Genomic DNA, 288,358 nt, shown 5'->3' on the forward strand with positions numbered 1-288,358 from the left:
CGTTATTCCTATGGTTGCAATATATGTTATAGACATAGGTCGTTATAACGTTCTTACGCCAATGATTACTGCCTTTGGCATTGCAAAGCACGGGTATTCCTTTCTCCTTTGGGATATATTTTATCCTACATCGACAGGAATGTGTCCTGCAATCTTATATGATGACAGCGGTGAGTGTAATGTGAGTGACGACGTTGTTGCTGTTTCCACTTTCTTATTTTTCAAGGAATTCTCGAAGCCACACGGAGCGAGGCTGTGCCAGGACCGCGGTCGCAAACTAGCCTTCACTGAGCCTCATACACAAAGATGAACGGGTCGAGCGACTGATCTCGCGAAAGTACTTTGCAAAAAGGGAGCTGCGAGCATCCGCGATAACTGCGGTAGCCGCACTTCAACCATCATGCGTCTTCGAGAATCCATAACACGGCTCAGCATCTTCACCACCGAGAAGGACAGGCGTCTGAAAACATCCAGCTCTACAGCTGTCAGACTACAGAGCCAGAGGAGCCAGAACACCGACGCGCAGACTCGTCGACCCCACACGGACTACTGTTCGACAGTGGGAGGTACTCATGGACTATATTGACACCTTGTGTACAAGTAGGCGGGAGTACAGGCGTGCATAGAATGATGAACTCGGCGCCCTGCTATGGCATGTAGGCGGCTGATTCTTTTACTGGTTCTCGGAAAATAGTAGCAAAGTTGTGCTTTCAGCAGAAACCCGCAGTCGCGAAGGGGTAAAGGTGCGGAGACGCTGACCTACATGGTCTCATCTGAAAGTAGTAGGACTCATTTTTTTAAACAAAATTTCTTCAAGAGAATAGTACAAACGATTACAATTTTTCAAGGTAGCACGCTTCCGCCCCTATACGCTGCTGCCAATGAGTTTTACACTTTTCGTTCGCCTCCAGGAACGCCTGGACCGGAATGCTGTTTAGCTCCCTCGTCACGACCAGTTGAACCACCTCTACCGATCCGTGATGTTTCCCCTCGAGCGCCGATTTTTTTCTCGGGAATAGAAAAAAGTCTGGCGGGGCCAAGTTGAGGCTGTAGGGGTGCTGAGGCAGCGTTGCCGCCTTGTGCTGGGCAAAAAATCGGGGTCCTGATTCACATGATGAAGAAGATCCTACCGGTTGGCCTTTTCCTCCTCTGACAACACTCCTGGCACCAACTTCGCGCATGCTTTCCTCGTGGGTACGTTTTTGTCACGATCTCAAAAACTTGGGTTTGAGGAATGCTCAACTCATCAGCAATCATTCTGATACTCATTATACGATCACTGTTAAGTAAATGTTTCACTCGCTACGCATTTTAGTTGGTCTTGCTGGTCGAAGGGCGTCTGGAGCGGTCGTCTTCCTCCCCTCTTTCCTTACCTTCTCGGAAAAGCTTGTACCACTCAAAAAACACCTGATGTACCCATGGAAGCTTCACCGTAGGCCTCCTTAATCATGTTGTGAGTCTCTTTGCCCGTTTTACCAAGATTTACTCAAAATATGATCGCGTATCGCTGATCCAGTAAACGTTCGACGATTCTGCGTGACAAGACGTTTCGACAGGGGTTCATAGTACAAGCGACCTCCTCTCTTCAACGGACGAGAGCCTACTGCCGATTTTACCCAGCATTCCCAATATCCCCCTCCAACGATCCTGCACGCGCAGACAGCCTCTCGTCCACCCGTTCGCCCAGGAAAAAACCAGTCCTACTACTTTCAGAACAGACCCTGTATTTCTCTGAACTTCTGAAAGTACCTTTACACCTGTACTGGCTGATACAGAGCTTCTTACTTGGCTCGACCGGAAGCAGGGCAATTTCTGCCTCTAGTTGACGGCCATGGAAACCAAGAGAAGTTTGACTTCTCCTTCGACTTTGCGTTCAGTCGAGCGCTCTTGCTCAAAGGTTTGTGCAGAACAGCCCGACAGCTACGATTGGTTTCCGGAGACCCTTAATGCCTGATCTTCGACACTTCTTGAGTAGAAACATCAGCCATTTCTGCTCTTCGCTAGTACGACAATATGAGAGGTGACAACAGTTTGAATGCTGGATTGAATCCTACAAGACTTCTCGCAGAAAACGTGAATTTATACTTAGCCAGCCTGCAGCGTCTTCGTACGTGAACCAGGTGAGATCAGGCAAGTCCTGAGGTACTGAGTGCCCGAGGAACAAGGCTGGTTAACATTAGCCAGGTAGCTAGATTGGATTATGGGTTTCGCGAGTATGAGGGAAAGCAGTCGGAGTGAAATCATTTAGTGGAGTCAGAAAGCCAATAGGCAAGCTTCCCCTTATCTTTCGAAAAAGTTTGGGCAAAGACGTTCAGAAACACCCCTTTCGTCAAAATTTCCAGGCGCCGTTTTTATGAATGGCCTCCATTTCACCATGCCCTAGTATAAAAAATCCGTGCAGTTGATGCAGTGAAGGGCTGTTACTGACTTCTGAGCTTTGAAAGGCGCGTACCAGGCTATAGAAGCTAGAAGTGCAGCCAATTATGCTACTGCTAGTCGCATAGCTGGCGACAGCATCATTATCATCATTATTGTTATGTTCTGCGCAGCATGGGGACTAATCCTGATGATCTCCAGATATTTCAGTCTAGCTATAGCCATGGCCAAGATATCAAGCTAAATTCCTTCATTCCATCTGTACACATCACACTATGGTTGCCCGCTTAACGTTTTCTGATTTATTACAAAGAAGAACCCATAGTTATCAGTCAACCACCAAGCATGTACTGTTTAGATAAATTTACTTCAATGATTTTCGTTATGATTTCAAAAACTACCAGTTTCTCATAAATCCACGAAGCTCTCCTTTTATTCCTCTACGTGGCTCGTATTGGTCTCGTCTCCATTACATACCTAGTTGCTCACAGCATAATTTTAAGCCTTTTCTTGTCCTTTTTTTATTTCGGCCCTAGAGGTGATATTCCTGGCTTAATGCAAGTGTTCTCAACATCCTTTTTGAGGAGATCGGCACGTGTTTAATATTTACGATAATCATTACTCTACAGTCCAGTCACACGCGTCCGAACATCTCTAACATCTGCCACATAGACACCTCTTAAGAAACGCCCTCAATCGTATTGTGGCTGATACTGGCGGCAAAATAAACGCATAAGAGAGGGCCTGTACTTACAAGCAGTGAAAATGAGGCAGGAACAATCGTTCCTGCAGTGGTATTCAGCCTTGATATAAAGGCCGACAATGCTCGTGTGCCACTTCGCACAAGGAGACCCTGCTGGGACCGTTCGATCGATGGCGCCAGTTAGATACGCAGTGACGAAACGGGAAATGAATTCCGATTCAACAGTTTAGTCCAGCCTTTCACAGCAACTGCTGCGAAGCGCATGCGTAGATTTCGGTCACGGAAACAGCAATGAAATAACAATGCTGGAACTGCACTACGCCAAAGAGCAAAGCCATGAGCAAGAAATGCCATGTAAGAATGAAGCAAGGAAAAAGATGACAATGTGTGCGCCCTGATGCAACATTACGGGCATTCTGTGCAAATCGGCGATCCGAATTCTCCGTTGCATGACCCAACGCTTGTTTTCCAAGACACGCGAACGGACCACAACGTAGATAGTTTCCTTGTTTTCGCCAATTTTCCGTTTGTCGTGAACATGTGTGCAATTTTCATCTTGTGCATGTGCAATTTTTTCTCTGCAAGTGACGTCTGCATGACCATTCAACTCATGGGCTTTATCACATGTGATGAAGTGACGGCGTCGCCTTTTCAGTCATCTTGTATGAGACCCACCGGGCACCTAAACAACTGTTGCTAGGCTGAAAAAATATGCACCCTTTAACCATCAATTCCGACCTATACTGGTCATTGGACATTGTACCAATACCGCCAATGACGAGCCATGCTCCGGTGCGATGCTGCGCGGCTGCCACCGCCAAAAGAGGCGTGCGGTTGGCTATTGCGCTGGTTTGAACTTTCCACACTTTCAACACTAGAGGGTAATTGTTGTCCATAAAAAAATGCGTTGCGCGTTTTAGCTGTTGTTTTAGGCCTCACAAAGGTCATTTTCAATAAAAATTGCCGTAAGAATTTAGGGAATTCTAACGGCAAATAGTTGGCGGTTAAAGGGTTGATGTTCAAACTATAAATAAAGTGACCGCAGAAAAGGCAAAGCAAAAGAAGAGGCATTCCCTGTGCCGTATGAGCCAATTGCTGTGTTTTATTGGTCTATCCACACAAAACTCAACACAACGAAAAGCAACAAATTAGAATAAAATTTGTTGGCCTGGAAATGCAGTCGGCTTCACTCGCACTGCACGACAGTGAACTGCATGGACAATCATTCAATAGCTTTCATTAATTTATTACATGATTTCTGTAGACAGGCGTTGCTTAATATTTGTAAGGTGTGATAGTTTGCAGTTTCATCGAAGTATATGCGACAAAGACCAATAGATTGTAGAAGCAGCACTCCCTCCATAGAACAAACAACAGCTTGCGAGGCGATTCCTTTAAAGCATCAAAAAACCAATAACTATACAGTTGAATCGTGCGGCCCCTGTAGCTCTCCGCAACTTTTTTTTCCGCTTGACTTTTTTTACTATAAAGGTATAATTTTTCTCTTTGTGTTTGGCGTCTGCACCAGCGAGAAAACCTATCCAAACTAAAGATAGGTAGCGCGCGCGCGTCTTTTAAATAAATGCACAGCATTTTTTTTATCAAAAGTACATTGGAGCCTTGTGTTTACAGCAATTTGAACTCCGCAAATAACTTTTACTCACTTTAAAAAGTTGTTTTAATGTAAAACATTCATCCAACGACATTGGTGCGTTATTTATTCCCTGCAGAAGCGAACTGCAGAAGTGCGAAGCCATCGTATCTAGAGTTTGTGCACGATGGCATATGGTTGGGACGTCCGCCCAGCTCGCTCGAAAGCGATAGCTGGAAACCAGCAGTACTTTTCTTGTTGCTGGTGTGCTTGAAAGTTTCACTATGACTGCAACATTGTGAGACGAGAAGAGTACGAATTTTTGTGTCTTCAGGCGTCAGCAGGTACAACTGTATGACGTGTTCATGGCGTTCTGGCTAAAAGTCGGCTGCAGCTTCGCTCACCGTAAACGCAGCTGACTTGTGGAACAACTTGCCCAGCGTTGCTGCTGTGTTGTGCCCACCGCTGGACCTGGACATCAGTAATGTAGGCACTTTACAGTGGAAGTACGTGTAGTACGCGTAGAAAATCAAGCGTGCGTTGCGCGGAACTGCTAGGAAAGTTGCGATTCGAGAAATTGGACTAGAATACAATGGACGGTGTTCCGTCTTACGCGTCGCTGTTCGGGACGCCTTAAAGGAAGACGCAGACTGCTACGTCGCGAGTTGACAACCAAGGGCAACCGGCGTCTTGGCGCCAACTGTCGGGAGTAAGCTCCCGGAATCAGCCAATTCCTGGGCCAAGGCGATGAGGTGCTACCTGCCGCGGCACTAATCAGCCATATCTGGGCAGGGTTTTGCAAGCCATAATGATTCCAGCACCCTGACTGCTACACCTTGATCAAACGGCGCCGCCGACTGATACATCGCACTAGCACCAACTATAGCGGTAGTCTCTCGGTGGAGGTGAGACCATGCGAACGTCAGTGCTTATTCAGGTGCATAAGGGTGATACTTTTCATGGTGTTAAATCTACCCACCAGTTTCCTTCATTTGTACCTCGTGAAAACATTTTAGATTGTCTTCGGAAAGCCACCTTCTTCCTATATTGAAAAAAACATATTCACTTTTCAGCATGGTTTTACGAAAACAAAATTGATTCAATCTAACTTGCTGTCCTTTCTTGCTTACGCTGCTTCAGTAGTTGCAGACGGAGGCCAAGTTGACTATGTATCTTCAACTATTTCTAAAGATTTCGATTCAGTAAATCTCTCCTTACTAATAAAAGAAATTTTCAGAGCTTATGATGTAACTGTTCCTCTCCACGCTTCTTTGAGAGTTGCGTGAACGTAAATAAAACGTACGCTCTTGTGGCTTGGAATCTTGGGCATACCGAGTATACGGTGTTATGCAAGGATCAGTAGTTGTTCCTCTATTGTTTATTATTTTTATTAGGACTTGTCTATTGTTCTCACAAGGACAACTATCTTTCAATATGTAGACGATGATAGGTTGTTTATGCCTGTTTCTGATCTAGAAGGGGGCGCCAGGTTATAAGAAGATATCGGTACTGTTAAAATGTGGCGCTCTAGAAATGGTCTTATGTTCAACCCATCAGAGACCAATGTTGCTTCGTTTACTAGGAAGCACGTTGTTATTGATATTTGTTACTCTCTTGGTGGTGATAGCCTGAAGAAACAAAGAGCACTCACGATCTCAGTGTTCATTTGAACTCGCGCTTGATATTTCATGAACATGTTAACTATATTATCAATACTGCTCTTTTAATATGTAGGTTTGTTGTAAGGATCACACGTAGATTCAATCATCTCCATTGTATGATATGTCTGTTTTCTTCAGTTTTGCGATCTAAGCTTGAATTTGCATCTATTATTTGCAACTTCACTGGCACTGTTCCTAACTTGATAATTGGAAAGGTTCAATGTCGTTTCCTACATATGTAACAGGACAGATACCTTTGCCGGAATTTTGGTTAGGAGTAGACAAGAGTGCTTAAAAACGTAGCCTTGAAGATTTGTCAGCTAGACGAGAGAAACGAGATCTGGAATTCTTCTATAAATGTGTAAACGGCCTAGTAGGGGCTTTCATATCTCGGAAATAATTTGTTTCATGCACCAAAAACGACACTTCTGTACCATGTTTTCACAGTGAAAACATTTTGCTCGGGCTAACGCGGTTGTGCGAGCTGAATTGTTGTCCACAGTTTAGCAGTCTATGTAATGGTAATGTATTGACATTTTTGCACCCGCTCTGGATGTACTCAAGTTCTCTTTCTATTTCGGGTGGTGTATATACTGTGTGCGTGTGCCACAAACAAGGCGCTTGGATTCACTCTCGATGCACGAAGTTCTCTTTGTAGCTTAAATGATAGCGCTGTTTGCCATAACCGAAACACTTGCTGTACATTGACACGATAAATAAATGAATACCTGCTTGTACACCACACGGAAGAGCTTCAAGCTATTATTTTCGTTTCTCATACAAAAGACAACATGGGACATTTTACACATTATCTTTGCGCTTGCAGTGTCGCCCTCCCCAGGCGATTCTATTAGCTAGTCCTCAAGATTGGTAACATCCGAATCTTCTCATTCAAAGTCTTTGTCCTCGTGCTTATTCCCATGGTTACAATTTGTTACATCAGACATGTTTATTAGGTCGATTTGGGCATACATTACGTCTTCATCTGCTTTTTGATGTTGGGCCGAAACCTCTTCATCTTGTGGGTAAACATGCTACCTTGAGATTCACTGTCTGGAACGAAACGCTGAAAGTGCTGTTAACAACATTACAATTTTAGTTTCTTTTCCAGGCCCAGTGAACACTAAGCACTTGCGTCCTATAGAAAGGAAAACTGAATCATGGCGTACCACATGTGTTCTCTGCATCTGGAAAGAGTTTTCAGGCTGGGGTGGTCTTCTTAGGAGAGGTATAAAAGCTTTCTTTCGCGCTGCAGGAAGTGCTTGAGAATTATAAACGATAGAACTACGAAGATTCGGAGATGTGCTTTGTCTTCGTGTTCCACCAAACTTGCAGCAGTTTTGAAGGAAAACAAGGCAGTAATCTGCTACAGCTGATGCCTTTATCAATCAGAAGGTCTTTCCTTAGCAACTACAACTTTCTTTAGGGAAAGGATTGTGCAGAAAACCTTCAAATTATGACTTTCTGACTGCCGATTTCGTACTACAGGAGAGATGACAGTATTAAACCAAAATAAAGGGGTGTCAGCAGCACCCAACTTAAAAGTGCATCGGCGATAACACTAGCGACCAGAAGTCGTCACAGCTCTTCAAAAAATGAGCATAATCCGATCACTATTTTAGTTATTTATTGATAATATCAGCCCTTCGTGACGTTTTTGCACTAGTGCAAACAATAAGATTAGTGAAAGAACTCTTATTGCATTCTAAGCCAGGTATTAAGAAAAAGAAAAACAATGCATACTGTTAACAACGCTTGGAGAGAAAGAGAAAAATATTTGTAGTCCGCACGCATTGAATCATAACATTATATAACAGGCATACAAAGCTGGATGCACTGAACAATAAAACAGTCATTAGATGGGAGAAAGTAGAACGTCGGTTATGCTTTTGTGAAGGCTGTAACGGACATGCACTGTACAGCACCGTTAGGTAGGGTATTCCACTCCTTAATCTCTCTTTGGAGAAAACTATGTTTGAAACAATCTGTGAAAAAAGAAGCAAGAGTAAATATGGTATGACGATGCCCTGTTGTCTTGTGCGACCGAATTACGAAAATTTTGAATTTGTAGATATTAAGCTGAATAAATGTAATTAATTGCAAGAATTTTTGCCTTTCATGCTTTTTTCGCGAGGCTAATGTTGGAAGAGCACCTTGTGAGCACAGATCAGAAGAGGATATATAATGTTGGTATTTATTAAATGTATAATCTTTTGGTGAAGTTCATAGTTTCGCCAAGTGCTCGGCGTCGTACATTGGCGAAACGAAGAACTTCCCTGAAAGAATAAAGCAGGAAAAGCGGATGTCAAACAAAGGAACAGGGATAGAAGCGCGGTGGCCGAACGCTGAGCGGCATGTGACCCTAAATATTGACCTTAAGAGTACCACTGCGCTGGACAAAGAGCGGCGCCACCGTACGAGGTTTTTTACTTGACTCACGTCATATTCAGAAGACTCGAGGCAAAGTCAGCAGCTCCCTAGAAAGTATTTACTTCTCCGTTACATGACGTTCACGTTTTGCACTTTTATATTATTTTTTATCCAAGCGTTTACACTGCCCCGCCGCGGTGGCTCAGTAGTTACGGCGCTCGGCTGCTGACCCAAAAGACGCGGGTTAGATCCCGGCCGCGGCGGTCGAATTTCAATGGAGGCGAAATTCTAGAGGCCCGTGTGCTGTGCGTTGTTAGTGCACGTTAGAGAACTCCAGGTGGTCGAAATTTCCGGAGCCCTTCACTACGGCGTCCCTCATAGCCTGAGTCATTTTGGGAGGTTAAACCCGAATAAACCAAACCAAACCAAGCATTTACAACTAGATGTTCGAGGCTAGGTGCCTTCAAGGTCCTATTGTGAAAGCGCCTCACAATGCAACGAAGAATAAGTCAGGGGCATGGAAATGGCCGCCGGTCAAACAAGAATTTTTCTTGCCCTTCGAATTCAGGTGGCCAGAAAAAGTATTTCAATCTGCTTACGAATTGCGTCCACTTTTCATGTCGCTAGCACCGACGGGCTTGGGAAGGGCATGTAATGCGAAGGAAATGTAACCGCTTGTCGATGAGGATGATGGTCTGGATTACAAAAGAATACAAGCGTAGCAGGGGGGGGGTGCAGAAAGATGGGCGGAAGAGATTACGAGAGTTATGGGAGAGACCTCTGCCCTGCCGTGGGCGTAGCCATGCTGCTGATGATGATGGTGAGTACAAATAAGTTTGCGGAATTAATGTCAATGGTAGTAATTTTGGGGATACGGTTTAAAACTAATTAGAAACGTGCTACTCCCGCTCCTGACTCCGTTTTACTGAAAGAGGTACCATTATTTGTAACAATGAACGTGTCGCCGCGGAGGCTCTGTGAATACGGCACTCGTCTGCTGACCCGAAAGACGCGGGTTCGATCCCGGCCGCGGCCGTCGAATTTTGATGAAAGGGAAATTCTAGAGGCCCGTGTACTGTGCGATGTCAGTGCACGTTCAGGAACCACAGGTGGTATAAATCTCCGAAGCGCCTTTAACTACAGCGTCTCTCATAGTCTGAATCGCTGTGGAAGTTAAACCCCACAAAGCAAACCAAACCTTTTAATACTTAACGTACACTTTATCCTCAGGCTTCTTATTATCTTTAACAGTCGTCCAGAGTAGCTTTGTGATCTTTCTTCGAAAGTTACTCTAAAATGGACGTGGGAGTCCCGTTCAGGAACGAATCATTGTTAAGTTTCGCGTTTTAAGGGAAATAAAAGAAGACTCAAATACACAGGACGCGTTTCATTCTCTGTCATTGTTCGGTGTATTCTGTGCAGACTCCCTACTTTTAATCAGTTTGTGCTTGAGTATTTTCGTCAGAACAAGTTCTTCAAGACCATCTACCGTCGTTGTTTCAGACTCCTCAATTTCATAAATGTGCAGATTGTTTCGTCGAGAATAATTTTCAAGATAGTCCACTTTTTTCTTTAGCGGAACTCTCGCTTTATTCAAATCTCCAAGCAAGTGTTCACAGGCTTCCACCATTTGCACAGTTCACGAAACGCGTCCAGTTTACTTTTGATTACCAATCTTCAACTTGTGATCGAAACGTCTGAGTCTAGCTTTACTCTTATCGACTTTAGTTCCCTTCAATGAGCGATTTTATTCTTAAGAATTTCCTCGAGTTGCTGTTCTATCCCTGGGCCCGAACAGGTTCTACTTCGCCACATAACAAAACTGCAACAAACAAAATGATTCTAAGCAATTAAATGCATTCATGAACGACGCCTGGGCAAATCACCATCACCAAATAGAGATTCGATTTGAAATTAACAGGACTGTGATATCTACAAACCTGCACAAAAAATGGGGGACATTTTATCTCGGTGGTTAGGGTATTACACGATTGCATTATTAGGTTCCATCGACCCCTTGTGCGACCCATGTTGCTCTCCTCGAGCAACCTGTAGCGACCACCAGTCATTTACTTCATCCCCACCTGCAATGGTGCGCACCTTGCTCACAATCTGGTCGGCAGGTTACAATGACGGGACACGGTTACGGAACCTAGGTGGCCCACCTTCCCCATAGGTTGCTTCTGTGTGGATTTTGCGTCGATTTTTTCTTTACAGTCAACGACGCCAATGTTGCATTTTCTGCAAAACGAGCTCCTTAACGGTATCGCATTGAAATAAACTATGAGGCAGCCTTTACACACAACTGATATAAATACCTGATGAGCGAAAAGCTTTCTTCTCTTCAGCTGCAATTCACAAATCCGAGCGAATTCCACTTTCTTCCTTGTAATGCTTGTTTTTTAGCAAAGTGCCCGCTTTACAAGATCCACTTTCACCCCTCATATAGCAAATGCACAGCCTTGCAGTGGCACATGCAAGCCGCGTGAGAAAAAGATGTTCCTCCCGCATGGACCTTACAGGCAATCCTGCCGATCAGTGTAATGAACGCGGAGACCCTCTGTCATCCTCCTGGGAGAGGGAAGGTAAAATGCCCAGTTGCGAGCTTTGAGAGAGAGAGCATGTAATTTGGTTTTTCCTCCTCAAATGTCAACATGATCTGCAATAGCCCGTGAGCCAAACTGAGTAGTTGAAAGAACACACAAGCGTAACGAAGTGTACATTTCGATGCGCAGACATAGTTACGCCACCTAGGTGCAAGAAAAACTTGCGATGTTGTTAAGTGCAATGAAAAAAAAAGGAGCGAGCACGAGTAATAAACCACCAAACCCGTTGCTGCCTCCAACTAAATGACGTTTGAGCACCGCCTTCTTGTCCTTGGTGCGGTGGTGTTATATATGGCGTCTTGGCGCTGCAGCGGACACGAAAGGCAACATAGAGACGAGGATTCTGCTCTTCTCCGAAGAGCTCGTAAAACCGAGAATCGCATTCGAATACAAATATTTTTGACAGAGCCTTGTTTGGTGTTCTTTTGGATGAAGGTAAGATTTTTTAAGTCGACAAACCATTGCTTTATGTGCGTAAACCAACCTTGTGCTTATTGTGCGTAGAGTTAACGGGCGGACTACTGCGAGCAATAGTCATTGTACTTCAGCCATTAGCAAGCCATCAACGAGTCACGACGTGACCGATGGGAGCCATGATAATTTAATCGTCTCTTTAGGCCCCCTTGTTAAAGATATTTTTGTACTGTGGAGTGAATGAGGGTTTGAGCTACTCCGATTGTACGCAGTAGCGACCAGGATAGCGGACGGAAAATATTAGGCGGTAAAAATTTAAGAAACATATAGAGCTGAGAGCTGCCTACCTGAGCTGCCTACCGATATGTCCCTCTTAGAAGCACGCAGTTCCCCTCGGTAGCCGTCCATATTCAACATGCTGGCATACTAATAGCACTTGGATCGTCACTTACTAGTAGCGACCGTTCTTACCTGAACATTTGGTTCTCTTAGATGCTGACAATCTGTGTCAGGACGCACTACTACATCAGACTTGTCACTCATGATCAAAAGACATAATTTCAAATGAAAAGCTGTCTAGTTCACACTATTCTTCAAACACTGAGTTGTGCACACTAACCGAGATTAACGATCTGCCGCATTGCGACCATTTTTAACAGTTTCTCTTATTTTGCACGGCGTCAGTTTTCCAGACATTTTTTTTTCTCTGGCCGCTACTGCGATAACAGCCTGCTGCACGTTCCTCTGCAAGGCGCCTTGCTGTCCTCTATAAATGCGTTTGATGCCCAGGAGAGTGACCAGCTCACCTGCCCCGAGCTTGCGTGTTTATCGACAGAAGTATTTACAGAGTTTTGCGAGGAGATTGTCCATTTCCGAAATTCTTACACCTTTATATAAAGCGATTGTTGTGCTCTCAAGAGCCAATCCTTTCAAAACACACTGCTCGACGGCGTACTTGTTTTCTCGTCCTAAGGACTGTTATGAAATTTTCAATCACACATTAACTTTGCCAGCGGGATGTCGGGGCCACTCGTTCGACATAGATATCGGTACTAAAAGACATCGCCTCATTCCTTTAATGAAGACTAAGCTTCAATGATGGCTAAATTTACGCCAAGTAAATTTTTTTTAAACTTACGCTATAGTGTTTTTACAGTTTGTTTTCTTTCAATACACTCTCAGATCCTTCCTGTGACATAATAATCAATTTTTTTTTCGCTCACCGCACTGAAACATAACATTTATGCTCATTTCAAATGGGCAGACAATGTCCACTGTCTGCGATTATAAAATTAATTGTGATTTAAAACAGAAAAATTCCTATTTCGCGTTTCCTGTTCTCATCATTAAGTTTGCATTCTACATTTCTTCCCATTCTTAGACAGTTTCATTGTTATCTGCCACTGCATCGAATATGTCTAGTTAGATGAATGAGATAAAAAATTAATCATTAAATTTTGAAGTACGACAGGACTGAAGGAAACGTTCCTTCAGTTACCGTTGAGCTTTCATTGTCGCAAACGCGTTTGCTTGCGGCGAGCATAGTGTAAGAAAGATGAAACTATAGATATTGTGGTCCGGATCTTTCTTGTAAATTATTAAGAGGACTCAAATATGCATGAACATATACTAGCTAGTTTTCCATGCAGTGGCCATCGCATTTCTGTAGAGAATCATTCGTGAAAGGGCGCACAATAAACACTAGTAGCAACATATACAATTCGCGATGCTCGCTCTAAATCCAGAGCATTCATCAGCTTACATGTGCAAGCCCAAGATGACTTTAGTCAACGTTTTTTTTAGACTTAAGTGACATATTTTTTTCGTCTGTTAACAGAAGCGAAGCGTCTCAGATTATGGACACCTCTTTCATTCCAACAGATAGGATTTCAACCTTGCGTTTGAGTGTTGGTCTATCAATTGACCCTTAAATCGCGAATCCAGATCTATTTTTTTGTAAAAGCAGATTGTAAAGTGACATCGACGGTTGCGAGCGCTGGAAAGACACTGTGAGATGCTACACCGGAGACGCTCCAACGGTCGGCATTTGGCGGTTTTTTTTTAGCGTTTTAGAGGTCTATAGTACTCAAGGCGGCTTAATTGACACGAAAGCACAGAGAGATTGCTTGGGAGAGAATCTTTTCCCATTAATCTTGCAGTATTTATCAAATATCACACACATACGCGCTCATGCAAGGGCTTATCTCTCCCATCCATTTACCCGCACAGGCAGCGCCGATAAAACAGACTCCCGTCCAGCGATTTCCGTGAAGTGCGCATAGGTGCCGAAGGCCCATCGCGTGATTTTCCTTTCCACCGTCACGCTCAGTGAGGCAGGAGATAGCGTTTTGCGAAGGCGAAAGGATTCCGGCGTGACGTCAGTGCGCATTACATCATCGGCCTTGACCGAGATGCAGCATTCTGTACACTAACCACCGACGCTTGCACGTTCAAGGCTTTTCGTTTAGATCAGGTTTCGCCGGCAAGAACGGCCGGCGCAAGCGCTTTAGTCGAGTGAGTTTCATCGAAAGCGACGGCAGAGCTAACAACTGCGTGCAGGTGCGTATCCTTCTTCACATCTACATTTTCGGTTAAGAAACGCTACCCCAACGTTCAGAAGGCTCATTTTAAAGCATTCGGATTTGAATGAATGAAAGGTGAGTGCGCTGAACTGAGGTGAATGCATATGCCGACAAGTGTCCGCCGTACGAAGCAAAGTAGGTATGTAGGAGTTGTATGCGCGTGTGTGTGTGTCTGTGTGTCTCAGTGAAGTCAAAGACGCAAAGCATTACGTCTCAGGCCATTATTAGAAAGCAATGTCCACCCCGAAATGTTGGAGCATTTTGTATTCTTTCGCTTCGAAGCCAGGCGCAACGAGCGAACGACGCTTTCTTTCCCGTGTTTGCTCAGTGACGCCTTTCGAAATTTATTTATCAAGCGATTATTTATTCATACTCGAATGATGTCAGATAACATATCAGATGACCTTAGTGACCTTGACCAAACCGTATGTTAAAAGCTAGAACGTAGTATTAAGATTTTAGTTTCTTTTTTGCGGGATTCCAAAAAAAATGGCACTAGTTTTTGTTTGCGATTTAACCCCTTCTGCTTCATCCTGAGCAATTTCGAGAAGCCGTTAGCGTCGAGTTAACAGTGGGGCGGTTTGTCTACGCATCTTGTTTTGTAACGGTGTTACAAAATGGACATTTCCTAGTGCGGTTTTAAGCTGTTTCCACCTTTTTCTTAATATTCATTCGTCGCCAAAAGATTGCAAAAAGCATTAATATTCTGAAAGCACTTCCAGGTAGCCCCTGGAGCATATACTACACGACCATCAGGTAACACTAATGACGAGGACATTGCATATTTGTGATGGACCATAACAGCCCTGAGCTACGTAACAAGAAAACTGACGTCTGGACTTTGCGCTGTGAAAGCGCGCTACACAGCAATACTTGCAAACGAAGAAAGGTACTAGCCGGTTTCGAAAAGAATGGGGCCGCAATACAATGCTGCAGGAAACCTTTTCAAAACGAGGAAATGGCGACGTGTCTATTCCTGCCTTAAATGCTTGCTGCACTTAAACCATTCGGCCGGCGCAGTGCTTATCGTTCCATAATATGTGCTGCCGTCGTTAGCCACTTGGGTGGTCTGATAAGCTGAGATGCGGCTCAGCTTATCATACAACCCAAGTGCCAAGTGTCCGCTATCGCCTCCCCAAGATCGTGTGGTTCTTGCCATGAGACGACAAATACTACGATATCTTAAAACAAGCCTCCCGCGGCACTCTTCAGCACGACACAGATTTCAGCGAGCCTTTGCAACGATTGTGTGCACTGCTGTTTAGATTGTACGGTGCTCGCTTTCTGAGAAGAAAGTAGAAGGTCGTCGAAATTCGAATAAATCAAGTAAGCTAACAACTGCATTCTCCAATTTCAGGCAATGGCAGCGGAAGTCTTTCGGACACTAGACGGCGTTTACTTAGGGAAGCATTTCCCCGACGACGCCGTTCGCTCCACCTTGGCATACAAGCCACGACCTGATGACCTGTTTATCGTGAGCTACCCGAAGTGCGGGACAACCTGGACGCAGCACATTGTGTACAACATCTTGATGAACGGCGCCGAGAGCAGCGACCCCCTGGATCTTGTCCTCCGGCTTCCTTTCTTGGAGCTGCAGGGTGGAGATGCTGCTGCTTACGCCCCTAGGCCAGCCGCATTCAAGACACACCTGTCTTTCCACAAGAACCCGTACTCACCTGAAGCCAAATACATCTACATTACGAGGAATCCTTACGACTGCTGCGTGTCCTTCTACTACCACACAAGAAATCTTCCACCGTACAAGTTCGCAGATGGGACATTTGATCAGTTCTTTGAACTGTTTCTTCAAGGACGGGTCGACTTCGGAGACTACTTCGAGAATGTTCTCTCATGGTACGAGCATCGCAACGACCCCAACGTTCTGTTCCTGACGTACGAAGACCTCAAGCGCGACACTACGCGAGGAATTTTGAAGATCGCGGCTTTCATCGGCGAAGACCAGGAGAAGAAGCTGAAAGACAATCCGGAGCTCCTGAAACGAATTCTTGAGAATACTAGCGTACAACACATGAAGAAGAAGGTGATGGTTAGCCCACAGCCACCGAAACTAGACGACTTGAGTGAACCAGAGCTTCTCAAGCGACTGAGGCCGGAGCTTCTGAAAGGCGTTCGCCAAGTCATCGATATTACACGGGAACCAATGACTGGAGAATTCATCCGCAAGGGCCAGGTCGGCGACTGGAGGAATCATTTCTCCGCAGAGCAGATCCGACGAATGAAGGAGAGGATAGCAGAAGCCACTGCAGGGTCCGACCTCATGAGCTTGTGGAAAGATGTCGATATTCCGTAAATACAGAAAGCAATGTGCGCACCCGAAATGTAACAAAGTTTTTAGTTTCTAATGAGGTATCAACTTCATACTCATAACGAGCAATGTTGCGGAAATTTGCGTGTGGTTTTCATTTGAATAATTTTATTTTTTTTAATTGGCGCACTTTTTGTTTCTTGCCATGGTAGCCCTTAAACATCGAAGCGAGGGGACGGATTCCAGCTTGAGAAAATTTTCCGCTCCAATTTAAACATTTTTTATATGAATAGATAATTTTCTTGAACACTTTACGCTCCTATTGATACATTAAGGTAATGAAAATGGTGGAAATTGTTTTTTTGATATTCTTAGTAATGAGTACATTCCTCTTTAGATTGTGGAAAATAGAGAAGTCCTAACACTTGACTCTTCAGTGGTTATGACGCTGCGCTGCTGACCCTAAGGACGCGCGTTCTACCCGGCCGCGGCGGTCTAATTTCAATGCAGGTGAAATTCTAGAGGCCCGTGTACTCTGTGATGTCCGTGCACGTTAATGAACCCCAAGTGTTCGAAATTTCAGGCGCCATTCACTACGGCGTCCCTCATAGCTGAGTTCCTTTGGGAAATTAAACCTGATAGACCAGACTATCATCTGTGGAGTTTCAAAATGTTTAGTGGAAAACGGGGTTCAACAAACCCCCACACTGAAACGACTATACCTCCAAAAGAGCGCATGGCGACTTCAACTAGCGAGTGACATCGATTTTACTGAAGTAAAGAAGGTATATTCGCAATTAATTGCTGTTCAATAACTTGTAATAAACTAGTATTCCAGTGACCACAAAGTCTTCACAATGGAAAATAAGTTTTTTTTTTAATTTTATCGTTTTTTATTCTCAGAAACAGTACACAAACTGTTGTTTGGACCCATAGCCTTTACGGCTAGTGAGGGGTCCAAATACAAAACAAGTACAATATTACTGCAGACCGTGTAAAATAAAAAACTTCAAGATTAACACACACAATTGAATTCATTCCTACATTTCCATGGAAATTAAATAGTGTTTTAACGATGCCGAAAAGTTATTTTTTTCTTTAACTTCATTCGGGATTTCATTCCACACATGGGCTCCGCTGTATTCTAGGAGTCTCCGGCCGTACATATTGTAACAAGGTGGTAAATTAAATAGATTGTTGGTTGCAGCTCTTGTTTGTTTCATTGGTAATCTAAATAAACTAAGGGGCAGGGGGTTGTTAGATTTTATTACATTGTTTACTATTTCAGCTACCTTCAGTTTATATGCCATTGATAGGGGTAAGATACGAAGCTGCTGAAAGAGTGGCCTGCTGGGGTATGTATTATTTGAATAAGTTATCATACGAATAGCTCGTTTTTAAAGGCGAGAAACAGGATCTAGGTTCTTGCCTCCTACTGAAAAACAGTTGATATCAGAAACAGCATCTTGTTCAAGATGTACAAATGTATAATTTTGCTACTTCTATACTCATTGTCTCTTGATTTTGCTTGAGTGTGTGGATATTTCAATACGACAGCGTTATGAGGACTTTGAAAGTGAAAACTGCCCGGCGGTGGTTGCGGTGTCTCTGTGAAGCCCCCAGCTCAGAATCGTGACAGGTGGCAGGTGGCGTTTAGAGGAATTCCCCTCTCTCCACTTGTAGAATGGAGTAGGCAGACGCCTCACTGCGAATGAGTCAGTAAAAAATGAATAAACGAAGCGATTACGAACAGAAATTCAATAAGAATAGAATCTTATTGCAGTATATAGTTGCTGTTTAACATGAATAGTTGCAGTTTAACGCGAGGCGTGACCGGCTGCGGCAATAGCACATTGCTCTCGTGCAGTGGCCAATGGAGTTGATCTGTTCGCGCCGGCGAGGGTTCGACTCCCAGTATAATTTATTCAGCGTCCAAGCTTCAGCGTTGGGCTGGCTTTTGCAACTGTGGTCGTGAAGTAAAGCTTTCGCTCTAAAATTTTCTTGCGCTTGCATTCTCTCACACCAGCGGGCATCGGTTCTTACACCATCCACCTTGGCCGAGGTTAGTTAGTTTGGCCTCTAGCTCTAGCTCTCGGCCTTGGCTGCCCTTCGTAGCTGTCATCATCTCGGGACTTCGTTGCATGTAGCTGCTCGAGTTTTATTAGCTTCAATGTTATGTTCTTGGCTGTTTGTTGTGGTCCTGCTGTGTTACCATCGGTTACGAGTGTGCGCTTGTTATTTGCCGTATCAGCCGCAGTTCCAGTCGTACATTTTAGCACTACTACCTTCGGAAAAACGATGTGGTTACAGTCGCCTTGTTTTTTGCAATCACAAACCACGTCGGCTTCTATACCTTCGTTACCAGGCATCAGTCCCAAATACAATAGCAGTGCCGTCGGTTTAATTCATTCTATGGCAATCGACTTCATAGTTATCAGGCCACTTCACCTGACCAAACATCTATGGTGGTGTTGCGGACTCATTCCAGTCATCATTTTATTTATTACTTTTCATGCCACCAAGACTCACGTCGCTACAATAATGCGGCGGCCAATGTTTGTCTTAAACACAGTTAATTATATGTTCACACTATAGTTAAGTGTGGAGAATAAATCTCTGGATACTTAGTCACTTGTTTAGTACACAGTATTTGGTACATATCTGCACACGCATCCTTCTTGCCATACTTATAAATGCAGTATCTTGTTCCGGAAAATGCATCTTGTGGCAAAAAAAAGTGTTCGCGTCATGAAGAAACTCCTGAATTGTCACCAACTGCTTATTTAGTTTACGTTTGAAAGTTTTCTCATTTATTAACCAAACCCATTTTATGCGCGACTTGAAGGAACCCATGGAAAAGGCCACGAATGCTGACAAAGCAACTACTTCTTACTCCGAAAACGAAATTAAATTGGCAGGAAATATTTTTAGCGCTTAGCTAAATGGTTCGGCATAGAGAAAGTTAAATGGGTATCAGGGAGTGCTTTATCGTCTTGTGAAAATTAGGTTCTTCAGTTTTACATCGAATACCTCCCATGGCAAAATAGCGTTGATATTGGCTGTCGTAGCTAGTAAAAGCTACATCAGACAGAGTTCAAATCAGAAAGGGCAGATTTAAAAACTGAGACAGAATTCAAACCAGGAAATAGGCGTGCCTTATTCACGGGTATCCCAGCCGTGTTGCGGCTGACGTCGAGGCACACTTACGCGTACTACGCTAGAGCGCATCCTCTGGCGCCTGTGAACATGGCCCGCCTCAAGGCGAGCGGCGACGGCTACGGCTAATGGGAATTCAGAGCAAGTAGCAGGGCCATAGTTTTGAGGATGGGATAAATGGGAGAAAAGCAGTGAGCAGTGAAGGAACGCGATAACATCGCACATACCTACTTGGCGAGGATTAAAATCTGCCGCGCATTTGACAGGCGCAGTTTTTACCTGGTCTACCTGAGGCGACGAAGCGGAAGGCAGTGAAAACAAGTGACGTTTCCGATGGGTACGATCGCAGGACAGAAAAATGAAGTGAAATAACGTTGGTCTCTCACAACTCCTGTTTTTTGCCTCATCAAGCTGTGTTCCGCTGGAAGGCATAGGCACGAGGTCATTTATATTCACTGCCCATGAAACACTCCACGCCATGGTCTTTAGCGAAATAGGAGGAAAATGACTGGGCGCGCCACCGTACCGAATTTTCCAGCGCAGAACCTGCTTGTTTTCGAATTCATCGGCCCCTGTTGGTGGCTCTAATGTCGGAAACTAAATGATTTTGCTTATTAACCACAGTCTAGGCGGCGAAAAGCACGAATAATATTGTAGATTACAACGCGATCGATTCTCAAAGGTTTTATTTTTAGCATAAAAAACTCTACTTCGGGCTACTGGCTTCAATAGTCGATACATGACAGCATTCAAACAGCGCTCACTACCGTTACCACAAGCTTCGTTTTGCTGACGACGACTTCGTCGTCTTCCTACCCATTTCATTTTCAGCAAAGAAGGATACTGTGACGACATCCTGAACCGAGGAAGGCTGATGCTCTTTCCGTAATCCCTATATTATTTCCATTTCTACTTTTCGCTTTCCATGGTAATAATTTCTGTTGCCGGCAATAATCGGTAAAATTCGGTATGCTTCGCTGATCAAACGTAACAAAGCAAAAGGGGAACGGGCGTCCTTCAGCATAAGCTCGGGTAAAGTGGATAATCAATGAGGGGCGAGCGTAGTCTAGAAGCAACGCCGAATGAATATATGATGAGAATGATTTTCTGAACACCTGCGCGCCTTAAGCGCGCCCATTTCCTGAACTGCTTGTTTGGGACCTTGCGTACCAGGAAGTCTGTGCCACTCTGGGAGAGCGCCTGCATTTCCGGGATGCTCTACACCTGTAAAAATAGCTTTGTTGATGACAAGATTGCATTATTATGCCTATGGTATAATATAACAACAGCATACGGCGGCTAGCCAACCTTCGAAGTTAGCTCGGGAACTTTCTAATCAAGTGGCATCGAAAAGCAATATATTGCCATATATATTGTGCACGTCAGCATTTCGTAATCCCGTCTCAGTGCGTCGTTTTCTTACTCACCAGTGCACACAGAGCGGAGCAGTACTTTTGGGGGGCAGCATGATAACGAAATCTTTACAGAGCCAGTTGCGCGGCTCAGGACCTAATAACTCAGTTTTGAGAGTTGTCAAATAGAGCCCACTATGCGTGCCTTGTAATTGACTCCTGAAAACATCCATACTCAGGAGAGACAGAAGCACAAAGAGAGCAGGTAGGAAGAAAGCTAAAAAGATTAAACGAGCGCCAGGCAACCAAACATAGTCGGCGTTACTTTGCAGAACGATCACGGACCGGGCTTTCCAATCCGCATTCCTTGCATGGAGCCACGGCTTGTCGGTCGCCGTCCTCCTGACAACTTTTTTTTCGGTATGAACCTGTTCTATAGTTTGTTATCTGCCTGGCCCAGCTCGGTATCGTCCTGAGTCGGCATAGCCATGCCAGGCCAACTGAAAAAAAAATTAATTGATTGCGGTTGTCCCTATACTATACCTGAGCAATACTTTAGGAAACTCGGGAGTTTGTGCCATGAGGGGCGATACGAGGGCGCGGCATTTCTCAACAAAGTAGAAAATTATTACTCTCTTCACCACAGCCACCACCTTCTACAAAAGCGATTTACTCTAAAGAATGCCGTACACCAGCAGCCACCATTTCTAGGCCATTTAACTTAGCGATTTCTCTAAAAGAGTTGTGGGGTTCAAAGCAGGTGCACGAGAAAAAAAACTAACGGATAAACAGCCTCCACTTTTCATTAGGCTATAGAAGAGAATTGTCGGTCACTGCGATGCCTGCCGCTTGTGATTGCCAGTTGTTTACGAAATGCCCTGCGCATTAAGAAATGCTGGCCCAGAGGCAGTCGCAGCAAGTCACAGGACTGCGGCTCTCATTACACTTTCATTAGTGAATCGGGCACCGTGTATAGCCACGATTCGTGGGTAATATTTTTGGTTTCATTTATGATACAGAGAGCGACGTCATATATGTCGTCTAAAAACCGACAAAGATATCTCCGGATAAATGAACCAGCTCTAATTTATAGATTATGCGATTTATAGTGCCGTTTAGTGCGGACCTAATTATCTCTGCTTGAAACCAGGCCACTTTCCGTTGAGCATATCGGCTGAGAAGAAAAAAATAGAGAAGCTGGTGCGTCTAACATGCATATCAAACTACCTTTTACCCGGACAATGTTTATTAACTTAAAAAATACAGTGCATTGATAACTGCTGTGTTGTGTTCTGTTAGTGGATCATGAGCATCTAAGGCAATCAGGCACCAAGCTGTAGGTATTGTTGAGTCTTATAAACAGCTTAGTAAAGGTGCCTAACGTGCTACTGCGACCTTCTGCTAATTTTATTGGCGTGATAAGAGGCTTCGGGACGAAAAATTTACAAAAAATAGAATGTGAACAATACAGAAGTTTCCAAATCTGCCTCAACAAGCCTATGTGACGGAGCGCCGAAAGTTCGCTTTGCTTCGCGTAGAATAAATAACTTGGAATAAAAATAGAATCAAATAAGATATTAGAATGAAAATAAGATATTTGAGGTATGCCATGCAAAAAAACTACATGCAGCTACCCACCGGCTTGCGGATCGTCGGCAATTTTTTGTTTTGCAATTAATCAAATGACAATTAAGATAATTTTTCTGAATGCTGTCATATCTCGGGTAGCGTGGCCAGTTGTTGCGTCTCCCTGGGGGCTCGTCCGGGATGAGGAAACGGTCTGAAGCTTCGAAGGACGGGGATACGAAAACAAGCAGGTTTTAATGGCACTTTTTAGAAGACACTTATTTGCATGATGAATATTTGAAAAGAAGAGCAAAGAATAAAAAATTAAGAGTTCATGACGTCGAGTGACTGGATGAGCCTTTTACCCAGGGCCCATAGCCTTCGTTCTCCCTTAGGGCGCTGGTTAAATAGCCCAAGGCTCCGCCCTTTCACCAGGCGGCAATTCATCGCGACACAAAGATCGGCACTGCACAACACAGCAAATGAAGACACCTGTTGCAGAGTCCACCCGTGGGAACTGGCGAGGAGGACACGTAAGTCTGCAGCTCTTTCGCACTGCGGTGCAACAATACTGTTAGCAGCTCGTGTCCATCGAACACAGGTGTGGCATGATGGCGCCGCGGCCGTAGCTGCGCTGGCTTCCTCTGATTCGTTCCGGGTCTTCTCAGACGAGGTACATCCTTTCTTCCCCTGTCGTCGGTCCATCGACGGTCGCTTCTAGAAGGGGAGGTAGTTTACGCCGAGCCGAGGTGGGAAGAGCCCAGGTGGGAAGGCCACTTCCCAGAAAGTCATCCTTTTCGGTGGGGTCATAGTGGGGTCAAACGACCTTTCGAAATTTCCGCTGTTGAATCCGCCACCGTTATCATCGTGGGTCTCAAGTTGGGCCGCAACAATGCGTAAATATTGAATTTAGACAGCAAATGTGAATAGCAATGTTGGAGAGCACGTTCAGAAACCCCCATTCCATTTATTTGCGATAAAGAAAGCCTCACGTGTATCTTTTTTCCGAGCTCCAAAGAAATTCTGCGTAATACAAAAAAAGCCCGTGACTAGCGCATTCGCGCGCCATGATTGTGCTGCTCTCAACCGTGGCTTGAGTGTTCGAAATGAGCTGCTGGCAAGCCGCGACGACCTGATTGCTCCGGCAGGGCGGTATGTCGACGATGGTTGCGGCGCCCGCGCGAGCCAGTCTGCAAGCGCGACGGTGCATGTTGCACCGTCTCAAGTTGCACAGTCACGCTCGCAGACTGGCTCGCGCGAGCGTCGTAACCACCATCGACATACCGCCCTGCCGGAGCAATGAGGTCGTCGCGGCTTGCCAGCAGCTCATTTCGAACACTCAAGCCACGGTTAAGAGCAGCACAATCATGGTGCGCGAATGCGCTAGTCACGGCCTTTTTTTTGTATTACGCAGAATTTCTTTGGAGCTCGGAAAAAAGATACACGTGAGGCTTTCTTTGTCGCAAATAAATGGAATGGCAGTTTCTGAAGGTGCTTTCCAACTTTGCTATTAACATCTGCTGTATAAAGTGAACATTTAAGCATTTAGAATAATTATTTTAAATGCTAATTTATTAACTGCAACCCAAAAATTGCCTAGGATGCGCAAGTCGGTTGGTAGCTGTATGTAAGTGGTTTCCCTGGTCGGCCTCAAATACCTTATTTTTTAACTCTTGGCTAAAGTTAGCCTGGACACCCTGTATATTTTGTGTTCTATGCGGCATTGAGCACGTATCATTCTGGAGAACCGAAAGAGAGGGCTACAACATGACGCCGACCAACAAAAAATTTATCGTCACCATCATCATCCCGACTACACTCACAGCAATGCAAATACCTCGCCATATCTCTCCAGTTATTTTCTTAAACTCTTCCACCCACCTAATTATCGGCCACTTGCCTTCTTTCGGTATCCAGTTCGTCACCCTTGACGCCCACCGGTTATTTTGCCTTCGCATCAAACGCCCTACCTAATATTACTGAGGAACTGCCTCGCTCTTTACCGCTGTCTTATGGCATTAGTTTATGCATAGGAGGAAACTAGCATATTCTCTGCACCTGTAACTTCTCTCGCGGATTAGTTCAGCCACTTCTTGTCCCGGCACTATTCAATGTAGGAATTCGTGTTGTAGTTTTCAACAATAAACAGACTAAAAAAATGCCACCGTTGTCGCTCTAAGTGAGCAAAACTCAAACAAATCAATTCAGTCGCAGCGAATTGTTCGGGAATTTGGGTGAAAAAAAAAGAGCTTCAAAATAAGTATACTTCAAAACGTACCGCTGGGGTATTCAGAGAACTACCTGGTATTGTTAGTGTGTTAACACCTTGCAGTTCAGCGTGATACACCATGCGAGGGCAAAGGGATAAGTCACAGCGAGAACTGCAATTGGCACTTGTCGTATCTTCTTTCTTTGTCCTTTTCTTGTGTGTCGCAAGGAATGTCTATGCATTCGAAAATTTATTTATGGCTCCAAAAACTTGTGCTTATGGATCGCACGCTACTTCTTTTGTAGTTAGGATATCATGGCTTAGTTCGCCTCACCATTCGAAGAAAGCGCTGGTGCCCCACCATAAGCCGCCATGTTTTGAACGCATGGGCTTCTATGCAAGCAGCGCCACCACTCTGCATTTGCCCTGGATGGTTCTAGAACCGAGGCTTGGCCGGACAGCCATCGCTGAAACTAAGGTTATGTTTGATCTAGTCTCAGCTCTCCCTGTTCATAGCTGATTTCATCACTGCCGCGTTTCTTTTGAAGTTAGGGTGGATGCTTAATTACCTCGGAAGGAACAAGATGCAGCGATTTGATCATAACATAGTGAAGAAAGTGGAACTACGATTAGTTGAAGAGATTCTCAGTTGTAGTTATTTCAGACCAGGTGACGATACCTAAGAACGAGTGAACTACACAAGAGAAGCCCAAATTATATTCATTGTGGCACCCAACCTACCTGTACACTTCGGTTTTAGATTAAAGTGTATTTCACCACCCTAGACAAGGACGTATAAATGGCACAGGCTTCAACGCATCTGTACATATTGCGGACACTAGATTCAGGTTTGACCCGTCTTTCTGTGTATATTTTGGCTAAAATTTGTGCAGTCCAAGATAAGTGAATAGCCACACTACATGAAAGGCACAATCAATTCAGTAGCCGCACTGCAAGCTATAATTATTGGCTTCTACCCAGCAGTTTGTTTTTAAGATTGTGCGTTTCTTTTCTGGAATTGTTGTACCACACTTTTACACCAACATGGTAGTGTTACGCATTGGACACAGGTGTACGCGCGATACTGAGACTGTACTTTAGAACTCCCACATGTTTATCCTATTCTCTACAGCAGAATGAGTGATGCAAGCGTAGGTGTACAAGCGTGGCACAATGCTTCTAGTAATCAGATTAATTATTTTCAGCATTTTGCGCGTAGCAGGTTAATCACGGCACATGATCATGTAGGGCTGCCTAGCTCGACCCTCATTCTTGCTGACGCTCTTAAATGGAAGAATTTTTACTCACAGCCACTGTTTTTCAGACAGCATTTGCTTTGGCTGAGATATACTGAAAATAAAATGAATATTTGTTTTCTTCTTAAGCTGACGTTATAAATGTGGAAAGCTTTTTCTTTTTTATGTACCACTACAGCGCTGATGTTCCTATGTCGCAGGTCTTAGCAATAAAAGATTGTAAACGTTTCTAGCAAAAGTTTTTAAAGCTCTCATAATTAGAAAAATAAATACACTGAAAACACTTATTGGTTTTAATTTTAAAAGCAATCAAAAATGCATTGAAATCTTCTTCAAATTTCTGCGTTCGACCGTTATTTTTAAACGCGATGTGGCCTTAGCTATACACAAGGTCGTAGGGAAAGTACTGGGACATGTTTCATACACACGTATTCCAGCGCAGAGCAAGCCGGCTTTCGCGGGCGCTATCCTCGTCTCGTCCGCAGCTCCAGAGGCAGAGCCTGTGAACGGGGGCCCAGCCTCCTATCCGGCGGCACCGAACTTCTGAGGAACCCGGTGGACAACAATGCGGAATGGGAAAGCCGCCGGAATTCGCTCCCAGCGGGTGGAGGTCACGTTTGAGAGAACGAGGGTGTGGGGATCCACGTTGCGCCTCGCTAGCCGTAAGCACCTTTCTCTCTCTCTTGTGGCCTACCGCGGCTCTCCCCTACTGGTCCACACCACAACGACTGGACTTGTGACTGTGTGACTGGTTTTTTCTCCGTTTACAATGTACCAACTGGCCCGCATTTCAACCCTTCTGCCTACTGGTCCCTTCCGAGCGGCACAGTGGAGGAAGCGGAGAAGAGGTACCCGCGCCTCCGCGTCATCATGTGGGCAGCCCTTCAATCCCCCCCCCCCCCCCCCCCCCCCCCCCCGTCCTCCCTTTCGAGCCATCGGCGGCCGTGCACGCGGCGAGGGGCAGTCCAGGGAGTGAAAAGCGTGACGCCGGACTCAACGTATGGAGACAGATGACAACTCGGGGACCCAGGTTGAGAAATGTTTCCTGCGCCTGCCGCTGCCTGCATGCTGTGGCGCTGCTGCTGCTTGCGCGACCAACGGAGACCGTCCGAATTTGGGATTTTCTGTTAACCGGTTTTGCCTTGTGGCTATTCCTCGGAGGAGTTGTTATTCGCGGCCAGAGCTGGGATCGAGCGAGCGGAGTGGTGTTGGCCCTGACGGCAGGGTCCAAGCCGCGCTAGAAGCCCCGCAATACTAAGGACACATTAACCCTGGCGCTCAATGGTAAAGCATCGTTGCGAAATGTAATTTCAATCAAAGAAATAATAGTCACTGCCAGTGCGCGCGGGATGAAGATGCACGCGTCCGAAAAATATTTACTGTAGTTGCCGGTGCTCCTTACAACACTCAAAAGTATACGAGATCGTCTGAGCCCCTAATCCTTGGAAAAATTTGGCGATGAAATATTTACAAAATATCAAGCATGTTTTGCGAAGATGCGTGAATATTTCACGGACTAGAACAGAATGAAAAATAACAAACAGTGGATTAGACAGGAAGAGCGGAACGGTGGGTCTAAAAATTACCACGCAGGAATTCAAAGTAATGTTCAGCAGTATTGGAAGGCACCAGTGGTTCACAATTGGTATTGAAGTGCTGGTAGTTGGAAGGGAATATGTCTACTTAGGAGAGGCAGTGACCGCTGATCCGGATAATGAGACGGGAATAACCAGAAGAATAAAAAAGGGTTGGAGCGCTTATTGTTGGTACTCTCAGGTCATGAACGGAAGTTCACCGATATTCCTAGAGATAAAGGTATACAGCAGCTGTATCTTACCGGTAGTCACCAATGGGGCACAAACGTGGAGGCTATTGAAAAGCGTGGAGCTTAAATTGAGCACATCACAGCGAAATATGGAAAGAAAAATTATAGTTGCCAGGTTAAGCGAACAGAAGGCGGCAGAGTAAGGGAAGGGTCCAGCGCGGGTTAATGACATCCTATTCGGAATCAAGAGGACGAAATGGGCTTCGGCAGGGCATGCGATGCAGACGTGAGATAACTGTTGGTTCTTAAGGGCAAAGTAGTGGATTCCAAGAGAAGGCGAGCGTAGCAAGGGGCGGCAGAAAGTTAGGCAAGCGGATGAGAGTGAGAAGATTGTGGCGATGCAGTGGCCGCAGCTGACAAAGGAGAGGGGTAATTCGAAAGACACGGAAGAAGCTTTTGCCTTGCATTGGGCGTAGTCAGATTGATGATTATGGATTTGAAACGGTGAACAAATGAACAAAGCAACATAAGAGTCCTGCTGTAAATATATTTAGAGCTTTCACAAAACCTGCTATTGCGCTAGCGCTAATTTACGATGGGTCCAAAAGTCACAAAACCGATGATACTAAATAAAACTAGAGTTCTGAACCTGATGGCGGTAAAAAAGCTGCACATGTGTTTTGAGAGACTGTAGTACACGACAAACCCAGGTTTTTCTAACACAGATTTTGAATATTGGAATTTCGTAACGTACCGTCATGGCAGTAGTGAAGGTAGAGGTCCATTGTTTTGATGAGTAGCAAAACCATTCTTTTAAAGTTTTTCCATTGCTAGACAAGAAATGCAGTGGGGTACGTCTTGATGGTAGCAAACGCGTCAATAGCAAGTAAGAAAATGCAAGCCTGCTGAGGGAAGCTCTGCGGATAAACTGACTGTTGCGCTGAAATGTCACAATATATATAAAACAATTGCGTTCATAAACTATTTCCCGGTGACAAACGCTTTCGCCCCGTATTTCTGTGCATGCCAGAATTCATTTTGATCCCCTTCAGCTCTTTCCTGTTGTTCAATTGAAATGAAAAGAAGATTATAGAGGCGACAGTATTTTTTACCGTGTTTTGCTCTAAGATGAGAAATTGCTACGCATATTGAAGTGTCTTTCATGCCAAGTGTATGAGATGCTGTCCGCTCATATATGAGAAAATTAGGTCTCTTTATTTGCAATTCCTCGTGCGGCAGACCGACTTGTGTCCCAGTCGATGCACATCAAACAAGATTGCTCCAGGCTACTATGAAAAGCAGCACTTCCTGGAAAGTGCTATGAAGGTTCGAAAACCTATGCGCAAAGCCACCGAAAGCATGTTGATGTAATTAAGATGAAATCGTCTTTCTTACTCATGGGATCGCAGATATGCAGCATAAGGTAAACGCCTCCTATTTCAACGACGTTCAGCACTTTGTTCCTCTGCATCGACACCAGTTTTCTTGAAAGCTTTACGATGCATCACTCATCTGATGCCCATTGCTCTCATTTAAGGGACGTTTCTTCCTCTAAAAGCCCAAGGTGTGATGACCGCGAGTTTTTGAGTCCTTTCCGCCTGTTGCTTTTTATGGCAGCGAGAAACCACCATGTTTTCCGATATACTGTGCGTCACCTTTTTTATTTCTATTCGCGTCATTGCAAGTAGATTTCACCAAGAAAAGAAGTCTAGGTGCGTGTAAGCCCCTTACTTTCCGGTTACTCGACCCGCCGTGCTCCTCTGTTGGAGAACTTTTTTTGTTATTATTTTACGCTGCACCAATGAACGTTCGCTCCTCGGTGCGCAGAAGTGGGCCGGCTCGCGATTTATAACATTTTTATTTCTTTCTTCTCGATGAGCGGAAGAGGCCTGAAGATTGAAGAAAACACCATCGGGGCCGAGAAAACATTACAGGTAAAACCGAGGAAGTTACAGTGTTGCGCAAGTGGATGGCAACTGGGAGTGCGTGGCCTCCGCTCTTTGGGAAGCGCTGCCGCCGACAGCCGACGAGAATCGGCAACAGAAGCGTCGCATGTGCAGTAAGGAAAACACTCTGCTCTTTCTGCGCATGCGCTATACTGCTGCTCTTTCCGTCCTGCTTTCCGTCCTGCGCTATACTGCTGCCCTTTCGGGAGGAGCTCTGGAAACTCGGCCACTCGGCGGTCATGCGCTCCCAGTTGCCTTGTATGTTTGAAACACCCTGTACGAAGGCACGGGGTTTGTGTCCTCGCCGAAGGTGCTAGGTAAGGAACTTCCTGTCGCCTGTATGGATGGTCCGCGTGTTTGGTAGGCACCTTACCGGAGTGCAGAAACTGCTGAGAGGTTGGAAGTTGCGGACGCCGCCTTGTTCTGGTAAGTGGAATTTCCAGTTTTTTAAAACGTTGTTCATTAAGTTGTTTAAATAATTGGGATTAACCAATATGTATGGTGAATGACCTGATAATTTTAATGAGTATTCAGTACACCGTAAACCTATCCCGGCAGCAGAAAAAGTATGTCGATCTTCTTGAACACTTTTCCATTACGATCTTTTAGCTTTAGTGGTAGGAGTGATCCAATTGAATTCGTGGCATAAATGCTGACCCTAAAGGGCATATAGGTATTTGTGGTGCCCACAAGTAGTTTTATGACGTGAGGACCTGAACGAGAAGTAATTGTAGCAAGAGGATTTTTTATCAAACTTAGGGCGATGTTTCGTGCAGGATGGGCCGGCACTCGGGTGTAACACCTTAATTTTATAGGGGCGCGTGCTTAGTGAGTCACTAACGTGCTTGCTGAGTCACTAATATTACGTTGTAGAAGGACTTTTTGCAAAAAAAAAAGTCGTTTTTGGGTGTTATTCAACAACAAAGGCGGCATATATCATGCGCAGTCATTTATTGACCGAAAATAGATTTTATCATTCGCTGCTCAGCATTGTACGACCTATTTGCACTTTCTGGCCACTACCTTTATTCGCATGAATAACTTTTGTAGTGCGTTCTAGTGAGGGGATCCGGCAACCGCACTCTAAATCAATTTGTGAGCAAGTTAATTAGGAATAACATTGCTATGAGCACACGTTTTTTAGTTATATTGCTCTGAATCAGTGTTACTTATTTTTGACAGAAGGACATTCATGTGGTACGCCCGAAGTCTCCAATTCAGTTCTTGATTGTTATAGCAGTGGCAAATCAGGTAATTATATCAACACAAGGACGCGCTTCTGATTCTTAGCTTTTCAAACGCCGCACATCGAAGCAGTGCTTCAGAGAAAAAAATTTCTATTGCCAATTCAGATATGCATCTTATAGTAAGCGCGACAAAAATCTCGCCACATTTACAACGGCTAAGCATTTTTTTTTAGTTTCACTTTTGGAACATTCGCTTTACTATGTACAAAATCCTACTATCGTCCAAAGCACCAAAGCAACTGCTGTAATTTGGAACAATGCGGAAGCAGTTTCCTGTGCATGGGATCAATCGAGATGTCTGGTCACATCTAAAAAATAATAAAGCACCGTGCTGGTGACTAAGTGTGAAGAAACAGTAAGAGGATTTGTGGCAATATGTGTGTTTATAAGTAATAATTCAGTCTAACATTTATGGACATTAAAAATTACATTTGCGATGCTTTCCACAATCATCGCAGAGTGTTTGTAAACAGGAATTTTGAAGAAGCGTACATTTTGAGGATGAATGAAAAGTTTAGTTACATATGCACTACTTTCGGAACACTGGAAAGTAAAGGCTAAATTGTAATCTTATACAATCGACTTAGCCGAATGAACGGCTCCATTCTCCATATAAACGGAGTTGGCCACGAGTGGATATCCTCCTTGGAAAGCAGAGAAGCGGTGCTGCGGTCTGATATTACGATTACACGTTTTCTCAATGAGATCATTTGTGTGGCTGTTCATGAAGGGTTGACGTCAAGTGCAAGGAACATGTACTAGAAGGTAGTTGGGCAAGAAAACATGCGCGATAGAACGCACTACTATTTTATGCATAAAATCTGTTAATGGAAGTCTATCCTATTCAAACGCGAGGGTAAGTTTGGCTTCTACAATAGGTCTTGCATTCATGCAACTGCATTAATTAGGTCTTGCTGTCTCTATTTATATATTAAAAAAAATTTCAGCTATGAGTCCAAAAGCAGTTCTCCGCAAGGTCGATGCTTTCCCCAACGGGTCCTAGAGAAGCATGTGTGAAATTCTCGTAACATGTATTTAGGTAGATGTATTCATGGCAGAATGCATCGTTAAATCAGCAGTTAATATAAGTTGGTCTTCGAGCGCTTGAAACGGTAGCTATTTGGTCGCTCGGCGCGAAAACCTCATGTAGATATATAAGCAAAATAGCATGCCTTCTCAGAGCTCCACAGGTGCTGTGTGGCTCTTACAAACCTGAGTGACAACACTTATTTACTTATTTAACTTTACCTTCCAACAGAGCTTAGGCCGCAGTTTGATTTTTTTCGAATAAATGCTATAGCAGACAAATAACATTTTGTTGGAAAACGCAGTTTCTATGTATTCTGTGCAGGTGGGCTAAATGTGCCAAGAGCGCTGTAAAGTTATCGCACTGAAGCACATCTGCAGGTTTTGTTTGCCGGATAAATCCAGTGGCTAACCCAAATTTTACCCTTTTTGCAACTGACTGTCATGTAAAATTTTGACCTCGAAAGTACATTAAAATGTACGCAAGGTGGGGCAAGATGTTAACAATAAACTGCTTTATAACGAATAGCCACGGAAGGAGTGGAGATCACCACTGTGTGCTGTTCTATTTCTCTTGTTTTTGAGCCAGTGGAGAACGGCTTAATTGCCGCAACTGGTGACTAAATCCGTCTAAATTATTCGCTCTCACTACCGCAAAAGCTTGACTCCTAACATAATTCTTTCTCTCTTCTTCAAACAAAACGTAAACACGCCACTAAACCGTACTCGGCATATACGTGAGCTGCACTGCCAGTGAATGAATAAACACACTGGCGGAAACGTCTGCCAACGTAGCTCACCCCCAAATTATTGTAGGAAGTTTTAGCCCCGTACTCAACGGGACAGGAAGCGGTTTTTTAGTAGCTGCCAGCCTAAATTAGAAAAGAAAACAGATGGAAAAGTAAGACAGTCTGCATGGACCACGCGGAAACTACACTGTAAAAATGCTGTTAAATCACAGTCATTTTAGAGAGTTTCTGTTGCCGGAAAGAAAATTTCTGCAGCCTGGCGAAAACGCAGTTCTTGTTTTGCTAAAAAAAGAAAATTTCTGTTTATTCACCGGCCACGTCACTCGTACTAGTAGATATAAGATAAAAAGGACTATGCACACGTTTTAGTTTAATGAAAATATTTTTAACAATGTTCACTGTTCTGAGGTTCGATTTATTGAAGGCAAGCAATTAAAAAGGGACTATTGTGCTCAGGAAAGTAAAAACAGCGCTAAATTCTACACAAACAGGACAGAAAGACGGACAGGACAGCGCCTATCCTGTACGTCTTTCTGTGTGGTTTGTGTAGAATTTAGCGCTGTTTTTACTTTCCTGAACACAATGTCACATCAACTAGCCCAGAAAAAGGTACTCTTAAAGGGACTATTGTGACGCAATAATTTTCTGCGTGGCAGAGAATGCAATACTCATGGCGTCGCCGTATACGAGTGCGTCGAGAGCGTGGACGCAGCGTCTTTCATGATGGGTGTATGCTTTCGGACGCTGTTCTCAGGGAGATATGTGTAGTCGCGCTTTTACTGTACTGCGCTTTAATGTTGCTTTTCTTTAATTTTTCTCTGTTTTCGGGTTGATGAGACTGGTAGCACGAATGATGAGTATAGATCGGCATTATTCGATACATTGTCGATAATCGTCCTTAGAAAGGTATCACTGTCACTGCCACTTTTTGCGCTCAAGAATTTCGTGTTTCCACCTTACACTACTTCGGATTGCAATGTTTCAGAGGGACATGAGCATGGTTATTTCAATCTATTACCTTGGATAAAAATAAAAGCTATATAAAGGAAATGATGGCTTATATGCAAAGCCAAAATTTTCTTTTTCAGGATCACCGCTGAAATGAATGAAGCCCGGCGTACTAAAACAGGACAGAAGAAAGAACAGAAAAGAAGAGGAAAGAAGCGCTTCCATCTCGTGCGAAAGCTCGCCTCACTATATATTGATATAGTTGAGTACGCTTTTAAGCTGCATTTTAATGTCGTGCTTGCTGAGAATGACTACCAACGGCATTCTAATAAGTCATAAATAGACCTAACCATTTTGATACCATTTGTTATTTTTATTCGATCACTTTTAATGGTGTTTCGTAGTGATGGAACGATTCTTTCCACTCGTGTCGTTGTGTCACTCAAGGAAGATATTTTATGAAGAGAAGGTAAAGTAACACTACGATGCCTCAGCAAAGTGTGCACAGGCGACTTAGGTAAGCCCTGATAGATCCCGTTATTAGAAAAGCTAACTGACGTGTTTCTTTTGAGTTATGTGCATTCGTTCATGGCATGAAATTAAAAAAAATGTACATGGACAACAGGCATTGAAGCTCTTAATCTTTTTTCACACAAGGTTTTTGTACGATGAAAGAATGCTTCTGCCTAATCACAGAAAAGTTTGAGGAAACAGGACTTCTCAGAAATCTTCTATGAAGAAAGCTGCGAGATCTTTTCGGTTATTTTAAACATACATGTTTTTACAGTGTAGGTGTTATATGAATTTATCTTGCCTGCTTTTTGATCTTTTAATTTTTAGGTTTTACATCATTGACTGAATATGGCAACCACCACAGCCTTCCTCCTGCTGGGCTTAAGCAGGGTCCTTGCGTCTCCTGAATTCAATCCGTCAGAAAGGTACAATGTATTGGAAAAGCAAACGGCTTAGTGAGTGAAGGATTGCCAGTGTAAATCCTTCTGTAGTGTTGACGCTGATGGGCCGTCAAAGTGGCAAAATAAAACGCGGAAGGGGCCCCACGGGCCCTATGCCAGAAGTGGTGAAGTAGAAAGTGCATTGCAACTGACCTCACAAAAAAAAGCTGATTTACGTTTATAGTTGCGCACTTGATCTCCCGATTATTGGCCGATCCCTCAGTGCGGGTATGTGACATCTTTTGCAAGGCTAGCAACAACAACAAATATACGCCAATTTTTCCTGATGCTTTGCAATTTCGGATTCGTATATACATGTTTTAATTGTGATATATTTGGCTGCAACGTCATCATTATAGCGTTTACTCGGGAAGAAATGACGTCCTTGATGTAAAAAAAAAAATTACCGACGATTACGTTACTTCCTAATGCGAAATTTGAGCGCAGCAAATAAGCTGTTTCACCTTTTCGATAGATTGAGGCAAAGAAATCGAGAAACACATGTATGCGCTATCACAGAATTTTTTTTTATTTTTCACACGTATTCCTTTAACAAAGACTCCACTAACAGTTCTTGACAGTCATGAAGGAAGCTTTGTGGTCGCAGAAATAGACTGATATATGTTCGACTTGGTACACCAATGCTTGATTCTCAAAGACGAGATCTATACAAGTGCCTCGCGAGGTTGTCACAGCCGTGGGACGCGTTACGAGCGAGAGGAACGGGATGTTCTCCCGCATAAGTGTTAGGAAATTGCTGTTTGTCTTTATGTCAACATTAAAGTCTCCCACTACTAACATCGGTGTGCATCAATGGACGGTTAATGCGAGTTGCAGGAAGTGCACGACGTCTTTCGTGAGTGCGGTAGGGGCGAAGTAGGCAGCTACTACCAGCAAGCCGTTGGGCAACTTTGCGGCGCACAGTTCGCCAACTTCATGTGACGTGCCAAACATTTCGACTGGTATTGCAGAGAGACCTGTGCGCAAGTAGATAGCGACTCCCGCCGCTCTGTTGTGGTCTCTGCGAGCACCACAGCAGTATAGGAAATCTATGATTTCGAGAGGCTCTTCGGGATCCATCCAGGTTTCAGCAAAGCAAAGTACAGAGGAATGGCGCAGAATGTGATCGTGGTGTACGTCGTTGGCATGTGCGGCAAGGGAGCGTACGTTAAGAATGTGGTTGTGAATGATGAATCAAGTGCTGCCAGCGAATGACGCGTCCATTGGCTGTCTGCGTGTGTTACTGATGTGTGGTTAACATGTTAAGCTTCGCCTGTAAGAGTGGAACGCGACAGCGTCTTGCAACGCTGCCAGGGAGTCCACAGAACGCCATCGCCAATTCGGCTGTACGCCTTGCTGGACGGTAAATTTATTTTTTGAGGAAAGGAAATGTATCTCTCTCGCATATCTGGGTGGACACCTGCACCTCGCCGTAAGGGAAAGGGGGAAGATGGGAGTGAACGAAGACGCCGTATTAGCTAGACGCGCCTTTGTTCATTCCAAACCATTCAGCTGGCATTACGGAGTGGCTAGAGTGGTCGTATCGCACTCCGGAGACCCTGGCTCGATTCCCCAACTCGACCAATTTCGTTCTCGGTTTTATTGATTTATGCGGTCTAACTAGAAAGGTTAATTAGGCTATTTCATATTTATATTATTGTATTTCTATCCATCGTGTTCTGTCATTAACCTGTCAATTGTTGGAACTGTCTAGGATGTTCGACACAACGTATATGAAACGAGCAACGTCTTACTGAGTGGGGAAGTGCGTGGTGGTGGAGGGAACGCGGCTTCGTACTTATCTGTTTTTTTCAGCAGCGTCTCCTTCCGCGGACGCTGTTGTCGGTGCGGCGCGCGTCTTTCTTTTCTTTTCTTTTCTTCTGACCTCTTCATTCTCCTCTATATTAATTAGGCTAATTGATTAATTAAGCAATTAACTAAACTCAGTCCAACTTAGTTGCAGCATCACTATACGATCCCTTTGATTGGTTGCATGGTTACTAGCCAAAGTACAATTGGCCCCATTTGAAATTCGCGCACTGTGACGTCACGAGCATTTCGACCAATTGAAAAGCGTGACATTGGGGGCGGAGCTGGTTACGAGGCCGACGCCGACGCCGACGCCGACGCCGACGCGAAACCCAGGAACGGACGCCAAAGAGCTGCGCTCTAAAATGTTTTTCATTGGCTTTGTATTATATAAGGCTCTCGCTACTATACTCGTATCTATTGAGATGCGTTATGCTATTCTGTATCAGGCTATAACTAGGGTATAATGACCGGATAATTAGGAGGTCATTATGAAAGCGAGATATCAATAATGGTCACCAAACAGCAACACGACAAGCAGGAGATGTCATCTAAATCATTGTCGATCGGCAGTAGTACCGGTAGTACGGCATGACTTGCACTGCTTGACAGAAACATTAATTTTAGATATTATGCGTGTGGTTTTTTTTAGCGCATGTTTTCCTTCGCTGATGATTGCTTATCGTAGGAATAGCGTGTGGCATTACCTTGAAGTGCAAAATCCGACCCCTAGCTTTGGCTCTGCCGCGCTTTTTCTCTGGTTGCAGTGCTCCGAGCGAGTCTCCCTTATTTGGGGTTTTCTGTTTTTTGCTACTTTCCGCTCAGCTTCTTATACATTTGGCTTACTGACTGTGTAAACTAAGCATCGTAGCCTTTCCTCAGTGATTAAGATGGGACGAGTGGTTGTGTGTCTGTGCGCGTTTTTCTGTGCGTGCTTGTACATCCTCTAACGTTTGTCAAGGCTCTCTTTGAAAAGCAACATAAATTTTTGGCATTGCTCGGCAAAGACGAAATACTTAATGTGTGCTGACAATTGGGTGTATGTGTGGAACCACCCAAACACCTTTCTTTGTTGTCTTTGTTAGAAAGCAAAAGATTTTTGGAGATATGAGCATGGGCATTTACAAGGCGGAGCATTTTGCGCATGACGCAGTTTTTCCTCGACAATATAATTCACCAAAAATATATTGCGAATATTGCGGTTCTAGAAACGGCATTCAGCGAAAATTATGGGCAATACAAAAGTGTGACTTTAGTGATCCTTACTGCGAGTCGTATTTTAACGCTGTGTGGGAACATTTCATGTAAACATTGCTAATATTTGCTGCTATTCGAAGAGAAGTGTACGGCATGAACACTAATGCTGCAAGTGCCGGCATTCACGTTGCCGTAGTGTGCTTGGCTTGGTCATTGTGAATTAACCTTCGTTCGCTTGCCCTAAATAAAATTTCAATATTTCTCTCAAAGGTGGATGATTCCGACGTTAACAATCGAGTGAAGCTGGTGCATCACAGAGGACCGAAACAAGTGTACATGGAGAAAACTGTGGCATTTTAGCGAGCTAAAGCACGAAACATCGAAACGAGCCAAGCGACATGCCTGCTGATAATAAAGGTTACGCACTGGCTGTCTCGATCCCAGATACCGCCTCTAGATGGTGTAGGAACGCAGTTTTCCGTTGCTCCGGCTCCCGCCGCGTGGAGTATACTACTTTTGTCCCCGATAGTACGTGCATGACGCCGGCGATGTTGCAAGGGGCGTTTTCGAAGCCTTGAGGGTAGTCATGCCAGAAGTGCTCACAGCCTTCTGGCAGGATCTGCTCACCAACAGATTGGGCGCCATTCTGAAGTCATCTCATAACACTCGCAAGAAAGCCTCTTTTCTAAAAAAACCCCATCCATTTTCTTCCTCTTACTCCCGTCGTGGCCAGTCGTGGCCCGTCGTGGCCAAAAAAGCCAAAAAGTGCTCGCGAAATATGGTGAGCACGGAAGGCTAACAAGATGTACTAAGGTGTGAATGGAACATTTACCTAATTAATATGTCATCATGATCATCAGCTTGACTACGCCCACTGCAGAGCAAAGGCCTCTCCTGTGTCTCACCAATTAACCCTGTCCTTCGCCAGCCGCGGCCACCATATTCCCGCAAATTTCTTGATCTCATCCGCCCGCCTAATTTTCTGCCACCCCCTGCTACGCCTGCCTTCTCTTGGAATCCACTCCGTTACCCTTAAGGACCAGCGGTTATCTTGCCTTCGCATTACATGCCCTGCCCAAGCCCACTTCTTCCTCTTGATTTCAACTAGGATATCATTAACGCGCGTTTGTTCTCTCATCCACTCCGCCCGCTTCCGATCTCTTAACTTTACACCTATCATTTTTTCTTTCCATAGCTCGCTGCGTTGTCCTTAAGCAACGCAGCGAGCGTTGTTAGCCTCCACGTTTCTGCGCCATAGGTGAGTACCGGTAAGATACACCTGTTGTATACTTTTCTCTTGAGGGATATTGGAAAACTGTCATTCATGATCTCAGATAACCTGCCATATGCGCTCCACCCCATTCTTATTCTCGTGCTATCCCATTATGGAACAACTCACGGGTTTGTGCGAATAAAACCTTTTATTGTACATAGTTCTGATGTGTAACCTTGGATTCACTCTGTTTTCTTTGCAAAATATTTGCAGAAAATATAACTTTCTGAGCAGAATTTCCCACAAAAACCCTTTCCTATGAATTCATCCCAATTAACGTTGCCGCGAGCTGCGGTAAGGTTTGTACTGTTCATGCCTTTTTTTTTTCTAGTCCGCCTGCACCCGGGGCACAGGCGATCAGATTTCCTTGCAAGGATTTTAACTGTGTACAACATTTCTTGCAGCGTTCGTTAGTTTTATGAGTGCTTCCTCCTCTTTGTCACCTTGAAATTGATTATTATCTACCGCAATATGTTCCCGAAGCTAACATCCTGCATTGATCGCATTCTGGGAGAGTATATTTACGTTGCTTATCTGCCGGGAACAGTTTACACTGTCCGAGGCTTTTTAATATAGAAGCATGCATTTATTTCAGGCCCTCTTTGCGAGAATACACGCGTCTTGTTTCCGCACGCGTCGCTTATTCCTGCAGAAAGCTCGTCATCGCGTCTCTTGCTTGGCGCAGAGAGTGACAAGGGACAAAGGGCAGAAAAGCACGAAAATGCTGCCGGACAACGTGCTAAACGTGGTACAGTTCGTACCAAGCGCAGTACGGACACACTGCGATTATTGCGCCGCATACCAGGTGGCGCTGAATTTTCTAAACAGTCTAATATGGCGTCTCTTAAAGGAGTTTAGACATCTAACTTTTCGGTACGTGTTTTCTTCTTTGTAATGAGGCTTAATGCATAATTATACACGTATTACAGCGTGGTATCCTGCTGCTACCGCTAAATAAGTTAAAATCGATTTTTTTTCCGGTGCTGTGTCAGCTTGGGTTTCAACAGCCGAGCTATAGCTGTGACGTCAAAGAGAGGGCATATGTCATGTGCAGCATAAAAACTGCAATATGGTCGGCACTTCTACGTACGTCGTCATTCCGGTTCTTGAGGAAGGCTGGCTTAAGTATTGCAGTGAATTAAAACGATGAAGCAGCGATTATATCGCAGTTTTTCCACGTGACCTATAATCTCGCTTTGACGTCACAGCCATCGTTCGGCTGTTGCAGCCGAAACCGAAAGAGTTTGACGGAAAATTCTATTATAAATTATTTCGAGCTGCAAGCGAATGCCACTAGGTGATTAATGCACTGCAGTGTCTTCCGCATCAATGTAGAGAAGAAAACATGCCACCAAAATTGGGTGTCTATACTCCTTTAAGGCCATCCAGAGCGCGGAAGCTTGGAACGGAGCCTACGTTGCTCCTATACAGTCGCAGTGGGACCAGTTTTCGTCGAGTCTGCGTTATGTACACGACCCACTTTGCTACGGAGTCGTAGCGGAGCCTCAGTGGTGTGGCTGCAAGTGCAAGGGTGGGATGGAGTCCCTACTTCGCCTTCCAGATATGTATGGAGACCAGAAGAGAGTGGGACCTCAGTGGATTGCGGTGATCATTTCCCGCTGTCTGGGCGAGCCGGCAGCGGGAGAATTGAAAACACGAGGGCGCTGTTCTTGCTACGCGTAGTTATTTCAAGCTGCTGAAGCAGAGTTTTCGTCGACGTAACGATGCTCTACTTAATGGACCTTTGCAGAATCGATTTACTGCGTTCTGTTTTGATATAGTTTGACGGGTATTTTTGTAACATGCGATAAATTTTACACTAAGAAAAATGGGCATGTGTGAACTGACGGCTTTGAAAATGACCTCCTCATTTTTTTTTATTCAAGGCTTTAAAGACGCCAAGGAAATGATCATATGCCAGTGCACACCAATGCAGTCTGGGCTGAGGTTCCATGCTAAGCATGTAACACGGCTATGCTTAGGGTTCTATTAAATTTGTAGGTACGTGAGCAAAGTGACTCGAAATTTTTTTTTTGTAAACTCAGTTTGTTGCTTGCTATTTTATTTTCCGAATGTATATGTTGTAAATATATCTTGTGTCGTCATCTACGAGTATGCGTCCTGGTACTGTTCATCCACGCCGAGAATCTGCTAACCTTAAAAAGAAAAAGAACTGCAATCATTATTTAATTTGCGAATGTATGGCAGGATGCTCTAACGAAGAATTTGAAAAGTCATGTGTACAGTTATGGACGCTGTGCCTCACGGGGATACCTCTACAAGTCTTATCTGCGCAGCGCTACCGTACGCTTGAATAGTCTCGTAACTGAAAGCGACGCAACCCCACGACGAAAGGAATGATTTTCAGGAATCGCCACTTGACCGCCTGTGGATGCGTGTGACGGGTTTGTCCCGGTACTGAGTAAAATTATCGCGGACTTTGTAGCCTTCGGCGAAATATCTTCTCACGCACACAATGTTACCCGCGTCAGAAAAAAAAAAATCTTTGCGGCGCCGTTCCTTGCCGCTGCCATACTAAACATATATGAAACTAAGAAAACGAAGGCGTGGTTTTCACGTACCCACACTGAGAAGGCACGAACGTGGTGTGTGATGCGGGAGGGAAAGCTCTCGAGTTCTTTCTTCGATGAGGGACGCTAGACCAAGTTAACGACAATGGCAGCACCCGAAACGTCGGCAAATCGAAGCCATGGGGAAACATTAGGCGGGCTTCCTTATCTCACAGCTACATTGCCGTGGCCACCGAGAAATCAACATCGCTGTCTGCCTTCCCCACCAGCCATAGCTGCACTGACTGCGACAACTGCGACACCCGTGTCAATCGTATTATTCCGATTTCGACATCACCGGCTTATTTTAATGCGATTTCATTAAGCACCAGGTGTCGCAGAAAACCCTTCGTCTTTTTCGACGTCTGTGTCGTTAGCCCCGAGCGATAAATCCAAATGGAAGCAAGCAATTAATTTCACGAACAGGTGAATACATTTCCGCGTTGGCGTCATATTTCTCATGGAGGCTCCTATAGTGGTGTACTGGAGAAAAGTAATTGAGTTGAAAAGAACATATAATTTAAAACTGGTCTATATAGGTTTGCGTGGGAATTGAACCAACGACTTTCTGTTCATGAGACCGGCACGCTGCCGACCGGCCACGAAGGCTTGTTGATTCAAGCTAATTAGAGGTCGACCTAGTGATAGTGTTCTGACCTTTAAATTTGTGGAGTGTGTTAGGGATATGTGCGATGCTTACATGATAAATGATGATTCTGATAATCAGGGATTAGGTAATTATGCGAAATAAAGGTGAATGTTGTGATGGTTCATTGCACTTGAACTAATCGGTGCGGGTGTATGTGTCATACATCGATGTGTAAAATACCATTTGAGCATCTCCAATGACTGAGCCGCGTGACTGTCGAGAGACGTAAATGAGATATGCAGTGTGTGAGCTCTGGTGGTTCACTGGATGGAATAATTAACTTCGCTATCGCGTTCTACTCATCAAGCGAAGCTTAAACGTCGGCCAAGATTCATGAAGACGGCGATGTGCATTGGACAGCGCGAGAGTGGAGTGCATTTTAGCCCGGGACGCGATCGGCTACGGCGGTAACACAGTACTCTAGTGATGTGGCCAGCGAAGATGATCTGTTCGCGCCGCGGTGGGTATGAAATCCAGTCGAGGCAATATTTATTTTATTTAAGCTGACAAGGTCAATCCAGGTCAGGTTTCAGCGATGAAACGGCATTCAATTCAGAAAAGCAGTTGATAGATGCACCTTTTCTCGTCACCTAAACAAGAAGCTAACAAGGAGAAAAATAGATAAGTGCCAGCGTTTTGATACCTGGCATGTTTAATAAAAGATATTAAAAATTTGATGGCGTTTACGGGTGTCGTTGTCTAGCAGACTAGAACAGGATGCCGCGGACTGTGGCCCAGGGTTAACAAACTGCTGTTTTTTAAATGTTTTTTCTTGGTATAACTTCACCCGATCTCTTGTCAACACTAAAGAGATTATGGCACCGTTCAAGCACGTAGTGTTTAAAAAATCTCGTAAAATATACAGTGAACAGAACGAATTTTCCGTTGATCCGTGAACACTATGAGAACTAGATTGGAAGAAAAAATACGAAACAATCGACTGGAATGTGGGAAAGGATAAAGAAAGCAACATATTAGTCCTACTGCAAATATCGTTATAGGTTTCACAGAAGTTGCTATTGCGCTATTGGCTGGAGCTCATGCGTCCTCGCCGACGGACAAGAACAGAAGCTACTTCAGAGAAATACGAAACACACTACATCCTGGAATAAACTGTAAAGACTACGAAATGTACCCGCAGTACTAGCCAAAGCATGTTCCTATAGTGGGGATGAAATCGTCTTTATTGTCCAGGAGGTCGCTGATAACCCCATCAAGGTTAACGTCAAAGTTCCAAGGCGATTCAACAAACTCTGTTCCTCTATATCCACTGCTTTCTTCGCCGAAGTGTTTCGCTGTATCTTTCATCTTTTGTATGTGGCGCTCATTTAAGACCCGTTTCTTCTGGAAAAACTTCGCGGTCCAATGACGCGCCCGCCGAGGCGCCTCACTCGTACGAGGAGATTACAAATTTTTATCGCGAGCTAAGATGCATATAACCCATTCCTCACCCGGACCCGGGCTGGGAGCAAGCGACGACACTCAGATTCTTAGAAATACAGGCCATTCTTAGCCCCGTACCGATTATGTTTAATTACAAACGGTGAATACGACCCAGCATGCCCTCACTGCGAGGATTGGACTTACGCCACCCAAGACCATATATTATGGAAATGCGCTAGCAAACCCCCTCCGACGGCACTCTTGCCGGCTCCCTCGGCGGAGGGACGGAGCAAGCTCTTGGCCAGTACAAGAAAAACAACTCGGCTGGCCTTCGTCACGCGAGCTGAACGGGTCGTCCCGACTGGAGGCCACCGGATTCGCCCCACCCCCAACATATCCTTTCTCTTTTGTGGCAATAAAGTTGTAACCACCGCCAATGAGTACAAGTTACTTGGTCATTTGCGCTTCTTCCTTTTTATAGAAGCGAATATACATCCTGCTTTACGAATTTTTGTGCTTCATCTTGTTTCTTGTGGCCCCTTTGGACTTGGCATAACCATGTAGACTGCACAAAGAAAAAAAATATGAAGGGGCGTCACAGAAACGTCGTCACAGAAACGAGCCGGCTTGCAATTTCCTGGTTTTTGATTTTTTCTTCACGACACAATAAATGGTGACCTGATGGGTCGATCAGTGTGAGGCTTGAAGAAAACACAATCGTGTACGAGAAAAATGACCGGGCTGGATTGAGGAAAGCACATGATAAGCGCAGCGTTTGTGTCCTTGCCGAAAGCCTCGACGCGCAAGTTCCTCTTGCCTATATAGATGGACGGCATGTTTTGTAACACACTCCGGGTTTGGATAATCAGCAGCGAGGTTCAAAGCTACGGACGACGCCTAGTTTCGGTAAGGCCAATTTCCCGTTTCTCAAAGCATTGTTCAGTAACTAGCTTAAACATATAGTAGTGATCAAGATTTATGTTGCATGATGAAATACGTTTTAAAATTCAGTTCAAAGGACCTTGATGGCGGCGAAAGTGATGGCGGCGAATGTGTCAAACTTTCGTAGCATTTTGGTAACAGGAAACTTTAACTGCGATTGTAGGAATGGTCCAAATACTTGCGAAACTGAAACCGTTGTATTACCAATGCCACTAAAGTGCACATACGTATTTGTAGAGACAACATTTAAACATATGGCAGTGAGGAACTGATCAAAAAGTAATGGGAGTAACAGGATCCCTCATCAAACCTAGGACGATGACTCGTGTTGTTGCAGCGACCCACAGTAGTAATGCGTTAATTTTACAGGGGTGCGTGCTTAATACACCACCGAAATTACCGTGCTAAACGCCCATTTTAAATAAAGAGTTTGTCGGATGTTGTTACAGGAAGAAAGCGGCAATTATTTTGCGCAATTATTTTTTGGAGAAAAGATTTCATCTTTAGAATTATTCACCATAGAACAGCGGACTTGCAGTTTATGGCCTCTGGCCTCATTCGCATGAGTAATTTCTGTAGTGCGTTCTACTCAGCGGATGTTTATGAGGCACCCATTCGCTAAATCTGTTAATTTGCGACCAAGTCAGTCATGAATAACTTTGTTATGAGAACACGTTTCTCATTTATATTGTTCTCACTCAGTGTTAATTGTTTTGGACAGACGTGACTCTATAGTCACGCCAGAAGGTCTCTAATACAGTTTGTGATTTCAAAAACAGGCGTAAATCACTAATCTCTTTGCGAACGCAGGAAAACGCTTCTTATTATTAACCTTTTCAACGCTTCACAATGAACAAACAATTGCAAGACGAAAATTTCCGTTGACAGTTCATATTGTCACGGACGCCGGTAGGACGTTCTATCCCTGGCAGAACAGTACCTGGCGAGCACACTGGGCAGAGCGCAGCCAGCAGGCCCTAGCACCGAGCAGAAGAGGACGAAGTCCGGCGCGCGACAAAGGTCGATGACAGACCGCACGGGGGCGCCGCTAGAGTGATGTCTAAACTAAGTGCGGCATTGCCCCTCCCCTCTGGAAAGGCATCGACTCGATGCCTGAAAGTGAGGGGGAGCCACGTGTGGTTGTTAACAGAATACCAGGCACTGAACGTGGTGAGAGTTGTCCTAGCGGGCATGGTATGGCTTGAGTCTTGCGACGTGCACAATTTCGGACGTCGGCGGGCGTCTGGAAGAACGAACACTCCCTTGCGGGCGCACTTCATACCTAACGTCGCTGAGTTTGCGGAGTACCTCGTAGGGGCCGAAGTAACGGAGCAAAAGCTTCTCGGAGCGACCGCGCAGACGGATGGGGCTCCAAACCCACACTTGATCGCGAGGCTGGAAAATGACTTCGCGGTGACGGAGGTTATAGCGGTGAGCATCGAATTCTTGCCGCAAGCAGGTTCGTTGCCGAGCCAGCTGGCGGGAAGCCTCTGCATGGCGAACGAATGCATCAGCGACGGCAACGGATGGGCGTGCAATATCGGGCAACAACATCGTGTCCAACATAGTCACGACTTCACGACCGTGTACCAAACGAAATGACGTGAACCCCGTCGTCTCTTGAAGGGCAGTATTGTAGGCAAACGTGACATACGGAAGGATTTCGTCCCAGTTCTTATGGTCATCGTCGACGTACATAGAAATCATATCAGCGATAGTCTTATTGAGTTGCTCGGTTAGGCCGTTGGTTTGAGGATGGTAAGCTGTGGTCTTACGATGACTTGTGCCACTGAGCCGCATAACTTCCAGAGTAAGCGTGGACGTGAACGCTGTGCCTCGGTCAGTTAAAACAACATAAGGGGCGCCATGGCGAAGAACTATGCTGATGATGAAAAAGTCAGCAATTTCAGCAGCAGTGCCGCGGGGAAGGGCTTTCGTCTCACAATACCGGGTGAGGTAGTCGGTGGCAACCACAATATACCGGTCACCCAATGATGACGTGGGAAATGGGCCCAGTAAGTCCATGCCGACTTGGTGGAAAGGAATTCTCGGCGGAGCAATGGGTTGGAGCAAGCCAGCCGGCTTGAAAGGTGGTTTCTTCCGACGTTGACACTCGCGGCAAATGCGTACATAACGCTTGACAGCCGCAGAAAGCCTGGGCCAGTAATAACCGTGACGAACTCGTGCCATCGTTCGAGAAAATCCGAGGTGGCCGGAAGGAAGCTCGTCGTGGCATGCCTGCAAAACATCAGTGCGGAGCGCCGTTGGAACCACGAGCAGGTAACCAGAGTCCGTCGGGCCGTAATTTCGTTTGTAGAGGACGCCATCTCGCAAGCAAAACGACGACAAGCCACGCGCGAATAGACGAGGCGGTAACGAGGCGGTACCCTCAAGATAATCAATGAGTGGCCGCAATTCCGTGTGGTCCCTCTGTTGTTGAGCCAGGGCGGACGTGGTCAGAGCACCAATAAATAGAGGGTCATCTTCGAGGTCATCAGAGCTGGACGGGATAGGAGCACGGGACAAGCCAACGCAGTGAGTGGTGGTCACTCACGACCCGAAACGGGCGACCATACAAGTAGGGCCGGAACTTCGTTATCGACCACACAACAGCTAGGCACTCCTTTTCAGTGGTTGAGTAATTCGCCTCGGACCGAGACAGCGTGCGGCTGCCGTAAGCAATCACGCGCTCAACACCATCTTGCCACTGGACGAGGACTGCACCAAGGCCAATGTTGCTGGCATCTGTGTAAAGTTCTGTATCCGCCTCCTCGTCAAAATGGGCAAGAATGGGCGTTGTTTGTAGGCGTTTGCGGAGCTTTTCGAAGACGTCCTGCTGTTGCTGTGCCCAGACGAAAGGCTGATCGTCTTTTGTCAGCCGTTTGAGAGGCTCAGCCAGCCTGGAGAAGTCTTGCACGAAGCGTCTGTAATATGCGCAGAGGCCAAGAAACCGGCGCATAGATCGCTTATCAGTGGGAGTCGGGAACGCAGCTACAGCGGCCGTCTTGTCGGGGTCGGGGCTGACACCCTCAGGTGTCACAACATGGCCCAAAAACTTCAGCCGTTGGTACGCGAAGTGGCATTTTTCGGGTTTTAGAGATAGACCGGCTGATCGGATTGCCGTCAATACTGCACTCAAGCGTTTGAGATGTTCTTCGTAGGTCGCAGGGAAAATAACCCCATCATCAAGATAGACGAGACACGACTGCCATTTGAGGCCAACCAGGACAGTGTCCATCATTCTTTCAAAGGTGGCAGGAGCGGTACACAGGCCAAAGGGGAGCACCTTGAACTCGTACAAATCGTCGGGGGTTATGAACGCGGTCTTTTCACGGTCACGTTCATCGACTTCGATCTGCCAGTACCCACTGCGTAGATCAAGAGAGGAAAAGTATCGGGCATGACGCTGGCGATCGAACGAGTCATCAATTCGGGGCAACGGATAAACGTCCTTTTTAGTAATCTTGTTCAGGCGACGATAGTCGACGCAGAATCCGAGAGTGCCATCCTTCTTGGCGACCAGCACAACGGGCGAAGCCCACGGGCTTGTTGACGGCTGGATAACCTCGTCGTGGAGCATTTCCTCAACCTGCCTCCGAATCTCCTCCCGTTCTTCCGCAGACACTCGATAGAGGTGGTGTTGTATAGGCCTCTCGCCTTCATCCACTACAATGCGGTATTTAGCGACCGATGTTTGCCGAACTTTAGAATTGGTCGCAAAGCAGTCACGAAAAGAGTCGAGGATCATGTGGAGGCGGTGTTTCTGATCGGCGGTTAGGTCGGGGTTCACGTCAGTCATAACGGGGGCGTCAGGCGTCGATGCATGGGTATCGTTGAGGGACAAGGCGCAGTGGGAGACTGAGTCACTAATTTCATCGGTTGCTTGCGGCAAGTGGCGGTATTCGGCGCTAAAGTTCGTAAGAAAAAGCTGCGTTCGCAGTCAGCGGAGGGAAGTAACACCCCGCGCAACGCAGACTTGTTGACTCAGCAGTAACGACAGGTTACCTTCCGCAACCCCGTGAGGAGTGCGCGGGTTGGAGCATTCCACCGTAATAAACAAACTGGAGCGTGGTGGTAGCGTGACATTGTCATCACACACGCGAAAAACAGGCCTGTCGGGCTCGCTGCTGTCGGCTATGGCACACTGAGGTGAGAACGTCACGACAAGTTCGCGCAGGTTGATTATCGCACCGTGTTCCCGAAGAAAATCTAACCCGAGGATGAGGTCCTTCGAGCAATGAGCCAACACAGCGAAGCAGGCAGGGAAGGTGACACCACGAATCTCCATTCTAGCGGTGCAGACGCCAAGCGGTGTCAGCAGATGGCCTCCAGCTGTCCGGATGTGCGTTCCAGGCCAAGGTGTCAGTACCTTGCTCAGGACAAGCGTCAGACCGCGACTCATGACGGAGAAATCGGCGCCGGTATCTACGAGAGCAGTCACGCGGCGGCCATCAACGATGACCGGGATTTCAGCCGAAGCTTAGTCACCTTCAGAAAAACGCTGTGTGAGGGAGGTCGGACTAGGGGATCGTTCTCGGGGTCCGGTTGGGGCGTCAAGGGGAGGCGTCTCCGTTCGTCGAAAAGTCGTCGGACTAAAGGGTCGTTCAGAATGTCCAATTGGGGCGTCAATTGAAGGCGTCTCTGGGCGTCGAAAGGTCGTCGCGGCGTGGGGTCGGAGGTCGGGTCGCATGCTAACGTCGGTGAGCGGAGGATGTTCGCCATTATGGCCGGTGACGGCGGCCCTACCTCCGGGGGTCGCCGTCCTCAGTTTTCCCGGCGCGGGCTGGAGGACTGCCGGACGTAGGACTGCCGGGCTGGTGAAGAAAACCGTCGAGGCGACGGTGACCTGGACTGACGTTGGGCAGTGGGTGCAGGTGGGACGTTGGCCGCTAGGTACTGATCGATCGCGCAGGGTCGTTCACCATAGCGTGGCAGGGGTGCGTCTGACGAAAAGCCGCGCAGGCCAATCCGGCGGTACGGGCAGTGACGACGGATGTGGCCTGCTTCGCCGCAGTGGAAGCACAGGGGCCTGTTGTTCGGCGTTCGCCACATGTTTGCCTTCGTGACGGGTGGGCGGTCGTCTGGCAGCGCTGTCGTATGCGGGAATCGGTGGGACGGCGCGGTAGGGGCAGGAGAGTAGAACGCCGGCGGTGGTGGCGCAGGACTTCGTAATGCCTCGCTGTATGTCATCACATAGGGCGCTTGCGGTTGCGGAGGTGGAGTGGGCTGCACCGTGCGGCGTATTTCGTCACGGACAGCCTCCGAGATGGCGGTGACACTAGGAGGCTGCTCCACAGAGCGAAGCTTCTGCAGCTCTTCGCGAACGATGCTCCTGATGAGCTCTCGGAGGGAGGTGTTCTCATCCCCGGGCCTCGGCATGTGGCACTCCACAGCAGTGATGTTTGACGAACGGCCGTAGTGCGCAAACCGCTGCTGCAGGGCGCGCTCCATGCCTGCCGCTTCCTTTGCAAAATCGGCGACTGTAGCCGGAGGATCGCGCACGAGCCCAGCGAACAATTGCTCCTTAACACCCCGCATCAAATGGCGCACCTTCTTGGCTTCCGAACTCGAAGGATCAGCGCGGTTGAAAAGCCGGGTCATATCCTCCACGAACATCGCCACGCTCTCGTTTGGCTGCTGCGCTCTCGATTGCAGGGCCAATTTAGCACGCTCCCTCCGTTCGTTGCTGCTAAACGTATCCAGCAACTGGCGCCGGAAGTCTTGCAAGGTGTGGATGGCGGACTCGTGGTTTTCGAACCACGTCTTGGCGGCGTCCTGGAGGGCAAAGTAGACGTTCCGAAGCTTGCGGTCCTCGTCCCACAGATTAAATTCAGCGACCCTGTCATACCCGTCCAACCAGTCCTCCACATCCTCAAACTTGTCACCATGAAATGACGCGGGCGTACGAGGCGAATGAAGAAGCAGCGGTGGCGAACTCACAGATTGCTGGAAGGTCTGGCTGGCCACCGTAGAGGTCATCTTGCGGGATGGCGCGGTGAGGGGATTGTACTCGGGGGCTAAGCCTTTGAAGCGGCGGCTTGAGTTGTGGACAGGTGTGTTGTCCAGAGGGTGTGGCTGAGCGATGGAGGTTCCTGGGTCCTCTTCGTACATAGATTGTACCCAGCACCTCCACCAAAAATGTCACGGACGCCGGTAGGACGTTCTATCCCTGGCAGAAGAGTACCTGGCGAGCACACTGGGCAGAGCGCAGCCCGCAGGCCCTAGCACCGAGCAGAAGAGGACGAAGTCCGGCGCGCGACAAAGGTCGATGACAGACCGCACGGGGGCGCCGCTAGAGTGATGTCTAAACTAAGTGCGGCATTATGTACTTACTAGAATAACTGTGTTCAGGAAAGTAAAAACAGCGCTAAATTCAACACAAACCACACAGAAAGATGGACAGGACGGGCGCTGTCCTGTCCGTCTTTGTTTCTGTGTGGTTTGTGTCGAGTTTAGCGCTGTTTTTACTTTCCTGAACACAACGTCACACCAACTAGCCCAGCAAAAGGTACTGTTACCAGAATAACCACAGAAAAAATGTTGCCATATTTGCAGCGGTTAAATACTTTATTTTTCAAGCTACATTTGTGGAATATTCGCATTCACTACATAACAAAAGTTAATAGACTGTGAAGGAGATCTTATTGCCTGTGCAGAGCGAAATTCTTGCTCCTATCTGTAGATAACCGTAAAGCCACCTGATACGCCTTCGTAAATTATAAAGAGCTTCTTATAGAGAAGGCCTCTATGCTCGAATAATGCTTTCTTAGAAAATGCGAGCTGTATTGCTCTCAGCTTCTCGGGAGCCACAAAAGGCAGGAAAGAATTTCTCGAGTGGAGCCTTTTGCAGCATAGGTAAGATATGTCTGCACTACAAGACGTGCGGGCAGCTCCGTTTCATGATCACGAGACAGCCCCTCGGCACGTGCACCGTTTTGCCTTCGTCGTCCTCAGGTAAGATGTGCACTATAGGGGGATGATATACAGGTGCTTGACGCCACCTTGTATGCATCCGGCCTCTCGCTTGGGGCCATCTTTGCCGTTATTATGTGGAACGCGTGGCCATGAAGGTTGTCCGGACGCTTGAAGCGTCTCTCAGGCACCCCATGTAGCTGGGAGAAGAAGGCTTGAAGACGTGTGGCGGGTCCAACATAGGTTGTATGCGCTCGGGACACTGCCCATAATCTCGCTGCCCAGTACCGTCCGTAAATATGTGCTAACACATTTGATAGAATGGGATATCCTTCACTTCGGCTGGCGAAATGCTCGAGACTCTAAAGTATGGTATCGTACCGTCTGTCTTTGAATTTTGTTAGCACCAATGTTCAAAAGAAGAACGTTTTTATGAGCTTCACTTCCAGTGAATGAGACACAGAGTTTAGTTATTTATTTTGCTTTGACGATCTCACCACCTAACGATCTCACAATACCTAACTTTTTTATATTCAAAATTCTCTCGGGGAAAAATCCGAAATATTTTCAGCCGCAATATGAGTCGACAAATAAACACACTGGTGAAAAGATCGTATGCCAAGATCACTCACCACAATGATATTCTGCAACTTTTAGCACCGTACTGGACGTAACAGGAAGTGGTATTGAAGAAATTATGTAGCCATTTAAAAAAGTGACGAGAGGTGAAAAAATAAGCCCTCTGTATTGACGACACCGAGACAAGGTGTTATACGAATTTCTCTTCGATTCTTTTTCTGCCCTTTGTTTTTCAGCGTTTTAGCACTGGCTGAATATGGCAACCACCACATTCTTCCTCCTACTGGGCTTTAGCACTGTCTTCGCGGCCCCTGAATTTAATACATCAAAAGGTACGATTCGTTGGGAAAACAAAACGTTGAAATAACGAAAAAAAACAACGAAGGGGACCTGACGTGCCCTCTGCCAGAGGTTGTAAAATAGACAGTACGTAGAGTAAAATAGAAAGCGCTGAATTACGATTTCAGTTCCGTATTTGTTTGCATATTTTCCCTCCTGTGTTTGCCAATTTCGAAGTTTTATATAGTTTTTTGAATTTCAATATTTCAAAAAGCCAACACGTGATCCTTCTAGCGTTTGTTTTGGATGAAATGAAGACCTTGCTCTAGAAATGTTAGCTTTTCATTGGCCTTGTTTTATATTATAAAACAGAGAAATTCAAAAATCAAAAACTGAACATAGATCGAAAGCGGATGATGCGGCCCAAAATATGGTCGACCAGTACGTAGGTTCAGCATGAGGTGAACTGGTTGAGAGGAACACTAATTTTTAGGCATTCGGTGGGTGGGTTTATGAGCGTATGTTTTTCTGTTTTTATCATGTCAGTCATAGGACACACATGTAGTATTTCTTTGTGTGCCTTCCGTCTACCGTGAATCAATTTTGGAGATTACGGATGCATTGCCCTCAGATTTTGTTTTCGAATGCTCAAAAGACACTTCGTATTCTCGTAACGAGATTAGTTTTCTAAGCCGCAGCACCTGTCAGGAGCACCAGCTCTCCTCTTCTCCCTGTCCCGTATTGCCTTGTGTCGTGTTGTCTAATCTCAAGGCGGAATATATTTGCATGAAATACTTGAACATTCTATAAAATATTCGATGACTACTCCGACAATGTTTCACTATTACTTCTCGAGAGAATTCTGAGCAAAAATAATGCGGCTGAAGGCTGGTTCAATGTCGACTGCGATTCTACTAGCGCGCTACTGGTCAGGATGTTCTGAGAATAAAATTTTCAAAGCGCAAATTTAGGTTCTGAACTTTTTCTTGTAGTGCCCGTTGCCAGAGAAGTAAATTTCACGCAAGTTATTTGATATTCACAAATATGAAAGCAAGGCATGCCTTAGAGTGCAATGTGGTCTTAGGAGAGGAAGAAAATAAACGGTGTCCCAATATGCAGAAATAATTGGGAAGAACTCAGCTCCACAATCTGAGTGCCTAGGCAGCAAACCGTAAGGGAGAAAAACGCGCATCTGCTAGTGTTTCTCCGCAGTGCACATCGGCAGCTTTTTTCTAAGAACTTTTTTTTTACTTTTATTGCATTTTTAAAGCTTTTACCTTAGCAGTGATACTTCAGGACACCAGAGAAAATAGAGATACAAGCGGATAAAATATAAAAAAAACTATCTTTTTCCACATTTCGGAATTTCGAAACAGCGTCCAGCTTATGCACGCATAGACTGCAGTACTGATGAGGAACGCAAATGACCGAGGGTGTATTATTTCCTCAATATTGTTTATTGCTGAATTGCATAATATGAAACTTCATCGAAGGATCTCATTCTTAGCAAACTGTAAGGTTTTGCTTCGAATTTGCTCTTGAATGCTTCGGACTCATGCCCTGCCGGTTCATTTATTTTGTTAGAATGAGAAATCTGAAGTATCGCATCCACTTGTTCAGTTAGGTTCTTTCATTGTAGTCACCACCACAATCTGTGTGGCTACAAGCAGAACACAACAAAGGGTGCGCCCATATTTCTTTCGTAGAATTAACCCGGTCTTGTGTCAGTTGCGGCCACCATATTCAAGCAAGTTTTTGCCTCCTCCACTAGTCTTAAAGTATACCGCCTCCTGCTAGTCTGCAAACACTTCGAATTCATTCTGTTACCCTAAACGAGCAATTGCTATTTTGCTTTGGTAATGGGTGCAATACCGGTGTCCTCTCTTTTTTCTTGATTGCAACTACAACCTACCGTTGTTTCCCTGACAAAGACTGCTTTCTGCTGTCTCAACCTTGCGCCTAGCATTCCCCGCTGCATTGCTCACTGCGCTGTAGTGATTTTAATTTCAAGCTTTTCCTTTGTTCCAACTTTATGCCCCGGGAAGTGTACTGGCGAGATAAACCTCCAACAAAATTGGCGTTCCAACTGTATCACCAAATATAAATTCAAGCACATGAAACTGAAAGGTGATTAAGAGACAGCGATTTCTTAACGGTGATATATTGACATGCTTAAATCGCTGTAACTTTTCATCGACAAGAGGCGCTTCAGACTGCCCATAGTTTTTGCAGTGGCGCTAGAGCGCCAGTTGTTGGCGGCGAATGGAAATAATGTGCCATAAAATACTGAGGTAACGAGAAAATGCCCTTCTCTGAGCCAGTTTCGGCTAAAACTGCATCGTGGTCTGCATTAAGCTCTTAACATTACTAAATTTATATTTTTTATTTTTCTTGTTCACCTTCTACTTTCCTTTCACGGGGTAATGATGAATAGCTATTCACGAACTGGAAGTACCTGCGAAATGGACTGTCGTTTATCTGCATTTCAATAGTTATTTATCTCTTGTGATCCATGTGGGGGTCACCTCCTGGCCTTAAAGGATGCACTCTGTTAGCACCTTCAATGCTCCGCTGCATATATTAATTTCTAATTTCCTTTCGAGGCTGCTGGTGATTCACTTAATTTTCTTGATATTAGCTTTTAGACACTATACTCTGCGTAGGCAGCGTGTTTCGCTGACACTCCGAAATCCCTCCGCTGGTTCTTTAGCAAGAGGTCTCTAAAATGTCGTTCAGCTTATATCCCCAACTGTTGACGATCTAGTGCTCGGCATACGTCCCGTTAATCATCATTTTATTCCAACATCAACATTACAGATGCTGAGGACCGTGAACAAAAACCTCTAGCTGGGCTTGACGGGGTTCACGGCCCCTACGAGGTGCTCCATTCTTTCCGGAGTTTTCTCACCTTTCCGGTGCAGGAATACAGGCTGTATGTAAGCGTTGCATATATTTTGTCGAATATTTTTACAGGTCTTTTCTACGCCCTTGCTCAATGACAATATTGGTTTCAGTGAGTAGCTGACCACTTCCGCTGCTCTAAAAGAAATACCTTAAAGTGCAGGCGGTTAATTGGAGATTATGCGCAATTTTCAGGACTGAAACCTGTTCACACAGCTTTGCAACCACGCTTTTCAAAAAGGTTTTTCTTCAGGCACGATTCTCTATTACGCCCTTCAACTGCTCGGATTTGGAGTAGTAATTTCAAGTTACTAATATTATTTTTCAAAGTTTTGTGTCTGTACAATATTTTAACTGGTTTCTGCTCCTGCGCGTATTCTTTTGCGAGAAATATTGTCTTTCTCGCCGTGAAGGGCACATGTTGACACCCGGATTCCAGTACCGGTGCCGTCTTTTGGCTGGTATTGATCGTGCCGCCGTCTTCGGCCGGTTGTAATCACCAACCACGCTAATATCGAGGCATATTTCACGCTTTGAGGAGGCCACGTCATATCAGATTTTTTTATCAGGTGTACAGTGCAGTGAATTTCTTTCGCAGCATATTGTCACGTTGTAGTGACGGCAGTCCAGCGGTCAGGAATACAGCAACAAGGCTTGCAAACGAAGCTCTTTATTTGGGCTGACTTGCGCCCGCAAAAGAACTGAATCACTCGGCGGCGGCGTAAGCAACAAACGTACGCGTCAGTCGTCGAACTACGAATGCCTGCTGCTCGCGGCATCGTTCAATTTAAAGCCGGCAAGGAAACTTCGAGATAACAGGTCGAGGTCATCTAGAGTACTCTGGAAACATGGAGATGCAGCTCGGCATGGCTGTGATCAATCGAGATTAGTCCGGTCGCGTCTCGCGTCACGAACACAAATGATAACACCCCTTTCCTGCGGCCTTGCGCGAACGAACGGACACTACAATGATACGTGGCATTACCGCCCTCCAAAGAAGCATCGTCTCGATGCTTAAAATGAAAATAAACACGGAGAATGCGAACTTTGAGTCCTTTAGCGTTCATAATATGTCTTCAGGCGTACGACATGTACGACTTCCGGGCGTGTGCGGCGTCGCTGAGATGCTGTCGTGCCGTCGGGGATGACTTCATAGTCGAGGTCACCAATGCGACGGAGAACCCTGTACGGGCCAAATTAGCGTCGCAGCAACTTTTCACTCAATCCACGGCGCCGAACTGTCGTCCATATCCAAACACGATCACCTGGCTTGTAATGCGTGTCTCGTCGGCGCAGATTGTAGCGTCGGGCGTCGGTGTGCTGCTGGTCTTGAATGCGAAGCCGCGCAAGTCTTCGGGCTTCCTCGGTGCGATGAAGGTAGGCGGCGACGTCGAGGTTGTCTTCGTCAGAAACGTGCGGGAGCATTGCGTTGAATGTTGTCGTGGGCTTCCTGCCGTATACCAGCTGGAATGGGGTAAACCTGGTTGTCTCCTGGACGGCAGTATTATAAGCGAAGATCACGTAGGGCAGAATGGAGTCCCAGGTCTTGAGTTCGGCGTCGATGTACATGGAGAGCATGTCTGCGATGGTCTTGTTCAGACGCTCTGTGAGTCCGTTGGTTTGTGGATGATAGGTAGTTGTCCTCCGATGGCTTGTCTGGCTGTAGTTTAAAATGGCTTGCGTCAGCTCCGCTGTAAATGTCGTTCCTCTGTCTGTGATGAGCACTTCGGGGGCGCCGTGTCGCGGGAGAATTTGTTCGACAAAAATTTTTGCAACTTCTTTTGCGGTATCACTAGGCAACGCTTTTCCTTCGCCGTAGCGCGTCATGCAGTCGGTGGCCACGATGATCCACTTGTTACCTGATGATGAAGTCGGAAAGGGACCGACGAGGTCCATCCCGATTTGCTGAAAGGGCTTAGTTGGCGGTGGTATGGTGTTCAGGAGTACGGCTGGTCTAGTCGGAGGCGTTTTGCGTCGCTGGCACTCACGGCACGTTTTCACGTAATGGGAAATGTCGTTAGCTAGCCGCGGCCAATAGTACTTCTCCTGGATGCGGTGCAACGTGCGAGCAATCCCGAGATGCCCAGCAGTCGGCTCATCATGATATGCCTGCATAATTTCTTGCCTGAGATTTTTGGGCACGACAAGAAGATGCACTGCCCAGTTGGGCGCGAAGTTCTTCTCCAGGAGGACATTATTGTGAAGGACGAAGGACGACAGTTGGCGCTTGAACCCCCGGGGAGGCGATGTGGTCTTGCCTTTCAAATAATCAACTAGTCTTTGCAACTCAGGATCCGAGCGCTGCTGCTGCGCGAAACTGCTGGCGCTTACTGGCCCTAGGAAAACGTAGTCGTCTTCCTCTTCCGGTGCTGCGTCTACGGGGGCTCGCGATAGGCAGTGTGCATCGGAATGCTTGCGGCCAGATTTGTAGACTACAGTTATGTCGAATTCTTGAAGACGCAGGCTCCAACGAGCAAGGCGGCCGGAGGCATCTTTCAAATTGGCCAGCCAGCACAGAGCATGGTGATCGCTCACAACCTTGCATGGTCGTCCGTATAGGTAGGGGCGAAATTTTGACGTGGCCCAAATAATGGCGAGACATTCTTTCTCTGTCGTCGAATAGTTGGCTTCGGCTCTCGACAGTGAACGGCTAGCGTACGCGATAACTTTCTCCTGTCTGCCATTTTTCTGAACGAGGACCGCTCCTAAGCCCACACTGCTTGCATCGGTATGAACTTCGGTTTCGGCGTTTTCATCAAAGTGCCCGAGCACAGGTGGGGACTGTAAGCAGCGCTTCAGCTCGTTGAAAGCTTCCTCTTGCGGCCTTTCCCATATAAAAGGCACGTCAGCCTTGGCAATTCGGGTCAAAGGTTCAGCGATGCGCTAAAAGTTCTTGACGAATCGCCGGTAATAAGCGCACAATTCAAGGAATCTGCACATAGTTTTCTTGTCATCAGGCTGTGGAAACTCTGCCATCGCAGCCGTCTTCTCGGGGTCTGGGCGAACTCCATCTTTGCTTACGACGTGACAGCAGCTCCTCGTAGGCGAAGTGGCACTTCTCTGGTTTCAGTGTCAGGACTGAAGACTTGATCGTTTGCAGCACTGTCCGAACCCTTCTGACGTGGTCTTCAAAGCATGAGGAGAAGACAACAACGTCATCTAAGTAGACTAGGCAAATCTGCCACTTCAAGCCTGCGAGCACCGTATCCAATACACGCTGGAAAGTCGCTGGGGCAGAGCAGAGGCCGAATGACATCACCTTGAACTCAAAGTGTCCGTCTGGTGTGATGAAAGCAGTCTTCTCGCGATATCTTTCGTCGACTTCAATTTGCCAGTAGCCGCTTTTCAGGTCCATCGATGAGAAGTACTTAGCGTTGCACAGCCGACCCAATAGGTCGTCGATGCGGGGCAGGGGGTAGACATCCTTCTTTGTAATGCTGTTCAGGCGGCGGTAATCGACGCAGGAGCGAAGGGTGCCGTCTTTCTTTTTCACTACGACAACTGGTGCTGCCCAGGGGCTCCTTGATGGCTGGATGACGTCGTCACGTAGCATTTCCTCTATTTGCTTGCGGATAGCTTGGCGTTCTATAGGCGATACGGGGTAGGGGCTCTGCCGCAGTGGTCGGGAGTATTCGTCTGTGACAATGCGGTGCTTAGCAAGCTCGGTTCGTCGCACATTCGATGCTGGTGAGAAGCAATCGCTGTACGTTTGAAGAAGACTGCGTATTTGGTCTTGTCTGCTCCGGGGTAATGCCGGGTTGATGTCGAACGTGGGCCTTGGCCAGATGGTTCTGCGGGTTGGTCGGGGAGGGCAAATACGTCTCTGATGTCTGGTAGCTCGTCGAGAAAGGCAATCGTCGTACCTTTGTTTAGACGCCGGTATTCTTCGGTGAAGTTGGTTAGCAGCACCTGGGCTTGTCCATTTCGGATTTCGGCGACTCCCCTTGCGACGCCCAATCCTCGATCCAGGAGTAGCCGTGTGTTCCCCTCGACGACGCCTTCGGCATTTTCGATGTCTCCAGTACCTATGCAGGCGAGAACACTTGATCGGGGCGGCACGCTCAGTGCTTTGTCGAGGACGTTTAAGGCAACGTGATGAGTCGCGCTCGTCGCAACAGGTATGGCTTTGTCCGTGGAAAGCTTGATCGACTTAGATCGAAGGTCGATGACCGCCCGATGTTCATTCAGGAAGTCCATTCCCAAAATCAAATCTCGCGAGCATTTCTGTAGGACCAGGAAGGTTGTAGCATAGGTTCGCCCATTTACTGTAACTCTCGCGGTGCAGCGTCCTGACGGCGTAATAAGGTTACCACCTGCGGTGCGGATCAGCGGGCCATCCCAAGTTGTTGTCACTTTCCTGAGTCGGACAGCGAGTGGCCCGCTGATGACGGAGTAGTCAGCTCCCGTGTCGACCAAGGCAGTAACCGCGTGACCGTCGACCGTAACTTCAAGGTCACTTGTTCGCGTTTTCGTATTACACGTGGTCTTCGGTGTACGATGTCGGCTTCGTCGAGCAGTGAGGCTGCGGTGTGCGCACTCCGACGTTACTTCTCTGGGCGGTGGTAAGAGCTTCGATTCTGGCCGCGTCGTCGTCGTCGTCGTCGGTGTTGTCGTCGTAGTTGAGGCATGGTCTTGCGTTTTCGTCGATGGAGGATATTTTTCCTTGCGCTCAGAAGCAACCTCATCTCCAGAGGCTGCTTTATTTAGTTTAACTTTCGTGGGCGGGGGAGCGTCCACGCACGGCGTAACCTCGGCTAGGAGATACAAAGCGCGGGGACGATGGCGACGGGGAACGTGATTGGCGGCTCGGCGATGCGCATCCTTCCCGTCGCAAAAATTCCTCGATTTCGGCTGATCGCTGGCCGGGTCGGGGACGTGGAGCGTCATAAGAGAACCCTCGGATGCCCAGTCTTCTGTATGGGCAGTGCCGGAGGATGTGACCGGCTTCGCCACAGTGGAAGCATAGTGGGCGGCGCTGGTCGGGTGTTCTCCACTCGTCGCATTTCCTCGGCTGTGTATGACGCTCGTAGGACGGGCGGGTTGGGGCGAGAGGGCGGCGGTCCAACGCAGCTGGTTGAGGGCGATATGGGCTTGGGTCCCGTCGAGGGGCAGGACGACGCACAGCTGCGGCGTAAGTTATGGCTGGGGGCTGCAGAGGCTGTGTTTGTGTCGGCTTCGCACCCAAGGCCTGTTGAACCTCGTCCCGGACGACGTCAGTGAGCAATGAAAGCTGCGGCTGCGTTCCCGTTGGCAGCAATCGTCGCAGCTGTTCTCGCACAACTTGACGGATAACTTCCGGCAGGTTATCGTTGTTAACTGTGTCCAGGCAGTTTGCTGAGAAGACGCGCTGCTGGCGGTCATATTGGCGGGCTCGCGCGTCAAGAGTTTTTTCCATTGTGGATGCCTCTTCTACGAATTCCGCGACGGTTTTCGGTGGGTTGCGGACGAGGCCGGCAAACAGTTGCTCTTTAACTCCTCGCATAAGCAGCTTTACTTTTTCTTCTTCCTTCATGTTTGCGTCGGCACGCCGGAAGAGACGCTTCATCTCCTAAGTGTATATTGCAACGGTCTCGTTTGGATTTTGTATGCGAGACTGCAGCAGCTTTTGGGCTCTCTCTTTTCGCACGACGTTCGTGAAGACCTTTAGAAGCTGCTCCTTGAAGGTTTCCCAGTTCGTGAGGCTAGCTTCCTCATTCTCAAACCAGATGCTTGCAGGTCCCTCCAAGGCGAAAAAGACGTACCTAAGTTTCGTAGCATCATCCCAGTTGTTGAAGATAGCCACACGGTCGAACTGTTCCAGCCATTCTTCGGGGTCGGCGCCAGGCGAAGCGTCGAAGGTTGGTGGCACCCGGGGCTGGTGAAGAATGATTGGAGTGGTCGTCTGGGCCAAGCTCTTGGTGGACGTTGCTACTGACTTCCGCTTCCGGATAGGGTCCGGCAGAATCCCGAACTCAGGTGCGTCTCCTTGCAGACGTCGGCTTGCGCGGTGGACTGGACTCAGTTCCTGCGGTATATGACTCAGACGGCTGGCGTCACGACTTGTAGGGGGTGTCCGGAACATGGGAGGCCCCCAGCACCTCCACCAGATGTCACGTTGTAGTGACGGCAGTCCAGCGGTCAGGAATACAGCAACAAGGCTTGCAAACGAAGCTCTTTATTTGGGCTGACTTGCGCCCGCAAAAGAACTGAATCACTTGGCGGTGGCGTAGAAAGAGAAGTTTATTTTATCTGTCATAGCATAGAAAATACAACAAAACAGATGAACTTAATTCTCTGATCATTCAAGCACATGCGCAGTGACGCAGCACTGAGCATGTCAGTAATGCAGTAAAAATGCCGATACTCGACCGCCGCGCAGGACGATAAAGTATGTCGACCATTTGCGCAAGAACTCAGCCTCGCTCATTGACAGAGCGTCCATGCATGCTTGTGCGTGGCGTAAGCAACAAACGTACTCGTCAGTCGTCGAACTTCGAATGCCTGCTGCTCGCGGCATCGTTCAATTTAAAGCCGGCAAGGAAACTTCGAGATAATAGGTCGAGATGATCTAGAGTAATCTGGAAACATGTAGATGCAGCTCGGCATGGCTGTGATCAATCGAGATTAGTCCGGTCGCTTCTCGCGTCACGAACACAAATGATAACACCCTTTTCCTGCGGCCTTGCGCGAACGAACGGACACTACAATGATACGTGGCAATATGGTGTTTTACGGGCTGCCGTGTGCAGCGGCTTTGTTTTTGCCCTCCGGGCAGTGTGCTGAGCGTTCGTCGCTGATTATAATATATGACGCTGCATTTCTATCGCGTGCTGCTCGGTCACGGAGCACAAGGAACCGCTGAGCAGACGAAGACAGCTGTACCTAACACATGAAGTGAGAAGCTAGCGCCATATTTTAAGCTCACATGCTTACGCATTACCGCACTTAAGTGGTGTGCAGTGCGTCCTTCAGTTTTACTCTATAGGGAGGGGTGGGGCGGAAGCTAGCCCTGCGTCAGCTCGCTGAATGAGTGCATGGGCGTGTGCCATTTTATGAGGATAACAACAAAAACAACAACAACAACAACAGCTACAACTGAAGCTACTCCCCTCAACAAGCGTCTAAGTCGGTTGCATTAGCAGTGCGCTTTGGTGAGACCAGTTTAGGAGGCCCACGAAAAAAACTGCGCAAATTTCTCTGGTTCAGCTAAATGGGACTTCTGTGGGGTTGAGCGGTTCCTTTTGTTTAGCTTGGTTTATCTTAGGTTAGGTTTCTATACGCTCAAAAATACGAGTTCCACTCAAATGTTCTTGCAGTGGTTTCCTCGCTTTCCACTGGCGATAAGTCGCCTGTGGTGCTCGTTTCAATTGCAACCGCCGTTTGGTTTATTCGGCGGTTTCTGAAGCTACGCCTCTCGAGTTAATGCTCTTAGGACAATTTCATCATTCTTCTCTTCTTCCTCGCTAATCAATTTTCGCATCACGTTTATCAAACTTATGCTATGTTCGTTGCCGTGCTTCGGCTTGTCGTTTTGTAGTAGACAGTTTTAGCTGAGCGTTTTTACGGTCAGCGGAGAGGAGCGGACGAGCGCAGACGCCGCTGCGCATGCGCACGTCGCTGGGCCGGCCAGCGTTTTTACGGAGCGAAGCTTACGCCCGCTGGGAAGCCTTCTCCAGCGGAGTGATAGGCAGCGCGCGAGCGTGCGTAAGAGCGCGCGGGCGTGTGTGGGTATTCAAGATGGCAGCCTCTTTTGTATATCTAAAACGTCACACTTACCAAATAATTAACTAAAAACACAGAATATGCGTTTCCTAAACAGTTTCAGCGCATTATTAGCTGGCTTAATTGACATTCTTTTCACTCTAACTCGAATTGTGACCAATAGGTGGAGCAGCAGAGGAAGCGACTCTACTCCGCTCGAGAGGACGGGCGATCCGCCCGGCTAAAACTGTTTTCTCGCGCGCGTCTCCGCTGGTGTATCCGCTCGGCCGCTCCGCCCCGCTGGGCGTAAAAACGCTCAGCTAAAACTACCTAATGTTCACTGGGTCGGTTGAATAAAGTTGGCGCTCTCTCTTTTGCGTGGCTCTTCAGCGCACCGCGCACGTCGTTCGGACTCACTCGAAGGGCCGGCTTCAACCATGATTTATCGTTTGCTTTCCTGCACGTTCCGCCGCTGACATCATCGTTCGCCTCTTCTTTCTGGCGTCTGCATGTGCGCGCAACCTCGTTTCGCTCTCTTCATCTCTACTCCCTCTCTCCGCTCGGCAGCAGCAGCAGACGGGACGCCCTCCTTCAAATGTTTGCATCTAGTACGATGCTTCCCCGACCTTAGCCGAGTTATCCCGAGTTACTCTCAGGCTTCAACGTCAGGAGTCGCGGCTTTGTGACTAGTGACGCATCTAGTGCTTAAGCACCAAAAAGTTTTTACCTGCCGCCCGAGCTTACCCAGTAGGAAGTTAAGCGGGAAGTGTGAAGTACTCGAATATTCTTGCTCAAAAGAGGTTGCGCCACGTTCGAATTTTTCTTGGCTTTTTTATATCGTTGTAGAGAGAGTATTTCATACAGAAAGAAGCCAAATGAGGTGCTTTGTCCTGTAATAAATCAAAACATACAATGAACAAAACGCAGTTCAACGACCGGATGGAGAAATGATAATTTGATAATTGCTTGGCTGCACGTCTAGGAGTGTTTGCTTCGATTCACTGTCAACGGAAATCTGATGACCTCTTCATTGAGATTAATATGTTTATCAAGCGATTTTTTTATAGTTGCGTTCAGCTTATTTACTCTTTCCCAGGCGCAGATTCTTGCGACTTTTCCGACATGGACCTCGATAACATGGTCGACGCCGTCGTGAAGAAGTTGCCAGAAGAGTACTTGAATCCAATTTTAAAGGTCTACAAAGTAATACCCGGCTTCAACTTCGGTCCCATGGCCTACACTGGCCTTGATAAAATGAAGCCCTACGGCCCCGCGCTGCCCTACTGCCGTGGGGGCTTGAGGCTGGTGCAAGTGGACGTGGCGAATACAGAGGAGCTGGTGGCTGCCATGCCTTGGGAGTATCGTGGCGGCAAGAAGGGAGTGCTTAGATCGCGAGCCGTAGGCCGAGTTACGACTACTTTCAAGGTAATGTGCTAAAACCAAATGACTTCGTTTTTTGTGCCCAATCTTCGTAAGGAAGAGCCTGAGCACTTTCTTGGTATATTTGTCGTCTTTAGCGCTCTTTGATTGTTCCGCTCTAGATTGTCTGGGGAAAAAGAAAGCTATGGAATGAAGATAATAAAAGAGTGCGCAGGATGTGAGCTTCCGGGAACCAGACGCGAGGCCAGTGGAAGAAAAAGATGATTAGCATAGAGGCTATGGTTCCTCGATGCAGGCTCGCGGATAGTTAAGGGAAACATTTCGCATAATTATCTGTAAACGGAAGTATTGCCGCATCCTTTCAAGCTTTAGGTACCTCTAACCACCCCTATTTGTGTGAACCACATGACTGCGGAAGCGCAATACATTGATAGTTACTCTTGGCGTAGATGTGCACATTGAAGGCGAGGTTTTCCCACGGTGCATAAGTTTAAATGTTTGTTAGAGTTGCATGAAGCACGAAATACGAACACAACTTCAGAGACCCAACGAAAAATGTTCGTTCGTTGATTTTATAAGAAGGAGGGCAGTGAGCGCATGCGCATCTATGACACCAGAAGGAAAAGGTCAAGAAAAGATGAAGGGGGGGGGGGGGGGGGGGGGGGGTGCGGCAAAAATATTTTTTCGAGACGACAGCAAACAAAGCATTGTAGATTAAAAGGAGCAGACTGAATTTCGTCGTCTGGTTGCAAGCAGTGTGAATTCACTGGCTTGCAGGGAGACACGAATGGTGCTGACACACGTGTAGCCGCTGGCCTTGATAAAAAAGGCTTCCGATAGTTCCCGAGCTAATCTATTTTTACTTCTTGTCCGAATTTGGATTTCACCAAGCCGTGACTGGCTGTTCTGTTCGTTTTCATCCTTGAAGGAGCGGCAATGGGCGGGTAGTTGTATTGATGAGACTGATGCGTTTTCCAACGTTCTTTCTGTTCCCTGCCACGTTCATTAACACAAAGTCAAGTTTGGCCAACATGCACTTAGCCACAGGAAAGTGGGACCTAATAGCCCTTAACGAACGAAGGGCTTAGCGTGTTTTATCACACATGACGCAGAGAACACCGTGACGCTGTACTTGTCCACCTTTTATAGATTATGAGACACCTTTCTTTGGCTGTGCCTTGGTCACAGCTGTCAACACGTGGCCAGAGAACCCTGCTTTACGCAGTCTGGCTACCTCGTGCCAAAAAGCCTCTTGTATCATGTGAAAGCACGATTTGACTAGTACAGATTCTAGAGAAAGTGTCGCAATAAATCTCATAATATTTTTTGATTGGGCCGAATCAAAAGCAAAAAAAAAAACTTTCTTGGTTCTAGGGTGGTAGCTCCAGCAGACACACCTTTCTCCGAGCATGATGTTCAGGTCTAAAAACTTGGTGCCGTTAAGCACAGGTAACTCCTACGTAAAAGAGAGCCTTCTACCATGTTGTCCAAACAGTTCTAAAAATTCATTGGGATTTCCTCATAAATGTCTTTGTCACTTTTCTTTGAAATTACTAAAAATCATCTTTATATCTAAAAACCTTCAGGACAGTGGCTTCGTGAATTAGTGAAGCCAAAATGTCGTCAAATGACTCCAAAAAATGGTAAACAAAAGTGGAGTGGCACATCATCTGATGCAAATGCCCTGACGTTGTAGAAAGCGCCAGTTATCAGACAAGGTAAGAATAGCATAGATATAAAATTCTATAAGTGGCAAAAATTGTCTACCCTTAGGCCGGCCGTAATCTGGAAGGCGATTGCACCACTAGTTTGTATGCACTGTCTCAAAGCAATTACCAGGTCGTTATGTGGTATAGAATGAAACAGAACTTCAATATTCATTGAAAAGGCCTCTTCAATCCTCTCTATCTTCAAGAAGCTGGCAATATACAATAAATAAATAGAAAAGGGAGCAGAAAGAGCGAGATTATTGAAGCGCCTAAGCTAGAACCGACTAATTTCTAGCTGCCAGGTACATTTCTGGCTAACTATCGTCGTAATGGTGCATCGGGCTCATGGGTTCTCACCGCGAAGAGCACGAACAGGGTGTTCACTCTAGAGTCCATAATAACTCTTGCAAGGCTGTGTAGTTCCAAGGATTTACATAGGGCCACTGCCTTCATCTTGATACGGGATGCGTATGGTTTAACTGTCTGAAAGTTATTGTCTGTTGCTTGTATTTCCTTCTCGCTGTAAATGCCAAATAGTATGACGACGAAGCAACCTTCAGTGCTGCTTGTAGGAGGAACAGTTCGCAGTTCTTTCAGCATGGCACTACCTTGTATGTCATTTGTTTCCCTTCCGGGGCGGGTTTCGGCAGTGTGGTCCTCGCCAAGCTGTCAACACTATCCAGGACGCAACTTTGTCCCTTGTCTTTTCCGGTTTCTTTTTGCTACGCGGCGGTGTAAAACCAACTGCTGAGGAATCGCGGCGCTAGTCTGAAACCAGTATTTTGGTCCCTTTTCAAGGACAGGAAAGAGATGATAGGACAGCGCCCGTCCTGTCATGTGTTTCAATGCATTCGTCTATATCTGTAGCGCTGTTTAATTTTAAGAAAAAAAAGGAGCCGTTCATCATCACTACATGAGCGGACTTAGGGTGGCTAGGGGAAGGGAGATTTGATTTCAGCAGCACAACCCACGCGTTGCCTCGTCACAGTCGCACCACGCTCCGCTCTGTCGGCGGGTGATGCTGGGAAATTTCTTGCACGCGATAGACTGTACGCGTCGGCCGTTGTATTCCTAGTATAAATTGTCTGCCGCCGAGAGGACCCAGGAGTTCGCGGTATCGAAGTAGAGGTTAGGCGGAACCTTCGAGAGGCCCCAGCCGTTCGCGCCGCCGAAGCACAAGGTCGTCGCCACCGCCGAGACGACACTGCCGTTCGCGATGGCAAAGCTGACAGCGCAGCACTGAAATTTCTCATTACGGAGTATCGTAGTGGTCCTTGGAGGTCTTTTAATCCGTAAGCACCATAGCCCTAATTCGGCGATGAATCTGCGGTTTCTGTGCCCGTTTGTGTCCCCAAAATCATAGTGAATCAAGAGGAATTATGCATTTGAAATATTGTTTTCCCGAAGAAGAAATATTTCACCTGCAATGCCAATCAGATAGGCGCCCGAATCGGGTAAAATGCACTTTATTTGGTCGAAATCAAAAGTAGATACAACGCGAGATGAAACATATAAAGTGCACGCTGCTTTTGTGGTGTCACACGTGCTTTCATCTACACTCGTGTCAGCGAGGTGGCTTTCGATGGCATTAATAAAAACCTCTGGTCAAAACAGAAAGGGCTGCTCAGTTCAAATAAAAAGCTCGTAGACTACTTGAATCTGTTTTTTGGAGATGTGAGCCTCGATAGCTATGAGGTGGAGAGAATAGCACATAGACCTGTTATTTCTTCACGAAAAAAAACGAAGAAAATTAATGTTCTGTTCTCCGTCATGGTATGAGGAAATTCCATCCCGTAAAAACCATGGACAGTACGGAAGCGCGACTTGTGTGCTTATTTCTGGGATGGTAGTTGACCACTGTGCTGAAAGCAAACAATTCTTGCAAATTATTCCAAGATTTAGAATTATTAGAGGGAAAATTTACAGTACGAGAAATAAAATGCGGACAATGCAGTCATGTACGCTGTACGCTCAATGTAATAACGAGCCCCACTTTTCTCTTCCCTTGTCTGCTTAATTGCTTAACGAGGACCTCAATACTGGCTGTCTTCATGGCATAGGAAGCATAAGAGGGTTCTCACACAGCTTCCACCCTCGCCGTTAGATCACGTTCCTACATGTCATTTGCGGTAATACAGGACATACTAAGTCCGTCGCTTACGGATGTGGGTGGCGCTGGTGAACACTCTCAAGGTTCTGTTTACACCACCGGAAGCAGAAGATTGGACAGCCGTCGCCGTGGCTCAGTTGGTAGAGCACCAGATGCGAAATTCGGAGGACGTGTGTTCGGATACCACCGGCGACATGGGGTTGTTTTTTGTCTCCTTTCGAACCAGTGATCGTTAAAAAATATTAATCCTTTGTTCTCCCATTGATGAACACCACTAGTTAAAAACATACATCCCCTATGCTCCTTGGTGTCGGTGAGTGTTGGCTTCCGTCATGTATGTCATAACGAGCCCCTCTTTTTCCTCCCCTTGTCTGCTCATGTTCCTCTAGTGCAGTTAACAATGACTTAGTGAAGTTATCCTTTGTTCTCTTCCCAGAGTGAAACCTTTCATATATTTCTCACAAAGGTGGAGGATTCCAGTGACAGAGCTAAGCTAGTGCATCACAGTGGGCCCACAGTCGTCTCAATGGAGAAAATGTCCATGTATCTGTATGGCTCCGGAGATACGGTGGGAGGAGTTTTCGCTGCCTTAAGGGTTGCGTTGCCAGAAGTTCCCAGAGCATTCTGGCAGGATTTGCTCACCATCAGACTGGGCACCATTTTGAAGGAAATGTCATGATTGTGACAAAAAAGCGTCTTTTCTACCAAACCTCGACCACCTGCTTCCTCTTGCAGCTTATTTGGTCTGAGAACTTGCTATTACAAGTAAGGCACCAAGTGCCTACGAAATGCGGCACCCACGAAACCTTAACTTGAGGTACCGCAAGTGTAAATCGCTGATTTACCTCAGTCATGCGAATTCTCATGAACAATAATTAAAGAATTGCGTCGTTTATTTCCAATAAAATTATTTTTGAAAAATGCTTGATTGTGTGGTCTTGGGTTCGCGTGGTATTAACGCAATGCCTGTGTGAGTCCAGTTCAGCGCAAATACCGGCATCGTCCTAGTGATCGAAGTGAGCGGAAAATGACAAGAGAAGCGGCCAGTTCTAGGCTACCTAAGCCACATGAACTTATTCCGTCGTCCCAACAAGCCCATCGGATTGTGAGCAAACTGCCTTCTGTGGAAGGTGACATTTAAATTGATCATTGGTAGGGAGAGTTAGAGCGCAAACAGGAACCTGAGTCTCACAAGTTGCACCGGTGGCTGCACCTGCAGGCGTAGGGCAAATCTGCATCTTTCAGCTGCTGCACAACTGCCCCAGAAGTGGTATGAGTTCGCCCTGAGGTCTACAAATCTAAAGTACACAATGACCGATTCGGCATATACGGGCATTACCTATCCCATATTATTCTTAGGCCGGAGCTTTTTGTGTCACCTCCAGTTTTTCTTCACGTCATATTCTTAGAAAAAGTGGTTTTTCTTGGAAGAATTTTGCACAAAGAAGCTTGATCTTTTGATACAGTTCTAACAGATGTTGCCTAGAAGTTTTCTCAGTCTTGTGTTTTCCTGTTTTGTGTTCTGGTGCGCTGGCACGTACCATACTTTGTAAAGGTAAGTTCAGGAGAGCCGGCCAAATTGAGGACTATCCGCGGGTACAGCCTACCACTTGACGCAAACACGACTCCTCTGAGTGACTTTGAGCCTTCGGCGCCCAGTCGTACTAGTAGGAGAACGCTCACGGTCACGCAGAGAAGTGACGTTTGCGTCAAGTGGTAGGCGGTCCGTGATGATCGTCCGCGATCCGCTACGTTTTTCTGAATCCACCCTAAAGGCACAGGTGACCAGACCCCTCTGGGAAGATTTTCACTGTGCACAACACTCTCTATGAGGTTAGAAATTGTTATAGATGTTTTCAGCTTTTTTAAACGAAACATTCAACCTCATTAGATGATTAGGACATGTAAGTATATAAAAAAGGGGTTGGGTTGAAAAGAAAATTCGAGTAATTAGTCGGCAATCTTACTTCTCAACTTTGGGTCTAGAGTCAGACACGCTGCATTAAGTGCGCGCAGGCACTTATTTCTCACATAAGTGAAACAGCGCGAAAGAAGAAGCCCGAAGGCGAAACGAAGAAAGGACATCAAAGAGCGCGTAACACAGCGCTATTTCCTGTCCCTTCGTTTCGCCTTTGGGCTTCTTCTTTCGCGCTGTTTCACTTTTGTCAGAATCGACCAACTAGCTCCAGCAAAAAGTTCTGCTTATTTTTAAGCATGTCATATATTATATTGAACTGACATGTTCTATTTTCATAACTATTTACAAAGGTTAAAGGAAGCTCCGCGAGAAACATTTAAAAAAAAAAACAGACCAGGGTACATCAGGTAAGTCTGATCACACCACCAAAAGGAAGTGATGCTCCAGTTTAAAATCTGTGTGTTGATATACTTCCTTCAGCTAAGCAAGCATTTGGCAGCAGTAAGATTTCATAAAAAAAAACTGGCTCATAGTGGCGTTTGATCAATTTAATTTTCTTTAAGCTGTGTATTACAAGAAGGGGACTATGGAGGTTGGCCAGTATTGCATTGCTCGATTTCTAGAATGCGCTCATTGGTGACAAGGAAGAAATTGTGATAGCGTCAAGTGCATGAAGCGCCACTTGGCCATCACGCGCATTGATATCAGCAGCGGATAAGCAACCGCTGCTTATAAAAGAAGCGTCAGACGAATAAACGCTGATTCCCTGTCCTGCACCGGTCTTCTCTGTTTCTTTGGTGCGGCCGCTCGGCTGCCGCTCTCTACGACATTGACTGGCGACGAGGATGGGAGCTTGGCGGCTGGCTACTTTCTTCGGTTGGTGCTGAAGACTGCCTGCTGAAGAGAAAAATTGATACTTTCGACGAAAGGAGCGACAGCTTCGAGTCCTACTTGGAAAGATTTGAGTTTTATGTCTTGACAAATGATGTGGCTGAAGGCAAGAAGCTAACTGTACTCCTCACTGTAGTAGGACCTCGAGTGTATGAAGTATTGAAGAACCTTCTAGTTCCGCACTCCCCCGCCAGCAAAACGTACGACGAGGTCACGGCGGTACTGAAAACCCACTCGGAAAGTCCCGGAAAGGCCGTGATCGCGGAAAGGTGTCGATTTAACCGAAGATTGCAACTTGAGCAAGAGAGTGTAGCCGAATTTATTGTGCAGCTGAAGCACCTGGTCAGAAGTTGCGAGTTTGGCTAATTTCTCAACGAAGCGCTTAGAGACAGGCTAGTCTCTGGACTACGCAGCGTCGACACTCAGCGTGAGCTGTTTGGAGCTGCAAAGCTGTCATTCAAAGAGGCATGTAAGCTTGCGTTAAATCAAGAACTAGCTTCCACCCAGACTCAACAGGTAAAGCTAGAAGCGCACCAAGGTATACCACAAAGGCGCTCAGGACTACAAACTGATTTTCTGAGCTAAGGCGACCGTACAAAGGACAGCTGTCGAAGCAGGACTGAGCCCATTGAGTGCTTGCGTTCCGGTAAACGCCATGCGGCAAATAATTGCCGATATCGCAAGAAGAATTGCTAAACTGCGGCGAGCAAGGTGACTTCATATCAAAGTGCAGGGAGCGCCAGGCAATACGAAAGCCCTGAATGCGATCGATAGCCCGGCCAACGAGTCAGACGAAGAGCGAGAACTGCGCGCCGCTGCGGAAAGTGCTGACGCACTGTCAAGCTGCTGCTAAGAGCGGCGGCCCTTTACTTCGCCACGGTCAGCGGGCACGCTCGGTGTGCTCCAAACGCCGTTGAGAGCGCTGCAATTTGGTAGCGCACGAGCGTAGCCACGTGGCATTTTTTCATATTTCGCGGGCTTTCTTTAAATGCCCGAAAAAAGGACCCCGTCGGAGATACGATGCTGCAATAAACTGGATCGGTTGTTTATAAAGCTGCTCTACAACCTCACGTAACGGTCTTGGCACTAAAGTGAATATTTGAAAATTTGCACAATTCTACTTAATTAATTAATTAAGCGCAATTAAAAAAATATTCTGAGGAGCGCCATATGATGGTGAACAATGTATCGTTGGTTTCAGCGGGCTGTGGCTTACCGCTTTTTTAAATCCTGGGTTCATGTTACGCGAAACACCCTGTAGATGTTCTTCAAAGCGCACATCATTAAATAAGCGTTTTAATTCTTAACATTTATAACCCGCCTGGCTCCTGCACACATGATTTTGGAGACTTGTTAACGAAATTCTTGCGGTTTACACATCATCAGGCTCTTATTATTGCATGAGATTTCAGTGCACCACAAACTGCACGGGGTAAATATCAGACTCCAGAAACGACGCCAGCTGCGGCTCCATAGTTACGACCGGGGGACTCACAATTGTCGATCCATCACAGACTACACGGGTTGGTAGCAGCGTTGCTCTCGACGTGACTTGAGACCTTGGCTTCTTCCGAAACATTCCAGATGCGCAATAAAAAATCAAACTACACAGTTCGGGCAGTGTTCACGTTATTGTTCACATCACTCTTCCCCTGTCAGTTCGAAGCTCTCGGTATGCAGGCACTGAGCAGATAACAGATTTCGATTTTTTCAGCCATGCGCCGGTTTATAAGAGTCTCGCCCCATCTCCGACTTCAGCAATTGTGCGACAAACATATACCACGAATGAATTACAACCCAATCTGTAAACCAAAATGTAGACAGTCATTTACTCAATCCTTGGCAGTAAAGAGCTAGCGCAGGTCATCGCTGGCCCTCCAACAAGTTCAATCGCAAACTGAAACTCCCCTTAGGCAAAGTACATGGAGACATAGAGGACTAATCCATAAACTTACACCAAAAGAATGGAGACAAGTATGCGATCACATGCAGAGACCGCTGTGCATTGGACGCACATGACAGTTACTTCATAATGTTTGCACCCTAGCAAGGGCAAAACAGCACCGCGCGTCACAAACTTGTGCGCCTTCTACATCAACATGAGGGATAATAAGACCCTATTAGCTGAGCTAAAGTAGAAATATCTGGGCTCAGATATGCCGTAGAGCCCCCTCCCTCCATATACACGAACCTCTACCCCCTACCTAGATGATGCCGACATCACACTACTAGAGTTCCGCTGTGCTATCACGCAGCTTCGCACCGTCACGCCCAGCCAGCATCTCAAATAAAGCTCTATGCAAATTGAATCCCACTTTTGTTCACCCTGTAACATATTTTATTAATGATTTCTAGTTATCCGGCAGTCTCTCCGACCAGCGGATATGCAGGCGTAAACTTCATTTGGGAATTGACCTTCAACTGCTACCCGTGTCCCCGACGTCGTGCGTCTCCATCATCAGCTCTTCTCGCACACCATGCTGTGATTAGGCACAGGATGTCTTGCTTGAATTATCGAATAAAGTCCTGGGGCAGTGTTCGGTAAGTGAGCAATGTTCACTTGTCCATTTGGACCTCTGTCATTGGTCACTGAGGTATACCCGCGGCTTTCAAATGTTTGCGGGAAGAGACCTGACCATTAGGACCTTGGCAACCAGACGTCACCATTCGCTGCAATGTGCAGTCAGTGACAGCCAATGGTGAGATGCATCGCAGCGCTCTGTGAACAGCAGGCGACGGGGCCTGACCACTGGCTGCAACTGGCTGCGATATGCAGCCAATGCTGAGGTTCGGTGGCCAACCGCTCAACGGACTGCTCACTTGCCACAGACTCTTGAAAGCCGCTGTTGACCAATGACAGAGGGCCAAATGGACAATGTACAGTTAAGGAATGTGGCCCCTGCTGCGCCACCTGCACCAGCAGGACAATACTCGGTCTCAGTCTAACTAGGGCATTCAATAATGTCACTCACCTAGTAATTATGAATATTATAAACTCGATCAATCCTGCAGAACGCACATAGAACTCCATCAAAGACCTTCTGGCTGACCGCACCCCGAGCTTCAAATTGATACTGTGGAATTCCTTCCACGCCCTTCTTGAACGTCTGGTCACAGCCAGTCTGTGAGTTGTCACCCTTTATTTTCAATTTGCCACTGCTTTATTGAGAGAGGACCTAAATTACATTGCTTACCTGCAACAAACATTATATGTAGATGACATCACCCTCTTGAAAAGCATTGGTAGTTACGCAGATATTAAATATACCCTACGGCAATACATAAACATTATTGAGGAGCTTGTGGACTTAGGCTTATCCTGCTCACTGTAGAAAATTAAGCGCAAGCAACCAACGGTACAAAGGGGGAACAAAGCGCATACTCGTAACTAAATATTTTTTTAATTCAGAGTTCCAATATATACACAAAAACGAACAACAATTCATAGCAATCACTCGCCACGTGCCCAACTTTAGGCACGAAAATACTCACATGCCAGTCTCAGTCACTCCTATAAAAAGTTGAAGTTGAAGTTGAAGTTTATTTGTCGCTCTTAGTGGTAGAAGTATCACTGCGAGAGAGAGGACGCAGGGAAAAAAGCTGCTTGAATGCAGCTTGAGAGGCACCCTGCGCCCACATTGCTGAGGCAACTTATTGCCTAAGTTGTTAAATTACAAGACAGCTACAGGTGAGACACTCGAAAACAATAAATAAAGTATCAACATGAATGGAATATTTACAGTGGTACTTCAACATTGGTATCACAATCACAACAAAAACCGTCATAAATACTCAAAACCCCAAAGCATCACATCATCCAGGTGTACAACATAAGCAGAATTCACAGGTGTTACAGCTTTAGTCACAGTTCAGAACAAGTTGTAATTAAACATCTTCAAAAAAATACAAAATGGTTTTTAGGCTCTTTGCCGTGATCTCTTTTAGCGATATGTTGTTAGTTTCTAAAATGTTTAGGTATTTTGACAGAATAAAAGATAGAGATTGCATACCGTATTTGGTCCGACAAAGAGGCAGTGACAAAGGAAAATGAGAGCGGGTATCGTAGACGGTTGAATAGCGAGACATTTTTAGAAGCGAGAGAGTTGTTTCATTGTTAGTAAAAACCGCAGTTTTGTACACTGATAGCAATCTGAAAGGAAACAAAGAAGTGATCTTTAGAATGCCAAATTTAATGAAGTATGGATGTGTGTGGGTCTGCCACGATACGTTTGCTATGAGTCTAATTGCCCGCTTTTGTACTGTTATTAGTTTGGATATGTTGTGCTTGGTCGTCGTTCCCCAAACTGTGAGACAGTAAGTCAGTGATGGGAGAAAGAATGCTTGATAAATGAGGACCTTTACTCGAGAGGGAAGTGTGTCCCTATCTTGGAAAATAAGACCGTTAAATCGATTCAGTTGTTTCCGAACATGATTGACCTGTTCGTCCGAGGTGAGACATCCTGAGAAGATAACTCCTAAGCATTTTATGTTTTTCACGGTTGCAATTGTTTTGCCTCCTAATGATAGGGTGAAATTGGTGTGAACAGTTTTGTTTCTTGATCGGTATAAGACGGCCTTTGTTTTTACAGAATTAACTTTTAGATGATTATGTCTAGATCACTCGTGAAGATATTCCAGAAACTTATTTGCTCGCGAAAATAATTCGGCTTCTGTGCTACCCGCCAACAGTGCTGTAATATCATCAGCAAAGCCCACAAGGTCAACGGCAGGGGTAGAAAAGATGTCATTAATGTAAACAAGAAATAGTAACGGCCCATTATGCTGCCCTGGGGAACACCATAGAGAAGTGGCTCAAGGCTAGATAAGATGTTATTATGAGAAACCATTTGTCTGCGATGAGCTAAGTATGATTTGAGCAGAGACAAAGTGACTCCCCTAATTCCGTAGTGTTCCAGTTTTTGCAGCAGCAGATTATGGTTGAGCAAGTCGAATGCTTTTGAAAAATCGACATAAATGCCAATGGCCAGGCATTTCTTCTCAAAGGCTTCAACTATTAGTTCTTTTTGTTTAATCAAAGCTGTCTCTGTCATCTTTGATGACAGAGACAGCTTCTTTCTCACAGAGTCTTTCTCCCTTCCAGATAGTCTCAGCGACGGATCACTAACACATGCATGTCCGGTTTTGTCTTATCATGCTCCCACACATAAGTCCGATTTTCTCCGCATTACGCGCAACAATCCAAATACTGAACCGCACCCCGATATTCGCCTCCACGCAAGAGAAGAGCTTAGCCCGCAAGTTTCTTGCCTCAGAGTATTAGGTCCCTTTATTTAATATAATATAAAACATTCAACGGCAAAAGCTAAAGTCATCAGTACTGTCTCACAAGCACTTCACATCTGCCCTGATCAAGCTGATTGCCTTGCCAGCGTGTGAACAATGACGGACGCCTGCGAACCTCATGTGCCACGAAGCACCTGGAAGCATATACCGATTGTCAGTGCGGAGTCGTGTAATCATGATGTGCCACTATCTTGTGGTAATACACATGTAGAGCAAACGGGTCGTTGTCTCAGCACCAGACTAAGCGAGCACGCCAAATCCCGTAAAACGGCCACAGGCAGCACTCTAGATGCACACTGTAAAGACTATGCCTCAAAAACATGCAGGCCTTTCCTGCACCACGCGAGCGTGGTCAAGAAGTACAAAACCAAGAAAAAAGAGGGAAGTTTTCGAGGTACTGATAATTCAGCAGAGGGGACAGAATTGTGTCTGCAAGCCATCGGTTCACCTGATCGAGAAAGAAACCCCCATCTCTCCTGTTAACTCGATACTGATGCACCTCTAGCATCGAGTTGTCTCTCACGTTGTGCGTTTTGTTTTGCTTGTTGTCTTTCTTTTTTCTTTGTACATATTTCGCTCCTGGCAGATTAAACTTTGAGTTGCTAGTCAGCGCGTTGTGTGTAGTTTTCTTCCTTCATTCCGTGTTTAGCGCTGGTTAATCTTTCTTTGGAATGTTGTATCAACTTGCCCGAGCTTCTGCCTTGACGCATTCATACTTACAACTTCCGCCGTAGTTCAAGTGACCATCGGTCCGCCCCAACGTACAAACTGGCAATTAGGCTTTTACGGAAATCACCAATAGCCAACCGCAGACCTAGGTGGCAGACTGCATCGAGCATTTTTCAGGTGGTTCTTCGTGCTGACCCGTACACTACCGAGCCATAGTCTATACGTGATAGAAATACGCTATTCAGAAGGCTCAGCAGGTAATCTCGATCTGTAGCCCAAGACAGGTGGGACAGAATCTTTAGAAGGTTCAGTGCCCTCACACATTTAAGTGTTTACTCCCTTAATATGTGTGATGAATGTAAGCTTTTCGTCGGCTATGACGCCAAGAAATTTGTGTTTTTTTTTTGCACAGGAACCTTTTGTCGTCAAGTGTGATGTCGGTTTCTTTTTTTTTTCTGAAGAGTACACCGACCGTCTTTTCTGAGTTGAATTTAAATCGATTTTCGTCTGCCGACTTTTATACTTTGTTCACTGGTAGCGCAATTTGCCCCCCGCAGATTTACTAATTACATGACTTGTAGCTTATTTGTAAACAGTCAACATAAATAGAGGAGGATATTGATCTAGGTAGTATGCTCTTTAATGAATTCATTTCATAATGAAAAACCTGCAGCTTAGAACGCCGCCTTGAGGGACACCATTCTCTTGTGTAATCTGCTTCGGTAAGGAATTCCCGAAAAGAACCTTGAATGTTCGTTCAGCCAAACAACTGTGACTGGTGATCAGCATATTACAAAAAATCCCAGAGGCGAACAGGTCACGGATGATACCATAGCGCCATGTGGTATCGTAGGCTTTCTCCCGATCAAAGAAAACAGCTAGACAGAACCGCCCATTACATAAGATTCGAAGGCAACGAGTTGGTCAGTGGTTGACAGTTTAGCCCTAAATTCAGCTTGATGCTAGACAGGAAGACCCTTGAATACAGCAAAATGCGCGAGGCAATGAGTAATCATTTTTTCAGAGTTCACATAAACAGCAGGTTAAGACAATTGGTAGGTAACTGGCTGCAAGTGTGGCTTCTTTGCCTCGTTTTAATATCGGGATAATAATCGCCTCTTTCCAGGCTTCGAGAAGACGTCCAGCAGCCGATATCTGATTTTAACAGGCACAGGATAGCTTGAATTGTTTCTCTATGCCGGTGCTTGAGCATTCTATATGTGATCCTCTCAGGGCCTGCTGCTATAGAGTTGCCACATGTGCCTAAGGCAACCTTAAACTCTTGTAAACTAAATGTGCTATTGTTTCCTCCTACAGATTGCCTTTTTCTGCAGTAGGTTTCCGTTCCTGAGCTTGCTTGTATCTCAAAAAGGAATCTGTGTAATGCACTGAGCAGCAAATGTATTCGAGGTGTATTGCTTGCGCATCTCCTTGGTGCTCAAATGTATCGACAGCAGTGTCAATAAAAGGAAAAAGATGTGCACTACGCCCTTTAAGTGTTTTTAGTCTACTGTGCTCTTTATGCGCATCTTTGTAAGAATTTACAGAGGAGGCAAATGACTGTCTACTTTCCCGCTTGGATATGCGCCGAGTACGCGTCACATTTGCTTTAGCTGGCTTAAAGTTTATTAAGTTGTCAACCGTAGGCTAACGCCGGAATTTAGACCACGATCTTGGTTCTGACGATTTGTCTGGCAAAGTGCATTCTACCATGGTTTTCGTTTCTTTGGTAATTTACCTGATGTGTGTGCAATGCATTTCTGTGCAGCGTATCATGCGTCATGTATTGATCCTGTACAGAGATTCATCTATTCCTAGGTCTGTAATTGATGAACAGGGAATTGCTAAGGGTTCCCGGATGAACAGCCATTCGCCAATCTGTTCTTTAAACTTTCTAGGACTGTTTGTAGGAGAGTAAGAACGTACGGTTATTACTCGGCTAAAAGTTGGGGCTTGTATTGCTATTGCCTCGCAATCAGTAGCCAGTAAAGGACATTGAGAGGGAATTGAATTCTTAACCACATTAGCAACACCGCTTGATGAGTGTGTAGAGCCATGCCGGTCCTTCCCGTACACTACATATTTTTTCAGGAAGTTTGTATGTGTTCGGTTTAAGTGCGTTTCCTGTAGGCAAAGTATGTCTGGCTGATATTCCGCGAGTATTTTCTATATGTACGACCAGGTTCTTAAGGAGCCCTCAGCAGTTACTGTTGATAATGCTCTCGGCAGCCATTGTTCTTGGTGACGAAGCGAAGACTAGGGGGGTTATTCAGATTACGCCGCCTTTATCAGGTAGCTTGACTGACAGATGTCTTTTCGGATCTAGTTGGTTTAGGAAACTCCGCCTCTCTTTGGGGGACTCCCTCAGCGTCGGAGAAGCTAGGGAGGTGACACAGGGATTCTCAGCGTCGGAGACGCTGAGAATCTCTGTGTCACCTCCCTAGCTTCCGCTGGAGACACAAAATCAGACGAAGATTTGTCAAGAGAAACAGACTCCCTCTCTTTTGCCTGTGTTTTCTGAGAGCCTTGTGAAAAGTTGACTTCTGAAACATGGAAGGTTGGTGTAGCCAAAGGCTGCTGGGGGGGAGATAGGCGCGCATCACCGATGCTGTATTGCGTACCCAGCGCGATTAGACGGCACCAGGCCTCCCGGCGCGGTGCGTCAGCGCAGGACATTCCGGAGAGAAGCTTGAGCTTCTTCCGGGCTTCAGAGAAAGTTACTTTGTTGTTCCCTTTATCTCAATTAATTTCTTCACATTCTCGAATGACTGACATGTTCATGAGTACGCGGCATGTGGCCCGTGGCAGCTGGAACATTCTGATTGGGTAGTACTGCAGTTTTCAGTTGGGTGCTCATGGGCACCCCACTTCGCACTGGTGTGTTTTCCGCGGCATCTTTTGGATCCGTGTCCGTATTTTTGACAACTGAAGCATATTCTTGGGTTTGGAATATTGCGACAGACTTTACATGGATGAATTCTCCTTTCACAGCATCTAGTAGACAGCACCTTTCAAATATTAGGACGCTATGGGGTTTCCTACTTCTTCACCGATCCGCCTGATGGTGATGCGGCGAAGGAAAATGACACCTTAATCTCGAAAGTCTTCCAGGAGAAAATGCTCTGTTTCACGGATCTCATCTCCTACTGATATGACACCTTGTGCTGTGTTTAGTTTGCGATAGGGGGTGATGGTCACAATGAGGTGTGCAAAATTCTTTCGCCTCAGAAAGGTGCCACAGTGATGTTTCAGGGCCACTTCTATATGGTCACCAGATGAGTTTTCTTGCTTTGTAGTTTTTCCTAGCATTTTCTCAAAGGTTCTAGCGCTAAAAAAAACGGACACTATCGCGACTGGGTTGTTATCTACTAGAGCAGGGTAACCAGGAAGTGAAGAAAGTGGTGGCAGTCAGGTCGGGAACTGATGGAGCTTTTATCAGTGCAGTTCCATTTTAAGTGACCGATCTGGTTTTTTGGAAGAAGTACTCTGAGATATTGGTATGCTGACGGTTTCTAAAATGTTCTCTGTGGTTCACCGTCTTATTCTCAGGATGGCCCCGGAGCCCTCCGACTGGTAAACAGACGGGGAGCCGGTTGGCCGGAGCTTTAAAATGGCCCCGACCGACACCGTTCACGGTTTCTACTGATGACCTTAGAGGTGCATTGAAGAGCAATCTAAACTCGTATCGTTACCGCCGGAACTCGATCTACACGTTCCCAGCGTTCTTAAACACTTCTAATTTGCGCTGTGCGGCCGATTTCCCTCAATTAAATCCTGTTAAGTGTCCCGGCTCGCGCCTTTTTGAATTCTTCGCAGACGGTGCAAGAAGTCAACTAACCCTTCATCTAGTCTGGTGGCGGCTCTGCGCTCTTCCATCGGCGGAGTGATACGTACTGATCGGTAAAAGCAAAGAGCCCAGGCTTATTTTTTATATTCTTGGGCCTAATTTGCAGCTATGTAGTTTCTGACTAGATCTATTCATTCACGGAACCCTAAAAAAAACTAAATAAAAGCGAAAACAAAGGCGCCACGTGACTGCGTGAAATGCGCCCCATAGGTTGATCGACTCGTTCCACCGTTAGCGGGGAATTAAGAAAAAAAGAAGGGAGGCGGCCGTTAATCCTATTAAAGCTAAAGAAATCTGCCGCTCAGGGCAATAATTAGGCCCACATATTGTGGTTGAGCTTAACAAACTCTCCGCTGCTTTTGTATTTTGAAGAGTACATTTTGGTTATAGTATTGCGCGCCATGGGAATGTGCACGTTTGGAGCAGCCTGAGAGTGGTTTCTTGCTCTTGCGTGAGCTTGGGTTTGGGAGGGAACGACTCTCCAAAACTGCAGCCGGCAAAAGAATCTGAACTCGTCTTTTTGCCGCGGGAACTCGATCGACACGTTCCGAGAGTTGTTCGTCATGCACTGCGCAACGAGAAATGATGAAATCTACCAGCCCCTAAAGAAGAGTAATGCGCTACCTTACGCTGCTTGCCTACCCGTTAAAACAAGACGGGCAGGGAAGTTTCTCTGCATCTTATCTAAAGCCATGATAGGCTTATTTAGGCATTCATGTCTTCCGCCATGCAAAGGGCATTGAATAAAAGGATAAGGGACATCAGATGCAGTTCGCGAACAACATGCCACCATCGCCGAAAGGGTGCAAAGAGGTTCAGTCAGATAACCTCCTGAAGCCCTGCAGGTATGCGTGTAAAAGTGTAGTGGAATGTTAAACAAAAGAAATCGGCCTGCCAAAAGACACGAACTAACTATGCATCTTTGCGTGCGGTGTTACTTCCTGTGTTACCCTCAAACCTGCCCACTTCTCCAAGCATTGTTACAATGAGAGGCAATTATTTCTGCAAATAACACTCACCCTTACCATCCAAAATTACGCAGTTTTATTTCTATATTGTCGCGATTTAGTAATGGAAATAATTTGCACTACCCTTTGCTTTCGGAGCGACTCCAGCAAAAACGCTAAAGAAATTGCAGCATTCTGGGAAGAGCCTTCTTGGGCAGTAGCCGTACTTATACTGAAGATGAAATAAGTCGGGCACGAATACTTGCATCTATTATAAAGTTTGTGATGCACTTAACTAAGACTATAAAAATACGAATCGCCATATCTTGAAGCCACATTTATGCAAATTCGCCACGTTAAAAAAAGTGGTAATGGCGCAAGAAACGAGGACACGGAAGGCACACAAAAGACAGGACTGACGGCTGTGTGCCTTCCGTGTCCTTGAAAGCTGAGAGGCGAAAGCCTTAAGCGCGGTGTTGCTGTTCGTGTCACTAATGTGTGGTCACGATGTTTACCTTCGCCTCTGAGTGTGGAAAGCGATAGCGGCTTGCAACGCTGCCAGGGAGTCCACAGAACGCCATCGCCCATTCAGCTCTACGCCTTGCTCGTCGGTAAATTAGATTTTGAGGAAAGGAAATGTGTCTGCCTCGCATATCATGGTGGACACCTGAACCTTGCCTTAAGAGAAGGCAGGAGGATGGGAGTGAACGAAGACACCGTATTCACTAGACGCGGCTTTGTTCATTCCAAACCGTTCAGCTGGCATGGCGGAGTGGTTACCGTGCGCGTCTCACACTCCGGAGGCCCTGGTTCGATTCGCGAACTCGACCAAATTCCTTCTTGGTTTTATTTATTTATCTGATCTCACTAGAAAACTTAATTAGGCTAATTGGTTAATAAAGCAATGAACTAAACTCAGTGCCACTTAGTTGGAGCACCAATACACGATCCCTTTAATTGGTTGCATGGTTACTAGCCAAAGTACAATTGCCCAGTTTGAAATTCGCGCACTGTGACGTCACGACCATTTCGACCAATTGAAAAGCGTGACTATTCTGTCGACAGGTCCTACTTACAACGATGAGGCATTAAAGGCATCCGGCTTAAAATTGGTAATGGCGCAAGAAACGAGGACACGGAAGGCACAAGAAAAGACAGGACTGACGCCACTGTGTGCGTTCCGTGTCCGCGTTTCTTGCGCCATTACCGTTTTTTTTCCTTTCAACATGACCGAACTCGTCCAGACTAGAGTTTTACTCGCCACGTTAGTACTGCACAGAATAGGATTTCTCCCCGGAAAGTTCATCGTTTCGTATCTGCCCTACGGACAGAATAATAGCTTTAATACAGATTGTTGTTAATGCCCATACACAACACGCCTGAGTACCGTGACCTCTTACTGCGCTACAGTAATATTGATTGAAATTAAACCCGGTCCTGGTAGGAGCCGATTTTATCGTAAGGAGACGGCTGATTCCCACTATAATATTTTTTTGCTTGAAATGTTTCCGCAGAACAGGTTCTGGAAAAGGAGATTGTGTTTTCTAGGAAGCATCCAAGAGTGTCCCTGTTTTGACACACGTTTACTTAAAGTGCCCACTTCTGCCTAATTGTAGAGATTAGGTATTTTTTCGACGACGTTTCCTAGCTTGCAAGAACACAACTATATTGAAATGTTCGGCGCATCGGAGAAGCTGTGCCGGTCGTTTGTCCTAGCTAGTGAGCTGACCGCAGCAGGTAGTTTTCACCTACTTAGTCAGGCAGCCGGTTTCTAGATGAGTGATTGTGTCTGTCTGCTAGAAAAATTCACCTCAACACGAACTGCATGCCCTATAACAACAAGCCTTGCTTGAATCAATAAACCTGCAGTGGCTGCATGTTAAAGGGGCCAATGCTCAGAGCTTGCGGTATTGCTACTGAAGCCGAACTGACTTATACGAGAGTATATCTGTACTCTTTCCTAAGACTGATTAGACGAGAAGTGTGCTGCGAAAACCCAGCGGTGGCAGCCAGCCCTGTGGTGACATTTCCAGCTGCAGTGCTTGCGGCGTCGCTGTTATGAAGCAAAGGGTGACAATCACATGTCTTACTTGACTGGTGAGCGTGATCGCAAAAGTTCGGTTTGGCTTGTGATTGAGAAAATTAGAACTGCACACTGCGTGATTTTAAATGTAGGAGTAGTCTAGAGCACGTGATTTTTCATATTCCGTTGTCGTAGCTTACAATGCTGGGCCGTCGACATTTAGCTCCGAGAGCGTGCAGACAGCTTTATCTTTCGCTGTGATGGTTTTTATAAGCCTGGGGTGAAACTCACTCATGCGTTGCACGTCGTAATGGTTGTAGTGGCGGTTAGAAAAAAGGTTCTGTGTTCTTTGAACAGTCATTCGGGATGTGAACATGTTGCTTGTGTAACGCTTCCATCGCTTTTATACTAAGCTGCAACTTGGTTGAAAGGTGGATTTTATCCAAGAATGCCCTCAAAAGGATGATGCTCATCTGACTTTACGTAAACAACACTTTCAACACTCAGACTTGATTTCACTGTACGTTATCAATATGATCAGTGGCTGGTCAGCGCGTGCTAAAGAAAACGGTATCAAGGATTTTCTCGCTCGGAATTTTTATCTCTCCGTTAGAACGTCATACAGGTACTATACGATATGTACCAAAAACCAAGGTGTAATGAAGGATAACCTTAAGCTTTAGTGTCGCCTATCCAAATGAACACACTGTTTTCAGTTTTATTTCATTGGCATTGCGCACACTGATTGCTTATCTACATGCTAGAACCGTAGAACTACAAATTGGGATAAGGGGCAGGGGCACTTAAGATCCGCCTTTAAGGGGGCGAGGTAGCGGCTGTTCTGCGAAGAGCCACCACCTCTCGCTTCATAGACGGCTGCTACCAATGGCGGACGGGCCAATGGTGGATGAGGAAAATGTTGTTGCAAAATATAGCCTCAGAATTCTTCCCACAAGTCAGTTACACAGTTAACGACGGTAGTAATGCAGCTACGGATAAAACTGTAACTCCATACGTAGCACAGGGAGCGGCATGGAAGGTCTTTCAAGGCTTTAAGGGCTTTTAAGGGCTGTATTGCGCACTGTGCGCAATACAGCCCTTATATGATAGCATGATAACTAACTGCTAGCATGTCATTACTTTCTTTGCACCGTGCTACCACGTGGGATAAAACAAAACTCTCTATGAAAATTTCATTGAGGAAACACACGCGGCTCTGTACCTGGAAAACGAGACAGAGCAAAAACTTCATTTCTGGCACCTGATGTAACAAGTGCCTGCGGGCTTTTTCGACTCGTGTTTTGTTGACACGCCTGCGTGGATGCCTCCTAGGTTGTGGCCAACAGTTGTGTTTGCTGCGTGGAAACAATGACTGCCGTGTTTGCTGATTATACTTTGGCTCCAGGTTTTTTTTTTGGGGGGGGGGGCGGAAAAGGGGGGGGGGTGGACAGCAAACTGCTTGCATATAAATACCTTTTAGGCAGTAATGTTGTATACAAGCCCTGATGGCTCATTCGTTTTGGAGTCCGGCCGCTAAGCATTGTTAGGATGCGTGATCGAGTCCTGGCCCCGGCGGCGCATTTAGACGGAGGCGAAATGAACCATATGCCCGTATTCTATGTCAGTGCACGTTTAAGAAGCTCGTGTGGTCGAATTTAACGCGGAGCGCATTCCAACATCAAGCCTCTTTCTCTCTCTCTCTCTCTTTTAACCCGTCTTTCATCCTTTCTCAAACGACAGGCGGGTGCCCACCCATAGCGCTTTACCATTCCTCTTAACCAACCATTGTCAGTACTCACAACGTGAACAAGGGAGGGGAATCCATCAGGGTGTTTGCCAAAGTTTCAACAAGGAAACAAGTCCTCTTGTTGAAACGCTGGCAAGCACCCTATGGCCTTCCCCTTCCGTGTTCACTTTGTGAGTGCCAAGAAACCACCATCTACCTGCTCTGTCTCTACCATGGGCTCTACTATTAGGTCCAGTTGTAGTGTGGTTAAGCGCAGCAATTCATTCATAATAGACGTTAGCCTACTGCCCCGAATCACAACGCCCACTGATTGTTTCGGATGAGGGGATGGAAAGGGTTTGTGAGAGAGAGAGAGAGGGGGGGGGGGGTCCTTGCGTGTGTTCACGGGCAACATGCGTCGAGCTGCCTACATATCGCAGCGCAATGCAACTTCAGCGATGTCGACACACACGACGACGTGCACAGCTGTCTTCCTTTTGGCCGGCAAGCGATGCTGGCGAAAATTTAGCAAACGCAATCTGTTGCTTCGAGTGCGCATGCTTTTGTTTGTGAAGCTCGAGATCAAAGGTGCAGAAAATCGAGTATGTTATTCGCATTACAGTACTCGCAACTCCCACGAACGGTGGCTCCGCCGCGCGGCGCCCACCGAAAACCGCGAGCATGGCGCGACAAAGACGAAGAGCAGTTGGGCGCTGTTTCGTTCTCGCGCGGTGCATGTTTTGTTGGCAATGTGTTCTTTTTGAACGCGGCATGCTTGCAAGACGTTTGGGATGCTTGTGAGATGCACTAACGTGCTTAGAATGGCCGGGTAGTGCCACAGCGACTGGATTCGCTACAACGCATAGATTTAAGACAAAGTTCGAAAGGCAACATACCCCTGCACGCGTCTGTTCCGGACGAACCGACGATGCGAGAAGCGGTGAAAAAATTGCTGGCGGTTTAGCATTGCTATATAAGCACGAAATATTGTGCGAAAGTAAGGTTTTTTTGCGGATGGACACCACCGCCATGTGCCTCAAAACGCAAACCAGGTGTCCACTGACCCAGTGAGCTGTTACACTTGCTATTCAGGGGCTTCACATAGACGAACACCGCTGAAATCCGGAGAGTGTGGCTGGCAGTACACGCGGCCGTTCGGTCGGACGCGAGCGGCGTCGGCGCGCGGCGCAGCAGCTGCGCGGCTGTGACTTCTCTCGGCTCCTCGCACATGCGGACAAGTGGCGCCGAAGGCCCACAGCGAAACGGCATGACTGCGGGTAATGTAACTCTGGTTACAAAAAACGGACAGCGCTTATGCAACTAGCTTCATCCGTAAGTAGTACGAACGCGAGAATCCTCACCGGAGTCGACATGCCCCAAGGGTAGTCATATTGAATTACCAGCACCGCTCTCTATAGTCTGTAAAAGTAACGAATACATCACAGAATTATCCCTTAGGGCAGATCTTAAGACAGCTGTTCAGCTGTTCATGAAGCGTTCATCATGCACGCTTCTAATCGATATATTTTCTATTAAATTATATCCGCGCAGACTGAAGTGTGCTTTTGAAAATTTACCGCTCGTGCCTTCATAACTTCATAACTGAGGTTACTATTTAAGCTCAGCGACCTTCAGCTATTCAAAAAAAACCTACAGCCTAGTGAAAAGAAATTATTTCGCGCATTATATGAAGCGCATTGCTAGTCTTCAACTCCTGACTGACGGTATGTTTGTTTGCTAGATTCAATCACCTCAGAATCATCACATACATCATCCCAGTGGTGTATTAGAACGGAAATGTGCGTAATTCCGGCTTTCAAGGTTTATTGAGGCATGTCACGGGATGTAAGGAGGCTGCCGAAGGCTCGTCACCTTGAAGGAGCAGATATCTTTTATTGTTTCCGAGAACTGCAAATAAAAAACGCGGTTTCACTATAAGCCCTCTGACGCAGGGTGAAAAAAAACAAATACTATTATTATAGTTATAACTTACTTATACCATTCTGAGAAGCCGCTGTTGTTTTCTAGAAAACCGTATTTTGTTTTGTTTTTTAGAGTGCATTAATTCCAGGAATGAGCACCTTTCGGAACAGCACTGACTGCTCCTCGGGTTGTGTGCAAACATATAAGAACATCGCTCTAAATAAGTGCGACTGCGTGTCAGACCAGACATCCATTATTGGGTATTACAGATGTCCTGGCACATTAGTCTTGGGGCTGCAGTGGTGGGACTTATAGCACTAATAAAACATCATTAAGAATGTAATTGAGTTTACAGTGTACCGTTTAAACACATTCACTTTTCAATATTCCTAATCCACTCACGCATCTTATATGGTTCATAGGTACGTGAAGATTTCGCCTTCGCAGAGTGAAACCAGGGTATGCAGAGGAGGTTTTAGGCTTGCTGAAAAGCTTCCGATGTATTCATCAATGTACACTCAATGAGGTGCGAATTTATACGAACGTTCCGCTAAGGGATACCCGTAGCCTGATGTATGCAGCTGTGATTAACATCTTCAGTGCCGCAATTTGATAAGCAGGTAATTTACCTAAAATCAGTACGCAAGAATACCATTGGTTGTAATGGCGGATAGCATAAATATGGAGTATACCAATGTGGACAATATTCGGAGGATATATCCGTTGCTTTGGTCCTAGTTTCTGGCCTGCTTGCTTCTTGAATTCTATCACCTTAGGCGCTTTCTACGCCTCATTCCAATGATATCTCGAGCCTGATTACTTTTAAAACCACGGCCTCATGGGATATGCTGATATGTCATTCCTGGATGTGGCCACTCGAAATCTCTATTTTCTGGAACAAGCCCAGTCGCAAACCATTAACATCCTGCAGGCATAGAAATTGTGCTTTAGTGCAAGCATGTGTGGGAGGTTGGACAATAAATGGATATTACGTTGACTTCATGATGACCACAGTTATCGTACATCTAATGCAGATTGTGACAAGCAGCCGCCATCTTTTTCTTGTACCTTCCACCGTTTATTACGAATATGCGAATAAGAAAAATGAACAGCATCTTATCAAGCAACCGCTGCTTTCTCCGCACGTCGTGTAGAAAGTTTACGTATTAGATCGTCCTTGTAGTAAATAGGTGCAAATTTAACTAGAACGCGCGTCGTAAAGATGTTTTACTCCACCTTACTTCCATTCTGAGATGAGGAAGTGCAAGGGTGAGAGACAGATGCACTAAAATACCCTTAATGGTGCAAATTCTTTCCCTGTGACAATGATAGCCTCATCTCGATCACGTGTCTATCAAGGCACAGTTTCTAGAGCCCCAACTTTTCGACCTCACTGATCTTTACAAAATCCCAAGCACGAACTGGTTATAATTCACATTTTCAGGCAGCTTAAAGCGAGAATTTTCGCTTAGGAAATGTGACTCCTAAGTATACGCCCTTTATGTCTGTAAAACTTGCCTGTTCAGCTGTTGGGGTAAAAAAAAAGCACTGAATACACTATTTCTGCGGTATCATTTAACAGATGGTTTCCAAAAAAAAAGAAAAAAACGGCACATGCAAGAAGAGCTGAGAGGCCATTCAGTTATTGCCGTCTCCGCCTATACAGTGCATGACATATTTGTGGAAACGCCGTGTTTGAACATTTCCACTTCATTTAGCACACAGAAAGGCATTTATTGTCCCGCAATATTCATAATGCAGCACTATCCACATAAGCAGTGCTGTTTGCCAGTGCTACGCAACATCTGAGTCAAGGGCGCTTCGCGACTGCGTCAGCTGTCCAAAGAGCACACTCTCCTCTATTTGACGGGTCCTAGAGCAGAGGCAAGACGCTTCTTACGCAACTGCGTGAAAAATGTAGCCGACCGTTTGCTGTACATTACGAAAGCTGCCTCGCAGAATCCTTTTGACGTGAAGCGACAGTTTGAAAGCGTGCAGCGGCACGAGACAGAGACGGACTCAAAGGCAGGATGAATTGAAATGGCGGAAAGTAGAAACATTATAATGACGGTTCTCAACGAAAGGAAAGCGCATTACGTTTCTCTGCGTTGTTGAGCTCTGTTTAGTGCATCATGGTATGTGTTGCAAGATACAAAGGTGTGCAGAATCCTTGGTTAGGTTACGCGCTTGAGCAATCGCCGTTCATCGCTACATCTTTTTGCGGTTACCCATTAACCGTGAGCATAACTTACATTTTCACAGCGTTGCGTGATTTCAAAAATGCAGTCGAGCTCCGGGACAAAGGCGCGATAGCTTGTACATTAGCACATCAGTAACATAGTTAACTTTCGGATACGAGATTAAACTAATAAAGCAAAAATTAATAGAAAACGGCAGTTGCAATGGTGCGCAACCTGAAATGTCGGCATATCTTCTTAACTAAACATACTGACAAATAGGTCACACTTATGAAGCAAGCCAACCGTAACCAAACAAAGTAAAGCACAGAGGAATGTTTTTTTTTATTTGTGGTGTTGGTGAAGTGGAAATTAGTAGAGTTAGCATCTTTACCTGAAAGATTATTGATTATTGAATGATCATTGATAAAAGGCTGCACAGCTGCCGACATTTCTCAGTTGGTAGAACAACCTACGTGATATACGGAGGTCGTGCGTAGGGATCCTACTTTAGGCATGTGGCTGTTTTTATTGCGAAGCAATACTACTTTAGCTACCACCTCAGCCCGTCAAACCCCGAGGCGGTGGGAGGCACGGTTGACCTTTAGCATTACGTCTGGTGTGACGTCACACCATCTGTGTAAAAACAGGGCCCCATCTCACGCCGTCGCGATGCGAGGCGGTAGGCACGGAGCGGCGGCCTAACTCCCGCTCCTCTCACCAGGGGCGCCGCATTCGAAGTGACGTCACACCATCTGTGTAAAAACGGGGGCCCGGCTCGAACCGTCGCAGTGCGAGGCGGTAAGCGGTACAATAGCAGAATTAAAAAAAAAAAAAGTCGCGAGCCGAGACGCTTAACAGGATTGAGATGAGGGAAATTGGCCCCACAGCGCAAATTAGAAGTGTTTAAGAACGCTGGGAACGTGTAGATCGAGTTCCGGCGGTAAAGATACGAGTTCAGATACCACCTCTAAGGTCATCGGTAGAAACCGTGAACGGTGTCGGTCGGCGCCATGGTAAAGCTCCGGCCAACCGGCTCCCAGGCTTATTTTAGAGCGCAGCTCTTTGGCGTCCGTTCCTGGGTTTCGCGTCGGCGTCGTCGTCGGCGTTGTCGTCGGCCTCGTAACCAGCTCCGCCCCCCTTTCATCCGCAGCTGGGGTTGACTCACTATCGGCGTCAGCGGCATCAGTCAGTCGCTGCTATCTCTTCCCTCCTCCCTTTATCGTGTTGTCCGCTTGCTGCGCGCGCTTCTGCCCCCATCGTTTGCTGCTGGGTGTACACGCCGCCCCCCTCCCCCCTCTTCCTGCGAGTCTCCGGTTGTCAAAGCGCCGGCTCGAACTTAATTCCTTTCTTCGCTCCTCCTCCAATGCAACCCCTGTGCAGTGGCAATCAGAGAGCCAGATCGGTGGCGGCGGATCTGTATATGTGCACCGCCCGAGCCGAAATTGCCGCTGCCGTTCCCCACTGCGAAATTATCTGCCAGTTCTTTCTGAGCCATGAGCGAGACGACCGATGGAAGTCCTCCGTCTGCTAAAAAAAAATTCTGTGATAGCGCATACATGTGTTGCTCGATTTCTTTGCCTCAATCTATCGAAAAGGTGAAACATCTTATTTGCTGCGCTCAAATTTCGCATTAGGAAGTAACGTAATCGTCGGTAATTTTTTTTTATTTCCTTGGGCCTAATTTGCAGCTATGTAGTTTCTGACTAGATCTATTTATTCACGGAAACGTAAAAAAAGTAAATAAAAGCGAAAGCAAAGCCGCCACGCGACTGCGTGAAAGGCGCTCCATAGGTTGGTCGACTCCTTCCACCGTCTGCGGGGAATTAAAAAAAAAAGAAGGGAGGCGGTCTTTAATCCGATTTAAGTTAAAGAAATCTGCCGCTCAGGGCAATAATTAGGCCCACATATCGTGGTTGAGGTTAACATACTCTCCGCAGCTTTTGTATTCTGAAGAGTATATTTTGGTTAGTATTGCGCGCCATGGGAATGTGTACGTTTGGAGCTGCCTGATAGTGGTTGCTTGCTCTTGCGTGAGCTTGGGGTTGGGAGGGCACGACTCTCCAAACCTGCAGCCGGCAAAGCAATCTGAACTCGTCTTTTTGCCGCGGGAACTCGATCGACACGTTGCGAGAGTTGTTCGTCATGCACTGCGCATCGAGAAGTGATGAAATCTGCCAGCCCCTAAAGAACAGTAATGCGCTACCGTACGCTGCTTGCCTAGCCGTTAAAAGAAGACGGGCAGGGAAGTTTCTCTGCATCTTATCTAAAGCCATGATAGGCTTATTTAGGCATTCATTTCTTCGGGCATGCAAAGGGAATTGAAGAAAAGGATAAGGGACACCAGATGCAGTTCGCGAACAACATGCCACCATCGGCGAAGGGGTGCAAGGAGGTTCAGTCAGATAACCTCCGGAAGCGCTGGAGATATGCGTGTAAAAGTGTAGTGGAATGTTAAACAAAAGAAATCGTCCTGCCAAAAGACGCGAACTAACTATGCACCTTTGCGTGCGGTGTTTCTTCCTGTGTTACCCTCAACCCTGCCCACTTCTCCAAGAACTGTTACAATGAGAGGCAATGATTTCGGCAAACTACACTCACTCTTACCATCCAGAATTACGCAGTTTTATTTCTATATTGCCGCGATTTAGTAATGGAAATAATTCGCACTACCCTTTGTTGTCGGAGCGACTCAAGCAAAAACGCTAAAGAAATTGCAGTATTCTGGGAAGAGCCTTCTTGGGCAGTAGCCGTACTCATGCTGAAGATGAAATCAATCGGGCACGAATACTTGTACCTATTATAAAGTTTGTGATGCACTTAACTAAGACTACAAAAATACGAATCGCCATATCTTGATGCCACATTTATGCAAATTCGGCAGGTTAAAAAAAATTGGGAATGGCGCAAGAAACGAGGACACGGAAGGCACACAAAAGACAGGACTGACGCCTGTGTTTCTTCCGTGTCCTTGAAAGACGAGACGAAAGCCTTAAGCGCGGTGTTGCTACTCGTGTCACTGATGTGAGGTCACGATGTTAAGCTTCGCCTCTGAGTGGGGAAAACGATAGCGGCTTGCAACGCTGCCAGGGAGTCCACAGAACGCCATCGCCCGTTCAGCTCTACGCCTTGCTCGTCGGTAAATTAGATTTTGAGGAAAGGAAAGTATCTGTCTCGCATATCATGGTGGACACCTGAACCTTGCCTTAAGAGAAGGGAGGAAGATGGGAGTGAACGAAGACATCGTATTCACTAGACGCGCCTTTGTTCATTCCAAACCGTTCAGCTGGCATGGCGGAGTGGTTACCGTGCGCGTCTCACACTCCGGAGACCCTGGTGCGATTCCCCAACTCGACCAAATTCTTTCTTGGTTTTATTTATTTATCTTGTCTGACTAGAAAGCATATATAGGCTAATTGGTTAATTAAGCAATGAACTAGACTCAGTCCCACTTAGTTGGAGCACCAATATACGATCCCTTTAATTCGTTGCTTGGTTACTAGCCAAAGTACAATTGGCCCCATTTGAAATTCGCGCACTGTGACGTCACGACCATTTCGACCAATTGAAAACCGTGACTATTCTGTCGACAGCTCCTGCTTACAACGATGAGGCATTAAAGGCTTCCGCCTTAAAATTGGTAATGGCGCAAGAAAGGAGGACACGGAAGGCACACAAAAGACATCACTGACGGCCGTATGCGTTCCGTGTCCGCGTTTCTTGCGCCATTACCGTTTCTTTTTCCTTTCAACATGAACGAACACGCCCAAACTGGAGTTTTACTCGCCACGTTAGTGCTGCAAACAATAGAAGTTCTCCCCGGAAAGTTCATCGTTTCGTATCTACCCTACGGACAGAATAATAGCTTTAATAATGATTGTTGTCAATGCGCTTACACAAACCGCTTGAGTACCGTGACCTCTTACTGATACGAGAGTATATCTTTACTCTTTCCTAAGACTGATTAGGCGAGAAGTGTGCTGCGAAATCTTAGCAGTGGCAGCCAGCGCTGTGGTGACATTTCCAGCTGCAGTGCTTGCGGCGTCGCTGTTATGAAGCAAAAGGTGACAATCACATGTCTTACTTGACTGGTGAGCGTGATCGCAAAAGTTCGGTTTGGCTTGTGATTGAGAAAATGAGAACTGCACACTGCGTGATTTTAAATGTAGGAGTAGTCTAGAGCACGTGATTTTTCATATTCCGTTGTCGTAGCTTACATTGCTGGGCCGTTGACATTTTGCTCCGAGAGCGTGCAGACAGCTTTATCTTTCGCTCTGATGGTTTTTTTACGCTTGGCGTGACACTCACTCATGCGTTGCAAGTCGTAATGGTTGTAGTGGCGGTTATAAAACTGGTTCTGTGTTCTTTGAACAGTCATTCGGGATGTGAACATGTTGCTTGTGTAACGCTTTCATCGCTTTGATATTAAGCTGCAACTTGGTTGAAAGGTGGATTTTATCCAAGAATGCCCTCAAAAGGATGATGCTCATCTGACTTTACGTAAACAACACTTTCAACAGTCAGACTTGATTTCACTGTACGTTATCAATATGATAAGCGGTTGGTCATCGCGTGCTAAAGAAAGCGGTATCAAGGATTTTCTCGCTTGGAATTTTTATCTCTCCGTTAGAACGTCAAACAGGTACTATGCGATATGTACCAAAAACCAAGGTGTAATGCAGAATGATCTTAAGCTTTAGTGTCGCCTATCCAAATGAACACACTGTTTTCAGTTTTATTTCATTGGCATTGCGCACACTGATTGCTTATCTACGCGCTGTAACCGTAGAACACCAAATTGGGATGAGGGGCAGGGGGCCTTTAAGGGGGCGAGGTAGCGGCTCTTCTGCGAAGAGCCACCACCTCTGGCTTCATAGACGGCTGTTACCAATGGCGGACGGGCCAATGGTGGATGAGGAAAATGTTGTTACAAAATAAAGCCTCATAATTCTTCCCAGAAGTCAATTACACAGTTAACGACCGTAGTAATGTAGCTACGGATGTAACCGTAACTCCAGACGTAGCACAGGGAGCGGCATGGAAGATCTTTCAAGGAATACAGAACATTCGCAGAGTGCGCAATACAGCCCTTATATGATAGCATGACAACTCACTGCTAGCATGTGATTACTTTCTTTCCACCGTGCTACCATGTGGGATAAAACAAAACTCTCTGATGAAAATTTCATTGAGGAAACACACGCGGCTCAGTCCCTGGAAAACGAGATAGAGCAAAAACTTCATTTCTGGCACCTAATGCAACAAGTGCCTGCGGGCTTTTTCGACTCGCGTTTTGTTGACACGCCTGCGTGGATGCCTCCTAGGTTGTGGCCAACAGTTCTGTTTGCTGCGAGCAAACACTGACTGCCGTGTTTACTGATTATACTTTGGCTCCAGGTTTTTTTGTTCTTTTTTTTGAGGGGAGGGGGGGAGAGGGGGGGATGGAGAGCAAACTGCTTGCATATAAATACCTTTTAGGCAGTAATGTTGTATACAAGCCCTGATGGCACATTCGTTTTGGAGTCCAGCTGCTAAGCATTGCTAGGAAGCAGGATCGAATCCTGATCCCCGCGGCGCATTTAGATGGTGGAGAACTGAACCATATGCCCGTATTCTATGTCAGTGCACGTTAAAGAAGCTCGTGTGGTCGAATTTAATGCGGAGCGCATTCCAACATCAAGCCTCTTTCCCTCTCTCTCTCTCTATTTTCACCCGTCTTTCATCCTTTCCCAAACGACAGTCGGGTGCCCACCCATAGCGCTTTACCATTCCTCTTAACCAACCATTGTCAGTACTCACAACGTAAACAAGGGAGGGGAAACCATCAGGGTGTTTGCCAACGTTTCAACAAGGAAACAAGTCCTCTTGTTGAAACGCTGGCAAGCACCCTATGGCCTTCCCCTTCCTCTTTCACTTTGTGAGTCCAAGAAACCACCATCTACCTGCCCTGTCTCTACCATGGGCTCTACTATTAGGTCCAGTTGTAGTGTGGTTAAGCGCAGCAATTCATTCATAATAGACGTTAACCTACTGCTCCGAATCACAACGCCCACTGATTGTTTCGGATGAGGGGATGGAAAGGGTGTGTGAGAGAGAGAGGGGGGGGGGTGCTTGCGTGTGTTCACGGGCAACATGCGTCGAGCTGCCGACATATCGCAACGCTATGCAACTTCAGCGATGTCGACACACACGACGGCGTGCACACCTGTCTTCCTTTTGGCCGGCAAGCGATGCTGGCGAAAATTTAGCAAACGCAATCTATTGCTTCGAGTGCGCTGGCTTTTGTTTGTGAAGCTTGAGATCGAAGGTGCAGAAAATCGAGTATGTTATTCGCATTACAGTACTCGCAACTCCCACGAACGGTGGCTCCGCCGCGCGGCGCCCACCGAAAACCGCGAGCATGGCGCGACAAAGACGAAGAGCAGTTGGGCGCTGTTTCGTTCTCGCGCGCTGCATGCTTTGTTGGCAATGTGTTCTTTTTGAACGCGGCATGCTTGCAAGACGTTTGGGATGCTTGTGAGATGCACTAACGTGCTTAGAATGGCCAGGTAGTGCCACAACGACTGGATTCGCTACAACGCATAGATTTCAGACACAGTTCGAAAGGCAACATAACCCTGCATGCGTCTGCTCCAGACGAACGGACGATGCGAGAAGCGGTGAAAAAATTGCTGGCGGTTTAGCATTGCTATATAAGCACGAAATATTGTGCGAAATAGGGTTTTTTTTTGCAGATGGACACCACCGCCATGTGCCTCAAAACGCAAACCAGGTGTCCACTGACCCAGTGAGCTGTTACACTTGCTATTCAGGGGCTTCACATAGACGAACACCGCTGAAATCCGGGGAGTGTGGCTGGCAGTACACGCGGCATTTCGGTCGGAGGCGGGCGGCATCGGCGCGCGGCGCAGCAGATGCGCGGCTGTGACGTCACTCGGCTCCTTGCACATGCGGACAAGTGGCGCCGAAGGCCCACAGCGAAACGGCATGACTGCGGGTAATGTAACTCTCATTACTAAAAATGAACAGCGCATATGCAACTAGCTTCATCCGTAAGCAGTACGAACGCGAGAATCCACACCGGGGTCGACATGCCCCAAGGGTAGTCATAATGAATTACCAGCATCGCTCTCTATAGTCTGTGAAAGAAACAAATACATCACAGAATTATCCCTTAGAGCAGATCTTAAGACAGCTGTTCAGCTGTTCATGAAGCGTTCATCTGGCACGCTTCTAATCGATATATTTTCAATTAAATTTTATCCGCGCAGACTGAAGTGTGCTGTTGAAAATTTACCGCTCGTGCCTTGATAACTTGATAACTGAGGTTACTATTTAAATTCAGCGACCTTCAGTTATTCAAGAAAAACCTACAGCCTAGGCAAAAGCAATTATTTCGGGCTTTATATGAAGCGCATTGCTAGTCTTCAACTCCTGGCTGACGGTATGTTTGTTTCCTAGATTCAATCACCTGAGAATCATCACATACATCATCCCAGTGGTGTATTAGAACGGAAATGTGCGTAATTCCGGCTTTTCAAGGTTTATTCCGGCATGTCACGGGATGTAAGGAGGCTGCCGAAGGCTCGTCACCTTGAAGGAGCAGATATCTTTTATTCTTTCCGAGAACTGCAAATAGAGAACGCGGTTTCGCTATAAGCCATCTGACGCAGGGCGCAAAAAAAAAACAAATACTATTATTATACTTATACCTTACATATACCATTCTGAGAAGCCGCTGTAGTTTTCTAGAAAACCGTATTTTGTTTTGTTTTTTTAGCGTGCATTACTTCCAGGAATGAGCACCTTTCGGCACAGCACTGACTGCTCCTCCTGATGTGTGCAAACATTTAAGAACATCGCTCTAAATAAGTGCGACTGCGTGTCTGACCAGACGTCCATTATTGGGTATTACAGATGTCCTGGCACAGTAGTACTGGGGCTGCAGTGGTGGGACTTATAGCACTAATAAAACATGACTAAGAATGTAATTGAGTTTACAGTGCACCGTTTCAAAAGATTCACTTTTCAATATTCTTAATCCACTCACGCATGTTATATGGTTCATAGTTACGTGAATGTTTAAACTTCTCAGAGTGCAAGCAGGGTGCGCAGAGGAGGTTTTAGGCTTGCTGAAAAGCTTGCGATGCATTCATCAATGTACACCCAATGAGGTGCGAATTTATACGAACTTTCCGCTAAGGGATACCCGTAGCCTGATGTATGCAGCTGTGATTAACATGTTCAGTGCCGCAATTGGATAAGCAGGTAATTTACCTAAAATCAGTACGCAAGTATACCACTGGTGGTAATGGCGGATAGCATAAATATGGAGTATACAAATGTAGACAGTATTCGGAGGATATATCCGTTGCTTTGGTCCTAGTTTCTGGCCTGCTTACTTCTTGAATTCTATCACCTTAGGCGCTTTCTACGCCTAATTCTAATGATATCTCGAGCCTGGTTACTTTTAAAACCACGGCCTCATGGGACATGCTGATATGTCATTGCTGCCTGTGGCCACTCGAAATCTGTATTTTCTGGAAGAAGCCCACAGTCGAAAACCATTAACATCCTGCAGGCATAGAAAATGTGCTTTACTGCAAACATGTGTGGGAGGTTGGACAATAAATGGATATTGCGTTGTCTTCATGATGACCACAGTTATCGTACATCTAGTGCAGAGTGTGACAAGCAGCCGCCATCTTTTTCTTGTACCTACCACCGTTTATTACGAATAAGCGAATCTGAAAAATGAACAGCATCTTATCAAGCAACCGCTACTTTCTCCGCACGTCGTGTAGAATGTTTACGTATTATATCGTCCTTGTAGATAATAGGCGCAAATTTAACTAGAACGCGCGTCGTAAAGATGTTTTGCTCCACCTTACTTCCATTCTGCGATGAGGAAGTGCAAGGGTGAGAGACAGATGCACCCTTAATGGTGCAAATTATTTCACTGTGACAATGATAGCCTCATCTCGATCACGTGTCTATAAAGGCAGAGTTTCTAGAGCCCCAACTTTTCGACCACATTGATATTTACAAAATCCCAAGCACGAACTGGTTATAATTCACATTTTCAGGCAGCTTAAAGCGAGAATTTTCACTTAGGAAATATGACTCCTAAGTATACGCCCTATATGTCTGTAAAACTTGCCTGTTCAGCTGTAGGGATAAAAGAAGCACTGAAAACACTATTTCTGCGGTATCATTGAACACACGGTTTCCAAAAAAAAAAGAGAAAAAAAAGGCGCACGCAAGAAGAGCTGAGAGGCCATTCAATTATTGCCGTATCCGCCTATACAGTGCATGACATATTTGTGCAAACGCCGTGTTTGGACATTTCCACTTTATTTAGCACACAGAAAGGCATTTATTATCCCGCAATATTCATAATGCAGCACCATCCACATAAGCAGTGCTGCTTGCCAGTGCTACGCAACATCTGAGTCAAGCGCGCTTCGTGACTGCGTCAGCTGTCCAAAGAGCACACTCTCCTCTATTTGACGGGTCCTCGAGCAGAGGCAAGACGCTTCTGACGCAACTGCGTGAAAAATGTAGCCGTACGTTTGCTGTACATTACGAAAGCTGCCTCGCAGAACCCTTTTGACGTGAGGCGACAGTTTGAGAGCGTGCAGCGGCACGAGACAGAGACGGACTGAAAGGCAGGGTGAATTGAAATGGCGGAAAGTAGAAACATTCTAGTGACGGTTCTCAACGAAAGGAAAGCGCATTACGTTTCTCTGCGTTGTTGAGCTCTGTTTAGTGCATCGTGGTATGTGTTGCAAGATACAAGGGTGTGGAGAATCCGGGGTTAGGTTACGCGCTTGAACAATCGGCGTTCATCGGTGCATCTTTTTGCGGTTACCCATTAACCGTGAGCATAACTTACATTTTCAGAGCGTTGCGTGATTTCAAAAAAGCAGTCGAGCTCCGGGACAAAGGCGTGATAGCTTGTACATTAGCACATCAGTAACATAGTTAACTTTCGGATACGGGATTAAAATAATAAAGCAAAAGTTATTAGAAAGCGGCAGTTGCAATGGTGCGCAACCTCAAATGTCGCCATATCTTTTAACTAAACATACTGACAAATAGGTCACACTTTTCAAGCAAGCCAACCGTAACCGAAACAAAGGAAAGCACAGAGGAATTTTTTTTAATTTGTGGTGTTGGTGAACTCGAAATTAGTAGAGTTAGCCTTTTTACCTGAAAGATTATTGATTATTGAATGATGATTTATAAAAACCTGGACAGCTGCCGACATTGCTCAGTTGGTAGAGCACCCTACGCGATTTACGGAGGTCGTGGGTAAGGATCCTACTTTAGGCATGTGGCTGTTTTTATTGCGAAGCAATCTTACTTTAGCTACCACCTCAGCCCGTCAAACCCCGAGGCGGTGGGAGGCACGGTTGACCTTTAGCATGACGTCTGGTGTGACGTCACATCATCTGTGTAAAAACGGGGCCCCATCTCACGCCGTCGCGATGCGAGGCGGTAGGCACGCAGCGGCGGCTCAACTCCCGCTCCTCTCACCAGGGGCGCCGCGTTCGATGTGACGTCACACCATCTTTGTAAAAACGGGGGCCCGGCTCGAGCCGTCGCAGTGCGAGGCGGTAAGCGGTACAATAGCAGAATTCAAAAAAAGAAGGCGCGAGCCGGGACGCTTAACAGGATTTAAAGAGGGAAATCGTCCGCACAGCGCAAATTAGAAGTGTTTAAGAACGCTGGGAATGTGTAGATCGAGTTCCGGCGGTAAAGATACGAGTTCAGATTCCTCTTCTATGCACCTCTAAGGTCATCGGTAGAAACCGTGAACGGTGTCGGTCGGGGCCATGGTAAAGCTCTGGCCGACCGGCTCCCAGGCTTATTTTTTATTTCCTTGGGCCTAATTTGCAGCTATGTAGTTTCTGACTAGATCTATTTATTCACGGCAACCTAAAAAAACAAAATAAAAGCGAAAACAAAGCCGCCACGCGACTGCGCGAAAGGCGCTCCATAGGTTGGTCGACTCCTTCCACCGTGTGCGGGGAATTAAAAAAAAAGAAGGGAGGCGGACGTTAACCTGATTTAAGTTAAAGAAATCTGCCGCTCAGGGCAATAATTAGGCCCACATATTATGGTTGAGGTTAACGTACTCTCCGCAGCTTTTGTATTCTGAAGTGTATATTTTGGTTAGTACTGCGCGCCATGGGAATGTGTACTTTTGGAGCTGCCTGAGAGTGGTTGCTTGCTCTTGCGTGAGCTTGGGGTTGGGAGGGCACGACTCTCCAAAACTGAAGCCGGCAAAGGAATCTGAACTCGTCTTTTTGCCGCGGGAACTCGATCGACACGTTCCGAGAGTTGTTCGTCATGCACTGCGCAACCTTACGCTGCTTGCCTAGCCGTTAAAAGAAGACGGGCAGGGAAGTTTCTCTGCATCTTATCTAAAGCCATGATAGGCTTATTTAGGCATCCATTTCTTCGGGCATGCAAAGGGAATTGAAGAAAAGGATAAGGGACACCAGATGCAGTTCGCGAACAACATGCCACCATCGGCGAAGGGGTGCAAGGAGGTTCAGTCAGATAACCTCCGGAAGCCCTGGAGATATGCGTGTAAAAGTGTAGTGGAATGTTAAACAAAAGAAATCGTCCTGCCAAAATACACGAACTAACTATGCACCTTTGCGTGCGGTGTTTCTTCCTGTGTTACCCTCAACCCTGCCCACTTCTTCAAGCACTGTTACAATGAGAGGCAATGATTTCTGCAAATTACACTCACTCTTACCATCCAAAATTACGCAGTTGTATTTCTATATGGCCGCGATTTAGCAATGTAAATGATTTGCACTACCCTTTGCTTTTGGAGCGACTCAAGCAAAAACACCAAAGAAATTGCAGTATTCTGGGAAGAGCCTTCTTGGGCAGCAGCCGTACTCATACTGAACATGAAATAAATCGGGCACGAATACTTGCACCTATTATAAAGTTTGTGATGCACTTAACTAAGACTACAAAAATACGAATCGCCATATCTTGAAGCCACATATATGCAAATTCGGCACGTAAAAAAAAATTGGTAATGGCTCAAAAACGAGGACATGGAAGGCACACAAAAGACAGGACTGACGCCCGTGTGCCTTCCGTGTCCTTGAAAGCCAGAGGCGAAAGCCTTAAGCGCGGTGGTGCTGCTCGTGTCACTGATGTGAGGTCACGATGTTAAGCTTCGCCTCTGAGTTTGGAACGCGATAGCGGCTTGCAACGCTGCCAGGGAGTCCACAGAACGCCATCGCCCGTTCAGGTCTACGCCTTGCTCGTCGGTAAATTAGATTTTGAGGAAAGGAAAGTATCTGTCTCGCATATCATGGTGGACACCTGAACCTTGCCATAAGAGAAGGGAGGAAGATGGGAGTGAACAAAGACATCGTATTCACTAGACGCGCCTTTGTTCATTCCAAACCGTTCAGCTGGCATGGCGGAGTGGTTACCGTGCGCGTCTCGCACTCCGGAGACCCTGGTTCGATTCCCGAACTCGACCAAATTCCTTCTTGGTTTAATTTCTTTATCTGGTCTGACTAGAAATCTTAATTAGGCTAATTGGTTAATTAAGCAATGAACTAAACTCAGTCCCACTTATTTGGGGCACCAATATACGATCCCTTTAATTCGTTGCTTGGTTACTAGCCAAAGTACAATTGGCCCCATTTGAAATTCGCGCACTGTGACGTCACGACCATTTCGACCAATTGAAAACCGTGACTATTCTGTCGACAGCTCCTGCTTACAACGATGAGGCATTAAAGGCTTCCGCCTTAAAACTGGTAATGGCGCAAGAAAGGAGGACACGGAAGGCACACAAAAGACAGGACTGACGCCACTGTGTGCCTTCCGCGTCCTCGTTTCTTGCGCCATTACCGTTTTTTTTCCTTTCAACATGAACGAACTCGCCCAAACTGGAGTTTTACTCGCCACGTTAGTGCTGCAAAGAATTGGATTTCTCCCCGGAAAGTTCATCATTTCGTATCTACCCTACGGACAGAATAATAGCTTTAATACAGATTGTTGTCAATGCGCATACACAAAACGCCTAAGTACCATGACCTCTTACTTATACGAGAGTATATCTGTACTCTTTCCTGAGACTGATTAGGCGAGAAGTGTGCTGCGAAATCCTAGCGGTGGCAGCCAGCCCTGTGGTGACATTTCCAGCTGCAGTGCTTGTGGCGTCGCTGTTATGAAGCAAAAGGTGACAATCACATGTCTTACTTGACTGGTGAGCGTGATCGCAAAAGTTCGGTTTGGCTTGTGATTGAGAAAATGAGAACTGCACACTGCGTGATTTTAAATGTAGGAGTAGTCTAGAGCACGTGATTTTTCATATTCCGTTGTCGTAGCTTACAATGGTGGGCCGTCGACATTTAGCTGCGAGAGCGTGCAGACAGCTTTATCTTTCGAGGTGATGGTTTTTATACGCCTGGGGTGACACTCACTCGTGCGTTGCACGTGGTACTGGTTGTAGTTGCGGTTAGAAAAATGGTTCTGTGTTCTTTGAACAGTCATTCGGGATGTGAACATGTTGCTTGTGTAACGCTTTCATCGCTTTGATATTAAGCTGCAACTTGGTTGAAAGGTGGATTTTATCCAAGAATGCCCTGAAAAGAATGATGCTCATCTGACTTTACGTAAACAACACTTTCAACAGTCAGACTTGATTTCATTGTACGTTATCAATATGATCAGCGGCTGGTCAACGCGTGCGAATGAAAACGGTATCAATGCTTTTCTCGCTCGGAATTATCTCTCCTTTAGAACGTCATACAGGTACTATGCGATATGTATCAAAAACCAAGGTGTAATGAAGGATGATCTTAACCTTTAGTGTCGCCTATCCAAATGAAAACACTGTTTTCAGTTTTATTTCATTGGCATTGCCCACAGTGATTGCTTATCTACACGCTGGAACCGTAGAACACCAAATTGGGATGAGGGGCAGGGGCACTTAAGATCCGCCTTTAAGGGGGCGAGGTAGCGGCTCTTCTTGCCTATTTCGCAATCAAGATCATTTTGTGTAAGAATACGCAACATAGATCTAAACCCCAGCCTTAACCAAGCCGTACGAAAAGACCTGCGTGGCATAACGTGCCGTGTCCCGCTCGCAGGCCAAGGGTCAGGAGTTACAGCGAACGGTCTGCTGTGTATCAACTTGATAGCTGTGTATCAGGCTGACGTGGAAGACGGCGGCCTACGGCCCGTTCGCTTGTCGTGTTGCTTGTAGTTGCTCTGGTCGGTGAGGATAAAAATCTCTACTGCGGCCCATCATCAGGAAACGCGGCTGGCGCATGCACGAGCCACAGAAAAACCGCACATCGCTTCGATGACGAAGCGGTTTGGACTCGACTCCTATTCTAGCGGGGCAGTCCCATGTTCGAGGTCAGGTCCACAAAGGTGTCCCCGCAGCAGTTAGGTCGAGGAGACATTGAAGCTCAGGAAAACAAGAGAAATATATTCACATTATTTACATCTTGGAGCAGCAAGAGAGACTGCACCCAAGCAGCACACGTAATCGTCCCAATATTGCAAATGGATGGTCTCACTACGGTCTCTTGTAGAACCGGCTTTTGCCAAAACATTTGCAATGTTGGGCCAATTACATGGCCTGCTTGGGTACTAATAGATGACGACGATGAGGGGAATACTACGGACGAAGAAGGTTAACAGCAACAACAGCAGTTGGGCGTTCTTAAGTAGCGTTTTCGCCTCCAGTTCCCGCCTTTTCCCGCCAATTACCAGAGCTGTTCTTGGGCGCTTCCTTTGGGTAGCGATGCTGAAGCTGCCTGAACCTAAAGCTGTTGCTGGTGGTCTTCCTTTTCCTTTTTTTCTTCCTGGGTACCTGAGTGAATTGAACGTGAACGCCGGCCAGTAGTTGGAGCCACATCGAGCCTTCAGGAACGGCAACACGAAGAATGTCGAAGCTTGGCCATGGGTGATGCGACGAAACCACTGCTGCAGGTAAAATAGGCTTCTGATGTAAGGAAATCGCGCATTAACTGTTTCACATCTCGGTGTACACCCGAACCGCGGAGTACGTGAAGATATAAAGGAGGGAGTGAACGAAGAAAGGAAGAAAGGGGTGCCGTAGTGAAGGCCTTCGGAATAATTTGACAACTTGGGGGTCTTTAACGTGTACTGACATTGCACAGCACACGGCCGCCTTTTGCATTTAGCCTTCATCGAAATACAGCCACCTGGGACGGGTCCGAACCTGCAAGTTCAGGCGATGGCACGATTCCTAGGAGAGGGGAGGTGATTACATATGTCACTAGGTGTCTAGGAAGTAAAAAAAACCGGAGAGGTGTACGTCTCCAAAAACAATGTTTACTGCAGCAATCAACAACTACAAAACTAAAGGAAAAGGATTTACATCACATAGATAAGCACGCAAAAATCAGGCAGAGCTCGCACACGCAGGTGGCTTTTAAGAACATCAAACAGTTCCAATTAGAGTATTTTGAGTCTATGTACCAATCGAATGAAGTATAATGAAAACAGTCCAATCGCTCCCTAGGTAGATGAGAAATGTCGCTACAGGAGATCTCGCCGAGGCCTGCGGTGCGTAGCCGAAGGAGCGTCTCGACGGTCCCAATCGTTGCCGCGGTGCGTCGGCCTGGGAGGGCAGCCTCAGAGCGTGTTTCCTTCACCGGCGTCAAAAGTCGAGCCCCTTTGTCTCTCCTCGGGGCGGCCGCACGGAGGGGCTGTCGTGGCACACCGACCCCTTCGTTCCATGGGTGCGTTGCGCCCATGCATCTTCGCGGCCATGAATTCACACGCAATTGCGGTCCCCGGAGCTGCGCGCTCACGCCGCTGGTTTTCTTCTGTCTCCGTGTGAACGATTATTGCTTCCCCGCAGACGCGCGCACTTTGCACTGTCTGTTTCGCCCCTTCCCAGTGGGTACGTCGGCTTCGTCCGCTGCGTGCCATCGTTTCTATTTTCTTTTCCTTTTTTGGCGAGACGTCTCGCACTCAGTCGTGACAACATGTCTCCCCACTTGGGCGGCCATTGCGTCGCGGCGTGCGGTGCTTGTTGATTGCATTTTTATAAGAATAGCTTTCGTGGTTCCTTTGTTGAACTCCGCCCCTGGGCGTTGACTACAAGCGGGATTCGTCAGTTTCCCTACCTTGCCAGACGTAGACTAATTTGGGTATCTAACCTCATCTGGCTCCAAGGCAACCTCGACGGTTCGGCTGCTGTCAGTGGGTGTCCACAACTCCCTTACGGAGCTGAAGGAGGCCCATCGAACAGCCCAGCTCCTCTGTCTCTCCCGCACCCGCCCGGGTCGCGCTCATTGGACAGATCCAGAGCTCTCTCCAGAGAGCCATTGACACCGTGCACACCTTCGTGCAAGCAAACGGTCACACATGCTCCCCCAAGAAAATCGCATCTGTTTGTCATCAGTGACAGGAGAGTGCACCGACCCGCCCCCGAAGCACACCAGCTCACACCAGCTCATCACGCTCCACATCGACATACCATACCTTCCGTCTATACCATTCGGGTCCTGGGTATGCTATTACAGAACAATACACACATCTCAGAAGGAATACAACGCCTCCGCACCATAGCTAGCTCACCAATTAATCCGCCTTATCCGCCGCATCTCCACACGCTGTAGAGGCATGAAGGGGGCCGATCTCTACCGGCTAACACAGGTGTTTCTCATCACCAGGAGAGTATACTCCTACCCTTACTACCACCTTCGCCGAAAAGATGACGAGACAGTAAACAGCATTATCCGCTCGGTGTAGAAGGCTGCCCCAGGGTTGCCACACAACGCCAGCACACAACACCTTCTCCAACTCAGAATTTTTCAGAACTTAGAGGCACACAAGACAGACCAAATTCATCGCCTCTCCAGAACCAAGCACAAGCGTCTGATCCTTCACCGGCTGAAGGTCAACCCAATAGGCTGTTGATGATTTGCGGGGTCTCAGCGGAGCACCAGAGCAAGATGACCATCGTGACAGGCTTCTAGTTCTGAACAGCCCGTGCCAGGCGTGCACTCCCAGCACGCGCTGTCCATATTTATTTTCCTCTATCGCGGGCTGGTAACGCCGATCTCAGCGCGTGCGCTTTATAGCGTCGCCGGGCGCTATAGGGCCCGCCGCTTAGACGGAACGGCGAAATGTGCGCGCCGACGGGGCAGAGATTTGGCGGGAAGGGGCGAACGCGTTCGCATTTTTTTAAAGCGAGCGGGAGGAACCGCGGTGGCAGCGTCCTGCCAAGTCCGAAATCCGACAGCGTTCTCCAACGGCGCGAGCCAGTGTTCTTTTTTTCCACGTCCGGCGCTGTCTCCTTCTCTTCGGCACGCGGCTCGTGCTAACCATGCGCGTCACTACAGGGTCCCCTTGCCACTATACGGACAGTGGATAATAGAAAGGAGAGAATGAGGGTCCAGTTAGTTCATGTCAGGGGCCGGGAAGAGCCGTCGCGTGGAGTGCGCGAGCTCAGGTGGACGCGCCTGCCTGGCTTCTAGTTCCGAACAGCCCTTGCCGGGCGTGCGCTCCGAGCACGCTCTGTCCATCTTTATTTTCCTCCATCGCGGGCTGGTAACGCCGATCTCAGCGCCTGCGCTGTATAGCGTCGCCGGGCTCTATAAGGCGATCCTCATCCCACAGCACCCCTCCCGATAGGCGTACATTGCCGCCTCGTTGTCAAACCGCTACCAAAGAAAATGCTCCCCGGCTGATTTCACGCGAGCAGTCGGCAAAAAGCCCTAGCGCTTGATGATTTCTGTCGTGCGGACGAACATGCAACATACGTGGACGCAGCAAGGCAAGATGCAACAACCTACGTGGTCTGCGCAACCGCACCGCAATCTACCCTTATCTCTGCCACCACGATGCGTGCCCCCTTCCTCATTGCAGCGGAAGCGACAGCGATAGCGCTGGCCATCGCTGACCGCCGTACGCGCACAGCCCTCAGTGACTAAAAACGAGCCATCTACTTGGCAGGCAGCAACTGCCTTCCCGCAGCACGAATCCTACGGGGCTGCTATCCCGACCGCAGAATTAACCTAATCTCGGTACCCGCCCACAGATGAAACAGCGGAAATGATGTGCCTGACCGACTTGCTCGACCAACATCACATATGGTGATTGAATGATTTGATGGCGGCTGGCCTAGCGCGAGCACTGCGCGCCGCGCCACTGCCAGCGTTGTCGTCTTCTCTTTCGTGACAATATCATCCCACATGGCCAAATTTCAACACCGAAGAACGCGCCACTCAAGCGCGTCCTCTGGGCATGCGAAAATAACAGCACCCACAGGCCGTCCTGCAAGCTCCCTCTGCGGAAAGCTGGGACAAACTCCTCACCCAGCCAGACAAGAAAACTCAACTTTTACTCATTTCGTGGGCCCAGGACGTCGCTCCCACCTGGAGGCCACCCTGAACCAATCTGCCCTAAATCCCGACACCTGTGTTAAATAAAGTTGTTTCTCTCGCACGCGCACTTCTCTTCACCTTAAAAGCCTCCCCTCTCCTCCTCCTTCCCGTCTCACTTCCTATGTTTTCGTTCCCACGTCTCCTCCTTATTAACTGTTCATCCCCTCCCTAAGAATAAGCATCTTGAACATCGCCTCTCTCGCAGAGCAGCGCTAGCCTCCACACTCTCGTGTGAGTTCGGACGGAAACCTGCTGTGGCTTATGCGGAGCCGCCCCGTACCGTCGCTGCCCAGCCTACACCCTTGCAATCACTGTCAACTGCCTCGAACCCATTCTTACTGGCTCAATCTACACTTCGACACATGTAGACGCCAAGGCGGCAAGTTTTGCTCTTGCCATCAGTCAAACCTCTTCGGAATACATCTTCAGTGACCCCAAGCCTGCGGTCTACAACTACGCGGTTGGACGGGTAGCACCCCCGGGGATCGGCATCTTACGCTCTGAACCGTGCCCTCCCAAGCCGTGAAAATCATATGGGTGTCCTCTCACGCAGCCCATCCTGGAAAAGAGGTGGCTAATTCCATCGCTCGCGATTCGACCAACCGAGCAAGCCCGCCCCCGCCGGGAATCGATACGAGCAACGAGCCCCTCACGCACTATGATATTACATTGCATTACCGCCTCTCTCGTCTCACTTTCCTTCCTCCTGCAAATTTGTTTTCCAGAGCAAAAAACACTTGTGGCGCCACCCGCCAAAGGCATGGTGCCCCCAGAGAGGAACCTAGGAGGCAGCTTTGCCACCTAGGTCGCGTGGCCTTGCGGCATCATCATAACTTCCCTACCGGATAGTGCGAAAACTGCGCACCGGTGAAAGCAAAAATAAAAAAAAAATGGTCTTGAGGACAAGAAATGGCGCAGTAATTGTCTCACATATCTCGGCGGACGCACGAACCGCACCGCAAGGGAAAGGAGGAAGGTGGGAGTGCAAGATGAAAGAGAGAATGAAGTGCGGTAGTGGAGGGCTCCAGATTAGTTTCGACCGCGTGCACTGACATCGCACAGCACAATGGCGCCTTTTGTGTTTTGCCACCATCGAAACGCCGCCTGTTGTGGTTGGTTTCGAATGCGGGTACTCTACTCCAGTTGCAGAGCGCCCCAACCACTTAGCCAACGCGCGGGTTACCGGTGCAAGCGGCAGTTAAATTATAAATTCATCGCTCGGGAAGGGCAACCTGGGCAGCACAAGGCCCAGTATTGGGAGCACCTGCCATCACAGGGCTGTGGCACATCGCTTAGCGCTGAGTGAATAAAGAAACTTTATTTCATCATTGGAATTAGTGAGGCATAGTGGGGTGGCATGGCCCCCGTGTGAGTGAGAGCAACTTGCACCACTCTTCCAGGAGGTGTGTGAGTACTCCCATGGATCTATAACTGTATAAACTCAGCAATTCTCTTCGTGTTCGTACATTACAATGAGCCTCGTAGGCCGGTTGAAGGCATTCAATATCTTGGTCGCTGCAGTACAGGTTTCAACATATGGTAACTATGTCGCTTTTAATTATTCACAACTGGAGCACGGCCCCATTGTCGATCACACTAAAAAAATGAGCCTGTCAAAGCATAATAGCCGGCAAAATTTCAGGTGCCGTCACGAGAGTATACTATACGGAGAAGCTCCAATATCGACAAACTCACAAACATTAAAAATCACAGCGTATTCCACAGCTCAGCGACAGATGGTGGAGGCTACATTATCTGTGCTCTCTCGGTAAGTACGTAATCAGTGAGCTCTGTTTGACCGCGTAATCAGAGACGCAGATCCTCCGGCTGCACCACTGCGTTTGATTTCGCTGATTTTTTTAAATCGACTATGCGATCAGCTTCGTCAATCGCGGTAATAAGAATATTTAACTATCTAGAAAGGCGCTTTTAATATCTACAAAATTCAAAGCTTGCTCTCTATGTCACCACAGTTTCTATTAGTTATGTCGAATGACACTCTGAAAGGCACAAGCTCTCGATTTTAGACGATCTTACGCCCAGCTAGCGGAGGCGCCAGTGCTATGAGTTCAAAAAAGGACATTCTATAGGCTGAAACGTAAAAAGCTAGGGTGGCTGAGGTTGTCGAGAAAAAACAGCTGCCAGTTTCCCTTACCTTTGCTGTGGCTGAGTGGTTAGGCGCTCGGCTACTGACCGGAGTTCTTTGGTTCGAACCCGTTCGCGGAGGCGGCATTTCGACGGAGGATAAACGCAAAAGACGCGCGACTGCTGTGCAATATCAGTGCTCATTAAATGTTCCCAGGTGGTCGAAGTGCAGCCCTGCACTGCAGCATCTCTTTCTTCCTTTCTTCTATCACTTTTTCCTTTTTCTCTATCCTTATGGTGTGATTCGGATGTCCCCCAAGATTTGAGACATTTGCTCGCCATTTCCTTTCCTCAAAAACCAATTTTCATTTATGTTTCTCTTCAATAAAGTTCGTTCTTTCTTTAAGAATTGGCGTCCTGTCCTTTTTAATTGCACTTTATTTAGTTTTACACTATTCTGTTCAATATACATTTAACACTTATGTTCAAAAGATTTGCTGTGGCCGAAAGCACACTTACTTTCAGAACGCTGAAAATGCATCTTCATCAAAGTAGATGAAAAGCAAGAAGTTTTTAGAAGGTTTATCAATATGCCAAACTATAGAATGTCTTGTCTGAAAAGACATGTTTGTCATTTTTGAGGTTTATTAATTTCATTAAGGTGATGATTAGTGCATTGGAGTGAATGCTTAGTTAGAATATAGAAATTGATTCACGTGAAGTACGCCCAAATGCTCCTCAGAGTCAGACACTTAGAGTAACATACATGCGGCCTATTTTTCGCCAGAACACTGGCGCATGACTGGTCGAATCAATAACTCGAAGTGCGAACAGTGTGTGTAAAACATCTGACCAACACAGTTCCCACTTCGAGTTATTGATCAATTAGATCTCGCCCTACCATAAGCTTGCCATCCCGATTAGCTCACTTGGTAGAGCGACTGTTCCGGTGCAGCGGTGGTCGCAGGTTAGAACCCCGGACCAGGACGAATTTTTTTTAATGTGCGAATATTCTGAGAAAGCTGTACAACTTTCTCTTGTAGCCGTATGGCTGCTCTTGGATGGATGCCAATGGGTAATTGCTACCTTATTACAAATCTACTCCACCTAGCGAGATTTCGGAATTCGAATTTTAGCGCGAAAGCAATATTGGCCTCCTAACTTGCACAATCTCACTCTCTGCGTGATGCCTCTGAGGTAGCCACAAAAAATGAACTAAAGAAGCATAAATGTGCGCCGCATGGGTTGAAGTTGACAACTTTGTGGCAGAAACGTGGCACAGGAGCAATAGGCTGTCGACGTTGATTGGGTTCATTGACGTAGACTCCGCTGATTTTAAAGAGAGTAAAGATGCATAACTGGCTCGCTTTGAGGCATGCGGCGGTGGCGTCCACCTGCAAAAAAAACTGCGCTTTCGCACAATATATTGTGCTTAACAGTGCTAAATAACCAGTCCATTTTTGGAGCGAAAAGCTCTACTCCTCAAATGCCGAGCCTGAAGGTCAAATGGATCTTGGATTTGACCTCTAACGGGAGGCGCGCCGCATGTGGCTATGACGCCATGCCATATTATTCGCCGACGCCACAGCTAGGCGCTTGGCAATCAAGTCTGCCGCTGCGCTGGCTGCTGCTCGGCTGCTGCTCTTCGCCAGTTGTCCCATGTGATCCGTCACGTGATCCGCTCCTCCATTTGGCAGTCCCGTCCGCCAATGCTCCTACCACCGCTCTCGACACTTGTGGTTTGCTCAGGTTGTTTCAAGTGGTTTGCTCTCGCTGAAGGTTCGAAAGAGTAAATATGAATCAAAGCTAAACTTTGTCTAACTGTGCTTAACAGAGCGTTTACTCTGTATATCCTGACCCAGCTGATTTGAGCCACAGCCACTCTGTTTAGTGCGCTGGCACTTAGAGTGGCCATTCCCCGGGCATTAGTCGTTGTGCGTTTGTTTGCCTCTCTACTTATCTGAAGTTGGTTTTGTGGCAGGTGCCAAGTCAATCATGAGAACCTGCTCGGGCAGAACAACCTGGATTGCAACTTAGCTCAATCAACTGAAGTCCTCCCAATTGCAGCACCTGCCATAGAAGGGCAAAGCCGCATCGCTTGACCGCTGCGCCGCTGCGCCAGAAGTAGTAGAAAGACATCCACGGGTCTATGAATGTAGAGTATGGCCAATTTCATATATAGAGGCTTTAAGCCATTATCCCTATCCGAACCACTGCCAACCGTAAGCACTGGATCTGAACAACGGAACCGAAGTGAAAACCAAAGTGCTAGCGCATCTAATTCGCATTGGTCCCAACTACGCCAATCGATGATAATTGCGCTTTTAATCGTTATGGGAATGGTTTGAATTGTATAATGGCGTTTACTGTCCTAAAGTTATCAAGCAAGAGTTGGGGTTATGTCGTGTTTCATACTGTGGAAATCGCGCTTTATACGTCTGTGTTCACGTCTTTCTGTACCAATTAGCGCGATTTCCTCTCCATCGCACCGTGACACAGTGATCACAGGAAGGCGTAGTGGAGCGCTCAGCATGAGTTCATCAACGCTCACTGACGTCGCGCAGTACACGGGCTTTTAGCAATTTGCCTCCATCGATATGGGATTTCGTGGCCGAGATCGAACCTGCGTCTTTCAGGTCAGCAGCCGAGCACCATAACTACGTCGCCACCACGGTGGCTTTCGTATTACATGATGCGTTCTGGGCGTTTGTTCGCATTTCAGCCCCTTTTGCCTCCTTTGGCTCTTTCGATGTTCCTATTCTTTTATTTTTTTCTCTTTCTTGCTCTTCACCTTTTTCCTCGCCTAATGCTTTTTTTTTCACAGTGCAGGCGTCAACGGTAACGGCGTTGTAAATTAATGGTAGGAACTGAAGCAGCACAGGTAACCGGCCCAATATTGGAAATGTATTGGCAAAGAACAGTCCCACAAAGGACCAGAGTGAACCCATAAATTTGCAATACTGGCCGAATGTCACCTAAAACCATGCAGTTATTGAAGATTGCATTGGCTAGAGTGCCATTGCTTTGGCGAGAGTGCCATTGCACGTGACATTTTCCTCTGCTCGAAGTGGGGTCACAGAGCAATTTTCCAAGGGAAGCTGAAAAGCAGGCCTGAGGAATGGATGTTGAATGTTTGTTCACCCATTACTACCCATGATGCTCTCCCCTTACGTGGCGCACCTGGCTTGCTTCCTCATAGCCCACGGATCGGTTGGCTTTTCTGACACTAGGGCAGGATTTCAGGCGCACTGAAAGCTGTGTTTAACATTTTGCCGCCCTTTTTCTATATCTGTCTCGCACCTCTTGTATAGAATAAATGGTGTGGTAGAGAGCACAATAACCCAGAAAATTTATTACGATAACCACGGTAACGATAGCAATAATGAATCTATCACCGCAAAGGGGACCTTGACTGCGTAATCAGTCTAAGGCCCCGGTGGTACTCATGGTGACAGCACACCAGAGAGCTATATCGTGTACCAGCGGCTATAAGGTGATGTTCTACGTTAGGAAGCAAGAAAATAGCGACGCCTTCAGAGAAAACGCTGTCTCCCTATACACCGGGGCATCAGCTACACATGTGCTTGAGAACAGCGCCTCAAGCACCTTTCATTGGCAACGTAAAGATCATGTACGTGTCATGTGGGCGAAGAAACGATGCAATCTGTCAGTATGTCTTGATTCATTGCAGTTCAAGAGACTTTTAACCCGCAAATAATAACAAGTGAGTTTAGCGAAGAGCATTGATCTCAATCACGTGTTGATTGGGTGGACAAACCATGATGATGAATAAAAGAAACGTTAAAATTAAAATTTTGAAATAGCGTGGATGACATATTGCTTACTGTTAGGTTCAAGCTTCTTTACTTCGAAGAGATTGTATAAAAAGAGGCTGTTCTGTTTGAAGCGAGTGAGTGAAGATCCTAAATGGCGGCTATGGTGGTGGCGGCATTTTTTGCAAGCCTATTCCTTGCCTACCAATTTGGCTCTGTATGCTCGTCCAATGTCATATTCAGTTCCAGAAAGCATGGCTCTGCAGTACTTGATATAACGGAGGTAATGTACCCATTTCGCTACGGTGACCCACTCATTTCTTTTCTTGCAAACTGGTGTAGTTAAACTTTGCCATCTCTGATGGAATTACCGTTTTGTCATCAAAACTCTTATCTGCACACTTTTTTCTTTAAAATTTTGACGGGGTTCAAACGCACACGCACGATTCTAGCAGCTGCAGCCAAAAGCGCTGACCCGATAGCGAACGCAGTGAATTATGTTTCTCCTTCACTGTTCCCCTAGCAGCGGCCCTATGAACTAATTACTTTTCAGACCAATATGTGAGCTCAGTTAACAGAAAATGTTTGGAGATTAGAAAGGCCCAGTATATTTAGGAACACACAGGGCACACATTTCCTACAGTTTGGGCAATCTTGTAGATCCCGTGCAAAAATGCAACAGACTAAGAGAATAATTTCAAAAGCGAATGATCAATTCCTTGGTGTTTGCGTTGAATCTGTTAGTCACATATGTATTTTATTATGATCGCGGTGACATGAATTTATGGAGAAAGCAGTGCATGGCACTTTGTTGCTGACCCGATACGTATGCTCCGTCGCCTTCAACACACTTCTCCTGATACATCAGGAGGAAATAGAAGTTTACAGAACTGACAGTAATGAGTACTAATGATTAGTAATTAGCAGTAATAAGCACCCGAGAGTAATCAGCCATGGTGGCTCAGGGATTACAGTGCTCGGCAGCTGAAATTTGCACAAGATATTGTTAGCTTCAAGAAATTCTGTAATGTGCTTATGAATGATATGTTCTAGTAATTTGCATGAGTGTGAAGTTAACGAAATGGGGCGATAGTTGGACAAGATTTGGGTGCTGCCAGCTTTAAAGAGGGAAATAACTTTTGCAAGCTTCCAGGCTACGGCACGGTTGCGGATGATAGCGATTTCTGGAAGATGGTAGTCAAATAGCGGCTGGTCCAAAGAGAGTAACGATGCAGAAATACATTAGGGACATCATCAGGACCACTACGTTTTTCACATTTATGTTCAGAATGAGGTTCAGAACACCTTCGACGCCTACTGAAATATCATCGACAGAACATTGAGAGTTGCTAGGAAAAGTAATCATTTCAAGGTTATCTCTTGTAAATACCGACTGAAAATATGTGTTGAAACTAGTAGCTATAGCTAAGGAGTCACAGACCGGCTTAACATCAATAATGAAGGTATTGGGACTAGTGCTCTGTGGCAATATGGATGCCCAAACTTTGCGGGGATTGTGTTTCATTAATTGCGGCAAGCAATTTCTGTAGTAAAAATCTTTTCCCGAGTGAACTTTCGCACGGAGTTCGTCTTTAGTGTCGCTGAACTGTTGCAAAAGTGCAGGGTTACCATTGCGCTTGGAAACGCGTAGTCTGGCAACACGGCGAGAAAGATGCAGTATGTCTCTTGTTATCCAGGGCATACTGTGGTTTTGCTTTTTAGTTTTTAATGGAACAAAACGCTGAAAACGGACCTTCACAATGTTTTCGAAAAATGTTACTAAAGAATTCACGTCACATGATATGCTAAGGTGCTGAAACTGTTCAAATGCGTCACTTAATAAATCCAGGATAGCCACGTCGTCTGCTCTACCGAAATCCGGAAATGTTGAATAAGTTAGTTTTGAGGAAGGAATAGAACATGGGATCGAAACAAGAGCAGCGTTGTGATCGGATATGCCCTCGACGACTTCTCATGTAAAGTTCGTCGCGAAAAGAGAAGAGCTTAAAAACACCAGATCCAGTATTGCCGAAGACCTCGTGGACTTATCAACTATCTGTTTTAACCCAAATGACAAAGAAAAATTGACAAGTTCACTACTGATTGCAATGTCGTGAAAAGTAATGGATAATGTATGCCATTGAATTCCGGGAAGATTGAAGTCTCCTAGGATAATTATATTTGGATTGCTGATATTATGAGCAGGCAAGAAGTTACTTAAAGAATGCACATGGTCTACGGAAGTGCCTGGTGGTCGATACACCGCACAGATAACAAATGATTTGTTACCTACGTAGAGTTTGCACCAAGTCGACTCCATTTTGACAGGGACCGAAATTTCAACAAATTTTAGACTAGACTTAATGAATAGAGCGACACCGCCTCCTTTCCCATGCTGCCTGTCCGCCCTAACTACAACGAAACCTGGAATAGTTACTTCAGAGTCAATTATACCATCATGTAGCAATGTTTCGGTGACCGCAATGACATCAGGCGAAAGAGTGAGGATTAAAGAGATAAAATTTGGGAGCTCGTTTACAAAACTTCTGGCATTAATGTTCAGAACACGGAGGTTGGCGGCGGTGTCCCGTCAGTCAGAATATGCGGGTGGCTTGGCAGCAGTAGCATTAGCAGCAGCAGTGTCCGGGGGCATTGATTTCCAATCTTTGATCAAACTTTTCTCAACATCATCCCAGTTGTACCGCACGCTATCTATAAACACGTGGTCATAACGCAAATGAACCTTCAAGCCACTGTCACGATAAGATTGCGTTGCATCCCATATTTTTTTCCGGATCAATCGAACGTGAGCAGAGAAATCCTCGGATAAGCTAATGCCTGAGTTTTTGAGCCTATGAGCATTTTTTAACGCTTGAGTTTTTTCCCGAAAGTCAAGTAGCTTAACGATGACAGGACGAGAGCGCCCTTACTGCTTTCTACCTAGCCGATGATACCTTTATATTTTAGGACAATCGAAATGAAGGTTATCGATGAATACCTTAGTCACCGCAATGAGCAGAGCTTTGCTAGTTTCTTCATCTTCTTCAGCAAGACCGTGAAATATACGATTGTTTCTGCGAGAACGGTTTTCCAGCTCATCATTTCTCGAAACAAGCTTGCTAATAACCTCAGACAACGAATTCAAGCACGGTCCCGTCGTTTGCGTCGCCGTTCGAGGTTGGCGGGTTTGACTCAAGAGCAGAGACTCGTGATTCAAGTGCCTCAAAACGAGAGTTCACTCTCTGCTGGAAACGTTTTATATCTGCAATATCTTCGGCCATTTTTCTCTGGCCCGCAAGCAATTCGGCAAGCATTTCATTAATAGCTGGCTGATTGGAAGTGGAGCAAGCGTCATCAGTGCTTGCTACTTGAACATTAACGGAAGAAGGTGTAGAACGTGTGCCTGGTTTTCAACCGGGATTGCTCTGCGAGGGTCCAGGATTAGTTTCCACATCTCCGCTTAAGAGAACACCAGAAATGCAGTAAACAAGCTGCGAATACAACGATACAGACACATAACGAAAACCGCGATTGTGTGGGCGAGGAAACAGCATCAAAAATCTGTCATCAGAGCGGACGCAACGCGCGTTTTCAAGAAAACGTACCTGCGTGAAGAATAAGCGGATCAGCATGCTGCCGCTTTTGCTGTCTCCTAGCCCACTGGCAGTCCGCTGTGTAGGCATTGCTTTTATACGATCCCTGGGTGACGTCACAGAACTTGGCTTTAAGATGACCGGTAGATCGAAGATGACGTCGTCGAAAGGAGATGCTCGGCCAGGTTGCGCAGTGGAGGGAACACCCGTGCTGTCTTTTACAGGAAAGGTAGGGCAGTCCACGCTCGCACAGAGGTCATCCACGTGTAGGATTGGTGAAGGCGATGGACCTGATGTCCGTAGAGCAAAGAAACAAGGCGCCGCTGTAGTGCCGACGAAGGAACCAGCGAGGCAGGCGCAGAACTGCGTGAAGAATAAGAAGCGGATAGTTGCCCTACAATGCCTTAATTCGGCTTTTCGTCATGACAATAACGAGCAACTGGTAGCCGAGATTATACATCTTCAACACCAGGCACTGGATGAGGGTCGTGAAATAACCTTCAAGCGTCTACAAGGACGCCGTGGGATTATCGGAAACGACGCAGCTGACGCTGCAGCTCGATCGGCCCGCGACAGTCCCAACATTGTCCGGATACCACTGACGAAAGCCGACGAAGCAAGGCATCTGTGACTGCTTGGCCGCGAAGCGGTTTTAGCGTCTTGGTCATCCCAAGGAATGTTAAAAGAGTAGAAAACTGAGCTAGTTGCTTCATGCATCTTGGTGGGAACAGCCGAAATAACAAAACGCAGACACAGCTTCGTTTACGTTCTGTGTGTTCCTTTCTGTGTCTGCGTTTCGTTATTTCGGCTGTTCCCACCAAGATCCCAAGAAAACTCGCCATGTCATTGGTGCCGCCTCGAACCGTTACTTCTACTGAATCCTCCGCCTGGCCTCTCCCATTTCGATGCTGCCCTGTTGTGCCGCCTGTGGCTGGGAGGGGCGTTTACAAATACCTACTCCCCGTAATCGCTGTGGCAGACTCTCCTGCGTGTGACCACAGCGGTTGCGACGAGACAAATGAGCACGTACTTTGCAACCGCCCTCGGTATTGGCGTGAGCGCGTCCTCCTGGCAGCAACGCTCCGCCGCTGAGATCCTCGTCCGTCTACAGAAGTCGAGATTGTGGGTCTTTCGACTAAACCTTCATCGCAGAGAAGAGTTGTGAAAAAGCACTTTTCAGGTTCCTGAAGGACTCAGGACTGAGTTCAAGGTTATAAACTTTCAGTGTGCGCCCTCTGTGTAGTCTGTTAGCAACGGCCTACGGACCCATGAAAAAGTGATCCTCCTTTCCTCTCTCTCCTTTCAATCTTTCCCTTCGCTCCCTTTCTCGCGTGTATGGTAGCATACTGGGTGTCGCCTACTCAGCCTCTCTGCCTTTCCGTTCACCTTTCTCTCTCTCTCTCTCTTCGTCGCCTGTGGAGTTCAATATGTGATTCAGTACCACGTCACCCTACTTAATATACAGCACAAAAAGAATTAGGAATTTTGGAGAGGTGAAACTTATCAAGCTTATTTTTGAACCTTCCCGCAATATCACCTAAATATTCAGCATCACTACACAGTTTGTACGTAGAAGAATGAAAAAAATTGACACCATTTCACAGGAGCCGTCTTTGCTCGCACTTGGAGGATAGAAGACAACAATTCGATTCACTGTTCGGTTTTCTGAATCCGTATTTCTTTCTCGTCTCTCCGCGGCTGCAGAATCCCTGCTTACCTTACTTTCAGTGTAGAGGCATCTATCATGATCTTTAAGTGCGGCAAATTAGCCCAAATAAAACAATTTGCTGACACCAGTACAGTTATACTGCACCTTTCTTAAGGAAAATGTAGCCGAAAGCGCTCATGTCAGTACAAAAAACCAAAATGCCACCAGTTTACTCAATCCATCAAACATCCACCAAAGTGCTAAATGGATCAGTCCTGCGCGTATCGCAAGAATTTTGGTTATTTTCTGGAGTAGCGCATGGAAGTATTCGCCCAATTACTATTTAAAAGTAACACTGTGTAATGATGATAGAAAAGAAACCTTAAACTGCTTCGCCCCGCCGCGGTGGCTCAATGGTTACGCCGTTCGGCTGCTGACCCGAAATCCGTGGGTTCGATTCCGGTCGCGGATGCTCAATTTCGATGGAGGCGAAATTCTAGAGGCCCGTCTGCTGTGCGATGTCAGCGCACGTTAAGGAACCCCAGGTGGTCGAAATTTCCAGAGCCCTCCACTACGGCGTCTCTCATAGCCTGCGCTGCTTTTGGACGTTAAACCCCAATAAACCAAATTTCAACTGCTTCAAAGGTCATGAGCTACTATCCTGACAATAATTAATATTCAGCGTAGTGTTAAAAACCGGTGAGAGGGCACTGTTGAGGGGAGCGGAAGAATCTGCCATCTAGGCAAAAACTGACCAGCAAGCAGCCTACCTGTTATCAAAATATTAAGCTCCCTCTATTTGGGAAGGTGCCGTTCTGAAAATTTTAATAGCTGAAGCATTAAGACATGCAAACTTCAAACCAATACAGCCAGAGAACAGGAGTATTGCGAAAGGAGAAGATTCTGCTCTTTTTTTGAGCACTCGCTTGAAATTTATCAAATTTCTCGTGCACGCGTGGTATACTGAGGCAAATAGTTTCTCGGCATACACCGCAATTTAATCAGAACCAGAAAAGTTAACAGTTGATGCCTCTGTCGTCTTGGGTGTTTCTACCAGAAAGTCCGTTCTCAAAACACGTACATACCCGCGGCGATATGTAACACAGAAGTAGAGTTGACAAACTGCTCTAGTACAATTTTTGTACTAGTGCTGAAAGATCGAAGGGAAATAGAGTTAGTAGGTACTGAGTTATAAATATAGGGTCTAGATATCAATTTCAGATGTATTTAAAATCTAAAAGGTGGTGGAAAAATTCGTCCTTACAATACAGGCACTATAGACATCTTTGAGGATATCAGAAAATTTTGACACAATCGCCTAAGAATTATTTATACTTTGTTCTGATACTAAAAGGCTTCCTTTAAATATCTAAAACTCAGTACATGATATTCTGTCGTTTACCCGAAATGAATATGTGTCATTCGCAGCACATCTACGCTGGTTGCGCGGCGACTGACGCTGCTCACATAGCGACTGTGTTCTTCACTTCAAATTTAGAACATTTCCTCTGTGACTGCCTTAGGGTTAAGAATTCAACAGCAGTGCGTGACGGCTGACGTATGAGTCCAGCAAACTAATCTTGCTAAATACCAGTGGTGATGTGGTACCGGTTTCTTCATTTTTGCCATATTGAGATCCGATCTCATGAGTAGCCATGTTTGTGAGCCACATTGCGTGTTCGTATTTGGAGTATAATGTTTCAAGGCACTTTTTTCATATCATCAGCCGAAGAAACATTGTTATTAAGCCTCTACAAATTTTTCTTCAATGTAACACTGTAACTATGGTGCTCTAAAACACTTTCTGGCCGAATCTTCTGGTGCAAACCAAATTGTGTAAAGCTTGTGCTCATCTTTTTCACCATTTAGTAGGGCGACACTATTGAAAATATCCAACCACTCTTCAACGCCTTAAAACACGTAGCCATGAAAATCAACAACTGTCCGTCTCTTATGGACGAGTTTCAGCATCCGTAACAAGCTGTGATAGGAGCGTAAATTGATTTTTCTGTCTGAGACTGTGTCGCCCTTGATGCGGCAAGACGGACCCCATACTTAAGCGACTGTTTGCATAGTCGGCGGTTGCGTAACTGGTACTCTGGTCTGATTCACAGCAGGTAATATGCCTTGAGCGGGAACTTACAATTCTACACAGGCTGATACAATGCAGTAGAAAAACTAACTAAAAAAAAGATGGCGGGAGGCATGCAGAAGCCGTCTAAGCTTATAAGAGATTGCTTTGTAACTTTGGTGGAGACGTTTTAAGCGATGCTATTAGGCAGCGAATTGAAGGGTGGTGCTGAGCTCAGTTTGGAAATAATCAGTAGTTGTGAGCAGCCGTTTGACCCCTATGCCTACTATCGGATTATCGTATTTGAGGAAGAAGGACATCCTTAGTGGTGTGCTTAAAAAAATTGCGTGATGTTATCTTACATGAAAATATTCGAATTGGTGTAAGTTGGAGATGACACAGTGTGATTGCACTATTCAGAGATGGAGGGACTCTTTGAGGGCCATGACATCGGCTTCTTTCTGTAGTGAGATGTGATGAATCAAGCTGCACAGTTTTGGTTTTATTCCAATCCGATAGGCGCCTGATTGGTAATGCTTAGTCTAATGCTTAACGCACAAATGCGTGGTTTGCTGGATTATTTCGATCAACAGATGACAATTTAAGGTTTCCTCACAGGTAGCCAAGTGCACATGAGGCGTTCAAGCAAATAGTGTACATGTGAGTGGCCCATGAAAGCATCAGCGTCGCAAGTATCCCTAGACAATTTTCGTTTTATATGGTTTAGCGTTCTTTACGCGACTAAGATTATGAGGGACGCCTTAGTGAAGGGCTCCGGATAATTTCTACCACCTGGGTTTCTGAAACATGCACTGACATTTCACACCGTACGGATCTCTAGCATTTCACCTCCATCGAAATGCGATTTGTTCGTGATTACTTCATTGCCGCTCTATCTTGCAAAACGTGCGCCAATTTTTGTTACAGTAATGCAAGAAAGGGACCCTTAGAGTTATTGAATTTCACCTCACAGCATACATCCCCAAGGAGTTTTTTGCCAGAATGACGCAAGCATTTTGAACAGGAATGTGCTGGCCGTAGTGAATGTACACGTAAAAACTTGTATGCAATCTCAATGTAGAAGAAACATGCACAGCGTGTAACCTGTTTGTCGAAGAATCACGATAGTGCATTGTGTAATGGTTCCAAAATTCTTTCTTCGAGTTTAAACACCGAGTTCTTACTGTGGGCCCTCGATAATTCGGAAGTTCGAACTGACAGCGTCGTTTTATGAAGTTAATGTATACATAATTGGCAAAAAAACAGTAATTTCAAATATAGGGGTAGTGCTAGGCTCGATTCTAATGGGCCAACCAGCCATCCTCAACAGGCTGATGAAACAGAAAATTGTGCTGGATCACCTCTCGCTTTGGAGCAAGCGAAAATACTGCTCTAAACATCGTGTCAGGTCGTCCCAACGTTCTGCGCGTGGTTATGACGCTGCTACCGGTGCGTGCCAACGCGTTATTCGCCAGTGGCACAACGCGCGGGCTGACCTTATTTAAGGTAATCATTTGGCATCAACGCACAGCACTGATCTTGTTTTTACGCTAACATCGCTTTTGTGGGAAAAATAGTCAGCAGAAAGTCTTCTTTCTCCCCTTCACTTTATCATCTATTTTTTTTTTTCAGTTCGTTGGAACACCCGAGCCGATATGGACGTACTTTTCAAATGCAACAAGTAAAATCCAATGCCAAGTGGATGTAATGGTCAATATGTCCAGAAAGTACATTAATTTTGACAGGTCCTACAATACGACGAAAAAGAGGTAAAGTTATGCAATTTGTAGGAACTATTTTACAAGTAAATCAATCAATCAATCAATCAATCAATCAATCAATCAATCAATCAATCAATCAATCAATCAATCAATCTTTTCCTCTTTCCGTTACAGGCACAAGAAGCTTATTAAAGGAGTATTTACAACGACCCCTCTAGATACTCTCGTCTTTGCTGGCACCGGTTTGTATGAAAATTTTATTTTTCCTCGAAGTCAACACGCTGTTTTATACAACGTTCCCCCATTTATGACATGCAGTTCCAAAACACGCTTTGGGACTAACATATTTGCTTTAAACACTTTCTGAACCTGTAACGTTTCGTCATTTATGTCACCGTATAATGTAGCTCATTGATGTGTTCACGAAAGTGCAATACTAAAGTGTTCGCTTCACAAAGAATTCAGTGATTCTAATGTTATATAAAAATGAAAACCGTGGATTGGATACCGTATCAAGTCCCCCGGAGGAAATACAAAGACTGCTTGTCCTCCCTGAGCTAACTATCGTCTGCTTTTATCGAGGCATTAAAAGTGCATATTAAGTACATGGCTTCCCAAAGCAGCAGAGATATTTCTATAAATATTATTCAATAAGCGCTTCATAAAACACACAAAAAGAAAGCATGAAACATTGAATTACCATACTACATTTAGAAAATATACTTTCTGTCGTGTCCGGTCGCTGTGTTGAATGCAGCGAAGACGCACACGGTACTTTAAGACTTCGTTTATTTAAAGCTGAAGAGGGTGCGACCAGCGTCGACCGAGGCAGCAGCCGAACTGGCCGCCCGAAGAAAGGAGGGAGTGGAGAAGCGTCCACGGGAGGGAGTGGCTTCCCAGAACAGGAGGAGGGTGCGGGGGCGCACCGTGGGGGGGCACCCGGCGACAGCGTGCGACGAGGGGCAAGCGGTCGTTAGGAGGAGGATTGAGTGGTCGTTAGGAGGAGGATGCGAACTGTCGTTAGGAGGAGGACGCGGGGGCGCACACACACAAAAGCAATAAGGGGACACAACACTTCCTTCCCCCTTGGAAAGTTGCCTGGTATCGTGCAGGGGGTCGGCGCTCACGCGTGGAGGCGCGCTGGCTTTGTGCGCTCGGGGGAGAAACACTTGTAGGCTGGCTGTTGTTCGCTGTGTCTCCTGGGTCTGTCCTGGGCGAAGTCTCTTCTTCCGGGAAGAGGTGCCAGGCTATGTGGGAAGATGACTGTCGTGTCCTCTCCGCTGGCGGACAGCTCTCAGACGGCGTCGTAAATCTACGCAGCTGGTTGAGATGTCGGCGTGCTACTGTGCCATGTATGTTGACGAGCCAAGAGCGCAGGCCTATGCGTCTGACAATTGTAGCTTCCTCCCAGCGTGGCTTTTTCAGAAACTGTCGGGCGAGGACGCGCTGCCCCTCATTAAGCGTGCCGCAGCGCGGAATTGCTTTTTCTTCCCGGAACGTCTCTGCCTTTGGCTCGGGGAGGATGGCTGTGAGCTGGGTTCGCATTTCACGCTTGAACATCATTTTCGAGGGGGTCTCGCCTGTTGTGCTCTGAACCGTCGTGTGCTGCTTGAAGAGAAAGCGCGCAAGGCGGCGCTGCAGCGAGCCTGTCTGATCTCTTTCAAGGGCGCGTTTTAGCTCGGCTACGTAGCGCTCGGCTTGTCCGTTTGTCGCTGGGTGGTAGGGGGCCGATGTAACTGATGAGATCCCGTTGTCGCGATAAAACTTGAGGATCTCCGCAGACACAAACGGTGTTCCGTTGTCCGACACTACCTTGCGCGGCAGGCCGAACGTTGCAAATAGTGATCGGAGGTTGTCAATGACTGCTGCCGAAGTCGTCTGTCCCATTTGCCTTATCTCAAGCCACTTTGTGTAGGCGTCTACGACCACAAGGAAAGTGCAGCCCTCAATTGGTCCTGCAAAATCAATGTGCAGTGTGTGCCATGGTGTGTCTGGCTTTTCCCATTCTGGGACAGGAGCTTTCGGCGGGGCGCTCCGGCTGCTCTGGCAAGGCTTGCATTCTCGCACCACTGTTTCGATGTCGTTGTCAATGCCAGGCCACCACATGTAGCTTCTGGCACACTTTTTCATTGCAACGATGCCCCGATGTCCGGCGTGGATGAGAGACATAGCTTGTGCGCGTAGTTCTCTCGGCATCACAACTCGGGACCCAAATATGATGCAACCGCGATGGGTGCTCAACTCTGTAGCTCGCCTGCGGTAAGCGTCGAAGTTGTCCCCTTTGAGTTTATGCACGTTGCCTTGTTGAACAGCTGTGTAAACTAGCCGGAGAGCTGCGCACTTCTGCGTAGATGCTGCAACTGTGCCTGCTGTAAGCGGAGGTTCTGGCAGTGCTTCGAACATCAGAACGTCTCCTGGTGGAAATGGTTCGTCAACAGTTGCGTCTAGTGGCAGACGGCTTAGCGCATCGGCGTTTTGATGTTTACTCCCATTGCGGTAGACCAGAGCGTAGTCGTACGCTGAGAGTTTGATGGAATGCTGCGTCGGCTCGATGACACCTTGCTGCTCCAGTTTGTCCAACTCTTTTTCAACTGAATCTCGGAGAGCAAACGGCACCGGCCTGGCCTTCAGAAATTTGGGTTGCGCGTTGTCCAACAACTCCAGTGTGACCGGGGGCCCTTCGTTTCCTGGAATCTCTTCCGAGAATACTCTTTCGTATTTCTCTTGGAGTTGCTCAACCATGTTCTGGCTCGGCGTCTGGTGTATGCCGCATATCATCACGCCTAGTGGAGAAAACCAGTTTCTCCCTAGAAGGCTTGATCCTGTGCCCTTCACAACAAGCAGAGGTAGCGTTTGGGTCTGGCCGTTGTAGTTAACCTGCACGTTGGCAGAGCCCAATAGTGGCAGATTCTGTCCTGACCACGTTCGCAGGTGCGTGTCGTCTTGTTGCAGGGCGGGTGCGTCAGATGGCCATGAAGTTCGGAACGTGTCCTCACTGATCAGAGTACAGGCTGCGCCGGAGTCCACCTCGAACTTAATCAGCTGGTGATGTACGCTTACTTCTGTAAAAATCTTCGGTCGCGTGCCGAGATTCATGGTGTTCAGGTCGTACAACACAGATGGTGTTGCTGATGTTGTTCCATGGAGATCAGATAGCGGCGTATTCTCTGAGGCGTTGACGCTGTGATTAGGCTGGGAAGGTGACTTTATCTTGGCAAGTCTCCGTTTCGTAATGCATGCTCTTTCGATATGCCCTCGCTTGTGGCAAAAATTACACGTGGCTGACTGGAATCGACATCCCTGGGGGTTGTGTTGGTTGTCACACCGCCAGCAGAGTTGTGCCTTTTTGACCGATTTTACAACAACAGAAGGCTTGCGCACCTGGTTGCTTGTCTGGTGTACCGGCTCGGTGTTCCGGCGAATCCCTCTCTGCTGGTGACCGGCGCTCTCCGCTCGAACGGCGATGTCGTAAGCTTTGCTGAATGTGAGGTCCTTCTCAGCGAACAGGCGCTGCTGCAGTGACTCGTCACTCAGTCCGCACACAAATCTGTCGCGTAACATCACGTCCAAGGGAAGCATGGTGGTGTTAGCAGAAGAAGCTGCGTCTCCCTCCTGCCCGGTAGCTGTTGTCGACAGCGTTCCAAAATTGCAGTCGGCAGCGAGCTTCTTGAGCGCGGCTACGTAGGCGCTCACAGTTTCTCCTCCCAGTTGATCTCGTCGTTGGAAGCGAGCCCGGCTGTAGACCTCGGATGGCCTTGGGTCGTAGTGCTTTTGCAGCGCTTTTACGATGTCGTCGTAAGACACTGCCGCTGGTGTGCTTGGCTGAATAAGGGCGCAGACAGTATCGTAGGTCTGCTCCCCGCACAGCGTCAGCAGGTTGGCCCTCTTCAAGGCTGGGTCTGTGATGTTGTTAGCTTCAAAGTAGAACTGAAGGCGTCCAACCCACGATGACCACGATGAGCCGTTGAATTCTGGTATCTGATTGGGAAACCCTCGCGTAGCCATGGCTTGTCAATAGCGTTGCGTAGCGCGGGTCGAATCCACTTTCTCGTCGCCACTGTCGTGTCCGGTCGCTGTGTTGAATGCAGCGAAGACGCACACGGTACTTTAAGACTTCGTTTATTTAAAGCTGAAGAGGGTGCGACCAGCGTCGACCGAGGCAGCAGCCGAACTGGCCGCCCGAAGAAAGGAGGGAGTGGAGAAGCGTCCACGGGAGGGAGTGGCTTCCCAGAACAGGAGGAGGGTGCGGGGGCGCACCGTGGGGGGGCATCCGGCGACAGCGTGCGACGAGGGGCAAGCGGTCGTTAGGAGGAGGATTGAGTGGTCGTTAGGAGGAGGATGCGAACTGTCGTTAGGAGGGGGACGCGGGGGCGCACACACACAAAAGCAATAAGGGGACACAACACTTTCTGATGATACGGGAGGCAGATATAAAAAAACAAAACATGAACCAACAAGCCCTCAAGACCGTCCTACTAATGCATGATGATAAACCATGCCGCACACTTTCTACTAGTCTAATAAATCTCATCAAGTGCCTATCCAATCATTAAAACACAAGATCGCGCCTTGGCATCGTGTACATGGCATCCTAAGTGTTTGTTTCACTTCTGCTGCATAATTATACCTCAAAACAAAAAAGTACTTAATACTTTAGTCTAAAACCTAAAAGGTGTTTCCCACCATTAAGGTGTCTTGATGAGTTATGCTCCCTCGGGTTACCAAAAATTCTATATTACCGACTATAAAAAACCTTCCACTTTGGCAGAATTCCTGAACAGCGTGCCAAAAAATAATTCTTTTTTAGGCTATTTTCAATATTGGTTCCTCTCCGCATTTTTATTGATGACCAAAGACCTAGAATCATGTACAGAGGGCAAAACGCATGTCTAGAACACGCTCTGAGCGTGTTTCTGGCGTAACACGCGATAACTAGCGATTAGATTTGGTTAAAAATGGCCTGGATGTAAACATGGGCTGTTAAACTCATAGAATTTTATCGTAATTTTTTGCCTTCTTGGTTGCAGCGGCTTTGAGAGCTCCGGAACGCACAGTTTGGTTGTTCTAGGCATGTGTTTTGCCCTCTGTACGTACTTTTTGTAGCGCCTTTTGTTTTTTCCTGCACTTTCACGAGATATTTTAAGCAGAGGCGACCCGCATCAAAAGGTGGCTGTAATCACCACCACACGGTGCTTGTTAAAGAAAGACTTGTTAAAAATCCACGTTCAACATTTTTCTGTTTGAAATTAGTTGAGTACCAATGAAGAAATTTTGAAAAATGGTTCACATCAATTCCTACCCCGAACACAAATTTTATATTTCGAACAGGTAAGCTAGGCACTACTGTATTTAGTATGAGGTTGATCGATATTGTTGCATAGGTCACCATTCTTACTAAGGGAACAGGAAAAAATTAGCAGCGCTTGGGATGTCATATTGATGGTCGAACGGAAGATTTGGGCCTCTAAGAATCCAGTAAAGTGACTGACGCAGCAATTGGCACATTGATGAACCAGTGACGCCGCGAGAAACGCATCACGCGCCACAGTTTTGCATTTGCGCTCAGCACAATGCCGAGCGTAACAACGCTACACAAAAAAGCATAAAAAAGGGCGCCACATAGAAGTGCGCTTCTTAGTGAGAGTAATGTTAACAAGACAAACTAAACTACGCAGCCTCATCGATCTCTTATCCGAAAATAAAGCAAGTGCATGATCGTTTTAAAGAATACGGCGAAAAAAAAAATTCACTTTCTTGGTACCTCACACGATTCCCATGGCACTCGCGATTATTTCCTTGAAGCCCAATTTTAGATAACAATTAATTTTCCAACCATGGAAAATTGTCTGTAAGAAACATCATCAATCTTACTTTGAGCGTGCGGACTGAGGGTATGCACAGACTCTTAATTATTAAAAGTCAATGTGGCCGCAAAAAACAACTAAGCTATCCTGTAGTGCACTCCCTTTTAGGGGCAAATTTAACTACCCAAGTTCTGGAGAAGAGTTAGATGACTGAATATACATAATTCTTGCTATTGGTGGTGGAGGCGTATTCAAACTGTAAATTAAAAGAGCTTGATAAAAGTTAGCATAGAAGAAGTCATTACGGCGGCATCCAAGTTCATGAATTTACAAATACAAGAGATTTAGACTTCGGTTAAAATCTTCGTAACTCTTTAAAAAGAAAATTTATTTCTTAAGTATTTTATTTATTTTACAAATGACGGATATGTAATGACGGATATCTACCCCAGAGCATGCGCAACACAGCCTGCCCCTAAATAGAATTGCGCTAGGGGACATTTACAACCTTTTTTACTCCTATGCCCCGCCGCCGTGGCTCAGTGGTTACGGCGCTCGTGTGCTGGCCCGAAAGACGCTGGTTCGATAGCGGCCGGGGTAGAATTTCGATGTAGGCGAAATTCTAGACGCCCGTGTACTGTTGGATATCAGTGCGCGTTAAAGAACCCCAGGTGGTCGAATATTCCGGAGCCCTTCACTACGGCGTCTCTCATAGCGTGAGTCGCTTTGGGACGTTAAGGCCCCATAAACCTTAAGCCAAACTTGTTTCTAAGCGCACTGACCCTCTCGCACCGCCTTCCCCCCCCCCCCCCCCCCCCACGCACACACACACACGCTCGCGTTTGACAGCACCAGGAGCCCTGTACTTCAAACAGTAGCGTTAAAATTTTGATACCAAAGTCTGCAAGGCCATGCATTGAAGGCGCATATGTCGTCGGTTGGAATCCATGTCGCAAGCGAGCTTCCAACTTGACAAGCACATGTAAGCTGTATGCAACGAGAAATCATGACAACACCCGTAACGCTCTTCGACATACGGCTTCGTCAAAATTGTGGTAGGAGTGTCGGGAAAACTGGCGCCATAGTGAGGTCGGCCAGTCGAGGTATATACAGCCGGACAACACGTATATGTTTGCGTGAAGTGCAGTCCTCGGTTTGCTATGTGCGTCATACGGCCCCTAGATGGCGTCTGCCTTTTTTTCAAGCCATCGCTGGGACTTTTGTCCCATCTGCAATTACGCACACGCAGCCGGCTTTTCTCACACTCGGTCTTGCAAAGCGTTCACATTAAAAGAAAGGAGTTACAATATTGGCCGTGTTTTTCTTACGGAAACGCAAGCAACTTGCACGAAACGTAGTTGGCACCCAGTAGAGAAGAAATGAAGCACGATTTCTTACTGTGGCCAACGGGACGTGCACAAAACAAGCCGCAGAGCAAAAATTACACCCCCGATAGTTCTATAATGCGTTTACCAATCGTCCGTCCAGGGGTGGGGAGCTATGCCCAGTGGTTGTAGCCAACCCCAAAGCAGTAATCGTTTGGGAGCTCCATTCCAGTTCTGGCAGCACACACAGGGGTTTCTCAATAAACGAACAAATACCGGGTTCATACATATTAATACGTTTTGTGCGTTTGTTACGCCGCAGGCTAGAAGCGCTATTGACAGCTATTTCACCTCCGTACAGCAGTTTGTGTCTGACTCGCTCTTTTCCAAGGGAAAGTTACGAGAGTAAAGGGAGATTTTAAGCCACTAATACAAACTGCACTACAGTTCACCCCAAACGCAACGCTCAGGTGAAATGGCGGGTGCGATTCAGATGCGACAAAGCTTTAAGCTATTCAACAATGATTCGCTACGCCCCTGACTATTCACAACATTTCTTTTAAGAAAGTAAAAAAGGCACAATTTATTACACACGGTCAAAATAAAACTCGACTAAAAACACCGGTATCACTATTACTACGTTGAGCTGTGCCTGCTCCTTTTTTTACTAAAAAAAAACTCGTCGTGTCTGATGATCTCCGAAAAACAAGTGCTTTTGTGGTTTTTTCTTCTTCTGCGTGCCCAGGCGCTACATTTGTATTCGAGAAGCTGGTATTCCAGGCTAAAAACTACTCATGCGCTGTATTCTTCATAAAGGAAAAGAACGGCGGTGAGTACATTTCTTTTACTCTGTGCCTTGATCATTTCCGGAAGCTCGCTAATGACACGATTGTAAACATTCTGAAAGGACGAAAAAAACAGGTATTGAATATCTACGACTACCTACTGCCACACATTTTCACGTTTACACGATTTTTTTCCAACACTTTCATCTATTAAACGCACGCACGTACGCACATGCACACACGCGCACACACCCCCCACCCCCCCACACACACACACACTCACACACACACGCACGCACACACACACACACACACACACGCACACACACACGCACGCACGCACGCACCCACACACACACGCACACACACACACACACGCACGCACGCACGCACCCACCCCCCACCCACCCACCCACGCACACACACACACACACACTCACGCACACACACACACACACACGCACACGCACACGCACGCACGCACACAAAGTGTATTTGGTGCTTCTAGCCATACTAGGATTGAAAAGTTACGCATCAGGTATCTGAACCTTGCGATAAAGAAATGCACAACTCTGGAATTAAATTTACAAACTAGGCATAGGTGTTTCTACGTATTTAGAGGTTGAATCTTGAGGAAGTGAGAGTATGTAGACGATTTTATGACTGTTTGTCCTGTGTTTGCAGCCAGCTGGAATTCAGAAATGCATACATTATGCTTCACCTAAAATTTTACATTTTTTAAAATGGACCTTTAAAATTAGAGCAGTGCTTTTTTCGGCATAGCATTGTCATGGTCTAGTACATCAAAATACAGCTAAGACGTGCTAGCTATCAGGTTGGCATAGTAATGTTAAACAGCAACCTTTTTAATTATTGCTATTGGCTCCTTAATTACTAAGAGGTGTGTTGCCTACGATAATTAATATCCAAATCAGTTTTTAAAGTTTGGATAACGCGAACGCCCTCCGCGCAGCAGCCAAAGAAATTTGGCCACATCGTGCCAAAATACATGCGCTTTCGAGAGGCTTTGCCGACGTAGCCAAAAAGTGTCGGCCAAGCGTGCCGAGGGTAACCGCATTATCAAAATTCTAAAAGCTTGTATGCATATTATTTAAGGTGGGCTACAGCCTCTCAATAAATAGACTATCAGTAACAGTTAAAGTTAACCGTTTTATCTTAGTTAACCAGCCTGTGTTAGCACGTCTTTGCTGTATTCTGAAGTATTACACCGCTGACAGTGCTATTCACAAAAAGCGCACTTCTAATTCAAAAAACCTATTTCTAAAAATTGTGTAAAATCTTGGGCGAAACACCCTTTATAATAAATTCGTTCAGTTGCGTACATAAGCCGCCGCTAAGTGTAACTACCACTATTTTCTTTTATCTACGGGACCTTGACAGCACAATGTTTGGAATGCTTTCAAAAAGAATATAAAGAATGTCAAGTGCATTTTAAATCTGAAGCAATGAAGAAGTGAAAATCTTTGAAAAAAGAGTATATATATATTATATTACTTTTTACACTCATACTAAGTTTTCCATAGGTTCTACTTCTTCTTCGTTGTTTGCTAGCATCGTTCTGCATTTTGCACAGCATGAGGAGCCCGAGCGTGAGAAGCCCGTTTTGTGCCCGAGCGTTTTATTTTTGTATTTTTATCTTCGCCCCGGTGAAACTCATTTGAACTCGTTTTGTTGCTGGACAGTTTAGCCCACATAGGTACCCTTGACATCCTTTTATGCTGATTTGCTTTTTCATACGCCCGCCGCCAGCTTTTTTACCTGTCATCAAAGATGGGCTTTTTTCTTTTCTCAGTAGAGTTAGAAGTTTATTCCCTCTCCTGTAGTCTATGTCCTTTCTTCGCCTGCGTCCATTAAGCGCAAACCTATTTCAGATGCGCTTCATACCAATTCAAAACACCTCGAGCGAGACGTTGAAGCGGTGGCCGAGTGGTCTTAAGCCTTCGGGAAAGCGCTGTCTATTTTCATGAGCATTTTGTCAAATGCGGCTCGAAAAAATAAAATCGGAAAGTGCTTTTGTCCAGATTAAGATAAATATTGGACGATTTTGGCTACAACTTAGTCTTCAGAGTCAAACCTAGAAATTTCTGCAAGCTCAGCGCCATCTTCGCCGCCTTTTCTAATCTGTGTGTTGAAGTGTTTCCAAAGAACGGGTTCTAAAAGCATTTTTTGTACGGCACTCGTTCTGCATTAAGATGAAGAAAACTTGTGGGGCATACTTTGTAACTGCTGGCAGCAGTGTTTTTCGGCGCACCAACGCGCAGACTCCACAAACACACGCGCGCGCACACACAAACGCGCGCGCGTGTGCGCGCGTGTGTTTGTGTACAATCGCACGCATATGTGTACAGTCGCACGCATGGTACTGCGATGAGGGGAGTAGGCAGTCTAACGGACCCCCCCTTGATTTTGCGAAGGTGATCAACGCTATGTCCGAGTAATGACACAGGGCTTGTTCCGCTACGGCAAGCCAATGCTAGCCGGTGCGGAGCTCCTGGGGCTCCGACCTTGGCACTCAAGGAGTTCATTGGATTGCCAAGTCCCCAATTTTCTTTCTAAAAACCAAACGCCCGACGAAGAAATACGTTGCCCGGCCCCGATGCCATGTTTATAAGTCAGCTATGATGCTTCACAATAACTAATTCGAATTTTTGCGTTGGGGCTTACATAACGCAAGAAAAGTATCCCGTCATTAATCCCGTGTGATCAGTGAACTTCAGTTCTAAGCCATATTCGCAAATTTGACTCGCGAAAACTATAATTCAGATCTGTGGATGCTTTCATTTTTTGTAGGCCCTGGATGGTACGACGTGCGAGTTCGAAATTCTTCGATAATTACGGGCCCAAACAAGGAATGTATGACCTTTTTCAACAGCACAACCTCGCCACAGAAACGTATCTATTTTGATGACTGTGAGAAGATTTATAAGCCGGGCAGAAAAAAATGGTGGTGACTAATAAATATTGGGGGTTTTAAAAAACTCACCTTCTGTATCTAAGAGTTCGCGTAAGTCGCTGCTTAAGTTGAATAAAATTACGTGATTATTGAGCTCCTGGTCTTTAATATATATAGTGTTGGCGTCTAACCGCGATGACGGGTAGGAGGTCAGAGAAGGATTGCAAAACAAGGTGTGGCGCCGCAGGTTTTGTAGCTGCCAAAGCAAAAATTCAGTTTTGTGTTTTCTAATGAGCTGACTGGGCTGAAGAATATAACTTTCCGCTTTGTTTTAGTTCGACGGAGACAAAATTTATTATGTCCTAGTCAGCATGTTGGCGGCCTCTGCAACAGCCCAATCTGCGGCGGCAATTTAATTTTCTGTTTTCGGGGGTACTTATGTTCAGTACAACATAACCTTGACTCTGTTCACCAGCGCCACCCTTGTGAACAGGGGCGCAGGTAGTACGGCCGAAGTTATAGCGAGTGTCCCGTGGAACGTGAGCTCATCGTGACTTGCCGTAAAGTATAATTTCTTGTGAGTTGCGGGGTACCTCATCGTCCTGGTTCCGGAGATTCGGCGTATTGCGCCTGCCCTGGTCGTCTGCCGCGTGCTCCTACTCCACGCTGCCTGGGATGTTCCCCAGCTTGCCAGGCTGGAACCGACCTCGCCGTTCACCCAGCCCCGTCCCCCGCCCCGGCGAGAATACACAAGAAACTTACGACACCGCAGAGACAAAGTCCAATGACACCACCGAATCTACAATTGCAGTGTTTCACATAATCTGGAAAATGTAATGAAAATGAATTGAGGCGAAGATGATAATTCAGACAAGAAATTGCATGCTATAACTATTAGTATTCTACTACTTTCGGTTATCAAAGAAAATCTCATTCGGTAAATCGTTCCGAATGCCAACCACATTGCACATTTCTGCTTGGATAAACCAAGTATTCATATTTTTGGGTTGATTCAGCAAATTGATTTAGTTTTCATTGAGCAGATGAATTATAACATGAGTTCTGCTCTATGGTTTTAATAGTTGAAGAACTATTCCAGCTGAATAAGCTAGTGTTGCATGGACATAAGGGCGGCTCAAATGCATCTGCGTTTCAGGAAGCGCCGAAAACGCAGTAAGCCTTTTTGTAAATAGCGCGTACTAAGTCATTTAACCTACGCTCGATTCTTGTACCAGGATTTACATTCAGCGCTTTAACCCAATATTTGGGACGTTTGTATGGTTCATAAGTTGCTTCTTTGAGACGTGATTGGCATTTTTGACCTGTAAACGCCGGTGAGTTTTCTCTGGTCCACTCTTTTACATTCTATAGCGATAGAAACTATTTCTAGAAAGATGTTTGATAGTTATAGTAGCTGGTAATCTACTGACTGCTCCCCGTACCTTGTGTTAGCCCTTTTATTCACGTATATTATAATAAGTTGCGACATCGATATCGTTAACTGACAGAACAAAATAAGCGCATTAATATTGTGATCTCTAAAATTATTCCGTGTTAAACAAAAATATACATGTCCTTGTCGCCCTAGTTTTTTTCGTGTAATGACATCACAGTGTTCGTTCCCCTGAAATAGTTAAGGGTTTCTACGAAACGATAATACAATGAAATCCTTTACTATGGGACATAGTGCATAACTGTCCTTCCCAATAACCAGCCTAGTATAAAGCCCTGTATTGACACGGGGCGATTTGCACAGAGCCGTTCGTGGAAATGTTTGCGCCTCGATCGAACAATATCCGTTTTTGTATTCAGTTCAGAGCGATCTCGCTTTTGCTCGTCTTGTTCTCTACTGTGATGTGTTCTTTTGGAATATACTGCAGTGATCTAGAGAAGGCTGTTGTCATGGCGCCTTAGGCAAACAACCAATTCTTTATAGTATAAGTCCTGTGTTGCACTGCGATAGACTTGTACTGAAGGAATTGTCTGGTGGTCCTCTGCCTCGCATGCAAGAGGACCGGGGTTCGAAACCCGGTGCCGCGCAATTCTTCATTAAACTAAAAAATATCTTTGCGTGTCCATGGAATTGCGCAAGAACGGCTGGGGCGTGACGTGACCTCGGTTACCAGAACTGAAAATGCACTCCCTCATCCGAGCAAGATTCGGTCACCCTGGAAAAGTACTTCGCAATAACTTTCTACGAATAGACCATGTAGCCATCGGCTCCGGTCACGAGCGGCTGCGGAGCCACTCAATAAGGCGGGGGTCACACCTTTGACGCAGTAGGGGCTGCTAAGAATCCCTGGCTACGGACAGGCCTTCACTGGAAACTAAACGTGGCAACGTTTAGTACTAGAGCCGTATCCTGTGAGGTTAGCTTAGCAGTGCTGTTCGAGGTACTAGCGGGTATTAAATAGGATGTTCTCAGGCTAGTGAGTATACAGATAGTTAGAGTGAGAGTATACAGATGAGGCGTATACAGTACTAAAGGACGTGCACGTATAGTGGTATTCTGGAGTAGCGGACAGACGAGAACTAATGCGTGGGATTACTCATCAATGAGGATATAGCTGGCAACGTAAAGGAGTTTTGTAGTATTAGCCAGAGTCTGGCAACTATAGTAATTAAGCTTAGTAATAGCTACAAGCAGTGAGTGCACACCTAGGCACCTACATCTATCCGTGATGGCCAGAGCTTTGAACGCTTCTATGATGTAGGGAAATCGGCAATGAGGAAAGTAAAATCACAGTACACTGTACTGATGGCCGACTTGAACGCGAAGGCAGGCAAGAAGCAGGCCGGAGACAAGGCGGTAGGTGACTACGGCATAGGCTCTGGGACTAGCAGCGAATACCTATTGGGAGAGTTCGCATGGAGAAATCAATTACGGCTCATGACGCCCTCTTCCGCAAAGAAAGAACAGAATGTAGACATGGAAGAGGAGTCCCAGTGCTGAGAAGATGAATAAAATAGACTTCATACTAAGAGCTCGCCCTGCCATCGTGAAGGATGTGGAGGTCCTCGGAAAGGTACGTTATAGCCTCGACAGAACGGTAAGGTCTGGAATTAACTTAGAAATAAAGAGGAAATGGACGAAACTAGTGAAGCAGAAGGCCATTGAGGAGACAGCGATAAGAAGGAGAATAGAGGAATTCAGGATATCACTGCACAACAAATATTCGGCTTTAACTGAGGAAGACTATCTGAATGTTCACACATTGAACGATAACGTGACAACTATCACTACGGAGTGCGCAGTAGAATTAGGCAGTAAAATGTCTTCACAACGTTACCTATCAAGATATCTCAGAAGACTAAAAATCTGACAGCGAAAAGCCAAAGCAGGAAAGCGTTTAACCCAATTGGCGGAATAGAACTAGCAGAGCTTTCAAAATTAGGAAACAAGTGCAAGGTAGCCGACATAAGTAAGTTAATATGGAGGGCATCCAGCATGCTCTAAAAGACGTTGGTAGCCTATAAGCGGTGAAGAGGAGGCGAGGCATAGGTAAAAGCCAGATGTATGCGTTAAGAGACAAACAGGACAATGTCATCGGCATTATGTATAGATCGTTAAAGTCACCGAATAGTTCTACCCAAATGTGTATAGTAGCCAATGTAATCAGAATGTTAATGACAGAAGTAGTAGCGCACAGCAATGGGACATCACGCCAGTAACGAAAGAAGACATAAAGAAAGCCTCAGTAGCAATGCAAAGGAAAGGAGGAAAACAGCCGGTGAAGATCAGATAGCGTCATATCTGTTGAAGGATGGAGAGGTGACTGTGCTTAAAAAATTAGCCACCCTGCATACGCAATCCCTTATGACCTTAAGGATACCAGAAGCCTCGAAGAACGCTAATATTATCTTAATTTATAAAAACTGACACGTCAACGACTTTAAAACTGAAGACTGATCAGCTTAGTGTACGTCGCCTAGAAGGTGTTTGCTAACGTAATCAGTAATAGAATCAGGACAACCCTAGACTTCATTCGACCGACTCATCACGCAGGCTTTCGTAAAAAGTACTAGAAAATAGACTCTGTTTACGCTATTAATCAGGTGATAGAAAAATGTGCAGAGCATAACCAACCCCTATATGCAGCATTCGTTCATTTCGAGAACACATTTTACTCAGTGGAAAGTTCAGTAGTCGTGCAGGCATTGCGGAGCTAGGGTGTAGAAAAGACTAATGTGAGCATACTGGAACATACCTATAACTGTAGAGCTACCATAGTCCTGCATAATTTCAGAAATAAAATTAATATACGGAATAATGTCAGGCAGGGCGACGCGACCTCGTCAATGCTGTTTAGCGTATGTGTACAGGAGATATTCAGAGGCCTGGATTGGCAGCTGTTGAGGATAAGATTTAATGGAGAATACCTGAGTAATCTGCGCTTAGCTGATGGCATTGCCTTGTTGAGTCACTCAGCGGATGAAGTGCAAAGCAAGAAGAATGAATTAGCCAAAGCAAAATGGATGTTATAAACATTTACAATCAGAAAACCAAATTAATGTTCAATACTCTCGCAAGAAAACAGCAGTTCACAATTCGTATCCGAGTGCTGGAAGTGGCAAACGAATACGCCTACTTTGGGTAGGTAGTGACCGTTGATCCGGATCATGATAGGAAAATAACAGGAACAGTAAGAATGGGGTAGAGTGCATATGGCAGATTCTCGCAGATCATCAATGCCCGTTTACCAATATTCCGCAATAGTAAATTAGAGAAGAGATTTATCTTACCGGTACTTACCTAGAGCGTGGAACCGTGGAAGCTAACGAAAAGGGTTGACTTTAAGTCAAGGACAGCACAGCGAGCCATGGAAAGGAAAATAATAGCATGTAATGCGAGGGGAAGATACGGCTGGTCCTTAAGGGTAATGGAGTTGATTCCAAGAAAAGGCAGCTGTAGGAAGGGGTGGCAGGAAGTTAGGAGGGCGGATGAGATGAGCAAGTTTGCGGGGAAACGGCGGCCGCAGCAAGATAGGAACAGGGATTATTGGAGAGACACGCGAGAGGTATTGCCTGGAGTGCGCATAGTCAGGCTGATGATGAAATTACGCGGTCATGTCGCCGAGCATACGTCAGCCAGATGGGACAGTGCTTGAATGAACGGCTCCGTGGACACCGCAAATTATGCGGCTTGTTAACAGCTCCAGGCAACCTTGCGACTCACTGCTCTAGATGCGACAAGTGCAAGCCATTCGTTGACAACACTGCTGCCATCCTTCGGTCGCAGGAAATGATAAAAAGGGAGCTGTTTGAAACCTTTTCAACGATTTCAGAAATGAAGACACATGCGTAAGTGACCCGTCAGTCACGCTGACGAAGAGAGATGTAGACTGCTTATGGAAATAAAAAAAACAGAACCACCACGATGCCCATCTGCCACAGACGAAAAGAAGCTACTCAGCCCCCTGACGCCACCATGCTTGAATGTTCTTTGATCTTTTTAAAACGTTCATATAAAATGAGTTTCCTGCGCATTAAAGTCAGTTGATAGTTTGCGCCCTGTTTGTGTGTACGGTGTTTGCGTCCGGTATTTTTCGTTTCCATGAGTAACGCATTGTTGAAGCTAAAAAGATGTTGATTGTATTCTTCATACCATCGAAGAGCTATGAAGCGTCCAAATAACGAGCCACCTGAATCCAAGAAGTCACTATTACGAGACTAGTCAGCTCTATTGCACGCTCTACAGCTGCTCAGGAAGAACCCAGCGATAGCACTGTGACCCTTTTCTGTCGAATTTATATGTCTTCTAGAAATGTGATGGGATTGCACATGTTAGAAGGCGTTACTATTTATGGATAGCAATAGGCGGCACTCTTTTCGAGCAATATAAAGGAGTGATGGTGGCTGAAATGTTCGAAGCACAGCGCTCCCACATGGCTGCAACCTGAGAGCAGAGATTGTAGGCTGTGTAATTTCAAAGCGCCACACGGGTCTCTCCGCAGGCTTTGCTATCATGCATCACGTTACTGAAAAGAGCCACGCAGCGCACTGCACAGAGCGGTCGAGACATAATGACGTAAGGACAGCCAGCACAATAACTTAATAAGGCTATCCCAAAGAGAAACACAAGACATAATAAAGAATAAACATCATTATTTCACCCACCCCAAGCAGCTGTCCTTGAATCTAGTGTTTCGGAATAGTAACCGTTCTGTAATGTTTCTCGATATTTCTTGACATAACTCCTGGCCATTTAGCTGTTTCATGTGGATAACGATGCACCATGAGCCCAGCCACTCATGCTTACGAAACCTCTGTTGTTGCTGCAGCTCAGTGCTTTTAGCTGATCATGCTAGTAGAAAGGTCATATGAGAGCAGTATACTATCACGCTCTCTGCACGTTCTCGGGACCTGCACAGTAGAGTGGATCGCATTCGTTGCTTACAAAAGGAGATATGCTTTTTCTGAATATATATACAAAGAAAGCCATGTACGCCACTATAGTCACGTTGTCACGTTGTAGATGTCACGTTGCAGTGACGGCAGTCCAGCGGTCAGGAAGACACCAGAAATACTTGCAAACGAAGCTCTTTATTTGGGCTGACTTGCGCGCCTTCAAAAGAACTGAATCACTCGGCGGCGGCGTAAGCAACAGGCGTGCTCGGCGGTCGTCGAACTACGAATGTCCGCCGCTCGCGGCATCGCTCAATTTAAAGGCGGCAAGGAAACTTCCAGATAACAAGACAAGATCATCTACAGTAATCTAGAAAAACCTAGATGCAGCCCTTCATGGCTGCGATCAATCGAGATTACTCTGGTCGCTTCTCGCGCCACGAACAAAAGTGATAACAACCCTTTCCTGCAGCCTTGAGCGTGAACGAACAAACACTACAATGATACGTGGCATTACCCCCCTTCCAAAGAAGCATCGTCTCGATGCTTTAAAATGAAAATAAACACGGAGAATGAAACTTCGAGTCCTTCAGCGTTCATAATATGGCTTCAGGCGTACGACATGTACGACTTCCGGGCGTGGGCGGCGTCGCTGAGATGCTGTCGTGCCGTCGGGGATGACTTCATAGTCGAGGTCACCGATGCGACGGAGAACCCTGTACGGGCCAAAGTAGCGTCGCAGCAACTTTTCGCTCAATCCGCGGCGGCGAACTGGCGTCCATATCCAAACCCGATCACCTGGCTTGTAATGCCTGTCTCGTCGGCGCAGATTGTAGCGTCGGGCGTCGGTGTGCTGCTGGTCTTGAATGCGAAGCCGTGCAAGTCTTCGGGCTTCCTCGGCGCGATGAAGGTAGGCGGCGACGTCGAGGTTGTCTTCGTCGGAAACGTGCGGGAGCATTGCGTCGAGTGTTGTTGTGGGCTTCCTGCCGTATACCAGCTGGAATGGAGTAAACCTGGTTGTCTCCTGGGTGGCAGTATTATAGGCGAAGATCACGTAGGGCAGAATAGAGTCCCACGTCTTGTGTTCGGCGTCGATGAACATGGAGAGCATGTCTGCGATGGTCTTGTTCAGACGCTCTGTGAGTCCGTTGGTTTGCGGATGATAGGCAGTTGTCCTCCGATGACTTGTCTGGCTGTACTTTAAAATGGCTTGCGTCAGTTCCGCTGTAAATGCTGTTCCTCTGTCTGTGATGAGTACTTCGGGTGCGCCGTGTCGGAGGAGAATTTGTTCGACAAAAAATTTTGCAACTTCTGTTGCGGTACCACTAGGCAACTCTTTTGCTTCGGCGTAGCGGGTCATGTAGTCGGTGGCCACGATGATCCACTTGTTACCTGATGATGAAGTAGGAAAGGGGCCGAGTAGGTCCATCCCGATTTGCTGAAAGGGCTTAGTTGGCGGTGGTATGGGGTTCAGGAGTCCGGCTGGTCTAGTCGGAGGCGTTTTGCGTCGTTGACACTCACGGCATGTTTTCACGTAATGCGAAACGTCGGTAGCTAGCCGCGGCCAATAGTACTTCTCCTGGATGCGGTGCAACGTGCGAGCAATCCCGAGATGCCCTGCAGTCGGCTCATCATGACATGCCTGCATAATTTCTTGCCTGAGATTTTTGGGCACGACAAGAAGATGCACTGTCCTGTTGGGCGCGAAGTTCTTCTTCAGAAGGACATTATTGTGAAGGACGAAGGACGACAGTTGGCGCTTGAACCCTCGGGGAGGCGATGCGGTCTTGCGTTGCAGATAATCAACCAGGCTTTGCAACTCAGGATCCGAGCGCTGCTGCTGCGCGAAACTGCTCGCGCTTACCGGTCCTATGAAAGCGTCGTCGTCTTCTTCTTCCGGTGCTGCGTCGACGGGGGCTCGCGACAAGCAGTCTACGTCGGAATGCTTGCGGCCAGATTTGTAGACTACAGTTATGTCGAATTCTTGAAGGCGCAGGCTCCAACGAGCAAGGCGGCCGGAGGGATCTTTCAAATTGGCTAGCCAACACAGAGCATGGTGATCGCTCACAACACTGAATGGTCGTCCGTACAGGTAGGGGCGAAATTTCGACGTGGCCCAAATAATGGCGAGACATTCTTTCTCGGTGGTCGAGTAGTTGGCCTCGGCTTTCGACAGTGAACGGCTAGCGTACGCGATAACCTTCTCCTGTCTGCCATTTTTCTGAACGAGGACCGCTCCTAAGCCCACACTGCTTGCATCGGTATGAACTTCGGTTTCGGCGTTTTCATCAAAGTGCCCGAGCACAGGAGGGGACTGTAAGCGGCGCTTCAGTTCGTTGAAAGCTTCCTCTTGCGGCCTTTCCCATTTGAAAGGCACGTCAGCCTTGGTAAGTTGGGTCAAAGGTTCAGCGATGCGCGAAAAGTTCTTGACGAATCGCCGGTAATAAGCGCATAATCCAAGGAATCTGCGTATAGCCTTCTTGTCATTAGGCTGTGGAAACTCTGCGATCGCAGCCGTCTTCTTGGGGTCTGGGCGAACTCCATCCTTGCTTACGACGTGACCAAGGAACAGCAGCTCCTCGTAAGCGAAGTGGCACTTCTCTCGTTTCAGTGTCAGGCCTGAAGACTTGATCGTTTCCAGCACTATCCGAAGCCTTCTGAGGTGGTCTTCAAAGCATGAGGAGAAGACAACAACGTCATCTAAGTAGACTAGGCAAATCTGCCATTTCAAGCCTGCGAGCACCGTATCCATTACTCGCTGGAACGTCGCTGGGGCAGAGCAGAGGCCGAATGGCATCACCTTGAACTCGAAGAGTCCGTCTGGCGTGATGAACGCAGTCTTCTCGCGATCTCTTTCGTCGACTTCAATTTGCCAGTAGCCGCTCTTCAGGTCCATCGATGAGAAGTACTTAGCGTTGCACAGCCGGTCCAGTGTATCGTCGATGCGGGGGAGGGGGTAGACATCCTTCTTTGTAATGTTGTTCAGGCGGCGGTAGTCGACGCAAAAGCGAAGGGTGCCGTCTTTCTTTTTCACTAGGACGACCGGTGCTGCCCAGGGGCTCCTCGATGGCTGGATGACGTCGTCACGAAGCATTTCCTCAACTTGCTTGCGGATAGCTTGGCGTTCTAACGGCGATACGCGGTAGGGGCTCTGTCGCAGTGGTCGTGCGTGTTCGTCTGTGACAATGCGGTGCTTGGCAAGCCGGGTTCGTCGCACATTCGATGCTGATGAGAAGCAATCGGTGTACCTTTGTAGAAGACTGCGTATTTGTTCTTGTCTGCTCCGTGGTAATGCTCGGTTGATATCAAACGTTGGTTGATGGCCTTGGTCAGATGGTTCCACGGGTTGGTCGGGTAGGGCAAATAGGTCTCTGATGTCTGCCAGCTCGTCGAGGAAAGCGATCGTTGTACCTTGTTTAGATGCCGGTATTCTTCGGTGAAGTTGGTTAGCAACACCTGGGCTTGGCCATGTCGGATTTCGGCGACTCCCCTTGCGACGCCCAATTCTCGATCCAGGAGTAACTGGGTGTTCCCCTCGATGACGGCTTCGGCATTTTCGATGTCTCCAGTACCTATGCAGGCGAGGGCACTTGATCGGGGCGGCACGCTCAATGATTCGTCGAGGACGTTTAAGGCAACGTGATGAGTTGCGCTCGTCGCAACAGGTATGGCTTTGTCCGCGGAAAGCTTGATTGTCTTAGATCAAAGGTCGATGATCGCTCGATGTTCATTCAGGAAGTCCATCCCCAAAATCACGTCTCGCGAGCACTGCTGTAGGATCAGAAAGGTTGTCGCATAGGTTCTCCCGTTTACATTAACTCTCGCGATGCAGCGTCCTGACGGCGTAATCAGGTTGCCACCTGCGGTGCGGATCAGCGGGCCATCCCAAGTTGTTGTTACCTTCCTGAGTCGGACAGCGAGTGGGCCACTCATGACAGAGTAGTCAGCTCCAGTGTCGACCAAGGCAGTAACCGCGTGACCGTCGACCGTAACTTCAAGGTCACTTGTTCGCGTTCTCGTATTGTACGTTGTCTTCGGTGTCCGATCTCGGCTTCGTCGAGTAGTAAGGCTGCGGTGGGCGTACTCCGACGTTACTTCACTGGGCAGCGGTAAAAGTTTCAAGTCTGGCCGCGTTGTCGTCGTCGTCGTTGTCGGTGCTGTCGTCGTTGTTGTCGGAGTTGTTGTCGTCGGTGTTGTCGTCGGTGTTGTCGTCGGTGTTGTCGTCGGTGTTGTCGTCGGTGTTGTCGTCGGTGTTGTCGTCGGTGTTGTCGTCGGTGTTGTCGTCGTAGTTGAGGCATGGACTTGGGTTTTCGTCGATGGAGGATCTTTGTGCTTGCGCTCGGAAGCAACCTCACCTCCAGAGGCTGCTTTATTCAGTTTAACCTTCGGGGGCTGGGGGAGCGTCCACGCACTGTGTAGCCTCGGCTAGGAGATACAAAGCGCGGAGACGAAGGCGACGGGGAACGTAATAGGCGGCTGGGCGGTGAGCATTCTTCCCGGCGCAAAAACTCCTCGATTTCGGCTGGTCGCTGCCCGGGTCGGGGTCGTGGAGCGTCGTAAGAGAACCCTCGGATGCCCAGTCGTCTGTATGGGCAGTGCCGGAGGACGTGACCGGCTTCGCCACAGTGGAAGCATAGTGGGCGGCGCTGGTCGGGAGTTCTACACTCGTCGCATTTCCTCGGCTGCGCGCGTCGCTCGTAGGACGGGCGGGTTGGGGCGAGTGGGCGGCGGTCCAACGCAGCTGGCTGAGGGCGATAGGGGCTTGGGTCCTGGCGTCGAGGGGCAGGGCGGCGCACAGCTGCGGCGTAAGTCATGGCTGGGGGCTGCAGTGGCTGCGTGGGTGTCGGCGTCACACCCAAGGCTTGTTGAACCTCGTCCCGGATGACGTCAGTGAGCGATGAAAGTTGCGGCTGCGTTCCCGTTGGCAGCAATCGTTGGAGCTCGTCTCGCACAACTTGACGGTTAACCTCCCGCAAGTTATCGTTGTTAACGGTGTCCAGGCAGTTTGCTGAGAAGACGCGCTGCTGGCGGTCATATTGGCGGGCTCGGGCGTCAAGGGTGTTTTCCATTGTGGATGCCTCTTCTACGAATTCCGCGACGGTTTTCGGTGGGTTGCGGACGAGGCCGGCAAAGAGTTGCTCTTTAACTCCTCGCATAAGCAACTTCACCTTCTCTTCTTCCTTCATGTTCATGTCGGCACGCCGGAAGAGACGCTTCATCTCCTCAGTATACACTGCAACGGTCTCGTTTGGGTGTTGTATGCGAGACTGTAGCAGCTGCTGGGCTCTCTCCTTTCGCACGACGTTTGTGAAGGTCTTCAGAAGCTGTTCCTTGAAGGTTTCCCAGTTGGCAAGGCTGGCTTCCTCATTCTCGAACCAGACTCTTGCTGGTCCCTCCAGGGCGAAGAAGACGTACCTAAATTTCATGGCATCGTCCCAGTTGTTGAAGACAGCCACACGGTCGAACTGCTCCAGCCATTCTTCGGGGTCGGCGCCAGGCGAAGCGTCGAAGGTTGGTGGCACCCGGGGCTGCTGCAGAATGATTGGAGTGGTCGTCTGGGGCAAGGTCATGATGGACGTTGGTACTTGCTTTCGCTTCCGGGTAGGGTCCGGCAGGGTCGCGAACTCAGGTTCGTCCCCTTGCAGGCGTCGGCTTGCGCGGTGCACTGGACTTAGGTCCTGCGGTAGATGACTCAAAGGGCTGGCGTCTCGACTTGTAGGGGGTGTCCGGAACATGGGAGGCTACCCAGCACCTCCACCAGATGTCACGTTGTAGTGACGGCAGTCCAGCGGTCAGGAAGACACCAACCAGTCTTGGAAACGAAGCTCTTTATTTGGGCTGACTTGCGCCCTCAAAAGAACTGAATCACTCGGCGGCGGCGTAAGCAACAAACGTGCTCGTCGATCGTCGATCTACGAATGTCCGCCGCTCGCGGCATCGCTCAATTTAAAGCCGGCAAGGAACTTTCCAGATAACAGGTCAAGATCATCTACGGTAATCTGGAAAAACCTAGATGCAGCCTTTCATGGCTGCGAACAATCGAGATTAGTCTGGTCGCTTCTCGCGCCACGAACGAAAGTGATAACGACCCTTTCCTGCTGCCTTGAGCGTGAACGAACACTGCAATGATACGTGGCAATAGGTAGCATAAAAACCTTTAGGGAGGAGAGCACGTTAGCTGGAACTTGACTGAAAAGTTATGTTGAGGAGACCAATAAACTATTAGAAATGGCGGATGAAATGAAACATCATTGTATCCAAGTTCTTTTTAAATTTATCAGAGTCCCCACGATATTTGTTGGATGCCTAGGAGAGACGTGTAAAAGATTGGGAAAACGGACCCCATAAGATAGTGAACATTTATTTGTTTTTCGTATTCTTTCTCATTAATATCTTATATTGTGTACTAACTCAGCGCTGTTTTTTTCGTTCTGCCAGTGTTGTAAAGAAAATGGCGAAACCTGCGATGTATCACGGGTGAGTATTGTTACTATGGTCGTATTTAACTCTGCACAAAATGTGTCATGTTACTAGAATTAGGCGTTTAAGTAGTATTACGACTATGTTACTCACCAAGGCTAAACTGCCCCCCCCCCCCCTCCTTTGGGAAGTGAATTAATGAGAAACCTTTTTTTCCCTCTAAACTGGTAGGCTCCCATCGATTCCGTCAAACCTGCCATGACGGTAAGTTTTGTGCTGCATCTGCTTGAAATTTTTGTTTTCGCCATTACATGAGGTTGCAAAAAAATGAAGTGAATAAAACAAGTTCATGGATATCCGGAAAGGTGCAGTTGTTGTTAGAAACAAAAAATATATTGTTTAGTTCAGTTGCGTGATCTCTCATTATTGCGACTTCAGCGGAACTATTTTCGCACAGTGCACTCGCGATTTCGCTGCCGAAAAAGAAAATAATAAACATGCTATCTAAGCTAGTTTTTCAGATACAATTTTAAAAGTATTGACAACAAAGCGTCCTTTTGAGATACATGCTACGGCTGCGAATGACAGGCGAAGCATGTGCGTAGTGTTTCTTCCGTTATGAGGTCTTTAGAAACGTTGGGTTATGTCCCGGAGTGTAGAATATTCTGGGCACTCTTTGCTTTCATTTCATTGTTAGATGCAAACAAACAGTAGGTCTTTTTAAACGAGCCTCAGCGAAGCCACTGAAATTTTCTGCCGTCGGGGAGTTCGCATTCAGGTGCATTACTTTCTTCGCAGATATTGATGTCTTAAAATTATTGCAGTGTGTGTATGAAGCCCTCAAGGAACTCAACCGGCCGACCGACGCAGTGATCGCATACGCTGACATCATTTACGCACTTGTCAACGCCACGAAGAAGTCAAACAGCCGTGCTTGTACGTAGCCATATTTATTCAGTTCTCCGAAAACAAAACCTACCAACCTCCTTCTTCAGAAGGTGACCTACTAGGCCTGTGGGTCGTGAGTCGATAGCCTTAAATGCAGCAGGGCTCAGGATGCGGATTACCGGCGGTGTCTTTAGATCTACGAGGCACATCACTCTACGAGCCCAGAGCATTGGGACTTCCAGCATTGAATTTTCGTTCTTCTAGGCAGAGATTCCTGTAATAATTCTAACTTTTCGACAACTTTTGATGTCAGTGAAAGAAGGCTAAAGGGGAAGATAGAGTGCTACACTACCACACCAATAGCAGTTATGCCGCTGGACAGCTGTCTGGCATGTTCGCTGAGCGGTTGCTTCAATCCGCGGCTGGTGCAGCTGGCGCCATCTATCGGTGCTTATTTTAATCGAGTGTGTCTATAAGATATGTTGCAACAAGGAAAGGGTTTTGCCGCTCCTCACTAATGCTGTTAATGTGCTGAAATTATCCCATAAGAGCTGAAAATATCCCGTTCTGTTGATATAAATAGGGCAAACCGAAAAAACAGGACGCTTAACCATTCCAGTGCTGCTAGCAGTAATTTATCTTGAATGAATAAATGAATGAATGAATGAATGAATGAATGAATGAATGAATGAATGAATGAATGAATGAATGAATGAATGAATGTTTATTTGACAGAAATACAAAGAGTCTGTCGTGGAGGCTGACAAAAAGGCCACTATTGCCTGACTAAGTGTCAGTCCCCTTTCTGAATACACAAAACACTCAAGAAACACTCGGTAAGCAAACTACATAAAATATATACATACACTTAAAATGGAAGGTACATGCAATAAATAATATAAACAGTGAAAGCATGTTGCACTTTCAAGGAAGACAATCATATCTGAATAGATAACAAGTACAAGTTCACTTTTTTTTTGAAGTTTCCTAGAGATGACGACTGGTTTCAGTTACTGAGAATGGTAGGATGATGATTTAGGAAATCTTGGATTATAAAAGATTACTTTTGCATACCGTAGTTTGTCCGTATCTTGCCTCTGTTGTACGTAGTGTGTCTTGTATTATATGTGTGTTCTTTTGGAGGGTATGTTCTGAAAATGGCGCTTTCATTATGGCTGATCTCTCGAAATATTACAATTGTAATGTTACAATATTACAATTTTATGATGAAAAGGCTCGCCGAAGGTGTGAAGATTCTGCGCATTTATTAAAAACCTAATAACAACACAAGCAACTAAGGCCCGAGAAAAATTTCTTTCCAGAATTACATCCTAATGTTTATAAAAGCAACTAATAGCAACCACGCAGGTTCCGGTTGGAGCAGTTTAACGGTCATCCAACTCGGGCGATTAACTTAGAGTTCGTCTGCGTACTTGGGACACGCGCATTACTGTTTCGTAGTATTGCGTGGCGTTTGCACCTAGAGGAATTTCGTTCTGATTGCGCAGAGGGAAACTAGGTGGAGAGAAAAAAGGAGTAAAATTGTTAGGAAGCCACATCTGTGCCCTGACATACTTACCGTTTCTATCCTAGGTGGTTTAGTGGTTACGGCGATCGGCTGCTGGCCCGAAAGACGCGGGTGCGATCGATGCCGCGGCGGTCGAATTGCGATGGAGGCGAAGTTCTAGAGGCCCGTGTACTGTGCGTTGTCAGTGCACGTTAAAGAACCCCAGGTGGTCGAAATTTCCGGAGCTCTTCACTACGATGTGCCTCTGAGTTGCTTTGGGGCGTTAAGCCCCAATAAACCAATAAATCAAAGCATTTCTATCTTAGGAGGAAATAAACGTCGGCTATGCGGACTGCTGTCAAGTCGAAGCTTTTCGGTGCAAAAAAAAAAAAATATGGATGGCCAAGGGAAGAGAAGCGTGGTCAACGAAGAAGAAAGTGAAATTAGGTGATCAGGGCTATGAAATTTGCCGTAAGAAGTTGACCGTAGCAGGGGCAAGGAACGACTAATTGAGGCCCCGTGAAGAGGGAGACTCTCACGCAGTGACGTAGCGTAGATGGTGAATTTGGTTGTGCATAATGAACACTGCGCAGTGGCTACGGATTTCAAGAACGCTGTTGCAAGCACGAAGCAGGGCACCGTGAGTCTGACACTCTGCACGAACGCAACTTCACCGCTGCCCTCCCTAGCAACCTTCTGGGCAAGGTAAGACGACAGTGGCAAGGGCAGAAAAACTGAAGAAACATTAGCCAGCACTCCTTTGCGACATTGCTGACTACTTTAAAATAGCTTTTGAGAAGGGATGATGAAGAATTCCTAGCAGTCTGGGGACACAAATAGGACTTGTGCAAAAGTGGCCTTGTTTGCCAGTAGTTACCCTAAGTGGCGGGATTCTTATCATTGCGGTGATAAGGCCATAGTAAAAGCCGAGAAATAACAATTCAGTGGCCTCCACAGAATACGATACCGGAAGAAAACGAAGAGATTGGTCCAGAGAATAAAATTGAGATACAATAAAAGGACCTAGGACTCACCACTAGAAAGGCCAATATCCACTGAATCTGGCTTTTGGTGCTTTGATGTTTTGATTTTAAGCGAGGAATGTTTCTGAGCTTTTTATGGGGAAGTGAATACCGTAAAAAATAAAGACGCTTTGTCTAGTAAACAATCGTGAAAGGAAAAGGACTTGTTTTATCAAAATAAAAGTAAGGAACCGAGAAATTGGAGCAAGTAATTTTCTGTTTATGAAGGGCGCTAAATTATTTTTATCTCTTACATGTGAATGTAATGCGTTCTTGCTGGTTGTCACAGTATATACTTCTTTACAATTAACAAGACATATACTGCTTCTCTATATTGCTTTGTTTTGCAGCGACTCATAAATAGATTCGGACTAGAACAAATATTTAGGAAATAAAAATAAAAATAATAGTCAGCTGAAAAAAAAACCCGCCGCGGTGGCTCAGTTGTTATGGTGCTCGGCTGCTGATCAAAAAGATGCGGGTTCGATTCCGGCCGCAGTGGCCAAATTTCGATGAGAGCTAAATTCCAGAGGCCCGTGTACTGTGCGATGTCAGTGCATGTTAAAGAACCCCAAGTGTTCGAAATTTCCGGAGCCCTTAACTACGGCGTCCCTCATAGCCTGAGTTGCTTTCCAATAAACCAATTCACTGACAAAAATTGTCATATTAAGTGTGCCTGAAAACTATAGCGCTATCTTTCAGAAATCGCCCAAGGAAGGATTAAATAAATTGCGCGCCCTTTCTTCATATTACAACGCCGACTGCGCATGTTACAAGCTGTGTATTTAGAATTTTGTCGCGTCCGTTTTGCTGTACTCTTTCTCTCTTCAGTGGCCCACATGCATGAACACACTGAGAGTTTCCCAGTTTATGAAAAATGCTATTTCTGTCTCAAGTATTACAATTTTTATGTTGAAGCTTCACATTTTGTTTCTGCGCAGTGCACCCCCAACTTCGGTACTGACTGCCAGAAGTCAAGCGTGAGTTTCGTGACCTGCACAAGACAATGTTTCGTCGTATTGCTATTTTGCGATTTCGAGAAAAAGTTCATAAAATTCTTGCAATATTTTGGTGTTCAGATTATTTGATTAAAGTTTCGGTTTGAAGAAGCTATAAAAAGAGAATATTTCATCTCGTTATAGAATGTCTCGTCTCAAAACCCGAATAGCAAACAAAACGCCATGCGTCGAAGTCTCCCCCTAAAATAAAGAAGTCTCATGATGAAGTTTATGTCCAAATATTTCCGCAAAATTACTCACTATCGAGTTGTATATCCTTTCTCTTCCGATATTTTTACTTTAATCAGTACGCCGCACAGTACGCCGCTTTTTCACTACAAGAAATCCGTGAGCAAAACAGTATATGTAAATTGATGAAGCCATTGTAAATTCTTGCATGAATATCACAGAAGCGCCAGTTCATCGAGCACAGAAATGCTCATGTAGATTGTAGAACAGAGTCTAGGTACGCGATGAAAATTACATTTTCTCTTTTCGTGCATGCAGTAAAAATACAGACAAAGGAAAAGGAACGAATCTGGCATTTTTCTCTGGTTTCCTAGTCAAAATTTCCAGCTACGGTCTATGAATGCTTAGTGAGCTCTAGTTCGCTTTCTTATGAATAAATAGTGTTCATTCATTTCTGCTAGTAGACTTAGTAAACTTATGATACCACTTAGAAAGAAATCGTGGGCTCATTTTACCTCTATCAGCTCCCGTACGTCATGCTTTGGCAATCCAAAGTAGATTAAATGGTAAACTGGAGACGGAACCGCATTGAAATGAAGTCTTGGTAGAAACGTGTTTTCTACAATGAAAATAAAAATTCTTAAAAAGAGACTGCGGGAAAGCGTACGGCAGAATATATCTCATGAATAAACCCTCCAGGCAAGGGCGGTCACGTAAGTTAGAGCATACAGTTAGTGTAGGGGGAAGCATGCCGTAATATGCCTCGTAGAACGCACGAAGTATGAGATGGGGGGGGGGGGGGGGGGGGGCAAATGTCTCAGAAATCATGAAGTAAGAAACAATTTTCAGCACATTAAGTTTGACTAAAATTAGCCTAGTAGAGCTAACAGGTCAGAAAAGATAATCATGTCGCATTGCTGAAATGAAGACTCCCCCCCCCCCACCTCTCTCCCCTAAAGAGCGTGAAACCATTTCTGGAGGCGTTGAAAACAAGGCTTATGACAGTTAATTACCTGCAAAATAAAATGTCTCTATTGTGAGAAACACTTTAGAGGCTGTAGACATTCCGAATATTGGCAGACTAAATTTGACTAATACCTAGGTATAGCGCTGTGCAGCCAATTTTGCATATTTAAAACAGTTTTCACGGCGCTTGTACGTGCCTAATGGGATTCCAAGGGACTTGGACGGGGCACATGTACATGACAAACAGGATATTCAGCTGACGTAGGCCGCCAATCCAAAGCACACGCCGGAAAAGTATTTGAACGGTTAATGTGGGCACGCAAAACTGACAAACCTCGCATTAAAGGGTACAAGTTCATGTACGCTGAGCTTAGCTGTGCTCAAACAAGCTAGATTACCTGCACAAGCTAGTAATTCGAGTTTAACATCTCAAAAGCGGAAATTTATTTATTTTATTTAGGAAATACTGCCCGCCCGTGCTACAGGCCTTAGGCCGGGGTGGGGTAGACATACTGATAAGGGTGACAAGAACAATGCAAAAGAAGCAGCTTGCGAACAGAGTAGAAACCATAACATACAACATAAAATCGATTACAAAGGCAGAGAACATGTAATAACATTGAACTTGGCAGCAAACGAGGGCGTTGGACTTGGCCCAAAACAGGGACACATAAGAGCCCTATGCTTCGTTCAGAGCATGTAAAAATAAATTTACCGATTCGCAATTGACAACGTCAGCGGGTAAAGCATTTTACTTAATGATAGTATGGCGAAAGAACGAGTACTTAAAAACATTTGTTTTACATGAAAACACAGGAACTTTTTTATTATGGTAGGAGCATGTAGGGCGGCGAGTTGTGTGCTCAACCAAAATTCCTTCCTCTATTGTTAGTTTATTGTGATAATACAGGTAGAATAACTTTTAATTTTCAAGATGACAACGCATGGCCAGCTGCTCAAGTCCGGCGGTTTGCAGTAGGACTGTTGTGGATATATTCCAACTGTAACAATTAAAGATAAACCTGGCTGCTTTGCGTTGGACATTTTCTGTTTTAAGTTTGTTACTTTCGGTCCAGGGATCCCACATTGCCGCAGCATATTCCAACATTGGGCGATGAAATGTTTGATAAGCTAAAAGCTTTATTTCTTGTGTGGATTGTGGGCTGTAGGCTGTAGGAGCCTACAACCGATTCGGCCTTTCGAATACGTAGGTTATATACATTACCCATTGAAGAGTAAAATCCCGCCGAGTCGCGATTTAGAGAAGATACAGCTATCATTCATCCAATGCAGCTGTTGACTTCTCAAATGCTTGCGGAGGAGTCTCTGACTGCAATCTGTCATTTTCTTTCTTTCGCCCTTCCCCCACAATCCGTCTTCCTTGCCTGCAGACGCACTGAATCTTTTTTGCTCATCACGTCAATCCAGCTGAGAGTTGAGAGCCGAGAACACACTCCTCACACATACGTTTTGAGAAATGCACTTATGTTTAACCTGTACAAACCATCCCAAAGCAATACCACCATCACTTTTTAGCACACACTACTCAGAGCAGACAAAATCCAGAGTGAGTTTTGCGTTTCCACCTTTCAAAGAAATGTGGTCGATCGAAAGTATTGAAATCTAATATGTGCGCCAGTTTACACACAACATGAGATACAGCAACCAGATTTTCGCTCCGCCTATTCAAGTTACTCAAGCGTTGGAAAAAAAGTTTCGATGTTAGCTCCTTTAAATGTCATATATTTTTAACGTAAGAGGTCGATTGGCGTCAGCAATAGATGGGCTGGCTTCAATTAGGCTGGGCTCCAAGAAAACGGACAACAAATTGATGCTTAGAATTAGAGAGCAACGACATTGAGACTTTAACGTTCAACTGATAATGTAAACAATATCTAGCTGTGAACGATGTGGCTTAAAGCCAGCCCAGTGGTTGCATCAGCCGCTCGAATACACAACAGTCAAAATCTACAACAATGGAAACATATAATAGATATCAGTTTCCCTTATACTCCCCGCTGGGGTGAAGTGCATTTCGCGTTTGGCTTCTGATACCAAGGTTGCGGGATTAAATTTCGGCCTCAGTAGCCGCATTTAGATGGAGGCGAAGTCACAAAACGCCCTTGCGCTGTGCATTATCAGCGCACATTAAATAACACCAGGTGGTCAAAACTAATTTGGAGCCGTCCACTATGGCGTTGTGCTTCGTAGCTCATGTGGCCTTGTGGTACAGCATCCACCTCGAGTTCGGAAAGTGGTGGGTTTGATACCCAGAACCACCTGGTACCCACCACTTTTCTAAAAGGTAGAAAGTTACTCCGGCCTGGTGCTTGGCTTTCTTTAGTTGATATGCTTGCGATAAGGGTCTTGCAAAAACCCGTAGCTTTGCTAGCCAATGATTCGCTCCACAACAACTTGAATACGTCTCATATCGTATTAAAGATGGGTAGCGCATCTCATTCCCGTGGCTTAGTACCTATTCAGTGAGGAATACGTCTTTCAAGGCATTCATTTTTGCTGATATTTGGCGACCGACTTTATTCTCGACATTCCGCGTTACCATTGAAGGGTCAGGTCTTGAAACGCACCGCTAATTACCGACGGTCCGTAATAGAACCATACTGGATTCTAAGGGAAGGGAAGCGTACAGGGGGTGGCAGAAAATAACATGGGCGGATGAGGTTAAGAAGGTTGCCCGGAAAGGGTGGCCGCAGCTGGCACAAGATAGGGTTACTGGCAAGGATGTCGTAGAGGCCTTTCTCCTGCAGTAGGTGTAGTCGAGGTGATGTTGATGACGATGACCACAGTTTTCTCTGAAGTTGATGCGCACAAAACGTAAAACGATAACATGGGTGACATTGGATACGCACTGCCATGATGTGACGAGCGGAGTGACCTTTTTAAGATATATTTGCTTTGTAATTTTGTGACCGACCCTTGGATCCTGAGAAGGGGGAGCACAGTGCAGCGACCTATAGTAAGGAGAATGGTTTTGCCAGTTTTACTCATCTCCAGTAAGAAATACCCACGTATTGAAGAGGTACTGTGGGCGCAGAATCCCTCAGCTGAAATTAAATATTAGTGCATACGAGGACAAGATTTAATGCTATAAACTACGTGTCCGAGACAATATTAAGAGAAGAAAAGCGCCACTGAATGCGTCCGGGAGCCACGTAGAACTGCGAGTTCAAGTCTACCGGAATATGGTATATCGCATAAGGCAACACGGTTATAATTAAGGGTGATTGGAGGATTCTTATTTTCTTTTCAGCGAAATCAGCTTGGCTGAAGATGATGATGGCCACTGTTGTGACTTTGGGGCATCCCACCGCTACCACCAATGTTGTGCCATAGAGGTGGTCCCGTAGCGCTCGCCACCCGTTTCGTGACTGAGCGCTGCCAGCTCTCTTGGCGGTAGCGAAGACTCCGAGTCCGGCGTCGGTGAGATCAAGAAAAACGCTTTATACATTATGTACAGGGCATAATATAGTTCAACATCGGCACGGGGGCCGAGAGCTACACAACGCGACTGTTCTCGCACTGCGACGACCAACGAGACACCAGCACGTCACACCATCCGACTCCACTCGTGAGCAGCACTCGACTAACGGTGGGTCGGTCACTCGGTCACTCTCTCCAAGCTGCAGCTGCTATCCAAGCGGCAGCGGTGGGGCTTATATAGCCTGAGGAACGGCGGTCCCTCAGAACTGGCCAATCCAATGGCAGCACTCGACGGCAGTCCGAAAGGACCAATCAGCGACCGCGCCGGCCACCCGCTTCAAATTTTGCCGCGCGCGGTGAAACGGGGAAACGGGCGGGAAAGGGAAACGCGGGGAAAGGGAAACGGGCGCCTCGTAGTCTGGCACCCAGCGACGTGTCCAGGCACGCTGCTCGGCGATGCTTCTCCTTAAGACCCTGCTGACTTACGGCGCAGCATCGTGGCTTGTCAAGGGAGCGTTAGGGCGCGTTGCCTTGCGGCGCAGCACCAGGGCTTGTCAAAGGGACGTTCGCAGGAGAAAGTTTGCGGCCTGCAGATTTGGAATCCTGGCGGGTTTCCCGGCATAACAGCACCCCCGCCATCAGATAAGGCGCCGGGAAGACGAGCTGCTTCACGTGGCTCAGATGCCTGGCGCGCCTCTTCTCAGGCTCTTCCAAGTTCACGTCCAGGTAACTTCACGAGCACCAGGTCCCACTCGCAGGCCAGGAGCTCTGTTCACCTCGTTGTCGCCAAGGCACCTCGACCAGCTTCGCTGAGGTCGTTCCGATTCCCTTTGCTTCTCGCCACTGGTCATGGTTGGTCGTTCTGCAGACTACAAAACCGACCGGCAAAAGGCAACACCCAACACGAGCAAGTGCCCTCTGTCTCCCGTCAAACACTAGGCAAAGCCATAATCCAAATTAACCTAACTAAATTGATGTCCCCATTTATTCCCGCTGCAACAAGAGGCATGCGTACGATCTGGTACACAAGGTTCAAACAACCATTTTACAAAGTATCCACACACCAAAATAGCAGGAGAACTTAATAATCAGCAATAATAATGAAAATCAGATTGGTCCCCTTGAAATCATTTGGACCGAAAACACACTACTGAGGAAGCAAATGAGGTCATTCATTTTTGCCCCTTTCTTCCTTTGAACATGATAGTTTGTCGCAAAGCGAGAGAAGGTAAGTAACGAGGAGGTCACTGAAAGAAGCGAGGCCTAAAATGCACGACTTAGAGCATCGGCGTTCGCGTTCAACCTTCCCTTATAGCGGACAACGAGATTGTGCTGCTGGAGGGTCATGCTCCACCTCAGCAAACGACCGCTTTTAGACTAAATGTTACTTAACCAGGCTAGAGGAAAATGGTCCGTTTCCACAACAAACTCAGAACCGGAGACACAACAAGACAGCTTCTGAACTGCCCACACAAGGCAGGCGCACCATCTCTCCTCTGCCTCTTCCCTACAACTTAGTTTGCAACTCAAATACAAAATTGGTCGTTCATGACCACTAGCATCTTCTTGGCATAGCACCGTTCCCATTTCGCAATCACTCGTGTCACATTAAATGACGAAACCTTTCGAAAGGTCTGGCGCCGTTAGAACCGGCTTAAGGCTCAAGGCTTGTTTCAACATTTGGAACGCATTCTCTTTCTTCGAGTTCCACGTCACCTTAACGGGCTCCGATTTTCGCAGCGCGTCTGTCAGCACTGTAACCTAGGTGACATTTAGCTGGTTTCACAGTACGGCCTGTCTCTTTCAACCTGCAAAATACGACTCGCAAGTGCTCCAGATGTTCTTCCCAAGTGTCCGAAAAGATGGCAACATCGTCGAGGTATGGCAATGCGAACCCGCCGAGACCATGAATCACTCTGCCCATCAGGCTAGAGAAACAATACGGCTAGTTTCTAAGTTCGAAGCTCAAATTTTGGTTTGCCTCCATCTTTCCTTTTGCATCTGAGTGAATGACCAAAAAAAAAACACTAAATACAAGAAAGATGTATTCTTAGAATCCACAAACTTCAGCCGCGCCCTGCGCGGTCGGGGTCGGACGGCCGCTCGACCAGCCGACTCTTCACAGAAGCTGAGGGGCTGATTAGTCACGCCTCTCCGCGACATGCGTCCAAAGCCTAGGCAGCGCTTGGAAGGCCGAAAGCGAGAGGGGCGCTTCCTCCTCTCTCGGTCCCAGTCATGTCGTTTCCCTTTCTGACTAGCGCGTGCACTGTGGCGCTCTTTTGTGTGGCGACCGCGCACCCTTCTCTGGAGTCCATCACGCCCGTCCCGAATCCTAGGAATTCTTCTGCGGTTCTTCCACAGCTGCGCCTGGTGAGTCTGCTTTCCTCTTACGCGACGCCTGCGAACTCTTGGGCTCCAAGGTGACAATTTCGGGCTCTTACACACATTGCCGGCCCTCGATAGTACAAACTTCTTCCGCACTTTTCCCTTTTTAGCGCAACCATTCACATTGGTTTTTCTTCTTCGCCGCCGCTTTTTGGGAACTGCCCTAGCGGATCTGTTGTGCGATTCTCCGGTTATTTCGGTGCCCTCATCCTTCAAGCTACCAGCCTTCGTCTGACCAGCAAAATTTGGTCTTGAAGAATTCATGCACTCGTCCCGAGCAAGACTTTGCTCGCGCAGCCACAAAACCTGCGCTTTTCTAGCAGTGTCAGGCGACGGTTCACCTGACGAACCATTCGGTGCTATTTCCTTTGAGCACAATAGTTCGTTTTCCGGCAGTCTATCACAAGACGCTGGAGTTGGACCTTCACTAAGCTGATCTTTGTCTCGATGCAGTGATGAGCGGCATTCCTCGCCTACGATCGAACTCTCAGTTGGCGCTATCGGTGCGCCACTGCCCGTCGCGAACTCAGAGCGACCTGTCTCAATTTCCGCAGAGAACAGCTGCTCGCTCTCCTGTGGTCTACATCTGGGCGCTACGCCTTTATCTTTCAGGATCGCAGCGGTAATCTCTGTAGCATCGCACTTTACAGCTAACGCTGAGCTCTGGCTTGGCGCTTCAGCGTCACCGTCATGTGACTCACAGCCACGCTCTGAGCCGCAGATTAGAGCCTCAATGTGATTACCCTCGCACACGTGCTCAAATTTCTCGAGGTATCTATCCATATCCTCGCTGACGACCATGGGCGGCAGTTGGTCGCTTATTCTTGGACCGTTAGAGGGAACTGTCGTAGAAGCAAGAATAGGCGTTGGCGAGGTTTCGAGGAGCTCCAGCTCCATCATTCTATCCTCGTGCTCTCTAAGCGCCTGGCGCTCCCGCCTCTCCTCTTCTTCCCTTTCCTCCTCGCGACGTTCCTTCTCCCTCTTTTCCTCCCGCTCACGCCGTTCAATGACATCAGCCCAGGCCTCTTCGGCTTCCTCAGCCGTCACGTCCTCGGTTCTCATGACCTCAAGGATCGCATTCTTTCTTTTCGCTGGGCCGAAATCAATGCCCAACTCCTCACAAATTTGGAGAAGTTCTTTAACCTTGTAACTCTCCATCGTTCACACTGCCTCTTGCTGTTTGCCCTTTTAGAAACTACTTGCCGTACACTACTATATCGCTACTAGTTCGGTACGCGCAAGAATTTCACACACTGCCTTGTTTACCCCTTCAGCATCCCTCGGTTTTCAAAACACTCTTCCTAGGCTTGAAACACGCAAGGTTAACGCAATGCTACACCAATTCTTTCTCTAAGCTTATATAACCTGTGTTAGAGAAAGTCTGGCGTTTGAGGAAAACTTCAGGCACTCACCGCGCCGAGGTAGCTGATGTCGGTCGATCCCATAGCTGCCATCCAATGTTGTGACTTTGGGGCATCCCACCGCTACCACCAATGTTGTGCCATAGAGGTGGTCCCGTAGCGCTCGCCACCCGTTTCGTGACTGAGCGCTGCCAGCTCTCTTGGCGGTAGCGAAGACTCCGAGTCCGGCGTCGGTGAGATCAAGAAAACGCTTTATACATTATGTACAGGGCATAATATAGTTCAACATCGGCACGGGGGCCGAGAGCTACACAACGCGACTGTTCTCGCACTGCGACGACCAGCGAGACACCAGCACGTCACACCATCCGACTCCACTCGTGAGCAGCACTCGACTCACGGTGGGTCGGTCACTCGGTCACTTTCTCCAAGCTGCAGCTGCTGTCCAAGCGGCAGCGGTGGGGTTTATATAGCCTGAGGAACGGCGGTCCCTCAGAACTGGCCAATCCAAAGGCAGCACTCGACGCCAGTCCGAAAGGACCAATCAGCGACCGCGCCGGCCACCCGCTTCAAATTGTGCCGCGCGCGGTGACGCCCTGGGGAAAGGGAAACGGGCGCCTCGTAGTCTGGCACCCAGCGACGTGTCCAGGCACGCTGCTCGGCGATGCTTCTCCTTAAGACCCTGCTGACTTACGGCGCAGCATCGTGGCTTGTCAAGGGAGCGTTAGGGCGCGCTGCCTTGCGGCGCAGCACCAGGGCTTGTCAAAGGGACGTTCGCAGGAGAAAGTTTGCGGCCTGCAGATTTGGAATACTGGCGGGTTTCCCGGCATAACACCACACACTTCTGAGTCGAGTACTCATGATGGCCCGACAGATTTCAGAGAAGAGGCGCATGAGGGCAGTGCCCTGCTATGACTTTGCCAAGAGCGAAGACCTGAAGCAATCCTGCAAAGCCATGTCGCCGGTGGAAACTAACCGAAATACATTTTACGAGCGGATGGAGTCACTGCCAATCAACAGGGAAAATTATTATACCGCTTCTCCTCTGGATTGAGCGACATATACATGATTTGTGAATGCCGAAGTGGCAGAGGCGAGAATATGCGGAACGAAATCTTTCCGCGTATATGATTTAATAGGCGCAAGTGTCAAATACTGTGACAAGCACTGAGAGAATAAAAGATCACCCAATGCCAATGAACTGTTCCCCACGTTATTACGACAAAAACTCTGCTACTGCAGAAACGGATGCAATGAATGTCAGCCATATCACCTCGAGGAGGGTACGTGTTTCCTGCTGCGGATTTTGAATAAAAATTATCGGCTTCCTGTGAAAATACTGGCATAGAAATAAGGTACACCCTGCGTTTAAATAGAGGGTGAAGAGTGGTTCCAGCCACATTGGCACGAACCTTAGATGGCAGCATCCTTCATTCTATTATCAGGCCGTTGAGTCCTTAGCCTATTCTGAAAAGATACTTTCAGCAGTGGCTCTTGTCTGCTTTTGCTTAAGCCCGTCGCTACCAAATGCCCTCTCCACAGCGGTCACCACCTCGGCTGGTAAGAAGTGACTGTTATGTATTAAGATAAGACGCTTAACGTACACCAGAGCTGTCAAGGAAGAGCATATTTTGATGTTTAGGTTGCGCGACAGGGGGTCGAACATTAGTTGTTGCCTGTTTTGTGATAGAACCAGGTGATTAAACTCTGTATTGTTGCCAAAAAGCAGGATGGTTTATGAAATTGTTTTTCACCGAATATTAGATGAAGCACGTGCGGCTCAACTCTCCGCGCAGCGCGTTGTAAAAAAGAAGTATGTGAAATTATGACAGCGCAGAGTTATTAAGCTCACTTTAAAAGGTAAAAAAGGTGTTTATTAACGCAGATGAAAAAAAGATGAATCAGAGAGCAATGACCACATAATAGTTCATGCAGCACTTCAATCCACTGCTTGAAGGCAGTCCACTTGCTTTCGGGCCATGATGAGAGCATATTCAAGATTAACATCGCAAGGGTGGCTCCGAGTAAACAAGCATTTGTTGTGGCGCATGTCCCTCTTGAAACAAACTTATGCAGCCAGCTGAGTTACGGATGTCGGTGTGAAAACGTTTGAACTATCGTGCTTGTTGACAAACAAACCTATGAGTGGGAAAAGCGGCGGTTTGTACTCACCCCATAAAAATGCACTAAAAAACACTATACCAAAGAGGCGGTCATCAATTTTGTATCAGAGCCACGATCTTCAGTGAAATTTAAAACTAGTAAGAATTGGGAAAGCGTACAAATTATTGCTTCAAATCTTGCTTGCTCTGCTAGCTTCAGGGTCTTGCAAAACAGTGAATATTCCTGACGTGAACCACCTGGCGAAGGTAAGCGTATTTTGTAAGCGCGGTCTGTTTCGCTAAACTAATGCAGAAGTTGTGGTTTTTTCAGCATCACTCTCAATTGACAGCTTTATTCTGTATTGCTGTGCATCATCAAGCTCTACTGTTGCTATAGATGGATAAGATTATGCAGCTCCATCGTCGCTTGGCTGAGCTAGCTCATTACAGCCGATGATCGGCTTTCATATAAGCAGTTTACACTAAAGCTTTCGTGAACACTGTCTCTCTTTACTGGCACGCATTTTGCAGGAGACTCCCAAACAACAATTTAGTATTGCCGTTAGGAGAGAGTATCTGAATAATTCTTCAGTGGTTGGTGAAATTTTGGTTTGTGAACGTGCATCATCAGCGAGGGGGGCAAGAGGAAACTGCTATTTGGCGCGACTGATGTGCTGCTCCCACCTCATGTGCTCACATAAACGACCAGAAAAAAATTTCCAGGGAAAACGGTGATCGAAAGCCAACGACAGCTTACGCGAAGAAGCTGATACTGTAGAAACTAAAACTGATTTAGTTCCTCGTTGTAGACAGTAGTCTGTTATCGGTTATGTTACTTCGTTTATTGCAAGAAACAAGAAACAATCAAACTGTTCGTTAGGAGGGGAGCAAGAGCTCGAGAAATTACATGCTCATCGTTGGGGCTCCCCGATCGTTCTGTCGTTTTCCAATGCCCCTCTAGACGGAACAGCTCTCCGCCTGTCTCAACCTTTGGCCCCTCTCCCCTCGTGTTCCCAGAGTCCCCTCGCCCGAGGGGAGCCGCCGCCGGCCATAAACAAGCGAGAGGTGTCTGGTTTTCGTCTCGGGAGGCGGGCTTAAGAGAATGACATACAAAAGACACACAGGGTAAAAATGAAAAGAAAACATAGTTTCAACACTGCCCCGCCGAATGGGCTTGCTCATTCTACGTTTCCGAAAACTCCAATGGGTACAGTAACTGAACAGGGCGTCGCAAAGTCCTCCCCTGCGGCATCCTGACCTCACAAGAACGAACCTTGCCGTCTCGCCCAGGAAACACGGCAGCGATGACTCCAGTTTTCCAGAGCAGTCGCGGTTGATTCTCTCGAACCAAAACAACCTCTCCGACTCGGGGAGTCACAGCTCTGGGTCGTTTAAAGGCAAATGCCGAGCGTAGCTGCCCCAAGTATTCTCGCTGCCATGTCTGCCAGAAAAGATTTAGCATTCGCCCTCTCTTCTTCCAGAGCGCCCGGAGAGAAGCGGCGGACGCTTCGATAGCTCGCGTTTCAGGCGAAGGAAGAGCAGTCAAGCGTCTTCCCGTCAGGAAACTGGACGGCGTGAGCGGAGCACCGTCTTTAGGGTCCTCATATGTGTACGTGAGGGGCCTAGAATTTATTACTGCCTCCACTTCAGCCAGGATTGTTGACAGCTCAATGGCGTCTAGGCACTGGCGTCCGATCGTTTCTCTCAGCGCGCTTTTCACGCTACGGACCAGCCTCTCGTAGAATCCACCCCACCACGGTGCGCGCTCCGCTATAAATTTCCATTCTATGCCCGAATTGTCAAAATGGTTCTGAGTTTCAGGGTGCCGCAGGAGCTTCCACAAAATGCCTATATCTTTTGACGCTCGTTTAAACGAAAGAGCGTTGTCAGAGTAAATAGTTCGGCACAAGCCTCTGCGTGACACAAAACGACGGAAAGCTTGTAGGAATCGTTCTGTGCTCATGTCTGCTGCAAGTTCAAGATGCACGGCCTGCGTCACAGCGCACGTAAAGAGCACGATGTACGACTTTACGGTCCGACTGTTCTCCTTCACCATGAGGGGACCGGCAAAGTCCAGGCCGACGACCTGAAACGGGTCCGCTTAGGACGTCCGGTCAGGAGGAAGCAGCCCTGTTGCTGCGTCGAAGTGCGAGGCACTGTGCTGTTTACACACCACACACGATCTCACAACACTTTTCACAAGCTGACGCCCCCGCACAATCCAGTACTTGTCTCGCAGCTGCACAAGTGTGTCTCTTGCGCCTGCGTGAAGCAGCTGTCGATGGGCTTGGTGCACCTGCAGCGTTATGTAGCGATGATGCCTGGGGAGCATAATCGGGTGTCGCTTTTCAAGTGTCGTCTCTGTGGAACAGATTCACCCTTCAATCCTCAGTATGCCGTCTTCGTCTGTCCACAGCGCGAATTCTTTCAAGGCGGAGTCGTTTTGTGTGCGGCTGCCTTTCTTTGTGCTTTCCAGTTCCGCAGAAAAGGCTGACCTCTGAACTCTTCTGAGCCAAAATTTTTCCGCGTGTTCAATTTCTGCTGCAGTCAAAGGGCATGAGTTCCTGTCAGCAGATCGCAGATTTTTGGTTTGGTTTGGTTTATGGGGTTTAACGTCCCAAAGCGACTAAGGCTATGAGAGACGCCGTAGTGAAGGGCTCCGGAAATTTCGACCACCTGGGGTTCTTTAACGTGCACTGACATCGCACAGTACACGGGCCTCTAGAATTTCTCCTCCAAAGAAATTCTAGCCGCCGCGGCCGGGATCGAACCCGCGTCTTTCGGGCCAGCAGCCGAGCTCCATAGCCGCTGAGCCACCGCGGCGGCTAGATCGCAGATTTTTCGCAGAGATTGGATTTTCCGGTTCGTGAAAGATCGCAGATTTTTCACGAACCGGAAAATCCAACCTGTTACTCGATTCACTCTAGATACAGAGCTGAATACTTTCAGATCCAGCAGCTCATCTTCTTTATCGCAGGTGGAGTTTAAGACACCGACCTCCTTTTTCTCCTCAAGTTCTTCAACAGTGAAGTCGCCTTGTTGGGGTTCAACCGGCCATACCTCAGCTGAACCTCTTATCCACTGCGGCCCGTTCCACCATAGCTCGCTGGTCTTCACTTGAGTGGTCGTACTTCTTTGCCGCAGTACACGTTGATGGGGCATGTACACTCTCTGAGAGTCGTCGCAATGTGCGTCTGTTTCCCTCTCTGCTATGCCCTCGTCAATTAGACGCCGCATTTCGGAGTCGCAATATCTCATGAGGATCGGGTTCCTGCTTAACTGCTTCGTTAAATACCGAAGGCGATTCTCTGCTACTCCGCGGTTGTCAGACATTTCCACATCGTCTTTCCAAGGAAGCTTTACTTCATAGCAATCGTTGATCTTCTTGATACTTTTAGTAAAATCTTCCAGGGCTTTGGAGCCTGAATTTGTGGTCGATGTGTCTGACACACCGGTGTTTTCTAACTCCCAGAACATCTTTAGAATCGGAGCGGTTTCTCGATCAGCCACGGTCGTTCTCATGACAAAGGCATGTGTGCAAACTGTCTCGTGACATTTGGACATTACTTGGCCCTGAACTGCCCACCCAAATACCGTCTCGACGGCAGTCAGCTTGTTGGGCAGCTTTCTCACCTTCCCAGTGACGCATTCCCAATATTGATCGCAGCCAATCAGCACATCAATCGGTGTGCCATCGTTAAGAGCTGAATCATCACCCAAAGGAAGCATCAGATCTTGAAGTGTTTCTCTGATCAATTCGTTGGGACAGGGGATAACCTGTTCACATATAGAAGGTATTTCTAGGGCTTCGATTTCGTACTGCGATTTTGGGTCGTCTCGTTGGAGAAGGCACACTTCAACTCGCCTGAATGTGCGTCTGGTCTGTCCTCCTCCAAATACTCCCACCGACAGTAACTCTGTCCCGAGCAATTTGCACCCGAGTTTTCTGGAGCAGTCTTCCGTAATGAACGTTCTCTGACTGCCGCTATCAAAGAGAACTCGAGAAACCTTTCTTGCTTTTGTCCCTTTGTTCAAGGCTGTAACAGTAGGCATTAGGACTGTGCGGTGAGTGGGGTCCTTTTCTGCTCCTGAGGCATGCAGGCTCACTGGCTGTACCCCTTCGTTAGCCGACCGTGCGTTCTCGGCATCGTTGATAGCAGGGTCGCACATCGCTGTCGCATGTCTGCGTTTGCATCTCTTGCAACTGATCTTAACCCTGCATTGCCTTGAACGATGTCCATGCTTCGTACAACGAAAGCATCCGCCTTTCGCTGTGAGGATTGCCTTCCTCTCGTTTACTGTGATCTTCGACTCGCACTCTTGACTTTCATGTCTTTTTGAGTCGCAAAACACGCATTGCATGCAGTTGGCCGCACCATGCAGGGCTGAGGCCGAAGAAGGGTGAGCGTTCCCTCGATGCGTTCGTGCCTTGTGCCCATCAAAATGAGAAGCAGGCTTACCATGTGCGTCGTCAGGCCTGTCTTCCAGCGTCCTTTCGCGGCTCTCAAGCTCAAAGCGGAAGAATCTGAGCAGGGAACGAAGCGGCGTCAACTGTGAGCTGTCCGACGACGATGCAGTTGACCCCGAATCGTAACCACCGCAGACGTCGCTTCCTCTTGGGTCTCAGAGTGTGAACGATGGTAGCCCAAGATCAATTCCTTCGGGAGAGCGCGGAGAAGGACAGGATACAGCATCACCTGGTAGCCATCTTCATCGATACCCAGCGCCTTCAGCCCCCGCATGTGAACCTGTATCTCATCGTAAAGCCCTCTCAACGCTCGCACGTTCCTCGCAGAGAACACAGGTTTCACATCGATTAGGCCCTGCATATGATCCTGAATCAACGCTTCCGGATTTCCGAATCGTTGTCGCAAGATGTCAACCGCGTCGCTGTAGCAATCACCTGAAGCCTGCAGTCCGGCAATTGCAGTCAAGGCCTCTCCGGTCAGCAGCGTCTTCAAGTAATTCAAGCGGTCGATGTTAGAGAGTTCCGTGTTTTTGTGGACTGCCACCTCAAATTGTTCCCAGAATGGCTGCCAGTTTTTTCGTTTGCCGTCGAATTTTGCTAGTTCCAGCTTCGCTAATTGAATCCTTTGAGCCACGGAAGCGCTACCAACGGTAGCTTGAATCCGGGTTTCCTGATGTCTGCTTGCTTGTTCAGTTTGCTCTTTCTTGAGTTTTAGTCGGCAAATGCAGGTAGCAATTTTGTCACTGTACTCGATGACTTGCTCGAATTCAGCCTCCGCTTCATCTTCTTTGATATTTGACTCGATTGCCGCTTCTACCTCGTTGAGCTGTTGTTTGACCAATTGTAGGCGTTCAAGAAGCACGCTCACCTTTTCGACGGTGGGTGCTTCTTTAGCAGCCAAGATGTCGTCCGTTTCTTTGGTCAGTCGCGTCGCCTGGCTTCTGACGGCCTTCCTCTTTTTCTTGAGAACATCCATGTGGCTGTCGTTGGTACTCTGAGTCGTTGGGTCCGGTCGTTGTTCCTGAATAATCCGTTCCCGGGTTTCGGCACCAAAATGTTTTGTAGAAACTAAAACTGATTTAGTTCCTCGTTGTAGACAGTAGACTGTTATCGGTTATGTTACTTCGTTTATTGCAAGAAACAAGAAACAATCAAACTGTTCGTTAGGAGGGGAGCAAGAGCTCGAGAAATTACATGCTCATCGTTGGGGCTTCCCGATCGTTCTGTCGTTTTCCAATGCCCCTCTAGACGGAACAGCTCTCCGCCTGTCTCAACCTTTGGCCCCTCTCCTCTCGGGTTCCCAGAGTCCCGTCGGCCGAGGGGAGCCGCCGCCGGCCATAAACAAGCGAGAGGTGTCTGGTTTTCGTCTCGGGAGGCGGGCTTAAGAGAATGACATACAAAAGACACACAGAGTAAAAATGAAAAGAAAACATAGTTTCAACAGATACAAGTGAGGTCTTACTTATTTATTCAAAAACAAGAGCTAAAATAAATGAGACAGAGAGTCTTTCGCTAACCTTCCATTGGTCGCCGTGTATTCCTTCTCTCTGTAATTGCGCGGGTGAAAAGCATCAAGGACTTTTTTGAAATAAGCTAAACTGGTATTTACTCTCTGGAAAGGAAACAGGAGTCTACGACAGATTGACAATTTCCTGGAAACCATCTGCCAAATTTGGCATTCAAAACAGTGAGAGTTGCCATGGAATTGGAGCTAAATTCTCACATGCTAGACAGCTATGTAACGCAAGCTGCTCTTTTAAAACAGAAAGCACTTGCAATTAGCGAGTCTTACTTTTTGATTATTTTACAATTCTGCAAACCACGAGTGCGAAGCACTGAATGCGATAGTGCAGCCATGTCCGATGATCAAAGAGATTACTTGTTTCATATCACGAAATTATCTGCCTATGCCCCTCAATAGTGTCCGTTACCGCTATTGGAGCTCTGAATGTTCGTAACTGAGAAGGCAGAACTTTGTTTTATTGGGCTTAATAAAGGAACGGAAATATAGCTGGGTTGTTTTCTTTGTTTGTACTTCTATGAAAGTTATGGGAACAAAGGAAAGACGAGGCACACACAACGACTGGACTAACTACTCTGCTTTATTGAAAAACAGCGAGTCTCCCAGGAAACCTAACAGAGCATGCGCAGCTCGACGGCTCGCAAGCATCGCGGTCTTTTGTGCTGGTTTTTCCTTTTTTCCGTGTCGTTGAGCTGCGTACGCTCTGTTAGGTATCCTGGGAGACTGGCTGTTTTTCAGTAAAGAACAGTTGTTAGCCCAATCGTTGTCTGTGTCTCGTCTCTCCTTTGTTCCCGTCTTTTTGGCTGGTTTTTGATAAGTATGCGCCAACTAACCCAGATTTCCACTCTCCTCAAACGAAAGCTAGAATCTGTAGTTCAAATTCCAGTTGAGTGCTTAGGGAAAGACATTCTTGTTTTGAACTCTTAGCATTCGTTGCACAACGAAAGCAACATTTTTTCGAAAAATGACAAACAGCTGATCGCCGTAAGTAATGCAGGTAGAAAAAAAGTTTCGCTAAAAACAAGGAACTTCTCTTTTACAACGGAAGAAAGCAGGTTAGAGTGGATGCTATGCGTCGCCCACACCACTAATGTATCTGTGCGTTTGGTCGAACACTCTTTGAAAAAGCAGTGGTTTATACATCCTGCATATAAACTATCCCATCACGTCACCGATTGGCTGGTTGGCCTGCTGCTCTCACGTGCAGTACGCACGAATAAAGTGATTGGGCGAGTGCTCAGCATGTTTTTGATAACGCTCGATAAGGAACCTGTACCCGCTTTCTTTGTCGACATTAGAATGAACCGTTCGCAACTCATAGTCAACAGTCTAGAGATTACGAGGATGTTTCTTGTGTAGTCGTTATGTGTGAAAAAAATGGTCGCCTTGTGCACTGACACTTGATGACTTGCTCTGCGCGGCGATGACACAGAAACATGCTCTAGGCAGCAATGAACGCGGTTCAGTTTCAGTTGAATGTGCAATGAGAAGTGTAGCGTGTACTTCAGTTATTCGATATAATGCGTGCTTAGAGTTTAAATCCAGTCAGCTCCTCTTGGTGCGGAATTTATTCACCTTTCTGATGAAGAGACTGCTCCTCAGTGCAATCTTGTGAAATTGAGAGTATAGCGCCCGGCGACGCTATAAAGCGCAGGCGGTGAGATCGGGGTTACAGCGCGCGCTAAAAGAAAATAAAGATGGATAGCGCGTGCTCGGAGCGCACGCCCGGCGCGGGCTGTTCGGAACTACACTCTAAGAAAAAAAGGTATGATCTTAGTCTTTTTGGGGGGTAAAACACTTGTCGCTGAGCTGACACCTTTTTGGGGGTAAGGTTACGCTGTTTCTTGGAGACTAAGTATTTATGCTCTCACACATAGAGTAATGTTACGCTCTAATAGCCTAAACTTGCACTGACATAAGAAGAGTAACTTTAAACCAGTTAGGTATAACATTACGCCTTTCTAAAAGGGGTAAATGTTAGCCTGAGGAAAGCATAAACATATCCTAGCATGCAAGGTGCAAGTTTGCACCTTTAGCAGGTAAATTTATGCTACGTATAGAAGTGCAAAGTTACTTTGTCAAAGACTAAACTTATACCGTCATAAACAGAGCAAAGTTTGCACCCCTGTGGTGCAAGCTTATACCCTTACATGATGGATAAAGTTACCCTTCTAGTGGTACAAAGTAATGCCCTACTGCAAGGGGTATCTATGCACTACTCGGTGGTGTATTTATACTGTCCACACGAGAGCATTATTACCCTTCTGCAGCGTAAACCTGCCCACTGAATGCAGAACTAAAGTTGACCCATATGGTAGAAGCCCGAGTCTTTCTGGAAGTGCAGGCAGTGTCAAAATGTTGCGACGAATCTTTCATGTGAGATGGTCTGTGTCATTGTGTGTTCAGGTGCAGGTACTACTGCAGAATGTACACAAAGAATTCATAAACGAATGGGAGAAAGAAACATACCGTCATATTTATTTTGCCACATGCTACAACATATTACAGCAATGACCCTGGCAGTCTTCTTCATACAGGTGGAGGCAGTATGTACCATGTATTTGACCTGCACAGAGAAGAAAACATATAATGAATTTTGCAACCACAAAGCTCAGACGACGTGACCATGGGCTTAGTTAATTCAGGTCTAAAAGTGTAAACCACACAAAAGGCAGGGATAAATGGAAATGCATGAAAACAATGCCACAAGTGCAGGCTTCTGTTCATTATTGAGAACCAAAATCAGAAAAGATATGCAGGAAAAACAAAACATGTCCTAAATGGCAGCTACTTAATCACTCACATATGCTGACATTATCACAAGCACACTGGCTTCTCAGGAAAAAATCCAGACTATTGTGCCCAGCTGCACGGTCAGGCTGTAGGCATCCCGGATGCCAGACTAAGAAGAGGGTCATATCGAGAAACAGAAAAACATGGGCATGAAATGGAAGCTACTAAAAGGTGATACTAAAATGAAATGCCGTTTAACATACCCTTCCCTCCATTCTCGTGTTTTTATTTCTCCGTATCTAGAGTGGTTAAGGTTTCATGCAGCCCTTGCTAACAATATGTCTCTGGTCTCTGATGCCATTATATGTTTTGTTGCCCATACAGTGAATTTTCTTCCTAAAAGGGAAGTGTAGGTGATTATCTGAGCATCAATGAGTGATACTTCCAACTGTAATTTTCCCTGCATATATTACCTGTGAATTCATTTCCAATTAGCAAACAGCAGGAAGTTTGTCCCTGTGATGGCATTTTTGGGTGCATTCCATTGTCACAGCCTTCCGATACAGTTTAAATACCTGGTGAAAAGCCTATGCACAAAGGCTATGCACTATAAATCTTAGTGTACCACTCCTGGAAAACAAAGAAAAGCTTTCGGCTAAATGTGAAATAATAGCAAGGGCAACTTACACATCTAAAGAATTGTCTCCATGCATGAGGTAACGTCATACCCAAAAAATTATTTGGACCACATTATAATACAGATACTTTTTATTCACGTTCATAGTCTGTTTCATACTACACCTCTACATTATGCCTGTGCAAAAAGCTTTGGTTATGGACTGGCCTTCACTGACAGACTACATTAACTACACAAGCAGCATAGAACAGTCTCCTTCTAAAGCACTATTTTTGTTTGAGGAAATTACAAATCTCGTCTTTTTATTTAGACAGTGCTGCTTCATCCAATGCTTGCAGCATATGCAGCAGCAGTAATTCTCATGAATTACATTCTGCTGGCACAATAGAATGTTACCTTTACACATCTTTTCAGATGCTTAGCATAATGAAAGTGTAAACACTGACTGACAGCATTCAAGAATGGCTATTAAAACAGTTGCCTTCCATATCTGCTGTCACATGCAGGGAACGTGAGCTTAATTAAATTTTAAGTTCACTCCGATGTGAAATAAAACTAATATGGATTCATGTGAGTTGTTGGAAATTATTCACATCAGTGAACAGCACCTTCCTACTCAAAAAGAAAGTGTGAACAGTGCAAAGAAGATTAACAGCCTCACGTAGCTGCATATCACATTAAGCTTCACATGCATAAACGGTGCTAGTCATATTAGCTTGGTAGCATGCCACCCTGCCAAGCATTACCATAATTGTGTCATTTTTTTCTGACGTCAGCAACATGTATTATAGGCAGCGCCTCTCAAACTAATTCAATATGAAATCTTTGCTGAAGTCCAGGCTACTTTTGCAGAAAAAAAACTGCATTTATACTTCATGCCATAAAAAGTGGTCACAATTAATCAAACCATTATTCAGAAATTCTTCCAGAACTAAGTCCTCGAAAACATTGAAAAGCTCTAAAATCTCTGTAATAGAATGGCTGCAGCTGTGCAACATAGCATACTATGTTCACAGATGGACATCAAGTGATGATGAACTTGCAACAATGTCCCAATTACATAAAAACATACATACCATACACATCTAGCCCCGGCCACTTGTACGGTTTTGAAGAATCCAGGCTGAACTTCGGTGCTAGGAGTGACAATGGTTGTGCACCTTTGCATCCCTCCTTCTCCCAGGTGCACTGCAATAGAGGCGTCATTTATAGCGTTAGTGTAATGGTTAGTGATAACTTATATGTTCATTAAACCACGTAATGGCAGCACACATGCTCAAAAAACTACAGGAATATTTTGAAAATAACAAACAACTTTTTATTCCAAATTTTATCCATTACAGCACTTGCCACATATTTATAAGAGGCATAATTTACGCAATGCACTGGCACAGTAAGCCTACACAAACTTCCACAGCCCAATGGCCTATTACCAGTGAATTCCCACTAAGTGCCTAACATAATTAACATATTTTCTAACAGCCACTGCAGAAAAAAGAAAGAACTATACTGCTACTGCTTACGAGATTGACAGTATTCATTACAGAATTTTTTTTTCGTTGACAGATTACAGTAGTGCAACCAAAATCCTTATTGTTCTAAACAGAAAAGCTTAGATACTAGCGTATTCTTCTATTCAACCTCTTAGAGCGACATCAAACCTAAAGTCTCCCTCTTTCACAAGAGAATACAAGAGCACAAAAAGAGGTGACATAGACTGTACGCTTTTGTGAGCTAATGTTTGACCACCAACTAGCCCCGACCTTTTCACTAGTAAAAAGAACTAAACAAGTTCACTTTTCTCTATTAGTTCTCAGCCTGAGTGAAGAGCCAGTTACATATCAACTTAACACCATTAGCAAGCGCATCTTGCCATTCGAATGCAGTAAAACTGCTGGCATGATAAGTCACATTCTGGGCTAGCAAAAATATTGCAAGGTGTAAGCGAAAACGGCCGCATGCCAGGAAGCGCAGAGCACAAATGAGCTGCTAATTTCGTGCCTATGCATAAATAAATTTCACGTTTACTGTTTTATCGTTTGCTTGCTAGTCCGTGATAAAGAAAAAAAAAATTGACGCCGTCCATTCGCAAAAAAAAAAAAAAGCGGCTTGGCAGAAGGAGTTGCCTTGCAGCGCTAAAATTATAAAGGGATTATGGTCCAATAAGAATCACATATACAGTGCTGCAGTAGATGTGAGCACTGCGCGCAGTACGTGCCACAGAAGCGCGCACCCTAATTTACTCGCCCCTTTCTGAACGGAGACTGCGGCTTGGACTTACCTTACTGAATGGTCGTGAGCAGGGACAAATACTTGGCGTTGAAGAGACGACCGGCAATGTTCTTTCGCACGGCAGACGAAGGATCAGGGCCTGCAGCGAAAGAAAGCATGAGAAAGACGCCGGCAGATTGCGCCGCTGCGATCGTGTGTTGTACACGATAGGCTCCCTCCGGCCGCACGCGACCGGCTCAAAACAAGAAAATAGCAACAAGCAGCGGCTCGCGCACACAATCCATGATAAAAAAATCTGTACTGAACACACCATAACTTGATGGCAGGAAACAACCCGTATGACCAAACGAAAATGTCACTTACTTGTACGGTTGAAATTGGGCGCAAAGAATCCGTACGATGAGGGCGCCGCGACGATCTGGCGTGCGCTGTTTCTTTCAGACGTTGACTCTTTCGCGAAGATGTCGCCCACTGCAGCGTCACACATCGATGAAGCTTGCACGATGAAGTAATCGCTGAACAGAACCTAAACGCACACAGGCCCGTACTACAAGATGAAAAGAGGAATGCGCGTCGCGACTTGCACGACGGCAACCAGGCGCGGTAAACAGCGGCTTCGTCTTCGACTCTACGCGAGCGGCCAATCCAAATAGACAGGCACGTGACCTGAAGAGAGAGAAGGGAGAAACCACGAGAAACTACAACTATAGTGCCTAGAATATATTCTAGGCACTATACTACAACCCATCGCCAGCCATCGCTTCCAAAGCTTGCTTCGCACCATAGAGGAATTTTTTCCTTCCTCCATGCTTCGTGCCTTTCTTTCGTTCCGCCGGACCCCGCGCTTCCCCTCTTTTCCTTTTCTCCGCTGACTGAAAGAACGTCTGCGTACCCAGTAGTGTTCCAAGGTCAAGCCGCCCGCGTGCGGGCGACAACCTTTGGTCGTTGCAATGTGCTGGTAGCTTATTATTTTTGCATGCGCCTCTCTGCCCTTGTGGCACGTATTTTTCCGCGCTTTCAGCGTGCGCACAACTCTTCCGTTATCGGAGACAACGACCGCGGCGAGACTCGTCTTGTCAGTCCTTGCAGTATCCCTTTGAAGCTTTTAATGCAGCCAGCTATTACGCAGTATGAATTACGCAGATGCTGCCGTAAATGTGCGGCGTGTGCAACAGAATAGTTTTCAGAGCAGCTGCAGCTTAAAGTTACGAGCATCATTCGGAAGTTATCGTCAGCTCTCATTTACTACCGCGTACAGAAGGCACTGCGAAATATATATCAATAAACTGCCCTTCCTGTACTTCTAAATCAGTCATAGAACCGGCTAAAAAAGCGATGTAAATGCTGCAGCATTATTGATTCAATGTCAGGCACAGTAACAGTTTTAAATACTGATATTGCCGCGTGATATTGCTGCGAGAAATTTCAACTTTCTTTTGTGCTTATGGGGCCGCACGTGTGAGGAGAATCCGAAGAAAGAAAAACCGCTCTGTTCAAAAATAGTTTAACTCAATCGAAATAGATACAGCTGTAGAAATATTGATTTAATAAAGCCGCATCGAGTGATCAGAAGCGTCAGGCAAACAAAGGGGATTCACAACATTTGAGGAAGATGGCGCAGAAGAGGGCTTCAAACGACAGTCGACAACTGCTGATGCCGCAGTTCTCACCTCTCATCGTTCCAGTGTTCGCGAAGTTCTCAAAATATTTTCAAAATGGGTCAACAGAGCAGAAATGGAGCACTGCCAGCGCTATGCCAGCAAGCATCCGTTAAGACGCTTCAACCGACTGGTTATTCGGGCGATTCCGTCTATTATACGCGCTTTCATTTTATTCAATATAGGCAGTTGCCACCGCTGAATTTATGCTTTTGTTAAAGATTGGTTCGTCAGTGCGATACAATGTGTCCTTTAGCTCAGTTTTATTTGTGCATACAAGACAAAAGTCTCGGTCATCCGAAGCAACTTACGATGATGAAGGAAAACCTGCCGGTTTATACGCCGTAGTTTCATTTATTTTCGAGCTTGGATCTTCGGGCAGCGTCTATCTAGTGCAATGTACTGTTTAGTGCTTATCATTAGCCTCTAAAAGAAAGAGTTATTTCCTGACGCATGAACCATTCCATAAGAATTCACAATGCACTGCCTCAATATAAGCGCCTTGATTACTGTTTCCTCTGGCACCCGGTTTGTTGCGGAATTCGATGCTTCCATAGCGCTACAGTTCGAAAAAAAAAAAAATTGGAGGCAGTCAACTTCATTTCTGAATATCAGTACTATACTTGACTGCATTAAAGCTGCGCGGAACAACCTAAAAGCTAAAAGTTACGCACACGTACACTGAGTTTAAGCTAATTTCTGCTCTTGTAGGCGTGCAGCACAATTTCATACGCAAGAGAAGTTCGAATAGACTTAAATCGCGTTGGTCACCTCGCTCCCTGTTTATCAATTTAAAATAAGCTGAAATTGAATTGCTTCTATGTGAAACACTTGTACGCGCCAAAACATGATCAGGAAATGCAGCTATCTCGAAAACTGATTACTATGGGCTTCGCTATCTTGTGCCGAGAGAAAGGATCCGTACACTTGTTGGAAAGGAAACGCAGAAATGTCTTTTACACTGCGTTGAGGAGTTTCCGAGCAGATGTACAAATGCTGGTGATCTCATAGTAGACCAGCAAAAGTGCGACTCTGAGGCCTGGCTCGTGTCTTGGTAAAAGTGCTCTAAACAAAAATGTACCTATATATATGGAATGGTCAGGCCACGTTCACAACTCAGTTCAGATGCAGAATTATTCCTTCCCTAGTTTCTTGCATTTTTGTTTTTCAGCGCTGTCAGTATTAGTGGTGAAGATCACGCGTTTATCAGCGAGTAGGGCTCTTTTTTGCTGTTGAAATGGAGCAGAAATATGAGAGTGCAATTTATTCGGGATTTGCGTTACATTGCATCTTCAGCTAACATAAAATTACAGCGTCAACAATCTCGCTCGTTCGTCTGATTTTGATTTATTAACTTGTATGCATGTTAACCTGAACCCTTTCTGTTATTCGTCTGTTATTTGCTCAGAAACATGTGCCACAACGAGGGGTTATTCGAAAAGCAGTGCACGTTATTCGAAATTGTACGGAGGGAATTAACCGCCCTGGTACTTATCGTACGCTATTAGAAAATGAAGAACAGCGCGGACTAATAGAGCTTACGCTGGCTGTGAAGCGAAACTGTTCCTTTTAAAGCTTTTATTACCTCTTTAATAAAAGCTTAACCACAAGCCGAAATTATAAGCGCAATAATTTCATGCCTCTGGTGTGTTGAAGCGCTAAACTGTTGATTTCGTTCAGAGCTGCGATTGGTCAGAGGAGTAACACAGCACCGATCATGCCGTCTGTCTTTGCTGACTTACTTCTTTTTAAAATGATATCCAATCATGAGTATGAAAGCACATGCACCGAATATTAGTGATTATTTTGGTCGTTAGCAACCAAGAGCATGTTTGCATGCGTGATGGTTGTCGTGGCCGATCGCGGCCAATGCACCTTTTTTCAGTAACGTTCTGTGCATCCGCCAAGCCGCTTTGTCCGCCATTATTGCCGACCATGTCAGGCGGAGATGGGCAGAAGAACGCGGTACGTGTTCTTCGAAGAAATAGCTTCTGGTCCCTTGAAGAAGCGAGGAGGCGCGGTCAGTGTCGCCAGCGCGGGTGAAAGGATCAATGCAGTGGGGGAGCGTGAGCCAGCGTAGCTTTTAACTATTGTCCTCAAAATAACCCCGCCACCCCGCTTTCGGGAGAGGGCCATCTTCGAGAGGGAGGGGAGGCGGTGAGGGCTGCATACTTTGCTGTACAGCGTCTTCGCGCAGAGGGAACACAGCTGGTTTGAAGAGTAAAAAAGGGGGTAAGTTTTCTGAAAGAGACTAACGGCCTCCACCACCTCCACACGGGTGTAACGATGCACTCTGCAAAGTGCATCGTTAGTCCATGCGCCTTCAGATAGCATAAGTCGCGAAGATGCACCCTTCTTACACCCTTTTTTCTTAGAGTGTAGAAGCCTGCCACGCTGGTCATCTTGCTCTGGTGCTCCGCTGCGACCCCGCAAGTCCTCAACAAGAGCAACGCCTGGCGAGCACTAGAAATGAAGGGTGTCTTGCAGGCTCTACGGATTTTTTTCTTTTCCTCGTCTAGTTTTGATGATGTTTCAAAGATCCTAAAGTTAACCAGCAAATCCAAAAAGAAGCTTTGGTTTAGCTCAGTGCAATTTTATAGCTGAATCACATTAGAAAAGAAACGTACGAAACTAAAAATCTAAAAAATGGTTTCATTTTCCACTGATAATAAAAAGTAAGAGAAATGATTCTCGAACATTTAACTCCATGACGGGACAGGGACGCAACATTCTGAACAGAGTTGTGGTCTGTTACTGAACACCGTTTTGCCGTCGTTAAAAACGGGATGGGCGATTTCATATAGCGTGTTTATATATTTACATGACACTTTTTTTTCTCCTTCTGCCAGAGTTTTCAACAAAACTGCATCGCCTGCAATCCTTCTGCAGTAAGGGTCTTCGATACCTCTTCTATGGTACCATTATGTTATCACGTTGAACTGTGCCGAAAGGTTACGATGTTCCAAGAAATAAGCGTTAAAATAGTGTCAGGAATGTCAGTCATTAGTAGCTATTTGTATTTTAGAAATCTATTCTTTCCTTGCTTGCGAACCCCTCTCTACGAAGTAAATTTCTGACAAAATATTTTTTTTTCATGAACTGCTAGGCCGCCATCGACTCTGTTAAGCCCGCTGTGACGGTAAGTTTGGTGCTGATTATGCGCCCATATATTCCTGCGCATTATTTCTAATGTGTAAAAAATAAAATTAACCGTTTACAAACTGCACACAGTATTAAGACATTGCGGAAGGCGCAGTAATTGATGTAATACTGATCTAATATTCGGTTCCGTCCTGGAATCCCTGACAAGCGCGCCTGAAGAGAATCTTTGTAAGCTCAATGCGCCAGCGATCTTACCAGTAGAAAATCAAACAACCCGCGCATTCTCGCATCAGAATGGCCCCAAAAACGTTTTCAAGATTGACAACGAAGGGGCTGTCAATGTTCACCTTATGTTCATCAAATAAGAAACAAAGCACCTGCATACTTCTACTTTCTTGCTAGAGATTATGAAGCGTTGAGATAAGCCCTCAAGTCAAGAATATTCTAGAGATTAGAGCGGTGTCAGGTGCGAATAAACACCAAGGTTGTTGAGATGAAGCGCAAGAAAATGAATACACTTTTTAATAACTGAAAGGTCCCTAAAGCGCATTACTGTCTTGCCACATGTTCATGAAATGGAACGATTTCCAGTGCGTGTACGAAGCCCTCAAGGCACTCAACAAACCGGTTGACGCAGTGATTGCATATTCTGACATCATCTATGCGCTCGTCAACGCGACGCAGAACTCCAACTGCCATGCTTGTAAGTAATCTTGCTTATGCCATGCTCGGGAAGGGCGAAGTGGCACCTTTTTTCTTGAGATGGGGATGTCCTATAGGCCTGTCGGCTGTGATTTTATAGCTCTATATTTCTTGTGCGTCAGGATAGAGGAACGCAGGAAAAAAAGATGAATGCGGTATACAAGCCTCAAGAATTATTCATTTTTAGAAATGAATAGTCACCCCTCGATACCAAAGCGTTGTGTGCGATTCTAGAATATGTGAAAGCAGCGTATGCTCATATAGGAGGAAAGAATTTTTTGTAATAAGTACAGGCAGTTAATAATCAATTTTAGTACTATGGCTATGGGTTGAATGTGACAATGTCAAGCACTTAAATATGAATGCTAAAGCATTCATCCACTGTAAGTGCTTTTTGAAAGGCTGGCCAAAGTAATGACTGTTCTCAACATCTTTCAGAACCATATCTACAGTCACTAGACTACTCTTAGGGACTAAAAATATCTGTTCGCGAAATACCTGTTGATGCTATTAAAGGCAGTTAGTCTTGCCTAGAAGCAGCCACCCAATAAAGCTTGGAACTTGAACTCAAAGTGGAGGGACTGCCCTAAATTTGGAATGCATAATTGATGGCACGGGAGTTACTTTGTAGTAGTATTGCACGGTGTCGTCACAAAGGAAAATTTCATTTTGTACTGCACAATTATTCTAAAAATTAGCATACGTTTCTTTGGAAGTAAGGTTTGTGCTTTGTAATGCATACCATTTCTAGCGTTGGAGGATACGAACGTAAGTGGGGCATATGTCGCAGAGAGCCGAAAAACTGAAGGGTTTGGGAGGCAAAAAAGTGTATGCCGATGGGAACAAAACCGGGGTCGACATTGGAGACGATGAAATAGGGCATGATGGGTAAGAAACTTTCTAGAAGGTGACCGGAGCAGGGTCAACATGTTGGTAATAGAAGCCTAATAAAAAAGATGCCTAGGCGTAGCTTGGTTAAGCCAAGAATGCGTTGCATATTGCGCGGTCTTTTTTTTTAAGGGCGAGGTATTGCTTGGCGGCATTCGATTTTCTCAGCAGCTTTTCCTCCGTGACGTCATGCGCCGGCGCAGCGCCCCTAGCGGGAGGAGCGGCAGTCAGGTGGTGGCTGCGGCCGCGCGCGACCGCGCGAGTTGGGGCCCAGCGTTTCCTCCGGCTGTCGTGACGTCACGTCACGTGGTTTGGTGGCTGCCCGGCCGCGCCCAAGGGCTGAATTGAGTGATTGCAATATGCAACGCATAAACATAGATCTGGTTGGTTGATGGGATTTAATACCTTACAGCGGCTGAGGCCGGGAGGAACGCAGAAGAGCAGGGGTCCGGATGATGTCGACCATCTGGGGTTCTCTAACACGCACTGACATCGTACAGTACACGGGTCTCCAGCATTTCGCGCCCATAGAAATCCGACCGCAGCGGTCAGTATCGAACCCGCGTCTTTCAGGTCAGCAGTCGAGCGCGGCGGCTTAAGAGGGGTATTAACCGGTGATGAAGTCTTCATGATGGCGCTGGTGATGAACAAAAAATGTTACGCAGTGGCTACTGACTTCAAGAACGCTGTTGACTGCACGAAGCAGGGAACCGTGAGGCTGGCATTGTGCAAGAACGGAGACTTCACCATTTCTCTGCCTAGCCACCTTCTGGGCAAGGTAAGACAACGAATAACAATGGTACACAAACGGACAGAACGTTAGCCTGCATCATATCCAATATGACTTGCTCCTTTTCGGCATCTGTAGAGACAGTTTTATGAATTCAAAAAGGTCTGGGGACACTCATAGGACTAGTGAAAAGGTATCCTTGTTTTGAAACACGTCTCCTGTGTGCTAGTATTCAAAGTGAAATCTAAAATGTGAAGCTAAAATAGAGAAGCAACAAAATTCTCACATGCGGCGGATTGAAGATGATTTCGCCAGTGCTCAAAACAATTTTGATATGCCCCTTATGAGATCTACTAGAATCTCCGGATTTGAAAAGCAAATGCCGACAGAAAACGCATTTTAGTACGATGTGGTCAAAACGCTAGTATCTTGAAACGAATATTTTAAGCTGATAATGAAGGCAAGAAAGTTTTTGAGCTTGATATTCGCAAGATATCACCATGATACAAGTGTTTTTGAGCAAAAAAGGAATTGGCGCTCTTAATATCCGAAAATATATATACATATATTTGGGCGTAAATCGCGCAATCCCCAACAAATATAAAAAAATCATATTTAAAATCCTTCTTTGGGTCCATGAAGCGGACCGCGGGCGACTTATTGACACCTCTCCAAAGAGAGGATTTCGCATGTTGCATGCTGTGCATTCAGTATTTCGCTGTGGCGATTCTCTTTCACTACAGTTACTGGTAAGCATGCATGAATACTCTGGAAAGTTTTTGAGTTAAAAAAAAAACATTTTTTGATGTTCGGATTTCTCATTACGTCTCACCTTCTTTCTGCGCAGTGCACCGCCAACTTCAGTGACGACTGCGAAAAGTCAAGTGTGAGTTTCGTCAACTGCGAACGAACGAAAGCAGTTTTATTCTATTGCTCTTTCACGGATCTCAGAAAAGATTACACTGAATTTTGTGCATGTACTGCTAATAAGTATGTTTAATTCGTGTGAATTTCAGAAATGTCGAATATTTTAAACCGCCACATACAGTTTAAAAGTCACCAGAACTCTTACCAGGGCATTGAGGTCATGTGCTTAAATTAATTTGGGCGCCATCGTTGTTAAGGATCACGCATCGGGTCGTGTATACTTTCTCATTGGTCCTCCTCTGCTGTCATTAGCGCTCACGACAAAGAAGTATTTATTCAAACACGAATACGTACTGTGCGCTTTCCGAGCATGCTGCATGTCTGCGTGCATGTTACCGTTTATCGGCTAGCTACATTACTTTCTGTTGATTCTTGTTCTTCATTGGTGACTTCAATCTCGGTACAGGCTTCTACGCCCGTGAACAGATGGCAATAATTTCACAATCCGGAATGTGGCCGCAGGCTAGTATCCACCACGAACATTGTGTGGAATAAATTTTTAGATGCTTTGTTGAAATTTCTCATTGGAGCGAGAGATTTTCTTTTAAGTTCGTCCTATTTTTTCATTATTCATATTTCAGACTTGCCTGGTGTCGCCACTGGTGAAGTTCGTTCTGGTAAGTTTGAAATTTCTTAAACAAGTGCGGCCTGCCTTTTCTCTTAAAAAAAAGTGGTTCCTTTCAATTGATTGCTCAATTTCTTACTTACGAAGACATGTAATCGACATTATTGTAAACACAGATCGTGCATGGAGACAAAGAAAGGTTTTAATAGGGATAATATCACAACACGCTTCAATTAACTGTGTAACTTGGTGGTCATACTGCGGAGATGTCAAAATGTGAGCATGTGGGCTAGTTATCAAGGGAGGATTATTCGACAATGGATAGCTTCTTCTCCTGGAGGCGATGAGGACTAAGCCTATATAATGTAGACCAGTGCGGCATAAGCATCTTCCTTGATTTCTCATCCTTTATCGCTACCTTTTTTTGCAAATGGGATACTCAGTCGGAATACTTCTGGCTAACAAAACAAAAACAAAAATTTTGGAGCTGTTCAGTACGTTGCAGGGCAGGCAACCTGATTTGGGGTTTCACTTTGAGGTGATGAATGGCCATTCGAAATGTTCATTTTTTGCCCCTTTACCTGTCTTCCGCAGTGCCTCGTGAGAAACGCTCTGCCTGGCGCAGCACAAAAAAAGGTCACCGCTCTAGTCTGCGACCTCGTCCAGCGCACAAACGTCACCGGACAATCGGGTGCCAGCATTGCGGCTTCACTGAAGAATATCAACAATACGCTGTGTAAGTTTTGCACGTGGTCAGCCACTGAATGGCTGCAGGTAATGAGCTTTCCTTCAATCGGTCATAGACACTGGAAGCTGGTCTCTATTCACGACCTTGATAAATCAAAATTCCAACAGGTTGAACAAGGCAGAATATTTATTACAGATTTCAGTTTTGCTTGCATTAGTTACCTGCCTGGCGATTCAGGTATAGCAGTAATATTCCCTACTAACACGCCGCAAAAGGCTTTCAGAGGCGCAAGGATAAGAGCAGCTTTTTAACTATTAGAGCGCCTTTATGTGCGGAGCTAAAGAACGTCAGAAGTGTGCAAAGGCAGCTAGCAGTAAATATGCCCATCTGCTCAAGATTTCAGATAAGAAGCGCGGGAAGGAATTAGATGACATCTTCCCCACGAACGTAACAAGCTGAGGCGTTTCCACAGCGTCGGCTGAGTAGCGGCCTTGCGGAGCTACCCGTTTCTGCATGCTTTTTATTGATTCAGACACAAAGTACAAAATCTAGAGTAGGCACATAGCGCCGTTGCTTTTCTGAACCACAGCAAGTTGTTGCAAAATCCACTCCGTTGCTTGAAGCTTGATGGATGATTGTAAATGAGTCGACGGATTGCTGCACATATCAGTCATCATAAGTGTGGTCATCATACCAGTCGTCATAAGTGCCATATAAGGCCTTGTAGGGAAACTGCAGTTTTGACTCTTCAGGCCTTTTTTCTCTGTATATTTGCAGGCTGCTAAACTGGCTATACACATTCGCAAAAACCACTTTGAAGAAAGGCCAGCCTTTTTTATATTATGCAATAAATACCCATTTGAAAACATCATACTTGTGTGCTGGATTCCACTGACCATCTACGAGTTGCGCTAAGACCAGCGTGGGCTTAGCACTAAGAAGTACAGAAAGTTGTACTTATTTGACGTGTAAATATCACCATCGTCTAGACGGGTGCACGCGTTCCTTGTATGAAGCAAGACAATTTTTTTGAGGGGATCACATACAGTCAGTACATTATGAATTGTTGTAAATACAGAAATATTTGCGCAAAAACGAGGCTTAGCGGGCTGACGGCTCTCTCATGATGTCAATGAACCGCAAAAAGAAGGCAGCCAGAGACAAGTACAAGGGGAGGAAAATACAAAGGCGTCCGTGTTGCACACTCGTATTGGGTCTCTGTGTCCTTCATCTTTTTGACGTCCACTCTTTAATATATCTTCTCATGGCTAACAATGAATCCACAAACGCGCCTCGACCTTACGCTCCACATCCGCTCCATTCATTGCAGGAAACAGCCATTTCCCCACTTGAGGCAGAGTTCGGTTTTAAAAACGCCCTTCCTATTTTACTCGAACCTGAACGAACAAACGTAGCGTTGAAACAGGACACAGAAAGATGAGGACAGAACGGGGCTACAACTTACGTCCTCATCTTTCTGTGTCTTGTTTCAACGCTACGTTTGCTCGTTCAGATTTTGTATAACCAACTGGCCCCACAGTCTACTCTGTCAAACTACTTTACTCGGACATCGAGCTCCACGCGAAACCTTCCAATAGCGCGCAATTCTCGAGGAGGCGTGTATGGTGTATGGCGATGAATTTACAGGGCAAAGTTGGCCTAAAAATGGCTTTCCACTGTGCGCTACATGAATATTCATCCCACCTTTCTTTAAACCAAGCGGTGGCCTTTTGGTCGCATTCGCGAGATGCCGGGTTCGATTCTCAATGGCGCCAGCTTTCCTCCATCGACCAATATCGAGATATAATATTTCGCCCGACATGGTGCTCGGTTCTTGTGGGGCAATTTTGCTTGGGAAAAGGTCTCTGGCCAACCTCACTCCCCCCCCCCTACCCCCCTTTTTCAACCGATAATTGGCACCCGTGGTGCACAAGGCCAATTTAAATGGATGCCAAAGTGAAATACAACTATTCTAAAACAGCGCAAACAAGGCAAGCACGACGGAGGAAAACGTACAACATGAACTCCTTCCGCTGTCTTCGTCTTGTTTGCGCTGTTTTAGAATGACTGCCTACCAATTAGCCCCGGCTCATACTTTGAAATATAATGCCAAGCTACACTGATAACCAAGCGTCGCTTGACAGCAAATGTGGATGGCAGTTCATGGGGTTTAACTGCCCAAAGCGCCTCGGGCTAAGAGGGACGCCGTAGTTAAGGGCTCCGGATATTTCGAACACCTGGGGTTCTTTAACGCGCGCTGACATCGCACAGGACACGGCTATTTCGAATTTAGCCTCCTTCGAAATTCCAACTCCGCGGCCGCGATCGAACCCGCGTCTTTCGGGTGAGCAGCCGAGGACCTTAACCACTAAGCCATAGCGGCGGCTGATAGCGAATTGGTAGTTGTTCCCAAAAACAGAACCCTGATTGAATAGAAAATTGCATAAAAGCAATAAAACCGGGGTTCGCGTGGCGCCATCAATCGCGGATTCCTGAAACTGTGGCTGACCACTACTAGCTCTCATCACTTCCTCGTATAGCATTTTGTCGACATCAATCGGATGTGCGCTCGGAGCAGCGACCGCATATTATTGGCAGCATGCTTGTAGAATTTTTTAAAGCGTTAATGGGAGAGGTTGGAATATCGATGAACGAGAACGTCTCATTATGCAACCTGTCGAAGAATTTAGACCAGCATTCGGTGCCCCATGAAAATCGTTCTCCGCCTCAATGAATCACGACAAAAGTTTAAAACGTGAAAACGTAGAAGAACCTGAACAGCCGCGCTCATGTGAGAAAAAATATTTATCATCGCTACACAAACTCAGAAGAGCTGCATTTCAACACCAATCCGTGTTTACAGGCAGCAAACATTGTAATATATCAAGATTGTTTTCGTTATTGCGTAGACACAGACATGCATATCGCAAAGAACAGGAAGATTATCATCGCAAAAAAAAAGAAACCAATAGTAAGCCAGCGTAAAACTGACCCGGATGCGAATGTATAGGCACAAACGAAAATACATTAGCTGCAATGAAAGCCCCGGTGAAATTTATTTGTTTATTTTTTCATGTTACCCTTAAATGCCCTTGCTGGGAGCGGATTACCAAGAGGGGAATAGAATTTTATATTAACGCGCTCGATTTTAAGAATAAGTGGAATGATAAAAACAATAATTGGAACATAAATCATAACAAAAGGAAAGAAAAACAGAAAAAATTAATCTAAATATATTTTCCTTCTCCTCAGAGTGTATGAATTCTAGGGATTTTATACATGGCTGCTTGTGTAGCGATGTCTGATGGCAACCTACTTCACTCAGTCAGGATACGAGGAGTAAATGAGTCGGCATACGACGATGAATGGCATTGTCCACGTTTAAGTCTGAAAGAATGATCGTGATGTTAAAAGGTAACATGAGGTGCTAGAAAAAAACTCTCACAAAGGGACGGATGAGGATAAAGTTCATGGTAAAGCGTTAAACGAGTAACCTTACATTGATGTGATAAGTATTGCAGTTCCGCACATTTCTTTAATGCTGAGACGCTTGTGAAAGTTTAGTACCCTGTAAATAAAACGCAACACAGGTCTGCAAGGATTCAATGTTAGTACTAATATTGAGTCCTTGCAGACCTGTGCGGCCATTTGAAGCGCTGATCAAGCTCACGTCATTACTAATAACGTGAGCTTGATCAGTGCCTCAAATGGCTGCTGCGTATTCTATTTCAGGGCGTATTAAAGTGGTATAGGCAAGTTTTTCCGTTGGATACGAACGTTGGATACGAACAGATACGCATGAAGAATGGTTGAGACGCGTACAAAGGAACACACGTAAAGAGGCTGCAATACTTTTCCCCACACCTTTTGTTTTATGAATACTACTTTGCTGGAAATTAAAGCAGTTATATCCACACAGGTCGTCTGTGCTCCGCAGAACGCACAGTACATCGGCCATGTTTGAGGAGACGAAATGAGCGGTTAGCACACGCTGCGTCGATTGGGTCGATAAGCTTAGTTTGCAACTCCAGGAGAACGAAATGTTCTTCACGCCTGTGATGATAGGACAAGCACGTTGTGTACCTTTGCAGCTCGGTTTACGATGACAAATAATCTCAGGTGGTTTTCGAAGCCACAGGCACTCCAAGAAATGCGCTCGGAGAGGTATATAATAACAGAATGCACAACTTCAGGATTTTTTGAAGTAATTTGCCTTTGCACATTACGCATGAAGAATGGTTGAGACGCGTACAAAGGAACGCACGTAAAGAGGCTGCAATATTTTTCCCCACACCTTTTGTTTCATGAATACTACTTTGCTGGAAATTAAAGCAGTTATATCCACACAGGTCGTCCGTGCTCCGCAGGACGCACAGTACATCAGCCATATATTGCAAGTGTGCTGGCAATATCCGTCTCTATAGGACCAGCGGTGACAGCATTGCCCCATTGGGGGCTGTGCTGATGTGACTGCTTGTCTGCTCTTCTGCCTATATTGGCAGTGCCACTCCATGACATCTCCAATGATGTCTTGGTAGTTTCGTGTCTGCAAAATGTGTCGGAACCAGATCTGTAGCTTTCAAGAGATGGTGCCAAATAAGTGATTGTAATCGATAGAGGACGACGTGGGGATGATGCGAAAAAAATGATGTCGATGGGAAGGTTAGTTAATTAATTGAACCACAAATGTAAAATAAACATCGAAATAGCGCTGACGTCTATACTGTGAGTGGACGGGAAGCGTAGCAACAAATTTTTAAACGAATAGTTGCGCCAAATTTCAAAATAGGTGATTGATATAGCAGAAATATAAATTGAGTCATGCAATTGATAAACAATCAATTAAAAGTGTCGATTGTTCAAAAAGGCACGAGCAGTTAAATAGACGATCGATAATTAAAATCATTGATTGAGATTAGATAATTGATCGGTAATTGATACCTGATCGATAATAGATCAACGATCAATAATAGATGATTGATCGATAATTGATATGTGATTGGTAACTGATAACTGATCGATAATTGATAATTGGTTGATTAGTGACAATTGATTGGTACTTTATGAATGATCAGTAATGGATAACTGGTAAATAATTGTGAAATGATGATGATCGAGAATTGGTAAATGATTGATAGGTGATAATAATTGATAATTGAACGATGCTGATTGAGCAGTCCAAGTATAAGAGACAAGAAATAAGAAAGTTCGAAGGAATTGGTGAAATTTGGTGCCGAGAGAGGCAAACGGAGGCGACGAGTTGCGAAGAGTTGTCAATACTTTCGCATTCCTCCAGTGCGCGTTGCTGCAGTGATCTCTAATTTTTCCTCCAATTTTTGCACATATCTGCAATGGCATTTCATTACACCACCAAAAATGACCCAAGTGTCCGCTTTTTCACAAATATTGGCAATGCCACTCCATGACAGCCGGAACGATTCGTATACTTGACCTCTGTTTTCCCTATTTCGACGAAGACACTGCAATATAGTTCCAATGATGGGCCTAATTGTCCAATCTTTTCCGATCTTTGGCAAAGCCACTCCATGATACCTTCAACGATACCCTAATTTACCCCTGTTATTATTATATTGACCACGCCACCGCAAGACAGCTCCAAGGATTACTGGACTATGTCCGATGCTTCCCGCGCAATGCCTAGCAAAAACAAATGCAACAATGGCCCTCCAGTTTATGGTGCCGATTTCCGCAAAAAATGCAGTCTTGTTTTCGTGTTTTTTTTTAATATACCAGATAAGCTATCCTCGTTCGTGTCCAGCAGTAACATAGCGTCGAATATATAACCACAAAAATATTAGAAAAGGCGTCTACGGAAGCCAACTGGTCGAAAAATGAGCAGAATTGAGAATACAAATTTCAAATGCGGTGTTTTTTAACCGATGCTGCAACGAAATAGAGAGCTGTTCCAATGCTCATGCAAAAGATTCCTTCATTTACTAACTTTGCACCGTAATGAAATTTGGCATATAACGATACCAGATATTAAGAGGACTGGCTTAATTGGAGCGACCTTGGAGAGGCGTTTGCCCGGCAGTGGGGGTACTCATGCAGATGGATATGATGATGAATGGTATTTATGTTGTTTGCAGGTGCGCTATTTTGTTGCACTTTATATTGGGAATGGTATTTAAAGTTTTTTACTCCTGTAATTTCCACAAAAACACACTGAAAGAGCGTTAATAACCTTATTTGAGGAACATAATATTAGGTGAGCCGCCCCAAACATCACAATGCTAAGCTTTGTTACCGACCTGAAGCGGACTGTCGCAATCCCAGAGAGGAGGCAGGGCGCCCCAAACCTGCACTTATTCAACCTCTGACCCTTCTCGATGTACCGCTTCTATGCGAATTAGTTCCATGTGCTCTCCCGGCACGTATTCGCTGTTTACATGAGCGCGATAGGCCAGAAATTTGATACGATGCTCTGCTGTCATATTCATGTAAACGCGGCTTATCAGCCGGCCTTGCTGCGGTGCACTTTTCTTGGAATCGTTTAATGTTTGTACAAACTAATACTAACAATTAAATGCAGCAGAATTCTAATTGTTAAAGCGTATACCTTCGCGTAACAAAGAATGGTGTCAACTTACCACCGAGAATATTTTTTTTCAACTGCAGCGTCTGCACGAGCAAAGTACAAAAAATGGTTGGTTGGTTTATGGGCTTTAACGTCCCAAAGCAACTGAGGCTATGAGAGACGCTGTAGTGGAGGGCTCCGGAAATTTCGACCACCTGGGGTTCTTTAACGTGCACTGACATCGCACAGTACACGGGCCCCGAATTTCTCCTCCAAAGAAATTCAACCGCCGCGGCCGGGATCGAACCCGCGTCTTTCGGGCCAGCAGCCGTGCACCATAGCCACTGAGCCACCGCGGCGGTACAGTACAAAAAAAAAATGGCTGTCAAAGGAAATAGCAGTAACTACACCGTTTTGCTTTCAGCTTAAACCTATACTCTTAATTATGATACCATGGCACGACCAGGAGTCAGCTTTAATTGAAAGGAAAGTTTCTAGACGCCGTCGCTGCACATACTCCAGTTTAATAGTTGTCTTTTAAAAGACTGGTAAGTAGAGTGTTCGAGCGTGCGTACTCTCAAGCATATTCATAGCTTGAGAAGATATGAAATATTTCTAACTTCCATTCCTGGGAAACTTAGACGAATACCGTCGTGATAGAGTGCTTCACACAACCGGATATAGCAAGTAATGAATTCGCCATTTGTAGGCCACTGAGGTATAACTAGGTCTCTAATATAAGCATAGTGCACTTGGACAACGAAGACTGTGTGATTCAAGCAAGCTTTAGGTTTTATTGAAAATAAGCTGCAGCAGAAGTGAACAACTTGCTGCACATTTACTGCGCGAAGAGGCAGAAACTACAAACTAGCGATATGGCTTAAATTTCAAGAAAAAAATCAACTGGAAAGGTTCCTGCCTCCTCAAGCCTCGTAGGTAAAGTTGCTAGGTATGTTAAGGCTTCAGATTTTTCTTTGATATTTTACTTCGCTTCTGCGTATTCTGTATTGAGGGCTCTTGCATACTTTTCTGCTTATTGTCATCGCCTTTATAATTAAAAGGTCGAAAATTAATAGCAATTCTACTAGTTTTTAGTTCCTTTTTCTGTGCGCGAAGCTTCATTATCAATGACTCGGAAATGGTGCCTTGATGAGTAGCGTATCGCGTCACTTCGTGCTAGCCCAGACACACGGCCAGACAACTTCACCATGGCTAAGCCAACCCGCACAAATTCTGGTGTATAAAGATAGTGGATCCTTGGCTATACAGCGAATAAATATTGTGTTGAATGAGTTGCTTGGATATTTGTTATCCTACTTTCTTTGTGACGTGTATTTTGTTGAAACACTCGCAGAACACCGCTTTGTGAACGGAAATTTTAGTTAATGTTTCATATTTTCAGTATTTTCATTGTAACATTTATATCCCTCTTCACACAAACGGGCACAGGACCTCGCCCATAATGCTAGAGTTCGGAGCCATTTTCAAGCTCCTCTTTTTCGGCTTAAAAGGTTACTGGCGCCGATCATGAAACTCGCTATTCAGTCTATATTTTCCTCTTGCATTTAGACATTAGTATAAGACCTCCGCGTCGTCGTTTTCTTGGACACTAACGCCTTCTCGACTGCCTACTATGCCTTCAGCGGACATTCCACAATCCTGTCAGTCGCATCTTCTCTTCCCCACTCCTTCAAGTGCCATATAATCACGTTTCGTCCTGGCCCATGCAGCCCTTTAATCGGTAGAGCGCTAGTCCCTTTTGACCTAGGCGCAGTTTTTAAGCATGAAATGCTTTTAGCTCACGTTGTCGGCAGTGTGGTGACGTCACGCCGAGACCGAGAGCCATCATCCGGGCACTGAAATCTACTCATCCGGGCACTGAATTCCAGTCATCCGGGCACTGAAATCCACTCATCCGGGCACTGAATTCCAGTCATCCGGGCACTGAATTCCAGTCATCCGGGCACTGAATTCCAGTCATCCGGGCACTGAAATCCAGTCATCCGGGCACTGAAATCCACTCATCCGGGCACTGAATTCCAGTCATCCGGGCTCTGAAACGAGAACATCCGGGCACCGTACGAGACTTAATGAGATTTAACGAGACTCTCTAAGCCCTCCTACGCGACCGGCATGCAAGCGCCGGTTGGTCTCCAAATGAGACAAAAAATAACTGCTGCCAGTGCCTTTTCAATGTTTATCAAGATATCAGTGGAGCTGTGGGTTTGATAATGCACGGAATAATAATTTCCGATTTCTAATAACGCGTGCAAAAAGCACATAAATGCCACGTTACACTTCGTTGTCATACGTGATCCGGGGGAGAAGCGCTGCGTTCAAAAGGCAAGGCATCGCGCCGAACGGGTGGTGGCGTTCCTCCCTTTCTTTACGGTGCGTTTCGGGTGTCCACCGAGATGGGAGAGAATTACTGCGCCATTTCCTTTCCTCAAAAAACCTTGCGTTCAAATGGCAAGGCATTGCGCTGAACGGGTGGTGGCGTGCCTCCCTTCCTGTACGGTGCGGTTCGGGTGTCCACCGAGATGACATTAGGCCCGTAAACATTTCATGCTTACTCTACTCTCGTTTACGGGAGAGGCAGAGATTTTACTTCGTGAGTGCTCACCTTCTCCTACCTGTCTTCCCTTCGTGGCCAGGTATGCGTGGCACCGCTCATCTCTACTCTCTGGAATTTCCTGGAGGATGTTGTTCCGCTGGTCCTTCACCTGGAAACAAAAACCTTGCAAAAAAAAGATTGGCAGAGGCTCAGCTTGGTTTAGACCGGAAATTGCGAAAGCAACTTCATCCGTTTTTTCAACCCGCATCCGCTGTCTACCGCCGCTCTGCGCCGACGTTGTTGTTGTTGCGACTAAGAAAAGAATGAAAACGAAAGTGCACGGGCCTGCCAACTGGCTCCAGCCGAGCCACCTCCGCTGCCACGTGCAGATAGAGGAGAGTTAAAAAATCAGAGGAAAGAGAAAAAACAAAGAAAAGACGGGCGTAGCAGCAAAAACCGCGTCCGCCGGAACGGACGCTGGCTGGAAAAACAGATAAGCGCGAGCTGGAGCTCTGTTTATACAACTAGTATGACGTCACTCCGACCGCAGCGCTCCTAGCGGGAGAAGCGAGAGGCTCAACGCCCGCCGTGTCTACCGCCGCTCTACGCTGACGAGCCGAGCCGGGCCCTTTTCTTCCACAGATGGTGTGACGTCACTCCTACCTCAGCGCCTCTAGTGGGAGAAGCGAGAGGCTCAACGCCCGCCGTGTCTACCGCCGCTCTACACTGACGAGCCGAGCTGGGGCCCTGTTTTTTCGCAGCTAGTATGACGTCACATCTCAGGTCACGCGAAAGGTCAAGCGTGTCCACCGCCGCGCTACGCTGAAGGGCTCAAACTGTGAGCAGTATTGATTTCGCAATAAAAAATGGCTGAGGCTTAGCTAACGTTAAGCCTAGTCAGATGCGAAGCATATTGATGGCTAGGCTTGGCAATACATGGCTTTCCTTGGTTGAATACTTGGTTATTTTAATACAACCACTAGAAGCCTTCGTCGTGGGGGAAGACAACGGCATGGCTACAGCGGAACGCCGACTAACCCCGAGACGCGCGTTGGGTGAGCGCCTGGATTGCTACGGAAGCCGCGTCCGCCTGCCCGGTGGAGCGAGCGTTTCACCTACACTGAGTGTGAACGCGCGTTCGAAATGCGCGGGAGTGTGACGTCACCATACCACGTGATTCACACGGCGTGCAACCGCAGCGACGCCACAAGTTGGAGCCCCGTCTGTCATCTGTCGTGACGTCATTGTGTCACGTGGTGTGACGTCACTGTACCACGTGGTCTGCACGGGGTAAAACCGCAGCGACGGCACAAGTTGGAGCCCCGTCTCTCATCTGTCGTGACGTCATTGTGTCACGTGGTGTGACGTCACCATACCACGTGGTCTGCACGGCGTGCAACCGCAGCGACGGCACGAGTTGGAGCCCTGTCTCTCATCTGTCGTGACGTCATTGTGTCACGTGGTGTGCACGGCGTGTAACCGTCACGAAGGGCTTGGGTTACCTATTGTAATATGCTTCGCATAAAAGACAATGAACCTATTCCTTCGGCCTCCCCTTGCCTACCCGACACTCACTCTGGCAGGGTGTCAAACCGGCATTTTTTCGGGTTCGGTTCGGGTTCGGGTTCACGCCTTTCGGGTTCAGTTCCGGGTTCGGCTCCAGAAGGCCATTCCGTTCCGGTTCGAACCGGTTCGGACCGTCTCGAACCGGTTCAAACGGATTCAAACGGGTTCAGGACAAAAAAAAATAGAACGCATATGGGTTTCAGTGAACCTTGCTATGCACTTTATTTTTTCTGGCACATCGGTATACAAAATAAAGAAATGCAAATATTTGTTTACGAGAACATAAAACTGGGCTAGTTGGTAAGGGTTCATGCTTAAGCAGCACTGTAAACAGGACAAAAGGAAGTCTGGAGACGACACAGACGCTGACTAACAACTAGTTATTACATTCTCGGAAAATTATATGAAGGCGCAGGCCACAGTGAACAATCCAAAAAACAGAAGAACGAAGATTAAAACTAAAAACCATACTGCGCATGCACATCATAGTCGAGTCATGACATATTTTTCAATAAAATTCGAAGACTGTGTTCCATAGTAGACGGCACTCCTCTATCTCCCGGACCTCACACAGATGCCACGAAAGCCTGACTCCTTATCTACGAAATTGATGGATGGTGAAGCAACACGCTCATCACCTTCCTTCCTGATCATAAATGCCTCCACCATCTCCCTACAATTTCGATCAGGGTGATTAAACAGAAGACGTCTTTCTAATTGGGGAAGCAGTGGGCATTTTTCGAACATCACAGATGGGTAAAAAAAGTAGCGGTGTCGTACAACTTGGCTTTGCATTGCCCTGAGTGCCACAATTGCTTCCCCCAGTAAAGAAGACAAGTGTCCTGTTTAATAACCCTGTTTGCATTGGTAGGGAGTTAGTCGAGGCCTTTATGATCAGGAAGGAAGCAGATGAGTGTGTTGCTTCATCATCTGTCAATTTTGTAGATAAGGAGTCACGCTTTCTTGGCAATTGTGTGAGGTTGAGGAGATAGAAACTAGATAGAAACTAGAAGTCACCACAGCCTAAACATCACGCCTTATTTTGCCCGCACGGACACTTTTAAATACAGTTTTTTTCCGCGTGCAATCGAATACTGGAATTGTTTACCCGGTTCTACTCGCTCTCTTCCTTTAGAGCTGTTTTTAACGGCTATTGAATAGTTTTTTCGTTTTTCTTGTTTTCACTCGTACTGTTTCGGATGTTTGCCATTGTTGTGCTCCATGTTTTCCTACACTGTTGTTCACACCCACCCCTGCAATAGCCCAATAGGGCTGCAGTATGTATAAATAAATAAATAAATAAATAGGAGAGCGCTGTCTACTATGGAAGATAGTCTTCGAATTTCGTTGAAAAAGACATCATGACTCGACTGTGATGTGCATGCGCAGTATGGTTTTTAAGTTTTAACCTTTGTTCTTTTGTTTTTTGGGGTTGTTCACTGGGTCCTGCTCCTTTATGTACTTTTCCCAAAAAAAGTAACCAGTTGTTAGTCAGCGCTCGTGTCGTCTCCCGTCTTCCTTTTGCCGTGTTTAGTGCGTTACTTAAGCATGAATAAATTGTTTAATGCGAGATGTTCTCAATTTACCCATTTTATTTTATTGTCCGCAGCAAAAGGATGAGTTTACGGCAACAACCGCCAAATGAAATGAACTCGAAATTAATGAATATCGGCTATGTATACGCTATAATCCACCTTATGAGGTGCAATGCGAAAAGCCGGTGGATTTTGCAACTACAAAGCCCTCCTGCTTGAGCAGTTTGGGAGACCCCGTCGCGCTAGTAATAGGTTTCCCCTGAAGCTTGAGTCAGTTGGGACCTTATTGTTTGCAGTGTACTTACAGGGCCCCAAAATTGCCGCCGCACGCGCCCTGTATGTTCCCGCGCACTACTGAGAAACGAAACTGTCATGTAGCGGCACCTACATGCAGACAGAGACCTTTCCGTCGCCCCGAAACCGACTTGTCAGTCCCCCCCTCCTTCACTATAGCATTTTAAAAAAATGTGCGAGAGTCCCTCCACCGCCCATCCGCCGCCCAACGAGAGCCTCGTGGGAGCACTGGCTATCCCTAACATCCACAACTTAGCAAATATATTTTATTTAAATCACCTATTCGACATCACCTTTGTGACTCACGTTATATATCCCGGGCCTCTATAGCTCAGTATCTTCAAAAACACAGCTAATCGTGGCTTCTCACTATAATGCAATAAGAAATTACGACATTGGCTTAATATGGTGACGTCAACCTCTTTTTTTCTGATAACAAGTGTATGATAAAAAACACACGCTTGAATGGGTTGAGAAAGCTTCGTTTTTGCACTGACACAAATTGGCAACATCTTCATTGCGACGTTGAGCTGCAACATTCTTGCAAGTGCAGCATTGTGCAAGGAAGTAGATATACTTGCACTACATAGAATGTTTGTGACTTTTCCTGGGGCGCTATCAAAGGCAACCTTTGTGCCAACAGAATTTTTGGCGCCCTTGATGGAGTAATATAGAGTGGTTAATCTGGCCTGCACCATTTTTCTACCAACTTGTTTCAGCCATTTATTTTCAAAGCTACAAACAACCCCTTTCTGGAAGCTGTGCTTAATAGGCGACTAAGTGCTCGCCTGCATTTCCGGGACATGCTCGCGAGAAAGCTTTGTGCTGATTCACTGGCTTTTCTGACTCTTCGCATTTACTTATCTGTACGGCCTCTCCACAAAGCAGATGGCAAATGTTGCGATCGGTCATTACTTCCTCTACCCTTACATATACAGCCTTACCTAGACTTTCCGGATGTACTGTGCAGCCCACTTTAATGGCCGCACATATAACGAACGCTCGCTTATTACGAGCGGGTGTGGTGCTCCTGTGAAAATATGCATAAGGGCAACGCAAATTCATCGCAGATACAGCGAACAACTCTGGCCACACCACTGGGTTACAGCGAACGAGGTGGCGCGGTGAACTACCCTGAAGTTGTAGAGGTAGTTCTTCCGCTAAGCACGCAGATGAAATAGCGCCTCTCAACCTTCACGACACCGCCCCGGAAAGAACTTGTCAACCCAGAAATGGAATTAAAAGGCGGCACTGGCGTGCGCAGCGCTAACCGGAAAGTCCGGCATCCGGTAACACTGTAAACGGTGAAGTAAACACGGTAACGATATGCTACAACTCTCTATTGAAATAGTAAGTAACCGCCGGCCAAACCCGCGTCGATGGCTTACGAGGGCAAACATTAAGTGTTGCTGGGCAAAGCATCCCGAATGGAAGAAGCGCGGTGCGCGTGAGAAAGGGGCATCGTCGAAAGCGAAGCTGCTGACCTTGGTCGCGGATCAACTAACAGCAACGATTTCACAATTCTGAAATCCTTGCTGGCCATGCCGGTCCCGTGGCAAGCATAGCCTGCCCAGTCGTCTCCATCTTTAGCGCCGCTACTATGTGCAGGCATTGTCATACAGCGGACAGTGCAACGGATGCATTCTGCGCCACAAGCGCTGCGCTACTTCGTCCCTGCATCACCCCAGGAACGGTAGAAGAAGCTCGAAAACACGCGTGACCAGGAACATGCAGATTTGTGGCAACGCGCTTCGTGGATCCATAGCCGACCAGATAGTTCCTCGGATAACTACGTTCCTGCGGACCACAAAATCGCAGAAGCTCCTGCTCTGACGGAGACGTTGAACACCAAGCGCGATCTCTCCCTACTGCCAGGAATCTCAATTATGTGGCCGACCTGCCACCAGTTTCCATGCACACTTCATCCATGATTAGTGATACCCCGTCCCGGAATTTGATAGTTGGCAGCAAGGTCTCGACGAGGATCAAATGACCGCCCTAGATAGCCTGGAAAGAGATGCGACAGTCTCTGCTTTGCACAAGTAGGCCGCAGTTTTATAAGAAATAAACGCCACTTTTAGCGGCCTTAGTGTTTTTGGCTGTTGTAAGAAGAATCCACTTGCTAAGAACATCAGATATAACGAACTGAACTCGCGTGACCGTCAGGTTCGTTAGAAGTGGCCTCGACTGTAGATTCAATCGGCCACAAAAACCTTTTTCACGCTTCAGACATCGGCCTTACATGTTAGGACGTACCGCCAGTTGCAAAAGTTTACAGCCCACCGCGCCGTTTATTTCAATGGTGTGGTGGGCTGTAAACTTTTGCAAAAGACAGTACCTTCACGCCAAATGGACGTTTGTGTCGTGGTCAGTGCATTTCTACCTGTGCGAGCAACGAGAATCAATTTGAGCAATAAAATGATATTTTTGTCGCGATGCTGTGTTCTTTTAGGACATACTTAAGCAGTCTCTTAAAAAACCCAATGACATCATACATTTCATTATAACATTTATGGCTGCGATGAAAAACTTCGGAATTCCGTGCGAACTCTTCATGTTCATAGGACTGTTTAGCGTGTGGAAAACCCGCATGATGGATGAACACGCAGAACCGCCGCGTCCAACGAGGTCACTGTTCAGATAACAGTGCACTTTAATGCAGGAGGAATATGCTGCGCAAGTTCAACCTCCTGACTGGTTCCCCTTTCTTGACGTGTGCGCCGTCGGGAATTTCCATATGCGGGCGGAGAAAGGGAGTTATGCTGGCATGAGGCTTTGAGCCGCGCGCTGGCGACTGGCAGATATTTTTTCTTAGAAGCAGAACGATTTCAGCGAATCGGCATAACGAAATCACTTCATCGCAGTTACATTTCATTGCAGCATCTTTCTGGGCGTAATCACTATCGCATGCCAGCAAGCGCATGTATTTCCGCATTGGCCTTTTATGCAATCGGTATTTAATTTTTTTCTTATTAGTACATCTCCACCGTTGCCAAGGGCCCGCCTTTCGTTGCATATTTCCGTCGCCCACAAACAAGAATATGCGGATTCTAAAAAAAAAAGAAACTGCACCAATGTATACATTCTTCTTTTGTTAACACTAGTAGCAATATCTCGGGCTTAACGTGTCGAGTAGACATTGGGGCTATAGGATAGACGGTGTTATGGCGGGCTCCAGATTGACGACACCAGCTGGGGATTTGCAACGTGCGACAGAACACATTGGGTTTTGTATTTTTGGAATCAGCAGGCGAGCTCCACAGCCATTGAGCCATTTTTTTTTCCTTTATTGCCCTACAGACCCATCGTGAGGGGTTTTATTTAGAACCTGCTGTCAGACAATGAGCGCTTACAAAAGTAAATGTTGCACTACCAACGGCGCTGGTTCAGTGGTTAGGGCACTCGGTTACTTATTCGGTGTACCCGGGTTCGAACCCGGATCCGGGGGCCACGTTTCGATGGAGGCGAAACGCAAAAGGTACCGTGTGCTGTGCGATGTCAGTGCACGTTAAGGATCCCCAGCTGGTAGAAATTATTGCTGAGCCCTCCCCTACTGCGCCTGTTTCTATTTCTTCTTTCACTTTCACTCATGGGTCAGGTGTCCATCAAGAAGTGAGACAGTTACTGCGCCATTTCCTTTCCTCAAAAACCACTATCACAACGTTGTTGGGTCCTCGCGCTAATATTTCATCTATTTGTGGGTAATGACGCAAAGAAAAGGAAGGCATTCTCAATCGGTGCTGAAATGACTATAGACACCAAGTTTTATTGCGTGTTTTCTCCTTTCAAATGACGCCATAGTTTTTAGAATACATGTTTCACCGTGTGGTATTCCCCTACTGCCAATAAATAATTCAGAAAATAATTTTTTCTCCCATGCTGTTTCGGTTTTATCAACCAAATGATGGCTGTGACGTGAGTTCAACATTAGGTCACGAGAGGCACGGGAAAACTAATACAAACGCTGATACGTTGTTTAGACTGACTATAGCACTTTAATCAGCCGGCGGCTCCAAGACCTATAATTACAACGAACGACGTATCAGCAGTTATATTGCCGTTTTATTTCCCCTCACACCACCTAATTTCCACTACACGTCACAGCCACCATTATGTTGGTTAAACCGAAACAGGGTCAAGAAGAAATTCAAATATAAATTATTTATGATGTCTTTGGTGGATACCACGGGGTGCTCCATGTACCCCAATGTCTAACGCATCGTTTGAAAGAAGAAATCACGCAAGGAAAAATTTGTTGTCTATAGTACTTTATTGAGTTCGAGCAGTCCTAACAACCTGATTAAATATTTAAGCAAATATGTAAAAGGGAGGGGTAATAACTCAAGATTTCACATAAACCTGACGTACAAGTCTTTAGAATTGGCGGTAGTACATTACAGAAACGTCAATTAGGCTTCTTCCCACGCACATGACTTCCTGTAAGTTTGCTGTCACATATAGTGGGTACCATTTTCGCACTTCCTAGTGCATAGAGCTTCGGATGGGTAAATCTATGCGCTAGATCATCTCATTTTGTGCGTAAATATGAGGTATGCCGGGATGCAAAAAAGTGGGGCTGAACCGGGTCCCGAACCGGTTCGGAACGGTTCCTTTGAATCGTTCCGGTTCGGGTTCAGTTCCAAGATGGCGAAAAAAATATGGGTTCGGTTCGGTTCCGGTTCCAGGCGAAAATTCGGGTTCGGTTCCGGTTTCGGGTTCGGGTTCGGTTCCGGTTCGACACCCTGCTCTGGCGTAACGCGATGCGCCGCCATTGCGCAGCCTACACTCAACGTCTATGGCCTGTTGCTGGCATGGAGAAGAGGCACACAACTAGCACGCCGAGTAAGCATGCATGCTCGAGCGTATGGCGGTCGTAAGCTGCGCATGTGAAAACGCTCACGTGATACGCTATGAGAGCACTGCTTTAATTTAGTAGCCTGGCCTGCAAGATAATATTTGGGATTGCCTCTGCCCTTTAACGTTTAAATACGTTCGCAAGTGAATATTATGGGTCTGGATGCTACTTCGTAGGAAAATATCGTAGGAAGATATTCTTACTGATAACAGATTAGGAACACAGACATTCCCTCCAGCAGGCAAAGGACTCAGGAAAAAAGAAAAGGTAATATGGAGAATGTTACATGCTGGGATGTTTCCCCAACCCACTAGCACTTAGCAGATCGCATCCGGCAATCCATAACCCGAGGTGTAAACATTGCAATGAAATTTCGGACATGATCCACATGGTGTGGACAGGCCCTAGCTACAACGAACCAGATAGGAATATACAGTCCTGGGAGGCATCAATGGCCAGCCAGAAAGAACACCACGAAAAGAAAGTCATCCATCTGGCCGTTGATGCTGCTGAATTCCAAGGAATTCCAGCCTAATGAAAGGGGAGGAAAATGCAGGTGGTCAAAACTCAACTCTTCGTTGCTCTCTGATACCTTGACGAGTGCCAATAAAGTTATTTCATCGTCATATCCACATTTACTGAGCACGCCGATGTAAACACTTGGATCTCCTATAGCTAACGGTCTTTTTTTTTTCAGAAGTGGGATTATACAGGCTGGCTGGCATATGTTGACAGAAAAGAAGTTACAGTAATTTTTGAAGATGGGACAGAAAGCGAGACGTAGATGTATGTCTCGTTCTCTATCTCATCTTCAAAAACGTAGTCATTTCTACTCCGTCAAAATATCTTTGCACACTGTTTTTCTAATTTGCGTTGATAGCGTTACTGCATCACTCGACGCACGCTTCAAAATCCGCAACAATTGAAATGCCTAAGGCCTGACAATGTTGTTTTCATGAGATGACTTATTTTGAGATTCAAGAGCATCTTGGTAATTGTGGTACTGTACATTTTCGAGCTGAACCAACCGTCACACTCAACAGTTCTCACCCGCCTTTCACTAAGCAAGCATAGAGGACTGCTGTTGGTCGCTTTAGCTAACAATTGAAGCTTCATTTCCTTAGTTGGTGGACGAAAACCAACAAAGGTATAAAAAAGAATCGTAACAAGAACTGCAGTAAAAAACTATGGTCAAAGCTATGACGGATCGTGTGCATTGTTTGCGTCGCAGGCCTCTTGAATCCCACGTGCGCGCCGTGGAAACGAATTCAACAGAATTAAAGAGGCTCCGAAATCCGGAAGCGCCAGTGCACAATGGACAAAGAGTAGCGGCGGTGATGGTGCATCAGAAGAATAAAAGCGCACTTGTTAAGTGAAATACAAATAAACACTGGAAAGTCTCCCTTAGATGAGTAGTGACGCTTGTGGTTACCTAAATGTGGCTGAAAAAGCGTTCTTAGTTCTTAGAAACGAGACAATGAAACGAAATGTCTTGCTTAACAAAGAGTTCTTTTTGCGGGGACCTAATCTGAGGATTGGTTAGAAAAGTAGGGCTTAGGGGAGAGTGGAGAAAACAGAGGTGGTCGAAACTACGTTTTTTTCATGCATTGTTGTCTTGCGAAGACCCTTTTAGGAAAAATACTTTGCACTAGCGCTGGATAAAAAAGGGGGCTTCGTTTAAACAGGATGTTCTAAGGCTGAGGTACTCCTGCGCGACCTGTTATCACATCAGACTAATGGTTATTGATAAAAAACTGCCGTTGGCGACATTAAAGATAGAATTTTAGTAATGGAAGAAATATTGTGGAAACCTTAATGATATAAATGTAATAACATAGTTTTATGATTTCAGGAGGCACATGGGAGAACCGTTTACCATGTAGTGGGCGTAGTCAGGATGCTGATGATGGTTAGTGGTGTCGAAGGCCCTGGAATAATCTATAAATATGCCTAGTACCAATATTTTTTAGCTTGAACGCGTCTAATATTTTCTTCGGGGTGAAGAGGGCTGTCTCGGTAGAGAGCCGTTTCATAAACTCAAATTCCGCATGTATGACCAGCTTGTTCTTTGTTATGAATGACATCACAGAGCAATGGATTATACTTTTCCGAACTTTCGAATAAACATTTGACATTGAAATACCTCTGTTATTAGCGAGTTCCTTTCTTTTGCGCCTTCATGGAAATCCTTAGTCTTTCTAACCTGTAACTGTCTGGGAAAAATGCCATGGAGAAAAATTAGGTTTAAGATAAGGTTGAGTAAATTAAAGATCATGTCTAGGACATCTTTGATCGGCAGTATTCAAAGCCTGTCAATGCGACAGCTGTTGCTTTTTTAACTGGCAGGAAGCGCTAAAAACTTCACGTCGTTCAGTTGTCGCTAAAAACGCGCTCTCAAGTGTCATTAGAACTAACTATTGCACACAGCTTGAACTATGAGAACTGCTTGATAAAGATACAGAATAGTAATTGCAAGGATTATCCAAGCCTGTGTGCGACAATACTTTACCTTCAAAGTAATCGAGTGATATTTGCTGCACTGTCAGGCCACGATTGAAAACGCCAATAAGGAGACGTCAAACAAGGCCAGGATTTTTATTTACGTCACTGGTCAGAAAATTGTGAACCCACCTTCTTGTTTCGTAGCCTAGTAGTCTGTTTACTTTGCTTCTTCGTCCTTTCAAATCTTTGAAAGTGTCATCGTGTGTATCATTTCAAAGCGGTTTGTAAAATTTACTGCTGCTGCGAATTTCTTTTATGCAGTCTTTTTGTGATCGACAGTTTCCTTGCTCTACGCGATGAACTGAATGATTTATACAAAAATGTTCGCTGCAAACCCTTATAAATTTTTTTCAAAGGCACTATGAATGGTTTCAGGGTCCTTTATGCAACAAAATTTATTATAACTTGGTCTTTGCTATATTGCTATGAAGTGTATCCAGACTGAAGCAATTAACCTCTTATTCTTACGGGAATGTCTTCTTGTGCTTCGAGCGTGACAGTCTAGTGAGGGATCTGTAAGGCTATCAGAAAGTGTTAACTTATAAGTGCGCTTACCACACCAGATATAAGTTTTGAGTCATGAGTGTTTGCTATCAAAACGCCTATTAATGCCGACAAAAGGCTCTGAATGCGTGTAAAGTTGTGTACAACGCTATAAAAGATGGCACCTTATGTGATTTTTGCCACTATCAAAATACAACCACCCGTCAGGGAGGTTCTATTCAGAAAGTTGTGTATCAAGGAGGCCAGATAATGTCAGATTAATTCCGGAATGATGTTTCGGGGATCATAAAAGGGGTTCGAAACCAAAGGTGGGAATAATTGCAAGAATTTCATCTTGGTTGCGTGCCCACTGCGAGTTGATATATATGAAAGAAAACCTGACCTGGTTATGCTTGCGCAAAGCGCCTACTTCTCTGGTGTTCGATATAAGGTGAGCATTTCTGAGCAAAACATGCCAGAAATAACAGTTATTCTTCTCGAGATCACTAATGATCCGGACATGCAGTAGGCCTGAACTGTCAGTCTTTCTTGCAAATATTTTATCGCCGGTCATCCAGGCATATCTACACTTATTATTTTTTTTCTTTTTACCCACAGTCATCCTCTAAAGCTTTTTAAATCTGGGCACAAGTGGACATTGATAAACAAAGCATGAGAACCCTCAAAGCAAATATCAGTGGTGTCAACGCATTTTTCCTGTGCATATTGGAAACCAAGGTCCTCTTCTGAGCTGTTACAAAACTAAAGAATGACGTTGATCTCGTGGGAATTTCGCCTAGGTACTCTGTAGCAGGCTTCCACATTGCACCTGCTGATCGGTTCTCCAATACATGTACCTATCGTTTTAAAGAAGGTAGGTAGATTCTCATATCCAGGTTTTTCCCATGTTTTTGTTTCGGGGAGGCGAGAATTTCTTAAGCTTAGACTCCTAGTTTTATCGCTCTGCCTTCCACAATCTTGTGATGAAAAATAAAGGCATTATTGTTATTATTACTATTACTTCCAGCCTTCTTATTTTCTGTTCAAGCCCCAGCATCTGCTTCCTCATGACTGCCGTCTCAGTGGACAGAGAAGCATTCCCTGCCTTGAGTTCTGCCTTGTATTTTTCTGATCACACTCATTTCGCTTTTCGTAAGAAGTGCGTGTGTGTGCTAGAATCTTGCTTATGACGGGCTGCACCCAGGGGACCACTTTAGATTGCCAGTGACGAAGGTTGTGGCACCAAAACGGAGCCGATCGGCCGTCAGTAGTGCGGTCAGCTGTAGTCTTGATGATGTAGCATGCAGGTGATACGTTCTGCATTGTTGACAAAAGAAACGCTAGAGCCGGAGCTGCTCGGTCGCTGTCGGATATACCATTGGTGACAGTGGGTGATCGAGTCTTGATTACGACGGACTGCGCGTAGTGGACATCTTTAGCTTGCCAGTAATGCAAGTTTTGACGTCCAAACAGCGTCGATCTATCGTCAGTACGGTGGTCAGCATTAGTTTTGATGATGTAGCCTGCAGGTGATAAGATTTGTATTTTGACAAAAGAAATGCTAGAGTCGGAGCTGCTCGGTCACTGCCTCCGATGCCATTGGTGTCAGTTGATGCTCGTGTCTTTCTTAAGACGAGCTGCACGTAGAGGACGTCCAAACAGAGCCGATCTCCCGTCGCTGCGGTGGCCAGCAGTAGTCTCGATGATGTAGCGTTTAGGTGATATGTTCTGCATTGTGACATCAGAAACGCTAGATTCGGAAATGCTCGGTTGCTGTCACCGATGCCATTGGTGACAGTTGATGCTCGTGTCTTGCTTAAGACGGGCTGCACGTAGAGGACCGCTCTAGTTTGCCTGTGACGCAGGTTGTGACGTCGAAACAGAGCCGATCCACCGTCAGTACGGTGGTCAGCTTTAGTCTTGGTGATGTGTCCGGCAGGTGATACGCTCTTCATGTTGAGAAAAGAAACACTACAGCCGGAGCTGGTCCTTCGCTGTCGCCGATGCTATTGGTGACAGTTGGTGCTCGTGTCTTGCTTAAGACGGGCTCCACCTTGGGGACCGCTTTTGGTTGCCAGTGACGCAGGTTGTGACGTCCAAACAGAGCCGGTCTCCCGTCGGTACGGTGGTCAGCTGTAGTCTTGATGATGTAGCCTGCATGTGATAGTTCTGCATGGTGACATAAAAACGCTAGAGCCGGAGGTGCTCGGTCGCTGTCGCCGATGCCATTGGTGACAGTTGGTGCTCGTGTCTGGCTTAAGACGGGCGGCACGTAGAGGACCGCTTTAGCTTGCGAGTGACGCAGGTTGTGACGTCCAAACAGAGCCGATCTCCCGTCGGTACGGTGCTCAGCTGTAGTCTTGATGATGTAGCCTGCATGTGATAGTTCTGCATGGTGACATAAAAACGCTAGAGCCGGAGGTGCTCGGTCGCTGTCGCCGATGCCATTGGTGACAGTTGGTGCTCGTGTCTGGCTTAAAGGTGCCCTGCGACGTCGATAAAGCATGTGGTCTTTTTCTTTGTATGCAGAGTAAGGGACATTGTGAGTCCCGAACGCGCAATGAGATCACCGAAATCATAATATTTGATATTTTAATCTTCGCTAGAAATGCTTGTTTCGAGCCGATGGTGTCGCAACGCGGCGGCCATTGGCGGCAGCGGAAATGAGGTGGCATCCGCTAGAGCGCTGCCTTTCTCATTGGTTGGGCGTCCAGTTTGCATATTGTTCCTTTATACTTGCGAAATGGATCCAAAATATTATGTCTCTGAGTACTGAAAGCTTTTTCGCATGCCACAGAAACTGGAAAGAAGCAGGGAAAGCGAACGAAAACTAACAAGAATACAGCTAGGGGCGACACTTTCCATTCCGCTTCAAACCTTCGTGGCGGCCAGCGCTGTTCAAACAACGTTGGCTCAAACCAGAAAGCGCGCGCGTCGATACCGGCCGTGTCCATACCAAGAAGGCAGCGAAAAAAAAAAGCCAGTCGACACACCGGACAGGAGACGGGATCGAGTTTGGGGGGGAGGGGGGCTACTGCCCACAGCCTTCTAGTCCGACTAAAAAAGAAACTTCGGGGAGCTCCCTTTGTTGTTAGTCCACGGCGTGTTAGTCACCCCTGCCCTGACTACGGCGTCGCGTACACGGGGGGAAGACGCCGTCAAAATGCGCGGCTGTCTGCAAAGCAACAAAGCAACAACTGCATGCACGCTTCCGCTGCGTGTGCGCTAGGTGCGGTTCTGATTGGTAGCGCCCAATCTCGGTAATGGGTGAGTGAAATGGGCGAGTGGAAGGCGTTTTCGTCTGAGCTTTTCATTTCGAATTTTCAGAGTGGAATAACTTTCGTTTGCATGCTCCGATTTCAATAATTCTTTTTGCTCTGGTCTCTGGAAAGCATGATGAATCTATTTAATGATATTAACCGGTACCGAGGAAATCATCGCGGTGCCCCTTTAAGACGGGCGGCACGTAGAGGACCGCTTTAGCTTGCGAGTGACGCAGGTTGTGGCGTCCAAACAGAGCCGATCTCCCGTCGGTACGGTGCTCAGCTGTAGTCTTGATGATGTAGCCTGCAGGTGATAGTTCTGCACGGTGACATAAAAACGCTAGAGCCGGAGGTGCTCGGTCGCTGTCGCCGATGCTATTGGTGACAGTTGGTGATCGTGTCTTGCTTAAGACGGGCTGCACACAGATGACCGCTTTAGCTTGCGAGTGACGCAGGTTGTGACGTCCAAACAGAGACGATCTCCCGTCGGTACTGTGCTCAGCTGTAGTCTTGATGATGTAGCCTGCAGGTGATACGTTCTGCATGGTGACATAAGAAAGGCGAGAGCCGTAGCTGCGCGGTCGCTGTCGCCGATGCCATTGGCGACAGTGGGTGCTCCTTCCCTGCTTAAGACGGGCTCCACCTTGGGGACCGCTTTTGGTTGCCAGTGACGCAGGTTGTGACGTCCAAACAGAGCCGATCTCCCGTCGGTACGGTGGTCAGCTGTAGTCTTGATGATGTAGCCTGCAGGTGATAGTTCTGCATGGTGACATAAAAACGCTAGAGCCGGAGGTGCTCGGTCGCTGTCGCCGATGCCATTGGTGACAGTTGGTGCTCGTGTCTGGCTTAAGACGGGCGGAACGTAGAGGACCGCTTTAGCTTGCGAGTGACGCAGGTTGTGACGTCCAAACAGAGCCGATCCGCCGCCAGTACGGTGGTAAGCCTTAGGCTTCGTGATGTAGCCTGCAGGTGATATATTCTGCATGTTGACAAAAGATACCCTAGAGCCGGAGCTCCTTGGTCGCTGTCGCCGATGCTATTGGTGACAGTAGCTGCTCGTGCCCTACTTAAGATAGGCTGCACCTAGGTTACCGCTTTTGCTTGCCAGTGACGCAGGTTGTGACGTCCAAACAAAGCCGATCCCCCTCGCTACGGTGGTCTGTAGTCTTGACGATGTAGCCTGCAAGTGATATGTTGTGCATGGTGACATAAGGAAGGCGAGAGCCGTAGCTGCGCGGTCGCTGTCGCCGATGCCATTGGTGACAGTTGGTGCTCGTGTCCTGCTTAAGACGGGCTGCCCCTAGGGGACCGCTTTTGCCTTTTGACTTGCCTTGTGGGCAATACTTGTATTGCCTAAAAATGAATAAATAAATAAAATAAATAGAATAAATAAAATAAATAAATACTCTCGCTTTGGTGGACACCGGTGCCGCAGTGCCTGTAATGAGTTTGTGTTTTAAATATCGGTTGGGGCCAACAGTTATGTTTGCTTTGGAGCGCGGCGCCAGTTTTCGTGGAGTTGGGGCGAACATTTGCGACCTGTGGGACTCTGCTGTGTGCCAGTCGCCATCTCTGGGAAAACGTTTAGGGTCGAGTTAACGGTTTTGGAACGAGCCTCTCCTGACAAGTCTTGGCCTCGCCGGGCGCAGCAGAGGCAGTAGTGCACAACATATCACCTTAAGCATACATCCTAATCACTATCGGATCAGATGATTATATAATCCTACATGCAATATACATATGCACAAGCTGCGAGACATAAATGACACTTTGCTTTATAGCGACATTTAGAAACATAGGAATATTTAACAAAAAAAACAAACAAGAACATTAATTACACAGTGGGGCGCGTGCTCTTTGCCTAAACTGATATACAGATGTAACATTTTTTGCAGTAGCTATTATATCTGGATAGGAATTGCAGAACTTTGAAATTTGATGTTCGATGGTTTGTGTACCGTAATTCTTGGCCTTTTTGTCAGTAAGGTAGTACGGCGCAATGAATAACCGGTATCTCTAGCAAGGTACAGATTACAAAACGCCGCATAATTTGTTGTCATCTCTGCATATATATATACACCATTATATATATAATATATATTTACACCATTTATACTAACCATTTATACTAATATATATTTACACCATTTGTACTAACTGGCACTTTGCTTTTCAACATAACAGCAGGCGGAGGAATTGGCGAAGCTGAACGTTCTACGACCTCACCCCCATCGGACGCTCCCGCTAGTTTCCCGGCGGGGGTGAAGAAGAGCGCTGGCGTGGAGATAGAGACCGGCCCCGTCGCTGCGGTGGTGGAGTGAAGCTACGGTCAGAAGTGGGAGAGTCACTCCGGAAGGCGCCAGGGCGAAGTGACGGGGGAGGAGGTTGAACCCATGCAGCATTTTCCCGGACACCGGTCGACTGATTCCACACAGTGTCCTCCCGGAAACTGGCTGGTTGATTCCACGCAGTGTTGTACCGGAAACTGGTCCAAAATCGGGTCCAGGAGCGTGAAGACTGTGGTCGCCGGCGTTGGCAAAACATCGCGATGTGTGCGCGGCGGCCGCAATGATAGCAAGTCGGCGACTCACGAAAACCGTAGGTATCGACGGGAGCGGGCGGTGCTCGGGAGTCGGAGGCAGCTGCAGGACGCACGTTGGGTGTACGGGTTACGGGTGTACCCCGGGTGTACGGGGGCTCGGAGACACGATCGTAAATGTGGGACTACCGCTGATGGTAAGGAAGCCAGGTCCACGAGGCTTGGGGGCCGGAAGGCGGCGGTTGGACTGCGCATTCGTGGTAGACAGGCGGTGGTGGTGCGCCGACGAATTCCAACTGCTTGCTCAACTCGTCGGCGAGAACCCTGCGGACGAGCGTGGCAAGATCATCATGGGTAGAATAGTCGACGCTAGCAACAGTGGTAACATTAGCAAGGCGCCCAAACTTAGGTGCACTTCGCCGCATTTTCAACGCCTCGAACGTGCGGCAATGCTGAATAACGTCAGACGTGCTGGTGAGGGTGTCCTTGGTGATCAGAAAATTATACACGTCTTCAGCGATTCCTTTCAAAATGTGGTCAACCTTATCCTCCTCATTCATGCATCTGTTCACAATTCGACAGAGCCGCAAGACTTCCTCGATGTATGTCGTACAAGTTTCTCCAGGCAGTTGTGCTCGTTGAGATAGGGTGTTCTCTGCCTTGCGTTTCTTTGTAAGGGAGTCGCCGAAGCACTTTGCGATCTCCTCCACGAACTTAGCCCAGGTGGAGAATTCTTCGTGGTTCTCGAATCACGGTAGTGCGGTACCGGTGAGATAGAAAACCACGTTGACGAGCTGCACGGTTGGGTCCCAGCGGTTGACCCGTTGGTAGTGCTTGAGCCAATCTTCAATGTCCTCGTCCTCGTCACCAGAAAACGTTCTAGGCTCACGCTGAGGAGGCCTGGAATTGGTCGATGCTTGGTGTCCACGGCCTGCGCTCGCAAGAGTACCAGCCGTACCCGAAGAAGGACCTTGTCCGTCTTGGCTCGCCAGGTCGGGTTGGTTAGGGGGTAGCCCAGCCAAGCGTTTGCTCCGTGAGGTTCTGGAGGGTCCATTTACAGGGGTTTATTTACAGGATGAACGGGGATATGGGAGCGAACAGTGAAACGGTGAACGGCCAGCGTCGAGCCAGTTCCAGTCTCGAGTACGCGCCCCTTCGTCAATCTCTTCTCCTCCGCTGCACCCTTCGTCTTCCTTCTTCACTCGCTCCGCAGTGCGGCCCGGCGTAAGTTGCGTAGCGACCCGACATAAGTCCCGTATCAATATTAACAACGAGGGCTCAACAGGAATATGCAACAAATATATCAAATTAATGTCTTCCAAAAAATTTATCCGCCATCCGTGGAGTACGCTTGTGTTGCCTGGAACGCGCACCAAAAAGTTTTGAAAGATGAACCGGAACGAATTCAAAAAATGGCTGCTTGTTTTATTTTGTCAGGATACAGAGGGAGGGACTCAGTTACGGAAATGCAAAATTCATATCGGATCGAGTCACTTGAAAATCGAAGTCAAAATTCCAGACTAAAGTTTTTTTTTAAATAATGCAAGGGTATTTTAAGATAAAAACAGGTAGATATGGTCTGTATCCGGGAAGACGGAGCGCGAGAACAAACCACACTGGATCAATCAAGCCTTACGACTCGCGTGTTGATGATTTTCTTACTCGTTTTTTTCCGGATGTGATCTAAACTTGGAGTGCTTTGCCTGTTGAAGTTGTCAAGCAACCGGACTAGCACAAATTCGAACGTTCACTCGATATTTTGTGTCGAGGGCGTACAACTTGACGTTATGAGATAGAACAGTTGTCTGTTGTACAGCCGGCCAAATGTTTAGCTGGTATGCGTGACGGCCGCGCTTTTCGAGCACCTGTATCTTAAGACGGAGCAAACTTGCGAGAATATCAAATTTAAGCACAGGCTCACTAAGCCCGTGCTTAACAATCAGCTTTCCACAAGGATGCTTCATCCCAAGCGGAGTAGCACAAAAAAAATCGGCCGTCGCCCACGCCAGCTAAAGATTTGGTCGGCTGTACATTGCATTCTAAACACTCCGTGTAACGATAGTCAAGCGAGGCTCAAGCGTATCAAAAAAAAAATTAGGTGCGGTTCAACTACTCTTGAACCCTGTTTGAGAGCAAAAGCTATGGCGCCTGTAACGTTGAGTGCGTTCCGGAAACTGCATGGCGCCGCACCCGCCCTGCCACCATAGCTGGTGGCAGTGAATAGTTGATCGCGAGAGTTTTCTCGCCCAATGAACGCGGCGGCCTATTGGAGCAGTGCCGCGTGTCTGCCACAACGTTGTCAACGGTAACACATGCAGTCCACATCTTTCTCATCACCCCACATACCTTAAAGCGCAATTCAGGCGTCCACTGATCCAGGGAGCCAGTTAGGTGTACTTCCTTTCCATAAAACTAGAAAGAATGTTTACTACATTCTAATCGGAGCAAAAGCACGGATTTTCGCTGCGTAAAAGACGACGGCGAGCAGGCAATGCCGCTAGACGGAGAAGAGGAAAGTTGATGAACACGACGCTCTTTCCAAGGCCCAGCGCGAGAGTCTCGTGCAATTTAACACGAGGCGTGTGGGTTGCGGCGATAGCCTACTGTACTTAAGGGGGTGCAACTTTGCTACAGCCACTGTTTAACACGCTTAATCATTAATGGCCAGCTCTCGAACCCTGCGCCAATCCGCTGTTCAGTGAAGCAAGGCTGTCGGATGTCTCCTCTGATTTTTGCTCTTTACCAGGAACCGCTTTGTTTGAGTGTTTTGCGTAACAGTAACATTCACGGGTTCTCTGTTTTGGGTAATGAAGTCAAATTGTTAGCATATGCTAACAATCTTGCATTTTTCTGTATTGACAAGCGAGCATTGATGATGTGTTGTCTACGATAGATAGGTTTGGCATCGTTTCTGGTGCTGAGATGAATCACTCCAAAAGTACTGGCCTATGGTTTAGATCACGGGGCACAACTCTGTCCCTGTACGATGGAATAGAATTTCTTGTGTGCCTCCTAAATATCTTGGTGTCCTTTTTCATGCTTTTAAATCCAGTTCGCATTACTAGAGAGAGCGAGTTGCGGCCGTTGAGCGTTATGCTTAGACGTTTGTCCAGCATCGGCTTTCAATTTTTGGTTGAGTCCAGGCTTGCAACACCTTTTTGGCAAAAAGAATTTGTTACGTACTCCCGGTACCTCACTGCGCCAGACATTACATACAGCGCTTTCATCGTATATTTGCGATGTTTATTTGGTCTTCAAAATTATAGCCCAAGCAGCGTGATAACCTATTCAGGCCTGTTTGTGCAGGAGGACTGCGCCAAGAGCACCTGTTGTGAGAGTTGGTTGCACGTTTCTTTTCTTTTTCGTGATTGCGTCCATCCGATTGTTATAGCATTCTTGCAGGTCATCTTCATGAGTCTACGTTTGAACTTAGTAGCTTCTTCAAATTTTACTAAATGCCGCCATTACTAGGCTTTGTGCAGGAAGTTTATGCCTCGGTGCATTTTTTGACAGGTTTTCTTATGAGTACTTATATTTTGTTTGGCGCAAAAATTTGTACAGGGATTTGATAATGACTCTCTTCCCGCCCCCACGGTATCGTTCCGTCTACTTTGGGCTCATGGGTAATTATCTTTTAAAGCGAGTGCGTAAAATGCCAATTTCTCCTTGCAGCAAAACATTTTTCGATAAATTACACAGCGCAACTCTACCTGTGAAAATGTCGCTCGATAGGAAAAGCATTTTTGTGTCTTCTGTAAACTGGCGCTTGTGCAATGTGCTTGAAACGATTGAACATTGTTTTATAGACTGCAAACACGCGATTTCGTTTTGGGATGTGTTGCAGAGGACGCTACAGAAAGATTTTCTCCTAAATTCCTACAGTGTGCGCTACCTTGCTGTTTACCAACCTGACTGAAACCCTATGGTATGGTTCTACTGATTGGACTTCTTAGCCTTTGCAAAACGCGCATGCAAAGACCGCAACGTTGAACCAGTTGTTTCGCCCAGAATTCATTTTAGCCGAATGTTGCGGTAGGTAACGGACATTTACAAAGAACTGTACTTTTTACAGGATTGGTTTCTTCTCCTGATGCGCTGTATATCTTTGCTGGCCTTTTAGGTCTCTCAGGTTTCCTGTCACGTTTATGCCACGTAGCGCCTACCTTGGGACTGTGTAAACAGTTCTTTTTTCTGTGCACATACACACGCGGACATATATGTATGTATTTATCACTTCTGTGCATACCCATGTAGAATGAATGGTCTCGCTGAGCGGCCCTTAAAAGAGATCTGTTCCGCGCGGCCGCGGGTTCAAGTCCCAGTCATGGATATTGATGCAATTTATTTTTCCGTTTTTCAGGGTTTGACCTCTTACACAGCTAAAGGTCAAAACTATTCACGCGGCGATTGAAGCACGAGTCCCAAAGGAAAGCTTTCGCTTCGAAAACTATGGTAATGGAAAATGCGTGAGGCAAATGGCGCTGCTTGCATCTTCAAATGATGTTTCCGGGAAGGAAACATCTGCAGATGTTTGGATTAAATTTTGTCCCCGTTTGTTGAGTTAGGGCCAGCGAAATGGCTAATGTCAGGGTGGTTATAACTGATTCTAAATCGTAAACTGCTTCGCAGGCAGGGTATCTTCCGAAGAAGTCAAAATTCTGGCGGGCAGTCGGACAACGTCAGAGATAATTAATCTAATCTGAAGAAAGGCCCACGAGGGCCTGGGATGATACGAGATAGCGCATACATTGGCCCGAGGACACACACAATATGGTCTCGTCGAGGAGGGAGCCCCTTCAGACGGATGAGGAGCTGAAAACGTACCAGGATATTAGTGAAGGGTGGTGCTTTTCTCTTCTTTTCTTGATGTACGGAGAGGTTGTTCCCCCGTTCTTCTTTTTTCCAACGAAGTACTGAGCCAGTAGGAAGAGTACTGGTATAGGTTTTATGTACACAGACGACTATTTACAAGGAGTATGTACATGACAGCATGATGTCTGACCAGCCGCCCCGTGGACCCACTCCACGGCTACTCGAGAGCACGGTCTGCGTGCCTGGCTCCGGTCGAGACCAAAATCTCTGTGTCGCGATGGCGGCAGAGCATCGCGCGCCCCCGCGCTCTCTCCCCACGCGAAAAGGAAAAAAAAAAGCAAGAAGTTGAATTATTCTTAAGCCGCGAGCAGGAGGAGCCTCGTCACTACATGTGTTTTTGCTCTCTCCCTAAAAGCCCCGGCCTTGGCGCCATACACAGCTTGCAAACGCGGCGACGAACGCCCTGCCGCAGCAGGGACCGCGACACCCCCTCGGGGCAGGTAAGATGCCGCTAACCGTTCCCAGCTGAGGCTAGCACATGGGCGCGCAGCCACCGGGCATTGTCCGTACCGCGCCACGCCGTGTGTTACCGGCCCTGTCAGAGAAGGGATGCCTCTGATAACCGCAAGCGCGCCCTCCGCGAGCCTAACCCTTTGAAGAAAGCCGTGAGGCGCGGATATGCTGCCCTTCCCTCTCCCCACAACAGACCTGTGGGCGATTCGCACTCGGCCACGGAGGATGCTTTCTTCCCGCAGGCCGCGACCGGGCGGAAACACGACCTTCAACTGATAGGGGAGACCTCTCGTTCACTTTGGTAAAAAAAAACGGAAACGAGCTCTTAGTGAAACAGCGAACGCCGTCCAGGCTAACGACCGCGATGCTGTCGCCGCGCCGCTCGTAGAGCGGCTTTTTCAGTCGTTCTTACGGCGCCGGTTAAAATGGAAAGAGGCGATTGAATGGCGCCAACCTTACACCTCCCTCCCAAGATTCAATAATCACTAAATAGATTCATTGAATTACATAGATAACAAGGTGGGACGCCAACGCCACTTTCCGTAACACATTCCTACACAAGGTAGTACAAAATTCCTAATACAAGGTAATACAAAAGAAATGACAAACATGTGCACATCAACAAGGCGACATGCAAAGAGTGTCCAAACCCGTCCTAGGGTTACAATTCTCACACCGCATTCCGCACACCGTTCGCACGCGCACAGCTGGCGGGTTGATGTCCCGGGACGCACACTGGTCTCAGTTCACACGGCACAGGGACGATGACACGTGCTTCAGCGTCACCCTGTTTATGCCCCTAGTGAACGCTCCGGACCTCGAGTCAGTCATTACTCCCAACAACCATTTGGGAGACGCGAGAGCGCGTCTGCATTCGCGTGAAGTTTACCGCTGCGATGCTGGATCGTCACATTATAGCGCTGCAGCGCCAAAGCCCAGCGGGTAAGTTTCGCACCTCGGGTTACGCTCCTCGTGAGGTACGACAGCGCATTGTGGTCGGACACAACAGTTACCTGGGCACCGAACAACCACGTCTCAAACTTCTTTAATGCCCAAATGACCCCGAATGCTTCTCTTTCGATCGTGGCCCACCGCATCTGCGTCGGTGTAAAACGATGGCTTGCGAAGGCGATCGGCTGTTCCGAACCGTCATCGGCAGTTGGCGATAAGCAAGCACCTTCTGCCACAGCTGAGGCGTCCGTGTAGAGTACGTATGGCCTCTGTGGGTCAGGCGTACTCAGCGAAACGGCTGCACAGTGATCTCGCTTGAGTGCCCCGAAGGCGCAATCGGCTTCTGGTGACCACGGCAATTGGGTCGGTACACTTTTTCCCGTCAGCTGCGTTAGCGGTCGAGCTATCTCAGCGAACTTCGGAATGTAGCTACGGTAGTAGCCGCTGAGACCGAGCGCGCTCCTCAACTCTTTTTTTCGTCATAGGGACCTGGAGCCTCTCGATCGCTTCCAACTTCTGAGGGTCTGGGCCTTGCTTGCCCGAGCCTACAATATGTCCCAAGTACCGGATTGAAGCCTGAGCTGACACTTGTCTACGTTAGCGCGCAATCCTGCGCTCTCCAAAGTAGTGAACACCCCATGCAGATGCTCCACGTGTTGCTCTAGCGATTGGCTGAAGACGGCTATATCATCTAAATACGCGCACGCGTACCCTTCATGAGGAGCCAACACGTTGTTCATATCCCTCTGAAAAGTGGCAGCTGCATTTTTCAGGCCGAAGGGCATGACCCTCCATGCGAACTGACCGCAATGCGACACGAAGGCTGTTACAAGTTGTGAGCCCTCGTCTAGGGGAACCTGCCAATAGCCTCGTTTTAGGTCGATGAGTGTAATGAACTTCGCGGCTCCTACACGCAAAATTAGCTCCTGTGGGCATCCCATTGGGTAGGCATCCGTCTCGGTTTCTGCATTGAGCGCCCGGTAATCGATGCACAGACGGATCGACCCATCTTTCTTAGGCGCGCATACGATTGGATGCGTGTATGGACTCTCACACGGGTATATGAGATTCAAGTCTAGCAGCTCCTTAATCTGCTTGGCGACTTCACCTTTCAGAGTCTCAGCGATTCGGTACGGGCGACTGCGTTTCGGCTTGGCGCCCTCCACCAGCTTTATGTGATGCGCGCCCACACGCGGTACGCCGGGTTTCGCTGCGAAGAGTGCTTTCTGCTGGTCGAATACAGCGCGTATTCTAGTAGCCGTCTCTACATCGAGATGTGCTGTATTTTCCACCCCGAGGGCTACGCATGACACTTCGTCCTTGTTCGCACGCGGGGTATATTCCACCTCCCCGAAATCACTGTCATCATGAAACATGATGCTCACCGATGCTACCCTGCTCACGTAAGGGCGCATCTTGTTAGCGTGAACCAGTTTCTGGCGACCGTCGCGCATTTGCACGTAGTATGAGTGCTCGCGATACTTCCTTGTTACCGTACACGGTCCCAACCACTTTTGGTACAGTTTCCCTGAACGGCTCTCATCGAAGATCAGCACCGTATCGCCCTCTCTGAAATTCTTTATAGAGGAGTGCTTGTTGTATTGAGAAGCGTAAGCTTCTTGTTGCTTTGTGGTCGTCAGCTCTGCGGCATCGGCTGCGAGTTCAATCTGCACCTTTAACTTTTTCAGATAATCAGCGGGCGAGTCTGCGAGGTCTGCCGGAATATCACCTGACCAACTGTTCTTTAGTATCGCGAGTGGCCCAACCGGGTCCCTACCGTACAGCATCCGGAAAGGCGACACACCGGTCGTGTCATTGGGCACCTCTCGATATGCCCACAGTAAAAACGGGATGAATCTGTCCCAGTCCCTCGCGTTTCTTTCAATAACGTGAAACAGCATATTTTTGAAGACTCTGTTCCACCTTTCCACCGCCCCGTTACTTTCTGGGTGGTCAGGAGTAGAGAATCGTGGAGAACAAGCCAGTCTCGCGAGAAATTCTCTCGTCAAGGCGGCGGTGAAGTTAGCCCCGCAGTCGGAACATACCACCTCAGGAACGCCTGTGCGGCTGAAGATTGCCAATAAGGCCTCGCAGGTAGCTTTAGCGGACAAAGATCTCAAGCAGACTACTTCCGGCCAGCGTGTGCACAGGTCAATTACGCAGAGTGCATAGCGATGCCCTCTTGAAGAAGGTGGATCGAGCGGTCCGATCACGTCAACATTCACCCTCTGAAATGGCACTTTCGGCCGCGTGAGTGGTGCTATCGGCACTCGATCAGCTTGTCTCTTGTCCGAGCGGACCTGACAGCTGTGACAACTGCTGCAGTGGTCTCGAATGTCTTTCTCCATGCCTGGCCAGTGGGAAGAATACTTAATGCGCGCTTTAGTTTTGCGGGCACCAAGGTGACCTCCCCAGTAAGATTCGTGGGCCAGACTAAGCACAGCTTTGCGCCGCGATTCCGGTAGTACCAATTGATGCACCCGTTCTCCTAGCACGTAGTCTTTGTGACAGAGAAGCCCATCAACCGTAAACATTCCCGCCTTGCCCCTTTTTCCACCTTGCCAGGCCTGACGCAAGGAATCGTCGTTCCGCTGTTCATCACGGAATTTCTGCGCGTCGCTGCTTTGTATCGGCTCAGCTTCGCGCGCCTCGCTCCGCACTTCTACCGCTTCTGACGGAGTTGCTGCGTTACCAGCGGTGTTTTCCGGCTGCACTCTCTCGGGCGTCTCCGGTCTATCGATTTCGCACCCCTTCAGCTTGTTTTGCTCCGTCACTGCTAGCACCCGGGCCTCGGTGTTGACCTGGCATGCGTCAAGCAGTTGCTCCCATGTGTCACCCGATATTAAACAATCGGTGCACTTCAGCTTGTCTGTAAGAGCGCACATTACTTGTGTCTCTTCCACCACCTCCTGTATGGGTGATTTTTCCCCAATTAAAGCTAGAGGCAGCAGTGCTAGCTTAGCACTCACTTTCTCGCCAAACGCTGACACCAGCTCTATGCTGCCGTGTGGTGTTACGAGCTCCTCCGGCACACTGCTTTCACGAATCACAGTGATATCGGCGCCGGTGTCGACAATAGCGTCAATTACGTTGCCGCTGCAGTCTAGTTTTACCTCCCTCAAGTTAGTACGCAGAGAGGAGGAGTCATCCAGGGCTACTCTCGCTGCTAGCCTCTCTCCATTCGCGGGCCCTACTGATTTGATTTTAGTCTCCTCGCGAAGAAGTGGGCAGTGCGCAGCGTAACGGGTGGAGTCACCGCACCGAAAGCATTCGCCCCGTCGAGCTGACTTTTGAGCTGCCTTGACTAATTTGCCCTTTCGTGGCTTTTCTACTCGAGGCTTAACGCTCCCTTGTGCGTTGAGCGGTTTGTTCAGCTCGTCTTTAGCCGCGCCCTTCTGTTCAATTGGCTTAAGGCCGCTGCCCCTCCTTTCTGCGCTACCCTCTCCCGCAGCCTCTTCGAAGGTCTGCAGAAGGCGAGCTAGCTCGTGAGCCTTAAACCATTTTTCGCCTTCTCGAAGCTTAACGTACTTATTGGCTTCTTCATTTGAGCCCGCCTTCAGCTGATCAGCAATGAGAAGCTCCAAAAGGTCTTCAAAAGACTTCGCGCCGCGTGCGTCTACGTAAAAGTTCGCGTAGCTGCGCAGACGCGTCGTGAACGCTTTCCAAGTCTCACTTGCACGCTTGGTAGCTGACTGGAACTGTCTTTGATATTCGGCCGCAGACAGCTTTAGCTCTTTCAGCACAATTTTCTTCAGCACCTCGTAATCACGGTGCTGTGCCGGCGTGAGTCGCGTTGACAGGTACTGCACCCTCTCCGCAACAAATGGGAAAACAATCTGTCCCCAAAACTCTCTCGGCACTACGTACGCCTCCAGCGAGCTCTCTGTGGATTCGAACAAAATAGGTACTTCTGCACCAATGGGGAATTTCGGAATGGCACCTGCTAACAATTTAGTGTAACTCCTCAACGCCATCCGGCTCCCTTGCGGTTCTCCTTCGCTCGCATCGTCACGTGTGCGCCTTGCGGTGGGACCATGAAGTCGAGCGAGCTCAATTTTGAGTTCCAAGGCTTTGCGCCTCTCCTCCGCCATTTTCAGGTTATATTTCATTTCCCTCTCAGAGACACGTGTGTGGGACCCATCACCGTTGCCCTCGCCACCCTCGCTATCGACCTCCGCGGTGTCAAATCGGTCGAGGTCTAGCTCAGGAAACTCATCCGCACTGTCCTCCCCACCTGCGCTGTTTCTGCCTTCAGCGTTTCTAGACATTTTGTGAGGGTTCAAGTCGGCAAATCTCGTCTCCATATAAAACCACTGACTCGAGTAACCCTGCGCTCACCCGAACATAAACAAGAGGACTCACTCGTATCCACCGGTGTGAACGTCAGTCGGTCCGAAGTCGCTCGTCGCCAAGTTCGCCGCTTTTCCGTCGCGATGGTGCTGGCTGCCTACCGGTTGACTTCTCCCCTGTTGCCCGTGTGGTCTTCTTCTGACCGTGGCTGTGGGTTGACGTTCCTCGCCGATTCCGGTGACGACCTTCTCGCAGTTACCCTCAGCAGGTACACCCCCTTTGGTGTCCTACGCTTGGAGGTGCTTGCTATCGTCTTCCACTTGTTGTCTTCCGAGTCTCCTCCGATGCAGTTCTTCGTGCTGTCGACTGCGCCAGTAAAGGGTGGTGCTTTTCTCTTCTTTTCTTGATGTACGGAGAGGTTGTTCCTCCGTTCTTCTTTTTTCCAACGAAGTACTGAGCCAGTAGGAAGACAGGGACTCTAGTTGAGTACTGCTATAGGTTTTATGTACACAGACGACTATTTACAAGGAGTATGTACATGACAGCATGATGTCTGACCAGCCGCCCCGTGGACCCACTCCACGGCTACTCGAGAGCACGGTCTGCGTGCCTGGCTCCGGTCGAGACCAAAATCTCTGTGTCGCGATGGCGGCAGAGCATCGCGCGCCCCCGCGCTCTCTCCCCACGCGAAAAGGAAAAAAAAAAGCAAGAAGTTGAATTATTCTTAAGCCGCGAGCAGGAGGAGCCTCGTCACTACATGTGTTTTTGCTCTCTCCCTAAAAGCCCCGGCCTTGGCGCCATACACAGCTTGCAAACGCGGCGACGAACGCCCTACCGCAACAGGGACCGCGACACCCCCCTCGGGGCAGGTAAGATGCCGCTAACCGTTCCCAGCTGAGGCTAGCACATGGGCGCGCAGCCACCGGGCATTGTCCGTACCGCGCCACGCCGTGTGTTACCGGCCCTGTCAGAGAAGGGATGCCTCTGATAACCGCAAGCGCGCCCTCCGCGAGCCTAACCCTTTGAAGAAAGCCGTGAGGCGCGGATATGCTGCCCTTCCCTCTCCCCACAACAGACCTGTGGGCGATCCGCACTCGGCCACGGAGGATGCTTTCTTCCCGCAGGCCGCGTCCGGGCGGAAACGCGACCTTCAACTGATAGGGGAGACCTCTCGTTTACTTCGGTAAAAAAAAAAAAAAAAAAAACGGAAACGAGCTCTTAGTGAAACAGCGAACGCCGTCCAGGCTAACGACCGCGATGCTTTCGCCGCGCCGCTCGTAGAACGGCTTTTTCAGTCGTTCTTACGGCGCCGGTTAAAATGGAAAGAGGCAATTGAATGGCGCCAACCTTACAATATTCTTAGACATTACAGATCAGGAAGACAGACACTACCTCGAGCTGGCAAAGGCCTGAGTAAAAAGGAACTGTTTTTGTGGAGAAAGTTACAGGCGGGGTTTTTTTCCGAACCCACTAGTACTAAGCTGATAGCACCTGGCGATCCAGGACCAGAGGTGTAAACCCTGCAACGAAATTGCAGACATGATTCATATGGTATGGCCATACCCTAGCTACAACGAACCAGAGAGGAATATAGAGTCCTGGTAGGCTATCATGGTCAGCCAGAAAGAAGACGACCAAAAGAAAGTCACCCATCTGCCCGTGGACGCCGCTGGATACCAAGGAATCCCATCCTGCGGAACTGATAGGAAGGTGACGGTGGTGAGGATTCAAGAATTCATCGCCCCGTGATTCCTTGACGGGTACCAATAAAGTTATTTTATCATTATCATCAACATGTTTACAGGGCACACCGATGTAAGCACTTGAGGCTCCCATATCTAACGCTCTTAAGTGAACACTAAGGCAGTGTTGCGGAGAATTTTTATCGGAAGAGGATAATACGGGCTGGCTGGGTACCTATTCATGAAAAATAAATCACTGCGCTGTTTGAAGACGCGACAGGAAACGAGGTGTAGGAGTGTGTCTCGTCCTCAGTCCCGTCTTCAAAAAGCGCTGTTATTTCCAATCCGCCAATGCGTGTTCGCACGTCGATTTTTTTAAATTTGCGTTTACTGCGTTACTGGACCTCTCGACACACAAATCGAAATACGCAAGAATGGCAATGTCAAGGGCTTGACAATGTGGTTTCCATGACATGAAATAGTTTTATATTCGAAGAGGAGCATCGTGGTAATTGTGGTAGTGCAAATTTTCGAGAGTGAACCACCCATCAAACGCAACCGTTCTCCTCTGCCTTTCACTAAGCAACCATAAAGAAATGCTATTGGTCGCATATACCGCACTGAAGGCTTTATGTCCTTAGCTTGTGGACAAAACCCAACAAAGGCATGAAATGAATGTGCAACAGGCCCAAAAGTAAAAAGTTATGAGAAAAGCTACGATGGATCACGTGGATCGCTTGAGTCGCAGGCCGGTAAAAACCCACGGGCCGCAGTGAAAACAAGTTCAACAGAATAAGATAAATAGGATTCGAAATTAGGAAGCGCCAGTGCACATAATGGACAAAGAGCAGCTGCTGTGAGTGTGCGTCAGAAGAATAAAAGTGGACTTGTTAAGTGCAATACAAAGGAACACTAGAGAGTCTCTCTTATGTGAGTAGTGACGGTCGTAGTTACCTAAATGCGGCTGAAAAACCCTTCTTAGTTCTTAGAAACGAGATAACGAAACGAAGTGTCTTGCTTTAATAAAGGGTTCTTTGTGCCGGGATCTACTCTGAGGATTGGTTAGAAAAGTAAGGTTTAAAAGTAAGTGGATAAAACAGAAGTGGTCGTAACTACGTCTTTCCATGCATTGTTGTCTTGGGAAGACTTTTTTAGGAGAAATATTTTGCTCTATAGACCGAAAAAAAGGGGCTTCGTTCAAACATAATGTCTCAAGGCTGAAGTACTCTTTCTGCGCAAACGGCTATCAGATCGGGCAAATGATTATTGATAACATATTGCTGGCGGCTACATTAAAGATAGGATTTTAGCAACTGAGAAAAAATGCCCCGGAAACCGTAATGATTTAAATTTAATAAAAGAGTATTACTCTTAGTGGTGTCTAAGACCATGAAAAAGTGTATAGATATGCCTAATGCGCATATTTCTCGCTCAAATTGGTCTCACATTATCTTCTACTGTGTGAAGATAGCCGTCTCGATAGACCGCCCTTTTGTGAACTGAAATTGTGCGTGTGTCATTACTTGGTGTTTTTCTCTGAAGAATGGAATATTTTTCCGACCTTTAGAAAAAAAGTTCTAAAATTGAAATAGCTCTGCAGTTAAAGAGTTCCCTTCTGTCGCCGCCTCCATGCGAAGCCTTTACCTTTACAGCCTGTAATTGTCTCGGAAAGATTACATGCACAAAATTAAGACTTAATATAAGGTCAAGCACAGTGACGATCAGGTCTTGGACTTGCTTGATCGGTCTTATTTGAAGGCCGTCAATGTCACAGAAATTGCTATTTTAACTGGGTCAAAAGTTCCAAAAACTTCATTTGCGTCAGTTGGCGCTAAAAACCCGCTGTCAAGTGTCATTGGACCTAAATATTGTACAAAGCTTGAACCATGAGTATTGCTTGATAGCGAATGTAGACTGTAGGTGTTTTATGTATCTAGACTTAAATAATTCCCTCCAATTCCTACATGAAAATCTTGTTACGCTTCGAGCGCGCGATTCGAGTAAGGGGTCGGTTATGGTATCAGAAAGTGGTCACTAATAGTGCGCTTACGACACCCGACATAAGCTTTGAGTCATGAATGTTTGAAATGAAAACGTCTATTAACGTCAAGGAAAGGTACTAATGCTGAATTCAACCCAACCATACCGACTGGGACTCCCTGCTTCCATTTGCTACCTTTCTCTTAGGCTCCGCTGCAGGGTTCGCCGATTTTTTTGTGCACGCCATTCTTTCCCGCCACGGGGCCCATCGTGTTCTCCTCAGCGACCACGGCAAGACTTTCCTGTACGCCATACTGGAGCAAGTTCTTCATACCTGGAATCATTATAATCATCATCATCAGCCTGACTACGCCCATTGCAGGACAAATGCCTCTCCCATGTATCTCCAATTAGCCCTTTCCTTCACCAGTTGCGGCCACCGTGTTGCCGCACATTTCTTAATCTCTTCCGCCTACCTAACATTCTGCCGCCCCCTGCTATGCTTGCCTTCTATTACCGTGGCTCCCTGCCGGACAACTTTTCTTATTGGAATTTTATTGCTCACTTAATGGAGAACTATGGTAGCTGTGCAATCGTTATAAATATCTTCCATTATTTTCAAGTAACACTCTTCTACACCCTGACTCCGCAATGCCTGCATGACTGCGGAGATTTCTACTTAGTCGAATGTTTTGTCGTAATCAATAAACGCTATATGTAGGGCCTGTTTATATTCTGGGCATTTGTCTATCACCAGATTGATAGCGCGAATATGGCCTATTGTCGAGTATCCTTTACGAAAGCCTGCATAATGATTAGGTTGACTGAAGTCTAAGGTAGTCCAGACCCTATTAGCGATTACATTAGAAAATACCTTGTAGGCAACAGACAACATCCGCTACTACACACAAACCAATGGCCTCACAGAGCGCTTCCATCGCACGCTTCCAAACATGCTGTCGTCCAATATTAAACCTCACCATACCAACTGGGACTAAATGCTCCTATTTGTTACCTTTGCCTACAGTACTGCGCTACAACGAAGAGCCCGTTACTCGCCTTTTTTCTTTGTTTTAGGTCGGACCCTACCTTCATCAGGGAGGCAACTTTCTTTTCTGTCCCCTTCTTCTCTTCAGCACCCTACCACGAGCAATGCACTTCCCGCCTGCCCCGATCCGTGAACTTTCGCGATTGAACACAGAAGCTTCCCAGGCCTCCTGCAAGCACCGCAAAGTCCTTACCCACCGTGCCGCTTTTTTCCCCCTGGTGATGAGGTTCTCTCTGGACACCGGTGCGCACTCCAGTGTTGTGTGAAAAATTTATGAGCTGCTATATTGGTTCCTATACAGTGCTTGAACAAACGTCCACCGTTAAATTATCGTGGGGCTCCCGCATCACCTTTTACGAACTGTCGCTGTCGTGGCATCCAGATCGTTCACGTGTGGCGCCTCAAGCCCTTTGCGCGTCGCCCGTCATCCCTCTAACTTGCGACCAGAACGGTCGCTGTCGTACTCACGGTGGCAATAAAGCCTGCGCCAGGCGTTCCCAAACTCGCAATATTTAAAGACATAAGCCCTTTTTCAGAGCAAATTTCGATGTTGTCAAGATACGTCGGAAGTGGATTAACATCGGTTACACTGCTAATAGGGCGATAGATCACACATTCATCTGCGAATAAGCAGATATTTGAGAAGATGATATTTGGAAGATCAATAATATAATTTAATAATAAAAGTTGACCATGCGTAGCGCTTAGTTTCACACCTAAAATAACGAGGGCAAGAGGGAAGAGCCATTGTTAGTTTGTTCGAATTGATAACTGTTTTTTAAAAATTAGCGACTAATTCAATGAGGGACAAAGACGAAAGTTTTAGAAATAGACGTTTGTGGGGTGCTTTATCAAATGCTTTTTTGGCATCCAAAATCAAGGCGTCGATCGAGGTGTTGGTGTCAATGTTATATATGGCTTATATGGTTAATAAAGAGGGCTAGTTAAGCGTCGCAAGAGAGTCGCAGGAGAAGCCGTGCTCTTTAAGATAAAAAAGCTTGGAACAAATAAATTTTGGTACTTGAGAGTATTCTATATGCTCCACTATTTTTGAGGGAAACAGGGCTGTAATTATTTGTAGAAAACGGATCATCTCTTTTTCGAACTGTAATGACCTTTTCCTCTTTCCAGTCTTTAGAAACAACACCCGATGAGAGCGACTTCTGAAAAATGCGCGGCAAAATGGACCTAGTTGTAAGTTTAACACTTTTCAGTGTTGCCGACTTAATACCATCTGTACTAGCGGAGGAAGTCAACTTCAGTCATTTAGTTTTGCAATGCCGCTAACGTTAAACGATACTGCAGACATAGGTGAGAGATTGGAGAAAGGAAAGTCAGGTAGTTGGTTTCCTGGCTGCGAGATAAATATAGAACAGATAAGTAGCGTTCACAAAAATTCCTGGGGTTACTGCGAAACATATTAGCTAATGTCGATGCGAAAAGTGAAAGCTACTTTTCTTTGCAGGGATTTGAAATTACTTTCTTTGCTCGGTATTTTATGTCATGGCCTTGGTGTAATAACGTGCTTGGCAATCCGGAACTGTCGCTTTTTTGTTCTTAAAACACTTTAATGTTATGTTGGGCAATAGTGAACGGACTCGCTTAGTAGCGGTGATGCTGTGAATTAAGTTTGCACTAGGCTCTGCATCTCATTTTTAAACAGAATCCAGTTAGCTTAAACAGCTCGTTGTGAAAATTCAAGCAAAAACTGTCATAAAATAAGCTAGTTCTTCTTCAATAGCGTTGTAGTTGCCTTTGTGGTAGATTTGTTTTCTTGACTGTAACTTTTTAAACGAGTTTTATTGCCTCAAGCCATCATTGGGAGAAAGTGTGATGAAGGGTACAGTAATGGCAATAGGCTAGCTGATTGTATGAAATCGAGAAGTGAGCGATGGTATGGTCCCTCCGCCCAGGTAATATATGAAGCAGGGCTGCGCAGTGAAAGACCAGCTGCCTTCAGGTGCCGGATCCTTGTACGATTGAGAGCAGGGCAGCCTCAGAGTAAGTGGTGAATGCAAGGCGATCGGGGTGTGGCGTGAGCAACGAATCAAGGGTATCAGACGAACGACCAGCCTGTCTATTTGGTTCAGAAATAAGCGTAGTTAATCTTTGTTGTATATGTGGTTTCGGTTCCGTTTTGGGAATCACCTGCCGCTAGAGGCACCAGTGTCGCTATGTGTATATATATGACTGTATGTGGCAATAAAGGGGGATTTGTTTGGTTGCTAGCAGTTCGTGTACTTGGGCGGCACCCGCCGCTACAACATTGGCGACGAGGACGGGATCATTTCGGGGGGCGTGACTTTCGCCGCTTGCTTTCCGGCGCCATGAGCATTTCTGGAATCGCGCCGCCGCCCCCGTTCCTGCCTGTACCTGGTCGGCCTGCTGTTGCGTGGCCGCAATGGTTCCGCATCTTCGAGAACTACCTGCTTGCTTCGGGGGCCTCTGACTGCACGCCGGATCGTCGCAAAGCACTACTTCTTCACAGCCTCGGCGTAGAAGGTCAGCGCATATTTTACACATTACCACTTCCATCGTTGGACAACGCCAAGCTCGGTGAGCAAACTGCTACTGATAAAGCGTCGGAAGATAGCAAGGGCACAGGCGACACAAGGCCTGAAGTATCGTCGTACGATATCGCAGTTACCGCTCTGCACGCTCATTTTTCGGCAACAAGCAATGTTGTTGCCGAACGGCATCGTTTCAGTAGGCGAGTTCAGCAAGCTGGTGAATCAGTGAATGAGTACATCACAGCATTGCGGGAGCTTTCTGCTACATGCTCTTTTCCTGTCGAAGAAGATTCGCTGCGTGACCAGTTCGTTGCGGGTATTTCGTCTCGAAGCTTACGCGAGCGTCTTCTGCTTGAAGGATCGTCTCTCTCGTTCGCTAGAGCAGTACTACTGGCAAGGCAGTTTGAGCAGGCGTACAATGATCTGCAAGAATTTCCTTCTGTAGATGTTGGACGCATAAATACTCGTGGAAATACGCCTACGCGTACACCAGAATCCGACGAGAGCTCGAAGCGGGCGCACAACCGCCAGTCTCATTGTTACCGCTGCGGTTCATCCCAGCACAATGCAGCATCAGTTCGCTGTCCAGCCAAAAGCAAGCGTTGTCACCATTGCGGTGTCATGGGTCACTTCCGCTATGTTTGCCAGAAACGAGGCTCCGCTCCGGTGCGTGAGGTAGACAGCCAAGATTCTCCGAGCGAGGAAGTTTTGAGCATTCTGGCTGTGACGTCGGCCGCTCGCTCCGCTGTTCACGTCACAGTTTCGATTGGCCGTGCGGACATAACTTTCCTTGTAGATTCTGGGTCGTCAGTTTCCATTGTCGCACACGATCTTTTCAAGCAGTATTTTGAAGGCCAAGTACTTTGGGCCCCGACTGTTCGGTTACTGGACTATTCAAAACAGCCAATTCCGGTTCGTGGCTGTTTCTTCGCTGACGTTACGTACAAAGCTAGCACAACAAGCCTTCTTTTCTACGTCGTTGAAAAAGGCACCTCACTCTTGGGTATCGATGCCATCAAGGCCCTCGGTCTACAGATTGATGGGTCATCTCTTCAATGCCTTGAAACGACGCTAACTTCTAATTCTCGAAGGGTAAAGTACCGGAAGGGTTCGCAAAATCGAGTAGCAGATGCGCTCTCTCGTCTCCCTGCGTCACCTCCTCAGGAAGAAGAGACTTTACCAGATGAAACTGTATCAGTTGCCCTTATTTCTTCTTGCATTACCAGGGAAGAGTTTGAACAGGCCCAGTCGGAAGACAGCACACTGCAACGAATCAAGGCCTACATTGAATCGTCCTGGCCTGCGCAAAAATCTCTGCCGGGTGAGCTTCAACCTTTCTTCAAGCTTCGCGATGAACTGTCAGTGGTGGACAATTTGATTTTGCGTGGCGAACGCCTTGTGGTTCCCGCATCACTTACAGCGCGGATAATTACCGCTGCTCATGAGGCTCACCCTGGAATTGTACGAACGAAAGCACGTCTGCGAGAAAAATTTTGGTGGCCAGCCATGGACAGGCAAGTCGAGCTAGCTATTCAAACGTGTAGTATATGCCAGGCAGCGGACAAGAGCACGAAGGTTATGACTGCACCATTGAACCCGGTCCCCTTACCAAAGGAACCGTGGCTAAAGCTCGGCATGGACATTGTTGGCCCATTTGAGAGAGCACCACACGATTGTCGATATGCGATCACGCTGGTCGACTACTTTTCTAAGTGGTCCGAAGTATACTTTTGCAACCAAGCCACAACACGCACAGTAACAGACTTCTTGCTGTCAGTGTTCGCACGTGAAGGTTACCCTGAGGAAATTGTTTGCGATAACGGGCCACAGTTTTCATCTCGAGAGTTCCAAGCTTTTCTGCAGGATCGCGGCATCCGCTTGCGGCATTCATCCGTATACTACCCGCAAGCAAACGGACAGGTAGAACGGTTCAACAGAGTTTTTAAAAGCTTTGTTCAAGTGGCTACACTCGAGCAGCGTCCCTTACGCCAAACGGTAACAGAATACTTGGGCATTTACCGTTGCACGCCGCATGCCACAACTGCAGTTGCCCCAGCACTTCTCCTGCATGGACGTCTGCCAAGGACTCGGCTCGATGTCGTTGGGTATCCGTCAGCAATATTTGCAACCGACCCTAGTTCAGAGCTCCACCGCCTACGCGAACGGGTGAAGCAAAAACAGCTATCCAGTAAACTATACACAGACGCTCGCAGGGCCGCAAGGGAAACCAAAGTGGATGTTGGTGACCTTGTACGAGTACGCAAACCGACAACTGCTTTTAAAGGTGACCTGGCCTTTAGCCGCCCAAGAAAAGTGATAAGAAAGCAGGGGCAATCGTCTTTCCAACTTGATGATGGAAAAACATGGAACGCTTCAAAGTTGTCAAGGATGCCACGAGCTTCTGCATCTCTCTGTGGGTGGGGGGAAAGGAGTGATACAAATGACACCGCTAGGGAAAGCAGCTCACCGCCTACCTTGGAGAGACCCGTTTCAGAAGCGCCAACCGGAACTTCAGCTGTGGCTGCTGCGAAGCAGCCGCCTATGCCACCAGTGACCGGCTGTGAGCCGGAAGAGACTTCGCCTGCCGCCAGTGGTTTCTCAGAAGCATCGGGACCTCAGCGTAGGGTACAGCCATCAAGGAATAGACGACCTCCAGACCGCTATGGACACTAAGTACAGCAAGACACGTTTTGCAGTGAACATGAACCTGTCACAATCTGCACGAGTGTTGAGTTTGCTGACGTTGTGAAATATGGACATAAATGGAGTTGTATCTTGTTTTCCTCTTTTTGTTTTATATTTTTGTATGAAGTGCATAAGACAAGCACATTGCTGTTACTGTAAATATACTTCTGTAAAAGAGCACTAACGTACTAACACTACTAAATCACTAACCCATGTAGCTGTTCTTTTTATAAGGAAGGGAATATGTTGTATATGTGGTTTCGGTTCCGTTTTGGGAATCACCTGCCGCTAGAGGCACCAGTGTCGCTATGTGTATATATATGACTGTATGTGGCAATAAAGGGGGATTCGTTTGGTTGCTAGCAGTTCGTGTACTTGGGCGGCACCCGCCGCTACAACAATCTTAGCGTTAGGTATGAATTTACAAAGTAGCTTTCGATGTTGCGGATCGATAGCGTTTGGGACAAATCTAACCATATTATTACGGGAAGGTACAGATCAGCCGGTAGTACAATAGGAATGCGAAGATGTTAACTAGGAATTTGCTTAAGAGCTTCGTAAAAGTGCATTACGAATGCTGGTTCCTGTTCTAGCGGGCGGTAGCCTACTCAGAAAACAAATGGCGGGTACGATGCGTTGCACGATACGAACGGTATTTCTAAAATGATGAAATGCTGACAACAGAAGGCAGCAGCTCGTGGTGTGCAGCTATCAGTACGCGGCAACCACGCTTATTAACACGGTCGCGACGAAATATGTCCAAGTTGGGGAGACAAGATGGCAGCTGGCTATCGGCCATTGATGGGTTTAGCCACGTTTTGGTCAAGAGAAGTTTGTTGCATTTGGCTGCATTCAAATTATGATAAAGTGAGTCACGTTTAGGCATGATACTCCTAACGTTAGCATAAAGAAGGGAAATGGGGTCCGACTTATATCGGGGTGCGCAGGAGCGCGCCAAGCTAGCTAAGTACTGAGTCAGGTAACCTGTTGTGAAGTGGGGTCGAAAACGTGGGTTGCAACGTCGATAAGCAGTTTGTTTTAGCGTATTTTTATTTGGTTGGGTGCTTTAGCAAAATAAGCCAGTTTTTTGGGCGCAATACGCGAGTCTGAAGGCAAATCTTCAGACATGCTGTAATCTGAACCCTTGTTTTTTTTTGCCTTTGGTAGGACTTTTTATTTATCTTAAAAGTGGGAAAAGCAAACAATAATGGGCCTGTTTTTAATAAATTCAAATGGACTGATTCTGTGCTCCCTTGGTTGGAGAGAGATGTTCAGTTTCGAGCGGCACACGTCAAGAACTGCTATTTCGGACTGCGACCAGGTTTCTTTATCGCGGTCATTCCGATGAAAAAAAAAACCACCCTACTGAAAAATCCGGTATGAATTTTAAACCGGAACCGCATACCGGGTTATTGTACAGGATTTGCGATACCGGATTACCGGAATATCCGGTATAAAACAGGACAGTCCTGTATAATACAGGACTCTCCTGTTTTGTACAGGATACTCAGGTAATCCGGTATCGCAAATCCTGTACAATAACCCGGTATGCTGTTCCGGTTTAAAATTCATACCGGCATACAGGACAGTCCTGTATTCTACAGGCTTGGCCCGTATTATACAGGAGGGCCCTGTATCACAGGACAAAGGCAGGAATAAAATGCTTCAAATATATCCCACTTGGACTAAATCTGCCCAAAAACTGGGGCCATAAGAGTACATGCCAAATGCTGCAATATACAGAGCCTCAGAAACTGGTAATCTGCGATTATCAGCGACTCGTATTGCAGTCGATGTGCAATTGTGTTATTTGCTCCCAGCTTTTACCAAGTATTGGTAGCTTGGTGAGTATTATAATGCATCAAAAACTCCAAAAGATGTTTATTTTTTTCGCATGTTTTGAACCAGGTCACTGAGGTAATAATTTAACTCTTTGCGACGATCTACCGGCGCTGGGGTCTCTACAGGGTGCTGGCCAATGAAGTAGTCAAAAGCACCTGCTGAAAAGTAAATATGATTGATAGTACATAATGCCCCCAGCTTATCATTTAATTGGGCACTGACACACAACATAATGCATTGAGCACTGTGACATGCAACTTACGGTCATTATTACTTTATTCACTGCGCAAATGCATAGAATCGCTTCAATTACCTAAATATACTGAGCATTCTTTAGCCAAAACACTACGCACACTAAATATAGTCGAAAAGTTGAATCAAGATGCAAGAATATATCTCGTTAGTGTATGTATGCTCTCTGCAAAATACGATGATATTCATACGCATATTTATTTAACCATGACATGAACGCCCGCCCTGAACTTGAAAATTTGTATCTTTCAACCACACAAGAACACTGCCTGGTACATAAGAGAAAAAGATATATTTACTGATACCAGCAGTCTAGGGCAAACATCGCGTACCATGAATTTTAGAACCGCACCTTGTCCATATTTTAGCACCGTGATAAATTATTAGACTTCAACGATTGCTTCGATGCGCAGACACAACGTACAGTACCTTAGAATCTCTCACAGTCAGTATGTCGACGTCGTCGCGGCGAACAGCACGCTCCCACGTAATCCTACGGGAGTCTTTTGGGAACGAAAACACACGCACTTTTGGCCCGTTGTCATAGTTTCCTCTACAGTTGGGCACGCAGCAGCGACCCATTGCTTCAACAGCAGGTGCACGACACGCAGGCACGTGACAAGCAATTTCCTAGCCAGCACTCGCGAACGCAACAGCAATAAAACGCAGCAGCGCACGCTGACATGTCCGGCTACACGACTGCGGAAGGGTGCAGAACTGGTTGAGGGAAGAAAGGAGACGTCTCAGTGTCGGAGGAATGCGGAGGGGTCAGCGGTCAAAGTGGCTGACGTCAGAGCGGGGGGAAAGGAAAGCGCGCAGGCCTTGAGAATTCTCAGACACAGGAAAAGCAGAGAAGGCAGTGATGAGAGAAAAAAAAAAGCTTTAAAAAAAATTGCGAAGACACGGGTTACTCGTGTAAGGTTTCTACAGGTGGTTTTTGTTTTTATTTTGTTCTCTCGAGCGCTGTATCTTTTAGCTAGCACGAAGCGTTGCCCTTAAGGGAACACCCAAGCTGCCGGCTCCGTTGAATTAACCTTTTCGTCGATAGAAATGTTCTGGGCGATTTGTGATTAGTATTTTATTTATTTTATTTTATTTATTTATTACATACTGTTGGCCTCTCTTTGAGGCCGTAACAGGATTGGGTGCACATATGCATGAAAAAGTACACAATAAAAGACTGCAGAGAAGGAACTTTTCACTCTCATAGAAAGAAACATGGTGAGAAACATGACACATGGTGACAATGTTAACCGTTTTGAAAGTGGTTTGCTACCTTCGACACGAATGCTTCAGGAGTGAGCTGGCTTACAATTTCAGAAGGCAACATATTCCACTCACGGATTACATGCGGGAAGTATGAAAATTTGAATGCATCACTGTGGTATCTATATTCAGATAGATGTTTTTCATGTTTTGTTCTTGTGACACGTGTATTAGGCGTAAGCAGGTATCTAGTTTTATCAAGTTTTGTGTCGTTATTCAAGAGGAGGAACAAGAACTTAAGCCGCAACAGTCTAGCTCGTCTGTGAATTGTAGATAGGCCGGCTTTTTGTAAAAGCAGTGAGGGAGAGTCATGGCGATTGTATTTGTTATAAATGAAGAGGACAGCTTTTCGCTGAACACTTTCTAATCTATCAATATATTGTTTAGTGTAGGGCAACCAGGCAATAATACCGTATTCTATAACTGAGCGGACAAGTGAAATGTAGGCTAACAGTTTTGTTTCAGGTGAAGCAAGTCGAAGGGAACGTCTTATGGTTTAAAGCGCGGAACGTGCCTTTGTGGCAATGTGTGTCACGTGCTTGTTCCATCGTAGATCGGAGCTAATAATCACACCAAGATACTTGAATTGCTCTACTTTTGTAAGGGACTTCTGTTCAATTCCATAAGTGAAGTTTAATGGTTGTTTCTTTCTTGTGACGGTCATGCAGACGGTTTTCTCCAGGTTGAGGGCCATCTGCCAGTTGTCGCACCATTCCGATATGTACAGCAGGGATTTGTTTAGCAGTATTTGGTCGGCAGAGCTATTGATTTAATAATAATAATAATAATGCCTTTATTTTTCATCACAAGGATGAGGGAGGCAGAGAGAAAAAGCTAGGGGTGTAGCTTGACGAGCTCTCGCCTCCCCAAAAATAGATATAACTTGTACAGGGAAAATATGCAGACAACATAACAGCATACCGGCAAAACTTAAAAAAAGAAAGAAAAAAAAAAGAAAAACGTGGCAGTAATACTAACGAAATAAAGGAAGCATGAACAGAACCTATTTTCTGACACAACTGTAACACTTTGTAACGCGTAAAAATCAAACGTAAAGGCAAAATTACACAAAAATTACAAATTGCAAAATTGTAATAACATAAATTTAAACACAATTACAGGAATTACAATTTAGAAGTTACAAAATAACAACCACAAAAATTATACAAAATTACAGAAATTACAATTCAAAGTTACACCCGGTTACATATACTTGAAACAAAGTTTTGCAACTCTTTTTTTTTCGAGTGCTCAACAGTCATGTTGTGACTATGGCAGAGGTTGAGATAGTGCGGTAGACTATACCTAAGCATCTGTTTGCCATACCCTGTTCTGTATGCATAAATGTGCCATATTTCGTTGTTTCTTGTTTTGTACGATGCGTGTTTTTTGCATAATGAAGCCAGTGTGGCAATGAAAGGAGTATTGTTTTTATTTTCGGTTTTGTATTTAAAGAGTAAGTAGTATGCATATAAATCATTAATTGGCATTATGTCCCCTTTCTCGAAAAGTGGTTTGGATGGGTGGTCATATGCTACATTATATACTATTCTAAGAATTCTTTTTTGTTGGGTAAGTAATTTTCGGAGGTTTGTGAAAGATGTATTTCCCCATACCAAGTGACAGTAATTAAGATGCGAGCAGAACAATGACTTATACAAAAGCATTTTCACATTTACAGGGAGAATGTTTTTTTGAGCGTAAATTGTTCCTACGACACGGGATAGTTTAGATGCTATGTAATTTATGTATTTCTTTGTACATCTCACAATCATCCGCAAACATACGTACTGTTGCATCAATATTCTTGCACAGATCATTAATAAAGAGAAGGAAAAGAATTGGGGCGAGCACTGACCCTTGTGGCACGCCAGATAATACTGCTGCTAAATCCGACTGGCTGTTTTCAAAACAGACAAACTGTCTGTTTTGAATGTCTTCCTGATGGAGTGAAGGGTGGGGCCGCTCGCGATGGCGCTTGGACAAGTTGCGTTATCAATGGACTATCACTTGATGAAGAAGAAGTGCAAAGAATTCCTGCACGAAAACCAAGAATTTTATTTCTTCACCGATGCGTCGCTACAGACTGCCGCTAGCGAACATTAAGAAAGCTGCTGCAATGAACGCGACAGTAACAAACCTTTTGGAGCCTCTGGCGCAGTCACCGGAGGCTCGCCATGTTTATCAGCCAGTCGTGAAGTTCTGCACTGTGAAACCCAGAGTAATCTGCGCAGGACTTACGAAGACTGCTGGCGGATGTATACTAGCCGTTTGCCCGCACACAGCAGCCCTGGCTTTGTCAGGGTGCTGCATGGGAAGCCAATATGGCGGTTGCGCGCCATTCACCTTCATGCAGCCCCCGCCTTTCATACACAAACTGCATGTTTTGCCACGCTTGGCCCTTTTCTTTTCCTAACCCTTTCAACAAAACCGTGTATGTGTTGATTATCGCACTTATGCGCACGCTTACCCCCCCCCCCCCCCCCTTCCCCTTAAAAATATCTGCTGGCGTACAACAGTCAATCTGCAGACCAAGCACCAAAACCGCAGCACGTATCGCTCTGAATACAGGCTGGTATGTCCGGTTTGAGCTCCGTACCGGAATCGTCTGTCCGGTTTGAGCTCCGTACCGGACTGGTCTGTCCGGTTTGAGCTTCGAACCGGCAATGGACTGTCCGGTATGAGCTCCGTACCGGAGCGGTCTGTCCGGTTTGGGATCGATACCGGACCGGTATGAACCGGTATAGCGATCAAACCGGACGGGTCTCGCCGGTATGAGAGTGATACCGGACCGGCATGAAACCGATATGTTCCGGTATAATCCGGTTTGCCGCGATACCGGATTTTTCAATAGGGCAAGGCTTCATCTGCGAGCGTGATTCTCAGAAGCGTTAATTCTGGCTGACAGGTTATCAGTTTTCTGGCTATTTTCGGTTGCGAGCGCCTGCATGTTTTTGAAGTCGTTTTTTTAAAAAGTTCAAGGAAGAGTTTCCGCCTTTTATCTTTGTTAGTCATTCTGTTAAACCTTGAAGCACGTTGTCGTTTTCGGTTAGTTGGGAATAAACTGACTCTAACTCTATTACGGGGGTGGCTTGTCCGCTTTTTATTTCTTGCAACATAGAGATGACATCGAATGATGCTTGTTGAGATGAGGACCGGGTGTTACGTCCGAGTTTTTCTTCGATGTCAGCAGCCAATAGTAACAGCAACGCTTTAACTCCATGAACACATAACGAAGGAAATCTTTGTGACCGCAAAATTTATCTGCGTTGAGTAATGTCTTAAATCATGTTTGGTGTGTGAAAGGACGTTTTTGTCGCCCCAAAAATTATCTGCCTTGAAGAGATGATTTAAGGTGTGTTTGCTGTTACACCTAATCTAGTATATCTCATGATTCTGGTGAAGTTTGACCATAGATTTTTGGGGCACTTATCTTCTCAATTTGTGGAGAAGAATAGAACTGCAGAGAGCTTTATAACTCTCTGCGGCTGCGGGAGCAGGTGAACCCTGGCTGTGACTCTTTGTTTTGCTTGTTCTGGGTAGCATCTCTTAAATTAGCTTTGAATACTGCAGTACAAAAAAAAACTCTTGATATATATCCTGAAGTACTACTGAAGACCTCCCCAAACATGACTCTCAAGGAATGAGTATGTGCAACGGACGGACGAAATGCATGCCAGAGGAATTAGTTTCTTTCCACATTTTGTCTTTCTTTGCCACCCTTAAACAATGCCCTTCTGGGCCCTGTAAGGAATTATGAATATATAAATAAATAGACTGCTTGTAAACCAGTTAGAGACATCCTGAGGATGTCATCATCATCGTCATCATCGTTTATTGGGCCCTTAAATGCCCTTTACAGTGTATTACATCAGGGCCACCCTGAGGTCCTACTCCTGAACAGCCAGAGGTGAAACTCAGGACGTCTTTGTGTTGCCTGGAATGTTTGTCTCTGTCGATACATCAATGCATTCCACTGATGGAGACGCTTCATTAGGTAGCAACCTGAGCTTCATAATCCAGGAAAGGACGAAATTGAAACACTAGCGCCACCAGCCCTTAGAAAAATTGCTTTTGTGATTCTTTACAAAGTCTTTCAAATTTACTCATTAAAATGTAATGAGTTTCTTTTAGATCTGTATGGAATTTTTGTCCAGAGTTTCAATAACTAATTGGCCACCGCATTGTTATAGGAACACGGCTAACGTCCTTTAAAAGAAAAACTGTAATGAGTTGCTTTAGAAACTCCTTGAGGAGTCTCTTTAGAAACCCTTTTGAGCGCACTCATTTCATTGTAATGTGCTGCTTTTGAATCTGTATAGAATTTGGCTACAGAGTTTCAATAACTAATTGGCCACCGCATTGCTATAGAAATGTGGCTAATGTCCTTTAAAAGAAATACTGTAATGACTTGCTTTAGAAACCCCTTGAGAAATTGTTTAGAAATTCTTTTGAGTGTACTCATTTCATTGTAATGTGCTGCTTTTGAATTTGTATAGAATTTGGGTACAGTGTTTGAATAACTAATTGGCCACCGCATTGTTATAGGAACACGGCTAACATCCTTTAAAAGAAATACTGTAACAACTTTCTTTTGAAACTAGTTATATGAATTTTATGTAAATCCATTGGAATGCATTTATTGCATTGCAATGTGATGCTTTTGGCACTGTATAAGATCTGAGTAATGAGTTCAAATAACTAATTGGCCACCACATTCCTATAGAAGCTCAGCATGTACAATGTAACATATATGATGTAACCACTGATTGCTGTAAGCATGCAAGAAATCATACAGAGCAACAGCACACGACATACAATCAGCCAACTTTATTTCACTTAGCAACTTTTACAGCGGCTTATGGAATTCAACGTTTGCAGCTCCTGGCGAGCCTTAGTAATTAGCAGCATTTATGATGAAACTTATAGGAGACATGGCACACGAACAGTACGAGCACATTTTATTTTGAGACAATCAAGTAATTTTAGATTCATTTTCTGCGCCACATGTGCAACGAAGATCACACCTCAAAGAGAGTATGTTTTCACGAAAAAACAGTGGAGTAGCGACTCAAACAAATACTGCCTAGCCTTCTGCCTTCAATAGCTCTGAGTATATGCCTGCCTTAATTTTATTCACTTACGCCCTACATAAGGTACACAATGCTAGTCGGCGCCACAGCAAAAGGCTAGCTGCATGTTCATTCTGTGAGAATTAAAAGTTAGAAAACACTGTATATCTTTATGTAGTATTCTGAAAGGATATCATTTACAGCTGTCCCAAGGATTGCGTGCACAACAGAGTGAACATGATGGAGGAGTCACAATTATTTTAAAGAGGACACGTGAGATCTACTGTCCAGAATTAAACTGCCTCTTGTTAAAACAGTACACGCACCTAATTTTGCTGGCATGCTTTTTTCTCCACAGTAATGTGGAAGACACTACTACGCATGGATCACCGGGTGGTACTCAGCTGCAAACTATAAATAATTTATATTTGAATTTTTCTCTCATGCTGTTTCGGTTTCAACAGCCGAACAACGAATGTAACGTTAACGTGCCCTTATAGGTCACATGAGGCATGAAAAAACAGCAAATTGCTGCTTCTTCATTTGTTGTCATTCCGGCTGTTGAGGCTGCTTGGCTTTAGCATTGTAGCAAATTAAAAGGACAAAGCAGTGATTATATCACAGTTTCTTCATGTCTCGCGAGACCTGTTAGCACACTTTGATGTCACAGTCATCGGTCGACTGTTGAAACCAAAACAGTATGAGAAAGAAATTCAACTGTAAATTATTTAGCGGCCATACTAGAATGCCACATAATAATCCATGCCTTAAAAATCATTACAAAGCAGAAAACACGCACCCAAAAGTTAGGTGTCAGTACTCCTTTGAGCAGGAATAAATTCTTAATTCAAGCAAGACGCAAAGTACAAGAATCACAAAACAAAGAGTACATTATTCATTTCTACTCTACATGACTAAAAATCGTCCCATGAGGATGCAAATTTCAAGGAGTACTTTATGTCTGACACTGAGCAATAATGAACCATACAGCCATCCTGCATATTACCGTTTGCTACAAGGGCGCGCCTTTGTTGGCATTTTAATTCAGACTGGTTTGCACTACTCGCTATTAACCACAAAAAAGCTGTACATCAAATCTCTAACTGTGCCAACAAAAGAACTGGTTTCTTTCATTACATATATGTAACTTGTGTTTTCCTACGTTGCTTCACATGTACAAATTGATCCAACCATAGGGAATACAGGGCGGCCAGAATAGGATGCTTGACAGTTGGCTGCTCAATAATCCTTGTTAGGTGACAACATAAGCTGTGAATGTCATCTGTTACAGCCCCCTTTCTTCACTCAACTGCTGCTGTCCACAGGCAACTAATACTATACCTATGCATATGCTTTCCTGAGCTGAGTTTAAGTGTTGCCTGGATTCACAACGGTCAGCTTGCCCAACAGTCTAAGAGACCATCATAAGCAGGCTGCAAAATTCACTGCTAAAGAAAACTATGATATGCTGCAGTAATCAAGTGAACTGAACAAAAAGAAAAATTAAAAGAAAAGCTATATTCGGTTTAGAGGAGAAACAAAACAAATATTTCGAAAACCAATCTATTTCATTTCTTTGTAGTAAATAGTAAGGAGGATAAATGTGCTGGGATATTAACAACAAACTCAAAGCACACATTTAAAATATGCAAATGCTTGATACAAGACCTGACTTCCTAACTATGCTGGTACAGACATATTTAGTTTAGAATTCATATCTTTTAATTGAGTGCATTATTCTGAAAATAAAAATTGGTCAAAAGGAGGCAGCTGTTGGTTCATATCGGCACTTCCATCTATTCTTTGGATGTTACCTTCATTGTGCATATCCCGCAGTACAATAATTCAATTGCATAGATACCAGCATTTCCATTCATAAACTGTGCTGATCACTTGCAGTAAGCCAATGATGTGACATGGCCGGTAGATTATTAGGTGCATCATTCTTGTCTGCGCAGAGACGAGGAGGTCTCAGGTAGGCACCACCCATGCTTGCCAGTCTGAAGTACCCAGATGTCTGCATATAGGCCAAAGAATAAAAATCAGTCAGTGAGACCTAGCACACAACTGCTTTAACACTAATGCAAACAAAAGCATCAATCAGATCAGAATCTACAAGCAGTAGTACTCTAGTGATCTAGCTTTGAAGAGTACTAACAGCACAATACAGAAAGCATGATTTCAAAATAAATGGCATGTACACTTCGAAAAGAACTATAAACACCACCCAGCTGTGACTGATACTGCTGCCAGACTAGAACATTTCATAAGAATGAATAACTATTACATTAGCCTGTAACAGTATTCATCTAATACAGAATATTTATTGGCACTATAATGCAGTGACAATCACAATCACTTTTTTTAGAGAACTAATTCACCTGTCTTCTGTGTTTTACAAGTGACTGATTAATTGCAGTAAGTAAATTAGGTGCAGTAAAAACTGAGAACAGCTGTCACTCAACCTCAGTAGCTCACAGGCAGCACAAAGCGTCTACATCTGCGGAATGGCTACTCAAACACAGTAATTGCACTCACTAAACATCTGACAAGATGGTGATGCCGACGACCCCCTCGTTAAGCAAAGGGATGGATTCTGATCCTGCTGCATTTAGAAAACTTTTCACTTCCCTGCTCCACTAATGCTGGATTGACACTGCTGTAATAGTTGTAGAAAGATAGCAAGTGCGTTACAATGTCACATAACTATTTTAAACTGCTAGCCAGTATAATCCATTGCATCCATATAAATTACTCCATTCAGTTACATAAATTAAAAACTCGCGATATCTCTAGCATTCTGGTAGCGAGATCAATAAAGCTATATTCCAGTTGCTGCAGAAAAGCAGTGAGATTACAGCCAGGCAAATGAATCAGCACCAATACCACAGACATAACAAAACACAATATAAAATAATAAGCTTTTTACGGCATGACACTACAGTGCAAGTGGGAACATCTCGGCTAAATCCAAGTCTCAGTACTTCTCTCTTTGATAAACTCTGGAGAAACCGCATGCGTCACCATAAATTCCTTCGAAATAAAATTATTTCAACGCATAGTCGAAAACATTATGCGCAGTTTGCGATGGTACAGCCGTAAGTGTGCAATTAATTTTTGCACCAGTTCGAAGTATGCTTGAAATGCCAAAAAAAAATACCAAAGCCAGTGCCCACAAACACTCTCTATGAGCGAATAACGCCGGAAAGGGATTACTAAAAGTTATTTTCGCGGCGAAACTCATCGGCAACATTCCTCTTGCATTTGACGTGCGCAACTCTAGTCGGTTGTAGCTACATCGTCATTCCACTTCTAGGCGCTGAACGGCCTGAGTACTGTGATCATTTCTAACGTGGACTCGGCAGACCATGTTTTGTGCAGCTTGGAATTATAAACTGTACACACGCACACACACAACACGAAAAACTAAACGCCGGGAACTACTGCCACTCGTTGGTCCCAATCATCGCAATAATGAGCACACCGGTATCATGAGAGTAAAAAACATGCAACTGTACTCCATGTCACAACTTCGTCGCTGCGGAGAGGAAGTTATAGGCGCGAAGCGACGGTTTCCTTGGCTGTGTGACAGGTTCGCGGTCACGTGCAAACAGCGCACTTGCGGAAGCCGTTGCATCGAACTCAAACTTCTACTGCACTCCGAAGAAGTTGTCAGACAACACCCAGCAGCATTTACAGCACTTCACGCACCCCAGTACAACATTTTGGAAGATAATTTCAAGAACTGTACTCACATTCGTAAGCAATCACACAAGGTCGTTCGTTCTTTCACGTTGATGCCGGCATTGTCACGGCGTGGTGCAGGGCGCAATACGACGTCCAATATCTTGAGAAGAACTTCAGGTGCTTCAGGAGGTCTTTCGAAGCGCGCAGGTCACGCACCAATTTTGTAGCACATTCGAAAACCACAGCACGAAAACACCACACAAGGCGCAACAGCAACAAAAAAAAAACTACGCCCGAAACGCCACCCGGCCGCGCCGGCAACAAAAAGAACATGACGCCGCTGCTAGGCCACCCTACCGCTACCGCTGCTGACGACTTTGGGATTGGACTGGATTGGCTTCGGTGTGACTTTTTTTTTTTGCCGCTGCTCCTGGAGGGAGTTTCGGTTTCCTTGGGAGAGCCGGTAACTCTGGGGTGCGAAATTCATTCTGTGCGGCAGGACTCATAATTAGAAGTGCTGGCATTTCTACCAACGTGGTTCTAGACGCTTCTCCCTCCCTTGAGAAGGCAACGCCTGGTTCAGCGTCCTTGAGTCGAGGATCGACTATCAGACTGCGCGGTAGGCGTCCGCATGAAGCGCGCGCACATCTGCTCGGACTAGAAAAGCCAGCATTGCACCTAACATAGAGTTAATATGCACCTAACGACTAAATACTCAAGGTGGGGCCATGCCAGCATGGTAAAGGAATTTTCGTCACACAGTGAAGTTGAATTGTAGGCCTTATAGCTGGTCTGTTGCAAAATGTGCGGAAGCGCTTAAAACAAACAATATTTTTTAATTTGTGTCTACAGATACTAGCGAAGATAAAAAAAGCACGTTAGGAACATAATCTTAATAATGGGCCTGTTTACTGTAGCGGCTGCCCGTCTCAACTACAGGTTTACTCTTTTGCTAAACTCACGAAGTCAGCTTCTCTTTACAGCGGAAGGGGTCTTTACCATTGAGGTCATTTGTTTTTCAAGAGGGGGGGGGGGGGGGGGGCGGCAGAAATCGGGTGCAGCGCTGGAGAAATATATTGTCCGAAAAATGTCGCGCGCCTCTTGTGCACGCTTCTGCCTTGTGTTGTTGCGGCGATAAAGGAATTAGGCGCAACTCTGTCAAGCCATTTCTTCGCTGGTGAAATGAACCGTCACCACGCTGCAGTCGCGACGGAACGGTGAAACGCAGCTTTGCCAGGCCTCAGTGCTGCACCCAACTCCCGACCCTCGCGAGCCGCAACGCCATGGTAAAAGTGTTTTTGCGATGCTGGAAAGGTGACTTACGAAGTTTTGGAAAGGTTCTGTTAATACTGCACCGAATTACTGTCGCACAGTGCGTCGTGCGCTTGGCCGGCAAACATTGCTCGTGGTAGAGCACGTTCGCAGCTTTTATGCCATAGACAGGACGCTACGGGAAGAAGGCCCATTTTTTCGCCAAAGAAAAAAAAAATAGGAAACCACTGGTGCAGACACAAATCAACAAGAACTCGAAAAAAGGTGAATGCAATGACAACGATGTACAAGGCTACTCCTATTCATGCTCATTAGTCAGTAGTGAGAGCTGATCATATTTTGTCTTTCAATGAGGAAAGAAATATTCGTTACAGGTATTTGTACGCTTTGTTGATCCAGTTCCTGGAGATTTCAAGTGACCGTAACGGCAGTGAGGTTGTTTTTTTACTCAAGAAAGCAAACGAATACATCGCCGCTGTGTTCTGCCAAATTTTTCTTGAGATCGGTCGTCGATTCAGAGGTGCCTTTCGAAAACTTAATGTTATATGCTTCCGTTGAATTATTTCTAGCTTGCTGATGTGCAGTTTGATTTAAAATTTTACCGCCTTTTAGAGCGAATTGATATAGTGAAAACTGCGAACAATATCTATAAAATTTGGCTCAAGAAGTCTTACGGAAAGAATTCAACAGATTCTGTTTTGACTGCGAAAGGAACGACTTCATTTAGCGAAGGCACGAAACAAGGTCTAAAAAATTTGACTCATTTTGAAGCGATACCGAGCCATTTCTATAGAAGTTATTTTGACTGCCAACGAAGCGAGTTCATATAGCGAAGGCACAAAACAAGCTCTGTAAAATTCGACTCATTATAAAGTCTTACGGAGGAAATTCTATTTAATTTGTTTTGACTGCGAAAGGAGCGAGTTCATATAGCGAAGGCACAAAACAAGATCTATAAAATTCGACTCATTATAAAGTCTTACGGAGGAAATTCTATTTAATTTGTTTTAATTGCGAAAGGAGCGAGTTCATATAGCGAAGGCACAAAACAAGAACTATAAAATTCGACTCATTATAAAGTCTTACGGAGGAAATTCTATTTAATTTGTTTTGACTGCAAAAGGAGCGAGTTCATATAGCGAAGGCACAAAGCAAGATCTATAAAATTCGACTCATTATAAAGTCTTACGGAGGAAATTCTATTGAATTTGTTTTGAACACGAACGGTGCGACTTCATATAGTGAAGGCACGAAAGAAGTTCTATAAAATTTGGCTCATTATGAAGTCTTACGGAGGAAATTCTGTTGAATTTGTTTTGACTGTGAACGGAACGAGTTCATGCAGCGAAGGCACAAAACACGATCTATAAAATTCGACTCATTATAAAGTCTTATGGAGGAAATTCTATTGAATTTGTTTTGACTGCGAACGGAGAGAGTTCATATAGTGAAGGCACGAAAGAAATTCTATAAAATTTGACTCATTATGAACTCTTATAGAACTAATTCTAAAGATTCTCTGTTGACTGCGTACAGAGCAAAATTTTATAGTTAGGTCTCGTTAAAGAGTAAATAGACTACTTAATGAGCTGACTCGATAGACAGCGAGTTTCTATAGAGATCCTTTAGAACCATTAGGCTCCCCATACATGTTCAAAAGAAACTCGAGATTCATTTTTGTAAGGGAGGTACACTTTTGGAAGCAAACCATCTCTGCGTCAATACCGTTCGTCATACGGGTTCTTCAGGCTGGGGAAAAAGTTCAAGCTCATCCAAAGGGCCATAAAGGAGTCCTTTTCCCTCTTGATGTGACGAGTTTGAGTTCAGTGGCTCGAAAAATATGCCCCGTGTGTAGCTCAAATGTTCTCATTAATATTGTTACGTGGCGGCCAGCCGAAGAATGAGGCGTGGTGAACCATGAACGAGAGATGATTTAATGGCCACTGGCCTAGCGCGAGCGCTCCGTCCCGCGCCACTGCCAGCTTCGTCTTCTTTGTAACATTACCCGGGGCCACCGAGCGATCGTCCCGATCAGTGACGAACAGACGCGCGAAATGGCGATGGTCTTGAGTGGAGGGTTGAACAGGATGTAGAAGATGGTGCAGTGCTGGCCGCCACGATGAGAAAGATGAGAGAATGAGTCCCGGCCCACGAAGCATCCGGGCCGGAGGGTGTCAGGAGCTGACGGCCGAGGTCCTTGGACACACCTGACGGTAGGGGCAGGGGGGCGGTGTGTTCATGTGTGGGTCTTGGGTCGACCTGGTCTCGGGTCGGTCGGCTCTTGGGTCGTCGTGTCTGGTGGTCCAGGCGGGGGACGGGGCTGGGGTGAGCGGCGAGGTCGGTTCAGGTCGGGCAGGCTGGGGCATGGCCGGGCGGCGCGGAGCAGGTACCCACGGCCGACGTCCACCGCAGGCGCAGGACACCGAAGCTACGGGACCAGGATGGCGATGAAGGGATCCCAGCACCTCACACCAAATGTTACGTAGCGGCCAGCCGTAGAATGAGGCGTGGTGAACCATGAACGAGAGATGATTTAATGGCCGCTGGCCTAGCGCGAGCGCTCCGTCCCGCGCCACTGCCAGCTTCGTCTTCGTCACAATATATGCGTCTTTTGTACCAAGAAAATATTGACACAGTCAGAATGAGGCATGGAATCTATTTTTAGCACAAAAATTCACTGAATAGTTTTCATCATTGTCACTTCCGAGATCGACATTGAAGCGGGCACAAATAGAAAGCAAATCAGAGGATGGAGATAGAAAAAAAGCAAAAAAAAGGCACTCATTATTCGGTTTCGTTGAAAGAAAGGTGTGACGATGGAACGTCATTTTTTATTGTGGACACGGTTGCTGTTTTACGGCACGTTTTTTGACGAGTTGTTGACTCGATATATTTGCGCTGTGTTCCACAAAATGATAGCTGTGCCTATTCACTTTCTGATCTTTGTGAAGCGAACATGAGTTCTGGTTGTGGTGTCATGTAGCGACTAGCGCGTCAGTGTTGCGCACGAAAACTTTAATAGCGAGTTTTGTGCACCCTCTGGGCATTATGAAAACGTATTTGAACGTTCTGTAGTTGGTTATATTAAAAAAAGGGGATAAAAAAGGTTTCATCAAAGAACTGCATCGAGAAAGTAAAAATGTAAGGGAGAGCTTCACGGCGCTTAGCCAGGGTTTCAAAGAGAGGACTTGAACAAACGAGAACAAGTGATCATGTCTAAACTTTGGCTAAGCACCAAGAGGATTCGTATTTATCGTTCAATTAGTGTTGTCACCAATTATATCCTCCATGATGTACTGACAGCCGATATGAGTAATAATAAGTGGAAGCGGAGTGTTCAATGCCCCTCACGTCATGCAATGGGACTTAGTATTCTTGTTTCAGACTTTCCGTGCGAAGTTTCGAAGTGAGTAGTTTCGTTTTGTATCGCACAAATTTTCGCAGCAGACAGTACGAAAGTAGTCCGGTTATCTTAAACTGAGAGTGCGTCGATGTCCTTGTAACGTATTCACCAAATGTCCAATGTACAGACCACTCGAATGGGAACCTTTAGGTGATTGGTGTGGGTAAAGTGCGTCTCAATAATTGGAGAAATAGTGTTTTTTTCATTACACACACTTGCATTAACGGCATAATTTCGGTTTTTTTGTATACTATAGGAATTCATGTAATGTACTTTCGTGCAGGAACCGGAGAATGCTGATTGTGTTCTTGCTGTCGACCTGCCACTTGGATAAATATTCCGTCTTTGTCACCATTCATCCGACTTCCTGTAAATCCGTATTTTTGAAGCCGTTGTCCCTGCGGATGTCCACAGCAGCTGGAGAGCATCCACCTCTGCAATCGGTGGGGAACACCCAGGACAGGTGGTGCGTCCTGAGTAGTGAGAGCTGCACCGTAATGCAAACGACAAGGAAAGGGCCTCCCAGCCTTTATCCTTGGAAGGAATACCTCCTCCAAACACGTTAATAATGAGGGAAGGCCTAAGCGCACGGGAGAATGAGGGCACGCGTACTTTCCTGATGTAATATGTGCAATGAATGTATGTTTAATGTGTAATGTAATGTAAGTAATGTGTAACGTGTAGTGTAATGCTTGTATGTGTAATGTGTAATAAATGTGTATTTCTTTATGCATGTGCAATGGGGATATGGAGAGCGGCGCAGGCATTAAAAGGGAACCTGGTGGGGGATGCATTATTGTTTGGAAATTTGTAAGGTGATTTACTTATCTCTTCTCAGCGTCCTCAACCTACCAGCGCTGTGTGTGGTAATGTCTCCCATTCTCGGTCGTCTCATTTGCGCGCTGTTCTCGTTAAACTCAGCGCCCTCTTGCGTACAGTGTATTGAGGCGGAAGCCTTTAATGCCTCATCGTTGTAAGCAGAAGTTGTCGACAGAAATGTCACGCTTATCAATTGGTCGAAAAGGTCGTGACGTCAGAGCGCGCGAATTTCAAACGGGGCCAATTGTACTTAGGCTAGTAACCACGCAACCAATTACAGGGGTGTTATAATGATGCTCCAAATAAGTGGGAATGAGTTCAGTTAAATGCTTAATTACCTAATTAGCCTAATTAACTTTTCTAGTCAGGTCAGGTAAGTAAATAAAACCGAGTACGAAACTGGTCGAGCTCTGGAATCGAACCCCGGTCTCCGGAGTGCGAGACGAGCACGCTACCACTCCGCTATGCCAGGTTTTTTTTTCTTAATTTTCGAAACTGACATGAAAACAACAAGAACACTTCAGCTACACTTGAGCTGATACGGGTGAAGTTAAAATTTCTTAAGTTTCACTAGATCATCTAGTACTGTTACCCACTGGGGTGGGTTACGCTGCGCCTGGTAACATTCCCGCAGATAAACAGCACTTTCAACAAAGTTCTCACGTGTACTACGAGTGTTTATTTCCGCATGCCTTACTTGCATTCGCGTTTTCCACTAGCTGTGGAGGCCAAGAAGCATTAATAAGTCATAGGGTACCTCTTTGCGATCAATTGATAGAAATCTGATACAATAAGGGTGCAGTGGTAGTTCTTTCTTGATGGTTCTCTGCAGGACATCCCAGAAAAATATGGCGTCCCAGCAGTCTAGGAAAACATATTCAATTGTCTCCGGCTGCTTACATAACAGGCAATTTGTTGTCCATGGGACAAAGATTCCTTTTTCATGGAGCCAGGTTTTAACGGGTAGTGTATTAGAGTGCAATTTTGAAAAAGAATGTTTTCACTGTCGGCCGGACCGGCATCTTTTTCACCCGTTTTAATATATCCTGCCCTGGGCCTCCACGGTAAGGTGCGCGATACAAAAGTGGCGGCAGCATAATATCAACCAGATCCCTATACAGCTTCTTTTTGGGAACGTTATACACCTATTCTAGTGAAAAACGCACTTCCAACAAACTGAAGGCACTCCGCCATGCCAGCTCGGTGGTTTGGAATGAACAAAGGCGCGTCTGGTGAATACGGTGTCTTCTTTCCCTCCCATCTTCCTCTCTTCCCGTTACGACGAGGTTCAGGTGTCCACCGAGGTATGCGAGTCAGATACATTCCCTTTCCTGAAAAACCAATCTAACGACAAGCAACGCGTAGAACCGAACGGGCGAAGGAGTTCTGTGGACTCCCTGGCAGCGTTTCAAGGCGCTGTTCCGCTCCACTCAGATACAAAGTTTAACTTCTTAACCACACATCAGTGACACAAGCAGCAACACCGCGCTTAAGGATTCCGCCTCACCGCACTTTAGGTCAAAAAAGTGCCCCCTGAATGTTTTGGATGCGTCTCTTTTCTTGTTGAGTCTACGGATCTCTTGAATTACACATAGTGTTTTGTTACTCATTTGAGTTGTTTTATGGCTGCTAAACAGTCTGTATAGATATGGGATTCTGTTATAGAGTATTTTATTTTTTTCCCCCATAGAATTGAGGATTGAATGAAGTTCCATGACAAGCGGCTCTGGGTGGTTCCATACTTATTCAAGATATTTGTTTACCTGCCTCTGTGTCGGGCTCCTGGCTGCTGTTCAACCGCCCTTTTATATAATAGACGCGTCCGTATATGCAATACATATTCCTAGGCGCACATCAACCAGAGGTCGAGTTCACTGCTTCTCTGGACGACAAAGTTTAGTCGTCTTGCTCGTTTCATTACCCGTGAATTCCAATGGAGGGGAATCAGCCATTATCAGTTTTGCGCTCTCACTGCATTGTACAAATTGTACAAAGTCGTTATGGGCATAACGTACTTGTGCTTCATATTTCTTATTGCGTCTCGCTCCTCTAGTAGTTCTGTACGTGTGGTCAGCTGTCCAAAATACTGGAGAATCAGCATTGGGGTAAGTTATGGCGATGCCGTGATGATGCGAATTTCTGTCTTACTTACTGCCGCACATTCTCGCCTCGTCAATCATTGGAACTCGGCCCGATAAAATATCATGGGTTGAAGTTCCGATTGTACAAGACGCCTTGCAATCTCTGTTCGATCTCCTCCGCTGGGCGAAATGCGTTTGATCAAAGTGGAACAACCCGGAACTGCGTTTTCATCCTATGGAGCCAATGTGTTATTTTGATAGAATTATGTATGTCTAGGGCAAGAACTCTTATTTCGTCTACCTCTTGTAATTGCGTGAATCTTTTTGCTGCCGATTGCTTTCTTGCATTCTTGTTTGCAACATAGATGTAGCAGCTGCACTATTGGGGCGGCAATTTCATGCCTGCGTCATGGACGTGCTCATCTAGACCACTTAAGGCCTGCTACAGATAAAAAGTTTGTGCCTCAAGCTGTTTATGAGTAAACGAAACCTTGACATCTTCTGCTTAAATAATGAACTTCACCTCTGGTACTTCAGCTAAATTCTACAAAAATGATACCAGCGTAATATTAAATAACAAAATATTTAAAACAGAACCTTGTGCCTCACCCCTGTGCGAGGTGTCATCATCGATTTGTTGGACATTTATCCGAAAAGGAAAGTCCTGCTCTTAACCAGATTATCTACCACTTTTGTGAACTGCTGGGCAACGCCCATACGTTCCATGTTGTCAAGGCTCAGGGCATGCAACACGAAGTCGTATGGCTTGGCCAGGTCAGCAGCCAGCTCTGTGGGTTTAAGGTGGCAATGGTGCGGAACGTGCATGACATTAACCGCCAGTATACCAAACCCAAATGCTTCGCCAAGACCTTTAAGGAACCCAGTGTTCCAGCACAGTAATTTCGTTGATTTTCTGAACACTATGATAGGCGCGTGACACTCATGTTTTCATAAATCTTGCAAATTTTGGGCTTTAGTGAAACAGACGGAAAGATTGTAGGCTTTTGGGAGGGTTCCCAGCGTTTAATACCGAGGCCATCCCCGAGTGTTTCCATTCGACTGTAATTTTTCCTTCTTGCCATACGTCATTCATTATGTCCAACCGGTTGTCAAGTGCATCTTCTTCCAAGTTCTTGAAAGGAATTTGTTACGCCTAGGTGCAGTTTGAGTGGCTTCTTCGATAGCATCCAATCGAAAGTTGAGAGCCTATCCCCTTTTTATTAACCGCGTCCTTTGTCTATGAACCAGCCGGATGTTATGCGTGGTTCAGTAAGAACAGGGCTGAAAACTGATCTGCAGACACCTCTGGTGTTGGCTTAAGGCGAGTCTAATACTCTCCGCATAATCTTTGATCTTGCGCCCCTTTTCCATGCAGGCAGAGAAACTTCGCTTGTCGCATATGCTACCACGGAAGCTTCGTGTCCTTAGCTTCAGGATAAAAGCCAAAAAAAGTATAACAGGATTATAACAGAAGCAGCAGTCATAAATCCTGCCAAAAGACTTAATAGATCGCGTGCATTGTTTGTGTCGCGAGCCGGTTGAAGGCGTCCTGCCCCTCGTGGACACGAATTCAAGACAACTAGACAAAGAGGCTGTGCAATTCGCAAGCATCTCTGCCCACGGCGGACAAAGACAAGTTGGGGGGAGGATATGTCAGTGGGATCAAAACACAATTATTGAGCGCTGAACAAAGAAACACTGAAAAGTATCTCGATATGGAAAGTGACGTTTTGTACTTTTGTTAGCCTCATCGAAAAACCGCTCGGTGGTGGTTTAGACTAAACTGCGAAGCGAACAGCCGTGTTGCAATAAAGGGTTCTTTGTCTACGGCCTGCGTGTGTTCAGGTTCTTTTGTGCAGGCCCTGCTAGACGAAATACTTTACACTAGAAATCGACAAACAAAAGGACTTCTTTTAAACAGGTTTTCTCCTGTACACTCGCCGTCAAAAGTAAATGGAAGGCGTCTTTTTCAAAAAAATTTAATTTCTTTAAATCTAAAGCGCATTGCTCCATGTTCATTAGTGGACAGTGCAATTCGCAAAATCACAATTAGGCTGCACATATGTATTCAAGGATGCATGAATTGAGGGAGCAATGATTAAATTCTTTCGTTAATATTGCCTTCCATTTACTTTTGACGGCACCTGTACAAACAACTGAAATCAAACGGCAACTTACGTATCAATTCGTTGCCCATGTGGGTTGTTAACCCTGCACCTGCCACGAAGCCACCGCTGCGATATACGCATTGGGAGATTTCCTGATGTGTTTAATGGACACCGAGGACAAAGAGACGTTACCGTATGTTATGAAATTATCGGCGTTCTAAGAAGAAGAGCATACATTAACTGATAAGAGTCCATTTAAAAACAATGTCCGAAAGCGAGCTGACGCTATCGCTGCTTCCACACATTTTGCAACGCAGGTTCCTCACTCCTAGCGCATCTTTGAGCTCCATAGCTGGCCAAGGCTCGAGCGCGCGGGCCGCAGCGACACTTTCGGACGTCTTCGGGATTTTACGGCCTCGACTCACTGTTGAAAGCGGCTCAAGCTATGAGTGATGCCGTAGCGAAGGGCTTCTGAAAATTCCAACAGCCTGGGGTTCTTTAAAGTGCACTGACATCGCACAGTACGCTGTAACTGCATTTTTCAAATGCTGAAAACTGGCAGGGCTACTAGATACGATGCGCTACACGCCTCTCAATTACCATTATCATCATTTATGAACGCATAAGAGTCCCGTGGGGACATTACAATAGGGGAGGGGGGTATACAGGTGTACGACGGTCATACTAAAGAAAAGGCAAAAAGAGGTAAAAAGAAGGAAAAGTAGGCAAAAGAAAAAAAATTAGGAGACTAACAGTAATAGTTAAAAAGTTAGCGATTCAATATTAATTAACCAAACTAACAGCTCCCACGTCTTCGCTGTATTCTGATGCGCAGCCCGGCTGACAACGAGTTGTGTTCTGTTGGGTTTAGTGGTGCATAAGCATCTAAGACTATTCTGGGCCAAAAAACTGCACGACTCCAATGGAGAAAAAAGCGCCCTATCGACTACTTTTAAAAATTGCAGAACATCTTCGCTGACACACCCGGTATATATACAGGTCTATTTTGTTTAGGTGCAAACTTTCGCAGCCCCTTTACTACTCTAATCGCCGCACTTCTTGACCTCACATAACCACGATATCTGTCAAATGACGCGCAAATAGAGTTTCTTCTTTTGATTTGTTGTGGCTGCACTTCACCGACTACGCCACTTTTGACGGTACTTTTTCCTAGAATATGTTTTCATGCCAACGCATTTTCCTCGAATTCCTTCTTTTCAATCTTAGAAATAAAGCATTTCTAACGTAGGAGTCTGAGGCTTATTTCTCATCTTCACGGCATCGCAAGCCCGAAATTGAGCACACTCTCGGCTTGAATGCTCTCCAAGTGCTCAACGAGCGGTAAAGTCCGGACCTTCGCCCAGTTATCCCCTGCGTTCGCTGCGAGTTTGGTGCAAGTTTCCTCTGGAGCACTGCTTATTTATTTACTTATTTATTCAAGGTATCTACAACCCCCTGAGAGGCATTATTGTATAGGGAGGGGGGGGGGGGGGGTGTAAGTACATAAACGCAAAATTAAATACAGCAAAATAGAACAAAACAAAAAAGTTACAGAAAATTGTTAAAAACTTCCAATAGAGACAATAGCATTCTGATTACATCCGAGACGCAGAACCAACGCTGAGAACAGCAAAATCAGATTACTGCATTGTCAATTGCGGCTTGGAAATTCGCACTCTCAAATACTTCATTCGGCAGCAGGTTCCAGTCATTTGTTGTGTTGGGAAAAAAGGAATATTTAATTGTAATAATCCGGCAATAATACTATCTAATTTTCATCGTATTGTATCTTCTTCTCAACACGTAGTAAGACTTCATGAAATTGACGCTTTTATTGATTCCTGTTTTATGATTGAAGATTTGATACAAAAACTTTATTCTCGAAACTTTTCTGTGGTGGAATAAAAATTTCCAGCCAAGAGCTTCCCGAAGTTCATAATTTCTGACATTAAAATTGTAATTCCCAGTTAGGAGCCTTGCTGCCCGCTTCTGAACTCGCTCTAGCTTGTCTTTTATAATATTTGTGAACGGATCCCAACATAGGCATCCATATTCGAGAATTGGCCTGACATTCTTATTGTACATTGTTTCGCTTCGCCATGGAGCTGTATGTTTAAAGTTTCTTTGAAAAGGTTGAGAACGCAGGAAGCTTTGGCAGTTATCGTGTCGACGTGTGCGGTCCAATCCAACTTCGCTGTTAACGTGATACCAAGATACTTTACGCTGTCCTGCTTGTACAAAAGGGTAACTGTGCGCGCTCCGTGCGCCCGGATACGCGCGATTACAGCGCTGTCATCCGTGCTTTGTAAAAAGCATCAGCTTCGCGCCTTTCGTCCTGGCCAAGACAGGGCTTTGATTTGTGCTTGGTTCCAAGATAAGCGCCAGGGGATTCGGGCCGCAGTCTGAACCTCTATCTCTGAACCTTTCTGAAGCTTTCTGAATCTGAACCTTTGTTTTTTTTTTGCCTTTGGTAGGAAATTGCATTTATCTTAAAAGTGGGAAAAGCAAACAATAATGGGCCTGTTTTTAATCAATTCAAATCGACTGATTCTGTGCTCCCTTGGTTGGAGAGAGATGTTGAGTTTCGAGTGGCACACGTCAAGAACTGCTATTTCGGACTGCGACCAGGTTTCTTTGTCGCGGTCATTCAGATGAAAAAAAAACCAAGGCTTCGTCTGGGAGCGTGATTCTCAGAAGGGTTAATTATGGCTGACAGGTTATCAATTTTGTGGCTATTTTCCGTTGCGAGCGCCTGCATGTTTTCGAAGTCGTTTTTTTCAAAAGTGCAAGGAAGAGTTGCCGCCCTTTATCTTTGTTAGTCTTTCTGTTACACCTTGAAGCATTTTGTCGTTTTCGGTTAGTTGGGAATAAACTGACTCTAACTCTATTACGAGGGTGGCTTCTCCGCTTTGTATTTCTTGCAACATAGAGATGACATCGAATGATGCTTGCTGAGATGAGGACCGGGTGTTACGTCCGAGTTTTTCTTCGATGTCAGCAGCCAATAGTAACAGCAACGTTTTAACTCCATGAACACATAATGAAGGAAATCTTTGTGCCCGAAAAATTTATCTGCGCTGAGTAATGTCTTAAATCATGTTTGCTGTATGAAAGGACGTTTTTGTGGCCCCAAAAATTATCTGCCTTGAAGAGATGCCTTCAGATGTGTTTGCTGTTACACGTAATCTAATATATCGCATGATTCTGATGAAGTTTGACCGTAGATTTTCGGGGCACTTATCTTCTCAATTTGGGGAGCAGAATAGAACTGCAGAGAGCTTTATAACTTTCTGCGGCTGCGGGAGCAGGTGAACCCGGGCTGTGACTCTTCGTTTTGCTTGTTCTGGGTAGCATCTCTTAAATTAGGTTTGAATACTGCACTACTATAAAAAAAAACTCTTGATATATATCCTGAAGTACTTTAGAAGCTGTCCCCAAACATGACTCTAAGGAATGAGTATGTGCAAGCGACGGACGAAATGCATGACAGATGAATTAGTTTCTTTTGCATGTTTTGTCGTTCTTTGCCACCCTTACCCAATGCCTTTGTGGGTCCTGTAAGGTATTATGAATAAATAAATAAATAGAGTGCTTGCAAACCAGTTAGACACATCCTGAGGATGTCATCATCATCGTCATCATCGTTTATTTGGCCCTAAAATGCCCTTTACAGTGCATTACATCAGGGTCACCCTGAGGTCCTGCTCCTGAACAGCCTGAGGTGAAACTCAGGACGTCTTTGTGTTGTCTGGAATGTTTGTCTCTGTCGATACATCAATGCATTCCGGTGATGGAGACGCTTGATTAGGTAGCAACCTGAGTTTCATAATCCAGGAAAGGATGAAATTGAAACACTAGCGCCACCAGGTAGACTTTTGGAAGCAAACCACCTCTGCGTCGATACCGTTCTTCATGCGGGTTCTTCAGGCTGGGGAAAAAGTTCAAGTTCATCCAAAGGGCCATCAAGGAGTCCTTTTCCCTCTTGATGTGACGAGTTTGAGTTCAGTGGCTCGAAAAAAATCCCCTGTGTGTAGCTCAAATGTTCTCATTAATATATGCGTCTTTTGTGCCAAGATGATGGGCTTGGCAGCACAGCAGCAATGGCCACGTCCGCTCACCTGCGTCGCCTCTTTGTTGCACAGGTACTGGTGCTTGCTCTTGGGCCGCTAGGTCCAATTGAGGGTATCAACGCCGGCATCGAGGGGGTCGTGGGCGCCCCGGTCCTTCCTGCGCCGCCGCTTGTACGTGTCGTTGCTCGGATCCACTGCCCTGCCCGCCTACAATCGCCTGACCCAGCTCAACACTCCCAGTGCCCTCGGCCCCGTCCCAGCTTTCCGTGTGGCCTGTCTTGGACCGTTCCATCAGCAACGACTCGGCTATCTGGCTGAATGTGGCGCATGCGCGCCTTGGACCACTCCCTCCCCTCTCTACATCGATCATCGGCATACGTGCTACTACGTCACCAACCCGTGAATGGCATAAAAGGACCACTCCACTTCCCTCCGCCTTTTATGTGCTTGGCAGCACAGCAGCAATGGCCACGTCCGCTCACCTGCGTCGCCTCTTTGTTGCACAGGTAAATTACCGCTACCCACTATTTGCAAAGCGTACCGGTCATGCTGCCTTGCTTGTGCTGCCAAGCCCACAGTATTGTTTAGTGATTGCCTATGACTGTATCAGTGTCATTCATCAATTACTAATCTTGGCAGGTGACGTCGAGGAAAATTCCGGACCTAACACCCGCTCTACTGGTGCATCAGATGAAATAATGGAAGCCTTGAACGAAATACGTACTGGGCAAGCAGCTTTGTTAGGAGTAATGAAAAGCATTCGTTCAAAATTGTCCCAGAATGATAAAACATTCGAAGAAATTAAAACAAGGCTCGTCAAAATAGAAGAAGATTGTTCATCCTTTGCTGCGATTCGGGAAGATATTATCGATGTGCGAGCGCTTGCAAAGCAAAATTCAGTTGAAATTCCAAATCTATCTTCCAAACTGGCTGATTTTGAAGATAGATCCCGCAGAAACAATTTATTATTTTTCGGCTTGTCAGACACTGACAATGAAACATGGGCCGAATCTGAAAAGTTTGTTACGGGGTTATGTAGGGATACCTTCGACGTCACAATCTGCCCCATGGATGTTGAAAGAGCGCACAGGCTTGGAATGTTTCAAAGCGACAAGAAACGACCTATCATCGTCAAATTCGCTCCCTTCAAAACTAGAGAGAAAGTTCTTTCTTGCGCTAAGAAACTAAAAAACAGTAACTACAGAATCTCGGAAGACTACTCAAAACCTACCCTCTTATTCAGGAAACAGTTACTGCAATTCGCGAAACTCCAACCACAGACATACAAACTCCGCCATAATAAACTAATTATTGATAACACTGTCTATATTTTCGACCATTCCTCACAGAAAGTTGTCCCCCTCCGCCCCTGCCCTCCTCCGTCCGCACGCCCTCCCCCGACCGCACGCCATAGCTACTGCATAAACCTCCCCTCACTCCGAAGCTCTGATCCTTGTCCTTCCTTTACACTAATATCCGAAGCCTCCTGCCCAAACTTGACGCCCTTGAAAGCCTTACGCGCACAATAGACAGCAACATGTTCATACTCACTGAAACTTGGCTAACATCAGCCATACATGACTCTGAAATACTTTCCGTTTTTCCCAACTATACCATTTTCCGTCGCGACAGAACTAATAGACGGGGAGGAGGCGTACTAATAGGAACCCATGATTCGCTTCGTTGTTCTGAAATTAAAACTTCATCCCCTGTAGAAATATTGTAGTAAAGATCAGGTTCTTCTACTCTCCTTGCACCAGAGGTGCTCCGCCAGAGACGGTTTGTTCCAACTTGAAGACTTGAAGACACAGGGATAACAAAAAGGAATACTTGAAGTTTTATATACAAATATTTACAGCATATACAAGTTAAGGCACTAGAGACATTAAGCAGCAAAAAGACAAACAACCAAAAGGCGGAACTGGCTAATACTAGGGGAGGCCCCTACTCGGCGTTGCCGAAGATGCGTAGCATCTCACCTTAGCGCAGAACCTCGCTTTCGGCTCCGGGGCCCAGTTTTAAAGACTTAAAGGCCCGGCCCACAATTGGTGGCTTCCAATCATGTTACGATGTTCACATGATTGGTTTATCGAGAGCCTGGCCAGCCCTCCAGCTTCCGTAGGGCAAAACGCCCTTTCCACAAACCCAAACGCACGGTCGTGTCAAAAGAAAATAAACACAAATATACATTCGTTCTCGGTACCGCGTGTCGGGTGGACACCCGTACTTCCCGGCGCGTTCGCGAGCGGCCGCGTTCCAAGAAAGGAGACGCTCCGCATTGAGTGCCCCCAGCCGCGTTCCGATGACCCCCGCGAACGCTACCGATACCTTACACGCCCTTCCCAAGATTCTACAAAGGGCTCAAATGGCACTTTTAGAATTACAAACAAAAGGGATCGGTGTCTGACACGAAACTACCTTTCGGGTGACATAACATAAACAAAACGTACACATTCAAATGAGCGTTTCACACCTGTAAAACCAGCACATTCACCGAAGTCCAAGCTGTCGCGCTGCGACCAGTTGCACCAACAAAACCAAAAACAACACTGTACACGGGCACCAACACAACATTACTCAAAATGCACACTTAAATACACCCAGTGGCATGCCTGCCGTGCGCCGTAACACAGCGTCCAAGTTGGTGGGTTGCACCCAGTTCACCACCACCAAGTAGACACCCTCGTCCTGCTCGCGAACGAGCACACGCACACACAGAGACACTCGCAACTTGAGCGTTCAGTAGCACTCGCACGACGTCCGTAAGTGGCCACGTGAGCCTCCTTAGTCGCACCGAGCGTCCCCGTGTGCGTTCGAGCCACTAAGGGTTAATCAACCCGATGAACGCCTGACGGTCACTCACTCATTAGGCTGGTGCCACAACGGGGCGAGGACTCGAAAGCCGGTGCCTTCCAGGATCAAAAACATCCTGATCCTCGATAAGTCCAAACACCTCAGCACGCGACACACTTGAGGGCAAGCTTTCTCCGGCGCGCCGGTTCGAACCGCGTACTGCGTGAAGAACATAGCCCCTGTCCAGTCTAATCATATCAGTGCGGCTACTTTTGCCACACGTGATTTGGCGTTCTGCAGTACGGAACGTACTGCCACCCACGCCGACTTTCGACGTGAAAGCCACGCACCTGCGTCCTGTCACTTCGCCTCGCTTAGAGCCATTTGCCCCGTTCCTGCTTGAGCAAACACTGACGTTGCCGTTCCCTGCTTGATAGGCATTTTCCGGCTTCGCGGCATCGTCTAACTCCGAGGCTCCATGAGCTCCCTCGTAGTCACTTCACCCGAGCTTGCCTTGCGGCAAGTCGCCACTCATTTCCGGGTACTCAAATGACCTGGCCGGACACACACCGGGTGCGTTCAACAACTGTATGGCGCTCTGCCCGGTCGGCCCAGCAGGCCCACCTCCGCTCTCTGCCTCGGATGCAGGGCTCTTGCCACCAGCAACGCTACGGGGCACTTCATGCCCTACGGCCGACACAGTCTGTGTTTGCAGCAACGCCCGATTTTCTCCGGTCACTAGCTCCGTGTCAGAGATCACAATCTCATTCATAGAGCCTGCAGGAATTAGATCACTCTCCTGCTTGGTCTCGGACAATTTGGTCTCGAATGACCCTAGATCATGAGAATTGGGTTGTTCCTTTTCACTGCTAGCCACTCGCGGTGGCGGAGGAGCTGTGACATTTTCGCGCCCTTCAGGATTCTCGTTTGCGCTCTCTGCGGCCTTTCCTAATAAAGAGGCGTCCGCGCATATCGGCTGATTGCCTACAGCGACCTGACTGCTCTTTCCTCCACCTGTGCTTGAGAAACATAAGCCTTTATCTTCCAGCACATGCGGCCTCTCCGCTCGGGACTCGGAGCAGTTCTCCCTGGCTGATTGACTGGCTCTCCTAGATTCTTTGAGCTTAGCCAGCTCGAGCTCTAGCTGCTGGCGCCTTGCTTCTAACTCCTGCAAATCCGGAAGTTTTTCCTCGCATAGCGGCGCCTTTCCTCCATTCACTTTTGCAAGCTCTGCCTGAAAATAAGCCAAGCGCGCCTTCGCCAGTTCTACTCGGTACTTCACATCAAGTGAGGGCCGGCTTGGATAGCTTTCCATACCGCCTTCCGTACCCCTCAGCTGTCCTACCGGCTCGAACACAGGGACGTGAACAATACGACCAAGGAAACTCACGGTTTCGATGCGTCGATCCGCATTGCCAGCTCCTTGGCGTCGGAGTCCACCACCACTTTCCCCGGACGCTGCGATGAGCTGTCGCACGCCGCTGGTCCGCCGCCGGTCACCGTCAAGTTATCGACGCGCTGCTTTTCTGGACCGTATGCAGTCCCGCGTCGTTGGACTACTGCCGTGGTCCTTGCGTCCTTGCCGCCGTCTCTCCGCAGGTCCTTTCTCGAACGCTGCTGTTGCCTGACCGTCGCCTTTCTCCCTGCGTTCAATCTTCTTCCTGCGCCATCTTCCGATGGCCGCAGGATCCTGTCGACTGCGCCAGTAAAGATCAGGTTCTTCTACTCTCCTTGCACCAGAGGTGCTCCGCCAGAGACGGTTTGTTAAAACTTGAAGACTTGAAGACACAGGGATAACAAAAAGGAATACTTGAAGTTTTATATACAAATATTTACAGCATATACAAGTTAAGGCACTAGAGACATTAAGCAGCAAAAAGACAAACAACCAAAAGGCGGAACTGGCTAATACTAGGGGAGGCCCCTACTCGGCGTTCCCGAAGATGCGTAGCATCTCACCTTAGCGCAGAACCTCGCTTCCGGCTCCGGGGCCCAGTTTTAAAGACTTAAAGGCCCGGCCCACATTTGGTGGCTTCCAATCATGTTACGATGTTCACATGATTGGTTTATCGAGAGCCTGGCCAGCCCTCCAGCTTCCGTAGGGCAAAACGCCCTTTCCACAAACCCAAACGCACGGCCGTGTCAAATGAAAATAAACACAAATATACATTCTTGCTCGGTACCGCGTGTCGGGTGGACACCCGTACTTCCCGGCGCGTTCGCGAGCGGCCGCGTTCCAAGAAAGGAGACGCTCCGCTTTGAGTGCCCCCAGCCGGGTTCCGATGACCCCCGCGAACGCTACCGATACCTTACAATTGTTCATTCAGTTCCACGCTTCATTTCCTTCCGTAATCATCGGAGTTTGCTATCGTCCACATGATTTAACCGATTCTTTTGTTGCTAATTTTCACGAAATACTTCGCGCGATAACAGGGGCTCACCAACATACTCCCATTGTTCTTTTCGGCGACTTTAACTTTCCTGCAATAAACTGGTCCGACCTTTCCACCACTACATGTAAAGATAACATCGAAAGCGATTTTGTCAACACGTGTCTAAAATTTGGTCTGTCCCAGCTCGTATCAAACCCGACAAGACAAAGCAATCATTCGTCCAACATACTCGACCTCGTATTAACTTCTCACCCCGATAACATCCCGCCGCTTCTTCATTTACCAGGACTCAGTGATCATACCGTAATTCAATCCACGTACTCCTGCCAGTTGTCACACACACAAAAAATACAAAAACATTAACTCTACACGGCAAAGGCAACTATGCAGCCATTAATTCTGAACTAGCTGATTTCTCCACGTGGTTTTTCCGAGATTTTTCAGCACGATCAATCGAAGATAACTGGTTCTTTTCAGAAACAAAAAGCATCAACTTATAGATAAACATGTTCCTACTATCACCATCACCGAAAAACCATCGTCACCATGGTTCAACAAAGAGCTGAAACGCCTCAGAAGCAAAAAGAAAAGACTTTTTCGATCCGCAAAACGCTTTGACACCGCATCTGCATGGGAAAGATATTATTCTGCAGAATAAACATACTTATCTTTATCAGGCAAAACTAAACGTACATGTTTCTCGTCTGTTCTACCTTCCATGTTGCACACTAACCCCCGCAAGTTCTGGAAAACTATAAACCCATCACATTCGAAGCCTCTAACATTACATGACGACGACAACAATCTTATCCCGGAACACGAATCTAGCCACGCTCTTAATAACTTTTTCTCTTCAGTTTTTACTAAAGTACCTGACGGTGACTTAACGGACTTCGCAGCTCTCGACCACCCAGCTATGCCACAGATTACAATTGATGCTAATGGAATCATGAAACTTATTGAATCATTGAAACTTACTTCATCTGGTGTTGACGGCATAAATTCTAAAATCCTAAAAAATACTAAAAACACTGTAAGTGTAATATTGTGCCACCTCTTTCACCAGTCCATATCAACAGGTGTCCTTGCACAAGATTGGAAAGTTGGTAAGATCATTCCAGTCCCCAAAAAGGGCTCACCTGTTTCATGCAAAAATTACCGCCCCATTTCTCTCACAAGCGTCTGTTCGAAACTAATGGAACATATTATTTATTCGCACATAGTCAAATTCCTTGTTTCCGTAAAATTCTTTCATACTAACCAGCATGGCTTTTTGAAATGACGTTCATGTGACACCCAATTGGCTCTCTTTATTAATGACCTAAGCTCCAACCTTGACCTAAACGTTCCTACACACACTCTCTTCGTTGATTTCGAAAAAGCTTTCGATAAAGTACCGCATAAAAGACTACGACTAAAGTTATCATGTCTAAATCTTAATTCGTTAGTATTAGAATGGCGTTCTAACTTTTTGACTAACAGAGAGCAATTTGTCTATGCTAACAATCATTCTTCTCCACGTAGCCCGGTCATTTCAGCTGTTCCCCAAGGTACAGTCCTAGGACCTTTGCTTTTCCTCATATATATTAACAATCTTCCTTCCAGTATTTCCTCTACGATCCGTTTATTAGCTGACGATTGTGTCATTTACCGCCCAATCACTAACAGTACTGACGCTGGCATTCTTCAACAAGATCTTAACCGAATCCAAACTTGGTGCGAACGTTGGTTAATGTCTCTCAATATTTCCAAAACATGTTTAATCTCATTCCATCGTCGGCAGATGCATACTTCTGCTAAATACACTCTTTTCGGTTCAGAAGTATCGTCCGTCTCTTCCTGCAAGTACTTGGGTATTACAGTAACGCAAAACCTAACATGGTCATCTCATATCACGAACATCGCTAACGAAGCTAATCGTACCCTTGGTTTCATACGGCGTAATCTACGATCTGCCACCCCATTAATCAAATCATTAGCATAAATAACTTTTGTCCGTCCTAAACTAGAATATGCTTCGGCAATATGGGATCCTCACCAGTCTAACCTCTCTTTAACCTTAGAAAAAATACAAAATCCAGCTATCCGCTTCATTTATTCTGACTATTCGTACTACACTAGTGTGTCTGCCTTAAAAACTAGAGCTAACTTACCCAGCCTTGAAACGCGACGAAAAATTTCTCGATTGTGCCTCTTTCATATGTTTTATCATTCATCTTTAGAGCATCGGCCATATCACCTGCTTATCGCCTTTAAAGCCGTATTAACCACCATAAGGCTGTCTACGCCCCCACCGCAAGAACTACCGCTCATTCCCGATCTTTTTTCGTCACGTCATCCCGGGACTGGAATGACCTACCACAGGACGCCGTGCATCACATCAACGCCATTCCATTTTAAAAGCGCTATCAAGACCATAGTTTTTTAACTGTCATGCCCATCCCTCATGTAATGCCCCATACCAGGGACCTTTGAGGTATCAAATAAACAAAAATATTGACACAGTCAGAATGGGGCATGCAATCTATTTTTAGCACAAAAATTCACGGAATAATTTTCATCATTTTCACTTCCGAGATCGACATTGAAGCGGGCACATATAGAAAGCAAGTCAGAGGATGGAGATAGAAATAAGCAAAAAAAGGCACTCATTATTCGGTTTAGTTGAAAGAAAGGTGTAACGATGGAAAGTCGTTTTTTATTGTGCACACTGTTGCTGTTTTATGGCACGTTTTTTGACGAGTTGTTGACTCGATATATTTGCGCTGTGCTCCACATAATGATAGCTGTGCCTATTCACTTTCTGATTTTTGTGAAGCGAACATGACTTCTGGTTGTGGTGTTATGTAGCGGCCAGCGCGTCAGTGTTGCGCACGCAAACTTTAATAGCCATTTTTGTGCACCCTCTTGGCATTATGAAAACGTATTTGAACGTTCTGTAGCTGGTTATATTAAACAAAGGGCTAAAAAAGGTTGCATCAAAGAAATGCATCGAGAAAGTAAAAATGTAAGGGAGATTCATTTTTGAAACAGCGCAACAAAGACGGGACGTGGAAACTGAGGGGTAAAGACAAACAGGCGCTGACTAGCAACTGGGTTTATTGAATAAAACATACAAATATATATACAGAGTTAGGAAAGATTAATCGCCACTATAGTCAACTCATTCCACATGGGGCGCCAGATACCCATTCTCCCCTTCGGAAAGGGCGACCGATGGGCAACTAATGCACGTTGCGCCCTTCTAACGTATAAGAAAAGCTTCAGTAACTTCTCGCGTCGTCTTATCACTATGGCGGAACACGATGTTGGTGTTCTTATAGTCGGGGGTACATTTGCATTTCTTGCAACGAAATGCACATTTAGCGAGAGGATCTTCTTCTGATTTTCTTTTTTCGTAATCTTTTTCATGTTTACATTTGCACTTTCTGCAGTGGACCGCCACGTGTGACAGGGGGTCTTTTTTCCTCGTGTTCTCATGTTCCATGAGTCGCTTGTTGATGCTTCTTCCTGTTTGGCCAATATATTGGTGCCACCCGAGAAGGGAATTTCGTATACTACTCCTACCTCACAAGGTACATAAGGGGAAACATGGCGCACCTGACAAGCCCTTTTGTTTCCCTCCTGCCTCTGCCTGACCTGTTTAGACATCCTGCCTAATTTCTTCGGGACAGTAAAGACGACGTCAACGCCATATCTGCCTGCAACTTTTTTCTGCGTTGACGTAGTGGACCTTTACTATTTATTGGCACACGGAGAGCTCATAAGGACCGTTAAAATGTGCATCACACAGGACAATGACGAAAGTGCATTCATTGAAAAATGTGGTGTGTCTGTTGATAGTTTTTTTAGAAATCTTGTCCTTCTACCTGTCGGCAACAGTTGTTGAGTGGGAGGGCAAGTCATTTGTGCAAGCATCCGGGGTGTGCATTGGTGCCAGGGTTGCACCTGTATTGGCTAACATTTTTTTGAGTTTTGTGGACAGGGCGATTGAGCAAGCTTCGAAGGAGTTAGGGGTGCGCATTTTTCGTTATGTTGACGACTATTTGGTGTTTACTCCGCCAGGCAGCCTGCCTAGAATGATAGTCGATTTTCTTAAGGGCTTTAATGAGTACGGGCGTGGGCTAAAGTTTACAACAGAGGTACCCACGAACAAGGAACTGCAGTTTCTAGATTTGGTTTTGCTTTCCCGAGACAAGCACGTCTGCTGGTGTTATCGGCCAAGATCGCCTAAGCCCTTGTTAAACTTCCAGCAGGTCATTCCAAACTTATAAAAGAAGGCATTATCTTGTCTTGCCTGCAATCTTCACTCAAGAAGTCCTGCCATGAAAGATTGGCGAGAGCATTGCAGCCCAGTCAAACAGATTATGCGCGAATGGATATCCGGCTCATCTCATTTCAAGGGCAGCAGAAAAATTGCTTAGGCAGGTGAAGTATGGGGCTCGGGCGAGTGCAAGAAATAAAAATAAAAATAAAAGACCGGTATTGATTCCATATGCGCACAGCATGTTCCATGGGCTCAAAAAAGTTGCAGGCAGATATGGCGTTGACGTCGTGTTTTCTGCCCCGAAGAAATTAGGCAGGATGTGGAAACAGCTAAGGCAGAGGCAGGAGGGAAACAAAAGGGCTTGTCAGGTGCGCCGTAATTCCGCTTATGTACCTTGCGAGGTAGGGGTAGTATACGAAATTCCATTCTCGTGTGGCGCCACATACATTAGCCAAACCGAAAGAAGCATCAACAAGCGACTCAAGGAATATGAGAACACCAGAAAAAAAGACCCCCTGTCACAAGTGGCGGTCCACTGCAGAAAGTGCAAATGTGAACATGAAAAAGATTACGAAAAAAGAAAATCAGAAGGAGACCCTCTCGCTAAATGTGCATTTCGTTGCGAGAAATGCAAATGTACCCCCGACTATAAGAACACCAAAATCGCGTTCCGCCATAGTGATAAGACGACGCGAGAAGTTATTGAAGCTTTTCTTATACGTGAGAAGGGCGCAACGTGCATTAGTTGTCCATCTGTCACCCTTTCCGAAGGGGAGATTGGGTATCTGGCGTCCCATGTGGCATGAGTTGAGTATAGTGGTGATTAATCTTTTCTAACTCTGTATATATATTTGTATGTTTTTTTCAATAAACCCAGTTGTTAGTCAGCGCCTGTTTGTCTTTACCCCTCAGTTTCCACGTCCCGTCTTTGTTGCGCTGTTTCAAAAATGAATACGTACCAACTTCGCAAATTTCTGCTTTACTCAAAGTAGGGGAGAGCTTCACGGCTCTTAGCCAGTGTTTCAAAGAGATTGGACTTGAACAAACGTGAACAAGTGATCATGTCTAAACATTGACTTAGCACCATGAGGCTTCGTATTTCTTGTTCAATTTTTGTTGTCCCCAATCATATCCTCCATGAAGTACTCACAGCCGATGTGAGTAATAAAATGTGGAAGCGGAGTATTCAATGCCCCTCATGTCATGCAGTGGGACTTAGTATTTTTATTTTCAAATTTCCGTGCTATGTTTCGTAGTGAGTAGTTTCGTTTTTTTTCGCACAAATTTGCGCAGCAGACACTAAGTAAGTAGCCTCGTTATCTTAAACTGAGAGTGCGACGATGTCCAGTAACGTATTCACCAAATGTCCAATGTACAGACCACTCGAATCGGAACCTTTAGGTGATTGGTGTGGGTAAAGTGCGTCTCAGTATTTGGAGAAATGGTGTTTTTTTATTACACACACTTGCATTAACGGCATAATTTCGGTTTTTTGTATACTATAGGAATTCATGTAAAGTACTTTAGTGCAGGAATCAGAGAACGCTGCTTGTGTTCTTGCTGTCGACATGCCACTTGAATAAATCCTCCGTCTTTGTCACCCTTCATCCGACTTCCTGTAAATCCGTATTTTTGAAGCCGTTGTCCCTGCGGATGTCCACAGCAGCTGGAGAGCATCCACCTCTGCAGCCGGTGGGGAACACCCAGGACAGGTGGTGGGTCCTGAGTCTTGAGAGCTGCACCGTAATGCAAACGACAAGGAAAGGGCCTGCCAGCCTGTATCCTTTGAAGGAATACCTCCTCCAAACGCGTTAATAATATGGGAAGGCCTAAGCGCACGGGAGAATGAGGGCACGTGTACATTCCTGATGTAATATATGCAATGAATGTATGTTTAATGTGTAATGCAATGTATGTAATGCGTAACGTGTAGTGTAATGCTTGTATGTGTTATGTGTACTAAATGTGTATTTCTTTATGTATGTGCAATGGGGATGGGAAGAGCGGCGCAGGCATTAAAAGGGAACCTGGTGGGGGATGCATTATTGTTTGGAAATTTGTAAGCTTATTTACTTATCTCTTCTCAGCGTCCTCAGCCTTCCAGCGCTGTGTGTGGTCATGTCTCCCATTCTCGGTCCTCTCATTTGCGCGCTGTTCTCGTTAAACTCAGCGCTCTCTTGCGTGCAGTGTATTTGGATGCGTCTCTTTTCTTGTGGAGTGTACGGATCTCTTGAATTCCATATAGTGTTTTGTTACTCATTTGAGTTGTTTCATGGCTGCTAAACAGTCTGCATAGGCATGGTATTCTGTTATAGAGTATTTTATTTACTTTCTCTATAGCATTGCAGATTGAATAAAGTATCATGACAAGCGGGTCTCGGTGGTTCCATACTTATTCAAGATGTTTGTTTAACTGCCTCTGTGTCGGGCTCCTGGCTGCTGTTCAACCGCCCTTTTATATAATCGACGCGTCCGTATATGCAATGCATATTCCTAGGCGACATCAACCAGAGGTCGAGTTCACTGCTTCTCTGGACGACAAAGTTTAGTCGTCTTGCTCGTTTCATTACCCGTGAATTCCAATGGAGGGGAATCAGCCATTATCAGTTTTGCGCTCTCACTGCATTGTACAAATTGTACAAAGTCGTTATGGGCATAACGTACTTGTGCTTCATATTTCTTATTGCGTCTCGCTCCTCTAGTAGTTCTGTACGTGTGGTGAGCTGTCCAAATTACTGGAGAATCAGGATTGGGGTAAGTTATGGCGATGCCGTGATGATGCGCATTTCTGTCTTACTTACTGCCGCGCATTCTCGCCTCGTCAATCATTGGAACTCGGCCCGATAAAATATCATGGGTTGAAGTTCCGATTGTACAAGACGCCTTGCAATCTCTGTTCGATCTCCTCCGCTGGGCGAAATGTGTTTGATCAAAGTGGAACAACCCGGAACTGCGTTTTCATCCTATGAAGCCAATGTGTTATTTTGATAGAATTATGTATGTCTAGGGCAAGAACTCTTATTTCGTCTACCTCTTGTAATTGCGTGAATCTTTTTGCTGCCGATTGCTTTCTTGCATTCTTGTTTGCAACATAGATGTAGCAGCTGCACTATTGGGGCGGCAATTTCATGCCTGCGTCATGGACGTGCTCATCTAGACCACTTAAGGCCTGCTACAGATAAAAAGTTTGTGCCTCAAGCTGTTTATGAGTAAACGAAACCTTGACATCTTCTGCTTAAATAATGAACTTCACCTCTGGTACTTCAGCTAAATTCTACAAAAATGATACCAGCGTAATATTAAATAACGAAATATTTAAAACAGAACCTTGTGCCTCACCCCTGTGCGAGGTGTCATCATCGATTTGTTAGACATTTATCCGAAAAGGAAAGTCCTGCTCTTAAGCAGATTATCTACCACTTTTGTGAACTGCTGGGCAACGCCCATACGTTCCATGTTGTCAAGGCTCAGGGCACGCAACACGAAGTCGTATGGCTTGGCCAGGTCAGGAGCCAGCCCTGTGGGTTTAAGGTGGCAATGGTGTGGAACGTGCATGACGTTAACCGCCAGTATACCAAACCCAAATGCTTCGCCAAGACCTTTAAGGAACCCAGTGTTCCAGCACAGTAATTTCGTTGATTTTCTGAACACTATGATAGGCGCGTGACACTCATGTTTTCATAAATCTTGCAAAATTTGGGCTTTAGTGAAACAGACGGAAAGATTGTAGGCTTTTGGGAGGGTTCCCAGCGTTTAATACCGAGGCCATCCCCGAGTGTTTCCATTCGACTGTAATTTTTCCTTCTTGCCATACGTCATTCATTATGTCCAACCGGTTGTCAAGTGCATCTTCTTCCAAGTTCTTGAAAGGAATTTGTTACGCCTAGGTGTAGTTTGAGTGTCTTCTTCGATAGCATCCAATCGAAAGTTGAGAGCCTATCCCCTTTTTATTAACCGCGTCCTTTGTCTATGAACCAGCCGGATGTTATGCGTGGTTCAGTAAGAACAGGGCTGAAAACTGATCTGCAGACACCTCTGGTGTTGGCTTAAGGCGAGTCTAATACTCTCCGCATAATCTTTGATCTTGCGCCCCTTTTCCATGCAGGCAGAGAAACTTCGCTTGTCGCATATGCTACCACGGAAGCTTCGTGTCCTTAGCTTCAGGATAAAAGCCAAAAAAAGTATAACAGGATTATAACAGAAGCAGCAGTCATAAATCCTGCCAAAAGACTTAATAGATCGCGTGCATTGTTTGTGTCGCGAGCCGGTTGAAGGCGTCCTGCTCCTCGTGGACACGAATTCAAGACAACTAGACAAAGAGGCTGTGCAATTCGCAAGCATCTCTGCCCACGGCGGACAAAGACAAGTTGGGGGGAGGATATGTCAGTGGGATAAAAACACAATTATTGAGCGCTGAACAAAGAAACACTGAAAAGTATCTCGATATGGAAAGTGACGTTTTGTACTTTTGTTAGCCTCATCGAAAAACCGCTCGGTGGTGGTTTAGACTAAACTGCGAAGCGAACAGCCGTGTTGCAATAAAGGGTTCTTTGTCTGCGGCCAGCGTGTGTTCAGGTTCCTTTGTGCAGGCCCTGCTAGACGAAATATTTTACACTAGAAATCGACAAACAAAAGGACTTCTTTTAAACAGGTTTTCTCCTGTACACTCGCCGTCAAAAGTAAATGGAAGGCGTCTTTTTCAAAAAAATTTAATTTCTTTAAATCTAAAGCGCATTGCTCCATGTTCATTAGTGGACAGTGCAATTCGCAAAATCACAATTAGGCTGCACATATGTATTCAAGGATGCATGAATTGAGGGAGCAATGATTAAATTCTTTCGTCAATATTGCCTTCCATTTACTTTTGACGGCACCTGTACAAACAACTGAAATCAAACGGCAACTTACGTATCAATTCGTTGCCCATGTGGGTTGTTAACCCTGCACCTGCCACGAAGCCACCGCTGCGATATACGCATTGGGAGATTTCCTGATGTGTTTAATGGACACCGAGGACAAAGAGACGTTACCGTATGTTATGAAATTATCGGCGTTCTAAGAAGAAGAGCATACATTAACTGATAAGAGTCCATTTAAAAACAATGTCCGAAAGCGAGCTGACGCTATCGCTGCTTCCACACATTTTGCAACGCAGGTTGCTCACTCCTAGCGCATCTTTGAGCTCCATAGCTGGCCAAGGCTCGAGCGCGCGGGCCGCAGCGAAACTTTCGGACCTCTTCGGGATTTTACGACCTCGGCTCACTGTTGAAAGCGGCTCAAGCTATGAGCGATGCCGTAGCGAAGGGCTTCTGAAAATTCCAACAACCTGGGGTTCTTTAAAGTGCCCTGACATCGCACAGTACGTGGTAACTGCATTTTTCAAATGCTGAAAACTGGCATGGCTACTAGATACGATGCGCTACAGGCCTCTCAATTACCATTATCATCATTCATGAACACATAAGAGTCCCGTGGGGACATTACAAAAGGGGAGGGTGGTATACAGGTGTCCGACGGTCACACTAAAGAAATGGCAAAAAGAGATAAAAAGAAGGAAAAGTAGGCAAAACAAAAAAAAATTAGGAGACTAACAGTAATAGTTAAAAAGTTAGCGATTCAATATTAATTAACCAAACTAACAGCTAGCAGTCTTCGCTGTATTCTGATGCGCTGCCCGGCTGACAACAAGTTGGGTTGCGTTGGGTTTAGTGGTGCATAAGCATCTAAGACTATTCTGGGCCAAAAAACTGCACGACTGCAATGGAGAAAAAAGCGCCCTATCGACTACTTTTAAAAATTGCAGAACATCTTCGGTCTATTTACGGGTCTATTTTGTTTAGGTGCAAACTTTCGCAGCCCCTTTACTACTCTAATCGCTGCACTTCTTGACCTCACATAACCACGATATCTGTCAAATAACGCGCAAACTCAGTTTCGTCTTTTCATTTGCTGTGGCTGCACGCTGCACTTCACCGACTACGCCACTTTTGACGGTACTTTTTCCTAGAATATGTTTTCATTCAACGCATTTTCCTCGAATTCCTTCTTTTCTCTCTTAGAAATAAAACATTTGTAACGTAGGAGTCTGAGGCTTATTTCTCATCTTCACGGCATCGCAAGCCCCAAACTGAGCACACTCTCGTCTTCAATGCTCTCCAAGTGCTCAACGAGCGGGAAAGTCCGGACCTTCGCCCAGTTATCCCCTGCGTTCGCTGCGAGTTTCGTGCAAGTTTTCTCTGGAGCACTGCTTATTTATTTGCTTATTTATTCAAGGTATCTACAACCCCCTGAGAGGCATTTCTGTATAGGGAGGGGGGGTGTAAATACATAAACGCAAAATTAAATACAGCAAAATAGAACAAAACAAAAAAGTTACAGAAAATTGTTAAAAACTTCCAATAGAGACAATAGCGTTCTGATTATATCCGAGACGCAGAACCAACGCTGAGAACAGAAAAATCAGATTACTGCATTGTCAATTGCGGCTTGGAAATTCGCACTCTCAAATACTTCATTCGGCAGCAGGTTCCAGTCATTTATTGTGTTGGGAAAAAAGGAATATTTAAGTGTAATAATCCGGCAATAATACTATCTAATTTTCATCGTATTGTATCTTCTTCTCAACAAGTAGTAAGACTTCCTGAAATTGACGCGTTTATTAATTCCTGTTTTATGATTGTAGATTTCATACAAAAACTTTATTCTCAAAAATTTTCTCTGGTGGGATAAAAATTTCCAACCAAGAGCTTCCCGAAGTTCATAATTTCTGACCTTAAAATTGTAATTCCCAGTTAGGAACCTTGCTGCCCGCTTCTGAACTCGCTCTAGCTTGTCTTTTAAAATATTTGTGAACGGATTCCAACATACGCATCCATATTCGAGAATTGGCCTGACATTCGTAATGTACATTGTTTCTCTTCGCCATGGCGCTGTATGTTTAAGGTTTCTTTGAAAAGGTTGAATACACAGGAAGCTTTGGCAGTTATCGTGTCGACGTGTGCGGTCCAATCCAACTTCGCTGTTAACGTGATACCGAGATACTTTACGCTGTCCAGCTTGTACAAAAGAGAAACTGTTCGCGCTCCGTGCGCCCGGATACGTGCGATTACAGCGCTCTCATCCGCGCTTTGTAAAAAGCATCACACTCGCTTCGGGCCTTTCGTCCTGGCCAAGACAGGGCTTTGATTTGTGCTTGGTTCCAAGATAAGCGCCAGGTGATTCGGACCGCAGTCTGAACCTTTATCTCTGAACCTTTCTGAAGCTTTCTGAATCTGAACCTTTGTTTTTTTTGCCTTTGGTAGGAAATTTCATTTATCTTAAAAGTGGGAAAAGCAAACAATAATGGGCCTGTTTTTAATCAATTCAAATCGACTGATTCTGTGCTCCCATGGTTGGAGAGAGATGTTCAGTTTCGAGTGGCACACGTCAAGATCTGCTATTTCGGACTGCGACCAGGTTTCTTTGTCGCGGTCATTCAGATGAAAAAAAAACCAAGGCTTCCTCTCGGAGCGTGATTCTCAGAAGGTTTAATTATGGCTGACAGGTTATCAATTTTCTGGCTATTTTCGGTGGCGAGCGCCTGCATGTTTTCGAAGTCGTTTTTTTCAAAAGTGCAAGGAAGAGTTGCCGCCTTTTATCTTTGTTAGTCTTTCTGTTACACCTTGAAGCACTTTGTCGTTTTCGGTTAGTTGGGAATAAACTGACTCTAACTCTATTACGAGGGTGGCTTCTCCGCTTTATATTTCTTGCAACATAGAGATGACATCGAATGACGCTTGTTGAGATGAGGACCGGGTGTTACGTCCGAGTTTTTCTTCGATGTCAGCAGCCAAGAATAACAGCAACGTTTTAGCTCCATGAACACATAATGAAGGAAATATTTGTGCCCGCAAAATTTATCTGCGTTGAGTAATGTCTTAAATCATGCTTGCTGTATGAAAGGACGTTTTTGTGGCCCCAAAAATTATCTGCTTGAAGAGATGCCTTAAGATGTGTTTGCTGTTACACCTATTCTAATATATCGAATGATTCTGATGAAGTTTGACCATAGATTTTTGGGGCACTTATCTTCTCAATTTGGGGAGCAGAATAGAACTGCAGAGAGCTTTATAACTCTCTGCGGCTGCGGGAGCAGGTGAACCCGGGCTGTGACTCTTCGTTTTGCTTGTTCTGGGTAGCATCTCTTAAATTAGCTTTGAATACTGCAGTACTATAAAAAAAAACTCTTGATATAAATCCTGCAGTACTATTGAAGCTGTCCCCAAACATGACTCTGAAGGAATGAGTATGTGATAGGGACGGACGAAATGCATGCCAGAGGAATTAGTTTCTTTTGCATGTTTTGTCGTTCTTTGCCACACTTACCCAATGCCTTTGTGGGTCCTGTAAGGTATTATGAATAAATAAATAAATAGACTGCTTGTAAACCAGTTACACACATCCTGAGGATGTCATCATCATCGTCATCATCGTTTATTGGGCCCTTAAACGCCCTTTACAGTGTATTACATCAGGTTCACCCTGAGGTCCTACTTCTGAACAGCCTGAGTTGAAACTCAGAACGTCTTTGTGTTGTCTGGAATGTTTGTCTCTGTCGATACATAAATGCATTCCGGTGATGGAGACGCTTCATTAGGTAGCAACCTGAGTTTCATAATCCAGGAAAGGACGAAATTCAAACACTAGCGCCACCAGGTACACTTTTGGAAGCAAACCACCTCTGCGTCAATACCGTTCTTCATGCGGGTTCTTCAGGCTGGGGAAAAAGTTCAAGTTCATCCAAAGGGCCATCAAGGAGTCCTTTTCCCTCTTGATGTGACGAGTTTGAGTTCAGTGGCTCGAAAAAAATCCCCTGCGTGTAGCTCAAATGTTCTCATTAATATATGCGTCTTTTGTGCCAAGATGATGGGCTTGGCAGCACAGCAGCAATGGCCACGTCCGTTCACCTGCGTCGCCTCTTTGTTGCACAGGTACTGGTTCTTGCTCTTGGGCCGCTAGGTCCAATTGAGGGTGTCAACGCCGGCATCGAGGGGGTCGTGGGCGCCCCGGTCCTTCCTGCGCCGCCGCCTGTACGTGTCGTTGCTCGGATCCACTTCCCTGCCCGCCTACAATCGCCTGACCCAGCTCAACACTCCCAGTGCCCTCGGCCCCGTCCCAGCTTTCCGTGTGGCCTGTCTTGGACCGTTCCATCAGCAACGACTCGGCTATCTGGCTGAATGTGGCGCATGCGCGCCTTGGACCACTCCCTCCCCTCTCTACATCGATCATCGGCATACGTGCTACTACGTCACCAACCCGTGAAATGCATAAAAGGACCACTCCACTTCCCGCCGCCTTTTATGGGCTTGGCAGCACAGCAGCAATGGCCACGTCCGCTCACCTGCGTCGCCTCTTTGTTGCACAGGTAAATTACCGCTACCCACTATTTGCAAAGCGTACCGGTCATGCTGCCTTGCTTGTGCTGCCAAGCCCACAGTGTTGTTTAGTGATTGCCTATGACTGTATCAGTGTCATTCATCAATTACTAATCTTGGCAGGTGATGTCGAGGAAAATCCCGGACCTAACACCCACTCTACTGATGCATCAGATGAAATAATGGAAGCCTTGAACGAAATACGTACTGGGCAAGCAGCTTTGTTAGGAGTAATGAAAAGCATTCGTTCAAAATTGTCCCAGAATGATAAAACTTTCGAAGAAATTAAAACAAGGCTCGTCAAAATAGAAGAAGATTGTTCATCCTTTGCTGCGATTCGGGAAGATATTAGCGATGTGCGAGCGCTTGCAGAGCAAAATTCAGTTGAAGTTGCAAATCTATCTTCCAAACTGGCTGATTTTGAAGATAGATCCCGCAGAAACAATTTATTATTTTTCGGCTTGTCAGACACTGACAATGAAACATAGGCCGAGTCTGAAAAGTTGGTTACGGGGTTATGTAGGGATCACCTCGACGTCACAATCTTCCCCATGGATGTTGAAAGAGCGCACAGGCTTGGAAAGTTTCAAAGCGACAAGAAACGACCTATCATCGTCAAATTCGCTCCCTTCAAAACTAGAGAGAAAGTTCTTTCTTGCGCTAAGAAACTAAAAAACAGTAACTACAGAATCTCGGAAGACTACTCAAAACCTACCCTCTTAGTCAGGAAACAGTTACTGCAATTCGCGAACCTCAACCACAGACATACAAACTCCGCCATAATAAACTAATTATTGATAACACTGTCTATATTTTCGACCATTCCTCACAGAAAGTTGTCCCCCTCCACCCCCTGCCCTCCTCCGTCCGCACGCCCTCCCCCGACCGCACGCCATAGCTACTGCATAAACCTCCCCTCACTCCGAAGCTCTGATCCTTGTCCTTCCTTTACACTAATATCCGAAGCCTCCTGCCCACACTTGACGCCCTTGAAAGCCTTACGCGCACAATAGACAGCAACATATTCATACTCACTGAAACTTGGCTAACATCAGCCATACATGACTCTGAAATACTTTCCGTTTTTCCCAACTACACCATTTTCCGTCGCGACAGAACTAATAGACGGGGAGGAGGCGTACTAATAGGAACCCATGATTCGCTTCTTTGTTCTGAAATTAAAACTTCATCCCCTGTAGAAATATTGTTCATTCAGTGCCACGCTTCATTTCCTCCCGTAATCATCGGAGTTTGCTATCGTCCACCTGATTTAACCGAATCTTTTGCTGCTAATTTTCACGAAACACTTCGCGCGATAACAGGGGCTCACCAACATACTCCCACTGTTCTTTTTGACGACTTTAACTTTCCTGCAATAAACTGGTCCGACCTTTCCACCACTACATGTAAAGATAACATCGAAAGCGATTTTGACAACACGTGTCTAACCTTTGGTCTGTCCCAGCTCGTATCAAACCCGACAAGACAAAGCAATCATTCCTCCAACATACTCGACCTCGTATTAACTTCTCACCCCGATAACATCCCGCCGCTTCTTCATTTACCAGGACTCAGTGATCATTCCGTAATTCAATCCACGTACTCCTGCCAGTTGTCACACACATAAAAATACAAAAAACATTAACTCTATACGGCAAAGGCAACAATGCAGCCATTAATTCTGAACTAGCTGATTTCTGCACGTGGTTTCTCCGAGATTTTTCAGCACGATCAATCGAAGATAACTGGTCCCTTTTCAGAAACAAAATGCATCAACTTATAGATAAACATGTTCCTACTATCACCATCACCGAAAAAGCATCGTCACCATGGTTCAGCAAAGAGCTGAAACGCCTCAGAAGCAAAAAGAAAAGACATTTTCGATCCGCAAAACGCTTTGACTCCGCATCTGCATGGGAAAGATATTATTATGCAGAAAAAACATACTTTTCTTTATCAGGCAAAACTAAACGTACATTTTTCTCGTCTGTTCTACCTTCCATGTTGCGCACTAACCCCCGCAAGTTCTGGAAAACTATAAACCCATCACATTCGAAGCCTCTAACATTACATGACGACGACAACAATCTTATCCCGGAACACGAATCTAGCCACGCTCTTAATAACATTTCCTCTTCAGTATTTACTAAAGTACCTGACGGTGACTTACCGGAGTTCGCAGCTCTCGGCCACCCAGCTATGCCACAGATTACAATTGATGCTAATGGAATCATGAAACTTATTGAATCATTGAAACTTACTTCTTCATGTGGTGTTGGCGGCATAAATTCTAAAATCCTAAAAAATACTAAAAACACTGTAAGTGTAATATTGTGCCACCTCTTTCAGTAGTCCATATCAACAGGTTTCCTTGCACAAGATTGGAAAGTTTGTAAGATCATTCCAGTCCCCAAAAAGGGCTCACCTGTTTCATGCAAAAATTACCGCCCCATTTCTCTCACAAGCGTCTGTTCGAAACTAATGAAACATATTATTTATTCGCACATAGTCGAATTCCTTGTCTCCGTAAAATTCTTTCATGCTAACCAGCATGGCTTTTTGAAAGGACGTTCATGTGACTCGCAACTGGCTCTCTTTATTAATGGCATCAGCTCCAACCTTGACCTAAACGTTCCTACTGACACTCTCTTCCTTGATTTCGAATAAGCTTTCGATAAAGTACCGCATAAAAGACTGCTACTAAAGTTATCGTGTCTAAATCTTAATTCGTTAGTATTAGAATGGCTTTCTAACTTTTTGACTAACAGAGAGCAATTTGTCTATGCTAACAATCATTCTTCTCCACGTAGCCCGGTCATTTCAGGTGTTCCCCAAGGTACAGTCCTAGGACCTTTGCTTTTCCTCATATATATTAACGATCTTCCTTCCAGTATTTCCTCTACCATCCGTTTATTTGCTGACGATTGTGTAATTTACCGCCCAATCACTAACAGTACTGACGCTGGCATTCTTCAACAAGATCTTAACCGAATCCAAACTTGGTGCGAACGTTGGTTAATGTCTCTGAATATTTCCAAAACATGTTTAATCTCATTCCATCGTCGGCAGATGCATACTCCTTCTAAATACACTCTTTTCGGTTCAGAAGTATCGTCCGTCTCTTCCTGCAAGTACTTGGGTATTACAGTAACGCAAAACCTAACATGGTCATCTCATATCACGAACATCGCTAACGAAGCTAATCGTACCCTTGGTTTCATACGGCGTAATCTACGATTTGCCACCCCATCCATCAAATCATCAGCATACATAACTTTTACCCATCCTAAACTAGAATATGCTTCTGCAATATGGGATCCTCACCAGTCTGAGAAAAAATACAAATGAGAGCTATCCGCTTCATTTACTCTGACTATTCGTACTACACTAGTGTGTCTGCCTTAAAAACTAGAGCTAACTTACCCAGCCTTGAAACGCGACGAAAAATTTCTCGATTGTGCCTCTTTCATATGTTTTATCATTCATCTTTAGGAGCATCGGCCATATCACCTGCTTATCGCCTTTCAGACCGTATTAACCACCATAAGGCCGTCTATGCCCCCACCGCAAGAACTACCGCTCATTCCCGATCTTTTTTCGTCACGTCATCCCGGGACTGGAATCACCTACCACAAGACGCCGTGCATCACATCAACGCCATTCCATTTTAAAAGCGCTATCAAGACCATAGTTGCTTAACTGTCATGCCCATCCCTCATGTAATGCCCCATACCAGGGGCCTTTGAGGTATCAAATAAAAAAATATTGACACACTCAGAATGGGGCATGGAATCTATTTTTAGCACAAAAATTCACGGAATAAGTTTCATCATTGTCACTTCCGAGATCGACATTGAAGCGGGCACAAATAGAAAGCAAGTCAAAGGATGGAGATAGAAAAAAGCAAAAAAAGGCACTCATTATTCGGTTTAGTTGAAAGAAAGGTGTAACGATGGAAAGTCGTTTTTTATTGTGCACACTGTTGCTGTTTTATGGCACGTTTTTTGACGAGTTGTTGACTCGATATATTTGCGCTGTGCTCCACATAATGATAGCTGTGCCTATTCACTTTCTGATTTTTGTGAAGCGAACATGACTTCTGGTTGTGGTGTTATGTAGCGGCCAGCGCGTCAGTGTTGCGCACGCAAACTTTAATAGCCATTTTTGTGCACCCTCTTGGCATTATGAAAACGTATTTGAACGTTCTGTAGCTGGTTATATTAAACAAAGGGCTAAAAAAGGTTGCATCAAAGAAATGCATCGAGAAAGTAAAAATGTAAGGGAGATTCATTTTTGAAACAGCGCAACAAAGACGGGACGTGGAAACTGAGGGGTAAAGACAAAGAGGCGCTGACTAGCAACTGGGTTTATTGAATAAAACATACAAATATATATACAGAGTTAGGAAAGGTTAATCTTTCCCCGCCCCGAAGAAATTAGGCAGGATGTGCAAGCAGGTAAGGCAGAGGGAGGAGGGAAACAAAAGGGCTTGTCAGGTGCGCCATAATTCCGCTTATGTACCTTCCTAGGTAGGGGTAGTATACGAAATTCCGTTCTCGTGTGGCGCCACATATATTAGCCCAACAGAAAGAAGCATCAACAAGCGACTCAAGGAATATGAGAACACCAGAAAAAAAGACCCCCTGTCACACGTGGCGGTCCACTGCAGAAAGTGCAAATGTGAACATGAAAACGATTACGAAAAACGAAAATCAGAAGGAGACCCTCTCGCTAAATGTGCATTTCGTTGCGAGAAATGCAAATGTACCCCCGACTATAAGAACACCAACATCGCGTTCCGCCATAGTGATAAGACGACGCGAGAAGTTATTGAAGCTTCTCTTATACGTGAGAAGGGCGCAACGTGCATTAGTTGCCCATCGGTCGCCCTTTCCGAAGGGGAGATTGGGTATCTGGCGTCCCATGTGGCATGAGTTGACTATAGTGGTGATTAATCTTTCCTAACTCTGTATATATATTTGTATGTTTTTTTTCAATAAACCCAGTTGTTAGTCAGTGCCTGTTTGTCTTTACCCCCAGTTTCCACGTCCCGTCTTTGTTGCGCTGTTTCAAAAACGAATACGTACCAACTCCCCAAATTTCTGCTTTACTCAATGTAGGGGAGAGCTTCACGGCTCTTAGCCAGTGTTTCAAAGAGAGGACTTGAACAAACGTGAACAAGTGATCATGTCTAAACATTGACTGAGCACCATGAGGCTTCGTATTTCTAGTTCAATTTGTGTTGTCGCCAATCATATCCTCCATGAAGTACTGACAGCCGATGTGAGTAATAAAATGTGGAAGCGGAGTATTCAATGCCCCTCATGTCATGCAGTGGGACATAGTATTTTTATTTTCAAATTTCCGTGCTATGTCTCGTAGAGAGTAGTTTCGTTTTTTTTCGCACAAATTTGCGCAGCAGACATTAAGTAAGTAGCCTGATTATCTTAAACTGAGAGTGCCACGATGTCCAGTAACGATTCACCAAATGTCCAATGTACAGACCACTCGAATCGGAACCTTTAGGTGATTGGTGTGGGTAAAGTGCGTCTCAATATTTGGAGAAATAGTGTTTTTTTTTATTACACACACTTGCATTAACGGCATAATTTCGGTTTTTTGTATACTATAGGAATTCATGTAATGTACTTTCGTGCAGGAATCAGAGAACGCTGCTTGTGTTCTTGCTGTCGACATGCCACTTGAATAAATCCTCCGTCCTTGTCACCCTTCATCCGACTTCCTGCAAATCCGTATTTTTGAAGCCGTTGTCCCTGCGGATGTCCACAGCAGCTGGAGAGCATCCACCTCTGCAGCCGGTGGGGAACACCCAGGACAGGTGGTGGGTCCTGAGTCTTGAGAGCTGCACCGTAATGCAAACGACAAGGAGAGAGCCTCCCAGCCTGTATCCTTTGAAGGAATGCCTCCTCCAAATGCGTTAATAATAAAGGAAGGCCTAAGCGCACGGGAGAATGAGGGCACGTGTACTTTCCTGATGCAATATATGCAATGAATGTATGTTTAATGTGTAATGCAATGCATGTAATGTGTAACGTGTAGTGTAATGCTTGTATGTGTAATGTGTACTAAATGTGTATTTCTTTATGTATGTGCAATGGGGATGGGGAGAGCGGCGCAGGCATTAAAAGGGAACCTGGTGGGGGATGCATTATTGCTTGGAAATTTGTAAGCTTATTTACTTATCTCTTCTCAGCGTCCTCAGCCTACCAGCGCTGTGTGTGGTCATGTCTCCCATTCTCGGTCCTCTCATTTGCGCGGTGTTCTCGTTAAACTCAGCGCCCTCTTGCGTGCAGTGTATTTGGATGCGTCTCTTTTCTTGTGGAGTCTACCGTTCTCTTGAATTACATATAGTGTTTTGCTACTCATTTGAGTTGTTTTATGGCTGCTAAACAGTCTGTATAGATATGGGAGTCTGTTATAGAGTATTTTATTTACTTCCTCCATAGCATTGCAGATTGAATAAAGTTTCATGACAAGCGGGTCTCGGTGCTTCCATACTTATGCAAGACGTTTGTTTAACTGCCTCTGAGTCGGGCTCCTGGCTGCTGTTCAACCGCCCTTTTATATAACCGACGCGTCCGTGTATGCAATACATATTGCTAGGCGCACATCAACCAGAGGTCGAGTTCACTGCTTCACTGGACGACAAAGTTTAGTCGTCTTGCTCGTTTCATTACCCGTGAATTCCAATGGAGGGGATTCAGCCATTATCGGTTTTTGCGCTCTGACTGCATTGTACAAATTGTACAAAGTCGTTATGGGCATAACGTACTTGTGCTTCATATTTCTTATTGCGTCTCGCTCCTCTAGTAGTTCTGTACGTGTGGTCAGCTGTCCAAATTACTGGAGAATCAGGATTGGGGTAAGTTATGGCGATGTCGTGATGATGCGCATTTCTGTCTTATTTACTGCCGCACATTCTCGCCTCGTCAATCATTGGAACTCGGCCCGATAAAATATCATGGGTTGAAGTTCCGATTGTACAAGACGCCTTGCAATCTCTGTCCGATCTCCTCCTCCGCTGGGCGAAATGTGTTTGATCAAGGTGGAACAACCCGGAACTGCGTTTTCATCCTATGGAGCCATTGTGTTCTTTTGCTAGAATTATGTATATCTTGGGCAAAAACTATAAACTCGTCTACCTCTTGTGATTGCGTGAGTGTTTTCGCTGCCGATTGCTTTCTTGGATTCTTGTTTGCAACACAGATGTAGCAGCTGTACTACTGGGCCGGCAATTTCATGCCTGCCTCATGGAAGTGCTCATATAGTGCACTTAAGGCCTGCTAGAGATAAAAATTTTGTGCCTCAAGCTGTTTATGAGTATAGGAAACCCTGACATCATCTGCTTAAATAATGAACTTCACCTCTGGTACTTCAGCTAAATTCTACAGAAATGATACCAGCGTTATATTAAATAACCAAATATTTAAAACTGAACCTTGTGGCTCCCCCTTGTGCGAGGTGTAAACATCGATTTGTTGGCCATTTATCCGAAAAGGAAAGTCCTGCTCTTAAGCAGATAATCTACCACTTGTATGAACTGCTGGGCAAAGCCCATACGTTCCATGTTGTCAAGGCTCAGGGCACGCAACACGAAGTCGTATGGCTTGCCCAGGTGAGTAGCCAGCTCTGTGAGTATAAGGTGGCAATGATGCGGAACGTGCATGACCTTCTCCGCCAGTATACCAGCCCAAATGCTTCGCCAAGACCTTTAAGGAACACAGTTGTCCAGCATAGTAATCTTGTTGATTTTCTGAACACTATGATAGGCGCGTGACACTCATGTTTTCATAAATCTTGGAAATTGTGGGCTTTAGTGAAACAGGCGGAAAGATTGTAGGCTTTTGGGAGGGTTCCCAGCGTTTAATATTGAGATCATCACCGAGTGTTTCCATTCGAATGGAATTTTTTGTCCTTGCCATACTTCATCCATTATGTCCAACAAGTTCTCAAGTGCATCTTCTTCCAAGTTCTTGAAAGAAACATCGTTACGTCCAGGTGCAATTTTTTGAGTCGCTTCTTCGATAGAAGGCGACAACTCTAACTTGGAAAGTTGTGAGCTTATCCCCTCTTTATTAACAGCACCCTTTGTCGATGAACCAGCCGGATATTGTGCATACTTCGGTAAGAAAAGGACTAAAAACTGTTCTACAGACACCTCTGGTGTTGGGTTAAGGCGAGTCTAATACACTCCGCATAATCTTTGATCTGCCGCCCCTTTTCCATGCAGGCAGAGGAACTTCGCTTGTCGCATATGCTACCACGGAAGCTTCGTTTCCTTAGCTTCCGGATAAAAGCCAAGAAAGGTATAAAAGGTTTATAACACAGGCAGGAGTCATAAATTCTAAGAAAAGCCTTAATAGATCGCGTGCATTGTTTGTGTCGTGAACCGGCTGAAGCCGCCCTGCACCTCGTGGAAACGAATTCAAGATAACTAGACAAAGAGGCTGTGCAATTCGCAAGCATCTCTGCCCACGGCGGACAAAGACAAGTTGGGGCAGGATATGTCAGTGGGATAAAAACACAATTATTGAGCGCAGAACAAAGAAACACTGAAAAGTATCTCGATATAGAAAGTGACGTTTTGTACTTTTGTTAGCCTCATCGAAAAACCGCTCGGTGGTGGTTTAGACTAAACTGCGAAACGAACAGCCGTGTTGCAATAAAGGGTTCTTTGTGTGCGGCTTGCATATGTGCAGGTTCTTTTGTGCAGGCCCTGCTAGACGAAATACTTTACACTAGAAATGGACAAAGATAAGGACTTCTTTTACACAGGTTTTCTGAGGACTAGGCCATGATCTTTCATGGTGTACAAACAACTGAAATCAAAAGGCAACTTGCGTATAAATTCGTTGCCCATGCGGGTTGTTAACCCTGCGCCTGCCACGAAGCCACCGCTGCTATATACGAATTGGGAAATATCCTGATATGTTGAAGGGACACCGTGGACAAAGAGACGTTACCGTATATTATGAAATTATCGGCGTTAAAAAGAAGAAGAGCATACATTAACTGTTAAGGGACCATTTAAAGACAATGTCTGAAAGCGATTTGACGCTATCGCCGCTTCCACACATTTTGAAACGCAGGTTCTTAACTCCTAGCGCATCTTTGAGCTCCATGACTGGTCAAGGCTCGAACGCGCGGGCAGCAGCGAAACTTTCGGACGTCTTCGGGATATTACGGCTTCGGCACACTGTTGAAAGCGGCTCAAGCTATGAGCGATGCCGTAGTGAAGGGCTTCTGAAAATTGCAGCAACCTGGCATTCTTTAAAGTGCACTGATATCGCACAGTACACGGTAACAGCGTTTTTCAAATGCTGAAAACTGACATGGCTATTAGATACGATGCGCTACACACCTCTCAATTACCATCATCATCATTTATTAACACATATGAGTCCCGTGGGGTCATTACAAAAGGGGGGGGGATACAGGTGTTCGACGGTCGTACTAAAGGAGAGACAAAAGGAGGTAAAAAGAAGAAAAAGTAGGCAAAACAAAAAAAATTAGGAGACTAAAAGTAATAGTTAAAAAGTTAGCGATTCAATATTAGTTAACCAAACTAACAGCTCGCACGTCGTCCCTGTATTCTGATACGCTGCCCGGCTAACAACGAATTGTGTTGTGTTGGGTTTAGTGGTGCATAAGCATCTAAGACTATCGTGCGCCAAAAAACTGCACGACTCATATGAAGAAAAAAGCGCCCTATCGACTACTTTTAAAAATTGCAGAACATCTTCGCTGACAGACCTGGTATATATACAGGTCTGTTTTGTTTAGGTGCAAACATTCGCAGCCCCTTTACTCCCCTAATCACAGCACTCCTTGACCTCACATAACAACGATATTTGCCAAATGACGCGCAAATACAGTTTATTCTTTTGATTTCCTGTGGCTGCACTTCAACAACTACGCCACTTTTGACGGTACATTTTCTTAGAATATGTTTTCATGTCGGTCAAATGTTTAGGGGAATCCCCCAAGGTGGAGTAGATTTGTAATAAGGGAGTAATTACTCATTGGCATCCACCCGATCGCAGCCATACGGCTACAAAGGAAAGCTCTGTAGCTTTCTCAGAAACTCCCTTATTACAAATCTACTCCACCTTCGGGGATTCCCCTAAACATTTGACCAACACTGTTCCCACTTCGAGTTACTGTTCAATTCGCTCTCGCCCTAACATAAGCTTGCCGTCCCGGTTAGCTCAATTGGTAGAGCGAATGCTCTGGTGAAGCGGTGGTCCCGGGTTCGAACCCCGGACCAGGACGAATTTTTCTTTAACTGCGAAGTTTCTGAGAAAGCTGCATAGCTTTCCTTTGTTGCCGTATGGCAGCGCTCGGGTGGATGCCAATGAGTAATTACTCCCTTATTACAAATCTACTCCATCTTGGGGGATTCCCCTAAACATTTGGCCAACACTGTTCCCACTTCGAGTTATTGATCAATTCTCTCTCGCCCTACCATAAGTTTGCCGTCCCGGTTAGCAGCCGAGTGCAGCTCGGAGAAAGACGAAGACGGCGTTCCGAACGGTCGCGTTTTTGGTGCTCTCCGCAGAAATGGATAAATCGGCCCTAGGCCGAGGTACTGTTGCGGCTTCTGCTGCCAGTAATACTTACCGTACTGTTCTTCCCCGTCTGCCTGCTGGTAAGCTGGTTTTCAACTGCGTATATCTGCATGCGGACGTTGCTGGCCGTCCCTATCGTGCCCAGGACTTTAGAGATGTCTTATGTGGTGTCATTGACCTCTGTGACATCAGCTCTATCGGACCGTTTCAGATGTCTCACGTTTGGATAACATGCAAGACAGCGTTAGCGAAAGCTAAGCTCGTGGGCACTCAGGAGTTACAAGTGAAAAACTGCCGTTGTCTAGTGATTGACCCTGAACCGAAGATAGCAAAGCTCAAGATACTTTGGCTCCCAGAACATCTTGAAGATTTTTACATTCGGGACGCCCTTCGCGCTTGCGGAACGATTACGTCCATCACAGTGGAGCACTGGAGGGTTCCAGATATGGAGGGCATGCGCACCTTGAATCGAGACGTTGCCTTGACTCTTGCTGATGGCGTGACTGTCAACGACGTGCCTCACATTTTGACAATTTTGCGGTGTACAATGTCTGGTTTTAGTGCCAGGAAGGCCACCACTGTGTCTCCGTTGCCACAGGGTTGGCCATATACGCCGTCATTGCCGCACTCCTCGGTGCGATGATTGTCCGCGTTTCGGCCATACTACAGAGGAGTGCGTAGTGTCGTATGCTGATAAGCTACGCGGTGGCACCCGTGCCATGGACGACGCATTGCAGGAGGACTTGATGGACGCAACAGAAGTTTTGGATGCTGCTGGTGGCACGCCAGCCGTTGCGCCCATTGACTACACGACTACTGACCCGCTGTCTGGCCCCGTTCCTGCTGTGCAGCATGAGCCAACCCAGCCTTCACAGATGGAGCAGCTGTCTGCAGATTATGAGCGTCGATGCCTGGCAGAGCAGGCTCCAGCTATATGCAGTGTCAGTGATGGCACTCTTGGCGCACGTGCCAGTGCTGTGCGTGAGCCAGAGGAAGACAAGGACGACTGTGTAGCTCGCTCCGGCGCCGAGTGCCTACACTGCTACATCTTCTGAGGCTCCTGCCGGATGTGCCACACAGGTAACAGAGTGCCAACCTGGCACTTCACTCCCCGACGGCAACTGTGATGACGATGAGCAAATTTTAAGTGTGGCCTCGAAGCGCGGTGTGTTTCCGAGTTCTGCCTCCTCTGAGGAGGACAGTGTCCCCGCCAAGCACAAGTCCCGCCATCGAAAGTCAAAGAATAAGAAACCTCCTCGGCGCTTCAGATCAAGGAGAAAGGGCGTCAACTCTCGGGAGGTCTCACCTTCTGGAGTGATGCCCCCAGACATCGTGGATGCCTGATTGAAGCTCAAGTTAGCCACCATGGCGTCTAACCAGCAGTTGACTGTCGCAACACTCAACATATGTGGACTCCGTTCAAGGCAGAAACAGGTACAGTTACGCCGATTGCTTTTGGTCAATCGGCTAGACATTGTCGCTATTCAAGAAACTAAGATAGAAACTGAAGTGGATACAGAGACAGCCCTGCGACCTTTCCTAACAGATTACAACGTCTGTGTGTCGCACTCAGTGGGTCTTTCGGCAGGTTGCTTTCTTTTCTTAAAGAACAGTCTACCTATTTCTGACTTTAAGTACCAGGTTGACATAGAAGGGCGTCTGATATGTTGTGACTTTCGACTGCATGGCGAGTCGTGGAAGGTTATCAATGTGTATGCTTGAAATAATCCGGTGCAACGAGCAGTTTTTTTCATGACATTGGAACTCTCCTAGGATGCGATCCTTATGTCGTTTTCATGGGTGACTTCAACTGTGTGTGCTACCCACGCTACCGCACAGGTCCTAACCAAAACGCCGATAAGACCTCTGGTATATTATTGTCTATTACCGAAAACGCAGGTTTAATTGATGCCGGATTGTCATCTGCCTTCACATACATCCGAGGAGCCTCACATTCACGACTTGATCGCATTTACGTTTCCGTAGATCGCCTTAAACGGCACATTTCATGTGATTTCAAGCCTGTTTCTTTCTCAGATCATGCTATGGTCATTGCGCGGATTGGAGAATGCGCCCGTCCCAAATTTCAGCCGCAGTGGGAACTGTGGAACCTTAATTGCGAGCTTCTAAATGATGAGCATTTTCAGCAGCGAGTGATGACAATTTTGGAATCTTGCTTGGTCATGGATGTCCCATTATTTGCAGCTTGGGAGATGTTTAAGCTAGAAGTTCGTAGCATAGCTTTTGAGATCGGCTCCGTGAAGTCTTATCTTAAGCATGGTGAGGAGAAACGGTTAATTCAGAGTCTTTATAATCTGCATGCGCTTGAATGTGAGGCTCCTGGCTTGTACACAGAGGAAATTGGTGCTGTTAAGTGCAACCTTCAGAAGTTTCATGCAGAACGCTATCGTGCGGCCCATGTACGATCCCACAGCAACCGTGCTCTGCACTCTGAGGAGCCTACTAGACAGGCCTTGCTAGATGAGCGTCGTCACGTGGCTGCCAAGCGAATTTCTGAGCTCTACTGTGGTGGTGCCCTGGTCACAAGTACAGATGTCATAGTTACCGAGTTTGAAAACCACTATAGCTCTCTGTTTGCTGCCACGTCTAGCACTGCTGATGATGATCATATGGCGCGATTGGTGTCCATGATTAACCCACTCAATGAGGATGAGTGCAAGAAAATAAATGGCTTTTTAAGCTTGGGTGAATTCCAAGATGCAATTGATCAATTGCCGCTTTCGAAAACCCCGGGGCCTGACGGCATCTCAGGAGAATTTTACAAGGCATTTAAATTCGTTCTAGCCCCTGTCCTGCTCCAAATTTTCGAGACAAGTATTGATGTTGGATTTCTGCCTCAGTCATTTACGAAAAGTCATATTGTCTTTATACCAAAAACCGAGGATAAGGAAAAACTTCGATTTGTAGATGGTTACAGACCAATCACGCTTTCTAATGTAGATAATAAGATTTTTGCTAAAGTACTATCAAATCGGCTGCAGCTTGCAATGTCTACTTTGATTGGGCCTCATAAAACATGTGGCTTGCGGGGACGATCAATGCAATCTAACCTCCATGTAGCGCGTACGGTGTTGCAGTATTGCAGTGACGCTCAAGAACAATTAGCAATGCTACAACTTTACCTGGCAAAGGCATTTGATCGAGTGTGCCATTCATTTCTTTTTGCACTTTTAAATGACGTCAATCTCGGTTCAATACTTTCTACTGGCATACGCCTTTGTTACAAATCCTGTACCACGCGCTTGATTGTTAATGGCTGTCTCTCGCAACCAGTCCCAATTCAGTCCTCGGTGAAACAAGGGTGCCCAATGTCTCCGCTCCTGTTCGCATTATACTTCGGTGTCAGGAAGTCGAATTAATCACTCTAAGAGTTGCGGTCTTTGGTTTGGTAGCTGGGGTTCGACACCTGCTGAATATGCTGGTATAACATGGACATGCAGGCCACCAAATTACCTTGGCGTCCCTTTGAGTGCCTATAAGCATAGCGCACATTATTGGAAAGACCGCGTGTCAACTCTTCAGCGCTATGCTCAAACGTTTGTTCCCCAAGGCCTCTCAGTTTTTGGCAGGGCGCCCGCCTGTAATCTGTTTCTCGCCGCTAAAATATATTATGTACTGCAAATTATTCATTGCGCAAGACTTCCTATCCAGCGTTTTCACAGGGTTTTCGCCAGCTTTGTGTGGGATTCGTCTTTTGAATCCATGAAGCGTGATAACCTTTTTCGGCCTGTAAGCGCTGCGGCCTTGGTCTAGTTCACCTGTATGTCCGACAGATAGTGTCACGTTTCATGCTTTTCTGTGACACTACACACCCAATAGTACGTTCATTCCTACAAACAAATTTAGTTCATGTTTTACCCAACCTCATTGTGTCTTCCAATGTTTGTGACCGTCCGTGTTTGTGGGGCATAATGCAAGAGGTGTATTTGGCTGTCCGTTTCCTACTTGTTTGTTTTTCTCCTGAGTTCCTTTTTATAGTGTCGAGGAAAAAGTTGTATAAGGATTTGATTAGTATGCTCTTCCCTCCGCCCATCTACCGCTCTCTGTATTTTGGTTTACCGGGGCATGACGTACTCAAAAGAGTACGTAAGATGCCAGTCTCGCCGTGTACAAAGACCTTTTTCTTTAAGTTACACACCGGTACGTTGCCCGTTAGAACATGGTTAGAGAAAAAGGGCATTTTTGTGTCTACCGTTAATTGCCGCCTTTGTGATGAACCAGAAACAATTGAGCATTGTTTCATCAGTTGCAAA

At 46.2% G+C, this 288,358-nt stretch overlaps 2 protein-coding genes, 2 long non-coding RNA genes and 2 pseudogenes across 4 annotated transcripts; 5 read left to right on the forward strand and 1 right to left on the reverse strand.

The window, feature by feature from the left end:
• Window positions 1–14,094: 14,094 nt before the first annotated feature.
• LOC149327390 (sulfotransferase ssu-1-like) lies at window positions 14,095–17,775 on the forward strand. The gene is made up of 2 exons (XM_089564088.1): window positions 14,095–14,280; window positions 15,661–17,775. The coding sequence occupies exon 2, from the start codon at window positions 15,664–15,666 to the stop codon at window positions 16,612–16,614; it is 951 nt and encodes a 316-aa protein (XP_089420214.1). The 5' UTR covers window positions 14,095–14,280; window positions 15,661–15,663; the 3' UTR covers window positions 16,615–17,775.
• Window positions 17,776–30,054: 12,279 nt separating this feature from the next.
• LOC149327391 (uncharacterized) lies at window positions 30,055–34,887 on the forward strand. The gene is made up of 4 exons (XR_016286193.1): window positions 30,055–30,245; window positions 31,002–31,070; window positions 33,930–34,050; window positions 34,630–34,887. It is a non-coding gene; the product is annotated as an uncharacterized LOC149327391 (long non-coding RNA).
• A 9,620-nt stretch (window positions 34,888–44,507) lies between these two features.
• On the forward strand, window positions 44,508–133,786 carry LOC149327392 (uncharacterized). Its single transcript, XM_089562365.1, has 6 exons — window positions 44,508–44,529; window positions 64,013–64,341; window positions 122,765–122,901; window positions 123,028–123,095; window positions 130,728–130,811; window positions 133,579–133,786. Exons 2-6 carry the CDS (start codon window positions 64,039–64,041, stop codon window positions 133,737–133,739), a joined length of 753 nt encoding a protein of 250 aa, XP_089418491.1. The 5' UTR covers window positions 44,508–44,529; window positions 64,013–64,038; the 3' UTR covers window positions 133,740–133,786.
• LOC149327393 (uncharacterized) lies at window positions 116,411–120,718 on the reverse strand (annotated as a pseudogene).
• Window positions 133,787–146,475: 12,689 nt separating the features above from the next.
• LOC149327394 (uncharacterized) lies at window positions 146,476–150,847 on the forward strand. Its single transcript, XR_016286544.1, has 5 exons — window positions 146,476–146,503; window positions 146,678–146,710; window positions 147,271–147,382; window positions 149,435–149,546; window positions 150,805–150,847. It is a non-coding gene; the product is annotated as an uncharacterized LOC149327394 (long non-coding RNA).
• A 74,844-nt stretch (window positions 150,848–225,691) lies between these two features.
• On the forward strand, window positions 225,692–227,147 carry LOC149327395 (uncharacterized; annotated as a pseudogene).
• The last annotated feature ends 61,211 nt before the right edge of the window (window positions 227,148–288,358 follow it).

This window comes from Amblyomma mixtum, chromosome 10 (genome assembly GCF_055824585.1).
Source record: "Amblyomma mixtum isolate Tamu chromosome 10, ASM5582458v1, whole genome shotgun sequence".
NCBI lineage: Eukaryota > Metazoa > Arthropoda > Arachnida > Ixodida > Ixodidae > Amblyomma > Amblyomma mixtum.

Coding starts and splice junctions, on each gene's coding strand:
- LOC149327390 (XM_089564088.1), top strand. CDS start 15,664: ATGGCAGCGGAAGTCTTTCGGACACTAGACGGCGTTTACTTAGGGAAG.
- LOC149327392 (XM_089562365.1), top strand. CDS start 64,039: ATGGACCTCGATAACATGGTCGACGCCGTCGTGAAGAAGTTGCCAGAA. Junction 123,096..130,727: donor TCTCGTCTTTGCTGGCACCG/GTTTGTATGAAA, acceptor CTGCGTGCCCAG/GCGCTACATTTGTATTCGAG. Junction 130,812..133,578: donor CATAAAGGAAAAGAACGGCG/GTGAGTACATTT, acceptor CATTTTTTGTAG/GCCCTGGATGGTACGACGTG.